At 39.0% G+C, this 219,245-nt stretch overlaps 3 protein-coding genes and 2 long non-coding RNA genes across 8 annotated transcripts; 3 read left to right on the top strand and 2 right to left on the bottom strand.

Annotated features, from left to right (window-relative positions):
* Nucleotides 1-1,517: 1,517 nt before the first annotated feature.
* Nucleotides 1,518-18,265, bottom strand: LOC134537838 (high affinity copper uptake protein 1-like). Of its 2 annotated transcripts, XM_063378697.1 has the most exons (6): nucleotides 17,876-18,265; nucleotides 17,719-17,794; nucleotides 17,426-17,606; nucleotides 5,630-5,838; nucleotides 3,759-3,938; nucleotides 1,518-3,605 (listed from the first exon to the last, which is right to left on the bottom strand). In XM_063378697.1, the coding sequence occupies exons 1-5, from the start codon at nucleotides 17,879-17,881 to the stop codon at nucleotides 3,787-3,789; spliced, it is 624 nt and encodes a 207-aa protein (XP_063234767.1). In that variant the 5' UTR covers nucleotides 17,882-18,265; the 3' UTR covers nucleotides 1,518-3,605; nucleotides 3,759-3,786. The 2 variants fall into 2 exon arrangements, with proteins under 2 accessions (XP_063234767.1, XP_063234766.1); XM_063378696.1 differs by having other exon boundaries at nucleotides 1,518-3,938; nucleotides 17,876-18,123.
* A 6,138-nt stretch (nucleotides 18,266-24,403) lies between these two features.
* Nucleotides 24,404-25,056, top strand: LOC134537198 (uncharacterized). The gene is made up of 3 exons (XR_010075970.1): nucleotides 24,404-24,626; nucleotides 24,708-24,783; nucleotides 24,896-25,056. It is a non-coding gene; the product is annotated as an uncharacterized LOC134537198 (long non-coding RNA).
* A 9,193-nt stretch (nucleotides 25,057-34,249) lies between these two features.
* Nucleotides 34,250-133,672, top strand: LOC134537837 (spectrin alpha chain). The gene is made up of 40 exons (XM_063378695.1): nucleotides 34,250-34,498; nucleotides 40,869-41,034; nucleotides 41,150-41,245; nucleotides 42,624-42,759; nucleotides 48,691-48,821; nucleotides 53,536-53,724; nucleotides 53,819-54,007; nucleotides 60,597-60,767; nucleotides 62,323-62,490; nucleotides 63,123-63,362; nucleotides 64,601-64,789; nucleotides 66,088-66,243; nucleotides 66,330-66,462; nucleotides 67,281-67,465; nucleotides 68,747-68,899; nucleotides 69,665-69,824; nucleotides 70,374-70,579; nucleotides 72,088-72,315; nucleotides 72,715-72,849; nucleotides 73,267-73,527; nucleotides 74,521-74,712; nucleotides 75,498-75,734; nucleotides 79,092-79,373; nucleotides 88,735-88,883; nucleotides 90,355-90,550; nucleotides 93,443-93,621; nucleotides 96,489-96,708; nucleotides 97,658-97,913; nucleotides 98,083-98,278; nucleotides 98,648-98,834; nucleotides 99,418-99,753; nucleotides 100,859-101,063; nucleotides 101,776-101,896; nucleotides 103,793-104,012; nucleotides 107,262-107,411; nucleotides 109,080-109,192; nucleotides 129,800-129,854; nucleotides 130,274-130,652; nucleotides 131,758-131,924; nucleotides 133,143-133,672. Exons 2-40 carry the CDS (start codon nucleotides 40,885-40,887, stop codon nucleotides 133,269-133,271), a joined length of 7,245 nt encoding a protein of 2,414 aa, XP_063234765.1. The 5' UTR covers nucleotides 34,250-34,498; nucleotides 40,869-40,884; the 3' UTR covers nucleotides 133,272-133,672.
* Nucleotides 133,673-149,553: 15,881 nt separating this feature from the next.
* LOC134537836 (uncharacterized) lies at nucleotides 149,554-160,036 on the bottom strand. 2 transcript variants are annotated; one of them, XR_010076050.1, is made up of 2 exons: nucleotides 159,889-160,036; nucleotides 149,554-155,156 (listed from the first exon to the last, which is right to left on the bottom strand). It is a non-coding gene; the product is annotated as an uncharacterized LOC134537836 (long non-coding RNA). The 2 variants fall into 2 exon arrangements; XR_010076049.1 differs by having other exon boundaries at nucleotides 154,218-155,156; nucleotides 156,773-160,030.
* An 18,481-nt stretch (nucleotides 160,037-178,517) lies between these two features.
* LOC134537834 (uncharacterized) lies at nucleotides 178,518-218,044 on the top strand. 2 transcript variants are annotated; one of them, XM_063378692.1, is made up of 9 exons: nucleotides 178,518-178,667; nucleotides 184,600-184,750; nucleotides 184,940-185,878; nucleotides 194,878-195,115; nucleotides 196,490-196,638; nucleotides 200,599-200,768; nucleotides 200,871-201,070; nucleotides 201,267-201,564; nucleotides 215,250-218,044. In XM_063378692.1, the coding sequence occupies exons 2-8, from the start codon at nucleotides 184,623-184,625 to the stop codon at nucleotides 201,537-201,539; spliced, it is 2,097 nt and encodes a 698-aa protein (XP_063234762.1). In that variant the 5' UTR covers nucleotides 178,518-178,667; nucleotides 184,600-184,622; the 3' UTR covers nucleotides 201,540-201,564; nucleotides 215,250-218,044. The 2 variants fall into 2 exon arrangements, with proteins under 2 accessions (XP_063234762.1, XP_063234761.1); XM_063378691.1 differs by lacking the exon at nucleotides 178,518-178,667 and adding an exon at nucleotides 178,700-179,754.
* The last annotated feature ends 1,201 nt before the right edge of the window (nucleotides 218,045-219,245 follow it).

The raw sequence follows: 219,245 nt of genomic DNA, 5'->3' as shown, positions 1-219,245 counted from the left end.
TGAATGACTGCGCATACTGTACTTTTCCCCAGCTTGATGATCCCCTACCTAACGACTTTTTTCTTCTACGAGTGACGCATTTACATTGAGTAACACATGATTGGCATGACCATGTGCCGTTCACATTTGTATCCCGAAAGGACTTGGGGCAAACATTGGTGAAATGAGTGCGTGGAATATTGACATCTGGACTGCATCCATCAAGGAGCACTTCACTTGCGCAACATGTCTTTGTGGAGATGTCGACACCAGCTGCTTCCAACAACTGGTGACTGGAGCAACACTCCCTTCCTGTGCACAACCTGCCGTTGCTACCCAGCGTATCCCCTTCCACCTCACGACCACCCTCTCTAGTACTCTCCGTCCCAAACATGTTCCTTCTCGTCAACCTGCCGATCCCTGACGTTGTAACGCCTCACCAGATGATGGTCCCTCTCCTCGTAGTCCTGACACTGCCCGCTGGAGGCGAGCACAGCCATGCCCAGACGTCAACCCAGAGCCCGCAGGTTCAGGACAAGCTGCAGACGCCTCCACAGGCCTCCACGCAGGTGCTCCAGCCGACAGGAGGCAGACACCCGGTGAGCCAGCTGCTTGTCACTCCCGGCAGTTGCGTAGGCGTCGCCATGCTAGCTGCCATTGCTACCGCCCCGAAAGACAGGCCAGTGGCGCGGATAAAGTTGGGCAAATTTGAACCATGTGCTACGACTAGTGCCAACGGGCAACGCCCACAGATAAAGGACCAGAGACAGCTACGCCAGCCGTCGCAGTGCACTCGAGGCTAACACCAACCCGCGCATATAGCGTGCTTCTTTGTGCGTCCTGATAGGGCACAGGATCTTGATGCTGCGCCCTTTCCCCTCCCTCTGTTGTGTCACATGACCATCAACCCAGTCGAGGTAGGACCGCAATGTTTGGATAGTGTGTGTTTCGTTGTTTCCCGGATGTGACGAGTGATGAGGGATTGTGGTGAGAGACGAGAGAAAGAGACAGATGTAGGCAGTTGGCAGTACATTCTCTCCTGTTGGGTGAGCCGTGCGTGAGCTGACGGTTTCCCAGCACCCCAGGCCAACAACCCGCAGACGTGAAACTGCTGCAACTTGACATCAGCCACGTCGGGCGTTGCGACACCACCTGCTGAGATTGCCGACTAGGTCCTTACTAACACGATTAATCAACTAGATATTTATATGTGTGGATTGTTAAAAATTGTCAATTATATTAAATGCTTTTCTACTAGCCAGCATTAATTTAACATCAAACATACCAAAATGAAAAATGTGTACGAAAACATTTAGAATGGAATATTTTAATTGTTATTGCACAATAGTTTGCCTCTCAGGTTTGCAGGTTTGCACTAAATGCATGTTGCAACCAGTCACAAACTGAATATATGATTTGTATGATTAACATTTTAAGCCAACATTAATACCTCACAAATAACTAGGTAAGCTTTTCCAGGCAACTTAGGCTCTGCATAGTTCTGGGTTGAAATAACTGTGCAGTAAAGAGAGACATAATATAATTCAACCAAGTTTATTTATTTATTTATGAAGTATAATAGGTAAAACTACCAATACAAACTTAGACATTCTTGTTTGCTATATAATTGTTGTGATTCTACTACAAGCAAATGTTCACTATAGCAAGGCAAGTTCAAAATTGGCAGTAACAATTTAAAAATGTATCAAAAACATTTACGTATCTAATCAAAACATTCTTACCATGTATATTTTACTGCTTAAATAATGATTTCATCATACTTTGATATAATATAAATAACCTTACTGTGTCTAACATTAATGTATGTTGACCTAGTATTTAAAATGATAATAAACACTAAGAATATACAAAAAACATTAAACATTTGCGTAAATTAAAAAATTGTGAGTTTCCACACACAATTTTTTTGAGTAAAAAAAAATCCACCCTAACTTATATAAATGAATAACTACATACATTTGTTTAAAAGTAGGAATATATACCTTCTCATTTACACTAAACATGATTCAAAATACATTAACAACAATAATAATAATTACAATTTACAATAAAATGCTACAGTCTAATTACACGTAAAAATCAGTCTTCAGAGATGAAAACACCCATGGTTTGTTTGTTTCAACTACACAAGTAACACAAACCCCATAATTGAACACTTTTTTTTTACATTTTTTGCATCTATACTAGGTGCAACTTATAAGGTGGGCATAACATACATTCTTGCTCTTAAGCTATATTTGTTCCTTGTTTTAAGAATAGATCTAGTTTTTAAGGCTGACTGCATTCAGTGAAAATGACATGTTGAGAATTTATTACATAAACCGGTATGTAATATTATGAAAATCTTGTATTCCTTTCAGTGAGAAAAGGAAAAATATGGTTTAAAACTAAAACAAAGTCACCGTACTGAAGGAAAAACTGCTAGTTAGGTAGGTACAAGTCACATATAGTATACTCCTAAAGGACAACAGTGGTCAGTGGTGGAACACGGAAAGGTGCAGAATGAAACACAATGAACAAAATCATATTTTATCAAAAACACTAGAAAAACACATAACTTTCTGAGCATGAGCTATACACATGATCGAAAAGACAAATCATAAATGTTGCCAATGACACTGACAGACCGCACTACTTTCCGTTGTCCGGTAAGGGAAGTGAAACAGTGCGCGGGGGTGGGAACTTTTTTTTTTGCTGGCTTCTTTGTGTGGGAAGGCATGCTGACGTGATTCTCCTTAGTTTTTTCCACGACCGATGGTTTGTTTCACACGCTAGGCGTGTGAGTCACGGTCACAGGAGAGTGAGAAAGAGACAAAATTTCTGCATCGTGGGAACAGAAGTAAGCATTTTGTGGAAGTTTCTGTTGCCATGCGCCGTGATTGGCAGAGAATCACGTCAGCGAGCCCAGGACACTGCCCACACAAAGGGAGGAAGGCTGTAAAGGCAGTCATGGTCCGGGTGGTCGTTGTTCGAGCGCCGGGCCGAGCAGGCAGTGGTCGGGCGATGGCTCCGTGTTTTTTTTTTTTTTGGATGTACAGTTTAATTTTTGTGTTTTGTTGTGCTGAATATATTGTAACTTTTACATGAATAAAAAAAAAAAACAGGTAATACATCGAACATTGCGTACAAATTACTGCGTGACCTGCTACCAACCTGTATGTACACTCATCGCCTAATTTTGAGCTAGTCGGAGGTGGTGAGTGGTAACGGGTTGCAAAGAAAGTAGTCGGAAAAATAAAAATCACAGAAGTAACAACCGGCTTCTTATTCAGTGTGGCTGACCTCTTGGGCACTCAGTCGGCTCCGCGTGGCGGCTGCTGGTAGCTTCGCCCTGGACAAGACGGCAGCACTCGGGTTGCTGCACGTCAGCTGCCGTCCCCAGGCAGAGTCCAACCAGCTGAAGGGAGGAGGGACGACCTGAGCCCTCGCTCCGCAGTACCGCAGACGCCCCAGACTCCCCCATTCCCGCCCAACCAGAGGGGACGCGGGTTCGCCGTTGCAGTGGAACATCCATGACCGGGTTCCTCGCTCCGCCACACTGTGCCAGATGGTCGCGTGCCTCCGCAAGCAGCGCAGCACGGCTCCGGAACAACCTAGCCGGGCAGCTAGCCCGTCCAGCCCGACGTCAACATACAGCATGATGAGGAGCCCTATACTATCACACTACAAGTTATGCACACAGTATATTGCTCGAATGAAGTAAACATTTCAAAAACTTATTTCAAGTATAAAACTACGGTGTTGGATTAGCCGTTTACCAAAAAGTGGGCAGCGCAAACAATGTTTTCAAACGTCGCAACACTCCACTCGGACGACAGGTTGCTCCTGACTGCTCTGAATGGCTGTGCTGTCTTCAGAAATATAATTGATCAAACCTTCGGCAACTTCCGTGACTAGCGAGCTTGTTTCTTCGGAGCGCTGCAGTTCTTCCAGCTTTGCTGTTGACACAACACAGGCAGTTCTGATCAGTCCCGCGACATCCACCCCAGTCCAAAGCAACAAGGTGCTGCAAGACACAGGAAAGTTAACAGGAGGAAATGAAGAGTTCAGTGAAACAGAAGGAAACTGTTACATAATGAAAGAGTTCACCAGATAGAAGGTGTGGATAAAAGCTTATTTTGCAACATGAAAAAGAAAACGAAAGGTATACGTAGAGTTAAACATACTATGACTACGCAGACGCAGGTCATCACCATTACAAAATTATACCAAATTCTCTTACCATACAGTATACAGTAAAAGGTCTTTAATCCAGCATTCTATGGTTCAGACCATACTGAAATGCACGATCGATGGAGCCACTTGCACTTATATTATTTTAGGTGGATTCCGGCTGTTAACCTTGGCTCCCATGTCGTGTTACTGCGATACAAATGTTTTCAGTTTAATCAAAGTTAATCTATACTGTTGGTTTTCATTTCAATAGTGTTTCCTTTCATAGCGGATTACATTTCACAGGTCAATTTACGTAATGATTTTTTTGAAGATGACCAAGAACTCAGCAATATTTTTTTTTCTATAGAGCAGCTTGTTAAAACTTGTTTTAGATACCATTGCACTTTGTATTAATTTATTTTATACTAGTTAAAACTATATTGGCGCCCAATATCCCGGCATGAATATGGCCCCGAACCTGCCCAATTAAAGACCTTTCACGCTTTCACTACAATTTCATCATTTTTGTGTTCAAACATAGAATATTGACACGGCCCTAAAAATTAGAGATACTTAATTTAGTAATATCAAAGACCCGCGGAATACTTTTTTTTTTTCAAACTATTATTATTAAGATTAATATCTAGACATTAGGGAATGACGCGATCAGCGAGACCGTAGAGATGAGGAAACACGCTCAACGGGAAACAGTTTGCAAGGTCATCAGGAGCGGGAGACCAAGCAGAAATGTTAGCCAGCGTTAGCACAACACTGCTGCCAGGACAAAAAACATGTTTACCACGAGCACCTCACAGCAGGCGTCCTTAGAATAGCTGAAGAGATGGTACTAAGCAGGGCAGGCAAGCCAAAAAAAGGAGGGGGTAATGACGTAAGATAAGACAGAGACAGCTGAGAAAGGAAGGGAAAACTTGACAGCGAATCAGCGGCGAGGAATATTCAAAATCCACGCACGGGAATGATTCGCGCTGTTATGATAAATGTTAACTCTGTCAGGGAGAGCTTCTTAAGCCAGGAGAAATTAGTCAGTCAGGGTCAGTCAGTGGGAATCCACGCAACACCGCCACATGGACGACAAACGGTGAGAGACCACGTCGTAATGGTTCATGGATAAACATTTACGATCATGGCTCTAAGCCAATGTAGGAAAATTAAGGTTAAATGAAGAACTTCTCTCTCTGTCGTCAAGAAAAAATTCTCAACCAGTTAAAACTTAAAAGCTAGTTTTTTTTGAGTACACTAAAGTAATTTGATAAACTGTTGAAGTTATAAAGAAATGCTTGTATGGGAAACACTGATGGGTTAAAAGATAACATTCAATATTCTAATATGGGAAAACTGTATGATATTTTTTTAGCGGCCTCCCACAATGGTGATTCAGGTTCGCTTCCCAGCATGTTACTGACACAGTCACGAGCAAGCGGGAGAGATCCCTACGCCACGACGCGCCACGCACCTCGGCAAGCGGGGCAGTCCCTCTTGGAGCGAGCGCTGTCCAGCTCCACCTGCATGAGGGCGGGACCGAACAGCAGGTAGCCCAGCCCCGCCCCGCCCACCACGGACAGCCCCAGGTACCCGTTGAAGGTCATCACTGCCAGCATCAGCGCATACGACATGAGAGTCTGGATCACGAACCACAGCACCTGCTCGCCGCGTGGTCCACGCCTGCGCACACACACACGTACCCCTCTCAACACAGGGCGGCACCGGTGTACCACACCAGGGTTGCCAACCTGTGCAGTAATAGTGGGGACATACGGTAATATTGTGACACAGTTATTTCGTGGATTTAAATTTTTTATCTGATTTAGCTGTTTTGTCATAATCGATGAAACAGTTTTGATATTGAAGTATAATTGTTGTGGTTCTGTGGGCTGGCTAGCAAGGGTTATGTGAGCCTTGGCATTAGTCAGGCCAGGAGCATGTGATCGGTTCGTGCGCTGACTCGCCGACCTGGTAGCAGGCAAACAAGGCTAGCAAGGTTTCTGTGAGCCTTGGCATTAGTCAGGCCAGGAGCACGTGATCGGTTGGTGTGCTGGCTTTAATACATTTTGTATATGTTAGAACATAACATGGGTCATATTGATAGCAAGGGTTCCACCCGATGTGTTCCCAATCAGCTGTATCCCCTGTAAATGCATGTCGGAATCTATGTACCAAAGTACAAGAGGACCTATAGTTAAAAAATTGACCACCTAGAAATTAAGGATTAAGTAATAACCCAACAAATATTATATTATATTTGTTTTTATTGACTAAATACTTTAAGTAGCTAACAATTCAAAAGTAAAAAAGGAGGTTTTCATAACATAATTTCCGTTCACTCTTCCATCCTATTAAACATTTCAAGCTGTTGATACTCCTCATTGTCCAACTCTTCCAACTCCTCTTGAATGGGAGCACTGTTAGTGCCAGCGCTGTGGCAATATTGCCACAGACAGGGAGCAGTGAATATAGTAGGGCCGCGACGTCTTGGCGGGTCGACTCCCTAGAGCTCAGCGACCTTGTAATCGACACGTCCCTCCTTGTCTGCTCCGCAGATAACAACGGCCTGGAAGTCTCCATGCCGTTCCGAAAACATTGGTCGAAAACAATCTTACGTACGGTGAAACACAGCGCAGATCTTAATGATACAAAGATGCGATAATGCTTTACGGTAATTTATTATTTAAAGGTAGTGCACTATTTGCTCGACTGGGCAGCTTAGTTAAACATAGTTAAACATAGCTATACAATTCTTTAAAGTTAAGAACTAAATTTGTAATTGTGGTTTGCTGTAGGAAACACAATTAATTAAGACTTGCATGTAACTCCCTCGCTGATGCTTACTTTTCCATTTGGTTTGGCTGAAATGTGAAGACGATCGACATGACACTTTCACGCACTTCAAGAACCTTACCACTTTTATGCACACGGGTTGTTATTTTTTCCATAACAGCACTCTGAAAGAACCATTTTAGTAATTTCGAGGGGTCCGAAAACCATATTTATAACAAACCATCCTCGCGTATTTTATAGTCTCCTGTTGTTGTGCTTGCTGTATAAACAAGAGAGGCTCCAGGAAGGAAACCCTGCCTAGAACCAACGCTTAAAACTATCAGCCTGTGCGCTGCATTTCCTGTTGCCATTACCTACACCTTCAACGTCACCATTCTTTTGCCAACATTTCTGAAAGGTTAAATTAGTGTCAACCCAGGATTCACCCATGTCAAATATATTCTTCCCAGTCTCCCTGCACTGTTTCATCTGAGTCAGCTACCGTTATCGCCAAGCAACAACGTCAGATCTTTCGAGAAGAAGCATTCGCTTATTTTGGCTTCTTCTCCACACAAAACCCATTTCTTTGAGTATTTTATGCAGCGATGTATTTCCCTAACTCCATCCGAATTTTTTCTTACAAAACTGGCAGTAGTTTCCTTGTCGTTTTTTTACTGCATAAAATTCGTGGCTGGTGTCTCTGATCACTCTTCTATCAAAGTCATCAACTGACAACAAACGTTTCCCAGTTTTTTTTTTTTTTTTTGGCTTGAAATGAATAATTAAACATGAGAGGCTGTTTAACGGTCAAATAAAGGAGTGATATATATGTAAATATAAACATATAAATTGTAAATAAATAATGTATTAATATAATATACATTAATATATATCATAAAATCATATATATCATAAAATATATAATGCAATATATAATGTATATAATGTAATATAATATCATGTAATATAATGCAATATAATGTGTAGCAATATCGGCTGCACTTGTAGATAAAAAATATTCTAACAAGCGGTGCAGAAAGTTTGGAAAATTGCCAAATGCAAAACAAACAAACCGCGGGTGAAATTACGGGGAATGCGTTGAAAAACTTATAATGTTGTTGTTTGTTTTTTATTTGGCGTCTCTCTGTTGTGTTTTCGGATGCGCGAAACTGATCTTTGGCTTATACCTGTGTATCGCGCAGCTCTTTCGGTTGCATTTGTTAGAGGTACTAGCAGACATATGTTGGCAGCTTCTTCATCACAACACTGGATTACACTACTTCTAATTTCCCGCTCCCCACTATGTATTACTTTATTGTATCTTGAACGTCCTGCGTCGGGCTCCATTGTTCACTTCAGACTGAGAGCGTGGCGCCTGATGTTTTTGCTATGAACCGCATAGCGGCTGATGTGCGCGCGCAGCTGCTTCCCCTCTCATTTACTCTTCCCCGCTTCCCCGCAAAACGACACGCCAAGACGTCGCGGCCCTACAGTACCGGCTTTCCGGCATCCACAACTCACACCACAGCCTGCGACACACCGAGCACGCTGTCAGGTGCAATAGGGGCCTTGGTCTTAAAAGGAGTCTTGTCCAACCCCAACATTCAGGTTCGAGGGATTCATTTCCAAACCACTGTGGGACTTGCAGAAACACACTGCACGAGTGATGTGGAGCAGCATCTTTTGTAGGTGACAGTGAAGACACATTTGCTTTCATCTTAGCTGATAATTTGACACAGCACATGTAGTATAGAAAATTAATTTACCAAACAACTGTTCATGAAAACTTCATAGAAGTTAGTAAATGCAACACAAAATGAAATGTACCTATGATGATTGAGGTCATGCTTGTTGGGTGGGGACTGATATATCAGAAGGAAATTGTTCCCCAGCTTCAGCAATGTCTCCTGGCATGGATGTGCAGTCGTAAAACACTTTAATGATGTTTTTGGTTTTGTTAGGATACAGCTGGAAACATATGACAATGGCTACTTTCCTTTTCCCATAAATCACAGAAGTGGCATCGCATCCACTGAAGCCACAGATACAAAGAACATACTGGCTGAATGGCAAGGCCTGAAGGTGTTCAGAGGAGTACATGAGGTCTTGTGTGTTGCCTCATCCAGGCTTCATAGAAAATACATTTGTGTCTCGTGGTGTGAGGCCACGAGTAAGAGAAGCAGGTCTACGTCCTCGCCAACTACCACCACAGTTGAATGAGAGTTATTTTCAAATACACACCCGACCATGCTGAAGTCAGCATCTCCTTAGACTAAAGCCTGGCAAACATACTAATAAGCTTGACTTTGTTTCCTTCATTGGAAAGGAAGTTTTCGTGCTAAGCAGTAGCCACTGTGCTCTCATTGAAGTCTATATCCACTGATGTTTTACTTGATGTTCTCCGATGTGGTTCGGCTTTGTAACCGTCTAAAACCACAGCAGAGTTGTAGCCATAATGGTTAATGACATAAGACATATATTGATCACAAATGGAGGCAAACTTGGTGGTGTTATTCCATTTTACTCTATGAAAGAGGAAGCCACCATTGATTACTGTAAAACTGTTTTTCAGGTTGACTATTTAATTGCATGAAGGAAAGGCATTGTAGAAACCTAACTTTTTCAGTTTCCTCATGATCCCTTCGTCGAAAAGAGTCATGGGGTATAGGGCTAACTCACAGCTCCTCTACAACCATTTCAGTTTTCTTGTTACTTATGGTTCTCTAGAAAATCATTAAAGGCTCGAAAATCACTACATCGGTGTCCAATTTGACAGTGTTGTTCAAAGCAACTACAGGGACTACTGTGTTCTTACATTGCTTAATTTCTGCAAATTTCGTTCCAACAAATTGTACGTGTTCTGATTTCCACTGCTGACTGTTCACTAACAGTGACTGATGGTTCCTATTACCCTGGTTGAAAGGGACATCCAAGAATCACGTACAGCAAAAGGAGGGTGATTAGCCAACAACTACGTAAGCTTCCTTCTGTCTTGGTCATTTCTGTGCAGTGAATGTTTGTACAATGCCATCATACCACGATAAACAGCCGGAACAGACAGGCTGTTAATCCAAAAGAAATCTGCGACCTTTGAGAAATAGGGGTCCCTCCACCCTCTCCAGAACCTGACCACCTGCCTTCACCCAGATTATTGCCAAGCCAGCCATTGGAACAAAAAACATTTTTATCCAGTTGACACGGTAAAAACTATATACACATTTCATATTTATACAATGTAACACCATTTAGGTTTAAGTTAACAATAACATACGTAAATGTTCATACTTTCGTGTGTGTGTATATATATATTATAAGTTAAATGGGTAGTAAATACCATTTCTGTTTCCATAAATAATAAATAACATAATAGAAAGAGTTAAAGCCCTTGAAAATAGAAATAAAATGATGAGCAGTTTAGTAGTGGAATCTTGAAATCAACCCCAAAACTTCAAAACGCTGAAACTTTTCACTACTTAAGGATAGATCAGCAAAATTAGATATTCTTGAAGGAAATTGAATGCTCAACAACTTTCTTTCTCACTGGTTTCCTGTAAAATGTAAGGCAAAAGAGATGGAAGGTAAAGCTTGACCAAAAACGTGAAGCATTACAAATTTTCAGCCATTTTATTAATTTTATGGTATTTTTACATTTGGAGTTACTTTAAAGCTGTATTTTTACGTTTGGAGTTACTTGAAAGCGGTATTTTTACGTTTGGAGTTACTCGAAAGCTAAGTACATTAATTGAACGTAGTATATTGTATTGGTAAAAGGAAGGACGAAGACAGATGCGCGACTCGACGGTATGAGTTTTTATAGACCTTTTTTTTGTGTATTGAGGCTTTATGGCAGTTTCTGAATGTATTCTCCTTTCCCAGGAGAGAGAATTAACTTAATCACATTGGAACGCCGCCAATCAGAAGACTATTTGTAATTTTTTTGTCGTAATCTGTGTCAAAAAAGCCTTGTTGCGAGGGGCAGGAAATTTGTAGGGTACTATGGTCTTGTGAGGGCTGTGCTGTGAATGGCTGAAGAGGTCACGCACATGCCGAGTCCTTCGGTTGGATGTAGATTCGTACTTTCATAGTTAGTCGTTGCTTGGGCACCTGCGGGAGTAACTGTTTAAAAGGGCGGCTTGCCAAATTTACCATATAATGTAGAGTTCAGAAGAATTTTACATCAGTGGTTCAGGCTCTGCTGAGGAACATTGTTTTGTACATGTTTAATTAGAATTTTTGACCACTGGCGGCAGCGTAGCCCCAGTTGGAGCTGTTTTTGTGACCACGCTGAGCAGAAAAAGGTCTGCCTGCCCTTTGTACCGTGTGTCACAAACGATCAAGGGACTTTTGATAAAGAGTTGTGAGAAAAGTATTGTGCCCAAGTGATAAATCGATTTTTGTGAGAAGTTTCGTTTGTCTATGAATAGGGCCATGCAGATTTTGCGAAAAGATTCTGAGATTAGTTATAAGTTAAAACACTGTAGCATCGCCTGTGTTTCGTGATTGGGTGAATTTCTTTCACGCGCGTGTCGATTGTTACAACACCAATCACAGTAATTCAGTGCGGAAGCAAACGCATCCTGAGTGGCTCGGTCAAAAAAAGAGACAACTTCTCTCGCAGATGAAAGCCAATCACAAGGAAGAAACCTCTGGTGCAGGTATACCTTGTTGCAATCTAACAGGCGTTCAGATTTATTTATTCGCGAAAATTGCCTGCCAATATCTATGAGTTTTTAGTTTTCGGAGTGTAAAGGCTACTGTCATATAATTATGGCCTTATTCATTTTTTGATAGAGGAAGAAATAAATAAAAAAACTTTATTTGTATCTGCATTTATTTTTATATAAGGCTATCTTCAGAGTTAACAGACTTAACCTAAAAAAAAAGTAACATTCTATGGAACTTAAATTCTTCTTGGTGCCCAGCAAAAATATTCAAGTGTTTTATGTATGTGCAGTTCAGTCCATAGCTAGTCGGTGAGGTTTGGGTCAGCACAATGCTAAGTGTGATGTTTGCATGCAGGTGAGGCAGAGGAGGCCAACAGCTAGGTGCGTGACCCTCCATCATTTACCATGGATCTAAATTTTAACTTTTAAACTGTGTGGGGTACAGCGATTCAAATACCGTTCTGATCCCAATTTTATAATTTTTTTTATTCTCAATATATGGCTCCAGCTGTGCCAAACAAACAGATACACAATCACGCGTAAACAATGAATGGTGGCGGCAGTATGAAAACACAGGTATTGTAATGTAGCTTCAAACGGTTATGGTAAATATGTAGTGTACGGATTAGCGCCAAAAAAAAATCGTAAAAATATGAAATAACTTTCAATATATGCTCTTTTACGTCCTCTATTCATAACTGCCTGCGGAGATAAAAAATTCCAATTACTTTTGGAGATATAACCGTTCTTATTTTGCAATACAAGACGTATGTAATCATTCGACCGTCGCCATTTTATATTTTGCCGTGTGCGCGTGAATGCCTAAATAACAGAAATTTTCCATTAGGTAAGGTTAGTTACATTATAAATACTTCAAAATAAACGGAAATTAAAAATAATATCAATTAACTTTACTTGTTGTATAGTTTTAAGTATTTATAATGTAACTGACCTGACCTAACAAAACGGGACAAAGGTAGATTAGGTCAGGTCAGCTACATTATAAATACTTTGAAACTGAACGGACATTAAAAATAATAAAATTAATTTTAATGGTTGTTTAGTTTTAAAGTATTTATAATGTAGCTGAGCTGACCTGACCTAACAAACTGGGACAAAGGATGAACAGTAGGAACTCACGTAATTTTCTTTTTACATGATGTAGTCATTCACGTGGGGGACCTAAGATGCACATAAAGTTCTGCCATTCCCGATTACACCCGAACAATTCACCTTCAGCTAACTTCGGGATTTGTTTTATTTTTGTGCAGGAAAAATGAATTCAAATATTAAAAGTGATCGGTTAGGTTAGCTACATTAAAACACTTTAAAACACTATGGACGGTTAGTTAGGTTCACAGATAAGGGAGGGGATAGATAAGGGTTAGGTTAGTATAGCTACATTAAAATAAACAGAGAAATATAAATATTAATAAATAAACCCGAGGTTGGCCGAAGGTGAATTGTTCGGGTGTAATCGGGAATGGCAGAACTTTATGTGCATTTTAGGTTTCCCCGTTCACGTAGTCGCAAAAAAAAAAAATCATACTTGTAAACAAGCAACAATGGTGAATGAATGCTGCATGAGTGCAAAGGATGAAAATTTTAAAATTCGATATCTCCTAAAGTATTTGGAATTTCTTATCTCCGCCGGTTTTAATGAAAAGAGGAAGTTAAAGAGCACAGAATAAAAGTATTTTCGGAATTTAAAATTTTGTTTTTACAAATATTGCCCAAATATGAAAATTAAAAAATTCCATATCTCCTAAAGTATTTGAAATTTCTTATCTCCGCAGGTGGTAATGAAAAGAGGACGTAAAAGAGCATACATATAATGAAAAGTTATTTCAGATTTTTCAAAAAACATTTGACGCTAATCCGTACACTACATATTTACTACGGTTATTTTTCACGAACCAATAGGAATTAAAAAATCATTCCTTCAGGGTAAATTTAGGTTAGTGTGTAGTGTGTGAAAACCACATTATCCAATTTTTTTTTCTTTCTATGAGTCATTCCATATCAAATCAACCAATGAAAAATTAATTTAGAAACTTTATGTTTCAGATTTATATGATTTTTTGTATATTGGTAATATCAACTAAATACATTAGAAATCTATTTTTTCTAAAAAAAAAATTTTTGAGTAGTTTTTTTTTTGTATAAATTTTTGAAAATTGCAAAAATAGCCAATTTTAGCAATGTTTTGGATCACTCAAATACTTGTAGGTTTCCAACTAATGGTGCTAGAAGGCTGTTTGACAGCTTATTTTAAAGGTCATTGAATGGGCTTCAATTTGATATGTAACATGACCAACTTCGGAAAAATAAAATAATTTTTATTTGTTTTCAAAATGTTTAATATTGAATTTCTAAAAAACACCATTTTCGATTTTTTTTAAAAAAAAGTATGTTATTCCTACATATATTGGTTAGATTTGTGCCAAATTTCAAGGTGGAGAATCAATGGGATCATGAGTAAATAAAAATGAGAAGTTTAGTAGATGCTTTAAGCGTCGGTTGGACGTTATTGGTTTTTGGAAGACAACATTGAAAAACTGCAAAACAACAATCCTACATAATGTTATTTGCCAACTTTATTAGCAGACGTCCTAAAAAGACAATTCTCAAGCGTTGTTTCTTCCGCAGCAATTAAATGTTCGAAATTACCAAGGCAGAAGTTTTGGCTTCAATTAACCTTCAGTTTTTAATTAACGCATTTAGCTCTGGTTTAGATACCATGCCGCCTTAAGAAATAGTTGCAGCAAGGAAGAGTAGCATAATTTTACATAAAATTTTGACTTAGTAAAGTATTCAAATTTTATTGTTATAGACTAAATTTTTTTTACAAATTATAAAACACGGATAACAAATCTTACCTTACATTCATCCAGTGTTCTTTGATTAAACATTTGATCAATATGATAATACAAAACACGTAATCTTGCTGAACAGATGTAGCCTAACTTCAAAGCACATGATCTTGCTGAAAGGATGTAGCTTAAGTTATAACTGACAAAACATATAATTGCTCATGAAAAAAATCTGTTTAGTATATATTTAATTATTTACAGTTTTCACTTAGGTTGTGGCATACTTCGTTCAAGCAGGTATGATGTCTCTACAATCTCTTCTTTAGTGAGTGTAAAAGTTCTCCCAGTTGCTGTACAAGGTTCAACCATTTTAAGAAGATCTTCAGTTCTAATGTCTAGTATATCGGCTCTTGGTGTTGGATAAAAAAAGGAAGCAGCAGGTCCTTTGGGATGTAAAAAACTGACTTTAACTTCGTTATTCTCATTATTTTTTGCCAATATACATGCAAGCCACCAAAAGTTATCGTATTTCACAGTAACATGTTTTGTCAGTTATAACTTAAGCTACATCTGTTCAGCAAGATCACGTGCTTTGTATTATCATATTGATCAAATGTTTAATCAAAGAACACTGGATGAATGTAAGGTAATATTTGTTATCCGTGTTTTATAATTTGTAAAAAATTTTTAGTCTATAACAATAAAATTTGAATACTTTACTAAGTCAAAATTTTATGTAAAATAATGCTACTCTTCCTTGCTGCAACTATTTCTTAAGGCGGCATGGTATCTAAACCAGAGCTAAATGCATTAATTAAAAACTGAAGGTTACTTGAAGCCAAAACTTCTGCCTTGGTAATTTCGAACATTTAATTGCTGCAGAAGAAACAACGCTCGAGAATTGTCTTTTTAGGACGTCTGCTAATAAAGTTGGCAAATAACATTATGTAGGATTGTTGTTTTGCAGTTTTTCAATGTTGTCTTCCAAAAACCAATAACGTCCAACCCACGCTTAAAGCATCTACTAAACTTCTCATTTTTATTTACTCATGATCCCATTGATTCTCCACCTTGAAATTTGCCACAAATCTAACCAATATATGTAGGAATAACATACTTTTTTTTAAAAAAAAAATCGAAAATGGTGTTTTTTAGAAATTCAATATTAAAAATTTTGAAAACAAATAAAAATTATTTTATTTTTCCGAAGTTGGTCATGTTACATATCAAATTGAAGCCAATTCAATGACCTTTAAAATAAGCTGTCAAACAGCCTTCTAGCACCATTAGTTGGAAACCTACAAGTATTTGAGTGATCCAAAACATTGCTAAAATTGGCTATTTTTGCAATTTTCAAAACTTTATACAAAAAAAACTACTCAAAATTTTTTTTTTAGAAAAAATAGATTTCTAATGTATTTAGTTGATATTACCAATATACAAAAAAAAACATGAAAATCTAAGGTGTAGAGGTTAAGGCCTCTGGTTGATTTCATATGGAATGACCCCTATTTAAAAAACCATGATGCCACAGTATTAACGAACCATAAATAGAATGAGAACACAAAAATATCATTCTCAAATTATATTTTAATTAATTCAGAAAAAACCCTTCTCTAAAAAAAATTAACCATGCCTAATGTGTGAGCAGTTTAGTAAAAACTTTGGTAAATATTTACAATCGCGGTAGATGCCAAAAATAATGCTAAAAATCCGAAAATACTTTTATTCTATGCACTTTCACTTCCTCTTTTCAAATCAACCGGCGGAGATAAGAAATTCCAAATACTTTAGGAGATATCGAATTTTTTAATTTCATGATATGTAGAGTCGCGGTAGATGCCAAAAAAAATGTAAAAAATCCTAAAATACCTTTATCATATGCTCTTCAACTTCCTCTTTTCATTAAAAGCGGCGGAGATAAGAAATTCCAAATACTTTAGGAGATATCGAATTTTTTAATTTTGCAATACAAAACCTGTGGAACCATTCGAGCGGCGCCATTTTTGTTATTTTGCCGTGTTCGTGAATACGTGAATCGTGAATGCGTAATTAATAAAATGGTTGATTAGGTCAGGTCAGTTACATTATTAATACTTTCAAACTAAGCCGACATTAAAAATTATTTTGTGAATAAATTTTAATGGCTGTTTAGTTTTAAAATATTTATAATGTAACTGACCTGACCAAACAAACCCGGACAGAGGGTGAACAGTAAACTAAAATGGTCGATTAGGTCAGGTCTGTTACATTATAAATACTTTAAAACTAAGGTGATATTAAAAATAATGTGAATTAATTTTAATTATTCTTTAGTTTTAAATTATTTATAATGTAACTGACCTTACCTAACAAACCCGTAACAAAGGATGTACAGTAACAACTCACGTAATTTTTTTTGTTACTTATTACTTGCGCAACAATATCAAAATAACAAATAAGACTTTAAAATTAGAAACGTTAAAAACTCACGTAAGTTGGAGGCGGTAATTAAACACCGTTTTAAACAATAATTGAACTAAATAATCACGTATTAGTTCATTTGAATTCTGGCTTATCACGAACAATCACGTGACATCATTATCCAATAAAAAAATAGATACTCGTTCTCGTACGTAAACAAGAAACAATGGTGCACGCACGCCACAGGAATGCGCTGGTTTTGTGCTGAAATTTAAAAATTCGATATCTCCTAAAGTATTTGGAATTTCTTATCTCCGCCGCTTTTAATGAAAAGAGGAAGTTGAAGAGCATATGATAAAGGTATTTTCAGATGTTTAGCATTTTTTTTGGCATATACCGCGACTCTACATATGATGAAATTAAAAAATTCGATATCTCCTAAAGTATTTGGAATTTCTTACCTCCGCCGGTTGTTTTCAAAAGAGGAATTGAAAGGGCACAGAATAAAAGTATTTTCAGATTTTTAGCATTTTTTTTGGCATCTACCGCGATTGTAAATATTTACCAAAACTTTAATTAATATTTAAAACTTCAATTTTAAACCAAATTTCCAACCTTTTTTTGACAGCTCTTCTTTCGTCATTAAGTAATGAATCACATTCATTGGGGCACACACTGCCATGAAGGTTGAGTTGTAGTTCAGATCGCTGCTCCACTGCTAGTTTCTGAACTTTCAGTTTTAGGCCTTCAAACAAAATGCCCAACGACATCAAGCCCAGGCATGTAAATATCAAACCTGTAAAATATAGAAACATTCAGTGTCATTATAGTCTGTACGAAGAGTTGGAGGGGGGAAGGGGGGAAGTAAAAAAACACACACGAAATTACAACTTAACCTGTAACATTACCTATTGAAGACGAAATATCATAGCCGTTAAAAAGAAATGGTTCCAGCGAAGAGCCAAACCAAAAGCTCATATGCATCTGAAATTGAGAATTGAAATAGTTACTTATTTATTATCTCAACATGTTTGTATACATTACTACACTTTTCGTAAGACTTACATCCATTATTCTGACAAAACAACAAGCATAAATTCATACACACAATAATCCTCACTCCTGTCACATGACTTCCAAATCATTTCCTTGCATCAACAAGAAACAATGACCTGATAAATAAACAATGGCCTGAGTATTATACAGGCATCCGCGGACATTTTTTTCTCGTTCTGCGCATATACGTCACGTTGGAGCTATGCAGACGATATTGGCGCTGGATTAGCGTAGTACCTATCTAACGGAAATTTTAACATTTGAATAGTAAAAATGCCAAATTGTGCGGTATATGATTCCCCAAATCACAATAGAAGATCGAAAGGGTATGAAATAAAGTATTATAGTTTCCGCAAAAATGAGGATCTATCTCAAATGTGGGTACATTCGTGTAATCGCAAAAATAAAATTAATTTTAACATAGGTAAACAACATCACATGTTATTACTCGAGAAATAGTTTTGTGTATAGACTGCAAATAAACACAATAAATTTATATTAAAGATAAAGCTTTTAGATATACGGTTTTATGGCTTGAGTACCTACTTTATAAACAATAGTCTCCTTACCATTAGTTAAGATTGTAATTTTATAGGCCTAACCAATCATTATTGATGTTTACAAAGTATGCAAAAATTAAAATTGCCTGCATTGATATGTTAGCATGTAGTGGATACAAAAAACTCTTACACATAACAGATATGTCATTCCAGATAATAGTAAAATTTTTAAGCAAAAATTATACTATGCTGAAGTTAGCTCTATATGGTCGATTGGGACAACAACAGCCTAAGTCATTCCATGCAACTACAGTAATTTCCAACCGAGTTTTTATATTTTTACAATAAATGGTGCAAACACAACGTTTAGAGCAGTTACATGGTGACCTTCATACATGTGTGTACTAACAATAAAAATTAAATATAGCGTGCGAACCATCGTACAGGTTGCACCAGGGCCTCTGAAGGCTTCCAATGTGTTGTTTTCATGCAATATTTCACAAACATTATTTTTTTCCCGCCCACTTTGGCGACTGGTACCGATAGAACTGGTACATAAGTACCTTTCTACAGGTACAGACTATTAAATAATACAGTTTTCTCTCTAATTTATTATGTAAATATGTGTTGTGATGAGCCTAAACGCAAGGACTAAGCCAGGTCGTATATCAGACATTGCGTGTATGATGGCCATGTACGAACAGACGACCGATATTATTAAGTTAGCTTTTAATCTGTAGCATAAAATATCTCCAGTGGCTTAAAATGCCTTGGAATCTCTGTAGGGGCCACAAAATGTGCTGCCTACCAACCACATGGCAACATTTGACGCCGACCGCCAATGCTCCTCTATGTCGCATAGACTGCTATGCCTCATCAACGTCTCACAAAGGCGTGTGCACCGAACGCGCTCGTGCGCGCACCGAAGTGTAGACAGTGCAACGGGGCGAACGCCAGGTAACAAGTGCTACGTCGGCGGAAGGATCCGGCCGGGTGTGGCATATCCTTCCGCCGAACTACAACAAATATAATTTATGTATTTTGTCCACAGGGGATTATTAGACATTGTTTTCATTATTTAATATTTAATTTCTTTCAAAATTATGTTTCTCCGTGCGATTTGTCCCGAACCTGGCCGGTTCAGTTTCCCGCGTAATCACACGTTTCCGCGGGAGGGCTGGCAGGGAAGGGGGGTCGCGCGCGATGAGAGCAGCAGTATCCTTCCGGAGCTCATAGTGGCCGGCAGCCTCCGCGCAACACAGGACCAGCAACTTTCATTTTCACTGATATGTAGTTTTCAATAGTCGTAATCTTTCGTTAACCTTTTCTTTCAGTTCCGTGGTCGGCCTCGACCTACCATGAGGTATTTAACTTAAATTATTCAGTGCTCCAAGACGAGCGTTCGTCGTAATACGTAAGTACTGTGGGTGATCTACGAGATGTTACGTCGGCGCTTCACGCGATAACTTAGCCAACCGGCTACTAGTTTCAGCCCGCACGGGGCAGCCAGTAGGCGACACGGGCACGCAAACTTAATAACGAGTCAGTGTCTGGGACAAGTCTAAGAGTTAGGTAGAGTCGCCGGAGTTACAGGCCTACGTGTCATTAGCCCAGTGTAATACGTGATGTGTAATAATGAAGTGTTTTTTCAATTAGGGTTTATTCTGTAACCAAACCTTCATGTGCAAGAGTACGTCCTTCACGCGTAGTAAAATCGTGAGCTGCCACTGAGGAAGTGGCTGCGCGTGTGACTATACAATTCGGGACAACCGTTATGGCCAGGACGGGCAGCACTATGTATAGGGCTGTGCTGTAATAAATTAATCAGACATCAATCAGTAACTTTGTGTTCTTCTTTAGGCGTCCCGAGTGTCCATAACAACTCGAGGGGGGGGGGGGGAGGGGGGCCCTACTGCGCTAACCCCTACCTCTAGCCACGAGGCCGAACCTTCCCTGAGATCACGAACCGTATAAAAATCACGTAACAATCAATGGAGGTAGAGGGGACGGTGTCAACATATAAGTTTAAATTATGCCTTTCATTATTTTTTTTATTATTTCATTTGTCTCTATTTGATTTCACATACACTTAATACATTTATAACCAATATTGCGCGACAAAAAAAATTAACTTATATTATAAAACAAAACAATACACGATTCCGAAGCTAATGTTGTAGGGACAATTTAGTGGATGCGAGTATCGCATCCCTAGAAATATCGATTTATTGGATGGATTAAGGGATGTATGTGTATACCTTGTGAGGATTTGGAAGCAATACAATCATGTCCATGTCCACAACAATGCAATTTTAGTGGATCCCTAGGCTAAGGGATCTATTTGGCTAGCATTCGGATACAGTTATTGTATGTGTTTGGAAACTACAATTTGTAAATATTAAGAGTTTTGTATTATCAAAATATGTTCAAAATTTGCGTCTTATCTATACTAATATTATAAATTGAAGAGTTTGTTTGATTCTTTGTTTTAACGCGCTAATCTCAGGAACCACTGGTCCGATTAGAAAAATTCTTTCAGTGTTGGATAGTACATTTATCGAGGAAGGCTATAGGCTAAATTATATTATCAATAACATTAGGGATCCTTACTAAAAGTCCAATTTAGAATCAAATGCGTTGGAGGGGGTTAGCTACAACATGCAGTACAAGTACGAAGTGTGTGTTGACAATGCCGCAGGCGCTAGAAGTTTATTTCCTATTGCCTATTAACATTGTTGCCATGCACTAGATGCCTTTTCATTCTTAATTTTCCCATACAAGTAAAATACACCTGTGTGATATTAACAACGAAGCAATCAGTACCCTCATAAGAGTTTAATTAGTATTTAAATACTTTTTATCACTTTAAATCGCAAACCTAAACTATTGTTTTTTTCCTCTCTCTGTGTTTAATTTGTTTTTTTATTGCCCTTTTTTCAAGTATATATATTTTAAAGACTTTAAACTTCACAGTAATGTTCCTTATGTTACGCAGGATGACATTTTTCGAAAATTAGATCCCATGGGTGGTTAAAACCAGGCAACAGTGAGTACTTCGTCTGCATGAGAACAGGATTTTGCATTGTTCATGCCTTCTGCGTCTCCATGGCAACGGCAGTGGCGTACCCACAAGGAGGGGCATGTATAATGAGCGGCGCAAGAGTGATCTGCCTGTAGACTGCCGTAGTGAAGTACAGGTACATCAGTTGTACTTTGCGTGCACGAGTCGGGAAACCATCGGTGCTAGTTATTTTCTCTCCGGTACATTATACAGCATTGTAATAAATTTTCACTGAATTTTTTTATTTACTATTACTGTAAATGGGAGGTTTGGCTTAATTTTTTACCATTAGTATAGCCGTGCAAAGCCGGGTCGGGCAGCTAGTAATGTGATTCTTTATTTTTATTTTAACTCAAATGTTAAATTGAGAATTTTAAGTTCACTTGGTTTATAATAAAATTTAATGTAATAATTAAATATATAATTTTTTTAAAGTCTTAGTTTCTATGTTTCCTACTTAATTTGATGGAGAAATAAAATTATATAAAATACAACACCATATTTTCAAACTTTGTTATTAAAATATTTTTGGGACCAAACAAGCAAAGCTGTTTAGTTTAAATTTGATGACCTACCTCCTTCCATCATTTGAGTTTACTGACAGCTGATGATTTGCTGGAGAATCAACTAGCTGACTAGGAGTGCCAGTGCATTAGTTCACAAGTAGAGTGAGACTTGGGGCATAATGTGACGCCGTCCCCACTACCTCTATTGAATTTCACGAGATTTTAATATTGTTCGGGATCTCAGGGTAGGTTCGGCCTTGTGGATAGAGGTAGCGGTTCAACGCAGTAGGGCCCCCCGAACTGTACTGGTCACTCGGGACGCCTGAAAGAGAACACGAAAATACTGATTGATGTCTGATGAATTTTTTACGGCACAGCCCTATACATAGTGCTGCCCGTTCTGGCCATAACGGTTGTCCCGAACTGAATAGTCACACGCGCGATCACTTCCTCAGTGGCGGCTCACGATTTTATTCCCCGGTAAGGTCATACAGTTGAACACGATGCGGTGATTATAAAACAAACCCTAACATGACATATTAAAACCTGACAAATAAAACACTTCACAATTACACATCACATATTACACTGGGTTAATGACACGTAGTCCCGTAACTCCAGCGACTCTACCTGACTCTTAGACTTGTTCCAGACACTGACTCGTTATTAAGTTTGCGTGCTCGTGTCGCCTACTGGCTGCCCCGTGCGGGCTGAAACTAGTAGCCGGTTGGCTAAGTTATCGCGTGAAGCGCCGACGTAACATCTCGTAGATCACCCACAGTACTTACGTATTACGACGAACGCTCGTCTTGGAGCACTGAATAATTTAAGTTAAATACCTCATGGTAGGTCGAGGCCGACCACGGAACTGAAAGAAAAGGTTAACGAAAGATTACGACTATTGAAAACTACATATCAGTGAAAATGAAAGTTGCTGGTCCTGTGTTGCGCGGAGGCTGCCGGCCACTATGAGCTCCGGAAGGATACTGCTGCTCTCATCGCGCGCGACCCCCCTTCCCTGCCAGCCCTCCCGCGGAAACGTGTGATTACGCGGGAAACTGAACCGGCCAGGTTCGGGACAAATCGCACGGAGAAACATAATTTTGAAAGAAATTAAATATTAAATAATGAAAACAATGTCTAATAATCCCCTGTGGACAAAATACATAAATTATATTTGTTGTAGTTCGGCGGAAGGATATGCCACACCCGGCCGGATCCTTCCGCCGACGTAGCACTTGTTACCTGGCGTTCGCCCCGTTGCACTGTCTACACTTCGGTGCGCGCACGAGCGCGTTCGGTGCACACGCCTTTGTGAGACGTTGATGAGGCATAGCAGTCTATGCGACATAGAGGAGCATTGGCGGTCGGCGTCAAATGTTGCCATGTGGTTGGTAGGCAGCACATTTTGTGGCCCCTACAGAGATTCCAAGGCATTTTAAGCCACTGGAGATATTTTATGCTACAGATTAAAAGCTAACTTAATAATATCGGTCGTCTGTTCGTACATGGCCATCATACACGCAATGTCTGATATACGACCTGGCTTAGTCCTTGCGTTTAGGCTCATCACAACACATATTTACATAATAAATTAGAGAGAAAACTGTATTATTTAATAGTCTGTACCTGTAGAAAGGTACTTATGTACCAGTTCTATCGGTACCAGTCGCCAAAGTGGGCGGGAAAAAAATAATGTTTGTGAAATATTGCATGAAAACAACACATTGGAAGCCTTCAGAGGCCCTGGTGCAACCTGTACGATGGTTCGCACGCTATATTTAATTTTTATTGTTAGTACACACATGTATGAAGGTCACCATGTAACTGCTCTAAACGTTGTGTTTGCACCATTTATTGTAAAAATATAAAAACTCGGTTGGAAATTACTGTAGTTGCATGGAATGACTTAGGCTGTTGTTGTCCCAATCGACCATATAGAGCTAACTTCAGCATAGTATAATTTTTGCTTAAAAATTTTACTATTATCTGGAATGACATATCTGTTATGTGTAAGAGTTTTTTGTATCCACTACATGCTAACATATCAATGCAGGCAATTTTAATTTTTGCATACTTTGTAAACATCAATAATGATTGGTTAGGCCTATAAAATTACAATCTTAACTAATGGTAAGGAGACTATTGTTTATAAAGTAGGTACTCAAGCCATAAAACCGTATATCTAAAAGCTTTATCTTTAATATAAATTTATTGTGTTTATTTGCAGTCTATACACAAAACTATTTCTCGAGTAATAACATGTGATGTTGTTTACCTATGTTAAAATTAATTTTATTTTTGCGATTACACGAATGTACCCACATTTGAGATAGATCCTCATTTTTGCGGAAACTATAATACTTTATTTCATACCCTTTCGATCTTCTATTGTGATTTGGGGAATCATATACCGCACAATTTGGCATTTTTACTATTCAAATGTTAAAATTTCCGTTAGATAGGTACTACGCTAATCCAGCGCCAATATCGTCTGCATAGCTCCAACGTGACGTATATGCGCAGAACGAGAAAAAAATGTCCGCGGATGCCTGTATAATACTCAGGCCATTGTTTATTTATCAGGTCATTGTTTCTTGTTGATGCAAGGAAATGATTTGGAAGTCATGTGACAGGAGTGAGGATTATTGTGTGTATGAATTTATGCTTGTTGTTTTGTCAGAATAATGGATGTAAGTCTTACGAAAAGTGTAGTAATGTATACAAACATGTTGAGATAATAAATAAGTAACTATTTCAATTCTCAATTTCAGATGCATATGAGCTTTTGGTTTGGCTCTTCGCTGGAACCATTTCTTTTTAACGGCTATGATATTTCGTCTTCAATAGGTAATGTTACAGGTTAAGTTGTAATTTCGTGTGTGTTTTTTTACTTCCCCCCTTCCCCCCTCCAACTCTTCGTACAGACTATAATGACACTGAATGTTTCTATATTTTACAGGTTTGATATTTACATGCCTGGGCTTGATGTCGTTGGGCATTTTGTTTGAAGGCCTAAAACTGAAAGTTCAGAAACTAGCAGTGGAGCAGCGATCTGAACTACAACTCAACCTTCATGGCAGTGTGTGCCCCAATGAATGTGATTCATTACTTAATGACGAAAGAAGATTACGACTATTGAAAACTACATATCAGTGAAAATGAAAGTTGCTGGTCCCGTGTTGCACAGAGGCTGCCGGCCTCTATGAGCTCCGGAAGGATACTGCTGCTCTCATCGCGCGCGAACCCCCTCCCCCGCCAGCCCTCCCGCGGAAACGTTTGATTACGCGGGAAACTGAACCGGCCAGGTTCGGGACAAATCGCACGGAGAAACATAATTTTGAAAGAAATTAAATATTAAATAATGAAAACAATGTCTAATAATCCCCTGTGGACAAAATACATACATTATATTTGTTGTAGTTCGGCGAAGGGATATGCCACACCCGGCCGGATCCTTCCGCCGACGTAGCACTTGTTGCCCGGCGTTCGCCTCGTTGCACGATCTACACTTTGGTGCGCGCACGAGCGCGTTCGGTGCACACGCCTTTGCGAGACGTTGATGAGGCATAGCGGTCTATGCGACATAGAGGAGCATTGGCGGTCGGCATCAAAGTGTATTTAAAGTTCATTTAAAGAATTTTTAATAATTTTAAAACCATAATAAACATCCTATTATGATCGTTTACATTTATATCCGGTATATTACATATTTTTTAATTGGTCGTTTTTTACATTTGACGTATCTCCTGTGGCGGTAAGGCCTGGTCCCCACTCTGTCAGCACCGAATCCTGCTGGCAGAACGCCCCCCTCGCGCTGCCCGCACAGAGGAAGCCCGCGATACCGACTGATAGACTTTTTATATTAATCTATGTAATATATAGCAACGGCAGAGATAATCGAGGCGACGGGGTAGCCCTTGCAGTCTACAATATGCCGTCAGTCAACATCTGTGATAGGCCCGGGGGGTACCTGAAGGGCGCTACGGGCGTCGCGATGCTGTTGTTGTCCGGAGGGCGCCAGGCTAGCGGACTGCTAGGCCGTTGATGTCGGGTCGTAGGTACTCTGCCCCCACGTGCCCCGCCAGGTACACGGCTTGAAAGCTAACCTTTTCTCTTGTCTGTGAAGGTCGCTCGGCCGTGTGGAGGATGGAAGACTACGGAAATGATACACAAGTTTGTGAGAATTACGTTTAATTTAAGAGCTTCACCGGGGGTCTGCGGGGGTACACAGTACGCTCTACACGTTCGCTCCGCGGTTCAGTCCCACTACAAAACTCCCACCATCACTTGGCAGAGTCCAGCGATTACACAATTACAGTCACAAGATGATACAAAAAACACAACACTACGCGACACTAAAATGGTTAACGCGGCAGTCTCGCGGGACGTAGGTCGATGATCGCTGGAGACGGCCAGCGCCGAAAGTTAATGTGTGCAGGGGGGGGGGGGGGGGGGGCTCGATGAGCGGGCTTCTAAGTTCGAAAGAAACACTTACGTGAGTGCAGCCGGCAGGCATATGCACGGCGTCTTAAATAAAAAGCTCTCGCTGGAGTCGGCCAGTACTGTAAGTTCTGTGATCCGGTACACAGCGCGGTATCACAATGAAGACGGTCGGGATAGGCCCAGTTCCGAAAAAAAGCGCCGAGTCAATGTGGGCAGCAGTAAATTAATAAAAGGATTTGTTATGAAAATATAGTGCAGAATAAAAATGATCAATGAAACTAACTTGAATGCTGCCCACGGACACACGTCTGTTCCCGGCGCGGAGTGGTTGGAGACTGCCGAAAGATGGCCGCTTCGCAAGGGAAGCAACTTTCATCTCCTTTGTGAGTCGGCGCCAAAAACTTATAATAACTTGAAGCGAGGTTGGAGCAAGCCTACTGTACTCCCAACCTCACTCCAATAAAAACTCTCAGAATAATAATAATCGAGAAAGAAATTCCTGTTAATTATAAAAAAAAGAATTAAGAAACGTACTCTGAGATTACCAATGGCGAAAGAGAGGTGTCTCGATGTGTAATGATATAAGAACTTAAGAAAAAAATAGAATTTTTTACTATACATAACTGTGGGTAAACATCATAACAATTCACAATAAATGCGCGTATAGTCTGAATAGATAGGTACATGTTTATAAGCTCGCTCAAACACAACTAATAGTTCAATGAAAGTTCAATCACATATTACTACAGTTATTAAATAGTACTTTACGTGTTAGCACCTTAAGTTAACATTTCCGTCAAGCTTTGTGTCAACAGCATTTAATAGCTAAATAGAATTAATAAAATGGCAACGGACGTAAGTGAGTCGTACAGTAATGCATACACATAATTTGTTAGTCGCATTGGTCTCACTAGTTTGAACATTTACTAAGTCCAACTCCTGGGTAGCTACCGAGGTAATTGCGCCCGAACGAACCCAAGTACAACGTATGTAAGTCTTTCAACATGTAGTTAACTATGGCGCGCCACGACGCATAACTGAAAATTAGGTAACAAACACCAGGCAGCAATCAAGAGAAGCTCTGAATAAGCTAAAAAAAAACATGTAACACAGAAAATCAACATCAGTTTAACAAACATCTATTATGGTCGTCGAGCCGCGCGCATTGAACATCAGAGAACCTAAGTTAAGCTTAACTATAAAAAAGACAACTGAGAGACACTCGAAGAGGGTAATAGAAATAGACTAACGTTAAGGACGCCTAACCAGAATAATTCGGGCATAGCTTCGCCTAGTGTCTTCAGAATTATCCTAAGGCTGCCTGGTGGACCGTCGTCACTCCTAGTGAGTTCAGACAGTGATCAACACTCGCAAACCCGGGGTTTATATAACCCGAAAAAGGTGCGCCGATAGAGGCGCTGAAGTCGCGGCGGACAAGAGGGGAGGGACGAGATGAGGGTTATGAGGGTGGAGTGGAGGGGAGCTGAACAAAAAATGGAGGGGAGGAAGAGGGGAAAGGAGCGCTGCGGGCGGCGAGATGGTGAAGCTTGTTGCGACACCGTTGCAAACTTAATTTGTTATATGATGAGTAAAAAACATACTCCAGATACTTGATTAAAACTTTGCACCTGGTAAATAGTTGCCTAAGGCTTAACAGTTGTTTTAATTGATTTACTAATTTAAAAAGCGGCACCAAGTTGGCGACTGTAAATTTAACTATAAATTGTCTCAACGTGCACTGTTTGGGTTTGAATTCCCTTAGTTTGGCTAGACCACTATCACAGGCCAATTAATCAAGGCCAGTAGCCGCTGAGGCTAGTAACTAGGTTTGCTTTCTGTTCCGTACGTGCCGCGCACGCACGGAACCTTTACGACGCACTTGCTCACTGCTTGTGATTAATTAACTTTGTCTTAGTGCCTCGTTTGGGAATTGTTTTCCGTAGTCGAGCCCCCGGGGTTTCGTGTCCTGATGTTTAATTCAGTTAATTGAGGTCACGCCCGGGGCGCTCGCTTGACTCATTCCGGCTGGGCAAGGAGCGCGCTCCGAAAACGGGATACGGTACTGGCGGTGCGGAGCACGGGCTTAGCGGCCATGGTCGGTACGACGTCAAATACTATTAAGCACTCTGCATGACAGCTCTCCGATTTTACAAATTTAAAAGTTGATGGAATTAATTAATCCGTAAACCAGATCATAATTAAACTTATTTCAATGTTTGCCATCCGAGGTAGGTATCTCGGTGTAGCGAATCTGGATGCTCCTAATGGGGTAACCTCGAGATATACTGAAGATGACATTAATGAAAAACACCTAGAGGAAACTGTAGATACACCACAGGAAACTGTAGGTTATTTAAACCAATCAGCTCAACTGAAACTACCACATTCATGCCCCCTTAAAGCCCACACACAAAAGAGGCAAAATCAATAATATTACCGATATTTTAGATATCGCCATAAACATGCGTGTAAACACAGGATTTAAACTCCAGATTATACATGACATTTCATCCGATCATTTCCCTGTCCATCTCATTTTTGATGATGCGAACTCGGAACTAAATCCATCACATAAAATTAAAAATTATAAAAGTGGAGATTGGCGAAGTTTTAAAATTTATTTAACTGACGTCGTACCGACCGGAGGTCATTAAGCCAGGCCTCGACCCGCCAGTATTAGCTCCCGCTAGTGGAACGCACCCCTCGCAAACTCAACCTGGGTCAAATGCGGAGTAGATCCGAAAGTACTCCCAGTGTATAAATTTTGTCACGGAACTGCACCTGATGCAACAACCGATAATAATTCACGGAGTAAGCTCATCAAGCCATCCCCTTAAATTAACACGTGATAAGAAATGTGCGTCGTAGAGCACGAGTGTTAGCCCCCTCCGGGCACAGTGTTTAATGAACGCCCTTAATTCTCATCGCGGCCTAGAGCCTTAATTTAAGTAAGAAACAAGGTGCTGAAGCAATATCCAGAACAAACCCACAAATATAAACACAACCAGTGGTTTTTACCAACTAGCCAGTGGTCTTTAAGTTGACTCATCTTTTTAAATAATATTTGTTCAATTTCTTAAACTAAAGCTTAAATCAGTATTTCATAATACTTCTAATGTCAGCATTAATATTCAAACTAGGGTCATGTACAATTAACAAGTAAGTTTTCAATTAAAAACTGAATAACGGTAATTTATTTTCTTCACTCGTGGTTTGGCATGCATCGGAACTGGCCCCCCCCCCCCCTTCCCAAAGCGCGACAGCCCCCTCCGGAATCCAAATCAGCTCGCAGCCCGGGGTGGATGTGTTCATGTGTTCGTTCCGTGGGAACCTTCAATTTACTAAATCACTGATTCTTTACTCTGGTAAATATAGTCATGAACCAAATCCTTTGTAACGTCAATTCCCCACACGACCACGGGTAGGTTTTCACGGTGCAGGGCTTTACCCGGCCTTCGTAATTCCTGCCTTAAGGCCACAGGTCACAGGGCCGCCTTAAGGTCAGTCACTTTACGGACCTGGCCGACTCCAGGACAACCAACGAACTCCCCCCTCTAACGGACTGCCTTAGGGAGAGACAATCATAATTAATCAAGAGTAGTGTCGTGTAATATCGTGTATCATTTATGGCCAAATTATCAACCAAGATTATTGTAGTGCAATATTGTGTACCCAAATAAGACGTATACACTAGGACTACACAAAGCTTTTATGATAAATGCTTAAATAGTTTAACCCATATGTTTACTTTCTCGGAAACTACAATCCGGACGTCCAACAGAAGTACAAACTCTTGAAATAACTTCTGGCACATCGTCCGCCCTACAGGGCCGCTGAGAGAATTTGTGGGCCCCTGGGCAGCTGGGGTAGTAGGCCCCCTTCCTTTTTTTTTTTTTTTTCATACCACTACTACGTAGGCCTATACCATAAATATATATGGTATCGTAAAATTGCATACTTCATTTGAACATACATAACGATTTCTTAGTTACGCAAAAAAAGAAAAGAGAGCATTTGCATGTATTATCTCAGTGCACTTTTACATTGTTAATCCCATCAAAATACAAATAGGTAATAATTAATTTTGAAGTATATGTTGCTAAAAAAAACAAAAAGTCTTAAATGGTAATCAGAAATTGCATTATTATATGAGTGTTTAAAATACATAAGTATAATAATTTATTCTGAAAGTAAATATTATTAAAATAATGTAAAGTAATAATCAATTTTATTGCTTCGAAAACATCAAACACACTGAACCACGTTCATTACATTGAAAAATTTGAAATACATATTAATTATTTATAAAGTTCCAGGGACGTAGGAACGTTTTCATTAGTGGGGGGCCGAACAGTTGTATCACACTTACCTCAGTCATAGAGCGGGGGGTCCGGGGGCCCTCCCCCGAAAAAAATTTGGAATTTTAGATGCAAAATTGTGCTATTTAATGAGTTTCCGAACCAAAATATTAAATATACCATTCCAAGAATTTGATGACGTAGTATGTATTAAATACTACTCTGACAGTAGATGTAGTACAATTTAATTAAAATTCCATCTAGTAATTTGCAATCATTTTACAGTATATTGACAATCATAAATTTGATTTTATAATCAATGTGATCACCAATGCAACATTGGTAACTACAGGTTAAGAAAAATACTACTACGACCAAACATTTATTCCGGGAAAAGGAGGGGGGCGAAATGCTACTCTCGTCCCCCCATGCATAACAGCACGAGGGCGACTAGCCCCTGCTGTCCCCCCTGTTCCGACGTCCATGTAACGTTCCCATTTCTGCTACTACGCAAGTATTTTGGTGTGAACTGAATGTTACAAGTACCTACTGCTCGGTTAGGTTATTGGTTATCGACTGTAGTTTTAGGAACACACAAAACCATTATATATATATATATATATATATATATATATATATATATATTGTACAAGATGTTTCAATAGCAGGGGAAAAATGTTTTTCCAGCCATTTATTTTCCACTTCCCAGCCGGGCGCCCGGACCCCTAAGGCTACCGGGCCCCTGGGCATTTGCCCCTTTTGCCCCCCCCCCCCCCCTCTCGGCGGCCCTGCCGCCCTAGTGTCGCATGATTGGCTAAGCAGTTTCGGCAGGTAAATCACAGCAAGCTCCGAGAACGACCCCTCCCAAATAAAACTAGTTGGGATCCCCGAGCTAGCTCAGTCGCCCGAGACCCTGGGCATGTTTTCATGCATGGAGCCCACATCCGAGGCCTGATCCCAACCAAGCTGTCCGCGACAATACAGAGAATTAATCTCATAAGACTTTCTTTTCTCTCAAGCATAAGACCTAAAATTTGAATAAAACATACATTTTACACATAAAAAGAACGAAATTTTACGAAAATCAACAACAATGCAAATTCAAATTATAAGCTAACTTAATAGGTAAAATTACAGTTAATAACTAAAATTAGACTATTTTTGTAATCATAGATTTACGTGTCATACCATACTGTGCTCATTGATGCATTCGGTGCAAATAAACACAGCTGAAGTTGCTTAACCAAGTGGATTGCTGCTTACAAGGCAGTGCAGCAGTGCGACACTTTACATTAATTAAATTTCGCTTAACTAGTTTCAAGCGAGTAACATTGCCATAGGTTTAAAGTGTCATCCAACCAAGTACTCGTCCATGCTGTGACGTCGTACCGCTGAAGGCCACAAAGCCTGGCCTCCAACCGCCAGTGTTGGCCCCCGCTGGTGGAATGCACCCCTCGCCAAGCCAACACGAGTCAAAGGAAGAACCCTCCCGCAAGTAGCCCTAGCGCCCTGTAACTTAATCAAACATACTCACCTAGCAAGGACGTTAGAAAATTAAGCCCCATTAAACTCATCAGGTATAATTACCCAAAGTTAAGTGCTGGGAATGGTGCATCTCAGTGTGTGTGTGATGGCCCCCTAAGGACATCCCAATTCGCTAACGCAAATTCTTTCCCGTGCGACCTGAGGCCTTAACTAAAGCAGAAAACCGCGTGAGTGCACCATAGTCGTAATTAATTATAAAATGTGCAGTGAGGGGAGTGTTTGAATAATAAACGAACAGTCGCGAACTTGAGCGCCAGTTTTGAATATTTTATCGTCTAATTGTGTGGCCACAAATTCAGTAGACACAGAACCAGTTGAGAGTAGCCTTAAATCTAATTAAAACAAGAGTGACATGTAATTAGCACGTAAGTTTTCCAGTTTATATTGTATAACGGTAAATTCGAGATTTTGGCGCGAGGGAACAATGACTCCCTCCCCGGCACCATGATCCCTGGCAGTTCTTCGCTGCTCGCGGCCTATGGCGGACGTGTTTGTCCCGTGGAGTGTCCTCACCTTTGTCTCACTGATCGTCATACTGGTAATTATTTAATTCTTCAAAACCCTTTTCAGTCACCCTCCGCAAGCCCCTAGACCAAGTATGGTGCAGGGCTTAACCCGGCCGCTTATCATTTAACTCACGTGACACGTCATGTCGCCACGCGAGTAACAGCATAACGGACCTGGCCAACTCCAGACCACAGAACTTTTGCTAAGACAACCGTGCAAACGCCTGCCAGTCACAAACTTTCGTAATCAGCAAACACATGAAGTGTCAACTTAATTATAATTTACAGGGCTGGCCGACTGCAGCCGAGACACAACGTATAACTGCCGCTAGGGAACGTGGACAATTAGCGTAAGCCTTGTGTTTTATTTAAATTAACGTGTCAGTGTAAAGTGTTAGTGCAACGTGTCGAATATAATTGTGTACTTTGTAAACAGTGTTTGCGGCATCGCAAAATTAAGTGAATCACCCAGAGCGTAATAAAATCCACCAATCTGACCTTGCCATCAATTATTTCACTCAAACCAGTAATCACCTCAACCGACCCTCCGCATATGGTGTGTTGCAAGCCAACTCACAGCCTACGGACCTAGTTAACATGCTGGGGCTAACGAACCACACCCTGCTCTACCACCCTGCTAGACGGCTAGACACACGGGCTAGCCTGGCGCCCACCTGGTAAATTCGGCATAGAAACAACTCACTACACACTAGGTCCTCCCCGGGTTGCGACCACAAAAACCTGGGTGATGGCAGCTTTGAGTGAAAATATACGATGTTGAAGCTAACCTATCAACAAGTGTCATGCTCAAACTGGCAGTGTTTGACACACACAGTAGTTTTAGTTAGGTCAATATGTACCTAATATGTGCCAAACAATATTTTCCCCTGCTTAATTTATGTGTAGGCTGGCTGGCAGGAAATGACAGAATGTTGCCATGAAGATACCAGTGCCCTTCCAAACCCAATTCGAACATAATTATGTCCAAGCACCCAAACCCCGCATTGTAGACTCTTTCTACTCTGTCCAAATCTTCTTCCTGAAATATCATTTAATTTCCCGTAGCCAACCCTCTTGCATACATAATGCATGAATTTTGCATCCCGCATGAGAGTATCCAAGGTTTTTGTTATGTATATGCAGGTTTTACCTGGGTCCAACTTATCTAGTTTTAGTTTAGAATAGTCAGTGAGTGAAGTTAGTAGTGACGCCAATCGCAGCCATGGCTGGTCAATCCCCTATATGATACATGCTAATAGTCCTTCATGGTTGATATCCTGCATGATTAAGTAGTATAGGCTTCGTTTTGAGACACATTTAAGCCCCTTCCAAGTACATTTAGTTTTTAGTTAGGTTAGGAAAATAAAAACTTTTCCTAACTCCTTTTCCATAGAGGTTTTAATGTTGGGAAATAAGTCTCATCAAATTTAAAGGGATTGTTTGATTCTTAACTCTACAATACTACTCAACTGCTGTATTTTTAAGGTGTTAAAAGCGAAACGTTGATGACGTGATCGTTATATACACACTACAATTGGCAAATAGTATGATTTTTCGGAGTACTACACATAAATTAAAATTATGACTTAATCTACAAAAAAACTATTTGAGCTGACAACAGTGTACGATGATGTCATCGCTGTGTGACGTAGCGATCTAATTGTGGTTCGTTGATACTTGATGGTTTTTAATAGTTTGTGTGGTCGGTGTGCTCCAGTTTGGAATTAAAACAGTTTTTAAGTTTTGTGTTGCTTCAATCCTGTTCGGGAGGTAAGTGTACATATTCTAAGATGTCTTTTACCTTTAAATTCAATTCTTGAAATCGTAGGAAAATTGCATTTGACATTTGAATTATTTTGACGTTGTGATGGCCACACCCATCATTCCGGTTTTGATAATCCATCGGAACTTATTAAGAGTTACAAATGTCAATGGGAAAAAAAGGAAGGTATTGTTAGGCAACTGCATATTGTTGTATTTAAATTTTCTTCGGGCGATTGAAATTTAAAAAAAAAAGAAGGTAATGTTCGTATGCCGATTCTCAACTCGTACCGTGCTCTTAAGATGTCGTTGGCAGTCGACGTCTGTGGGAGGCCGATATGATCGCGGTAAAGGTGGTGGCTGGTCTGATTTGGCATTGCTATCGACTGCATAATGCGGCATTGCAGTATCGTTGCCATGGCGCGGCGCCCCTCCCCTCGGGGGCGGGCTAATCGATGATACAGTTGGTCACATGACTGGAGCAGTGGCCGACTGCTGCCCAGTACGCCGACGCGTCGAGCCAGTGTTTCCAGGATTGCGGGCTGCGTTTAGTGTTTCACATATTAGTTATCTGGTGAATGTGATTTTGCAAAGTGAATGAGGTACCTAATAATTATTTCTGAATATATTAGGCCTAGCTAACTATAGCTCTGATTTAATTGTTATTCTCAATTGCTTTGATATATTATATGCAGTAGTCACTTAACATCGGTGTGTTACAGTAGGGCCTAAGTCAGTGTTCCAATCAATCGTTTGGGTATGTTGCAGGTGGGGGAATCCGGGTGGTGCATAAATTGTGTTAACAGTTATCAGTAGGCTACAGCAAGTAAATAAGTTAGGTTCTGGAAGTCTCTGATAAACTCACTTTAAGAATTATTGCTGGTATAATACAAAATATGTACTTACATAAGAGGAGAAAAAGAATAACTATATAAACTAAAATTGCAAAATAAGTTCACTGCAGAATGTCATATCAATTACCCAGCATGAAAACCGTGGACTAACTACCAAAATTCTAGTGGCCATTTTACATACTTTAAGATTCATACCAACATCATAGTCCACTCAAAAAAATCATAGTTTGGCAATAAATCCTCCATTAAGAATGTACATTTATTACTTTTATGAAATATTTACCAAGTATTGCACACCTATATGATTATCTATAAATTTCCCGTTAATTATCAGACGTCGCGGTCTTTTTAGAATGGAAAGAAAAAATTCGAGAACATTGTTTTCACACACTACACATGTCTCTAAAATTACCCTGAAGGGATGGTTTTTTAATTCCTACTAGTTTGTGAAAAATAATAGTTTATAGCTTACATACTATACCAGCATTGGACATCGCTGCTTCGTGGATCAAAAAGTAAATAAAAACTAAAAAAATATGTTTTTCAAGTACTAGAGATGTTCCTAAATAGACCTTGAAAACATGGATTCTTGATTCGTACTGGTTAGTGAAAAATAACACTTTAAATCTTAAATTACTATATCTGCTGCCACCACCAGTCATTGTTTACTTGAGATTGTATATCTCTTTGTTTAGCATAACTGTAGCCAACTATGGAGAATTAAAAATACGCTAATTCTTCCGTTTTATATATTGAAGTTCATACTTGGATCCTGAAGGTTTGATGCTAATAACATGTCCTGTTGGCTTGATCCTGTGGTATATGATGCTTGCTGTTTTAATTCAGTACGTCGAAAGATCCTGATGGCATAATCCTGTTGGCTTGATCCTGTGGTACATGATGATTGCTGTTTTAGTTCAGTACGTTGGAAGATCCTCTACAAAAAATATGTATTGTAATATAATAATGTTTATGATCATAAGACTAATTAAGATTTTTTTTTCAACATACAATCATAATCTTATATATTATTTCTCTAGCCTGTTTTTCTGTTGGTCCACGTGATCTTCCGTATTCCTTTATCAAATTCCATGATTTACCCTCATTTTAAAGCTTATCGTGCCGGCTTGTTACCTAGTCGTTGGAAATTAGAATGGCAACAAGAGCTTAAGGAAACACAGAGCAATGTATAACACATATTTAGTACGGCATGTACAGAAATTTATTCACACATTATACAAACACATATAATCCTCATACATTAATATAAATTTTCTTATTATGTTGGCTTTTACACCTTACTGCTACAATTCATGTTCCAGCGATTACCAACAAAACACCTGAAATAAACTTATACAAAATTACGTACCATTCACTACTTTTTTAAACATTTTCTCATAACTACACGAATTATTCCTCAATAAATAATTCTAACTGGACCCTTTTCTTTTAGTTATAATTACAAATTCTTTTTTATACAAAATACTTAAACCTTCAATTACAGATCAAAATTAGACATTGTTTTAACAGTACCAGAGACTTAGGAACGAGATATTTCTAACACAATTTAAATTTCAACACTTCTCCCCAAATAAAATTGGCTAAAATCTTCAGTGTCGTTTAAGTGATAGCGGCGAGTGTTTTTTATTTCCGTTGATCCTTGACCTGATCACCCCAGTCGGACCGGAAACATCGACGGAGCGAATGTCTTTATTCTACCTCTGCCGCCGTGCTGATTCCCTGATACTTGCACATTTTCGCCGGCTCTTAATTCACACTATTTGGTAATAAAACGAACACTATACTAGTGCAGAAAATTGGAGACAAATCACCTAACATGCTGTTGCTTGAAATTATTTTAAAACAGTTTTTCATTAAAAATTTACCTCCTTGTTTATGTTCATTGGTAGTCTTAAACGCCACGACTGGTAGTCCCGCTAATGCCACTGCACTACGCCCTTAATGTTTTAATCAAGTAGTAACACCTTTTATTTTCACCGTATTAATAGAACGAGAAAATATATTTTCTTTTTTTTAAGGTATTGCTGAGCAGAACTCTGTTATGCTCCTAGTCGCAAACCACTTCATGACCCTCGGCGGAATTTTCTATGTTCCCCTTGGTCATTTTACTGCAAAGTCCGACACATACTTTTTACTTCCGAAGTCCCGTGCCAACTTGCAAATTGTTTCTGGGCTACCACTGAATTATTACCAAGTCCGTAACTGACTTGTATAATTTGCGGCCTCTCTTACCGCCTTGTTCGGCATCCATGCGCAGCTTGAAGACCTCAGCGGGCAGCCTTTCGGCGTCGATGATCGCAGGTGCGGGTCGTGGTCACCGCATTATTCACGCAGCCGGTTGAGAGAAGACTCTGTGGAACTCGTGCTAGCAGCCTGCTTATATACTCGCTGCGCTCCATACTAAAACAGCGAGGAATATTCTGGACATCCTGAATCGGAAACGCGGCTCGGAAACTTCCGACCACGTCCACGTGCTCCGATCAAAGGCGATTCGGCACGAGTGGACCCGAGGATCTGCTATCCAACGCGCATCAATTGAAATTCGCGCGCCGAGTCCGTGCAGTGTATGGCGGGTGGTATCCCACTAGCCCGCAGGGGCGAGTTTCCTCATTACGCAGTACCAACCTGCGTAACAGGCTAATGACGAAAAATAGACCCATGGTCTAGAAATGTACCGCTTCTCTTAAATTAGAGATTTAAAATCATCTAAGAAGAGGTCCTTAAACGGATGCATCGATTTTTTGATAGATATTGAATCGGAATTGATAAATTCCGAATTGGATATCCACTTGAATCATCAGCGTTTAAATATTTCTTTTTTAAATTGCACTTCCTTTCATAATAAATAGAACTTATGATAAAGAAATCTTAGAGAATCCTTCAACTTAACCAAAAAACCACTTAACTAAAACTTCTGGCACGTCAGACTTTTCTTATAAGTACTTTTGAAATTACTGTTGATATTTTGGGTCACAAACATAACCTCTTACATTTACTTCTCATAGCATCATTTAGTATTGAAGATACGTAACCAAAAAGTGAACGTTGATCACATCATCACTTCCAACATTGGATTTAAAGAGGTTTTGTAAACGTGTATATTATTGGTATGTTTGAATATAATACTTCTGTAAAAAAAAGTGTAAAGCTATTTGTACTGATGTGTTCAATTTCATGTCTTGTTGTGTACCAACACCCGTGTTTACTTTTTTCTATTCTTCTTCAAAATGACATTTCTCCCAAAATTTTAAAGAATGGAATGCCACACAAATTGATTTGGTGTGCACTTCCAAATTCTGCACGGGTCGACTAGTTCTTTCTTATTTTGCTAGTTCTTTTATGTGCACGATCTTATGACATTCTGAACTAAAATAGCAAGCATCATGTACCACAGGATCATGCCACCAGGATCATGCCACCAGGATCATGTACCACAGGATCATGTACCACAGGATCATGTACCACAGGATCATGTACCACAGGATCATGCCATCAGGATCAAGCCTTCAGTATCCAGGACTAAAACTTGATACATGAAACACCAGCCACATCAAACACAGAATATACGATGGCTGTAAGCAAAGAATTTGTTGGAAAGACTGCTAATTTTAATGTGTTGGCTACTTCAGTGCACAGCACGTTTTCTTCACAGAAAAAGAACTGACTTTAAAGATTCAATAAAAAAAAATTTCTCCCATTACATTTGTTTGTTGCAGCGTAACTCAAAATAGTAAGTACTTTAAATGGAATGTAACAAAACAAACATTTTGGAATACAATTACAATAAAATGACAAACATGAAATGTAAGCATTAAAATTCCCTTACAATTGCAATACAGTTGTTATTTAAATGAATTTCATTATTACAACACCACTTACATTGAATCAAATCTCCGAAAAAATTAAAAACCCACATGGATAAGCAATGAATGTCGGTGATTCGTGAATACATAGGTATTGCAATGTATGATTTAACTGTTATTTTTTCACAAACCAGTACAAATATAAAAAAACGTTCTTTTCAGGGTTAATTCAGGAATGTCTCTAGTGTCTGGAAAACAAATATTCCTATTTATCACAGTTAAAAAATAAATAGCGGCATCAGCGTAAAAGCACAGGTATTGTAATGCGAGATATTAATATTATAATTTTTTCACAAACTAATAGGAATAACGAAACCTTCCCTTTGGAATGAATTTAGGGGCGTATGTAGTGTGTGAAAACATGTTTTCAGGTTTTTTTTCTTTCCGATACCACAGCACTGATCAAAAATGGATGTCTTAAAAAAAATTACTAAATCAATTTTAATATTCTGTACAGCTTACTAAACCAGCAGCAAAGCTTAAAGCTAGACTGTTAGCCGGTGCACTCAGAAAGTTTAATTAGCATCGCTAAGTAAAAATCATAAATTTCCAGTTGCTGTAATAGATAGTTCAATCGGATCACTCACTGATAACGATTGCAACCAAAAAAAAAAAAACTTCCAGGTGATGAATATTCCAATTGTAGTTAATTCCTACAACTGCAGCCTGGGGAATTTCTAGGTCTCGGTTTTTATGGACACTTGAGAATACAATACCTGTTGTAATTGAACATATCCTTTTTCAGCTCAATACATCCATCAACAAATGGCGGACACGTCCGATAAGAATATCAGCAGCAAAGGAACAACTTAAAATCGTGGTAGACGAGTGTTCCCAGCTCGCCATGTTGAATGCTGCAACACGACACACTTTTCCCAAGAAGAATAATAAAATATAGGAAAGCTGTATTCAATTAGTAGCAGCTACTAACACTCAAAGATATTCATGCCACACGAATGAAACATTGCTGCCTGACTCACTCTCACTCAACAGGCGCTACACCCGTGCAAAAACATCACTACACCGAACAGTCATAAAATTGTAATACATCCAATTTTTCTTGAAGCTCGCAGACATCCTCTCTGCCAGGTCAAGTTTCTGAACTTTAAACGACTGTCCTGGTCGTGATAGCACTGCCAACCTCTCTCCACGGAACTACTCGCGCTCCTCCCAAACACAGGTGGAAAACTCGGAAGTCCACCAAACGCAACAGTCGCACTCCCAAGCGCCACGGCGAGACTCCACCTGAGCTAAACACCACCCCGAGAGCCGACTTGCCTTGTGACAGCCACACGCACCAACTCACTCGTGAGTCAGCTGCTTTCGATTCCAGGTGATATAACCTCAGAAACACCACTGACCAACTGAACACATGTGATGGGCGAAGCATCGTCACAAACTAAATAAGTAACAAACAGATTATCTTCTTTGTACTCCAGTAGTGTCAGTGTTACAATTTTAGTTCTACTGTTGGCAAGAATTTTTTTTTTTAAATATTTAAAAAAAACTACTTCAGATGTCATATACACTCCATATAAATGAACTTGGAACAAACACGTTAAAGACACACATGTACTTAAAGTTAGGGACTTGAGTCCGAGGAGTGTTCATACCTCTGAACAAATGACGTGTGTGTTGCAGAAGCAGTTGATCCAGCATGGATCAGATCACTCCGAAGGAGGTGCGCATCCTGGAGACGGCAGATGACATTCAGGAGCGGCGAGAGCAGGTGCTTCATCGCTATGGCAACTTCAAGCTCGAGGCCCGTGCCAAGCGAGAGAAGTTGGAGGACTCGCGGCGATTCCAGGTGTGCGGCCGTGGCTGATCTTGTTGTATAAACTTAAAAAAACCTATAAGCCGGTATCTTTTTATTCAAATTCATGTCTTCAGAACTCGAATCAAAATTGTTTTATAACTTGCAGTACTTCAAGAGAGACGCAGATGAACTTGAGTCGTGGATAAATGAGAAACTTCAGGCAGCTTCAGACGAGAGCTACAAAGATCCTACAAACTTGCAGGTGAGCTATTTTCCACTATACATATCAAATATAAAGCACACTCGCTTATCACAAAATCTCCAAAACTATATTTTGCATGAATGCTTCTTATGGTTTCTAGGTCCTTGCTAAGAAATTAAGTGAAATTCAAATCCTGAAGGGGTGAAATGAGGGATTGGAATTGTATATGAAACTACTAAACACAGGCTTTAGAAACATGAAGTTTAGTCATTTAACATAATAAAAAAAACGCTTTCCAAAAATGTAGAAACGCAAGGTTGTAAAATATTTCTATTTGTTTCTGGTTGAACTAAATTTTTATATGCCCTGCATAGCAGTTATGAACAGATAAAGGTTATAATGTTTAAAAACATCTTGAAAAGAAAATTTACATTAGAACACTTTGTATTTATGTTAAATAAGTGTGCTGTAACATCCCAACAAATACTAGATTTCAAATATTAAATAGGTACATATAGGCCTAAGGGAAAATAAGTTTATGGGCAACATCTTATATGGGAAACAATAATATATATCTTAAGGAGAAAATGGTGAGACCTAAACATCTAAGTTTTACTGTATTTTCTCATAACTCCCACACTGCCCGAGAGCAACTTGAAAACCGATTGCTGTTGCATGGTTCTTTTGTCCTGTGATCTTTGACAAGGTCTTGTTTGCTATCTACACAAAGCATTAACTGTGGGACCAAAAAATACTAAAACTTTTATGAGAATTTGGTTTTCCATTTTTGATGTCCTAAAATAACAGTGCAATGATTATACGATAAAAATGGTATATTGTTTTTGTGTCTGCTCTTTTGACAGAATAAATTGTCATCTAACACTAGCTGAATAAATTTTTAATTCACGTGACATTTGCAATGAATCATGTAAACTTCTGCCGTTCTCAGCATCTGCCGTTCTCTCTCTCTCTCTCTCTCTTTATCAGCCACTGGAAGAAGAAGGCATGTGTCCATGATTGCTGCTGCAAGTGCTAAATGCTGCATCACAAATGGCTCATTGTGTACATTCTTTCTGGTAGGAATTACGATTATTCATTGCATATCATAACTGCAGATGTCAAGAGGGCCACACTTTGCTGGTTTGTGTGAAGTTTCTCGGCTGTTGTTCAAATACAAGACACTACAGCCTTGATTGAAACTGTAGCAACCAGGCATGAAGGTTTTGACTTTATGCCACGAATAAATTATTTAAAATATCAGCAGCTTTATCGCATCAATAAAAATCAGAGTATAGGTGACCTAGCAAGCTCACTAAACAAGTTAAGTGTTGCTTGATGCTTCATGGTAAAAAAATTACAATCTGGGTGTTGGCAGCACTATCAAGGCACTGCTGTAAAGGTACCAACATAACACTGGCATGCGTGTTGAATGTTGTAGGCGAAAATCCAGAAGCACCAAGCTTTTGAGGCGGAGGTGGCAGCACACAGCAATGCCATAGTTGTGCTCGACAACACCGGCATGGAGATGATCAACCAGGGCCACTTTGCCTCCGACATCATTCGCAAGAGACTCGGTGCGTAGCCCCCGTGCCTGTCTGCAGGCCAGCAAGTAGTTAGTAAGGCACAAATGTCATTTCAATTGTGAGACTATGCACTCAGCACCAGAGACAGGTGCTGGATCTGTGGTGATACAGACTCCTGACCCTTAATTCAGCCTTAAGTGTGCTTGCAGAAATCTGTGAATTAATATTGGGGCTCTGCAATAACTCGCCTATTGGCCATTAGCTCCTAGGTTCTTCATGAGTATAATCTCCTGCACTTCTGGGCTTGAGGCAAAAAAAAAATTGCAATTATTTTGTGCATGTCCAGTTTGCAATTTTATGTAAAAAAAAAAATAGCAACATTATTGCACCCTACACATTCCATTTTTTTTTTAAAACTGAAACAGATACCTATTACTTACCGTCTATAGAGAAATCAATAAATGTTTAAAACAAACAACTTTTGCAAGTTAAACCTGATTATGATGATTATAAAGACAAAGCATTTGTATCCAAACACTGTATTATCACCTGTATGTCTACAGTCAGGAAAAGTATTTAGTATCTAATAATAACCCTAATTACTAAAATCATATGCTTTATTGCTTTGTTAGTTCAAAAATTTGTTGTATTGGAATTTGTGTTATAGATTCTCAGTTCTAGGCTAACAAAAAACAATTTGCAGTCACATCAAAGAGACAGCATGTTCTGATAGATGGCGTGTTTGTTTGTTGAATATGACTTCCAAGTGCCCTACTTTACCTTTACCATCATTACCCCACAAACAAGTCACCCAGCCCCTAGGCAACACCCTTGTTTCATGTCTCACTAGGTGGTGTACATTGAACCTACCTGCAGCAAAATCTAGTCATACACATGAAAACTATTTTTAGCTGACTTAGTATTCAATTTAGGCACATAAAAAAGCTTGAGAAAAATTTAATATCTGTTGCAAGAGTTAAAGTAAATAATAAAATTTATCATAGCAGTAGCAGCACACCAAACTATTAACAATACATACATGGACATGTAACCGTATCAGCTGCCATGCTGTTAATGCCATATATTGTTAATTTTACATCCAGTTTTAAACATTGAAGTTTATTTAATTTAATTATATCACCATTATTATTCAATATACTTAAATTAAAATAATGTTTTTTTCTAAACATAATTAACTGTGGGACAGTGAGTTGTGATATTAAAAGCCACAAGAACCGAATAGCCATGTGTCGGGCACAAAAATATTACATTGTGCAAGTGTTATTTATGTAAAAACTACAAATACATGAGTGCTCGTAGCAGCAACAGCCTTAAGGTAGGCCAGTGTTTGACTATAAATTGACCCCTCTTTTGAGATTGTGTTTGGTCTACCACACACACATTAAATTATTTAAGAGACTAGTAACTGTTTTAAACTATTTAAATTGCTGTTTTAAAGGTTTTGTGTTACATATTCAGTGAACAAATGGTCAAGTTCAGTAGTTTTGAGAATTTGTTTCTTGTTCTATTTAAAAGTAAGTGAGCTGGCAGTATTTATTTGAACCCTAAACATAATTGGTAAATACGTGATGAAAATAGTTGAAAATGAGATGAAAGTGAATAAACCATGTTGTGCTCTCCATAGTTATTTCAAATATAAAATTTTGGTTTCTTGTGCATCATCGTAAAGGCAACATGAATTAATTATAAAAAAATCAATACGACTATGTATTTGGATTATGTTTAGAACTGTCTGTTTATTTTAGCCTATGTTTAAAACTTCACTAATTTATTTCATTTTTTTTATTAAGTTAATAAAGTTCACTATCACTAGTGTCACCCTAAGATGTCCTATGTGTCATTGTGCCAATACCCTGTCACACTAACACAAATGAGTTTAGTTATTATTATCTTGGTTGTGGCAGAGGAAGTTATGGAGGTTCTATTTCAGTGGCAGATACCTTTCATTCCATGTTTGGTGTTAATAAATATCAACAAGTATTTTGCTTGCTATGTTTTAAACATTTAATTTTATATATGCATAGGTAGAGCCAAGATTTTACGGTTTTATTTTTTAGGAAATTTCGTCCTAAAGATTTTGAGATTTTGTCTTTATCGTCATAAAAATTCAGATTTTTTGGCATCACCGTTATGATTTATTTAGGAGATTTAAGATCAATAATAGTAAATGTAATTGTAACCCCTTTTATTAATATTTACAATTTTTGCTCAAAGTAAATAAATATTAACGGCGTAGATTGTGTATTAGAGGAAAGTATAAAAACATTATGAACATAACTTAGGACCTCATAATTTTAGCATTATTCTTCCCATATTTGGTGAAGGTGCATTTATATACAGGTGCCAGTATTTTATTTTGGTGAACATTATTCATGATTCATGAGAAAGCAACCATAGTTAGAAGTTCAGCATTCTCAGGCAAAAGAGATCTTCTCCAGTCACTGACAATGACAGAATACTTTGAAAATGACCTTTCAGTGTCAACATTTGATGTTGGTATCCACATTAATTTGAGTGCAGCTGCAGCAAACTCAGGAAAGTCACATTTCAGTTGACACAAGAGATTCACTATGTCTACACTGGCTGTGTGTGGTTTTTGTAGTTCACTGTTTACAAGCTTTTGAAGGGCCATATAACCTGCTGCTATTGCAGTTCTTGGCACATTTTGTAGGAAAGGTAGAGTATCAACCATTTTTGAGAACTTTTTGTCTTCTATGCTGACATTCCCAATATTTTTGGGGTTCAGCAGGGCATCAGTATCACGAAAAAGTGCATGAGAAGGATCACTTGACACAAAATCATGTATCTTTAGTAAGTTAAAATGTGATGTCTGTTTGAACTGTTCTTTCAAGGTTGCAGACTGAACACTTTTCATTTTTCTCAGTAACTTTTCAACAGCCTCTGGAAAAAGTCCTTTTGTTAGAACTTCCAATGAAATTTGAAGCTTCCGAAGCTTTGAATAGAGGAGGTGGGCAGTTGGGTAGGAGGATCCCTCCAAAAAGTTTGTGTCAACAAAGCAGGCACAATTTTTAGTGACAAACACACACTGAGCTTCAAGGGCTTGTATCTCAGTTTCTTGCAGCCCCTTTATGAATTTCACACCAGCATTATTTTCTTAACTCAATTGTTCGAAGAAGCTAACAATGTTATGCATGTGAGCAGCCAGGTAGAAAACAGCATGAAACCATGTGTTCCATCGTGTCACAATGGGCATTGGAAACATCTTCAGGTTATCTTTTCCATTCTTGTCCCTCAAAAAGTTGAGGTAGGCATGCCATCTCTTTTGTGTGTTCAAAAAAGCATTTTTTACCTTGATCACAGAGGTTTAAATCCTCCAAACTGTTCTGCCAGATCTCCTACCAGATTGATTTTATGTGCCCAGCACTGCACATGGCACACATGTTCACCAAATATACCTTTCAAAGTGCTTGCAGATCTGGTCATATATCTAGCACCGTCAGTTACATATGCAACTATGTTTTCTTCTTTTATTTCATACTTGGTGCATAGGTCAATCAAAGCTTTCGAGCAGTTGACAGCATTAGCAGCTTCAAGTACACATGATGCTCCAAGTAAAATGCATGTTCTGACCCTGGTTGCAATATCTGGAAAAGAATATTGAACACACAGTTATTTGAATTATCTGTGGTTTCATCTGCCATAATTACGACTTTCTGGTCTGCCACTTTTTCTCTGATCTCTGCCTCTTTCTTTTCCCTTAAAAGAGGAATATATTTTTTTCTTACCCAGTCTGCACTAGATATATCACCAGCACCACTGACATGTTTTACTAGCCATTCCCTAAGTTTGCAGTTGATCCAGTTTCTCAACAGGAATTCCAGTCACAATAAATGTTTCAACTGTTTCCAGTACAAATTCATCCTTTTGTTCCTTGGCTCGTTTTAGCACTGGCCCTGCCTCATCAATTTAAAGCTGCCGTTTTGAAGTTTGTTGCCTTTGCTTCCCATTTGTGTGTCTCTCTGACTGAATGTGTTTGTTTAATGTATCTTTCCTTTCAAACTTTAAACGACAGTCGCAAAATTTACACATCAATATTTTTACTACCACTCACATAAAACATTTCTTTTCAAAATTCTGCTGCACGTGCAGCCACTGTTGGTTTATTTTTAGGCATTTTTTGGTTTGTTACACAATGTTGCTAACCTTTTCCTAAGACAGCAACGCAGAAAAAAGAAAACCACAGAAGCTTAACGAACGTGAAAAGTTTTAAAATGTAATGAAAGTATAACTCGATTTATGTTGCAGCATTGTAAATACGCCACTGATGCTGTAAAATGCATTTTTTTTATGTTTACAAAAATAATGTTGTTTGATGTATTCATGCCAATACACGAAACATTAATATTATTTTTTCTTAACGCATGTGATGCGTGCTGCACTTCATCAAGATTTTAAAGTTTTGGGTGCTGCGGTACACTTATTTAGTCAGAAAACGATAAATTTTTTCCTGGCTTTTAAATTACGTTATAAAACACGCACGCGGAAAATTATTACGCTCAACACAAGTGCGTTTGCGTCGTGTTGTCTAACGGTGTCTATTTACAATCTTCACATAATGGCGGCACTGTTTTTCTAACGTGTGTGTATATAACCAAAAACAAAAAAATTATTATCTGTGTAAAAACTATGAAATATTAATGTCTTCTGTTAGATTTATATTTTGCAAAAGTGTGTTTGAAACGCCTACAAAGATAGTTGTTCCAAGAAACGACATAAACAAGAATTTTTCATCTAACTGGTGATGTTATTGTTATGTATTTTGTGTTCATATGGTACCTAATCTATTTTTCGTGTTTTAGCGGTGTTAACACTCAATAGAGTTTTATTTCGCGTGCGCGAAAAAATCGTGGCTCTACGCATAGGGCATAAGTGTGTGTATGTTGTAAAATGAAAAATCAAATTCATTATAATAAATTTAAGGTACAGTAGTCTGAATGGCTTAGAAAGGTTAACAGTCAAATCCTTCCTGGTGAAAATAGAATAGACTTTTGGTAAACACCTTAGCTGTTGTGGGGGGGACACATTTTGGGTTACCCATGTACACATCTTTCTAACTTCCCTTTAAGCCCCTGGAGACACTTTAAAAAAGGTTTCATAAATTTTGAAAAATTGCAATGTGTCTACTAATTTTTTTCCTCTGTATTAAAATTCAAAAGCTTCGAAGATTACAAAGTTATTTTTTTTTGAGAGAAGTTTTTCTCCTAGTTGTAAAAAAAAGCCTTATTAAACATGGTTGTCGGGGCCATATCTCATGAGATTGGTTAATTGTTTTTTTATTGAGAAGAGAACTAGTAAGGTCTTAAAAAAATATATTGAAACTGTCAGGCACTAATAAGGTTAATATGTGTGGGCACAACATGGATGTGAAAGTTGACAGTTTTTCCAGCCACTTCAATAATACTCATTGTTGGGAAATGAACAGGATGTCCACATTTGGAAAGTCAGGGAAAGTCAAGGAAAAGTCAGGGAATTTACTTTAAAACCAGAAAAGTCATGAAGGTTCCTTAATGATAGTAATTTGAAAGGAAAATATTATGTTCGATATGCCATCACCCAGACTTTGGAAACATTTTTTCCCAGATGGTGTTTTATTGCATGGTCACACACTCTGTTTGAACTAGTACAAGGATGGTGGATGTTGGATTGTCTATTTCTTTCAGAAAATTGTAAAGTAGGTATATTTTTTAAAACTTTTGTCAGGGAAATTTGTAATTTTGGTCATGAAAATGTCGGGGGAAATTTCCTACAGATTAGTGTGGACCTTATGTATCATCTTGTAGTTAGTATGTATAATTAAACAGTTGGGATGGTAGAAAAACAGCATGTGGTCTCAGCTGCTAGGAGTGCCGGCCCGGGAATCGGGGAAGGGGAGCGGGTGTTGGAACTCGGGGCCTCAGAGGTACAGCGTTGGTGACCTCGACCGGACGATGCTGTGTGCAGAGGAGCTGCACCGCCTGTGGGAGCTGCTGCTGTCCAAGCTGGCGGAGAAGGGCATGAAGCTGCAGCAGGCCCTGGTGCTGGTGCAGTTCCTGCGCCAGTGCGACGAGGTCATGTTCTGGATCAGCGACAAGGTGCCCCTACCCACCTCCCGAGTCACGCTCTGTGGTTCTTTGGCACATTGTAGTTGGTTTTAGAAGCAGCAGAGTGCGAAACGTTAGTTATTTCGAAAAATACCCAGTTAAAGGGTAACATATCAGTGCCACGTTATTTGTAACACAATTTTCTCGACTAATAAATTATAATCGTCACCTGATTGGCAAAAGGGCTAATGTTACATTTTTTACGATTTTTAGTTTTATGTTGGTAAAATTCTTTAAAATTCAAACACATCTTGGCAAAGGGACTACCTACATAAAAAGTAAACTGGATTTTTTATTCCGATGTCTCTTTTATTGCCTATATTGTATTTGTTAATATTTTAACAGTTTTTTGTTCCTCCTGTAAAATTACGATTTTGTAACATTCGTCCTTTTGCCAATCTGGTGACGATATGTAAACCTGAAGAAAACTGTTTGCTGGTTTCAACATTAAAAAAAAAAAATGACTGGTACAGAGTGTTTACCTGACCGGGCAATTTGGGAAACTTTGTATTAGCGGGGAATTTTTTTGGTGCTGGGAAAACCGTGAGGAACCTGTGAATTTTTGATAGTCATTGGGAATTATTTGCTTGTCTAGCAAGTTGAAAAGAACTGATTTAAAAAAAAAAAACTGCTCGTTATGCCTACAAACTACATCACTTAATACCATATTTGAGCATTGTTTACTGGCAAATCTCATCAGCAGATGTGTTTAGGAATGCAAAACTTGTTAAGATATTATGGGTTTCCGGTGATTAGCCGTAGGGTAGAAAGTCATTACTCAGGTTTTCTTTCTTCTCTCCTGTTTTATTTTTTTATATTTGCATCTGTAGATTTTAACCGGCGGTATTAATAATCACTAGAAGCATTGACCAAAAACCAAAAAATAATATTCATGTGAAAGAAACTAAACTAGTGGATGGTCCAGCAATTATTTTTTTAGTTCAGTGTCTTAGCAAATAAGTTTTTAAGGGCTCCATAAGAAAATTACTTATACGTATCTGTTATTAATATTTGACCTTTACAATTAATTTTCAGATGAATTTGTTCTACTGCCAGTATTAAATAGATTTTTAGTGAATAGTAAAAAAAATTGGATGAACAAGTTGGGAGGTACTTTCACAACTCAAAATTCATAATGTGCATATTGATTTGTATATGATGAATTTAAAGCTAGGAACATGTTTTTATAATGCTCAACTAACAAAAATACTGGTAAGAATTTATTTGTTATGTTTATGTTAATTATTATTTTAAAAATTTTAATGTTAAAATGATATACCTGGCAGCTGCCGAAGTAATTTTAGTTGCATCCTTATAGTTTGCTGTATTACAGGGTGTCTACAGGTCCCGAAAGTCACGAAAACGTCACGAAATTGAGGGATTGGTCACGAAAGTCACGAAAAAGTCCGGAAATTAATGTAAAAAGTGTAAAAAGTCACGAAACTTTAATAAAACAGACTTTTTTTAAATTGTTTTTGTTTATGTTTCGTACGGACAGACAAATTTAATGTACAGGTCTACCAACTATACATGTATTCGTAGTAGCATTTATGTGGGGTAATACCGTTGGGTAATACTCAGAAAGTGACTTTTTGCTGTTGGTTAACATGAACAATTTCAATTGGCTCTTCGACTTTCTTGGCTGTTACACTTTGTGCACTGGCCTTTGCTGTTACAAGATGGCGTAGTACATGGCTGTTCATCCGTGTGGGAAATTAACCGCATGATTGAACGTCTCCGTGTACTAGGAAGCTGTATTTTTAACTGTGATACTAAAATACTTTTAGCGAGCAAAGTTAGGTTTTTCGTTTGTAAAGTAAGCTAGAACTAAGCGTGTACAACTATTCGAAACAGCATACAGTGATGTGCCAGTGCGGTATTTGGCTTTATGACTAAACTTGAGACACATCACAAAAGCAATCTGTGTATTTTAGTGCTGTAGGTGTTACAAATCAAATCACGACGAATAATTTAACATGAAATTATGTACATACGACGTTATGATTAACATATTTGGCCTCTGCTTTATTATTATTGTTGGCGGCAGAAATTACAATCTGGCTAGGTAAGTTACGTTTGTTGACATTGTTAATGTTTATTTACTCTTTATTATGGTAATTATTTATGCACAAGTGGAAGCAAGCGTTTAAACTCGCGTGAGTTTTAAACTTGTAAACAAACATTTTTTTTTATTTAACGAAACGTGACTTGACCGTACATCAACCAATGCCATAATTTTCTGAGTTATACCCCTTTTATTTCAGTTTTACACATTAAATTTTTCTTGTATTTCACAAACAAATATGTAGTGATATTTCAGTTATATATAGGCCTATATGCATGTGTGTGCTACGAAAATATATTTTCTCTCTTTCATCATACATGTTTAGGATAATTATATTTTATTAAGACATTTTCTATAATATAAACACATGTACATTCCCGCCAAATTAGCATTAAACAAGCATTTGTGTTGAAAATATCTTCCAGATTGTGTGTATTATGAAATGTCTCGTGGGTGTTTCTGTGTGTAGTGGATAAATTGTGATTATAAAAATGCCTGGTAAATATAGTTTTCGAAACAGCTGGTATGAACTGCCATATGCAGGCACCTGTAAGTTGTGGCTGAGACGCGATGAAACTGATACGAATAGAGCATTTTGCTGCATCTGCAGAACAAACTTTGATATTGGTCATGGAGGTTTCAACTCGGTTAAGACACATGAAAAGGGTAAATGTCATATTCAGTTAGTGAATGACTTGAGTTCAGGCAAACAATCCCTAATAACTAGTAGGCTTAAGCTTAAGTCAAATGTTTGTAGTAATGTGACAGATACTTTGCCTAAACCATCATGTTGTGGGCTTGATGCATCTGATTCAAGTTTAGTTGAATCAGATTGAAACAAAAATTGCTGCGTACAGTTTTACGCAAAAAATTATGTTTAGTGGTCACTAAGGTCCTGAAAAAGTCCTGAAATTGGTTTGCCAGATATCTGTAGATACCCTGTATTAGTTATATCAATGTTGTCTTTTCGTGAAATTTTGCTGTTGATTGCTACTTTCATATTTTAAACAACGTACAAGAGCTACTGAATTATTTCCAGGAAATACACTTGTATCACCGAAGTAATAGCCTGTTTTATTGCATAGTCGTCTCACATTTCATACTAAAATCAAGTTTAAAAAGTAGGTATGCGATTAATATGCGAGTAAAGCATTTTTGTTGATGTAAAGTTATTCATAAAAACAAAACCTATTTCATGGAAATTACGTTTAACTAAAAGCTTTTCTTACAGAAGCATGCCAAACCATTTAAATTAATTGGTCATCCCACAAATATATATTTCATTCAATTTAAAATAGAGAAATGAAAACAGAGACCTGAGTGTGAGCTGGAACTAATGCATAACTATTGTCTTAGTACACGCTAACCTCAAAAAAGTGCTGGCTACCAAATGAAGTTTACTCGGCACGAGACAGCGGGCACGTTGCATGCAATCGGCGAGCTAGCGATATTGATATTCGACTAAGTGTGCACACTATACACGAGCATCAATGTAACCAAACGTGAATGATGCCAACTAGTACTGGCTATATTTTAGTACGTCCTATACAGAGGCAATGAAGATGAACAGATAAAAATTATAAAGTTTATAAAGTCTTTAAAAGAAAATTTACACGTTGGACAACTTGTATTTCTTTAAATTAAATAAGTAGTGGTAATATCCAAAATAATAATAAATTTCAACTATAAAATATTTTGTTTTATATGAGAAAAGTAGTTTATGGACAACATCTTCCATGAAAAATATTATTAATTAATGAGAAAATGGCGGGACCAAAACATTTGACCATATTGGATGGCAAATTGTATTGTGCATGTACATCTTCAACAAGTTTTAATGTAATTGTAATTACTGTACTTTACCATTATAACTACCAAACTGCCTGACAGCAACTTGAAATCGATTGCTGTTTACTACCTACACAGAGTGCACAGGATCTAACTGTAGAACCATTAACAATGTAATTTTTATGCAAGAATTTTTTTTCCAAATTTTGACGCCCTAAAAGAACGGTGCGACGCACGATAAAACATGATGTAGTCTTAAAGGAATTCTTTCTATTTTACATATTACATATTAAATGTATGGTAAATATTAAATGGCTAATTGGTTTCAGCTCTGATGTAACCAATGTCGTTAGCTATTTCAACGTAGTAACATTTGTGAAATTTCTTATTAATCCTTAAGAATTCTGTCAATAAAGTGGTCACCCTAGAGTTTTGGTTACTAGTAGTTTAAAAAGAAATTATATGAGCACAGGTTTTCCAATTTGTTTATTACATTAACTATGTTTCATTTGTTTGAAATACACTTACGTTGTACATCTTGCGTTTGAAAAAATAATTACCCTGTTAAATTTTTATTGCATGGAGTATTATATATAAATTTCACTGCATAAAACAATTTTAACCCAATTACACCTAAAGAGGTGTAACTTCAAAACTAAAATTCTTAGTTTTTATTGTCGCGTGGGGCTATTCTCGGTAAATTGCTGAGTATTCCGTGTACATAATATTGCATTTTGTACGGTACAGTGTATTTTTTCGTATGAATTTTGCTGATGTGTAAGTTCTCCTGTAGTAGTTTAAGAAACATAACATGAAATAGGTAAGTAAATGTGGATTTGTTTTTCGTTGAAGGAAACGTTTGTGACGACGGACGAGTTCGGCCACGACCTGGAGCACGTGGAGGTCCTGCAGCGCAAGTTCGACGAGTTCCAGAAGGACATGGCGTCGCAGGAGTACAGGGTCACGGAGGTCAACGAGCTGGCCGACAAGCTGGTCACGGACGGCCACCCGGAGAGGGACACCATTCTGAAACGCAAAGAGGTGCGGTACTGCCGTGCGGTCGCGTCGCGCCCCCTACGTGGGTCCGGGCCACTCGGCTTGCCTCACACACTTTGTCTGCTTTTCAACTCGGCAGGAGCTGAACGAAGCTTGGCACCGCCTGAAGCAGTTGGCGCTCATGCGGCAGGAGAAGTTGTTCGGCGCCCACGAGATACAGCGGTTCAACCGCGACGCTGACGAGACCGTGGCTTGGATTTCGGAGAAGGACGTGGTCCTTTCTTCCGACGACTACTGTCGTGACCTGGCGAGCGTGCAGACTTTGCAGGTGTGTATGCATGTGTAGTTGTATATTGTATGTACTGCTGCTGTCATTTCATTGTTTTTATTCTTAAAGTTAATTGCATGAGATTCTCATTATACCCATATTTTATTGAAAAGAATGTAATCAATTTTGAAATGGTATATTCATGGCCTGTTATCTTCTGTGCGTAAAACTGTTGGTAGTTTGTTGATAATTTAAGTATGCTGCTGTGTTGATTACATCAATGTCATAAGTTAAGTCAATGTATTGTGCTGCTACAGTAAGTGATAGATGTGAAGTATGGGAAATCGTTGCGAAGAATGTTGGGGATACCTGATGCCTTGACATAGATACAAAGACAATTGTCTCCTGTAAAGCATGGATATGGGGGGGGGGGGGGGGGTTTCTCATAAGAAAGCTTTGGTTATAATTAGCAGTGTGTAGTTAGCATTATTTGTATAAAATCAGCTGAAAATAGTGTTAATTTCGTATTACTAGCTGATATACTTAGCTTTACACAGGGTATAATCTACAGGTTAAGTAAAACATAGTGAAAAACATAGCTAGAGTTGAATGTAGAATAAATTCTGTTCTTTTATTTGAGTAACAGTAGGCTTGTGTAAATATCAGTTTTTTAGTTGGAATCATACAAATACCAAATTATTCTCAAATATGAATATTGAATTTGAATAGTAGGAATATGACTATTTAAAATACAATAATATACATATATAACTTTTTTTTAACCCTAACATGACAAAATCATAGCGGAAGGAAATCTGAATTAGTAAATTAGATGCTTCTTAGAAATAAGACAAATAATTGAAAAAAAGGTTCGGTTAAGTAAGATAAAATCATATTATGAAAAATCTATGTTAAATCTTTGCTTTCTCAAAGAAAACTTGGTGTGCAGCCTCCCTCACCAACTCAACCTGTCACTTCACTTATTATTGGCCCAATTTCCCTAAAAGCCGCTACTTTACGTATTGTTTCAGGAAATTTTTGCGAACCGCAAAATACTGTGAAATGCAGTAGTTTCAACGGGAAAAAGAGATTTTCAAAATTTGCTGTATTCATGAAATAAACTCATATTTATATTAATGGCAGCGAATTAAACCATATTTTATTTCAGCAATATGACTTTTTTTTTTTTTGCCAATTCACTAAGGAATTAGGAGTCATTATTTACCTTTGTTTATTTTGTTAAGTCACAATGTCTGTAAGCTGCTAATGTGTAATAGTGGTAGAGCGATCTTAACCTTGGATTTATACTAGGGAAGGGATGGTCAAATCTTTGAGTTTCACAGAATTTCCAGTATTCGAAAGATTTGAGTTTTGAGGAAAAATATTTGGAGAAATATATTAAGAGTAAATGTTGTAAATTCACAAATTCAGCACTGGAAACTCTTATTACTAGTCTTATTATGTTTACTGTTTCTCAAAATATTCTACTTTTCATGTATTTGTTTTAAGTAAATAAAATTACAATACAGTATATATCATTTACAGTTCTAGAAAACTTATTTCATGAAACTTTTGTAGATGCCTAGTTGAAGTATTTAGGGACCCCAAAATATGGTGAAGATTGCAGAAGGTGATGAAAATTGACTAAAAGTTTTTTTTTGGCAAAATTTCTCAACATTTTTGAGGAAACAACGAAATGGTGCAAAAAACAGCTGTTTCTGAGAATTGATAGAAGATGATGGGAAAGTCATAGATCTTTAACACATGAAAAAGATTTCAAAAACAAAATATTTCACTATATCTGTAAGTATTACGAGGGTGACCACCAGACTTGAATTTTGGGAAAAGCAGGAAATATGCATGAATTTTCATCATGGGAGAAAAAACCTGGAATTATGCTTGAATTACTTGTCACCGGGGATTTCGTATATCTCTCTCGCAGATAATATGTCTACTAGTTTTACAGGTTACATCAAACCCATACTTATGATGATACAAGAATTTCATTTCAAATTAACAAAAAAGAGTTATAGTTTTTATCGTTTGCTAATTGGTGGCAGTTCTGCTTTAAAGTGGTTTTGTAAACTTTGATTAATTTTGATGACCACTGCCGTATTGAAAATTGGCTGCTGATCACCAAACAATTGAATATTTTTATCGACCTTGGGCATTCGCATCGTCAAGACGTCAATATGGCAGTGTTGTTATTGCTTAGACGTAGAGTGAATATTAGGGATGGGGCGACCGAATCCAATATCCGCCGAATCCTAGTGATTCGAAGGTTCGGCGGGTCTGATATAGGATTCGTCAAAGGATTCGGTTTTTACTATTTATGGGAAAAAAATACAGTAAAACTCGCTTACGAGGTCCCGCATGGTAGGTTTTTCCGTATAAAGCGTTTAAATTGCCCGAGGTCTCGTTATTTACTCCATTACATGTGTGATATAATGTCCGTTAAAATTTTTTCTGAAACTTCTTGTCTCAAATAATGGCACACGTAAATATGAAGAAAAGACAAATGAACAACAACATACGAAGAAATATGGCTGATGTACCATAACTACAGTACAAACCCAATAGTTATTTTAAGATAATTACCATAAAAAGAACTAAAGATTCTTTGTAGAATACCATAATTACTACAGAAGCATGATAGCTACCATATTTGCACTATAGTTACCGTAACAACTGAGATGTATATTTACCGTGATAGTAATGTATTATTTATTTATGACATATTAAATTAAAGAACATCGTTTAAAAAAAAAAGGTTGTTAAACTTTGATATGTACGGTTGGCACATGTTGCTAAGAAATAATGCGATCTGAAAGAATGCAGTACTACTACGAAAAGTGAAAATGGTACTCGTGGATTTTTAGGTTATGGCAGTCTCTTTCGTTTTTCAGTAATATCGGCCGAAAATTAACGAGCGTACTGTATCGGAAGTCGGCAGAAATGCTGATTCATTTAAATATTGGCAAAATCAGCTTCTTCAATACAGCTCTACATTTAATGACATGAGTAAACATACTTCAGACTTCAGGATATTGAAAAAGACTTTAATTTCCATGTAGGTTTATTGTGTATGTTTTTTTTGCAAGTGTAAATTGAATGAAGTAAAATGTTTTTATTTTTATTACTTTCAATTGATTAAACTTTAATGACCAGTTACAGATATTTGTGATACTAATTTTGAGGTTAAGGAATTTTACTAAAGCATTCCAGCCAAGCAGGTTGCCAGCGAGAGATGCTTCTCTTTTGCTGGAAACACTATCTCCAATCGTAGAGCTAATTTAACTCCTGAACGTGCAGAACAAATTATTGTTCTGAATGATAGATTAAAGAACAGAATTTAATACTCTGTGACAATATCTCTCAGAATTATTGTGCTGAAAAGTGGAAATGTTGAAACAATGTGAATGTACTTTTCAAACAACATGATTTTTGGTGCTAAGTTTGTTGAAGCTCAGTAAGGACTCCAGAAAAATTGACAAGGGTGAAATTTTTCCAAAGATATGTTACATTTACACAAACATATACTTGGTTATGTTAGTTGGATGATATCAGTTACTAATGACCAAATGGAAACAGGTAAGATTCAATGAAAAAAAAATGTTATTTTTTTTCTAGCAGTGCAAAATGTAAACACACTCTGTAAATAGTTACCCAAAATTAATAAGCCCACTTCCTTTTAATACTTTATTCAAACATGATATTACCGTATTGGCCCGAATATAAGGCGACCCCGAATATAAGGCGACCTGCAGTTTCAGGAGGCCAAACAAATGTAAAAATAATTTTTGGTAGAAATTAATGTGAAAATTCATTAGACATACATTTTGTGTTGATAAATCGTTTTTGCATTTATGTATAACAATTAATTTATATTTATCACTTTACTTATTTAAAATAAGTTTGAATGGCCTACCCTAAAAGTCAAAAGAAAACAATTAGAAAATATTTACACTTTTAAATATTACACTAGAAATTTTTTCGTGTTTACTCTAATGAAGCTGCATAATTGTCATCTTCAGAGCTGTTTATTTGTCTAGAGCTCGTTCCCCGCCGTTCCACCCATGTGTGATTGTTGATTTTTCACAGTTTACTGTATCTACGAATTTAAAATTTTTACAATGGCTATTAATCACTCTTAAAATACAGCATTTAACTTTCCGTTTGACTTAAGCTACGTATTACCACAGAACAAGGTGTATTACTATTTAGTAGTGTGTTTAACGTAAAAAAAGCAAACAAATAATGCATCTTGCCGGAACAAAACAAGTGGCTAGCTGACATGATGAAGCATACGGCCATGAATAACTTCGGTTACGTGACCGCGTATATTTGTCCATATTACTCTCTGACAGAGAGAGTCTGTTCTATGAATTTGAAAGAATAATCTATTATAATTATGAAAGGTTTTTACATAAATAAAGAGTGGATTATTAAAATAGCTTTTGAAGCAACGTACCAAATTCCTGTTAATATGGCGTCTTCGAGCGTGTTCGGCAATGTTCGTTTTACAACAAAGAAATATTGTGGAAAGACAGTTGGCAGCCGTGAATTTCCATACATTACATCCGAAATGTTTGTAAACGTAAACAATCGTTCTGAAAATAACTGTGATATTTTAGTACAAATATTTCAGTTAAAAATCTGAAGATAAATTACCGTAAATGTTAACACGCGATTGTACACAAAGTACAAATATGAATTGTGAAATAAAAGGTTGCCATTTTGAGATGCTTCAACATTCACGTTTTTACTCAAGAACAAATATTTTAATTTTCAACTTCAAACAATTGTAAATTACTGCAATATTAGGTGGATTTATTGTTTTTACCGTGTGAGGTAACAAAGTTTTAGTTAATATAAAAAATCGTGAACGTTTTGTTAAACAATGTTTCTACTGTAGCTTTCAGCTTGGAACTAATGTTTGCGGTTCTGACGTCTTGGGTGCGAAAATAAGGCGACTTCCAATTTTTGCATCTCTCGTTTATGTAAAAATGGTCGCCTTATATTCGGACCAATACGGTAAGTTTAAGATAAAAATAATTTCCCAAAAGTGTAACTGTACCACAAAAGCTCGAGCTCGGCTCGAAGTAAAATTCTTAGGCTCGCAGACCTCTAGCTTATTTATAGAAAAAATCCTAACCGCTAATCTGTACTAAAACTGAAATTTCTCAAGAAAAAATTGTTGTCTATATATACTTATACCAGAAATGTACCAATCTACATGTGATAAAGTCAAGGGACTTTTAGTGCAAGCAGAATACATCTCACTTACAGTAGATATGTGGACATCATCTATTAAAAGATTCGGGTTTGGGTTCGAGATTCGGCAATTCCAGTCGAGGATTCGAGTTAGGATTCGGATTCGAGGAAATCAGGATTCGCCCCATTCCTAGTGAATATGATTTTAAATACACACAAAATGCACCCAACTTATTGAAATGTTGCTTACAAAATGTTAATTTTACCCAATCATTTGGTTTTTTCAATTTTCTATTGATGAAATTTCGTATTCAGCATCCAACCAATTTTATGGTATAAATGCTGCTATAAATGTCCAGAATCTTTTTTTTGGCTTTAGTTCGTACTGACAAGCTACTACATTTGAATGTAGTTGTAGTTTTTGAAAATGTAATTTTGCCAAAATGTTGTTCAGAAGATAAATTACTTCTGTTATGAACAAATAAATGCATTAGAATTTAGAGAAAAACCATGCGTAAGTCATGGATGTAAGAAGTTAATACTTGAAATCAAAATGAGAATTTCCTTCCACCCCCTTTACAATCTGCATAGCAAAAAAATTTGTTATAATGAAGTTTAATGCTAATTTATTGCAGATGTATTGGTATTATTTTTGTTTAGCAATAATCACTACATGATAGCATATTTACGTTTCTCTCTAGTGAGTTATTTTCATGCTATTAAACAAATATATAGCATATTAACACTTAGCTACAATTGGTTTTTATATCCAATTTCTAACCAGTTGACTTCAACTTCAGAACAGACACCCACTCGGTACACAAATTGTAATTTCGCACGTACGCTCACAGTTCATGCCGCTAGAATCGTTGCAGTAATGTCTCTTGTGCTTGGCCCATGTTAACAGGCCTGAGTTTCCTATCGCATACGGTGCCAATCATGACACAGTATTTCTAAAACTGTGCGGGGTTTTTGAGTGCTTGGGAGTAGAGCTAGATCTGCACAGTTATTCTCCTGAAGGACAGTACGGCATTGAGGGTAGTTCTATTCTGTTTTGGAAAACTATTGTGTTTGTTTCGTTTTGTCGTGTTTTTGTCTCGTTTCTACCGTTGTGCTGAATTTTTTTGGGTTCAATATTTTTCTGTCATCACTTTTGGTTTTTTTTCGTTCTCTTAGTACATTTTTCTTTGTTTTTCTTTGTTCTTTGACCATATTCCTGTTACGGAATACTTTGTGGTGTTTATATCCTGTTGACAACAGCAATTTTTTGCTTAATTTGTGTTTTTTGTCTTTTGGGTATTTTTTTATTTTATTTTTTTATTTTTCTTCAACAGAAAAAGTTCTTAGCAATGGTGTATGTCCAAAAACTTACATGAAGTCATCGAGAGTAGTCAGTAGTGTAAGCCTGAGGGGAGACTGGTGTGTGGTGTTGCAGAGGAAGCACGAGGGCGTGGAGCGAGACCTGGCCGCCCTCGAGGACAAGGTGTCGACGCTGGGGCAGGAGGCGGACCGGCTGTGCGGGATCCACTCGGACCACGCCGACCAGATCCGGGCCAAGAGAGCCGAGATCGTGGCCTACTGGCAGAGCCTCACTACCAAGGCCGAGGTGAGCGTGCAGGCAGATGTAGGGGCGTGCCAATAGTATATTTTTGAATCAAATAGTAACAATTTCGAATTGAATGCGAAATAGTTTTGAATTCAAATAGATGCCAATATTTTGCTTTGGTGTATTACCATACAGAATAAACATTCCACAGATAAAGTTTCGGGTAGCAAGGCTAAATTCATTTATACAGCAACATTTGCGGTTCTTTAACCTTAATTTGAAAGAAGCTAGACACCACAATGTTCAATTTTTTTATGAGGTGGTTTAAGAAATTCTTGAATACTAATTGAACTATAAAATAACCGGCTAAACAAATTAACATAATTTAAAAAATAATGCATACCTTTTTTCTCAGTTGATTTTTGATATCAAGTTATAAAACTGCAAATTCAGTAGTTAGAAAATTGTGTTAGGTTATATTTCAAGTGAATTGAAATAAATTATAAAATAAATGAAAAAATTAAAAATGTTACCTTAAACATAGTAATTAATTACAAAACAGGGAAAAATTTTTTTTAGTATAATTTATAGGCTACCTGTTAGTATTTTCAGAACGTAAGTGGCAGGTTTAACATTTTGCCATTAGCTTGTTGCTGGTAAAGGAAGTAACAGATTCCATTATTATTATTATTTTTTAGATTTAGGCCTATTTGCTTTGTCATGCTTTAAAGCCTTGGAACTTGACTCTTCACCACTTTGCTTGGTATCCATTTAAGGTAAATGACCTTTGATAAACCTCATTTTAAAAATATTCAACTTTTTTTTCCCTTTTATTGACAAAACACATAGGAGGTTAGGCATACCCAGCACTCAAGGACAATGGCTGACTACATCCATAGGTAAAGATGACATCTGAATCCTTGTACCGTGGTGGATTTTTTAAATGATCTGTTTCGTTTGGAAATGGCTTCGTGTTTATTTACTGCTGTCAAGCTATCGTAACTTGTTAATTTACTGTAGTCTGTTAATATTAATTCCTCAGAATAAACTTATTAAACATGCATTGAAAGTACTCGTTAATATGATTATATTGGTAGATTAGAAAAGACAGCATTAAAATTTGATGGAAAAAAAAATCACATTGAACCACTAGAAACTAAACTGACGTGCTTGTAAATATTCACAATTTTTATTTTTGATATTCAGCCTCTGAATGTGAATAGTTGATTATTGCTATTCACAACTATTTATTTACGAATATTTGACATCCTTAAGCAGATGTAAACTCTATGAGTGAAAAGGAGATCTTTTGTTTGTGTAGTTATATGTAATCAAATTTCCAGACACTTTTTTTGAAAAAAAAGTTAGTAAAGTCAGAAATTTCAAATAGATTAATTTAATCTAGCGAACCACACTAAAATTATAAATTATAATATGTATAAATGCAGCAAAACTGGCTGTAAGTTAGAAAGACTTAAAACCATTTTTATGCTTTTATAATAAAATATGCTATTTAACCAGTGTCACTGGTTACATATTGGATTTAATAACCTTATTTTGTGATGGATGTTGTAGTTATGCGAGTTAAATGCAATGTGCATATTTGTTTTCCCAGGAACGCAGGCTCAAACTCGCAGAATCGTACTACCTGCATCGCTTCCTGGCCGACTTCCGGGACCTCATATCCTGGATCAACGACATGAAAGCCATCATCTCGGCCGACGAACTGGCCAAGGACGTGGCCGGCGCGGAGGCCCTGCTGGAGAGGCACCAGGAGCACAAGGTGACCAGTTCCTTCCCTCGCTTGTCTTCTTAGTCTTGGAATTATGTCCTTTGCATTCCTAGATATTTCATTTGAAATTTCACGAGGAACACAAAAAAAATTCTGAATTTTGTGAAAAGTACAATTGCCTGCCAGAAAAATTATAAAATCAAAACTTAATTTGTTGGAATGAAACCAGGGGCGCAACAACTAAATTTCCAGGGGGGGGGGGGGGGCAATATACCTTTCTATAAAGAATCATCGTTCCCCCCTATTGAAGCGGGGGGTCCGGGGGTCCTCCCCCGGGAAAATTTGTATTTCAAGGTGGAAAATAGTGCTATTTAAGCAGTTTTTACTATCTAAAAATTGATTACACAGCACTTTCTTTGCTCCCGTTTGCCCCCACTTCAAGGTTTCAGAGGGGGGGCGGGGGGGACAAAATACCCTTCTCCCCCCCCCCTCCTTGTTGCGCCCCTGAATGAAACCCATTATTTTATGGCCTACATTTAATTTTTATGAGCACAAACTTAAACTGTCTTTAAATTTTTTCCAGAGCTTGTTTTGATCTAAGGCTGCACGTGAGGGCGTGTGTGTGTGCGAGTGTGTGTGGATGTTGCCGAAGGCTGGTGAGGCAGGCGAGTGCGTGTGCGCAGGGGGAGATAGACGCGCGGGAGGACAGCTTCAGGACGACGACGGAGGCCGGCCGTCAGCTGCTGGACAGCGCCCACTACGCCTCGGACGAGGTGCAGGAGAAGCTGGCGGTGCTGTCCAGCGAGAAGACGTCCCTGCTGTCCATGTGGGAGGAGCGTCGCATCCTGTACGAGCAGTGCATGGACCTGCAGCTGTTCTACCGCGACACGGAGCAGGCCGACACCTGGATGGCCAAGCAGGAGGTGCGCTGCCTATTTGTGTACAAGCTACAGGGTTTGTTTGGAAAGTAATAGGACTGAGTCGATTTAAAAAAAAATTTATAGCGCCAATCGTTACAATTCTTTAAAAACTTTCAAAGTAGGCTCCTTATGCGTTGATGCAGTGCTGCCGCCGCGATTTCCAAGCATTGAAGGCGTCACGGAAGGCATTCTCCGGAATAGCCTTGAGAGCCGCGGTGCAAGTGCTTGATCCCCTCTGTCGTCTCAAAATGCTCGCCTTTCATCGGCCTTTTCAAGCGAGGAAACAAAAACAAGTGCTGTTTACAAGAAAGGCGATGTGAGCCGCAATTTCTGGTTTTCAGTGAGCACTTTTGGGACCATCTGAGGTGTATTTAGTCACTACTTACACTGGACTGTCAGTCTCATGATTCTGAATGTGCACCAAGTCAGGATGTATAGTGGGAAACCTGGTGGAATCGTCAAATGTAATCATGTATTCACACTTCAATCATGTGTATGCAGTTCTTAGTGAAAATTAACCTTTCTATATTCGAATACTCTGGAAAGTATACAGAGCGGAATGTGACTGTATTTAAACAGTATTCCTGAATTTTATAGTCACTGGCTGCTGCAAACATTTTTCGGTGTGATCTCTGCTTTAACAAAGATGAAATTTCAGTAATAACGAAAAATGTTTTTACGGCACAAAAAAAGTTCAAACCAATATGGTATCTTTAATTTTCTGGTTGTTCGTACTTGAAAGACCAACTACAGTAAAAACAAAGTACATTAAAACTGGGGACTGTAAAGAACAAATTACATTTGAATTGTAAAAAAAATTTGGGCCTGCTTATTTCAAGGTTAGAATTTAGCTTAAACAAAATTAAGTGTTTTTGAATTGTTTTTAATATAAATGATGACTCAGAAAACTTCAATTGATACATATTTATTTTAACACTCTAATTTCTTTTTTCTTTATTAGAACTGAGAACCGAGGTTCTTGATTTAAAACTGAACTGGAATGGAACCAACCAATAAAAACCAGAACTACACAGTCACGGTAGTGAGGAATTATTGTGCAGTCCAATAAGCACAATTGGTACTTACTTGTTTATCATTTCGAGGTGCAGTGTTCCTCAGTAATAAGAATGTTGAATGTGCCTTCCTAGAACCTACCATGACCACACTTGTATCCACTTCCATGACAATATGTGTAGTTTACACGACATGTACAAGTTGCTGACTGTTTTGTTTTGCCACAGGCCTTCTTGGCGAACGAAGACCTGGGAGACTCGTTGGACTCTGTGGAAGCGCTGATCAAGAAGCACGAGGACTTTGAGAAGTCGTTGGCTGCGCAGGAGGAGAAGATTAAGGCCCTGGATGAGTTCGCAACAAAGTTGATAGAGGGCCAGCACTACGCTGCTGATGATGTGGCGCAGAGACGGGCCATGGTGTGTATTGTTTGAGAACTACGTTGTCTTGCATCTTCACTCCTCGATTTTTTATTCTCGTAGTTTCTCTTTTTAAGGAATGCTTTCCTGCCGTATTTTCCAGCATAAATGTGACTCAGCTTATAATTAAATGTCAGACTGACAGTATTAGAAATTAAAATTTATATTTGCAATTTCATATGAGCAGTGAAGGCAAAAAAACTATTATTCTTGGAAGTAGCATGACATGACTTTTTTTGTCACATGCGAGACAATTTAATTTGATGTGAATGGATATTTATTTGAAATTTTAATATAAGTACCTATAAAGTTAAGATGGGCGTTGAGTAATGATGCTTCTTACGCATGCGTACTGTACTTGCTCATAGAATTCCTGAAATGGCAGTTTGTCAACACCCTTGATTCTTAAATTTTTAAAATATTTGTGAACAACCCAATAGCAGTGGACAAGTGTTGACCTTACTGCATGGCAAGAGGAAGGGTGAGTGCAGGAAGTGCCTCTGTCCTTAACACCCCCTATGTCCCAACCCTCCTTAACTCTTCACCGCACCCTCTCCTAGATTGCCGGGCGCATGTGCCCCAGCAATCCTGCCGGCCAGGTCAGGGCATGTTCTTTGCTTTGTTACACTGTGTGGTATTGTTATAGTAAGTAGAAACAGAAACTAAAAGGAATCTCATTTCAACACTTACTAAATAGCTTCTGTAATCTAATTTTCCATTAATTTCTTTATGCAATTCTGTGACTAGCAAAAAACCAAAAATTTAATATGGAAGGTAAAGCCGAACCTTGAGAGTTTATACTCTAGGAAATTATCAAATATATAAGTACTTTTAAAAGCAATATAAATAATATGTAATATTTCAATATGAAGTATAAGTAGCATGTACACAATTCCAATAGGCACTAAGGAAATTCAGCCTCTTACTGAACTGAATTTATAAAATCATTTTTGGTTAGTTATGCTGTTATAACAATTTATTGTATTGTCATACCATTTATGGAATTCTGGCAGATCAGAAATGATAAATAAAAATTTAATTTATTAATTTATGGGAATATAGGTACATATAACGTGTTAATAGCTAGACAATTGGTTTATTTAATATTGATGCCATCCAGCTCTACAAAATTTAAGAAAGTGCTAAACATTTTAAAGTTATTTCCTTGATTTCAGGATCCCATACAGCCATAGTTTTGACAGTTGTGTGATTTAGTGTGTAAAACATAATCCCCAAAATGTTAGGAGTGCAGTAAATGTGTTTGTTGTATGTAAAACGGGGCTGAAAATGTGTTGCAGCTTTTGGAGCGTCGCTCTGCTCTCCTCGACAAGTCTGCCCAGCGCCGAGCTATCCTGGAGGATGCATACCGTCTGCAGCAGTTCGAGAGGGACTGTGACGAAACCAAGGGCTGGATCAACGAGAAGCTGAAGTTTGCTAAGGATGACAATTATTTGGTGAGATGCCGACCGCTTCACACATCCACCGTACGTGGTATACAGTAGCACCGATTGGCTTTCATTCTCATTGCTTCTGCTTTCAGGATCCCACCAACCTGAATGGCAAAGTCCAGAAACACCAGAATTTCGAACAAGAGCTGAATGCGAACAAGTCGCGCATGGAGGAGATAACATCCACAGGACAGGAACTGATGGAAGCCAACCACTATGCTTCAGGTATGTACGGCCCGTGTGCTGTTTCATTTAAGCCCACCGCACACAGTACAATATTTTCTACTAGCTTGCTTACTAGAATGCTTACTGGTTTCTGTACTGTGTAGGCTACAAGCTGAAACACTAGGTGCGCTACAAGTTTCTGCTGCACACGATTCTAGCTGCCTTACTAGTTTTGTTAAGAGAATATTCTCCACAACATTATTTATTATTATGATGATCACATTTTTTACTGCATACAAACAAGGCTCTTCTTTGTATGCATTTATTAAAACGAGGAGTTGGTCACTATTCCACTTCTTTCCGTCCATGTTTATCACGACATGTGGGCTTAAAAGTGTAAACAACCCCTCATGCTGTTTTCGTGAGTTCTGGTTGGCCACTCCTTAAATATTGGAACACACCAAGCAATGAAAATAGGACGCAGTCTATAACCAGTAGCCCAGCTCGTTCAACTACTAGTATCCAGTTTGAATTCGAGTGAAGAAACTAGTAGTAGAGCCAGTACGACTCCTAGCTTACAATATTGTAAGGAATATTGTACCGTGTGCGGCGGGCTTTACCTTCCAGTTTAAATCATCAGTAATTTTTGTTCTAAAGGCTTTGTCCATTCTTTTATAAAATAATTTCCAGTCAATGGTATTCTAATTGCCATTTAAATGCTACCAAATTATTTTCAGCAGAAATACTTTTTTATAATTTCATGCAGTAAGTTTCATTAGGTGTAAACGTTCAGTGAGAAGGACAGACATGTAGTTTGATGGTGGGAGGCCGGCGTATGGGGGGGGGAGTGGTGCAGAGTCGCGCTGCGGTGGTTGCAGACCGCATCCAGGCGCGCACGGAAGAGATCGTGGGTCTGTGGGAGACGCTGGTGCGAGCCACGGAGAAGAAGGGCTCCATGCTGCAGGAGGCGTCGGAGCAGCAGCACTTCAACCGCACCGTGGAGGACGTGGAGCTGTGGCTCAGCGAGATCGAGGGCCAGCTCATGAGCGAGGACTACGGCAAGGTATCTCTTCGTCATCGGCATTTGTTTACAATACTTACAAATTCTTTGGTTTTGCTTGCGGGCATTTTTTTTCAAGTTTCTATTACTCTGCGATCTATAATGTTTACTTAACTTTGATCCCGCTAAAAAATTTAATTTCAATGTTGCCAATGTCGTATAATGTAATAACTTGTGCCCTAGAGTATGTTTTGTCACAATGTATAGAATCTAAATGTTTTAAACGGTAGTTATGTTTGTTGGTTAGAAAGTTGCAACTTGGGGCTGTAAGCACGTTAAAGGGGAACTATGTTTTTGTGATGGTGGGTAGAAGTGCCTTATTATCAAACAGTAAGTATTGCCTGGATGTTTTGGAGTGTGGGATGGTGATCTCGCCTGACCTGACGCAGGTTCCAGCTGCGGTTGGGGGCAATGGCTGTGTTAGTTAAGGGGATGGCATGAAGGTGACTATAGAAGAGCTGCTAAATTATGTTCAGGAAATACACTTGTATCACTTACATGATATCTTTTTATTTTTTGTTCCTTTTTATTTTGTATAATTTTAAATACTATATATTTATTTTTTATTATTAAATAGTTGGTTTGTTTTATTAGCTCTGATGATACCAAAAGGGTTAGTTTGTAGATTTTTATTAACATTATAACATTTTATGAAAATTCTTCGAAGAACCTTAACAATCCTGGAAAAAACCTGGAATTTTGTTTTGCCAAAAGAGTGGCCACATTGAGAATTTTTTTATTGCAAGAAAAATTATCTAAAACAGAATTAAACTTCTAATTGAACTTGGCCATTTGAATAGGATTTTGACAATGCTTCCAAGTCATGAATTCATAATGAGCTTAAACTCTTAGTAGAAGTGGCTAACACATTCCTTGAAAACATTATCTAATTCTTAGAGGGAGTTGTATTTATTAAATTGTGACAAATACTCATAATGTATGTTCTTTAGGGTTGAGGTTTTAAATAAAAGAAAATGATTTATTGCACAATTCTGAATACTCCACATAGTAAATAAATATAACATGATAAAACTGGTGAGAAAGATGGGATGGGGCATTACTACCGACATAAGAGCATGTTGATAATAAGTATGGAAATGTTTTGTAGTGGATACTGAAAAATGATTTTAGGGTTTTTTGATGATCCATTTATAAAGCAGAGGGCTGAAGTTATTTTAAAACAGGGCATGTAGCAACACATGATTAGCGCAGCAAGAGGAGTAGAGCAAACTGTACAACATTGCTGCAGTGCTTTCTGTTAGTCACTTGATGATGGTGCTTCAGGATCTGACGAGTGTGCAGAACCTACAGAAGAAACATGCGCTGTTGGAAGCAGACGTCGGCTCTCACCAAGACCGCATCGAAGGCATCCGATTGGCTGCCAACCAGTTTGTGGAGCGAGGTCACTTTGATGCTGAAAACATCAAGGCAAAAGAGGTGGGTTTAAGTTCCGAAGATGTGTATTAGTAGATGTCAGTTTTCTGATGCCCATATTTTCTGCTATCTAAATTGTATGGGCGTTGTTAAATAGTGAATGACTATGGGGTTTATTTGTAGTCGCATCCTAGTGATTAATATATAATAAATATTATTAATATAGAAATAATTCAAAACACTTGTTACATCAAATTTATATTTAAGCAGAATTCAGCTTATTAAAAATTTTTTTATTTTTTATTCTTGCACACAATTTCGAAAATATTTAGGTTTTTATTAAAGCTCTAAAATAGTTGTGCAAGAGTACATTTGTACATTCATGTGATTTATAAAATTAATTGGTTCATATAGCATTCATAGACACATTAGGAGCTATCTAAATTTCTTTATGCAATATTTATACAATGATTACTTAGCCTTGGAAAATGTTTTACATTAGGCTCATGTTAGGATGACCCTGGCTGATTCCAGTTTCCAATTTTACCCCAGAAATCATTTTAAATTCTAGTGACCTGTTTGGTGCATGTTAGTCTGTAATGACTTAGTTCTCTACAGGTGTGAAACAGAAAAAAAAAGAAAGATGTATACAGTGTTAACAATAATTGGTTTTATCGTGTGTGATAATCACACTCATTCCAAGTGTTAAAGCTTAGCTGTATTATGAAAACTGACGCCCAGTAATGGGTGAAACGACTCATCATTTGCAGAGTCTGTATTGTGATTGGAGAGTTCAAAGAAGAGAGTTGGGCTGGTGATGCGTGGCAGGTGGCGCTGACGGACCGGTACGCCGCCCTCCAGAAGCCCATGAACATTCGCAAGCAGCGCCTGCTGGACTCCCTGCAAGTGCAGCAGCTGTTCCGAGACATCGAGGACGAGGAGGCCTGGATCAGGGAGAAGGAGCCCGTGGCAGCGTCCACCAACCGAGGTGACTGAGCGAATATCACCTTTCTAAGTTACAATCAAATATGAATATCGAGTTTGAATAGTAAGAATGAGAACTTTATTGTCACTAAAAAATTTTTTTCCACAACATGTAACAGCTTTGGGAAATGTGATAAATAACACTGAAGTAAAAGGTTGGTTAAGTCAAGTCAGCTATAATAATTATAAGGAAAATGTTTGTTAAAATATATAAATTACAAATTAATTGGTTTTTTTTTTTAATAATGCAGCCAACATAACTTAACCTAATCTAAATATAATACGGATAATTCTGTGAACTTACTTTTATCATTACCTTACTATTACCATATAATATGTTTTTTATTTTTATTTTTATTTTTTATAGTTTAATTTCAGTATTTATAATAAAGTGTAATCTTGCCTTGTTAAGAAATGTATTCGCAATTTGATTTGGCTTCGTGAATATTTCTAGTATGTGTTCAATTCTATATTTGCTTCGTATTCAAAAAACACTATTCGCACGGGTCTGTCGGGAGGTGTGTTGTACGAGCTGCGGGTGTGTCGCGCGCAGGCCGGGACCTGATCGGGGTGCAGAACCTGATGAAGAAGCACCAGGCGGTGCTGGCGGAGATCAACAACCACGAGAGCAGGATCGGGGCCGTGTGCCAGTCGGGCCAGCAGATGCTGGAGGACGGCCACTTCGCCAGCGACGAGATCCGCCAGCGCGTGGGCACGCTCGGGGACCACTGGACCCAGCTCAAGGAGAAGGCCCTCCAGGTACACCGGCTTCCAGCCCGAGTGTTGTGCCATTTTCAAAATGTTTGTTTGTTCATATTTTTTTTTAGTTTGGAAAATGAGAGAAAATAAGAGATGCAAGTTCAAAGTAAAAATTAATTTTTTCCATTTCAATTGGATAACTCTTATTTTTACAAATTTCATGTAGACCAAATTACATTCATTGACTTTAATACAGTAAAATAGTGGTGCACCGATATGACTTTACCGATTACCGATTCGATTACCGATTATGAGAGCAATAATCGGCAGATACCGATGCAGTTACCGATTATAATGAAGAAATTTTTTTAAGTGTAATAATGCACACAAAATTTTTTATTCCCATGTGAATTTAATAACAAGATTAGGTAAAATTGAGAATACAGTTATAATAACAGTATAAAAATATATAAAATACACTATTAAGTCATTGAAAGGAGAAATTAAATTAACTTTTATTTAAATATTTGTTATTGTAAACAACTTGAACTACAGTCTAATAATTGTAATTTACAATAGGTAAGTTTTTGTTGCGGAAAACTAGCATTATTATCGACTATCACATAAGGTTGCAACAAGAAATTACCGTTTAACAATGTAAACATGCTGCTTTATTTTGTTCACATGAGTTTATAGAAAAATGTTTCCACACTTCACTTTTTTTCTCCCTACTCGCCATCTCACTATAGTTATATAAAAATGACTAAAAACCAACTTTAGCAGATGTGATTTTATTTATGTTAACTGAATATATAAAATTATAAGTACTTTTTCACTTTTCACGTCACATACAAATAACAAACGGATAATGTTACCAAAGACGCCCATAACGAGTTTGTAAAAAACTGATAAAAACTAGAAGGTATCGGGACCACGATTTTGAACCGCTACTACGACTCGAAAAGATCGATTGTCATAGAATCCACTGCAACTGTTTGTGGTATTTTGATTGCGTGCCATCTATTTTACTTCTCTGGCTATACGTAATGTACAAGGCCACTAAACAAAAGACGAAACGTAAATAAACGTGTAGGAAAAATGCATTTTTTATTGTTTGAGGCAATGAGATTTATTAAACGTAACGAAATATCTGTAATTATGATATGACGCAGTTAGATGAATTTTGTATTATATACAAATATTACCGTATTTCGTCCTAAAATGTGTAACAAAATATTACACGGTAAAAATCAACTTAATTACGCCGGGACGTAAATAATCGGCAAAGTAATCGTTAAGATAATCGCCGATTACGATTAATCGGTAAGTACCCATAATCGCCGATTACGATTCATCGGTATCCGCATCGGTGCACCACTACAGTAAAATGTTAATTGTTGGATTGGAGTAAAATTTTGTTAAAAAGTTTCATTTCTAGTTTCCAGTTGCATTATGGCTTGTTAAAATGCATTTGGGTGTTATATGGTGTATTGACATGCTTTTCAGTGTTTTATCTAATTCCTCAAAAAAAAATTTTTCCTGTACTAATAACAGACAAACATTTTCAGAGAAAGCAAGACTTGGAAGATTCGCTGCAGGCTCATCAGTACTTTGCGGATGCAAACGAGGCGGAGTCGTGGATGAAGGAGAAGGAGCCAGTTGTGTGCAACTCTGATTTTGGCAAGGATGAAGATTCCAGCGAAGCGTTGCTCAAGAAACACGAGGCCCTCGTATCGGACTTGGAAGCTTTTGGAAACACTATCTCTGCTCTTAAGGAACAGGCAAAAGCATGCAGGGTACGTACATTTAAACTGTTTAATAACACACCCATTTGTGAGCTCTCTGCGTTAAGTCTTTCTGCATTCACTCGGACTTTTAGATTGTCCTTTTGCCTGAACTATGATTCTTAACATTAATGTCAAAATGTACTTTCACATTTTTGCTATACTTGAATACTGTTAAATAGTCTATTCATTCTAAGTTAAAGTATTGGAAACTGAACTGAATATGAGTAATAACTCTGTTTCGGTATTTCATATTTTGAATCTTCACACATGCCTAAAATCAGCAAAATTTCCATGGACTTTATTAAATTTATTATATTCGGAATGTTGTGTAAAACATTGATTTAGAGCGTGTATGGTTTAGTTTTGTGCTGTGGTAAATGTTTTCCTAATGTGTGTGTCGGTGTGTAGCAACAAGAAACACCAGTCATTGACATCTCTGGGAAAGAGTGTGTGATGGCCTTGTACGACTACACAGAGAAGTCTCCCAGAGAAGTGTCCATGAAGAAAGGAGATGTCCTCACATTGCTCAATTCCAATAACAAGGTAACCCACGTTCATCATTCGTGCAGTTTGCTGTAGAGGTCCAACCCTGTGTTGCTAGATGTATGGGAATTTCCATGTTTGCACTAAACTTAACTGTCTCATGATGCTTTACTGTAATGTTGATGAACAGATTGTGTATTGTATTTATTTTTGCCTGACATTTAGGTTAATAAACTAGTGTGTGTATAAAAGGACCTATTAATAGACAGATCATAAGCGCACACAGTGAAGCAGGTTGTGACTTAATGTACTTTTAACGCTCCAATGGTATGGTTTTCCTTAGAACCACTAAGCTTCATTGAAGTGTTGAAAGCTAGTGTAGCGGAACTTGAATGTGTGAGCGTTTGGGGATGTAGAAAGTACAGACTAAAGGAATGTAAAGGTGCGTGTGGTGTGATGTCGATCCGTGTGCCGCAGGACTGGTGGAAGGTGGAGGTGAACGACCGGCAGGGCTTCGTGCCCGCGGCCTACGTGAAGAAGATCGAGGCCAGCCTGTCGGCGTCGCAGCAGAACCTGGCGGACAAGAGCTCCATCGCGGCGCGCCAGGGCCAGATCCAGGGGCAGTACGACCACCTGCTGGCGCTGGCCCGCGAGCGCCAGAACAAGCTCAACGAGACGGTGAAGGCCTACGTGCTGGTGCGCGAGGCGGCCGAGCTCGCCACCTGGATCAAGGACAAGGTGCGCTCTTCGCCTCCGTCCTCACTTCTTCAGGCCGATGCATTGGCAAATCATTTGCCTTGTTCAGTTCTTATTCCATTCTCCGTGGTTTACCAAATTAACTTGAGCAATTACTGATACGGTTCCTTGTTGTATGCAAGGAAAAATCTATAATGTCTTCTTTTCCATAATTTTCTTGATTGTGTTGTAGTCTCTTCTCTAATAACCTCGCTCTCTTATATGTACATAAGGCCAAGTACCTAATTACTTAATCCCCTGTGGCTGAATCTGCATCGGTATGGATCAGATTATGTCATGGGTGCCTTGCAGCGTGACACAAGAAATCTTAACTTTGCAAATTGTTGAATTTATTGAAATGCATACTGTAATTTAATGCGACTTATAAGTAGTGATGAACCAACTTTATTGGTAGTATCAGTATCTTCTAATGTTTCCAAATTTCTGGATTTTGGATGTAATAGTTTCCAACCGATACTTAACAATGAACCAATATATTCAATGTGCCTGTTTAGTGTTTATAGTTCGATATGCATCTGTTATACAATTTTTTTTCTATGATTTAGGTCCTTTGAATTTATAGATACAAATTTTTTGGTAACTCTAAATCTGCTTGAAAGTTAGGTTATGTGGTGCAGTATGTAATTTATATTTATTGGAGAAACCATGGTAAGGTATTAGACTTGTTTATAGAATACCATGAATAAAAAGTATCCACAAATGCATTTTCTTTTTGATATAACCTTGAGCTGTGAAGAAATACATTTTTTTTTTTCATCTACTAATTATTTGTTTAGGGTAATGGCATATTTCTCATAAATATTGGTTTTTTACTGTGATTTTTTTTACCAAAAGTATTAATCTGTTTTGTATTTTTTGTATTGGTTATCAGCTATGTTAAAAAAAAGCGTATGACTATTTGGATTGATGTCTGTTTTTATCAGTATTGCCCATCACTAGTCAGTATTCAGTTTGAACTCAACTGCGATGTTCCAGGAGAACTATGCGGAGGTGGCTGACGTCGGGGAAGACCTGGAGCAGGTGGAGGTGATGCAGAAGAAGTTCGACGACTTCCAAGCGGACCTGAAGGCCAACGAGGTGCGGCTGGCCGAGATGAATGAGATTGCAATGCAGCTCATGAGTCTGGGCCAGACGGAGGCTGCTTTGAAGATTCAGACGCAGATCGAGGTAAAACTAGCATCATGTGTGGTCTGGGTGTAAAATTTGTACCATTTCTGTTTAGTGGTTTACCAGGATCAATACAAATTTACCAACAACAGTTATTATTGCATCAATAAATCTTTACCGAAAATTATTATCATAAAATAACGGTTAGTTTAGTTTTTACTAAATCTTGTCTTCCCACGTTAGGTTTGGGGCAATCAAATTTTGGATTCGACGAGTTCATGAAATCCTTAGGATTCTAGGATTTGCAAGATTCGTCCAAAAATAAAATAATTTTGATCATATACATTGAGATTGAGATTCTGCATGATCACATCACGACATACTATTATAACGCTACAAGAAACAAAATAGCTTTTTCAGTTCTGTCTGTGCCTCTCCCTCCTGAGGCTGGCCAGGGGAGGGGTGGAAACCAACCGTTCGGTTTGAGTCGGTCTTACACAAGCAGCAATGTTGTAACTGGTAAATTTATTTGATTACTCGTAGGGGTGCAAGTGTAGCATATTTCAATGTCGAGTCAAGTAGTGCAAAAAATCTAGTATTTTTGAGTTTAGTAGTTAACATAAATTTTTTTTTGTTTCCATTTTCTTTCAAGTTCAACTAACAGGAAAGAGGCACTAACTGCATAATAGCCTAGCAGTCCCTACCTACAGTATTTAGGATTACAAAATAATTTTACAACTGTATATTTCTATGTAATTTAGCTATTTGAATTTTTTTATAATAAATTTGTAATCAAATTAGTTAATAAAAAAAAATTAATAACTCTTTTGAAATGATGTTCCCAGGACCTGAACGAGAAGTGGACGTCGCTTCAGCAGCTGACCTCGGAACGGGCCACGCAGCTGGGGTCGGCCCACGAAGTGCAGCGCTTCCACCGGGATGTGGACGAGACCAAGGACTGGATCCAGGAGAAGGACGAGGCCCTGAACAACGACGACCTCGGCAAGGACCTGCGCAGCGTGCAGGCTCTGCAGAGGAAGCACGAGGGACTGGAGAGAGACCTGGCCGCGCTGGGCGACAAGGTAACCTGCGGTTCTGCTGGCTGGAGTGTTCATTAGTGCATCTGCATATCAGTTGTAAATACCAGAGTGGGAAGTTTGAACTGTGACGTTAATAAAAAAAAAAAAAAATTTATTTATGGAAAAGTTGGATGGTTTAAGAGTCTATTTAAGCATACATAGTGGTATCCCAAGTTTCAGAAGTGACCCAGTCCATGAAATCACATGTGTTTGCAGACCATCTTCCTCCATCCTTAAAATGTCTTTTATATTTAAAAAAATAAATAAATAACTTTCCAATTATTTTCCTGAAATCACAGTGAAATGATAGTCTTTAAGTTTTCTAAACCTGACTATTTGGTAATGGTTTATGTAATGTGTTTTAGGGATAAAAGCTTATCAGCAGGTCTGGTGAAGGGTACGTTTGTAGATACAAGGAATGCCACTTACGAATTTCTCATCTGCATTTCTTTTTAGGTTATTTCACAATTTTGCAAGTGTCAAAAATTAAATAAATTACACATAACCCATAAATAGTAATTATAGATTCAGTTATTGATAATCTCAACCCATTTTAAGTAAGTAAATGAAAAGTAAATTTTAAAATTATATTTAATTGTTTTGTTTAGTTCACACTTCAGCTCGTAGTTTAACACTAGCAAATTTTTATTCAGAGACAAGCTTTGTAAATTTTTTAGGCAAAATTTTATTTTACTGGCTTTGCAGAATATTTCCTATTATATCCTGTTGCTACCACATTAAGTATTAAATACAGTGTGGTTGGTTCAATGAATTTTCATGTGAAATTTCGAGATTTGCCATGTAACTGATTGTGTGTGGTGCCAATATCCACCAATACACATGACCGGTACAAAATGCCTCAATGTAACATCATCTTGTCAGAAATCACATAGTTAATGCACCTTTTTTATGCCATTTTCTTTTAATATTATACAGTAGAACCTCGATGATACGTTCCCGTTTCATACATTTTCCCGTGTCATACGCCGATTAATTTAGGTCCCACCGAAAGTACTATATTTACAATGGTTTACTTTCCCGGAACATACACTTATAAAATCATTAATTTCCCGTTTCATACGTTTTTACGAAGCGGAAAAGCCCAAAATTCACAAATTTTTTTGTTATATTCCTCCTGATAATCTACGTTTTAATGCTTTTATTTTGAAAAAGTTCATTGTTTACATTTGCAAACGTAAGAAAATAACTTTATCCCACCATAGATATTGATAGTATCAGGAAGACTGTGCACTTCGCTAGTAGCATCTGTGGCCAGCACCAAGCGAGACTAGTGGCGCAAACTAGCAATGATTATGAAAATGGTGCACGCGCTTTACCAAGGCACGGATCTCATATTTTGTGCATTCATTAATCTTTGAACTGAATATACCCGTTTGTTATTGTTTTCTTACGATCGGAGTGTTTTGTATTTTACGTTTCTCAAGTTAAAAATATTATTGAAAATTGTTCTGTTGCATAAAGTTGTTTGTAAAAAGAAACAAACAAGCATAAATTTCTGATTTTCTTTTTACAATAGCCTAATTTTTTTAATTTCTAATTTAGGCTTGGTGACTTTTCCTGCCCTCCAAGAAAGGACTTCATAACATTTTGTAAGGCCACTGTTTCTCATGTCAGCTTTACTTGATTATGGACTGTATTTTACATTTCTGGTGGTTTTATTATATTTATATATAATTATGAATTCATATCTTTCATGTAATGCAATTATTTACACATTATGTATTTAAGTTTAATCTGACATTGTGCTGGTATGCTAGATTAAAAAAAAAAAATTATTATTGCCATTCCCTTTTAATACACTTTCCCGCATCATACACCATTTTTGTGCCCTCCGTTGAAAAGTGTATGACAGGGGTTCTACTGTATAGAGTTTTTGCTGGTATATATGAGGAAGCTTAGAATTCACAGTGATAAAATATTGGATGTGGCAAAGGTATTATTTTTTTCATTGATTGATTAATATTAATAATTTAGAAGTTTTGAAATTTTTAAATCTTGACAGTGTTAATATTTTAGACAACTTATTTTAGTTAAATGTGTTATTGCATCCATGAACTTTGTTAACGTAAATGTAGAGGTTCCAAGAGATACCACATGTTGCTAAACGTACAACAGAGGCCATATATGAGCACTTCTATTGGATCAGCACCCGTGATTGTATTTCACTTAAAGTAAATGGCATAATTGAGTTAAAATTAACCTTATTTTGAAAGGAAAGATTTTATTAAAAATGTCCTTGGATTTTTTAGTATAATACAACTAAACCACTAAAATAACAAGTTGCCTGGTATTTGGCCAGTAAATTTCAAATATATGTCCTCTTGAACTTACTGAACGATAATTTGGAAAAGATTGTGCGGAGAAATGCAATAAAACTGAAAACATGTCGTTATAACATACAACACCAAAATGTGACTTGAATTTAATGAATTTAATCTGCACTAAACAAAATTAGTACCAAAATATTTGTGCCAAATGGATAGGAAAAGTTTAATTTTACTTTCTTTGACCTCGCATATCTTACATTACTGAAGGTATATTTTTCAAATGCACAGATATTTACTATTTATCCTTTATTTTGTGTGTAACTGTGTTTTACTCCTGTAGTACGTATTAAGAAACAATTTTTTGTGTAATATTTCTTGAACAATACACTGTCTTTATAAATAAAATTTTTTTTTTTATAAAAAATAGTCGTACTTATGTATTAACGCCACTGCAGCTACCTTTAAATATTGTGGGCGGTTTGTTGGGTTAGTGTAGCAACATTAAAAATACTGTAAAATCATGTGAACTTTTGGTTGGCTCAGGACAGCCACATCTTAAATTGGTAATTCCTTAGCAACCATAATAAATATTTTATAGTTTTTTTTTTAATGTCGCTATACTAACCCAACCAACCATCCACAATATTTAAAGGTAGCTGCGGTGGCGTTAATACGTTAAGTAGGACTATTTTTTATAAAGTTTTTTTATTTATAAAGACAGTGTATTGTTCAAGAATTATTAATAAATGTTTCTAAATACGTACTACAGGAGTAGGACACAGTTACACATAAAATGAAGGATAAATAGTAAATATCTGTACGTTTGAAAAATATACCTTGAGTAATGTAAGATATGCGAGGTCAAACAAAGTAAAATTAAACTTTTCCTATCCATTTGGCACAAATATTTTGGTACAAATTTTGTTTAATGCTGTATATAGTAAACCTACTTACTGAAATCAACTGTTTTGAAAATGACACTGATGTAGAGTAAAAGCGCAGGCCTAGTGAGTGCGGTGTCTGCGAGGGTGTCGGCAGAACAGCGTCCTGAGAGGGCCGTGTCCCCCGGCAGATCCGCCAGCTGGACGAGATCGCCAACAGGCTGATGCAGACGCACCCGGAGACGGCGGACCAGACGTACGCCAAGCAGAAGGAGATCAACGAGGAGTGGACCCAGCTGACGGCCAAGGCCAACAGCCGCAAGGAGAAGCTGCTGGACTCGTACGACCTGCAGCGCTTCCTTAGCGACTACCGGGACCTCATGTCCTGGATCAACAGCATGATGGGGCTGGTGTCCAGCGACGAGCTGGCCAACGACGTCACTGGCGCCGAGGCGTTGCTCGAGAGACATCAGGTGCGTGCGTCTCCCGGTAGATCATTATTCAATACACATACATGAAACACCATTTTAAAGGGTTTTAAATTTACATATACGTAGAGATTAACTGCCCATTTCTCCCTCCTCTTCCTTATGCCTCAAAAAAAAAAAACGAAGTTGTTCTGGCAAATGAGATACGAGAAGACACTTTTCTCGTCTCTCGACGGAGGGTTGGCTTGTGAGGGATATTGAGAAGGGGGGTAGGGGGTAAATGTAAAGGAGCGCCCGCCTGCAGAGACGAGGGTAAAAGTGATTCATGTTTATCTTGACATCAGGTGTTTTAATGTGAGTATGAATTTTGTGCTATTTTCACCAATAGACTAGACTTCTAAATTTTATTTAAGGGTTATGCTGTCTTTGTCAGTTAAGTAGTTATGTTTAATTTTCACAAATTTTTACAATGTATAATATTTACTAGTAATTAGGATTTTTTTTTTCAATTTTTGCTACATAAACCTTAAGATAATAAATTTTCAATGTACAGATTCTAGTAACCTGTAATGTAGTGTACTTTGTTTTCTTATAGAACCATCGGGCAGAGATAGATGCCCATTATGGCGTCCCGCAGGTATACTTTTATTGATAGCGGTGTGTGCGAATTTGACACTAACAAAGTTTGAATAATGTTGCTTGTCGAGTGTTTGATGGCAAAAAATAACCACTAGTAAATTATTAGATAGGGGTGTGCGAAGACCATTTGTTCAATCCAAATTGTAATTGTAGACGAAGATCTAAGTCTTCGCGGGACTTGAAGTTGAAGTCGGAGATCACTTTAAAAATTTTCTACATTAAGAAAAATGTGAAGATGCAACTTTGAGTCCTTGAGTGTGTGTTTAATCAGGTTAATCAGCACAGCATATGTGCCATACTCTATATAAGATCAATGGAGGAAACATTTAGGAAGTTAACTAACTGCCACTGCTTGTAAATAAAAAGCAAAAATTGTAAAACCAAAAATTTACTTGCAGTAGAACCTCATTATTACATATTTCAAGAGACCACGACAAAAAAAAAAAAAAAAAAAAAAAAACAGGAAAATGTAATAAAATGGAAAAGTTCAAAAAAATTTTATTGACTCACTATGATGGAAACAATAAGCAAATATACACCACACTAAATAAAATGCCAGAGATGCTTACATTTTTATATATTTACTAGTGCTTCATTATTATTGTATGATGAGAATTAATAAATCCATCCAGTTTTACAGTTCTTCACAATTTTTTAAATTTAAACATGAAATTTTAGTTTCTGCATCTTATGTTATCTTGCTTTTTAATTAACTTTAGTTTGTGTAAACTAAAATACATGTGCATTTTTTGCATTGCATGCTTTTCTTAGAATGAGAAATTTAGGGTAATATAGTAAATTTATAAAACTTATTTAACCAAAAATGTGTTTTCCCTCATATCCGTTCGGAATCTGTGAATCTGCAATAGTTAGGTTTTTTTTTTTTTTTTAATTCTGCAGCACTATGTCTGTTTAATGAATAAGTATACTGCACCTAATTAAATTTAAAAGTCTTAAAATTAAAAACAAAATTGGCATTAATATTGCTGTCTTTTTCACACTAAATGAATGTACAGCTTAAATGAATCAATCAATTCAAAATTTACGTGCACTTAGTAGATACTTACACTTGCACTTGTAGTGCAAGGATTTCCTTTGTTAATAGTGCTATATCCCCTTAAGAAGAGGCATGGTCTAAAGAGAAGGAAAAAATAGCAGTGTCTCTGGTTGGAAGGATCAGTTTTTCTCTAATTATCAATTATCCTATTGTTGGGTCACAAAAACATAAAACCTTTACTGTAGGTGATGAAATGAGAAAGATGAGTATGAGACTAAAGTAAAGTTACAGGTTGTTTCAGAAATCTATGTACAAGCTGTAAACACTTTATTGATCAATTAATGACTATCTTGAATATTTAATTTTAAAAAAAAATTAGTTACAGGCCTTTTTTCTTCAAAAGTTTTAAAATATTTACCTTTCATCTAGTTGTTAGATAGGTGACAACAATATTCAATGTGGAAATCTTGCTTGAATAATTCATCTTTGAAAAATTCTTGCTAAGTGTTAGTATGGTGTATTTTTTTACAATATGAATAGTCAAATGGAGATTTTCAAACTTAAAGAATATTCCTCTAACTCAGGAAGTACTATTGAACACTTTTTTTTTTATATCCAGAACCATCACGGCTAAACATTGAGTTCAGACATACTAATCGTAAATGAATATTTATTTTGTTAATTTTATAAGAATGTCCAGCTTCCAAAGTTTTAATATTCACTGAACACCTGCCAAAAATATTTCTCATCATTGTGAACAGAGTTTATTGAGATTTTTTTTGTTACATTCTTGTATGAAAAACTTGATACAAAGTTTTTTTTTGTATTAGGATGTGAGTTTTTTTTTTCATCAACTAAGATAAGAAATAATGGCTTTATCTTCGGAATCTTCAAAGGTTTTTTAATTTTCCTCAAGATGAATTCGAAGAAAATTTCTTTGGTTCAACTTAGATTTTCCGAAGCTTCGCACACTGATATTATTAGATATATAAATTTAACTGAAGTCCATCCAACTGTTATGTAGTGACTCAGGAAATTTGTAGCTTGTAAATTTTCGAAAATATATTTAACAGTTTTAACTTTAGGAAACATCTTAACATGGAAGTTAAAATGGACTTCAGATATCACGCTAAAATTATTTGAAAAACAAAAGTTTTCCTAATTTTTAAAAAACTATATTTCCACAATTATTTGTATGTTTTCAGTATATTAGCAATTTTATATTTGTTTTATGCAAAAGCTTCAAAAAATCCTAACACAGGAAAGGAAGAATGCAGCATTTTACAGTAAATCATTAATTTAACTTCAAATTAATGATCACTTTACTACTAAAAACCATCACTATAACACATTAGAACAAGCTTATATGATTCCCACTAAATCATACCGAAAATATGTAAATGATGTAGCAATATAAAATTATCAAAAATATTAATTTGTTTTTAGCAGCTTCAGCTGAATTACTGTGATATGCGTACTGATCAAAAACATAAGGTTCCATTTTTGAATTTATGGGGAAGAAAAAAAGCATTTTGTCAACCTCAACATTAACACTTGTACACCTGGGAAAATGTTAATATGTATAGAGGTTTGCTGGGTCATTACTTGTTTATTAAAAAACAATTCAAAAACTCAAAATAGTAGTACACACTCTTTGCACTACCCTACTAAACCTTTATTTTGTTTAAGTATATTTATTTAAGCTAACCTCAAACCTTGAAATAGGTTTGACATTTTAGTCCTCATTAATATATTTGTCTTACAATTCAAATATAATTTTATTTATAGTGTACAGTTTTAATGTATGTACTTGGTTTTACAAAGTAATATTTTTTCTGCATGCTTTGTTTATGTAACATACGAATGGCCGGAAATTGTGCCATTCCAGACGTCATAAAACAGTACTATCAGTATACAATAAGAACTGAAAGATTCCAACTGTGTTTGTGCCATAACCTTTTTTCAATATTGAAATTTTTTTTCTATTTTAAAGTAGAGATCAAACAGTAAAGGTTTATAGCAGTTAGTTTCTATCAATTCCACAATTTATATTTAAGTTTTGTGGAACTGAGATGGCGTCTATCGGTTCTTTGACTCTTCAAATTCATGGTGACAGCTAAACTATACTCTATGACATAACATTTTTATTTTATCATGAGGTGTTGGTGACATAGAAAGAATGTTTTTGTTTACCTTTACCACAAGATAAACGTTTTGTTAACGTGACAGACACTTTTTAATGTAAGGAAACTGTGTGAGGATAATGAGAACTGAATTTTAATAGCCAGAACCAAACCAACAACTGGGAAAAAAGTACAACCGACTAATCACTAATTTTTAAAACTTTATTTTTGTAAAAAATAAAAATGTTTTAATACCTTTCTCAGAATTTTCTTAGGATAAAAAAAATCTAAATCATAAATCTATTAATATGATGAACATAACTTATGAACTTATCTTATTTCACTCATGGGCGTGTTTAACGGAGAGTGTAAATGACTCTTACGGATTTCTTTTTTTTTTCATACAAGAATAGATGATTCCACGTGAACAACATTTACAGTTATTAACAAGTTATAACACTAAAGTGTGAGGGGAGCATCAGTTATTACTACTTCCTGTCCTGACCACTGCTCGTCTGAGCAGCGCACTCTCTGGCTGAATCTAGCATCGGCTGAGAATTAAATATTGACCGAAGGTCGCGTGTCTCCCGCCTGGATACGATGTCTGGCTGCGTGGTTGGGTGGACCCGAATAGTGCATATGAGAGTGAAATTAGTTTGCTGGTTAACTCTTTTTAATCATAGGCTGCAACATTTTGAGGTTTGCAAATGTGTGCTGCAGTCATTTTTGTTTAGACACCGTTTACTAATGCTTCTGCTTGTTTGTGACTAAATATGGGACCTGACAAGTTTTGGTCACACTTCCCAGACGGCTTATTTGATTACTTGCTAAGTGATAATTAAATAGGTGTATTGATATGCATGAAGAACAAATGTTTGCAGCAGATATTTAGAGTGACAGTAGTACAGCACTAATAGATAAATTTTGTATACCGGTACTGACTCATATCAAGCATGTTCAGGACTTGTGTGAAAACTTATTTTATATTGCTCTCTTTGAGTACATTGTTCTTGTTTTATTTTATCAAAGAACTAAACTTAATTTTTTTACCACAAGGAAATGAATATGGACAGTGGGTGGTATGCATAGCTTTTTCTGTTTCATGATTGTGGCCTTGAATAACAATGGAAGCCTGAATTACAATGCATGAGTCCTTTCATTCAATAAAGAAGTGGTCAGGAATAAGGCAGCTATATATGTGTATTGTGGCCTTGAATAACAATGGAAGCCTGAATTACAATGCATGAGTCCTTTCATTCAATAAAGAAGTGGTCAGGAATAAGGCAGCTATATCTGTGTATTTCAACTTTCTTTACCTTGAAGGCAGACAACATTTGTAACAAGACAGTTTTGACTTAACTTGGTCCTATTGCAGTTGAGGTGTACTTTGACCACTTTTGTCCAACACTGGACTGCTTCTTACCCATAGAACTTTATAAAGCATGTCTCGTAGCAGTATAGCACTGTTCATGTCCAGCTTTCATGAGCGAGCTGCTACAAACCACCGGCATATGTATTTTTTTTATATATTTATATTTAACTATATATTTGTTATTCCACTATATTAATTTGTTGTATTTACCTGTAATCTGAAGATGGAGCCATTCGTGGAAAATTAATCACTGTACGTGGTTATTAGTAGTGCTGTGAAGGATCCCAAAATCCAAAAAAAAGTTTTTCTCATAGTGCAGGGAAAAATCAATATTCTGTAAATAATATTCTGGACTTTTTGGTTTATCTGTGAAGGTCCCCCCCCCCCCCCCCTTGCATCCGGCAATGCAATTTTAAAGAAAACTAATACAGAGAAGACCTTATTTGTTAATACTTCAGAGGGATAAGTGACACTTGCATTACAAACTAATACATGTTAAAAAGAAGAGAGGCAGTCAAGAATTAAAAGTATATTAAAACATTGTGCTAAATGAATTTACACAACTTGAAGACTTGATAAGTTAAGGATCGGTATATTTAGAATTTTACACTTATTTTTTTTTTTAATTATTATATTTAAACAAACATTAATGACTAAAACTCAGCCTCTTCTTGTTGTCTTTTTTGCCTATTCTTGCTTTGTTTGATGTAGCAGTTAGTATATGAGATGATAGTTTATTCCTTTAGAATGTTTGTAGTTACAAATTCATATTGTTTTGGCAATGGTGAAATATAGTCTTCATTTCTATGAAAATTGGATGAAAATGAGGTAGGAAAAAAGCTGGGTGACCTTGCATTGGTCTTTAGAGATTTGTAAGTACTGGTGCTGCTGAACTGTCACTGTCCTAGGCAGAGAGCAGCTTTGGAGAAGGGCTGGGAAAATGTTCTGAAGCATCAAAATCTATCCCTGATTATTGAAATAAAATATTCTCACAGTTATGGATCAAATCTGTGCTTTATTTTTTTTTATTTTGACAGAATTTGTAGTTTGTTTGCAAAGATATTTTATATTTTTATTTTTTGTTTTTCAACTTTCATTTCTCACACAATTGTAGTTTCGGGAACACTGTGTTTTTATGCTAAATTTCTATTTAGTCACAGATAATACCTCTTTAATGACATCTACAAATGTTTATTCCAACTGCAGGGCTCCTCTAGAAAGTCTCATACTTTCTAGCCATCTGTGAAAAAACAAGAGCCAAAAAACTTTTAATATCTGGTAATTTTACATGCTTGTGTGCACCTGAACCTTGTGCTTAATACTGCCCCATCATGTAGAGTTTTAAATAATGCATGTATTTAAAACTTTGTTTAAATTGAATAAGGTATTCAAATATAAAATGAAAAGTAAAAAAAAATGCATTCAGTAGTTATTAAAAGATAAAATACTGAATAAAAATATCAATACTTTTTTACGAAGCAAAAAAAAATTATTCTGAAGAGTAATAAAACTACAACCTTTTATAGCTTTGCTACGAGCATGACTAGCGATACAGTATCTCGTTTTACACCGGTTGTCTGGATCATAAACTCTTAAGAGTGCAGCACTATTCACGCATGCTAGTAGTGACTAGTTGACGGAAAACAGCTATGTGTCATATTGCCTGCTGCGCCATATTACCCCACTCTCCTCTAATGTTACTTTGAGACATCTTGCACATAGGAAGACTTTTCGTAGTTGCGATGTGATGTGTAGCTACTAGCTACGGTAGCGCCACTTGCATCTGCTGGCAGTGCCAGCAATCAACAGTTAAGTCATTATTATTGTACCGCCAAGATAAATTGTTACATCGAGAGTATGGTCTGTACAGTTCACAGCTACACACTACAGCTAAAAGCTTTTCAGTGTACATTCTATCTAAACTCACGCTACAAAAATTTTTATATTCTGAGGGAAGAGATGGAAATAAACTTGCGGTCAACCGCTTATCTGTTCATCTATTATTGGTTTCACATTTTCTAGCTTGTGTTTTTCTCTGAAGTTCGTCTTGTAAACTGATCACTAAATTTTCACATTCGACCACAACAATGTTACTTAGAACATCTCGAGAGACATTATTTTGCCTGCAAAATACCCATAAGCCCCAAGAATTTTTTTTTTTTTTTTTAATGTTATGAAGGACATTTCAGAAATATTTTGATTCTGCAGGATTATTAAATACTGTTTATTTTATTTCACTAAATTTTTTTGTGGCCCCGTCCAGATTCCAACGGAAAAAATTCTTCTCGCCCAATATTTTTCCAAACTAAAGAATCCAGTCCCACCCTAATTATTAGTGAATGGTTTTAATGAATTTGGTCAAAATGTCAAATATTTGAGACCTAATCTGTTTTCATACATTCATAAGTGCTTAGTTGCAAGATAATTTAGCTGTTTTGATAGTGTAATACTATTAAATAGATTAAATGGATGGTATTTTGATTTTGGAGAACATAGGTGTACAAAAAATGCCATAATTTTGTGTGTGTATTTAAAATTGTTGCTTGAAGTGTGTTGTGTGTTTGCCCACTTAACAGAAATCCTAATTCTTCTTAAAATTTTTAATACTATTTTATTTCTAAGGCATGATGCATTTTTTTAAGGTTTTGTTTTTGTTTCCCCCAGATGTGCTTTATGAGATATAAAACTTGATGCACTAATTTTGTCTTAACAAAAATTGATGCAGTGTTAACACCTGTTGAAATCTATGCAAGTTCGTACTTTTTAACAATTAAGTAATTTAAGCTGTTAAAGTTTTATCGAAAGTGTCCATGTGACTTGTTTTCCTAGAATTATAAAATTCATTACAAAGTTACTTATCAATCATAAAGTTGATATGTAGGCATTCAAAAAACCTAGTTTGGAGTGTTTTATGAGAGCTAGGTAGTGAATAAAATTATGTATGTTGCAAGTATCCCGGAAAATTGCAGTCTTGCACAAGTTATTGTGTTAAAGCATCCTTTAATTCCACATTGAAAACAAGAATACAATTTTTATTGATAATTAAATCTCTAAATAAGTGTTGCTAACTGAAAATACATAGTAAATTTGTGTACAATAATTTATGCTTACACAAGATAATAGGTGCTGTGCTAGGGTTTCTTGCATATTTTCTGAACTTTGCTACACACATCAAAAAGTTCAGAAGTACGCAGAATTTTATGTCAGGCATTATTAATTTGTATCTACTGAAAATATGTATAGTTTACTTTCCAGCCAGCTCCAAACCAAACATTATCTTAAAAATTACTGTATTTTTGCTGTCACATTTGGGAATCTACTTTTCACTAAAACTGCACCTTAGTTTCACTCCTCAGTTAGGTAAAGGCCTAAATATTTGCAATTTCATGCTTTTTTTTTCTTTCTACAGCTCTAGGAGATCATAAAAATGTGGAGGGTTGGTTATATTTGACACATTAATATAGCTTTTTAAAAGTAAAATTCAAAAGTTGCATGAACCTTTAATATTTTGGGCATTGTAACTGGCAATGTGTGAATTTGAGACATCCATCAATCAAGAAAAGAGCGGTCTTCCATCTGAAAGTCTGGAAGGAAGCTGTAAATGATAACATAAGCATTTATTGCATTTATCAACAGTTTCTTTCTATTATCAATTCAGTGAATGGCTTTATTTTCAAGATCACATTCTTTGGTAATTATTGTATTTAGTTGTAGTATTTAAATATCCTCATGAACTTCTTGAAGATTGAGTAGGCTGACTATGTTTTGTTTCTGTGTGTGTGTGTTATTTTTTTTTTACCTTTAGTAATTTACTGTATGTGTTCTGGATTGAATAATTACTGAAACATTTTAAACTACGGTTACCCTAACCTTTCAGTTCACAAACAATTTCCTGTATTGCACATTAAACAGACGTTTGTGAAAAATCCCGTTATATCATTTATGAAGAGACCTAAGCATTTGTACTCTATGCAAAGGAAAATTGTTAGGTAATTCTTATTGAATCTGATCGAAGAAAAGGTTAAGGCTTGTAAAAGTATTTGAAAAAGAAGCTGTATGAATAGTGCTGGGTTTCCCAGCGTAGCTGTTTTCGTAACAAGTGTTGGTCTGTTGTCAACCATTTTGCATAGCTTACACATTTACTAATGCAGTTATAGTTGGTGCTCGGGGACCTACATCATCTTGCAGCTGAGACACAAACCCTGCAGGTGGGGACGATGCAGCAGGGTTGTGTTGTGACTGGTACGTCACCGCGAACGTGCGATGTGGTTCCAGGAGCACCGCACGGAGATAGACGCGCGGGCCGGAACGTTCCAGGCCTTCGAGCTGTTCGGGCAGCAGCTGCTGCAGTCCAACCACTACGCGAGCGTCGAGATCCAGGAGAAGCTGGAGAGCATGGCCGAGGCACGCCAGGAGCTGGAGAAGTGAGGCGCCTAACTACATCTGCGCGTGATGCATAGTCTCACCGTGGCCAAACTGTGTCATATATTTCCATTTTAAATTTCTATGGCTTGATTCCATCCTCTCTATCTGGACACGACAGATGCGGAACACTTGCTTCTTCGCTGGACCTCTGATAGTGCAGTACAAGAGTTGCATGTAGCGCACGTGTTCTGTGCCTGCCTTATTCCATCCACCATCGGGCCTTGTGTATAATGACTGGTTGTGTAGGTTAACACTAAATTAAATAGCCTGGAAGCCCTCTGTGTCCAGTCCACTTGAACTCTCCATCAGTGTTCTGGCCTTCATCGTCCGCTAGCACATTGCCACACTAAGAGCTGGCTTCTATGCTTTGTGTTGTATGTTTGTTCCACTCAACGTTCCACTGGCTAAGACTCTTTAGGCACCAACAACAGGCAGAAAATTTATCATGTATATGAAGAAGTTCTACTTTATGAATCAGAATCTAAATGGGAAATTATAATAAAGTTAGAATTTTAAGTTTTAGTGTAAAGAAAAAAACATTGACAGCTAAGAACACCGATTTCACAAGTTGACAAAGGTTGGTTGGTAAACTGGGGGCATGTATTGTATTTTCTGGCAAGACAAGAATTGTATGCAAGTTTGAAGAATTTAAATCTGCTTCTCTTCTTATACAGTAGGTAGTTGGCATGTTCACTGCTGTTGCATGAAGTCTACTCACACAGTGGCACTAGGACTACTGTTCCAATTAGTGTTGGGTCCAAAAACTGTAAATTTAATATTCCAGTACCAAGGGAAAACTTAACAGACAAGTCTTTCCCTGGTGAAAATACAGTAGACTTTAAGTTTCAGGGGGGACGTGTCTTTCTAACTTCCCTGTAAGCCCCTTGTGACATGTGAAAGAAAAGTTCATAAATTTTAGAAAATTACTTTGGCTTAGGCTGGTCGCAGTCTAAGTTGAATCATGTCTTTTTGGCTATGTGAATTTATTTTCCTATTTTCATTAACTGAAAAGGTACCTTGTCTAATATGCCATATTTTCAATGCCTGAGACTATGCTAAATAGGTTATGTGTTGCAGTGCAGACAGTGGCGTAGTCAGGATTTGTGTATGGGGGTGTGTGAAGAAGCATGGCCCCCCTGTATTAAATTTGGGTGGGTCCAGGGGTTCTTTCCCCGGGAAAATTTGGATTTTAAGGTTTAAAATAGTGCTATTTTAGCAGTTTTTGGTACTTAAATTTAAATATTGTAATGGTAAATTTTTTATTAATCTTAATATAAAATTTGTTTGAGTGATGAATAAGAAATTAATTAAAGATTTGGTGCTAAAAGGGGGGGGGGAAGGTTTGAACCCCTAAAACCAACCCCCCTCCTGGCTAAGCCCGAGTGCAGACGACTAAAGAATGTGTCAGGAACAAGTAGACACTGGGGAACATAGTGGAGAGCGAGCGGCAGCGGTAGTTGTGCCGTGCAGGGCGTGGATCGCGCGCCGCATGCAGCTGGACCAGTGTCTGGAGCTGCAGCTGTTCTACCGCGACTGCGAGCAGGCCGAGAACTGGATGTCCGCCCGCGAGGCCTTCCTGGCCGCCGAGGAGGTCGACTCCAAGGGCGACAACGTGGAGGCGCTCATCAAGAAGCACGAGGACTTTGACAAGGCCATCAACGCCCACGTGAGTGTGTGGGCTCCTTCCCCCCTCGGTGCTCGGTGCCCTGTTCTCGATTAGATACAGTAGAATACCAGTGCCCACCGACATCATTGTTCATCAGGCAATTGAGATGATCACAGGTGGATTGTGGATTGCTCAAAGAGAAACTACACCAGAACTCCGAATACATTCTTAAAAACTTTCGAAAATCGGAACTGTTGACACTAAAACAAATGAGAAAAAAATTGAAAAGATTGCAATGAACGCTTATAAAACATTATTTTTTAATGCACCACATATTTTTGTATGGGCTTTAATACTGTCAATCGCAAAAAAGTAAGACTTTCCGTTTAAAAATGTAGCAGTAGCTTCTGCGACGTAGGTAGGCGTGCGAAGCTCAGCCAACCCCAATTTTACTTAGGTAGAGATTTTACGAATGCAATCTGTTGAACTTTGAGCATATGTAAAATCTGGGCTTCTAGTGTATTGCCAACTGCTGGAGAAAGTCTGGAATTGTAAACTGTAATGCTGACGAGCTCACTGCAACTACATCATACCAGGATGTAAGCCACACTACAGCACAAACAGGCGAAAGCAATGACATTGACCCAGAAGTATGGCAATAAGTGGCAAGCCTCGATGCAGTTTGATGCTGTTTAATTCACAGACTATGCTTCTGTTAATGATAAAATACCGGTAGTAACTAGAGATGTACGAACCTGCAAATTTTTAAGTCGAGTCGAGTCGAATTATACAATAATTAGTTTGAGTCGATTCGAGTCGAGTTTGTAGATCATAAATTCAAGTCGAGTCGATTCGAGTCTGAATTTTTATTTGAATCTTTGATACTTAAGTCGAGCTTGAATATTTGCACTTTACTGCTAAGAGTCCTTAGACTGGCCCACGTAATCAAATATATTTAAAATACAAGTATTAATACAAATAATTCATTTAGAATAAATTCTTAACTGATATAATACAATTCAATAATTGAGGTATAGAGCATAGAAATAAGTATTTTCTGAATTTTTAAATTTTATTTAACAAATATTGCTCAACTATGAAAATTAAAAAATTTGATATCTCCTAAAGTATTTGGAATTTCTTATATCTGCCGGCTTTAATGAAAAGAGGAATTTAAAGAGCATATAATTAAAGTATTTTCAGAATTTTTAAATTTTATTAAACAAATATCGCCCAACTATGAAAATTAAAAAATTCAATATCTCATAAAGTATTTGGAATTTCTTATATCTGCCGGCTTGAATGAAAAGAGGAATTTAAAGAGCATATAATTAAAGTATTTTCAGTTTTTAACATTTTTTTTTCCGCAAATACCGCTCAACTACATAGTTACCTTATTTTGGACCGAACGAGTTAGCTGCGGCTTGCAGCATTCACAAGTCAATAAAAAAATGAATATAATTTAGGCTTGTTGGCGCGAAGGTTAGGTTACGTTTCACACAATTATTAGAACATTTTTGAAAACTTTCACTTATGGGAAGTGTAAGGCCGTGCTACAATTAACGCAACATTACAATAAACGTTCCCATAACAAATATAATACATTTAAAGATTATTGCTACAACACTAACGCCGTTTCGTTGCCGGCCAATCACAAGCTGGCACTTCCAACCAATCCATGCTTTTGTATTTGTATTGAATAGTTATACTTTATAAAATACTTTATACTTCATAATTAATTTTAACTTGCCACTTAACTTGGATAGCAAACAATTATACAAAATGCAATCTCGCCGAACGTAATAGTGTAAAACAAACACGGAAAAAAAATTCATGTTCGCCAACCTACACTTCCTAAAATTAGTGGAGCAAATTTTTTTTTTAACTGCCATTTCGTGATTGGTGGCGTATCAGTCACAAACATGCGCTCTTTAACACAAATATAACGCTACCGTTAATTTATTATTGTAACATTGCGCCGATTGTAGCACGGATTTACTAAAAAAAAGTAATATTTGGGCCGATATTATGATTATAAAATTTAATTCGTGTTTTGTTTATTAAAAATGTGTTCGTCTTCTTTGCTATGTGGTCACACCTGTTAAGTTGGCAATATGTAAAACTAAAATATAAATAATATGGCCGATTGTCGTCATTGTTTGTAAGTACGTGTTTCGGTTTACGTACTTATTTTTAGTGTCGGCCGAAGTCACGTAAGGAGATATTAAGAATTGTAATTCAATTTTATTATATTTTATCATCGAGTTTTACCCCATTTCCTTTCGAGTTTCGCCCCGTCGAGTAAAATAAACTGGAATGCCGAGCCGAGCCGAGCTGAGCTGATCTACTCGCTTGACTCGACTCGAATTTTCGAGTCTTGGCCCATCACTAGTAGTAACACCACCAGCATTGACTTACAGCGATATCATTAGTGAAGTCATTCAATCACAGTCATCAAAAGCTGTATCAGAAGTTGATTTTGACTGTAAGAAGCCACCTGTGGCAGTAACGGAAGCTATCCTGAGGTTAGAAAAACTGAACATGTTCATTTCTAAATTCAAGAAGGTTCGAGAAGAGATCAGGAAATCTTTGTACGACATAACATTTTGTTCAACAATCATTCAAAATCAAAAACAAACCGAAATTACAGATTTAAAAAATAAATAAATAAACTTAAGTTTTGTAGATACTCAAATATTTTAATTGATGTCAGATTTTCACCAAATGATAAATTTTTATCATATAATAATGCTATTTTTAGATTTTTTTTAAACTTTTTTCTTTTCAGTACAAAGTACAAAAACTTGAGGTCCCTGTAAGTAATCAGCAATGAGATTCTACTGTAACTTGAATACACGTATTTCATACTGCTAAATTGCATGTTACACTGAGTATAACTGAGAGGACAAGGTTTACCGGCCCGGTGTTATCACGATCGTGTACTGGCTGCAGGAGGAGAAGATAGCTGCCCTGCAAACGCTGGCTGATCAGCTGATCGCAGCGGAGCACTATGCCTCGGAGCCCATAGACGAGAAGCGTCGCCAGGTGCTCGACCGCTGGCGTCACCTGAAGGAGGCTCTGATCGAGAAGCGTTCTCGTCTCGGTGAATCCCAGACCTTGCAGCAGTTCAGGTGAGTCCTCCTGCTAGCAGGAGCTGTAAACGTTTGTTGTTGATCCCACGCTTTAGGCTTGCTTTTATGATATATTTATTTCAGGATTGCTACAGGTCTAGATAAAAGGTCATATCTGGGAAATCATAACATATATCAGGAATTTCTTCTTGTGCTAACAAAAGTAAAACGGAAAATACAGCTTTCGTTGACGTGTATGCACCTCAAAAAATTCGAAAACATTTAATATCACAATATTGGGTATATTTTCCTTTTCGTGAATTCTCAGGCTTCTTACTGTAAATATGTAGTTGAACTAGAAAAAAAAAACCTCTACAAATGTTTACATACAATTTCGATAGCATTTAATGAATTGTTTCAGGTTAATTGATAGTAATCGTTTGCAAACACATCATTTGTTTGCACAACCATTATTTAAATGGGCCTGTATCGTCAATTCAATACGGAATTTATCTCCAATAATTTTGGAAATTACGGGCATCTACAGTTTAATAGAGATAAAGTTAAGACCAAAGTGTTTCAAGGAGAATATATTTGTGATATCTGCAATGATCGTATACACTGGATGCATAGGTAGGGCTTATGTGCTAATACAGTAGAATCCCGCTGATGCGAACCCTCACGGTTTCCGGAAAAACGGACTTATAAACGGAATGGTCGCAATAGAGAATTCGGGCCATATCCCCCCCCCCTCCCCCGTCAAATATATCCAAATACATAAAAAAATCGTCTTTGTTCGCATAGATTTCATATTCAAATAGTCTATGGTGTAAAAAAGACAACTTTATAATTCATATTACACCTCGGACTCGCATACTCCGAACAATGGGTTACGATAAATACTCACGCTAAGAGAATTCACGTCACGCGAGTTCGGCTATGCTAGCCGGCTGGTGGTTATTTTCGTTCAAAACATGGCGAAGGAACTTGTGTGGATCAGGTAGAAAACATTCGGCTATAAACGAAAGATATAAGAACAATGCTATCCTGAAATGCTGTGACATGTTTTTGGAGTAGATAATCACAGCGACAGACAGACAGGATGCGCTCCTGCCCTTGCCGTCAGCGATGTTTATTTTGACAGCTCAAGCAATTATCTTTTCCACAACCCTTCACAGCGTAAAAAAAAAGAAAACACGTGTGGATGGGTTAGTGAGGGGAAGGAGAGCGGAACTGCTGGCTGCTCACGCATCTACTCGCCAGTCGCCACTGTCTGGCGGCACGCGCGCGCGTGCGTATTTGCGTGTGTGCGTGTGTGGCTGGCGACCAGCAGCATCGTTAAGCTAGCGAGAGTGTGACGGTAAATGTCGACCTTGACCACTTCCGCTTACTGCTGGGCTCGCTCTCTTTTATCTCTGTTTCCCCCTCCCACAAATATATTGGCTGGCAGGTCTCGCCCTCTTCACCTTCATCTTATCTCTCACGCACACTTGAAGCACCTAATACGTCGCGCCCCTCAAATTTTTCAATTGCAAATTGCTGCCTTCCTTCTGTACTGCATTTATAATTTCTTCTCTCTTCTTAAGAATCGTGAAGAGAGTAGACTTCGGAATGCCATATTGCTGTGCTATCTTCGTCTTGGAAATTGTCTTCTTATCCACTTGCTGGATAATCTCATAATTTTTCATTAGCGACAAACTGGCTCACTTTATACTCATTTTCACGAATCCACGAGTCGTGTAAATTCAAAAACGAGTCACAATCGTCTAACGGGACCTGGACGGCAACAGACGAGCGCGTAGATGCTATCAGGTGATGCGCGCAGTTTACCGGTATTGGCTAGTGTGGACAGTCTAGAGGGGTGGTATCTATTTTTAGCCCTCTTTTGTATGCCTGCCTGCTTACAGTACAGCTCTCGCCAGGATAAACGTGAACACACAGCACCCAACAAAGTGTAACAGACTTGTGTTTCAGCCGATTTTACTCAAATTTTCGACTTTCTCTGCTCAAATTTTTCACGGTTTCTCAAAAAACGGTCGTATAAACGGAATGGACGCATCAGAGGGGGGTCGCATCGGCGGGATTCTACTGTATTAAATAAAATATATAAAAAGAAAAATCAGACAGTACATGTTTTTATGCCTCTGGAGGAAAAAAAATGGCATCTGGAATCATCTAGAAATTCAAAACTAAAACAAATTTGAGAAATAACATGTTGTGCTATGAAGTGTGGCATAACTATTATCAGCAAACTGCAAGGGTGTCGTTAATGAAGTGCGTTACTCATAAAACAAGCTTTCAGGTTCAGGTAACCTCAACTTATGAAACTGGCATCAGGTATACACAAAATAAAAAATAATTATAGTTTGTATTTTTGTAATTTAAATTAGATTACAAATTTTTTATACTTGTTATTCTATTAAGTGGTTCGTACTTCAGTTTTATTAATTTTTCCTTTTGACATCAAATTTTGCAGTAGGTAAGAAATCAGTCTTAAAATAAGTAAAAAGTCATCTTTTGTGGACTGCTGCTTCAGAAACACCTAATTTGCCTTTTTTTTAACGTACAATTTTCAAGTAATTTAAAATGGTATGTGTTTTTGTATGAATTTTGCCTACACCTTGATATGATGGGTTTTAAGTCAGGATTTTTGCAATGATTTAAATAATTTTTGGTATCAGCAATGGTGTGCAAAATAGATGTAAAGCCGAGCCGGGTGTGGGAGTTGTCTCTTTTACTCTGGAACGGAGAAAAGGGGTCATCCTTATATAAAAGATGCGAATGATTACATTTATTATCAAACAAACTAGCATAACATGTTATTATATGGTATTATATTTTGGTTATCAATTTGTTAATAGTCAGCTGGTTGAGAGCGGTTATTTTGTGAGTGAGTGGCAGAGATGGACGACGGGAATGTGTTGCAGCCGCGACGCGGACGAGATGGAGAACTGGATCGCGGAGAAGCTGCAGCTGGCGACGGAGGAGAGCTACAAGGACCCGGCCAACATCCAGTCGAAGCACCAGAAGCACCAGGCGTTCGAGGCGGAGCTGGCGGCCAACGCAGACCGCATACAGAGCGTGCTGGCCATGGGGCAGAACCTCATAGACAAGCACCAGTGCGCAGGCTCCGAGGAGGCTGTGCAGGTCGGCACTCTTGCGAAATTACTAAATTAGTTCTACCTAAAATATTATAAAATTTCTAAAGTAAATTGAAGTAAAGTTACATGCATACACTCTTAAAAATGTGCTCTAAAAAAACTTGCGCATACATTTAAACTCTGTTAAGACTATTTTCAAGGGACTGCTTAAAAAATATTTCTTAGGTGGGAAAATTTTGTGGATAGGAAAAGATCAAAATACCTTTTCATTAAAAAACATTTCCTACGGTTTCATAGTGTTTGGCGATTTTTCTCAAATTCACGAGTTGCAAAATTTTCTTGTTTTTAGTTGTAAGTGATGTAAAGCTGCAGATGTCATAACCTCATAACTAATACCCTATGTTAATTAGTATTAGACAAATTTAAATAGAAGTTTTTTTTATATAATTTTTAAAAGTATATTGGGTCTGTGTTATTTTTCTATAGTTCTACTTATAGTTGAAATGATCATCCCTATCTGCCAGTGAAAATAGGGTCGAAAAAGGTTTGGGATCTTGGCATAAAGAATTCTGTTTACGTTTTGACACTTCCTGCTGGCGTTATCTTTCCATCAGGGCGAGCTAGCGGCTAGAGCGTGGCAGGGAAGGAAGGAAAGGGGAGACTGTTATTTGTTGGTGTCACTTGTAATTTCCATAGATTTACCAACCCTGGGGTTTATAGTGAAGTTAAAAAAAACTGTGTGCGTGTTGGTCACCAGCGAATATACTGCAGCGTTTTAGTCTGAGTCTGTTGTATTTTCACTGGGGAAAGGATTAGCTTTTACACTTTCCTTGATACTGGTATCAGTAGAGTACTGACATTATATTTATGTTTCTCGGTGCCAGTTAATGAACTGAGAAGTGAGAAACGGGACCAGCCCATCACTGTTGTATATCGTTGCATAGTAAAGTATGAAATAAGTGTAGAAACGGCGAGGTGCTGTTGCTGCTGCCCAGGCACGGCTGGCCTCCATCGCGGACCAGTGGGAGTTCCTCACGCAGAAGACCACGGAGAAGACGGTGAAGCTGAAGGAGGCCAACAAGCAGCGCACGTACATAGCTGCCGTGAAGGACCTGGACTTCTGGCTGGGCGAGGTGGAGTCCCTGCTCACGTCCGAGGACTCGGGCAAGGACCTGGCCTCCGTGCAGAACCTCATCAAGAAGCACCAGCTGGTGGAGGCAGACATCCAGGCCCACGAGGACCGCATCAAGGGTGAGACCACCACCTTGAATCCTGCATGGGAAGTGCTTTTAATTAAATAACAGAACATATCTTGGATCAAATGCCAAATTTTTTTAATCTTATTTTGCATGAAATTTTCTTAGTGGAATATGCTTCAGGCACAGTTTCATGCTTCATAATTTTTTTTTTCTGTTTGTAGACATGAATGGACAAGCAGACTCGCTCATAGAAAGTGGGCAGTTTGACACTGCCAACATCCAAGAGAAGCGTCAGTCCATCAACGAACGTTACGAGCGAATTAAGAACTTGGCGGCCCATCGTCAAGCTCGACTGAACGAAGCAAATACATTGCACCAGTTCTTTAGGGATATTGCAGATGAAGAATCGTGGATCAAGTATGTGCTGTTGCCCTTAATTTTTTTATTTTTAAAATACATCACAATGGGGTTTTCTTTTCTGTCATTTTGTGCATTTGATTTGTAGGATAAAAACTTTGGTGTCATTGAAGTCCTAATTTTTACTTTGCGACTTAACAACAAACTCAAGATAGCTAGTACAATATAATTTAATATTAATTACAAAAAAAAGATTTAACCAACATTGTTTATATGAGACTGAGACTTACAGCTTGGAACGATGTGAATTGTTTTCAGAGATGTTTGTTTAATGAGGTGACACTTATAGTTGACTATTGTCTGGCTCGGAGAAGGAAGCTGAGTGGCAGTCTTGTGGGCGGCCTGTGAAGGGGTGGGTGGTGCTCGCAGAGAGAAGAAGCTGCTGGTGGGCTCGGACGACTACGGCCGCGACCTCACGGGCGTGCAGAACCTCCGGAAGAAGCACAAGCGGCTGGAGACGGAGCTGGGCTCCCACGAGCCGGCGATACAGGCCGTGCAGGAAGCCGGGGAGAAGCTCATGGACGTCTCCAACCTCGGCGTCCCAGAAATAGAGCAGGTAACACACGTCCGTGGAATGGCAACACTGCACAGTGCTCAGCTTTATGTGCGATTATGAAAAAAGACATTGCAAGGTTAGCAGGATGTCCACATTCTGGAAAATAGTGTAAAAGTCAAGGAAATTATTTGAAATCCTAGAAACATAATGGGAATCCCCCAGAGCTGTAATTTGTGAGGGAAATTTGATGTTCGAATCTGCAATCACAAAGACTGAAAAAAAAAATGAAAAATTGTTTGGGGGGGGGGGGGGGGGGGCATGTTTTAATGTGTAGTCATTCACATATTTTATATATATATGGTTTTGTTTGAATTGTCTAGAAATAAATAAAGCGGAGAGAGAACTAGGTCAGTTATGGAGGTGGTGGAGGCAAGATTTTCTTTATTTCATAAAATTGCAAAGCAGGTAATTTATTTAATGAATAATCAGTAAAATTTGGAAAATCATGGAAATTTTATTACACCCTTACTAAGTGTAAGTCACTAAGTTCTATTACTACAACCCAAGTAAGTATTTAAATGTGGTGCTTGTTTTTGCCCAGACGAGACACTGAGCGTGTGTGTGCGCGTGTGCGGTGTCGCAGCGACTGAAGCTGCTGAACCAGGCGTGGGCGGAGCTGCAGCAGCTGGCGGCCACGCGCGGCCGGAAGCTGGACGGGTCGCTGGTGTACCAGCAGTTCCTGGCCAAGGTGGAGGAGGAGGAGGCGTGGATCAGCGAGAAGCAGCAGCTGCTGTCCGTCGAGGACTACGGGGACACCATGGCCGCCGTGCAGGGCCTGCTGAAGAAGCACGATGCCTTCGAGACGGACCTGGCGGCCCACCGCGACCGCTGCGGGGACATTGCGGCCGACGGCGAGTCCTTGGTGGCCGCCGGCAACCACCACTCGGACAGCATCGCCCAGCGCTGCCAGCAGCTGCAGGTATAGCGATTTATATGTTTTAATTCTTCCCCTACAAAGTTAAAGTTTGCAATTCACAATCTCAGAGCATACAGAAGTGAAGTTTGGCCATGTTACAGCAGGTTAAGTGAATAAACAAGAATTATCAGTAGGGGTGAAATTTGGTCATATCAGAAAAATAAAAAAATAAAATGATTTCATTAAAAAAAAATATATTTTCTTCTGATTTTGGTGTATTATGCACAAAAAACTTAATCAGTTTTAATACTTGTTTCAATATTTAGTTAATTTTGTTTTGTGTGACAAGCAACATAAGCACTACATTTGTCCACATAAATTTTCGTTCCTAGCAATATTGATCAGGATTGTTTTATCTGCACACATGTCAGCACTGGTGTACAAGTACAGGCACTTGTGCCTACCTTTATGAACATGGAAACAGTTAATGAGCACAAACTTGTTTGTACAGATATGGATGTGTTTTTGTAATATTAACAACCAATATTTTGTAACATGAATGTTTGGTGGGGGTGAAAACAGACATTTTGAAATGTTGATTACTTTTATAGGTGTGGCCTAAACTAGAACTAGATAAGCTAAGAACTAATGTTTATCCTTTGAGCCTGTGCAATTTTTCCTTTTCGTAATTATCTTTTTGTCTCGGCTGGCTAGCATAAGGTTGTGAAGGAAGGGAAGACTGCCAATTATCACCGACAATTTTAAAAAAAAATTTAAAACTTTTGCTTGTCACGTGGAACTTGAAGTGAAGTTAGATGACTGTGTGTTGCTTGCCGGCAGTATACCACAGTGTTTTACCAGAAGTCTATTGTATTTTCACTGGGAAAGCTTGAGCTGTTAGGCTTTCCGAGGTGCTGGGATTATGTTTACAGTTCTCGGTGGTGGTTAGTTTGCCAAGAACTGGCGAAACCAAGAAAGGTGTTCTACGAATAACTAGTTCAAAATTAGATTAGAAATATTTTGAAATTAGCCACTCAGTAATTAAAAATCAAACTGTGCTAAGGTATTGGAGCTCAGGGAGATGTTGTTTGTGCCCGGTGATAAACGCAACAAAGCTGGTCTGTCAGTGGACAGATGTGACAGTGGTGGCGGGCGTGCCTGTCCCCAGAACAAGCTGGACAACCTGGCGGCGCTGGCCGCCCGCAGGAAGGCACGGCTCATGGACAACTCGGCCTACCTGCAGTTCATGTGGAAGGCGGACGTGGTGGAGTCCTGGATCGCAGACAAGGAGACGCACGTGCGCTCCGAGGAGTACGGCCGCGACCTCTCCACCGTCCAGACTCTGCTCACCAAGCAGGAGACGTTCGACGCCGGTAACGTTTCACTCTGCACCATTGCTTCTCTTCAAACTTTACAACAGGGCATGATTCCGTTTATTGTTCTCGCAAATTAAATCTGCCCATGACATCTTTGCATCAATAAATTTTTTGTCTGGTTTTGTGACACAGAACTGGTTAAAATACAACTTTGATCAGCAGAGCATTGATTTTCATATTAACTTTCATACTTAAAGGCTGCCAAAAATCTTTGAATCCGCCCTTTTTCATATTTCATTCGGAATTGCAGGCCAAAAAAACTGTTGCAAATTCCATTGTCCTGTGCCTCGACCATTTTAACTCTTGCCCACATTCTTAATGGTAAAGTTTGTACGAGGGCCTGCTTTGAAAAAACCTAAATCTGAAATGACAAACAATTCAAATAAAGTATCATCATGATACTTCTGAGCATTTAATTAAATATAAGAAAAAACATTTTCCCCAAGACCATAGGTGTAGATGTAACTTCAATACTTAAATGAAGATGGTATGGGTTAAATATTTTCTGTTCATTGAATTAAATGCTTAAACGGGGCCTCACCTATTAGGAATTGTTTGCCATCAGATGTCTCCTTGTAGTTGTATCAGTATTAAAATAATGTGATTCAAAATGGAAAATTTTTGATTTGCTGTATGACTTTCCATTGCAGTTGTGTAATGTAAGTTGCTGCACACTAGGGAGTATAGCATGAGGAGTTGTTGCTGGCAGGTCTGCATGCCTTTGAGCACGAGGGCATCCAGAACATCACTGCCCTGAAGGACCAGCTGGTGCAGGCGAACCACGACCAGACTCCGGCGATCCTCAAGAGGCACGCCGACGTCATCACCAGGTCAGCTTCGTTATACAGTAGAATCCCGTTATAGCGAACACGGCTATAATGAGGTCTTTTTGAGGAATTTACGGCGTGATTGCGTGAAGCGCGCTTTGGTTATTTGTCTGCTTTATCTCCACCCCTCTCGCTCGCCACTAGACATCTTGCCGTTGACGCTGTCACATTCTTCAGCCGTGCAGTCGCCACCTAAGTGCGTGGCTTTAAAAATAGAATTCCGTCCTTTCTTTTATCAAACTTCCGTTAGTTATCTGTGCCTGCGACTTCACAGTCACAGCATCACTGGCTGGCTTCAAGGCCAAGGTATGCTCGAGTCGAATAAACCAAGCCTTTGAATATACATATACTTGTACGCATTTCTTATTATTTAGAAAATAGATAAAATCTATTTTTTCCCGCCACTAAACATGACAATGTGCACTTTTTTTAAAAAAAATATAAATGCTCTTAATTAATTTGTTGTGACATTTTCATTAACGAATAATAACATTGTTTATAACTATTTTAGGCCAAAAAAAGTCAGAGCCGTCTTTATACTTGTTGCTAATTGATCGCGTTAATAATACACAAATACACAAAACTTGTTTGGAATTATTTCAGTCGCGACACGTTTACAAACACGTCACGTTATTTATTTTACTATCTGACTAGTAGGCACTACCGTATTTATTTCCGAATCACTAGGACAGTTTTCTTGTAACTTTTGTTTCGGTCAGTTGTTGGGGTATCTGTCCAGGAAAGGGGTGGTGGTGGTTTGAGTTTAATCCCAAATTTATTTTCTAAAAAAGTTTACAGATTTCTTTAAATGAACAAAGTATAGTTTTCCAGCGACTATTTCGTTTGAGGCTTACGTGCGTTGCCGCACTCCTGCGTTTTTGTAAGGAATTAAATTGTCGCGCTACACTAGCGCCGCCTGTTAGCAACATCCCGATCCAACATGGCCGCCATCAGACAGCCCGCGTCAACAATAGATAGCAGCACAATGCTGCGTCGGCCGCGGGCCAAGTCCAGTAATCGATTGCGAGTTGAGATGCTATAGCGTGGTAGGGTATTCTGGTTACTTTGACGTAATCGGTGATCGCATCCGTACTTGTGGGGTATCGTTTTAAAGAGAATTCACACATCTGCTCACAGAAATTAAGATTTCGTTAATATAACCTGTTATCTTCCAATTATACAGGTTTAAACACAATTTTTATGCTATTTTCGGTTAATTTTTATTTTTGGGGGGCCAAAATCTATCCAATTCGGTTATAGCGAGGATCAAACCTGGAACCGTGACACCTCGCTATAACGGGACTCTAGTGTAGCTTGGATCTTGACGTCTGGCTAGTGTGCCAAGAGTACATTCAAGAGTGGACGGGAGAGAAAATCAATTGAGTGTGACATGGCTTTAGTTGGCTTTGCGTGCTGTATATGAAAAATAAACACAGTTATCCATCGGATTTGCTCGTGGAAATTTCTTCATATCATCGCTAAATCAACGTTGTGTTACGATATCTGGAGTAGAAAATTTTAACTTGTTGTGTAAGTTTGTCTGTTTTAATAGTGTTGTACAGTAATGGGAAGGGCTATATATTTAATTTTGTTTTTGGTTATACAATAAATTTCATCTTGGACAGAACAAATAAATATTTTGTATTTAGTCAGAGAAAATTGTAAACAATACTGTTTCAGGGCAGTTTCGAGCACACTGTTGTAGCTACAGCTGGTTCTCACTTCAATTAATGTTTTCAGAAGCCCTGGTTGAAATCTGTTTTCAGAGTTTCTCTGCCTCACGCCTTTATAGTTTTCGGGAGTACAGAGATGGTTGCTCTCACACACAATCTTGCAGTTTGTAACGTGGAACTCGGGGGGGTGGGGTGTAACTGGGAGTGGTGTGCGTGCTGCTGACAGGTGGCAGAAGCTGCTGGCAGACTCGGACGCTCGCAAGCAGAGACTGCTGCGCATGCAGGAGCAGTTCCGCCAGATCGAGGAGCTGTACCTGACCTTCGCCAAGAAGGCCTCTGCCTTCAACTCGTGGTTCGAGAACGCAGAGGAGGACCTCACCGACCCTGTGCGCTGCAACTCCATCGAGGAGATACGTGCCCTCAAGGAGGCCCACTCCCAGTTCCAGGTCTGTTGCTTTGCCCGGTATCCTGCTGCAATGTAGTGTTTAATACATTCATACACACACACACACACACACACACACACACACATAAATTTTGATTAAGATCCTGTAACATTTCTTTTAAAAGCGATGGTAATTAACGTCCAACTGCAGCTTTGTAACTTGTGTCACAATGACATAAAGTAAAATAACTTGTTAACATTTTCTTGCATGAAGTCACTGGAAATGTACTTCCCTGTGACCGCTCACTAAAAACCCAACACAGTTGTGCTTCAGGCATTGAGAGGTTGTGTGTGCCTTTATAAACTCATACCTGCCAACTTGTTAGGAGTGCAAGCAGCAAGATTTCCAAATTAACAAATCTATAGCGTAAATCAGGTGCGATGTTTAAAATAAGTGATCCGGAAAACACGTGTTTATTTTGCATTGATAACACCACGTCTCTTCTCAAAATACGAAAGTTAAATAAAAAGTTACTGTAATTTATTAAAACTTCATTATCATGGAAACCTTGAAAGTCACGCAGCCTTTCCTTTCTTTTGGATCTTTTTTCCAAAAGGTAATAAATGTCTACAAGTATTTCTTCCACCCTCACTGGCAAACTTGCAGAAGCCTATTCTGCAGCCAAATTAGGTAATTAAGTGGCACACAGACAACCTATAACTACTAAATTTGGCTGCTTTTCTTTTAATACAGAAATAACACCATTTTTAACTCCAACCATAACTGCTGCATTATCACAGCCATAACCTATACGATTATGAATTGGCACATTCATACTTTAAGTTCTGATAGCAATAACTGCCCAATATTTTTACCAGTAGAAGCACCTTCCAATGAAGGTATGGCCAAAACACAACTAGTTACTAACCTGCAGTCAGGGTTGTAATAAGTTACCACGAGAGGATATAACTTATTACTTGTGTCATTGCTTCCACCAGTAGCTAGTGCGTATGGGCCACTTTGCAAGCACTTTACTACTGAAGTAGTAGTATTGACGTGATGATCAGTCTCCTCTTCTCTCACCGATGTCTCTCTTGGGTGAGAGCCAGGTATCCGGGTGGAGAAGGTCCAAGCTGCTGGTCTTGCGGCAGGTTTCACGCTCGGCTGGTGTAGGCGAATAGCTAGTGGGGTGAGAGATAGGGACTAAACTATTGATTGAAAATAATGTCGGTATTTTCCACGGAACTTTTATTGACCTGAATTGTCGAAACAGTTCAATTTGTTGCCTGCATCGGCTTTTACAACATACACAGAATTTATACACGGAACACCCTATCGTCCAGAAAGGGGGGGGAAGGGAGACAAATTCCCTAGGCCGAGATAGGTCCTCGGATGGCCTAACTCGCGAAGGAGGGGTGCGAGCAGCAGAAAACGGATAGCCAGCCCCTATGATCGTCCTATGGCCAGTGGGCGGATTCCAGCCTCACTGGCCGTCGGGCCGATCAACTGACTTTTAGGTGGATGACCTCGCCTTTATATAGGGAGAAATGCGCGGGAATGAAGGAAAGGAAGGGAGGGGCGAACTAACTCCTCTTTGGAAGGGATGAGATGCGTGCGCATAACTCTCGCCGAAATTTCCCTGCCCTGGTGGTGGAAGTATAAACTATATATTAATAATAAAAAAGAAAAGATAAACTTGACATAAATAATTATATGTTCCTACATATATATTCAATCCTATGTATTAAAAAGTATTTAAACTTGCTTTCACAACTTAATTAGTTAAATTTATACTTTTATAAAATATAAATACAGTTGGTAGTTCGCCGGTCACAAGATGGCGTCACAAAGCGAAAAATATACATTTGTGTACACAACTCGTCCATATTTACAATTATATTCAGCAGTACATTAATATGTGTGGTTATAGCGACGTAAAAAATAAAGGGCAAAGATGGTTGGTTGCTTTAATGAATTATTCTATTGTTCGTCGCTTTGTTTATAACCTACGACGTCGCGCAGATTCGTCGCCGCATATTACGTGAGTAGGCCTATTGCCGAAATACATTTTTCCCTGAATTGCTTCTGAACTTATTAAAACTCGTTTTGGGTTTAATTATCACGTAAAGTAACGTGATATTTAATATAGGAAGGGCGGGCAAGCGTCAGTATTGGAAGCCATTTCTTTTACTATTGCTGCAGTTTTAGTGCACCCACAGCTGTATATTTTTGCGATATCAGACCCTGGGAACATTTTTCGAAACAAATGCCCGGCGTGGTCGGCGACGCTGAATGGAAGGTTATGTTCCACTAACAAGCTTGTAAAATAACATTCCGCCCTAATCACATAACTGTCACTGTTATGGTTCACGGAAAAGAAACTACCGATTTTTTTTTGTTTCTTCTGCAAGCTTCGCGTTATTTGCATGTTTCAAGCTCTCGACGTGATAGGAAATATCGTGCTTGCCGCCATGGGAAACAATGTCGCAACAAACACTACAAAACGCAAAATTAGAGCCTTTTTCACTCTTAGTAATGAAAGATAATAATTCTGAGTAAGATGACCGAAACACCTGTCCATATTTTGTTTTACTACTCATAGCCATTATGAAATCATATTATCTTACGTTTCATACAAGTGCTAACTTATAAAATATTTACCGCACTCGTACATGAATGGTTTCACTTGTCTCCAGCCAACCTGCTGTGTACCAACAAAACTCCCAAAAATTACTTTTATGACTATTCTGCACAAAAGATTAGCAAGATCAGTAGCCATCCAGCCTGCTGTGTACCAACAAAACTTACAAAAATTACTTCCTTTTCGGAACGATTTTTCTCTGACTCCATTATTCTCATATCGCGGACGCCATGTTGTTAAACAATAACAAATGCTGCTCAAACGGTACATTTATATGGGCACTAAAATATTATACTGCATTTTTGAACAGACAAAAATCGTAAGATGTTCCGAATTTCCGTACAATCGTAATATGAATTATTTTCCGTACAAATTACGGGAAAATCGTACAAGTTGACAGATATGTAAACTATTAAATTGTTTGCAGGATGTCCACTATTTTACTAAATGAATGTTCCATTAAGTAACTATCGAAACATTTTGTTAGAAGCTACTCAAATTCTACAATAATGTAAGTTTGAACGCTTTATTATGCCTATGTAACTTTTGCAAGTACACATCTACATTAGCCTGATGATGTGATTATCGACAGTGGCTTCACGTGCCTGAGTTGGTAGCTGTAATGGCGAGTGAGAGCGTCACGCCACCAATGTGCTGTCTGGTTGCAGGCGTCCCTCTCCTCGGCGCAAGCCGACTTCCAGGCCCTGGGGGCTCTCGACCAGCAGATCAAGAGCTTCAACGTGGGGCCGAACCCCTACACCTGGTTCACCATGGAAGCTCTGGAGGACACCTGGAAGAACCTGCAGAAGATTATCAAGGTCAGCATTCGTATCATCTGTTCTCCTTTACACCTGAATGTGGTCATTTGTACCTCAATCAACTGTTAATCTTTGGCATCTACTTCCTGTTCTGCAAGAACCAAGCATTTACCAATTCTATTTTACGTTTTCAATTTTAATGACTTTATCTCTGTTAAAAACTCAAACTCTTTAGCAGCTGTGTAAATTTACATCAAATCTTTTAAGAATTTATTTTTTTTAATTGCTAACAAATGGTAGCATGTTCTTCATTATGGTTGATGCAAAATACAGTGCATGAACACTAACAAATCAGTGTCATTTGGTTACAATTTTTCAGCGGTAAAAACAGTTCTTTAAAACAACTGCAATCTTTAAACATCTGATACTACCAATTAGTCCAGTCCTATGTATACCACCACTGAGAGTCTTGTACTTTGGAGTGTAAATTCTTGAAATCTACTTTCCAAATTTTGTCATTAAAGGTTTCTCTTTGGTTCTTGATCTTTTTTTTTAGTGGTAGGCTTGTGTGCGAATATTTGAATATTCCAATTTCAGTAGTTTATTATTCATATTTGATTTAACTTTGAATACTAACACTTTGAAATAACGAATATTCAGTTTTTTACAAACACTTTACACAGCGTACCTCATGAGTTTGTTATACCAACATTTTTTTAAGTTAACAGTCATTTGTGCAATATAAATATACAATTTAGATGTTTTAATTTGATCGTGTAATTTAAACAATAACAATACTATGTGTTTTAAACATGCAACAGTATTAATTGTTATTTTTCAACAATCTCGCTAAACAGCAACGGAAACATTGTGTGAACGATTAAAAGCACTGACTATTTGTGACATTTCGATCTTGAAAACAAAGTATTTTTGTATTATTTTCATTACATGTAGTCCCGTAGCAGTAATGGGAGAAAAAATATTAACCATGGCTTACAATACAAAACATGGATATTCCTTTACAATTGCCATTAAAAGAAGTGAACGTGATAGTTGCAACGGCGTATAAAGCAATGGTCACAGTTGATCTACCATCAGCGGCACAATAGCAGCTTACTTGCTGTATGTTATGACGAAACAGGTGTTAAGGGAAACAAAATAAACTACGTAATTGTTCCGGATTCCAAAGGAAATTAGCAGAAAATGTATTTGAAATATTACTGAATTAAAATACAGAATACCTATCTGCCATTAGCAGTGAGAATGTGTAAATAATAATTGTTGATATATGTAAATATGAATTCATGTAGTCACTGTTTCACGAATACTGTATTATTTTAAAAATTTCAGGTGTGTCTGTGAAATGGATTGTATTGTGTGAAAATTTTCTGCGTCAATATGTAGAGTACCTTGAACTGGGAAATAAGTTGAATAAAACAGAAGTGAAAGGTTGGTTTGGGTAGGTTTGTTCTATAAGAACAATTTTTTTTTCTTAAAAAATTTTTAATATTTTAATAAACCTGTCACTTCCGATTTGTCACCTGTCACCTGTTTCTCTGTATGTATGAGTTGTGTCCATATGTATGTGTCGTGCCCACCGCAAAAGCCTCTGGCTGTTGGTGGGCATGTTATGAAATAAATAAATAAAATCAATCTAACATAAACATATATCATGTATACGTAGCCAATCAGCCTGTTCATGAGAAATGTTTCGTGATTGTTGTCTAGGAACGTGACATTGAGCTGACCAAAGAAGCCCAGCGACAGGAAGAAAATGACAAGCTGAGAAAAGAATTTGCCAAGCATGCTAATGCATTCCACCAGTGGCTCACCGAAACTAGGTAAGCTATTGTGAAGTTATTAGTGCATTAATACACCAAATCTTTAGGGGTGTGCGAAGCTTCGAGTATTCGAAGTCGAATCGAAGATATTTTTTTCCTTCGACTTTGGCTTCGACAAAAATAAACTTCGAGTGGAAAAGTCGAAGATTTTTACCAGAAACGTTTGGCCCACTATTTGGATCAATATATATATACTGCCAAAATATATTTGCGGCGGGTAATTTTCCGTTTATGTATACAGCAAATTCTCTCTAGTACGTCTCTCTTGTTAACGTACAACCCAGTATTACGTATAAAGCCGCCGGTCCCTTGAAACTCCATGCAAATTAATAGGCATAATAAATATATAACATACGTTTTTCAAAGTCCTGGACGGTAATTTCTCGTTAATACGTATCGTTTTGCCGATATTAATACACAAAATATTAAACATTTTCTCATTTCATTCACAATTCTATAGCTTTGTTTAACGACAGGTCTTGTGGAAATTGTTTACATACATTTCTTTATTTCGTTGAGTAAAATGGCAGTTGCAGTGCTGGTAACCATGCGGATAGAAATTTCATTCGTATAAAAAAAGTCCTATTTTGTGTGATCGGTGTAGCAACATAACATTTATGCGGAATAATCAAGAGTTATAAATAAAAAAACGCTTAACTTTTTCTATTAATAAAAAACGATTCGATTATAATATTTATCCTACAAAATGTGTATTTTCGCGTTTGAATTTGTAGCAATGGATATTGGCCGATGGCGGCCATATCTGGCTAGGTACATAAAACGTGGATTATACGATGGCCAACAACTACTAATCCGTTTTTTGCTACCGTTTGTTTTGTTACGATGACCTAACCTATAATTAGTTTGTAAACATCATTTCTGATTGACATTTTTCGCAATCGTACACAAATGTAATACGTATACAACATTTATTTAACAGATCTAGTGGCACACAGTTTCCGACGCTAGTGAACATTTTGTGACGTTTCGTGAAGCTTGTTTAATGGTGACGTGACAACGTGGATAACTAGTTTATATTTTTATATTTAGTGTATTACGGCACCATATGTAGGTAAGCCTAACCGTATAAGTTATGAGTACCCAAAAGCGTGTGGGTATCAGCCATACAAAAAAAAACTAGAGATTCTTACAGCTGTTGAAAACTGCAAGAAAAAGTGTGATGTTGCAAAACGCTTTAATATTGCACCTACAACTCTGTCCACAATAATAAAAGACAGAGCAAAAATTGAAGAAAATGCTGCAAAGCTGCACCAGAAGAGGTAAAGATATAGCAAATGTATCGATAGTGACCTTGACAAAAATCTTTTTATTGGATTGTGCAAGCACGCTCTAATAACATACCAATCTCGGGCACAGCACTACAAGAAAAAGCACGAATGGAGGCACTAAGGCTTGGACTTGACCATTTTCAAGCCTCAAATGGCTGGCTCACACGCTTCAAAGCCAAGCGGAATTTAACTTTTCTAATGAAAACCAGATGAATGAATTTTACAAATTTTAAATAAATGAAAAGTATTCATTTTTCCTGTGGATTAAGACATTTAACAGTACGTATGTAGTATACATACATTTTTTGAAGATATTTGGTACAATGGAATTTTCTTTAGTCTATATATATAATCATGATGAAACATATGTAACAATTATTTTTGTATTAATAATTACAGGAAAGCACCAGTACAACGAACTTCAGTTAAACGAACACTTCACTTAACCGAACTCATTGTTTGGTCCCGCCAAAAACGTATATAATAACCTTGAATTTTATTTCATCTTAACAAATTTTACGACGGTCCGTTTCTTCGTGAAACAAAAATATTCACTTGAACGAACAACCTTGAGGCAAATTATGAAAAAAATTACCATCCAAAAACTTGTTCTTTATTTTTAATTTTCTTATTCAAACGTAACAGCGTGTACGTAAACAAAAACAATAACGGAACTATAATGTGTGCGCACGTACTATCGAAATTAGTAGATTAATTCTCGTGTTTTAAGATATTGGAATGGTATTACGTCCGTTGTACGATACAACTAGTACAAATTCTCGGATTTTTCGTTTTTTGGCTACTTACATCACGATAATTTTTGTACGGTTCTTTGGCTAACCTGTGTTTTAATTTATTTTTTGAAAGTCATTTTTTTCATCATAGTCCATAGTGTTTTTGTCGTGTCTACAGGCGTGAAATTTTTTACGTTTTTCAATAGTGTTGTGTTCTTCAGTGCCGGTTGTAGAAATGAAGCGTGTGACAGAACAAAAGTGTATATGGGGGAGAAAAAAAATAACGCAATTCATCAAAACTTTCGACCTAAGACCTAACTATTCAAAAGAATGACGATGCTTGTCGTCTTCAAATGTTTTGGAACACCGCGCGTTTTGTAATGTATGCACGTGTGACTTTTCGATTGCACACGTTGGAAGGGATGACTGTAGAGGGCACATTGAATTAAAGAAACATGCGGAACATTTTATAGTCATGACGAGCAATAAATCCATATCGTAGTTTTTTCGCTACATCTGAAGAAACGAAAGTAACTAACGCAGAGTTATTGTTTACAAGTTCTGTTGTTTGTTTGTAAGACAGTTCTTATCCAACCAGGATAAAAGAAGCAAATAAAATGACAATTGTTCAAAAGTATAACTTTGCATACTTTGAATTGAAGGTTGAAAATTTCCTGTAAAATTATTGACATTTCTTACATATTCAGATGATTGTATTGTTCAAATCGTTTTTTTTCATTGATTCATTAATTTTCATTGTATTCATATGCATAGGCCTACATTTTTCATTTTTTCTTTTTTGCATATTATTGTCTTTATTTTATCTTGTGTGTGTCATAATTCCTCAGGAAAAATTTATCGTGCATGATTTACATGTACTTTTTCCATATAATTGTAATTACTGATGGGTGTGATTTGAGGTTGGCAGCTCTGCCTACAATGTGTCTCCTGACCATAGACAAAGCATCAGCAGAGAGTATGTGAACAGGTTCTTCAAGCGGCCATAGACTAATGACTGAGATACTGAACCTTAGTACACTTAAGGTGTTTCATGTGTTTATCGGTATACATATTTATAACAATGCTTATGTTTCAGTATAAAGAACTTCAGTATAACAAACTCAACTATTTTTTGGTCCCTTCATGTTCTTTATAGTGAAGCTTTCCTGTATGTTATTTCAAATCCTTCGACTTCGATTTTCCTTCGCACAATATAAGCTTCGATTCGACTTCGCTTCGCATTTAAAAAGAGACCTTCACACATGCCTACAAATCTTTATAATATTTACTAGCTGACCCGGCGAACTTTGTTTCGCCTGCTCCTTAGACGCAATAAATGAGCAGATTTTGGATTTTATTAAATTGATGCTGAAGGTTATATTTTACTTTCAAGAGAATTTTGTAATTTATTAAAAATGATTTTTTTTGTAATAGTGAAACACATTTCAATAAAGCATGTTTTCAGTTTTTTAAGCTAAATCGGATGTTAGAATTTTGAAATACTGATGATTCCAGTCACGCAATAAAAAAACAATTACCATATTTTATTTTCTTTGAAATGATCTTTGATACTTAAGGACATAACGCGAGCGAAATCGCGGGTAAAAGCTAGTAATACATAAGAATAAGTATAGTATACTATTATTATTCTACTTTATTGTAGGTAAGTACAAAAATAAATAAATACCGTGAATGTCGTATCAAATCCTCGTTCTTCGATAATGTCTGCCCCAAATGAGGTCATTTGGAAACAACTATTGTATTTTTGAGTGTTTGCTAGAAAATGTCGAGATTCGGGTGTTTCGCCACGAAGCAATGAATGCAAATGCTCAGGTGGCTGAGTCAATAATGGCAATTTCACTTTCCCACTAAGGCAGCACAATCGTGGCGTTTCTCCGGAAAACTTCAATGTGCCACAAAACTCGCAAACAACGTCCATTGGCCCAATGCGAATGCTAGTATGCAAGCAGTAATCGGTGTTGCAATCGTATTGAAACGAAGCTCGATTCAAATCAGTACTTGATAAATATTTATTGTGCGTCGAAAATTATCTAGTTGTTGATCGCTGAGGTTTCACGGGCTGCCTCGCTTTGCTCTTGTGATTGAGAAGCACAAAGTCGAGCCATACTAACGCGGCGCTCTCCACGTGCAATTTCTTGTTCTTCCTCAGTCCTTTCATTCGCAATGTTTCGAATCCTAGTTGCATTACGGCCTTGTCGGGAAAGATTTGATCGTCTTGGTCGCGGCATGGTATTGTTAATGATAATATCTGCACGATAAGCCAATAGAAACTGGAAAAAGCATATAAACCGGTCACTTTAAAATTTTACATTGTCAAATTTTCAACCATACTTAACCATAGACAACATAACGTTTAGCAGTCAGTTGTGTTTTGTTATTCCATGTCAGTTGCGTTTTGCTATACCATTTTTAACAAATGAACGGCTAGACTGATGTTTTGACTGATAAATTTTTCGTTTTACTTTCAGTTGCGTTTTGTTATACCACTTTATTTACACGCTTTATATTAGCTTCACCTGTATGTTTGTAACCAACTCCTTTAGGTGCGATTTTGACCCACTTTAAACTGCCAGATTTCATTCAAACTTTGTAGATTTATCGAGTACCAATGACAATACACTAATTTGATAAGATTATTCCATTATTAAATTTGCAAAATAAGATTTTCGTCAATTTATATAATTTCACAATATTTAGTAGGCTTTGTTTATATCGCGCCAAAGACCAACTGAAAGAAAAGAGTTTGCACATTGTAAAGAAAACCATTTCGCTCATGTGCGAGCTCTTTTCTTTCAGTTTGTCTTTGGCGCGATATAAACAAAGTCTACTAAATATTGTGACATTTAATTAAATGAAAAGTGACATTTAATTAAATGAAAAGTGAGAGTGGGTTATGATTATTGTAAACAATAAACTTTCTTGATTTTCTATTTTTTAGTTTGGTTTTCTATATAAAGCTTTTTTTTTTTTTAGTTTTTTTGAACTATTATTTTTTTCCCCCCGGGAACAGGATAAAAAGTATCCTATGTCCGTCTCCTGGTTGTAAGCTACCTCCCTACCAATTTTCAGCCAAATTGGTTCAGCCGTTCTTGAGTTATAATTAGTGTAACTAACACGCCTTTCTTTTATATATATAGATATTTTATTGCTACATCATCAGAAAAAAAATCCTTTATAGACATATTTCAAATTATCAGTCATGATTAAAGATGCTTAAAGAAACAGTCCAAATATGGGTTTAAAATTAGTGTAAAAACTTTTTAATAAGGTGCAAAAATCAGTGTGAAAAAGTTAGTTATAAAATTTGCAAAGAATATTAATGTTTGTTTAGTAAAAATTCTTGTTCCCTTGCTTATAATTAAAACTTTAATATTTTTTTATTTAAAAAATTACATTAGGGCCTAGTCATCCAAAAATCTTCATTAAATTCAACAAAGAAACTAGTGTATTTTACTGTTATATGATGAAGACAAGGTAAGAACATAATCATAAACCAGAGAACATACATTACGTGTACATGTTTAGATGTTACAAAATTAACTGTTAAATGTGGAGAAAAGGACAGGACATAATCTGCATACATACACATAAAAATTATTTCTCTACCATGAACAATCATTTTCGCCTGTCTATAAAATTACTTTAACATGCAATTCAAACAATGAAATAAAGATTAAATAACTATTTGAAAAGAAAAAAAAATTAACCGTTTTGTCCATTTTAAGAATTAATTTCACTTCATGTATAAAAAAGAATAGTGTAAAATAGTTTAATTTTTGTTGTTTATAAAAAATTAATATCCTGCAATTTGATATTAATATATTCAAATAAAAATGTAGAATCACTTTCATGCTGTAACACACGAAGCTAACAGAGCAAAAAATGTTTATTTAATATATAAAAAAATTTAAAAAATTTAATGGTAATTCCTGGTCATGTTACAAATAAATGAGTTGCCACTTTATACGTATTCAGAAATTGTGTCTTGCTGTGTAAAACATGTAAATGTGGACTTTGGTTTGGCAATAAATATCAAAACAAGTATTAAATTATTGGTATTCAATCCAATTGAAACAATTTTAAGTACTTTTAATTTAGCTAACCCAGCCAGCCATTTTCACCATTGGTAATGTAGCTAACCTAACCTAACCTGTAATTACTCTTTAAAAAGGTTAACCATTGGTAAACTACCAACTTAATATATCAGAACGCTCTCTTGGAAAACACGTTAGGAAGTTTTAAAAAAAAGATTTTCCTGAATATCTTCTAGAAAAGATGCTCTCCATAAGAATTACTATCGAGGGAAAATGTCAACATCATTTAATATGAGAAAAACATTAAGTTTTTATCAATCAAATATATCAAATTCGCTTAACCATACAATTTTTCTTTACTTTTAAGACATTCACATCTACTGAGTTTTGCAGACTTGTACATCATTAATCATTTTATATAAATAGCATTTATTATTGTAAAATTATTAGTAGGTATAATTGATAGTTATATTTTACTTATTTCCACGACACTCACTCGTTTTAAGACATTTAATTTTAATATAATGCTAATGGTAAATTAACATAAACATCAGGAACTAATTAATCTCCAAAATTTCTGGTATAACTCGAGCTTGGCTCTACTAGTGTGGACTCAACTCTACCTAAATATTTGCGACCTCGTATCTTTATTAGTTGGATAAGTTTTTATCAAGAACACACTGTTTTAAGTACCTATAAATGTATGCCTTTGTGTTGAGTTTTGGCCACAAAGTGATAGCAGTAATGGCATGGGTAGCCGTGTGTTTGCAACTCCATGTAGTAAACTTGCAGTATTGCACGGTGTGTCATGATCGTAATGTGAAACTGTTTCCGGCTCCGGCTGTCCGGTGACTGCAGGTTCCGACTGCTTGGCTGGGATGGGTGAATATCCATTCTTTTATCGTTTTGTGTTATTAACAAAACTGTACTACTGACAATGTAACATGGCTGTGATAATCAAGGGATGTAGATCATCAACACTAACTTCTGTTGTAAATATTTCTGCAAAACATAACATTCTATTGTGACAAAAAAAATCAAATTTACTTCTCCGTAAAATATAGCACGCAGAAAATACGTAATCTTTAAGTCATGATGTATACTTGATCAAGTTGAATGTTTATGTTATAATTTTGTTTACATTAACGTTAAGGATATAAGTTTACTCACAACTGTTTCTCAACATCCATGTGAATATAATCAGTTTGTACCGTGCATCATCAAAAAGTAACACACGTACGAAATATACATCTTTTACCGTCGACCTAGCTGAAAAAGGTGCACGACATACGTGAAGTGAAAACAAATCAACAGCAAGTGACAAATAAACTGGACAAGTTCCATAGTTAACATACATGGCCTGATAAACATTGTGCAAGTTAAATGTTACAGTACCATAACCTACGGGTGCAGTACCATAGTTACTGTAAATGTCATGATACATATTGGGCAAGTTAGACGTTACGGTACTGATAGACGTGCCGAGCATCCATATAAACCCAAACCCAAAAATTAGTGTGCAAAACAATTGGTCACTATGCTCAGAATGTGTTCAGGCATGTAATGGATTAAGATTTATGGTAGAAAACAAAGATTTATTTTGTGTTATTTATTTCTTTTTAAACGGGAAAATTTAATAACCCCAAAACGTATTAAAACGAGGGATGTTAAGGTTAATGGCATGGAAATCTTTTGGTACTATATTAGTCTGACATTTTACACAGGAAAACATCTTAAGTGTTGTATTAAACTGGTTTTACTGTAGTTGGTAATTTGTATAAATGTTTTAATAATTTAATTTCAGTTCCATACAGTTTTTTTTACCAAGCCAGGAATAAACATCTCATTTTTTTTGTTTTTCACTGCAGTAGAATCTCATTACTAAGTACTTACAGGAACCTCAAGTTTTATTACTTAATACTGAAAGTACATACTTAGTACTGAAAAATACATTGTACATAGTATAAATAAAAATAGAAAAATTATAAAATAAATTAAAAATAGCGTTATTATAAGATACAGCATTATCATTTGGCGAACTCTGCAATCAGTTTAAATATTGGTGTTTCTGCATAACTTAAGTTTGTTTAGTTAAAAAAAAAAATCTGTGATTTCAGTTTGTTTTCAGGTTTGAATGATACCCTGTTTAACAAAATTTTATATTTAATAGAAAGATTTCCTGATCTCTTCCAGAACCTTTTCGTGTTTAGAGATGAATTTTTTCAGTTTTTATAATCTCAGAATAGCTTCTGTAGCTCTCACAGGCAGCTTCTCACTGTCAGAATCATCATCTGATTCAGCTTTTGATGATTGTGATGTCGCTGTTAGTCAACACTGGTGTTGTTTCTATTTCATTATCCACAGAAGCATAGTCTGTGAATTAAACAGCATCAAACTGCATCGAGGCTTGCCACTTCTTGCCATACTTCTGGGTCAATGTCATTGCTTTTGCCTGTTTGTGCTGTAGTGTGGCTTGCATCCTGGTCTGATGTAGCTGCAATGAGCTCGTCAGCATTACAGTTTACAATGCCAGACTTTCTCCAGCAGTTGGCAATAGTTTCTTGTTGAACATTACACCATCCACCTGTGATCATCTCAGTTGCCTGACAAACATTGATGTTGGTGGGCACTTTCAACTTAATGTTGATGAACAACCTCTCAACAAGGCATTTACCTTGGCACTCTGAATAATGCCTTGATCAAGGGTCTGCAACTAGATGTGCAGTTTGCTGGCAGAAACATCAGTTTGATATTTTCCAGTTGAACATCAACTCTGTGTGCTGCACTGGTGTATACCGTATTCACTCACGTAATGTCCGCACCCTTTATTTATATATCCTTAAAAGAAAAAATTAAAAATTCGCATAATGTCCGCACCAGTCGTCTACGGCGGGCAACACACCCCTAAAGGACGCAGTATGAATGGAAAGTTGATGGCTCTGTAAACAAAGCAGTGACCTTGAGCTGTCCTTTCTCTCCTGTCCTGAAAGGGTGGGGAAATTCGTTGAACTGAACAAAGCACGGTAACGGTAAACACAGCTGACCAACACGCACGCAAGTTCAAGGCATGAGTTTCGCGTCAAGTTTTGTATTGTAGAGTATAGAATGGGTAAATATAAATTCTTCACTGCGCGGTTTAAATTAAGAGTTGTTCGTTATGCTGAAGAGCATGGGAACAGGGCTGCTGAAAGGGAGTTTGAAGTGCACGAAAAAAGTGTTCGTCAGTGGCGGAAAATAAAAGAACAGTTGCAGTCAACAAATGCAACACAGTGTGGATCAGTCTTGTTTTCTGTTGAGGTAAGACACGCAGCGCAGCGTAAAAGAAACGTCAACTTTAATTAGTGTGTACCCTGTTTTACGTGTCAGAACAGAACAGAACCCCTCTTTGTTTACATTTGGTTGGAATCCCTCCCTTGGACTTTCTCACGCTCTAAATGTTTCCTTCCCTTTCCTCCTTCTCTACGTCACGAAGGCCATCAGTTTGCGGGAAGGGGGGGGGGGGGGGGGGGGGAGTACAGTGCGCAGCAGATGTGGAACTGGTGAGTCACTGCGCTGTTGCCAGCTCGCTGGTTCCCTACGCGCCGCACGTAAGGATATGGTGCGGCTAAAATATTGCAGCCGTGCCGTTAATAGCCATTTTAATCCATCACATATTAATCACATTAATAAGGCACACGTAACCACACTTATTTCAGTGTAGCGCGTAATTTTTTTTAATGTTCCGGCGGGTGCGAGACAGTTACCGGTGGCAATTACAGCAAAGTAAACATGGTCTAAGCCGGGTTGTTTGCAAGCGATCCCGCAGCAATATTCTTTTAAAATAGCTAGTGAAATCCAAATTGATTTTAGATACGTTTGGTGCCTTTTTAGTAATAATTAAGACACAAAATTTTGTATTTTTGTATTTTTCCTCGCATAATGTCCGCACCCCATTTTTTTGGCCAAAAAATGTGGTCAAATTACTGCGGACATTACGCGAGTGATTACGGTATTAACAAAAGAATTTTTCTTCCTTCTTTTTTCATATCCTTAATGGTTTTCACCAGCCAATTTGAGAAGAGTTCTCTCGTCATCAATGCACGGGTGTTACTAGCATAATCCATAGGAAGACAAACTCCCTTCAAGCAACTGGGAGTCTTGTGTTTACCAATGATTAATGGCCTCAATTTTTTTTTGTTCCTGTGGCATTGCAACAAAACAACACAGATAGCATTTCCTTTGCTTTTTTCCTCCAGTTCATTTTTTCACATTTATATGCCAATGTCCTTTTTTTTTTTTTTTTTTTTTTTTGCAGAAGCTTGTAAAAAAAAGGTGGGTGGTTGGGTTGGGTTGGGTTGGGTTAGGTTTTGGTGTTTGTTGGGTTGGGTGATTTGGGTTAGCTGTATGATTAAAAATTTATTTATTTCATAATTTCCTAACAAAATTTTCCATATTATTGTAGATGACTCAACCTAACCAACCTTTCACTTTAGTATTATTATGTAGTTTAATTGTCCAGAAGTTGTTACACGATGTGGAAAAATATTGTATTGATATTTTAACTCTAATTCTTACTACTCAAATTCACTATTTGTATTCGCAAATAATTTGGTAATTGTATTTGATTTGAACTTAAAAAAACTGATATTTGCACATGCCTAGTAATAATCTGTTATCTTTAATTTCAGAGGTAAAATTTGCGTTTGTACATTCATGAAGAAAAACTATATATTTTAACACTAAATTTATATATGATTAATTTTCTTTCAATGTTGTGCTAGCTTTAATTGCATTTACTAAGGCAATGAAACATAATTGCTTCTTAAAATAACATATATATTAATCATACATCTAATATTTTTATAAATTTTAAATTGTTTTAGTAACATTAATAGAGGTGTTTAATTCGTAGAAAGTGTCACCCAAAGGAACCACCTTAACATTTAACATAATTACTAGGCTTGTACACTAAACAAAATGACATTAGATGTGCCTGAAAAAAAAAAAAGCATGTTTTTAATAGGATTTTTGATGGATAAGTTTTTTTTTTTTTAAAAAAAAATCTAGATCATGAAACTTCCCAACTGTTCTACATATTTATGTTAGTAACTTTGTGAATGTCTGTAAAAGAGTTCCTGTTGGAGACTTGAGCAGATATTTTATTTACTTTTAAAATAAGTACAAATATTAGTTTTTCTGTCTATTATCAGTAATGATATAGTAATTGTTTTTAGGATAATGGTTCAGTTTTTCCAAAACAAAAATCTGAAATTGAATTTGCACCTTTGTATAATACAGTTTAGGTAGCAACTTTGGTAAAGATGAGGGACCGCTGTGAAAAGTACAACTCAAATGATGTGCTGTGCAATTTACTAGGCCTGTATGAATATTCAGATTTTCGAATATAAAAAGCTCTTTTTACCCATATTCAATTTGACTTCTAATACTAATACTTCAAAATAATGAAAATTCAATTGTTTTCAAAAATTTGACATTACATTCCTTGTGAATTTGTATTATACCAACATTTTCTTTTGAGTTTAAATAATTTGTGTAATATAAGATCCCAGAACAGTAGCAGCTTACTTGCTGTATGTATGAATAATGATACAGATGTTGCGACTTAAAACAATAGTAAATTATAGTGTTTGATTCCAGAGGAAATTAGAAGAAAATATATATTTGTATAGTTGAACTAAAATGCAGTGTACCTGCAGGGTGTCTACTGACCCTGGAAAACCTGGAAAAATCAGGGAATATTGTAATCAGGGAAAAATCAGGGAATTTTTGTTTTGTAGGTTGTAGTTGGCAATACTTTTTTTGTTTATTGAACAGCTTGCATTGACGTAGCATCAAGTGTATACCCTCCCATTTTTATTTTTGAATGGCAAATAACGAACAGTTCCCACGTCCATTTTCTTTTATTTACCATCGGATTCGGAAGTGACGTTAAATCACGTGATACAAACTGGTTCAAGCTGGTCTGTTGTTCTGCTGACGTGATGTACTGCAGCATGTACTTCCCGCGTTCGGATTACACCGACAGGTGCATTTAATTTTAAGTTTCTATGGATGCCCTCAACGTAAACTGGGCATTTTTGTTAGCTTTGAAAATACATATCACAGACACTTTTGGTGAAGATTCGCCATCATTGCTAGAAATTGGTTGCTGTGGGCTTTATACGGTCCATGGTGCTTTCAATACTGGAATTTCTGCTACACAATGGGACGTGGTTAGTTTTTTGAGGCACAGTTACTTATTGTTTAAGCATGTACCTGCAAGGAGGGCATATTACATTAGAATAACTAGATCAGAGCTTTTTCCCAAGATATTTTGTGCAATCAGATGGTTAGAAAATACTGCAGTTGCTGAGCGTGCCATGAAAACGTTACCCCACCTAAAGAAATTTGTTAGTGAAGTTTCTATTTCATCTGTCTTTCAATGTAGTGAAAAGTGCTCTTTAAGATAATCTTCTAGAAGTAAAATTTACATTCTTCCACTCTTTGGCATCAGACCTGAATTGTTTCTTACAATGTTCCAAAGTGAATTACCCATGGCACCTTTTCTGTATGATTCACTGGTAGACATTGTAACACCCCTCGTGCCTCAAAATAGAATTATTTGGAATTAATTAAAAGAGCCTTGGAAACAAGCTGGAAAAAAAAATACGTTAAATGAAATGATTTACCAGAGGCGACACGAGGTGGGAACAAACACAATTTAGGAACTTCCTGTAACAAGCAAAGGGGAAGTTGGGGGATCGTTATAATCAATAAAATAAAAACTACACGATTAACTTGATCTATAGTTTCCCTGTTTTATTTGCCCTGATGAATATCATGTTTCAATTATTTTAACATACATACAAAAGATTTAACCATTTTCCAAGATTAACAAAAGGAACACGAAATTGGGGCTGGCCAGCGCTTACTTAAACTAATTTACATTCTTAGTTTGAAATATAAACATATGCATTATGAGTGGATGGGTCCGATTACATTGATAATTAGTTCTATTCGTTTTACATTTTCTTGAGAAAAACACTGGTCGCTGGTGGGTTGGTCATCCGGCTGAGATAGTTCGTCGCTAGGTAAAGGGGAAATGTTGAAATTACATTACCACCCGGGGTCTTCAAACAATCACGTCGGGTGGTAGAAAAGTTTCTTCTAATGTTTCTTCCCACGGAACAGGGAAGGGGAGGAGGGCACGAGATGAGGGCATCAATCTCTCCCGGTCATCGAACCCTGTCTGCAACAGTCCAAATCAAAACTGATTAGAACTGGTATACAGGCAGTCTATGGGGCAGAAAATGCCCGGAAAAAAAATTTAAAGGGAAAAAGGAGGGTTCGCGAATTATCACTCACCAAAACAGGGGAGTTGCCCAGCACGCTGCAGTCGTGGAGTCAGCCAGGCTCGGGAGCTCACGAATTGCGCGGCAGGACGCGGATGATTTCTTCATAATAATAAATTTCAAAGAGAAAAATTTCTAAGGCAAATAACTAAACTATGCAGACAGACTAATCTACTAAAATGGACTTGAGGGATAGCATCCCTTATACAAGGCGACTACATATTCGTTAACGGTCGGATGAAATCTACCCGATTCGCCGTGGAGGTCTGTCTGCAGACGCGACGCGAGTTGGTCTGTGTCGCTGGAAGTTGCGTCCCGTAATTAAAAATGCCCACCGGCTCTAACAGGTGGAAGAGGGGGGTGTCTGGGCCGCCGAAAAATACCGAAGTTGCCCGAATGCGGGCGGAAAAAAAACTCTAGCAGGAGTCTTGAAGTTGGCCACACTGGGCGACCGTAGCGATCTCTGTCGGAGGGGGTCTGAGTTGAAAACAATCGACTCGACCACGGTGTCCATATAACACAAGGCAAAGCAGGTGCTGCTCTCTGGCGCCCTAGCGGGCAGGCAAGCGGAGAAGTTCGCGACTTGGCCGCTAGGAAGCGCTAGTGATCAGTGTTGGCGCCTTCGTTTTTGCGTGGCAGACCTAGAGAACGGTCACCGGTCCCCAGGGGGTTACGACCGGTCATTGGTCTTACTTGGAACTGAGAATGGGGGGAGGTGGGGGTAAAATGCAACGTTGGTGGGAAACTACGCCCCGTCGTGGCTACAGAGGGGCGAATATAACACTACGACGTGATGAAAAAGGCGGATCTCAGCTCGTCTCTGCGAACTGGTCGCCTGCAAGCTACAGCCTTGCCTATGCAGTTAGAGTCACGAAGGGAAATAATATAACTGGCTTGAGGCGTGACTGAAGGCGGGGGAAATGGTAAGCGGTCTGCCAGTCAGTGATTAGGCCAGCAGAATATCCGATACAACCGATGGGAAAGGGGCTCCAGAGCACTGAGACAAAGTTTAACTCAGAGGAGTACACCGGACTAACAAATTAAAATTACACTATAGTAGGGCAAATAAAATTTCTACACAAAAATTTAAAATCATAATAAAAATTTAAAATATATTGTGTCGAATTTACAAATTAACGGCACAACATTTTATTAGCTTTGGCAGGAAAGTTTGTGAAACCAGAGGTACGGAAGAGCTTTTGGAGAAACGAGAAACGCAATGTATCTCGATTGGATGTAGATAACCAGGAAAATATATTGACTGCTAACAATATCATGTTGGGTTATGCAGTACGCCATGCCATCAAGAAAGAGAAAGTACCAGAAAAGTCTGTCCTGTTACTGAAAAATGATGTTAGGACTTGTCCAAAGGTTATGGTAAAAAAACTTCAAGACAAAAGTCCCCTGAAGTACAAACTTACCAAGGGAATTTCCTGCTTATGTCCGTCTGTGGCTTTAAATTCGAGTGTGAGGAAACAGCATGTGAATTATAGTTTAGAATGTTGTCTTCGAAACAGGTGGCTATCAGGACAAGAAGCTGATAACATTGAGTGATCATATCAGTTGGTATGTTCCTCGCAAGATTCTGAAGCACTGTTCTCGTCTTTTTTTGATAAGACGGGTGCCTTGATCACTTGTGGATGCTCATTCTTAAGGCACATACAATAGCTGCTAAAACAGGCCTTCTAAAGTTTTTGAGGATGATGATGTTACTTTCCCATGGAAATGCATCATTGGAAAGAGGATTTTCAGTAAATTCTAATCTGCTGACTGAAAACTTGCAGGAAGAAACACTGATTGCACAAAGACAAGTGTACGACTGTGTTCAATGTTCTGGAGGTGTAGAGCATGTTGATATCACCAAGTCCATGTTACTGTATGTAAGAAATGCCAGTTGTAGGCGTAAGGAAGCCCTGCAAACAAAACAAAAAGGAAGAAGACAAGAAGGCAGAAAAAAGAAGAGTTGAAGAGGAGATCAAGGCATTGCAGTTTAAGAAGGCTTGAGTGTTGGATTTGGCTTGTTCTGAAGTAAGTGCAATAAACGCAAAAGTTGAGTCACTGCGAAATTGACGGGAGCTTCCTCTTACTAATGTTTTTTGCAAAAGTAAGTGTGTGAAATATTTGTAGCAGCATGTTTTATTTGCCATCAATTGAGTCACTTTGGCCACGTCTGGAAGAAGGTAATATTTTTACTAATTTAAGTAAGTTGAAATACTTTGAAACCCGTCAATGTACTGTTATGCAGTTTTTTCAGTTTCATGGAATGTCGTAATTGTGTTAAAGAAAACCTGGAAAAATTAAGTTTTAGACCTGGAAAACCTGGAAAAATCAGGGAATTTCAATTACTAGATCTGGTAGACACCCTGACCTGGCTGTTGCTAAATGTGAGCACATTTAACTACTATTTCATAAAAAAAATCGCAAGGTTTCGGGCCAGTTCGCAAAAAATTTCTGGATCAATATGTAGAGTAGCGGGTTCTGAGAAATAAGAAAAAAAATTCAGTGTAAGGTTGGTTGGTTAGTTAGTAGTTAGTTTAGCTACACAATATACTTTTTATTTTTAATATTTGAACAAACAATTTACATAATGTTAATGTAGCTTACTCAAGCTAACATTTCACTTCAGTATTATTATATTTTCCAAAAGCCACTACACTACTATTTACCATTTTCTTTACGTTCGTATTTGTTGTGTAATGGGGGGGAAAAACATTTTGTGGAATTCCAATTTTCATTCATACTATTCAAACTCAATATTTGTTTTCAAGAATAATATAATATTCATATTCAACATATTTAATTCATACTTTAAAAAAAAACAGGCCTACAATTAACCTAAAACTTTGTTTGGCTTTTGTTAGTATTATTCACTTAATTTTTTTTAAATCTTTGTGGCACCATAATCAGGGTGGCCAGCCAACCGGGAAATCGGGAAATACGGGAAATAGCCAGGATTTCTTAAAAAAAACCAGGAATACCTGGAATCAACCAGGAATTTTTATTAGAACCGGGAATTTTTTTTATGAAGTAACGATCACAATAACATACGGCTGTTAAATGAGCACGTTCACCACCCGTCGAAGCACGACAGTGTGCTCGTGTGCTATATTTTGTGAAAGTTAATTTGTTCATATTGCATTTAAAAACTTTTGTAGTACGTAAGAAACCGTTAACTATTCAGAATTCCATACTTATTATGTTTCTGTATTCAAAAGCAACAGCATTTTGGCTGAAAATGTTGTTGTAGGATGGTAGTAATTTCTCGCACGGCATGTTGGTAGCACTAGTTTTGTATGTATATTTGTTTTTACTTTGTGCTTATGTTGTTGCGTCACGGTATCACGGATACTTTTCTCGAGTTTTTTTTAAAGTTTAGTTGTGCGGGACGTTGTTTTGAATCTTTTAATCTAACATGTAATTGGCGCAGACTATCAAAATGTCAACGAGTTCGGTCACCACATACAATGACAAATGTACGGAAGAGTTTGAATGGGTGGAGAAAAATCCAAAGTGCGGGACAAACGCTATTTGCAATTTCTGTAATGTTAAAGTCTATATCGGTAGCATGGATGGGAAGAACAGCATTAGCCAGCCACGCAAGAGGGGCAAAACACGTGCGTTTGGTGTCAAGTAATTTTTGTGACGTGAGATTATAAATTTTTTCTTGGTGGTAGGTTTTGTTTTAAGCAAGTTCATTGATTTAATTTTTAAGCCTATAGTTAAGTTGTCTATTGTTTAACGGCAATAAAACATCATATTGTGTGTGCTTTGTGTAACAAAAATGCAAATTGTATGCAAATATTGATAAAAACCACCCTTGAAAAAACCAGGAATTTTATTATCCCAGAAGAGTGGCCACCCTGATAATGCTACCAAATTATGTTCAAGAGAAATTTTAATCATAAATAAATTATTGATAGGCAATAATTGAAACTGGTAAAAGCACTCATAAATGACACATTTTTTTTCCTTGTTAAGCAAAGCACATGAGAATACTTGTGATACAAATTTAATTACAGGGCCTTTTTTTTCTTATGGTGTAACAAAGTTAAAACTTAAGTGTTAGAACATTAACGTGAATAATGGATCATTTTACTGCAAGTTTGGAACAAACTGGTTTACTTTGAGTGAGTTTTGCACAGGAAAAATTTCTGCCGTTATTTGCACTGTTATATCTGTGACAAGTTTGTTGAAAGTTAATGGGAGAATTATTATCCATGATAAATTACTGTTCCAGGATTAAATGTTTACTTTCTACTATTTATCAGTGAGTGTGCAGCCAACATTTTATTTTGTACATAAGAGGCTTAAATCTATAAGTCCTCTAACATTAAAATATGACAATGCCGCATGGCAACGCTGCATAATGCACAGGTTCCTTAAAGCCCCAAGGTTGGTTTACCTGCTACTGCTTAAAAGGAACTACTGACATCTGGCATGTGGATTGTGCTTTCTGATTTTTTCTGTAAGAAGTCGTTGCAATGATTGCCGAAGGTTTGCGGTAGCGATCATCTACGCCTGCTGAAAAAAAAAAACCCTAAAATGAATTAAAAAAGCTCAGGATATGAAAACTCGTGTCTTGGGTAGAAAAAATGTCACTGAATATCATATACACTATTTGGGGGGGGGGAAATTGGTTTTGAGTGATGTGTTGTTGCAATAAAAAGTTTAATAAATAGATGAGAATTTGTAGCGTGTGCTTCATCAGTAATTTTCAATACATTTTGTTTTTAATCTTTCTAACGTGGCATTGATTTCGGTTGTCCGTGACAGATGTTTATGACGTTCACTGCTGTAAACAAAACAGCTGCGATCGGTAGCCATTACGTATATGATTTTTTTTTCCCGCCCATCACGGTAAACATGTTATTATTCAGAGTTCATTCATAAATAAAATATTTATTACCCGGTATATTTAGATGCATTTATTTATGACAAAGAATTATACTACAAATATTTATAAATTTTATAATACCTTTAAAGAAAATTTAAAGGAACATAACCGCAGAGGTTAATACCAGTACCAAAAATGCTAACTATGCTGAAGTTAGTTCTATCCTCTAGATCTATGTACTGCCCGGGTGCATCATTGTACAGAGAACTTGAGACAACAGCCTACGTGATTACACGCAATAAGGCAAATTTTTCCCCATTTTTTTTTATTTTTTTACATCAAAATGTGCAATGATAAGGGCCTTCCTACAGGTGTCTACCACCATTAAAAAAAATAAAATTCAAGAGGCAACCACCGTACAGGTAGCATCCGTCTCTCTGAGAGCCTCCAATGTGTGTTTTTCAAGGTAATTCAATATTTTGAACAGTTACTTAATTCCATAATAAACATTTAAAAGTAATGCGAGGCTTTTAACCAACAACAAATATTTGTGGCAATGGAATCCCCACAAATGGTTTAATTTTAAAAGAGAAAGCCGAACAAACACAGCATAATCAAGTATGTCATTTTAATGATTTTATTATGTACAAACTGATCTTTACTATTTCCTCTTTAAGAAGTTTTCCCTGTTAATAAGTTTTTTTTTATCATCTAGTCCCTTGAAAAAGTCTTAACAGGTTTTTACTGTATTTCCCATTCCTTGGGATTGGGCATTCACTGGAGTGGAAGTTATGGTGCTCCTCCGGGCACTTGGAGAGAGATAATGCTGTGTTGTGACAGTGGGAGGCATTTGGCTAGTGTTACTGGCGTTGAAGTGTTGAAACTTGCAATTTGCTCTTGATGCAGTTTTCAATAGAATGAACTAATAAGACAGCTGCTGGGCCAAGAAAAACATATTGTTTATTGAAATGCTCTTCCAGAACTGATATATAGAACGACGCATACATATTATGCTTGATGCGGAGCTTTGCCACATTCATGTGTGAAAGATTTAGGTCATGATGGTTGTAATCAACAACTTCTTGCTTCATTTTCTTTCAGCATAGCAATATTTCTAAAACCTACTTTCATGAGAGTTTTCTTATTTTCATTAGTGGTTGTTATTGGCTGGGAGTTTCTGTTGGACTTGGGCGAGTGTTGCACCAAGTTGAAACCCTGTTCGTCGATGCGTAGCCGATGACATCTCGTATTTCCCACTGCGTTGAAAGTGGGTCACTGGTCGGTCTACAGATACCGGCGATAACTGGAGCCTCTACGCGATAAGTTTTTTTGTTTCGCTTGGAAAGATGGCTGAATTATATATGACTCCTTTTTTCTTGATTATGGTTAGGTCATGCTTAATTTCATCCATTTCTGACATTGCATCAATAAGCAGTGTCTTAAGAACCAAATCCTCACTTTTGAGATCATCAACTCTTGTTCAAAGTAACTTAACAGTTTTAATTAGTTCGTCAAATCTTGATGTATCCGTGGTAACTTGATCTTGACTTATTGATTCTTTTGATACTGTCTTTTTGGAAAATGATTTAAATACATTCATAGAGTTTTCTTGTATGTCTAAAGTTATTTAATTATTTTGGGGCAAAAAACCCCAATAAATTCAGGTTGATAAGCGACAAATGTATCAATGATTGACTCACGCACATTATTGGTGATGTTGGGCAATTGGTACTAACATAAATAACGGGGAGCATGCGCGCATGGATGTGCACACGTCTGCTAGCTACGAGTACTTGTAGTAATTGTAAACATCCCCCCCCCCTCCCCCCAAGGGGTGTCAGCAAACCTCTTCCAGGTACATTTTTATTAAGAATGACATTGTAGAATTTATGCATGTCAGGTTTGTAATACATTTAGCAAAAAAGTATAACTTTAATCCTGATAACAGCCACCATGTTGATAAAAAATTGATATTATTGTCTATAGTGTGTATTGTGTGTATTAGTTCGTAATGCGTGTATTCCATATTCTTGTCTCATTAATAGAAATTCCAATTTTTTGAGTAGGAGGTATATAAATGACGTTCATACAAACTAGTATGTAGAATACACAATATTTATACAATGCTTGTATTCAAGGTCTTTATTGTTTGAAAATTGTCCTACATGGACTGATGGTATTCATAATTGATTTAAGCTATGTGCCCAAAAATTGTATCCTTTTTGACTTACTGTATTTAAGAGCATAGTAATTGACTGGTGTTTTTGGTTATTTTATTGTATGTTGCTTTGACTAGTTTATAGTCTTGAAAGATGTTGTATTTTAATGAAACTGTTAAACTAATGTGTTGTATGTTCCTTGCAGGACGTCTATGATGGAAGGTTCGGGGTCTCTGGAACAGCAGTTGGAAGCTACCAAGGTGAGTCACTGGGGTAACATTCCCAGTAGATGCTCTAAATTATTTACACAATTCTCAGAGACTCTGTTTTCAGAAGTGCTGAAAGAAAAAAAAAATGCTCACTGTAAAAAAAAAAAATATATACTGCATGCAGATAATTTTATCTCAACTTTGAGCTGTGTGAAAAAAAAAATGGTGCTAAAAGTGATTTAAAAAATTGTTCTGAAGTGTATTTAATTTCACTTAACTCTATATATAATTGAATTATAAAAATTATTAACTCAATACTAACTTTTTCGTGCAGACTGGCATAACAAAAACTGTAGAATATTTAGTACAAGTCTAGAAATTGTAAAAGATTAGGAGGCTTGTCACTGAAGTGCCATAGTGTAGTACTACCCAATATGCCCAGTGTTGATGTAAGTGCATTGGTCCTGCAGCACAAGGCAGGCGAGGTACGGGCACGCCGCTCCGAGCTGAAGAAGATAGAGGACCTGGGAGCCATCCTAGAGGAACACCTGATCCTGGACAACCGCTACACAGAGCACAGCACGGTGGGGCTGGCCCAGCAGTGGGACCAGCTGGACCAGCTGGGCATGCGCATGCAGCACAACCTGGAGCAGCAGATACAGGCGCGCAACCAGTCGGGCGTGAGCGAGGACGCGCTCAAGGAGTTCTCCATGATGTTCAAGCACTTCGACAAGGACAAGAGCGGGCGGCTGGACCAGCACGAGTTCAAGTCCTGCCTGCGCGCGCTGGGCTACGACCTGCCCATGGTGGAGGAGGGCCAGCCCGACCCCGAGTTCGAGGCCATACTGGGTGAGTGGCTGTCGCACCTCGCACCGCAAGTCCCCATCACCAAACATTTATGATGATTTCTTTCAAGTCCAAACATTTTTACACAATAGTAACAAAAATGATGTGAAAAAAATAATAGTTATAAAAAGGGGACATACTACGGAGGACAGATACAAACACATACCATAACATAATACAGTTTAGGATTTAATGAGCAAAAAATGAAAAAAATACAAGTACCTTAAATATTTTAGACATGATTGAAATAATATTATTAAACCTTCTGAGTAAGTTAAGGAAATGCTGATTTTTAGTGATTAATTGGGTTAAAGCATAATATATATGAGATGTTCATGTGGTGACAAGATATATTTTTAAGAATAGTCTGGTATTCGTCAATCCCATCTCAGATTCTGCAGAGTTCAGTGTGCCCTTGGTGACAGTTCCCGTTGCAGCCATTTGCGCTGTTCTAACGTCGCTCCTCTCTCGTCCCCTGTCGGCGAACTCTCGGCGTGGCGACCCTTCCAGCTCTCCGGCGCTGCACTCGAACCTTCCAACCCCGGGGGCAGTTCCTCTCGTCGGTATGGAACAAGGAGACAGAGTGCACTCATACTGGTTCTCCCGGCGACTTAACTCGCCGCCTCACTGAACCTTAGTTGTCGGGCCTGGACAGTACAGCACGAACCACGTCTCAACTATACCTCCGTGCCGACTCCCTTATCTACCACTGGACCACCCCGTCACACCAGGACACTGTCTCCACGTTCGCCCGACGATGTCCGTCTCGATGACCTCCTGCGTCTCCTGACCGTCCTCGCCACTGCACTCAGGCCCGACCTCCGCCGTAGCCACCGGCCACACTGCGCACCGCCTGACGTCACCAGCCTGGCGCGGCGTTCAAAACTGAAGGAAATCTGTTTCAACTGAAAGACTCATTCAACTTTTTTTCGTCCGTTTCCGTGTTTTATTACTTTCCAGCAATGGAATATGTCCCCATTACAAGAACCGTTCATCTTATCATTTAACAGAAAAGTTGTAACAAAATCTGAAAGGTTTTCCAGGATGACAAATTTGGACGTGTGTGAAGCTGAAGTGGTTTGCTGATGTTGGTGATCGTTGCCTGCAGATGTTGTGGATCCAAACCGGGATGGCTACGTCTCGCTCCAAGAGTACATGGCCTTCATGATCAGCAAGGAGACTGAGAATGTGCAGAGCTCCGAGGAAATAGAGAATGCCTTCCGGGCCATCACGGCAGGTGACCGCCCGTACGTTACCAAAGAAGAGCTGTACGCTGTAAGTATCATCTTCCACCTTCGTCACGTATTCTTCCAAACTTTTCCACTCCCAGCATGGAGCTGCTGCACCCAATTTTATGTATATGTTATATAAAGTTAACTAACATATGCAATGTCAACCAATGCAGGGATACTCAAAACTTTTCATTCCAGTTTTAATTTACAAGTACCTGAAAACCAAACTTATTTGCATATAGGATTCACATTATGATCATAAACTTAATAGCATTCAGCTTAGTTTTCTAAAAGGACAGTTTATTTCATGTTCAAACCATTGTCTAACTGACCCTATGAAAATAAAAGAATGAGAATCTACAAATAGATGAGAAATGCAATGTTGTCTGTAACACTGCAAACAAATTTCTAAATGTAAATATATTTCCATCTCAAATGTGTAATTTTTGGTTAATTATTGCTGTGTTCACAACAGTTTAAAGGTAAAGCATTTCTTTAAAATCATTTAATTATTGAATAATAAGTAACTATAAAATATATTGGGATGTTCAGGTTTTATAAAAATAACTTTTCATACATTTCCCACATTCCCACTATTTACAACTTTTTTCAGACACCCCCTTCAATAGTGTAAAAAAGGTGCTCTACTGTATGTGAAAATAATATTCTTAGGCACAGTTGTGATAAAAGCTTATCGTGATTAATGTGAATTTTGTGTACATTTGCTAATTCAGCCGAATTTCAGTCAACAGCCAGTTCACGGTGCTTCTAACACAGTGCTGAAATATTTAAATTTAACTCATGAAGTTATATTTATAAAAATCTATCACATGTTATTTACGTACACATTCAACCAAATAGGGGACTTTGGTTATTAATTTTTTTTATCCAAGTTGAAAACTTGCATGTCATAACCAAATTTGGTTTGGTTGGCATGAAATATGTGACCCTTACACAGATTAAATTTAGTAGTGTGCAACCATTGCAAAACGATTCATAAAATCCAAATGAATACTGTAACTAGTTAATATTTAAAACCAGTTATTTGTCAAAATATGACATCTAAACTATTATAACATTAACAAAATATTTTTCCTTTACCCTTGCCATGTAGATAGATATCAATGGGATGGGATTTTCAATCATTATGACCATTTCAGTAAAAATTAATACAAAATGCTTATAAAATGTTGATAAAATTATCCCACTCAAATGGGCTTGAATGTGTTATTAAATTTTATTTGTATATCTTCTTTTTCAGAACCTTACTAAAGACATGGCTGACTATTGCGTTGCACGCATGAAGCCATATGTGGATCCCAAAACAGAACGTCCAATCACAGGAGCACTGGACTACATTGAGTTTACCCGTACATTATTTCAGAATTAACATTTTATTTTGCCTTGAAAGTTGCTTTTATTTATCCCTGCCTTTATGTAAGATGACATAGCAAAAAAAAAAAAAAGCAAAGCAGTTTGTGTATTACACATGATGTATTGCTCGTAAGTTATCACTTCAAGTTCTGTGGCTTATTTCTCTATGACTGCAGCATAGTGTCAAAGGAAAATCATATTTTAAAAATAATAATGGCAGCTGGAGTTGTGGTTAAGCATTTATGTGACATAAACCATTTGCTTGATGTATTAAAAAAATTTTGTACAGTTACTCTGTAACAGATACTGTTAAGTTTTTATGGCCCTTAAGATAGTTGTTACACGAGATATTTATGTATTTGTTTCCCTAATCTGTGAAAAGAATAAAAAATACATACTGCTAAAGCAGCTACTTAAGTTGTGTTTCATTGATTGGTACATTGTAGTTTCATTTAAGAAAACAGTTACTTTTTGGTAAGTCAGCTGAGTTTTGTGTAGTCAACCAAGTGCAGTCTGTAAAAACATGTTTATGATTTCCATTCTAACATAAACAAATACAGTAAAACCTTTTTGTTGCGACCACCTCTATTACAACCCGATTTCGAGGAAACGTGAAAAAATTGCTGAAAATCCGACAGAAAATAATTTTCTTGTGGTGAGTAGCATGTTACTGCGTTTCTCTTGCCGAGTGCTGTACTGCCGTAGGCAGCGCATATCTAAAAATAGATACCACTTCCTGTCGACCGCTGTCAGCGTTTGACAACCCCCATTCCACGTCCCTTTGCTGGCAGGGTGCAGATAAAGGTTTTAGTGGTGTGTCTAGTGGTACGCAGTTAAGGCAAAGCTACCTGCTGAATTTCTCTTGATTTTGATTACTATCGGTTGACAATACACGACAGACAGATCGACTTGTTTTAACTGCCGCAGGGATTTTGACAGCTCAAGCAATTATCTTTTCCCGTGGGTTGATAGAAAAAGGTCGCTTCACCCAGCATAAAAAAAGCTACGCCACTTATTCCCCACGCAGGAAACACACTGACTGCCGTCTGTCTCCCCCGCATTTATCTTTCTTCTAACATTCTACGTCTCGCCTCTTGTGCGAGCAATAACGAAGCTACCACGCATTGGGCAGCAACTTGATTTTATTCGGTATATTTCTTTTTATAGGACCCTTGCTATTAATTAAAATACATTTATATTTTAGTTTGAAAGCTTGTAAATTCCTTGCCAGAGATGACTGACCTCGAACTTGGTGTGAAAAGTGACATATTTTGACTCCTCCCTCACAGCTTTAGAACCCCATTTATAATAGCCCAATTTTACAGGAGAAGGGAGGGTGAAATGAGCATTTTCTCACTGAAGGTTTTTCAAAGGAAGCGTAGTTGGGGTGTTATAAGGGAGGACACTAGATGGTTTGTGTGTCTGGGAGGGATGAGCTAGCCTTGAAGAATGTTACCGAGGGGAGGGAGGGGTGAGCTTATGCATCATGAAGCCGCTGCCGCCAGCCAGCCGGGCGAGCTTAGTGTGCGCCCACTCGCGTTGCTGAGCCTACAGCTGCCATATTTTTAAAGGAAATGTCCCATTATTTTTTTGTTATTCTTACATGAACATTATTGGAAGTATTAAAGCCGACACAAAAATATGCTAGGTGTTAAAATAACACATTTTAATGATCTTTCATTTAGTTTTTTTTTTCCTTCTGATTTTCATATTTTGGTCAAAATGTCCAATTTTTTGACGGTTCCCAAGAATGTATTCGTAAAATCACTGCTTCGTGACATCGGGGTTCTAATGTATTTAACTACGGCAAGCAGAAAACGTACATGAAAACTAACGAGTAAAAATTTACTGTGTTTTGACATATTTTCTTTAGAGGTGGCCTGTAGGGCAACGGACTTGTCATGAAGGTTGAAGTGGGTTTAAAGCAAAGCTGTCTAGCATCGTTAGTGACAGCATCCTGCCATTGTACGGCTGGTTTCTTAGCGAGTAGCAGTTTGGGAAGGATGGGGGGGGGGGGGGGGGTGAAATTAACTGAAAATTTAGGAAAACATCTATTACGACAAACCCCCCCCCCCCCCCCCCCCCCCCCCATTACGACCCTATTCCTGGGAACCGTGAGGGGTCGTTTCAGAGAGGTTTGACTGTAGTACATTTTCTGCTGGAGATAATTTTTTTGTATCATATGTAATGTTTTCTTTTCAATATATTTAAAGTGAGACTATTTTTGATTGTTTGAATTTTTCTGAAAAAATTAATTTATATATATATGTATATATATTTATATGTATGTGTGTATATATATATTTATATATATATATTTATATATATATATTTATATATATATATTTATTTATATATTTATATATATATATAACCGTATATACTCGTGTATAGCGTGCCCTTTTTTCCCCTCAAGTAAAGGGGAAAAAATCAGGGATGCGCGCTATACACGGGAAAAAAATTGATGGGGGGGGGGGGGAAGCGGGGAGGAGTGGTAGTTGTTAACTGCCGGGTGATGGGTGACCCCACACACACGTGCGAGGTGAGTCATCTAGTCCTCCGCGCCAGCTTAGCTACGGTGACCGTGGTGGTGTTTAGTCCTGTCAACTGTCAAGGTTACTTGATGGTCATAGTCCCGTTCCTGCCTGCCTGCCACCCTCCCGTCCTCATACCAGTTGTGACGATACAGCGCTTCATTATCTTCCGTCCACACAGCAGAGATTAGCTTGCTCGTGTCGATTCGGATGGTACAGTAGGCCACAAAAGTTTTGCTTTCAGGTGGAAGAGTATTTAATTTAAGTATTTTCCTGACACATCACCACACATCAATTTAAATAATCATTTGTTTCATAAGTAATTACTTAACCGGTACCACAAAATGTTAGTAAAATTTATTTATGGGGGGAAAATTTTATTTATTTTTCTTTGGAATTTGTGGCAAAAATCGTGGTGCGCACTATACACGAGTAAATACGGTATATTTCTGGAAAACTATTAAATAGCATTAAGTATAAATCTTTTTGTTTCATTTAGCAGTTACTTTAACATCATCTGTGAGATAAGGTATGTTAGTCCAAGGCTGCCGTTTTAACGGATTCGCAGACAAAGCACTAAATTCCACGGATATTTCAGACTTTTTTTTATACGTTCCTCAAAAAGTTTTTGAATTTACGTGATTCAATCACATTAACCTCCAAACCGCAAATGGTAAACACCACGCCACCATGTCAACTGAATATTTTATTTCAGGTTAGCCAACAGCGATTTTTTTCTTTCCAACATGGTTATATCGATTCGTGTGCTCATTTTACTTAGGAGACGTTTACAAAAATTTATAAGATTGTAGGAGAGTCGAAAGCGACAATAAGCGTTTTCTGGCTCTAGGATGAGTTATTAGCGGCGGTGTAGTTTGTTGACAAAAACAAACTGTATTGGAATACGAAATTGTGACGTTCGTTGCTTTCAATAGCTATTTATTTGAAATGTTTTTGATATTCGTCCATAGCTAGCAACGGTACTTTTAACAATGGAGAAGAAATTTAAGACATCTCATGAACAGTCAGTGTACCTATAGTCAGAAATATAAACGTGAGTGGGAATCACAACTTCCGTGGTTAAAGAAAAAAAAAGATGAATATCACGCGGTGTGTAAATTTTGTAATTCCGCGTTTGACATTGCCAAAGAAGGACTAAAGGATTTGCGGCGGCATGAAACAAGGGATTACCACAAAATAAATTTTGCTTGTGGCAGTAGTAGTAATAGTAGCTCAATGTGAAAATAATTAGCCAGTTAACCCTTTCACTCTAAAAATTTTTTATTGGGTAAAAAAAATATTGGCTATGAAATTCTTTTTTAAAATGGCTTATTTACCCTAGAAATAGTTTCATAAAAACGAATATTTAATTATTTTTATACAATTTGATTACGTCCATTGTAGTGGACATAGAGAGTCAAGCGTGACAATTTAGAGTGTAATTATTTTTAATGCTGCAAGTAAAAAAAATTACAATAAAATCAGTAAACATACGCCAAATTTGTTACAGACACAGAAAATTCAAGTCATATATTAGCATAAACACTGTTTAATACATTTATAAGAGATATTGATCCTCAAATTGAGGAAATTACATATTCATAATAATTCCATTTACAAAAGTTTTTATGCTTCAGACAGTGAACGCTGACATGAAACATGTCCCGTCTTTCACAGAGCATACAAAACTGTACACGTTTTACAATTACATTTCTTACCCTCGTAATGTATAAAAATAAAGATAATTGTACAACAAAATTTTTGTTCAGTCATGAGATACACGATGCATGGAAAACGTCTGTGGAAATTTCTTCAAACACAAATAAATTTACACTTATCACAATAAACCCTTTAGACAAAGAATAATTGTCAGTAGCAGATGATATGCACACTGAATATATCTTTCAAGAAAATTACACTCTGTAAATTTGAACAGTCTAGTTTCTATTCAAATTCTTGAAGCAGTTTCTTCCTTTCACGAAACACAAATGAACTTTACATTTATCACAATAAACATGTGTTTTTCCAAGACATATCTTTTCTTTACAACTTGTTGCTTCTTTGGCATCATCATACTCTGGCATATGATCTGTCAAACCTTTTTGAACTTCTTCCAGTGGTCGCTTTTCAAGAGATTTGCGCTTTACTGTTGGACTATCACTTTGCCTCGGGCGCCCTCGCTTTTTTGCAGAACCTGAAGTAGGTCTGTACATTTTCACCAGTGACTCGCCTAACCTCAACTTGAAATGTAAAAGATCAAGTAATTTCTTGTCATTTATGTGTTTGTTGTCCTGCTTGTACTCGAGCCATGAATTCACGATAGCCATGTCTATTGCATGGAAAAACATACGTAGGGTCCACTTTCTACTCTTCAAGTAAATTCTGTAGAGTAAATTTAACATATTGTATTTGTCAACCCTCCCATACTTTCATTGCACATTTTGACAACTTGTGGACGTTTCACATTTACATAAGATTTTTTAGTTTTGTCCCATCTCTTGACTTCATCACATTCACCAGTGCCGATGAAGTTGGATGCCAAATGTACACTGCGGTTATCAGTCCACTTCACGAGAACTACTTATCCATCGACTCGCAAGCTCTTCACAAAATCCACGCCCTTTCTTGGCTGACTCTTTGTCACTCAAAAATTGAGGCTTACCAAACCTAGCGACACGAACAGTTTCAGCAATGTGTAACTTCTGCTGCCTGAGTTGTTCAACTAAGTTGTAGGTAAGAAAATAGTTATCACAGAAGAGAATGTGATGCAATTTTGTCAGTCTTGTTGACAAGTGTATCACTATTGTTGTACAAAAACCAAATGTTTTCAGCACATTTGGGTCGATTTCAGTGCTACTGCCCTGATAAAGAAGAAAATCATAACATAAGCCACTTTTCCCACAAAGAACAAAGTTTTTATCCCCCAAGGATTTGGCTTTCCTCGCATGAACTGTTTTGTCTGGAGTGTTCCTCGAAATTGAATCATTTGCTCATCTACACAAACATTTTGTTCCACATCCAACTCTAGGCAACGACGACGTACTGCATCATAAATCGGCCTGACTTTAAAGAATTTGTCAGTATTGTCATTTGGTCGTTCCAAATTGTTTACAATGTGAATATGTGAACGTAGTTTGTAAAACCTATCTATTGTCATAGTATCTGGAAAAATGTTTACTTGTAGTGATTTTTCCCAGTACATGCTTATCCTGGGATACTTCAGACAACTCATGACTGCGTGCAACCCTATAAAAGCTCGTATCTCCAAGTCATTTGTTGGAATAAAATAAGTCCCTTGTTGGAGAGCATAGATGTTGGTCATGGATGAAATAGTCGAAATTTCTGTATCTGAAATGTATCTACTAAAGTACTGAACAGGGGTCGATTCTGATATTTCACTATCACACACCTCTGAATCATTCCACTCAATACTTGGTGGGTCGAAAGGTCTTCGCCTCCACCCTATATCCTTTGTTTTGGTAAGTTGTTTGTAAGCTATGGGTACAGAAATTTCATTTGAGGAAGAAGTTACTGGCTCGCCTTCAATAAAGTTTGAAGGAGATGTAGAATCTCTGTGAGGAATATCTTCAAGAGTGTCGTAGGCATTCTCCAATAAATCGAAAATGTGTGCCACGTCTTTAGGATCCAACAGATTGAAACGTTCTGAAAAACAAGTGTGTAAACATAAAGTACCTAAACTCTTCAAAATGTAGTAAAACGAATTATTCCTGTTTCTAAAATGAAATTTATACGAGAATTAATTTTGTAGACAGGTGTAATTATTAATTATACATTATTCATACATATATGTAAAGTTTTATAATATTAATTTGCATGTATATTTGAATAAATTTCCATTCCAGTGGACAAAAGTATTTAAAAGGATTGAAGGCGATTTGCAACTCTTCAAACGATATGTCCATTCTAATGGACAAACAATTTGAAGTCGTATTATGATAAAACCTTTAGATTAACAGTGGTATACATATTTTTACAACTTCATTCTATCTTAGCAATGGAATCACAAATGATAAAACACTTAAAACAACTTAAAAATTATATTAAAAATGTAAAGACAAAATGATGTTACCTTGTCTATTGCGCGCCATGACGACATGCCAGAGATAGAGTGAGAGTGGCCAGGCAGTTCCTACCTTCGTCACAAGTTAGCACCACACGTCAGGCATCGCTCTGGGATGAACAAAGGTTCGTTCCAATACTTGTGTGGAGCATAATGCCACCTAGTTTAAAATAAAACCTCGTTTAAAGTTTGTGTCCATTACAGTGGACACCAGGAGTGAAAGGGTTAAGCTAAGTGACAGCTTTTCTAAATTAGCGGCCCAAATGTTCCCAGACAGTGAAATCGCAAAGAACTTCAGTTGTAACCGTACAAAAACAAGTCAAATTATTACTCAAGCCCTTGGCTCATGATGCAGAGGAGATTATTACCAACATGAAAAAATCTCAATTTACCCTGCTATCTACAGATATTTCCATCACCAGACAAGTTGTGGTAATGGCTAGAATTTTCACAACAGAAGTTGAAACTCACCTCTAAAAAGTAGTTGCATTTAGGGGAAAAGCAACAGGTGAAAACCTGTTTAATGTTGTCAACAATTCCTTCGAAGAAGACAACATTCCCCGGCAGAATTGTATTAGCATGTCGTCAGATGGAGCTAAGTCAATGGTAGGAGAATTTAATTCTGTATTGTCACGCATTCGAGGCAAGCAAGAAATATAGTCGCCGCACGGTAAGTTCATACTTTTAGGAAGCCCTGCTTCAAGCTGGGATCTATTTTCAAGGTGACTATGTATCCTTCCGCCAAATATCAACAATAACATTGCCATGTGGAAAACCATGTGACTACCACATGGCAATGTTTTGGTTGGGTAACTGTCAAATAGGGATGTAATTAATGGATAATAAAATTACACTGCAATTTTTATAATTGGTTAAATGTCAGTACAAAATGTCATAACACCATGTTTAATAATTCAAATATTAAATATAAAAAATCTAAGCAAATTGTTATAGTTTAGAGTTTAAACCCAGCGTGGTGCTGTGTCTTCACATAATATCTATAAAAATTGATGTTAAGTTTTACTAAAGAAATTTTGCTGCTTCGAGATTACTATATCACAAAGTGCTATGGTTGAAAGCATGAAAATTATGTCAGTATCATTTATAAAGAATTTAACTTTAAGAAATTATTCAGTATGAGGTAGATATGTAAACTGTTAATTTCCTAAAGCCGTGAGTGCCAGGCACATCACTGCCATTACATCGAGAGGTCATTTGTGAATAGAAAATAACAAGTTAGTAACACTTTTCTGGCACTACGAACCGAGTCAAGTATCGGTTAAAGGTTATGGCTAACCAACATGTTTTTTGTAATTAGAGGCATTATTTTCTATCAAGCAGAATAAATTTTAAATTCAAATTCTAATTTATACATTAAACATTTCTGTAAGTGTGTATTTTTATGTGTCTATGTGGTTTGTCTCATATAAAAACTATATCACTTAAGTATTTACAATGCAGAAAAGAAATTGTTGCCAAAAAAAACTTAACAATCTGTAATAAAATAAATATATTAAATAAATCGAAACTCAGCAATAAATTATCACTACCATCAATATTATGTTATATCCTGTAATGAAACTAATGTTTAAGAATCACATATAAACACAGCAGAGAAATTACATATCACTAAACACGTTATCCAGAACAACTGTAATTAAAAATCATACATTAGCACATTTACCCTATAAAAAAACATTCCATATAGAAGTTACACTGGTGACCTACATGTATGCAAAGTAACTGTGACAAAGTATGTATTAACCCATGCAAAAAATAAATTCCAAGGACATTATAAAGAAATTAATCTTAGATTTTAAAATAATGCGAAAAAGCCTACATATTATATCGTACACTAGAATTGATACTGTAATAAAACTCATGAAGCTATCAGTATTTTTATCAAAAATCTACTAATAGTGTGTGTACTAGCCAAAAAGAATTAGCTACCAACTACATTGTAAAAATTCCTACCTACGCAAACTCAAATGGATCATTAAATGCAGCTTAGAAGCAATAATTTAAATAAAAATTATCATACCGATTTTATAATCTCTAATGTTTACCAAACATACGGGTATTTTTCGCAAAACAAAAGATTATAATAATTTTCAGAAAGACTGCACTAAAATGTAAACACAATTATACATTTTTTACTTGAATTAAATTAATAATATACATTAATTGCTATTTTTTAGTCGGTGAACCTCCTCCTCCTTGATGCTGTGGGTTGAAAATGCTTACAAATGAAAGAAAACGCTACGCATCATTTACACAATTACCTATGTTTACAGTATTTAATAGTAGGCCTATACTGACCTCTAGGGACCTATGTATTATTTAATGTGCTGTCTTGAACAGCCCTGCAACCTTTTCCACGGGTGCACAGCAGATAAATCCATTACCTAATATATAACCGAAAATATAAGAACGTGTCTGTTTGTAATTTGCCCGACATTCAAAACAAGAAAGCTGCGAGGAAGGTACTTTTATACTATTTTACAAACACGCCCCAACCTAACGGAACGTTTTCACGCACATACTTTCATAACGTGTTAATTAGTCACTCATTTTTTCACTGTCGTGACGCCCAGATCTAGAAGAAATGCTGTCATGTCTGCGACATCACCCTGTTCCAGTTGACCTGTATTCATTAACATCGTAACTCTTCGTGCCACGTTGATAATATCTTGCTGTCTCTGATGACCTGTTGTCAACTTCTTTACATTCATTTTAATAACCTAACAAACCGTAATAACTAACACAAAGTTACACTGTAAAAGCAATAGTTCACTACAAGTTACAATTAAGACAACCCTTTAAAATTAGAAAATTAATTAGTACACAAGTACACTGGATGTTTTCGGAAAATCAGAAGTTGTTTTGAGCAAACAAGCGTTCAACATGGCTCGGGCCGACACACAGTTACGTAGGTGATTCATCCGCAACAGCTTGCAACGTCATCTGTAAACAAAATAACTTAACTTTCGTATATATTAAACAATATTACTCCAGGATCTGGAAATAAACATATGTGAAACATTTTAAGCAATATCGTTATTTCAGCTGTTCAAAATTACATAGTAAGGAACTATTTCTTCAAGTGGGTAGCCAACATAACGATGAGGGCGGCGCTTGTCGGAACAAGGTAGTCCGGCGGAGCTCGGGCCGGCTGGCCGCAGCCTGCGGGTGGGGAGGGGGAAGAATGGGGTGTAGAGGGATGACGAGAGGCTCTGTCAAGGTCGCGCTCATGGAGCTAATATACAGTAATACATCTGGAGAGGACAAGGGAAGGCCAGCAGAGGATGCGAGGTGAAGCCGGCAGGTTGAGCATGGTTCTTTCGCTCGCCACCGTCATAGCGACGACGCGTCGCCGGTATGACGGCTGAGTTATGACGGCCGCGTGAAAATGCAAGCACGGATCCCATCGTCATATCTCTCCCGTCATCGCTAAGGCGCCTTACCTACGACGGCTTGGCAATCGATAATATGCAGAGGTTGGCAGTGAATTTACAGAAAGGAGGTGTTTTATATGGCAGTTGGTTTATCTGCTAGCAATTTACAGCCAATAGAAAACTACCTACACGAAAACAAGTTAGTGGACATTCATAAAACTTAGGCATGATGTGTCTATCGAATTATATATTTTCCACAACTATATTCAATATTTATATCATTTTTCATTGTACGCCTGTTGGTTTTCCGTAAATATAAGTTTTACAGACTATTTTTTGCCCAGTGAAACACTTGTCACGTCTCAGTCTCAAAATATAATAAAATCATTTTACATAGCAAAGTCTTTTATGATTATTAAATAGGTAGTATATAAGAAGGTTAAGGAGTGTATTAGAAACTGTGAAAGTTTATAGTTTTTAATATGAAAATATTATTTAGCGATCTTGTGAAACGTGTTGCCCGTTATTATTAATTTTGTTTTCAATGGTCAGTTGTTATTACTTTAAATCATATGATGAAAAAAAAATTTAAAAACACTTTTCTGACTCGACGTGAAACATTACAATACTAGACCTGATTTAATTATTATTTGGTAATTTTCGTCACCGTATAAGTTAATTTGCCGATTTGAAGGTACAGAAACAACTCGGTGTGCTATACGTCCCTTAAAGACTGTTCAAAAAATACTACTGTTATATTTAATTACATTATCCTTAGACTGGTTTATAGCATATTTTCTAGTGCACTGCAAGTTTTATTCACACTATTTTCTATCGTAGCATATGTATTGGGTATATACGCTGATAATATTATTTATTTAGCATCTTGCAAGCTTGAACAATATAACACGAAGTCGGTGTTGTTAATTAAATGCCTGAATATAATTTATTAAGTAAACTGTAGTTGACAGTATTGTGTCTGCAGTTTAAAACTACCAGAAGAGTAGAGGAACTAAAAATACCCTTTAACGGAATTAATTACTTTCTGTTCACACAAGCCGCTCCTCTCACAAATGACAATTTTCGTATGAACTATAAACACGAAACCTCTAAACTCTACGTGAAACACTATTATTCCTACATTGTTACCATTTTATCATACTGAAAGTATTTTAGCGAATCTTAGGTGAATAAAATACATTTCAATATGCGATACAGCAGGAGCAAACCTAGCCACCAACGAGGGTGGGGAGTAGGCCTAACCTAAAAGTTACTAAATCTTTGGAGGAAATGCTTTCTGTTTAAAATGCGATAAAACGAAGGTCAGACTACTATGTATTTATCAGGGGTATTCTTGTGTATTTTCAACCTTATCAATGCATGTATTTTATTTTTACAAGTGATTTTTTAAATTACACGTATGGAAGCTGAAGGGGAAATTAGTAGTTGTTTTTAGAAGTTTAATAAGCCACATGATGTAGGTGTTTTACACTTAACTTTTATACAGAATAATTTACTAATGTGATGTTATCTTTGTAGTGTATAAGTGTAGGGAAAGTGACTGTGCAGAGAGACTGTAAGGAGGGCCAGGTTGGCAGGACTGTAGAGGGTAGGCAGTAAGCATGATGGCGGACAAGAACTGTGAATGTATGTGGCTAGTGTATGAAAATAAATAAAGAAAATACAAAATTGGCGACGAGGATAAAAACAACCGTTATATAAACGTCAACAAAAAAAAAAACGAGCAGAAACGATGGGGTTGATAGGACACATCGGGGAATTTGATCCTGATAATGAAGATTTCGGGTCATACATAGAACGACTGGAACAATTCTTTCTTGTTAACAACACAAAAGACCCTGATAAAGTGCCGTTGTTCATCACCTTGGTAGGTGCAAAAACGTACGAAATTTTGAAAAATGTGCTTCTTCCGGCAGCTCCGACATCAAAGTCGTTCGTTGAATTAGTGGAAGTGCTGACTCGCCATTTTTCGCCGGCGCGGATGATTATCGCTGAACGCTATAAGTTCCACAAACGTGACCAGCAGGCAATGGAATCGGTGTTGCAATACATCATGGAACTTAAGAAGTGTGCAAAGCCATGTGATTTTGGAACGTTTCTGGACGATGCGCTGCGTGATCGCCTTGTTTGTGGGTTAAGTTGTGACATGACACAAAGGAAACTGTTCACTGAGCCGAACCTCAACTTCGTGAAGGCATGTACTATTGCACTCAGCATGGAGTTAGCTACTTCACAAACCAAACTACTACAACCGGCAGATGCAGTTAACAAGCTATCAACGAGACGTACAGACGAAAACAACTCACGAGGCATCTATCAACCGAACGTCCATGCCTCAGGCCATGGCAAGGCAACGAGGCAGGTAAAATCGACAGAAAAATCGCGGTGCTCACGTTGTGGTCGGGAACACGCACATGAGCGGTGCCCAGCATTAAATTGGAGTTGTTTCCAGTGTGGAAAAAAAGGACACGTAGCCCGTGTATGTCGGAGTAAACAAGTTCATAAAGTGATCGAAACAGACAGCTCCGGTGACGAATCAGTGGGATCAGTGGTAATTAAACACCTACACAGACAGGTGCGAGGTAAAGGGGCGCAGATGAATGCTGTGAATAATCCGCTCACAGTAGTTGTCCCAGTTGATCACCATAGGTTAGAAATGGAAGTCGATAGTGGGGCAAGTGTGTCCATTGTGTCAGTAGCAACATATAAGACTATGTTTCCCAAAGTCAAGTTGCAGCACTGTGACTTGACACTTAAAGCGGTCACTGGAGATTGTTTGAAAGTAGTAGGCAAAATCCAAGTAAATGTGGTAGGCGAAAATGGGTAACAGCACAGTTTGCCTCTTTTAGTGACAGCATCGCGCCGTAAAACGGCCCCACTTTTAGGTAGAGACTGGCTAGATAAAATATTACCCCACTGGAGAAAACAGTTGTGTATGGGTGCAGATAAGATCATTAGGGAGGAAGTACTGACACCTTCGAATAACAGTGCCAGTGTAAACAAAACTGTAGGGCTGACAACCCTGGGAACAAGAACTACAAGAAAAGTTTCCTGTAACATTTGAAGAGAAGTCGACGAGTGCTATACAACAGTTCCAGGCGCACCTAGTGCTAAAGAAGGATGTAACACCTGTCTTTCACAAGGCCTAGTCAGTACCTTATGCATTGAAACAGCAAGTGGAAGACCAACTGAGGGACCTGCAGAAGTTAGGAAAAATTGTGCCAGTGAAACACAGTGAGTGGGCGAGTCCAATTGTAATGGTGAGAAAGAAATCTGGGGCTTTTAGGCTGTGTGTTGATTGCAAGGTGTCATTAAACAAAGTTTTAAATGTAGATTCATATCCACTGCCAAGGCTAGATGATGTTTTTGCAAAGTTGGCTGGAGGACAGATATTTACTGTGCTGGACCTCAGTAATGCCTATCAGCAACTAGAAGTTGGGCAGGAATCTAGGAAATACCTCACAATAAACACACACCTGGGTCTCTTTCAATGGACTCGTCTACCATACGGTGTTGCAAGCGCACCTGCAATCTTCCAGTCTGTAATGGATAGGGTGTTACAAGGGTTGGAGGGGGTGATGTGTTATATTGATGATGTCTTGATTATAGGTAAGTCATATGAAGATTGTAAACATAAGGTAGAACAAGTGTTAGAGCGTATCAGTAGCTTTAACATTAAGGTCAATATGTCAAAATGCCAGTTCTTTAAGGAATCAGTAGATTATTTAGGGCATAGATTGGACAAAGATGGTGTGCATCCAACCTCTCAGAAGGTTGAGGCGGTGGAAAGGGTAGCGGTGCCTAAAAATGTAGAGCAGCCAAGATCATTTCTAGGACTGATACAATTCTACCACAAATTCTTCCCAATGTTGTCAAGTAAGCTAAAACCCCTCTATGAGCTGACACAATCAAACAGGGTATGGAATTGGACTGAGGAGTGTCAAACAGCATTTGAGTGGTCCAAACAAGCACTAACATCTGAAACACTGCTAACGCACTTTGATCCGAACCTACCAATAGTAGTGGCTTGTGATGCCTCACCTTACGGAGTAGGAGCGGTCTTGAGTCACCGGGTAAACGGAGAAGAAAAACCAGTAGTCTTTGCTTCCAGCACCTTATCCAAGGCAGAGCAAAACTACTCCCAAATAGATAGAGAGGCATTGGCCATTATATTTGCCGTAAAACGATTTCACAAATATTTGTATGGACAGAAATTTACGTTGCTCACAGACCACCAACCTTTACGAAGGCTTTTGGGTCATGAGCAGGGGATCCCTACATTAGCCAATACTAGATTACAGCGATGGGCGGTCATACTAGCATCATATAACTATGTGATAGAGTATAGAAGGGGGTCTATGATGGCAAATGCGGATGCTCTGTCCCGTTTGCCAGTGTTGAATGCAGCAGAGGAAGGGGTGTATTCGTTCAGTGCAACCTTGACTAGCCCAGTTGATGCGCAGGCAGTGGCAGAAGCCACAAAAGTAGACCCAGTACTGTCCAGAGTATTGAATGCAACAAGATCAGGTTGGCCTAATAGCGTTGTTGACATAAACATAAAGCCCTTTTTTCGTAGGAGGCTGGAGTTAGCCTGTCAAGAGGGATGTTTAACCTGGGGTGATAGAGTTATCCCATTCGGGCTTCAACACGAAGTTTTGAAACTTCTACATGCCGAACACCCAGGTATCGTACGGATGAAAATGCTGGCTCGTTCTATGGTATGGTGGCCCACCTTAGACAATGACATAAAACAAACAGTGGAGAGATGTGAAGCTTGTCAGAGTGTGATGAATGTGAGGAATGATATTCCAACAGTGGGGTGGCCTGACACTTCTGAGGTATGGGAGAGGATCCACGTGGATTTTCTGGAACATGAAGGAGTAACAATACTGATTTTGTGTGATCAGTTTTCCAAATGGATTGAAGCTTGGGTAATGCAGAAAACAACTGCAGGCTGTGTCATTGAAAGGCTACGATCTTGCTTCGCCATTTTTGGAATACCATTGACTCTAGTGTCTGACAATGGGCCACCGTTTAATTCGGGAGAATTTAGTACCTTTTGTCGAGCAAATGGCATTCGGGAAATGAAAAGTCCACCATACCACCCACAATCTAACGGGTTAGCCGAAAGGGCGGTGCAAACCCTTAAACAAAACTTAAAAAAACAGGTCATCGACAACAAAAAATGCAGCCAAATAGTTGACATGCAACACAGATTGCAAAATTTTCTATTTGCATATCGGAATACTCCATGCTCCGTAACCAAGCAGAGTCCTGCAGAAATCATGTTCAAACATAAACCTCGCACACGGCTTACGATGTTAAAACCACACAGGAAAACAGCGGCAAAGGAGACGAAAAGGCAACTGAGTAGACAGGGATCTCGACATCCAGTACCACTCTATGTGTCAGGGGAAAAGGTCTGGGTACAAGGTAAGGGACAAAAATGGTTTCCAGGTCGGGTGGTAAAAATCTTAAGTCCCATGACATACCTAGTGTTGCAGGATAGAGAACAGCGTCGGAGAGTGGTTCATGTAGACCAACTGCGGAAGTCACAATTGACCGAGGAGCGTCATCCTGGGTCTCCGTCAGCTAGAGGCCCGGTTGATCCTCCCACACTAGACTCGGCAGGGACTTGTGGTACTGGGATAAAACACTCTCCTCCTCACAGTAGTGTGTTAGAGAAGATAGGGAGCAGTGAGAGAAGTGGTAGCAGCTCGCCCACTAGAGAAAGGAGGTCAAGTAGTAGAGATAGCAGTACGCATTCTTCGCCCTTCCGAGGATGGGGTACTGGTAGCACACCTGCTCCACCTTCCCGAGGATTCTCCCACGAGCTACCACAAAGGGGTGTAGTGAGGCGTTCTGGCAGGATGGTCAAGGCTCCAGATAAGCTTGATTTATAAGTAGGGTATTTGTCATGGTAAGGTGTGAGTTCTGCATTGGAGTTGTTGGTATTAGTGTTGTACTGTGTTGTTAAAGTTTTAAGAGAAGATGGAGTGTAGTGTATAAGTGTATAAGTGTAGGGAAAGTGACTGTGCAGAGAGACTGTAAGGAGGGCCAGGTTGGCAGGACTGTAGAGGGTAGGCAGTAAGCATGATGGCGGACAAGAACTGTGAATGTATGTGGCTAGTGTATGAAAATAAATAAAGAAAATACAAAAATCTTCTATCTAGTTGAAATATTCCGTTATTTTGTCCTGACCTTTACTTTTTTTATTAAGTGATATGACAAAAGTAGACAGATTGGCAGTTTTTTTAGTATGATATATTTTGGTAAACCTAGTATTGTGCAGTTAAAAATAACGAGAAAAAAGAATCAGTGTGTCTTATTCACATGAAACATAGAAACTATTTATTTATACGGCGTGATTATTATCGGAAACAAGTTGTTTCGAAGTTTGTTCAGAGAAAAACATAACTTTTTTTTTTTTAGATACATCGTATATCTCACACACGTAATTTCTGAGTAAATAGAATTGAGGCAAAACCTTAAATTTCACGAAAATATATTATTTAACTCATTTGAAAGAATTATTTCCCAGTATTAAATGAAAGTTACACACGTAGTCTGCTGTATGACGGGGTTATGACTGGCAAGCCATTGCGCCTTACCTATGACGGGCATGTCGTAGCTAAGGCGTCTTCCAGAAGGCGAAAAAAGATCCATGCTCGCTTTTAGTAGCGAAGCGTCATACCGATGACGCGTCAACCCTATGACGGGCGAAAAAGAGAACCATGCTCGCCCGGCGGGTATCGGCTTTTGTTCCCTGCTTCCTACGCTGGAAGAAAACGAAAAAGAACCAAAATTGCCTCGCGTGGCCGAAAAATCCTCCAAACTAAACTCGCAACAGCTCCGAAACTATCAAAACAATCAAACTGAAAATTTTACTGGAGTATCTGTAAACATTTTTCCCCACATCGCTTTAATATTTTTTTCGAAACATGAATGCTTTCATTTTTAAAAATTAAATACATATTTACTGCCAAAAAATTTTGTGAATACACAGAGTAAATTACAACATCGAGGAAAAATTTTTGTTTGCAATTATAAGTGGGGGGACACCAGCGTATGAAATAAGGAAGAAGCCTCAAATTTTATTTATATACCCCTTTTAACGCATTCAACCCCATACTTTTATTTTTACAGAGAGTTGAAGTGGGAATAATGTTTCAGTGGGTAACACTACCGACATATGTCTTCGGAACGCACTTCTTTTTGTTATTATACGTCTCAAAATTTATAATTTCATACACAACGTTTATAAAAACGAATTCTTACTTACCTCATTTAATCTATTACAAACCTCTTGTAATATACGTGTATTAGTAGAAGAACCAACGTAACATACATACCTTAGGTAAACACTGGTAGAGAATTGTTTGGAATAACTGTAATGCTATGCATATACTGACAATGTAAGAAACTTTCAATTTTATTAATTGTTTGCATAAGAATTAAAAATTTTAAAAAAATCATAGAATAGGCCTTTATAGACTGAAAACCTTTCACGTAGTTTCAAGTCACGTACATAAAAGTTTTTTAATATATATAATTACCAATTATTGTTGAATATATTTAAATTTTTTATACATGTTACAACACACATATAATAACAAACCTATATAGTATATTAAAAGACAAACGCCAAATTTTAGCATTTTGTATTTCTTTTCTCTGTGTGAATAAAATAACAGTTCTTAACGTAGTTGCTAATACTGTACTATATTTTTAAAAAAAATTACGAAAACCCCTGACATTGTCACCATAACAATGATAAATTTGCAAAATAATTAAGGCACATCTTTTAATGCTACGAAGCACACTCTTAAGAGAAATGTTTTAAACTTATGTTGGGATGTAACTAATATCTTAAAAGCATTGTGAAACCGTTACTTTGAGGGAAACCTTAATATACCGAACACCATACCATCCTTTAATCAAGTACGATTTTCGCTTCTTAAGACCCATTTGTCTTCAAAATGCACTGTACTGTGTAAGTAATAAATCAGTCTTAAAATCAGTTAATTATTTTGTCTTCCTATTTCGTATTCTAATTGAGATAAATATCAGATAAGCATGTGTTACTTGTATCACGACATCAAGGTATTATTTATCAGTAATTAATATTTCATTTTATTTTTTTGTTAACTAATGTGCATAGGGCAGTGCACTAGACATCACTACCTGTGTGTAGTGTTGCGTTACACTTTTTAACGCATTAGAGTTTACATAGAATGATAAATCCAAAATTTTGTTTAAAAGTATAAATATCAGCGATCAATTTAATTAATGTCCAGTATAAATCAGTCAGTAAAACATTCGGAAATATGTATAGGACCTGTTAACCTAAATATTAGTTAACAGTTAAACTGAACTAAGATGTGTTAGAGTGGTTTTTTCTCTCTCCGTATATTAGAGGTATGGGACATCAAAATACGCATCTGTCGCCCATTGACTTTAGATACAGAATTATAAACTACATATTGTGAAAACATTCTGCAGCAGTTTTTGCTGAACGGAAAAACACGGATGAGAAGACAGACGAAATGTGTTTGGTAAGTGATTTTTCGTCAAATGAAATGGAACAGGACAGTGCTTATCAGAATGAAATTACAGAACTACTTTTGTGCAAGGAAATGTATTTTACAAAGACATTTCAAGAGAAATCACCTTTAAATGAAATAGATCTTGCTGACATGGAAGAAATAGACTTAGATTTAGAGGCCAGGTCCCTTTCAAGTGACGAAATTTCTCTTGAAGGGCTGAAATATGTTTCTGGCTATATAGCTCATCGTTTCAGAAATAAATATCCTGACCTTGGCACTACGGATTTCAATTCGGAGGACGATAGCTGGATACATGTACAATCAAAGGGTAACTTAAAATGTCCCACTAATGAATTTTTGGAATTAATAAAGATTGCTGAAATGTGTTTTGATAATGTTCATGGCAACAATTTGTGCAAAAAAGAGCGGATTTTTGAATCACTGACTAAAATTATTTGCGGAACTACTGAAAATAAATATCCAGAAGAAGTTATATACTGTTTTGTCAGGACAAGAACATATATGCGTATCAAGTATTTGAACATGAAATATTTTAACGAACAAGACCAAAAACGCAAAGAAAGAAATAAGATGAGGAAAACTACCCTCTAAGATTTTTCAGTGTGATAGTGTCCACTTTCCTTCACCATAATATGTATGTTCATAATTTATTTACGATGTTTTTTAATTACTATATTTAAGAAAAGCATTTATTGTGAATATTGCAGCAATTATGTAGGGCTTAAGGTATTTATTGTATTCCAAATATTGAGTATGCCATTTTTATTGCCTTTATTAAAAATAATATATATGTTAACAACGTAACAAAATTGCGATATTTTTGTATTGTTATTGCAATTTCGTTTCTTGTAAACATTATTGTAGACTTTTTCATATTGAAATTAAATTTGCTATAGGGTTGTTTGTATTTTAATTTTACATTTATAAGATTTTTTATATGTTGTTTACTGTTTACAAACATTTGAAAAATATTTCCTTAACCATATTTCAATTTCCATGGCAATAGTCTTGTTAGTTTTTCGGGTAACTCTTCTACATGGATGATAAGATGGTGCGACATCTAAAACATATCACACCACCTTTACATAACTATAAAACTAAGAGGTGTTTTCTTAACATAATATTAAAGCACAATGTTTCCTTGTGGCGTAGGTGATTTAGAATTTCCATTTATCTAGAAAAATGGGCTTTCAGAATGTTTCTTAACACACAGTGTTTCGGAAGGTTTTTGAAGAAAAAAATTGACTACCCGTTTTATTTTTTTGCAGCTGAATTCAGGCACGTGCATGAAATATAATTAATCCGTAGGAAGCGCAATGGTTTAAAGTATTGATGTTGAAGATTTGAAAAGATTTATTGAAATAGTGTGAGAGAACGAGTGAGTTGAGTGAGAATATGTGCGCTCTCAGCCACATGACGTGCGCAGTTGCGAACAAATAAATAATCCATTCCGCCTCCCCATGGCGAAGGATGAGTGAAAGAGAAAACCTGCTAAACCTTCCCCTCCTCCGGGCACGATAGAACCCTATCGGCTGTGTGTTAGAGGGAGAGGGAGATAAAACCTTCGAGATTCTGTTAATTCCTCCTAGATGGCAGGCCGCAGAGCGACCACCAGCAACACCCTTCCCGTATGAAGGCCATCTCGCCACTGACGAGCTGGAACTAAGCTCCTGACCTCCCTACATACTAACAGTCACCCACATAGGCATCTAGACTCTTTAATGATCATATGATACAAAATTCATTGCTTTCGGGTCTGTGACAGTTTTTTACCGTGCACCAATCGCCTTAAGGTCAACCAGTAGTCCCGGTCAAAAACACGTCATATAAAGTTTTGATAAATACATAATTGTTAATAATTTTCATTTCTTATTAACTATTAAATTATATTTAATAATTATTTTACTTACGTGTCTATTTTTCATTAAGTATAATTTATTTAATAACAATAACCTGCCGGTATAGTTATAGAATTTTTAAGGAAAATACTTAAGTTATATTTCAATTCTAATGTAATTTATATTAATAACTTGCATGGCATAACCATGCATGTTCAGCAATGCTTGCTTTACCACATTCAAAATATTTTGGAAAGGCTGTTGGCAGCAATGAATATCCAAACATATACAGCTTGCAACAGAAACATTTGTAATATTTACTATTTTTAAATGTACTCAATTGTGTTGAAAGAAGTTAGTTAGTTCAATAAAATTGATCCTGATAAAAAAAACAAATTAATTCAATGTTAACACTAAATTATTCAAAAGTCAAAATAATAATTGTGTAAGAAAATCTTACCTTACAAAGCAGACATTTCGAGATACTTCAATATTCACATCTATTACTCAAGAACCGAAATTCTAGTTAATTCATAAAAATGTATTTGCTTATAATTCCAGTCAGTGTGGCACCGCCAAGTGCACACTACGTTATGAGCGTAGTAAAATATAACTAATGCCATTCATTTCTAAAATTCTAATTTAAAAAAACAGCATGTTACTTACAAATATCATTGAAAAACTACTTATCCGACACTGAAATACGTTATAATATCTAAAAATATAAAAATTATTTCTCAAAAAGTTTGAAATACAATAACCAAAAATCACACACACAAATTATCTTGGTGCACACTAAAAGTGAAGTAAATTATTCAAACAAATTTGTAATGAAATATTCATAAATGAAATATTACTGGAAACACATACATATAGCACAGGCTGTTTGCCACTTAACAAAAACAGTTAAACAGAAGAACGGTGAATTCTACCTTCACTCAAACACACTCAAAAGCTACAACTGACTTTGTACACTAACACAAACACGAGTGAGAAGCTGTCCGACGCTCCGTTCGTCAAGCACCACAGGGTCGGCACTCAACTCCACGGAGCGTCAAGGAGTATGCTCTACTAGCGACACGTCACTAGACAAGAGCGTGAGCTCACGCATGCACGCAAGGAACACACGTGTCTCCAGTGCATTGCACCGCGATCGCCAGCGATACACGCATCCCTGAGCGGCCAGCGATACACGCATCCCTGAGCGGCCAGCGATACACGCATCCCTGAGCGGCCAGCGATACACGCATCCCTGAGCGATCAACGCCCTACGTCCCACTTGCTTCATTGTTTTGTTTTACAGCCAGTGCAGCATGGACACAGGCCTTGGACCACAAAACAATGTAAAAACCCACTGAGAGTTAGGAGGTTAGGTTGGTTCGTCGAGAAGGCCTGCCAGCAGCCGCAGCCACCGACCGGACATCTCGACAGCAAGTGGGACCTCCAGCGCTGACTCACTATCAACCTACAAAAGTGAAATAGTTCAAATTATCTAAATGTTAAAATTCGGAAAGTATGTTTGTTCATAAAATGAAAATGAAAAAAAAAAAAAAAAAAAAAGGGTGGTGCGAATAAAGAGACCTCTTCACGACCAAAAAAAAAAGACACCCGTGTGTCGTGGCTGTGTGATAGATGGGATGCGTGGGTCATCTTTGAACGTGACATGACATTCTTTGACATAATGCATTTAAACGCATATGCAAAATGAACCTGAAAACTTATCCATTTAGACACGTAGAAAAGAGAACCAGTTTAATTGACCGATGGGTTGTAGAATTATTGCTTTAAAAAAAACAAACAGGTAGGTCATCAGCATTGTATTGTCTGAATGTATCTCCTAAAACTGCTCTATACGATGCCAAATGAGGAGTCCGGCCGTCCCAGACTCCCAGTGCTGAGACTCTTGATGACTGTGAGCTCGTCTGACCGCTCTGTTGACAGTTGAAACCCCTAGCTAGGCACGCGCCTGCCCTCATCAATTAGCCAGAGTGACAACACCGGATGACTAAGTTGTCATGCCGGTGCGCCCCCCCCTTCCCCCAGAACAATACCTTGGACTCATACCGTGTGTCTGTCGTATCTCTGTCCGCGATCTCTCGCTCTACTACCTAGCGACCATGATTCACAACAGTGACCTTGAAGCTTGCCCTTAACAATTCAATTCAAATTTTTGGCTCCCATTAGACTCGTTTGTTACAATGTGAATCAAAATAGTACATAATTTAAATGCAATGTAACAAAACAAACATTTATAATACATATACTTATTCTAATAAAACAACAAACATGAAATATAAGCATTAAAAATTCCTTATGAATTCAATAGTCATTTAATTGAATGTCATTATTACAACAAGGCCTACATTGACTAACGTTCTGCAAAAAAAAGTATAAAAATTCACATGGGTAAACAATGAATGTGGGTGATTGCATGAATACATAGGTATTGTAATGAAAGCTGTAAAATGTTATTTTTTCACAAACCAGTAGGAATTACGAAACCACCCCTTCAGAGTAAATTTAGGAACATGTGTAGCATGTAAAAACCATGCTTTCTGATTATTTTTCTTTCTGTTTCAAAAAGCCGCAACATCCGATAATTACCAAATCCTTCTCGTTTCCAAATTCATTAGCCAACTCCTATAACATAATTTCTCTTATTTTTTTTTCTTTTCACATGTAATTAATAAGTTTCCACACTTGCTGGAATCAACATCTAGAACTGATCCGTTTGTCTGACTTCTGGAACATTTGATCTCTGAAGTCAGGATCATCTGGTGTGACCAATCGAGATGAACCAGCATGGCCTGCCATTGAGATCAACAAAAATAAACTTACCACTTTTTCTCACTGTTTAATTTTTTCACGATAACTATAAAAAGAATTACACAAATGGTGACGTGGTGTCTGTGGATTGGATGGTGATGTGTCATTCTTATAGAGATAAGATACTCTTTACGTAGGGTCTTTGAGGAAACAGTCTGCAGAGTATTGTATATTTTTGTGTTTAGAGGAGACTTACCAGACATCATGTCACAAGTTAAGAGTTAAAATAACTTTCTAGTAAATAACCATACTTACCTGTGTTTTACCTTCGCGGCTGTGAAATTTGCTAGAGATGGTTCATGACAGTTGCAATTTTTAGGTTCAATGCTCTTTTTTTTTTTAATTGGTTGAACGATTATTGGCTTCCACCAACAACCAGCACTAGATGCACACAAGGCCGATGACAGTAGTGAACTGCTAAACGACGAGCTAACAAGCACTTTCACTCCTACTGAAGAGGTCATGACTGAGCAATGAGCAATGGGCGAAGCACGCTATTTTACCAGCGAGAGTGAAGGGATACCTGGCAGGAACTAACTACTACATATCTTGATGGTCGAGGCCCGTCAACCAATAGAATAGACCATGGAGCAGGATCATTGGTATATAGTGCCGACCACCATGGATGGGGGTCCCAAGGAAAAGTCATCAATTATTTATGAATTTCATGTTCTAAAAAATATGTAGAGAGTATTATACAGACCTCATGTGTGGACCGGAAGAGAATTGAGGGGTACCCAAGTGGAAAACGCAAACCGAGAGCACATAATTATGTGTGTATGTTATGTCTAGATGGACAGTAGTACATTCAAACAAATGATTAATATCAACCAGGATGGTGTCACAACCGCAGGCAGGCGGATCCTGGATGCCAAGTTTACGTAAATGTTCAGAGATGCTTTGTGTGTAGTCTAGAGGCGAAACTATAACACTGCAATAGTGCGGGGCTGATGTTCAAATATAATATTACTGCTTACTGGGCTACCCTGATATGGTTCTGTATATATTTTGTCGTGCTGGCATACATATCCTCGCCACATCATAGCCCATTCCTCCATAAGCAGTGTCTTTAAATAGGGTAGGAGTGTTAATATGAAATTGCTGTCGCCACAGTTAACATATAGCTAATTTGACAAGACGGTCAGCCATCTCAGTACCCCGAATCCCAACATGACTTGGTATCCATATAAATTGTACCGCAATATGCAATTTAGACAAATCCATACAAAGGTCTTTCATGAGCCATACTATAGGTTTCTTAGGTAGGAATGAAGAGAGCAGATTAAATTATAAGAGTCAGTAATAATGATGGGATGTTGTATAATTTCCTGCTGGACATACAGCAAAGCTTGATACACAGCATACGCCTCAGCATAGTAAATGGTTATAAGCGGCAGATGATGTAACCCAGAGGTTTTATTAATTACAACTATCATAAAAGGCTGCCCCAACACTATGGTCCGTTTTAGATGCATATGTGTATATTGTTAAACATGAAGGTCTTCCAAATTCACCTTCCTATGGACATATTATATGGTGATACTCGGAAGCTGCTCTTTATTCCCACGGCCGTTATTTCCAACGGTTGTTACATTATCTCATGTGTGCAACAATAGCCATGTAAACAGCAAGTAGAATAAATATGTAACGTCTGGCAGTATAAGGATTCTGGTAGAGGAAAGTCCAAGTTATCAATTACTCTCGCATAGCCGGCAACATGCGGAAGTCCGTGATTGTACCCAAGGTTTCCCTAAAATATATTTCCTGTGCAGGGTGGGCGGCAGTAGCCCCAATTCTATTTGCATATACGGAATCTCCATCAAACGGAACGCCCCTAAGACAATGCGCATGCAATGATTCTGTATTCGTTCAAGTGAGGAACTTCCCGTAGGTGCTAGATTATGAAGGATAGATCACCCATAATCCGATACCAACCGAATGGTGGTGATATAAAATAAAAATAATTTTAGCCACCAGAATTTGGGCATTTCTTTGAAATATTGAGGCAACGGCAGAACAGAATTACTTCAAAATTTGAAGAAGTACCTCCAGCAGTGTTTCTTTATTAACTAAAAATGTGTGACCAGACTTCGCAGTGCTAACTAATCCTTCTATCATGTCAACAAAATTGTTTAGTTGAGTCTTAGTTGTCAGATTCAGAGACCCGGTCCGGCAATAAGTCATTCATCGGTGCTGTATGATTAAAAGTAACTGATCGCCTGATGTCTGGCACATCAGGTCTGAATTGTGCATAACACTCACAAAGATTACCATTGGTGTTAGCATCAAGTGGGTTAACAGGAGGTATAGCTTTATTACATACTTTACATCCGTCCAATCTAGTGTGCGAGGGGGCACAGTACTTGGAAGGTATAGTACGCCATAACTCTCTTAATTTCCCTCTCTTGCTCTCAAATAGGACATAACTTTCTGTCTCTAAGGCAGAGTGGTTCCCTTTACAGTTTACACATTGCAGGGCATTAGCGGTAGGACATGGCTGGTTGTGGGCGTTCAAACATGTAGCACATCGCCGATAGCTGACGGTGCTACAAGTTTTGGCAGTGTGCCCAAATTAACACTTTGTACTTTAGGAGTGAATTTGAACATTTCTTTATATATTGCATTCTGTTGGCAAGGATTAACCTTCAAAAGTGAGTGTGACCAATTTAATGGGCACCCTCTCTTCCTTACCTCCCTCCGAGTATGTTTGGTCATACGTTCGGCAGATATAAGTTTGTGGGTAGCACATTCATAACCCTCCATGACGCCGTCCATGCGGACATACAAAGGGATGTCATATATAATACCCTGCTTTAGTACAAGGCACAACGGGATGCTGGTGTTGAGGTGTATTTGACGTGATACATCTGAGTCGAAAAAATGGTTAGCTACCTCAGCAGTACTAAAATTTTAGTTCCCGCTTGCTGTATGATGTTGTGTCGACCGGGGTGTAACCTCTTGCCAGTGGCGTAGCCAGGATTTGTGTATGAGGGGTGTTAAGAAGCATGGCCCCCCGTATTAAAAGGGGGGATTCGGGGATCCTCCCCCGGGAAAATTTGGATTTTAAGGTGTAAAATAGTGCTATTTCAGCAGTTTTCGGTTCTTAAATTTAAATATTGTAATGGTAAAATTTTTATTAATTTTAATATGAAATTTGTTTGAGTGATGAATAAGAAATTAATTAATTATTTGGAGCTAAAGGGGGGGGGGGGGGGGTTTGAACCCCTAAAACCCCCACCTGGCTACGCCCCTGCCTCTTGCCGATCGCAATAAGATGCAGGTCCCCTATGTTCTCATCATTTGACTCAGCTATTACTAGAAAAGGACCACTACAGGAGGTAGGATAGAGCGTGCTTCCACCCATTACATACCGTTTAACACGTTGACTCAGCCCATGATCATCATCTGCCCGATTCATCGTTTCGTTTAAGGCATGCACTCCATCTCCAGGTCGTATTAACTTATTCATTCGCGCATCCGAATTCGCCTTCCACTTATCATATCGGACGCTCAGTGTAATTATCAATTGGCGGGAAAGAAAGAATGCAACATAGATAACAAAATAAAACAGCATCCAAGATTTTCAAAAAAATAGATGTTAACAACGAATAAAAGGTAGCGCTTCACGTGCCTTGGTGTGAGTACTAAATTAATTATTTTATTCACATTGTTATTTAATTATTTTACGTAAGGGTAGTTACAGTTAGCCGACCTTTTTTTTAAAAAAAAAATTAAATTAGAACAAAATGGGAAAACGTCGAAAAAAAACCGGAAACACATTTTAAAGCGAATTCTAGTGGCAGCGCCTGATCTTGCGACATTTTCCATTTGCGATGATAATTTTGACAATTTTGAATGTATGTTTTTTTCCCAGTTTTATGCGGTTATAATTATATATTATTCATCTTTTTACACCTTCCGAATTTGTTTGATCAAACGCTTTGCAGCTATTCATTTATGGATGCCAAAGTCGTAACCAATCATGACATTCAACTAAGGGCGCGGTTACACGGGAGTCTGAACTACTTCAGGTGAACATTTTCAGCTGTTGAGTGCGGTTACACACAGTCTGAACATGTTTCGTTCGAGGCCATTTCCCATTTAACTTAAACAGGTTGGCAAAGTAGTTCAGATGACATATCTTCTACATTAGCCTCTGATTGGCTGTTAGAATATAAACAGTCCTTTGCAGAAATTCAAGATGGAAAGTGTTTCTGGCACAAGTTCGAGTAATACTTTACCGAATGCAACAAAAAAAATCAACAGATAATTATATATATTTTTTTTTTTAATTGATCCTGACCTTAATTTTCTTAAAACTGAGATAGGTACTCTCGCTCAAAAAATAATAAAAAATAAGTTTAAAAATTTTACTGTGCATGTTGTTTGAATTCCCGATTTGTAAAAAAATATTGAGCAATATGTAAACACATTCCATTTCTGATGATAATGCTGTATAAACAAGTGAGAAAATCCCGTGTTTTCTGGATACAATTACAAAATAGAGATCAACAACACAGTAATTCGTTGACAGTAGAAAATCGGTTTTAGAGCTAAACACACTTTTCAGCAACTACCGTGTAACCGTACACTTTCGCGTTTGTAAACGTGTTTACTTAAACATGTTCACCTGAAGTAGTTCAGGGTCCCGTGTAACCGCGCCCTTAATGCATAATAAGTTCAAAAGAATTAGAACATAGCAAATACCGCAAATGAACTAAAAGAGTTCAGCTTCGGCCCTATAGAGGTGGTATTATACTACTCTCTCTTATGTATTATAAAGTTTTTTTTTTGTTTGGTGAGGAAAAAACAGTATTTTTGTAACTAGCAAAATAAGGTCCTATCTAAAAACATTATGTCACATAATGAATTAATGTTTTTATACTTGTGTTTTGAGGTTTCGTTCTTGTCTATTTATTTTTTAAAAAAAAGGAGGGGGGTTGTCTGTAAAGTCAGTTTACGATTGATGATTTTACGTGATAACGTCATAAGAAAACATTGATGAAAAATTGCATACTTTTTAATTTTCAAATATTATTTAATTAATTTGTTTAAATATAATCACGAAAAATTAGTTAAATAGCCCGCCTTAACTTGTTATATTTTATTAAAGATTTTCTCGCACGGCGGTTGACCGGTTCTTGCACCCTCGGCTCAGGCGGAACATGACAATTTTTCGTGCGTGCAGCTGGCGTTCAACGATTTACAAGACATCATGTCAAAAATTTTGTTTGATGATAAACAAGCACTAGATTTCATAACAAGGCAAAATAGAGACTTGGTCACCCTTGTTTTTGAGGATTTGCTTTTGAACAACATACAATATGCTCTTGATTTTATTTCAAGCAACAAGCAGGACTCTCTATGAGAAATACCTATAATGGCAAAAATATTTAATTGTTTCATTAATGAAAGACTTATTTTATATTTAATTTAAAATACTTACCTGTCATCAGTATGGTTTCCAAAATTATAAAATTTCAGCAGCTATTAAGGTCCCATCGTCATGGGTTCTCGTGTTCGAGACCGGGCGTGGTTCCTAGCGGGAAAACTGGCTCTTAATGAAAATGTGTCGGTGGTTGCGAATGCCCCTGCGTGGCCCGCTAGGACCGTCGGCGATGGTTGCAGTTGGAGGGGTCCCTGGCTGCTAACACGTCACAGGCCCTATGCAGCATAACACGCTGATTCCTGGCTGGGTTAGGGAGACTCACACCATAACACACACGAATTCGGTTTTGAACTGTTGGTGAAACGTCGCGCACGGAGTGTGCGGAGTGGACGTTTAATCGGTTCGAACAGTTACAATGACAGTTTACACTTACACGACGTACATTGAATTACCCTACGAAATTACATTAAATTAACACTGAGTGCTCTGACGCAATGTCACTAATCTTAAACCCTCACGCCAGTCGAGGTTGAGGGGGAGGTTGATTGGAGGCGGCCAATCCCGAGAATTGTTAATGCGGCGATACCCGGGTCCACCAGTGTGGTACGCGGCTCGCAGTTAATTAGTTGCAAGTTCTTTGTGTCGCTGTTGCCGGTGCCTGTGCACACGACGTTTAACAAAAAGTCATTGTTAGCGGGAGTCGGCCCGTGCCGTATGTCGAACTGCCCCGCGTACTGTTTAGTGCGGGGAGTTTATGCTTAAGCGGCTGGGTTAGGCCCTACACCGTAAAAAGGACCGGTGACGCACAGGGAGTTTATGCAACGAAAAGGATTTGAGTTAATGACTATAGTTACCAGTAGTGAATTTCAGTGGAGACAAAGGATGATGACTCCCCGTGGAACGCACATCCGCCCCGGTCCGCGAGTCGCTCGGTACAGGCGTTTGCCCTTAGCGCGAGGGGAGGCCTCAGCGTTCTCTCGCGCCAAAGTTTCTAAAGTTCCGTTATTCGGAAATTATTTCAATAACAAGATATTGAGGGTGGCTCTAAATTCGTACATTAAATATTAACAATTAATCTAATTTGCAAATACTCTCTAAGAATTAGATTTAACAAGTTTACATAAATTAAGTTTAATTAATCAGAGTCACACCAAAGACTGTTTGTCACTTGTTAACTGCTCCAGTGGCGAGTTATACATAAAAAAACGGGGAGGTCATATTTACGTTACACAATACTCTAATTAATTTAGGCTGAAGGCCGCAAGGGAGACACTCACAAATGTATTAACATAATTTCACCCGTGAGTGACACGGGCACTCCTGCGTCGCACTTTCCTTGGGCGGGGCTTTTAATAAAAGGTGGCATTACTATTAGATTGTGTCTGATTTCTAATGAACTGAGGTCGAGGTGGCTGATTAATTAAGACATGGCCCTTGATTCTACCTTGTCCTCAGGGGCTCGCCTAACACGGGTGGGCCATGGCTAGGGGTCCGTTCCGTTAGCGGGGTCGGATACTGGCGGTTGCAGGTCGGGCTTTGGATGGCCTTCGGCCGGACGACGTCAAAGGAATGACTTCATAAATTATGTTCTAAATTTGTGGAATTAAAATACTTTATTATTGGGTATTTTTTGAGACTTGTCGAAAGCCTAAGTTATTCATAATAAAATTTATACATTAATTTTGTTTATAACAGGAATAGTTTTCAAATTGTATTAATATAAATTCAGTTACACCGAACTAATGAAGTAATTCAATATAAATAAGTAATGCATTCAATAATTAGCTACAAGTCTAACACACATCGCATTTGTTATTTTTCACATGGCTTTGAGAAAATGTTTGTTGTGAAATGATTTGTTATACCTACTATTTTTTCTAAAAAGAATATACCTATTATATACGTATAACCATGGTTTTTCTACATTTGGTTTTAGTTGACATTTTTTTTCTTAAAATTGGAAAAATGTAATGTTAGTTTCAGATACATTCCTCACCTCGTTTCACTCAGCTGTCACTTGACCGGGATGTATAGCTGGCTCAGCTTATTTGGTGCTCGATTGTGTATTGCGAAACTTGCAGGTAGCGTCCGGTCGAGTGATAGCCTGTCGGCGGTGGTTGCTGCACTGGTAAAAACGGTTGATCGGCGAGGGGAGCGGTTGACAGCACTGACTGATGCTGCAGCATTTCATCCTTGTGATGGAATGTTGCCTGACGGTACCGCGTTTTGTCCTTCTGGTATTTGTTCTTGACCCGCACAGACGTGCTGAATGGGTTAATATAAATTTTAAGTTAATGTTGTAGAAGAGATTGAAAGGGAAAGGCCCACAGGAAGCAGCCAAAATTTAGCATCAAAGAGATAAGTTTTCTTCAACCACTGACGCCGCCGTCAGTGCTCCCTCTGAGAGCACAGGCCGTTATGTGTCCTCAACACCCGATAAGTGCCGCGCCCCGAACGCGCCCGCGCGCGCAACGTAGTGCAGTGCCCCGAATGGCGTGACGTCAGTCACGGCATCCTACGTGTGCAAAGCGCCTGGCCGGGTGTGGCACTGCGCAAGGGTATTGTTTCTCAGGCATTTTATAATATAAACAAAAACTAAGAAATCTAAACCATTCAATAATTAATGTTAATTAAATGATCATTTGTTACAAGGGTATAATTCACAAAACTGGCCGAAGTCATCTTCCCGCGCTCCGCAGTTTTCCCGCGGAATTTCCCCCCTCCCTGGCCCCGGCGGCCAGGGAGGTTAGTCAGTCGCCATCCAGCACTCGCCCGGGCCGGCAGCCCACGCACGGGGAGCCTTCAATTTTCGCGCCAACACCATGTAACTGCAATAGGTAAATATAGTCCAAACGTTTTATATCAGCTCCCCGGTCGGCCCAAATCGGCCGTTAGCAACCTCGCGCGGTCTTTTAATAACATGTGTATCCCATCAGGGATTTTTATATTTTACGTAAGCAATTAGGTGACCCGTCGTGGCACCTGCGCCTCACGCTATTACGTCCCACCTCGGGACATAGGTCTTGGCCCACGCAGGGCGGCACTGCGCCAAACGCGACCACAAACATTCGGACGAGTCATCAACTGGGACTTGCCACGGCCACGTGTACGATATCGTTCCAGATTCTCACGTGTCCGTACCCAGCTTAACGTGGCCTTCGCCACCCCGCGGACTATCCGCTCATGCATATTCTCCTGTGCGGGACTAATCGCAGCAATTCAGTGTAACGTGTTTCAATAAGTAAATATTCTCCTGTGCGGGACTAATCGCAGTAATTCAGTGTAACGTGTTTTAATAAGTAAACATTCTCCTGTGCGGGACTAATCGCAATAACTCAGTGTCATATGTTTTCTTAATTAATCTGCGGGACCGATCGTCCTCACGCTTCACGCCACGTCCGTATACTCTCGCAGAGACCCTAGCAGGTTCAGGTGCGCGGAGCTTAGGTCGACGATGAAGCGGCCAGTCACGTGAAGGTGTGACCTGTAGAGTGTGCGACGTAATAAATAACCAAAAGAACTCGTGTGTTTCATTAATAAGGCGTCCTGGGAGGCCATAACAGCCCGAGAGTCCTTTGTCGCCGCATCCCTGCCTACCGCCACGAGGCCAGGAACCCCCCCCCCCCCCCCTTGAGATTCAAAATTAACCTACCAGCTTAAATTTACGTAAATTCAGATTAGGCAACGGGGACGGCGTCAAAATGGCGCCCAAATAGTGTGGCTAGAACATCACCAAACTCTTTCGACAAACAAGCCAAGAAAACGAAACGGAGAAATTAGCAGACAAAGGGCTCGAATAGGGACAGTGCAACAGCGCGCAGCGTGGCAACACCGCGCGACGGAGCGGCGCCGCGCCAGCCGGACAACCCCGCCTCCGCATTCCTTCCCGCGCAGTACCCCTCCCCTCCTTCATCCGAGACCACCCCTCAGCCCGCACGTCACTCCGCTCACCACCCCTCCCCTCCTTCGCCCGATAACACCCCTCAGCCCGCACATCACCCCGCTCATCACCCCTCTTCGCCACGCTCCTCCTTCAGGACAGCTGTGAGGGGTGACGTAGAACAGCCGCGAGCCAAGCACAGTGGAACAACAAGGTCATAAGTCACCACGAGTCTCTGAAGATGAACGACTTCCAGGAGGCCTACGAGGCATGGGCAAACGAGGGCTACCCATGCCCAGGGTACAACTGGGAGTACGAGGAACAGGACGAGTGGGAGGATGACGTCACCGCAGAGTACTCTGAGGGGCCGGAAGTAGACTGGATGCCGCCACGACTGTACCACATGACACAGCACGCATCGCCGCTTCCATACACGGCCAGCCACCACGCCGCTGTCGCGGCCAAGATGCCGCCCACTTTAAGAACAACCGAAACACCCGTCCGCACCTCGTCGCCGTCCCCGACGCCGTCGCCGCCCCCGACGCCATCGCCGCCCCCGACGCTGTCGCCGACGCCGCCCCCGCCATATGGGGCGGAGCCGACATCACCACAGGTAGAGGAAGGTGTGCCCATCCACCCCCTGTGGTACAATTGGCACGCGGGGATCGGGTGGACACGTCAGGACGACGCGGACGCGCCGCCTCCGACGCCGCCCCCTGTCGCCGCGCATGTGGCGATCGAGCCAGCGGACACAGCTACAGGGAGATACAGTCCAGATCACCAGGTGGCGGATCACACGCAGCACCACTGCGGATCCCGAACACCACCTCCGGCACCACAGACGACGCCGCCCCCAGCCACCGAGAGCGCAGCTGGCGCGGCCGCGCGTCGCGAAACCACGACATCGCGACCTAGCCCAGATCACCAGGTGGCGGATCACATGCAGCGCCACTGCGGATCCCGAACACCACCTCCGGCGCCACCGACGACGCCGCCCCCAGCCACCGAGAGCGCAGCTGGCGCGGCCGCGCGTCGCGAAACCACCACATCGCGACCTAGTCCAGATCACCAGGTGGAGGATCACACGCAGCGCCACTACGGATCCCGAACACCACCTCCGGCACCACCGACGACGCCGCCCCCAGCCACTGAGAGCGCAGCTGGCGCGGCCGCAAGCCTCAAGACGGCCACTTCGCGACAACGTCGGCCGGATCACCAGGTGGCGGATCACACGCAGCACCACTGCGGATCCCGAACACCACCTCCGGCACCACCGACGATGCCGCCCCCAGCCACTGAGAGCGCAGCTGGCGCGGCCGCAAGCCTCAAAACGGCCACTTTGCGACACCACCGGCCGGATCACCAGGTGGCGGATCACACGCAGCACCACTGCGGATCCCGAACACCACCTCCGGCACCACCGACGACGCCGCCCCCAGCCACCGAGAGCGCGGCTGGCGCGGCCGCGCGTCGCGAATTCACCACATCGCAACCTAGTCCAGATCACCAGGTGGCGGATCACACGCAGCGCCACTGCGGATCCCGAACACCACCTCCGGCACCACCGACGACGCCGCCCCTAGCCACCGAGAGCGCACCTGGCGCGGCCGCTCGTCTCAAAAACGCCACATTTCGACCTAGTCTGGCAGACCACCGGGTTGTCGACACCGTGCCACAAGGCACCGAGGCGGACTTGACAGCCATGACGACGCCGCCGCCGCCGCCGCCCCCAACTGCCGTGAAGGCTCACGGGGGTGGGCGCGATTCAAACCGGCCGTGCTCCCACTTGCGCCGCAGAAGGCGCCATACCGTCGCCTGCCGCGGAGGGCGCCACCACGCGCGCCACCTTGGGCGAGCTGCCGCCTGCCGCGGAGGGCGCCACCACGCGCGCCACCTTTGGCGCGCTGCCGCCTGCCGCTGAGGGCGCCACCAAGCGCTAACTTGGGCGTGCCGCCGCCTGCCGCTGAGGGCGCCACCACGCGTGCCACCTTGGGCGCGCCGCCGCCTGCCGCGGAGGGCGCCCCCACGCGCGCCACCTTGGGCGCGTCGCCGCCTGCCGCCGCCGCCGCTGAGGGCGCCACCACGCGCGCCACCTTGGGCGCGCCGCCGCCTGCCGCTGAGGGTGCCACCACGCGCGCCACCTTGGGCGTGCCGCCGCCTGCCGCTGAGGGCGCCACCACGCGCGCCACCTTGGGCGCGCCGCCGCCTGCCGCTGAGGGCGCCACCACGCGCGCCACCTTGGGCGCGCCGCCGCCTGCCGCTGAGGGCGCCACCACGCGCGCCACCTTGGGCGCGCCGCCGCCTGCCGCTGAGGGCGCCACCACGCGCGCCACCTTGGGCGTGCCGCCTGCCGCTGAGGGCGCCACCACGCGCGCCACCTTGGGCGCGCCGCCGCCTGCCGCTGAGGGCGCCACCACGCGCGCCACCTTGGGCGCGCCGCCGCCTGCCGCTGAGGGCGCCACCACGCGCGCCACCTTGGGCGTGCCGCCTGCCGCTGAGGGCGCCACCACGCGCGCCACCTTGGGCGCGCCGCCGCCTGCCGCTGAGGGCGCCACCATGCGCGCCACCTTGGGCGCGCCGCCGCCTGCCGCTGAGGGCGCCACCTCGAACGTGCCGCCGCCTGCCGCCGAAGGCGCCGCCACGCCGCCGCTGCCCACCTCGGCCGCAGCTAACGCTGACGCACAGGTACCTGACGCTGCCCTATGGACAGCCGCTACGAGTCTACCAGGTCAGTGTGCCGGCGTATCTTTAAGTGTGTGTGTAAGGTGTTGAGGCACAGAACGGCCTCGTCGATGGGGGGGCATTTGACGCCGCCGTCAGTGCTCCCTCTGAGAGCACAGGCCGTTATGTGTCCTCAACACCCGATAAGTGCCGCGCCCCGAACGCGCCCGCGCGCGCAACGTAGTGCAGTGCCCCGAACGGCGTGACGTCAGTCACGGCCTCCTACGTGTGCAAAGCGCCCGGCCGGGTGTGGCACTGCGCAAGGGTATTGTTTCTCAGGCATTTTATAATATAAACAAAAACTAAGAAATCTAAACCATTCAATAATTAATGTTAATTAAATGATCATTTGTTACAAGGGTATAATTCACAAAACTGGCCGAAGTCATCTTCCCGCGCTCCGCAGTTTTCCCGCGGAATTTCCCCCCTCCCTGGCCCCGGCGGCCAGGGAGGTTAGTCAGTCGCCATCCAGCACTCGCCCGGGCCGGCAGCCCACGCACGGGGAGCCTTCAATTTTCGCGCCAACACCATGTAACTGCAATAGGTAAATATAGTCCAAACGTTTTATATCAGCTCCCCGGTCGGCCCAAATCGGCCGTTAGCAACCTCGCGCGGTCTTTTAATAACATGTGTATCCCATCAGGGATTTTTATATTTTACGTAAGCAATTAGGTGACCCGTCGTGGCACCTGCGCCTCACGCTATTACGTCCCACCTCGGGACATAGGTCTTGGCCCACGCAGGGCGGCACTGCGCCAAACGCGACCACAAACATTCGGACGAGTCATCAACTGGGACTTGCCACGGCCACGTGTACGATATCGTTCCAGATTCTCACGTGTCCGTACCCAGCTTAACGTGGCCTTCGCCACCCCGCGGACTATCCGCTCATGCATATTCTCCTGTGCGGGACTAATCGCAGCAATTCAGTGTAACGTGTTTCAATAAGTAAATATTCTCCTGTGCGGGACTAATCGCAGTAATTCAGTGTAACGTGTTTTAATAAGTAAACATTCTCCTGTGCGGGACTAATCGCAATAACTCAGTGTCATATGTTTTCTTAATTAATCTGCGGGACCGATCGTCCTCACGCTTCACGCCACGTCCGTATACTCTCGCAGAGACCCTAGCAGGTTCAGGTGCGCGAAGCTTAGGTCGACGATGAAGCGGCCAGTTACGTGAAGGTGTGACCTGTAGAGTGTGCGACGTAATAAATAACCAAAAGAACTCGTGTGTTTCATTAATAAGGCGTCCTGGGAGGCCATAACAGCCCGGGGAGTCCTTTGTCGCCGCATCCCTGCCTACCGCCACGAGGCCAGGAACCCCCCCCCCCCTTGAGATTCAAAATTAACCTACCAGCTTAAATTTACGTAAATTCAGATTAGGCAACGGGGACGGCGTCACCACAAAATGTAATTATAGGATTTTTAACCATTAAATTGTAGACATAACATAATTTAATTCCACTGTTACGATTATGTCTTAATTGCTAAGTTTCACAGGTCTGAGTTTTAAGGCTAGAGGCCAGATTTCAATATACGTTGATGCCTTCTGCCTTCTGCCGAGGTGATATTAAGGGTGTGGTGTTGCTTTTGGGCACCAACTAGCAATATTAACTACATGCTAGTGCGTAGCCGAGACTCTTGGCTCAGGGCGTGACGTCGCCACGTGGCCGGCAGGCAGTAGGTGTCGTTCCGCCAGAGTTACCCCCGGCTGTTTTAGCCACTCGGGACTCTATGCTACGGGTCTTGTAACAGATACGCGGAGGCTCAATTAAGAGTATTTTATTACAAGGTACGCTATACATGCGCTGCGTCGTGCATGGCACGCTTACTGGGAGCGGGGCTCTACAGGCCACGTTTCTGATGGACTTGTGCCACGCTACCCTAATGTTCCGTGCACACTTCACACTACATTAACCTTAAACAGTTCAGGGATCCACGTAACGCAGGGAGTTCCGGTGATGAGCACAAATTAGGTAAGGCTATCGTGAACTCAGGTCGACTAGCGGGGCTGTCCGTGAGGCTCGGAGCTGACGGGTTTAAAGACTCATGCAATTCCGGTAGAGACGGAAAGGGCTGAGATCGAGAGTCGCCGCGGGCGACCCGAAACTAGTCTCCTTGGAGGGCGGTGACCAACTGGCTATGGCTGGGTGTCCGCACGACTCCCCAGCCTCGCTCCCGCGAGTCATGTATCATGTACAAAAGTAATCCCGGGCCATGCACGCCGCCTGATCGCGCTAAAGTCCAGAATTAGTATAACATTTAAACATAGCCATTACTCAATTAAGATTGTTTTCAAGGGAGCTGAAAGTTAATAATTACAATGTCCAGATAATGAGGTCACCTCACGGTACTCCCGTGGTCGACTATCGCGCGGGCGACAGACGATTAGGCGGGGCAGCTTATGTTCGAGGCGTAGCACCACCCTGCACCCAGGTGCGTTCATGTCGCACACGCTCGGGGCGAGGCGGCGACTTGCCATAGCGGTCTGTGCGGATTCGAGGATCAATAATGGTTGGCGTCAACATCTAACCTGAAACTTGAGTAAAATAAAGTAAAAGTAAAATAAAAGTTATTCATATTGTTAAGGGGCTAGCTGGGTTAGACAAATCGGTAATCAATTTATCCATGCAACAAATGTTTGCCTGGTCATGTTTGTGAGTTTTTAGAAAAGAAATAAAAAATTGTAAAAAAAAATATTGTTGAATAAAAATGGTAGTTATCAACTTACTGTGCGTCTTTTTATGTAAGTAGTGCATACTGTTACGATTTACCGGGGTTAGTAAAGGATAGCTCAATTAAAGATTTTATTACACTACAGTTTTATTTATTACTACTACTTATGTCACAAATAATCTTCTAAAATGGCAACTAATCAATTGCACTTAAATAAATGTCTCTTCCCCAGTCGCTCGTTTTCACGCACCGCACATATCGCTCGGCCGCACCCCTGGCGCAACTCTCGCCGCAGCACCCCTCGTGGATTTCTGCCGCGAGTATCTGTCGCTGCACTCCGCCGCCGTCGCACCTCCTTTCGCCGTGGACCCACTCGACGCGTCAGTTGGAACTCCGCCGCGCCCGCGACACTCTCACCTGAAACTGAACTCTTGCCCTAGAACTTTCGTCCAAGGACTTCGCCACTCTGTTGCACCCGTGGCGCTATTGCCCCGGAAATGTCGCCGCGGGTAAGCTCCTGCCTGAACTCTGACTTACCCCACTCCTGAAGTTGGTGTCCCCCAGCTTTTATATCAGCCCAGGCCCTTTCCAGATCACGAGCACGGCTCGTGCCAGTCGCGTCATTCTGCGCTGACCCGACAGCAGAAATCTCTCGAAACAGGTGTCGGCAGCTCGCATAACTCCGCAGCTGTCAGGTTTCGGATGTCAAACTAATAGTGCCGCGTGGGGAGCTGAAGGCTGGAGGGAGGGGAATCGGCGACCCAGGTGCGCGCAGAACGTCTCATGTTGCACGGCCACATGATGTCAGCCAGCTGTGCACCAGCACGTGTCGCGGACTTGCTCACGTTCGTAACATTACGTTACATGTAATTTCAGCTATAGTCCTAAAGACGTCTAGTAACTTGCTTTATTCTGTCGTGACGGAGTAATTGTTTAAGTAAAGCCAACAAGATGAGTTACTGGCCACAGTTATGGATGCATTTCTAATTCCCTTCTTGCATACGCCCCTGTGCTAGATAAGTGATTCGGCACCCCGGATGCCTGACGAGGTGAGACACTAAATTCGAGGCTGGTGGAGGCTTAAGAATGGGTATGTTTGGAATATTCGATGTAATACGACAGAGAGGTAGGTCTTATTTTACAGATGGTTTTATCTTCCTAACACACATTACATTATGAATTCATCTTGACTTGTCCCTGGCTTCTGGAGGGGCAGAGGAGAGGAGTGGGAGCGGTCCCCGAGCAGGGGTCGCTGCCCATGAGCAGGGAGAGGTAGGAGCGGTCCCCCAGAGAGGTCACTGCCTACCAGAGGAGGGAGGAGGAGTAGGAGCGGTCCTTCAGAGAGGTCGATGCCTATCAGAGGAGGTAGGGGTAGGAGCAGTCCTCCAGAGAGGTCGCTGCCTAAATATTACTGCTCAGGTATTCTGCCACTTTTATTTACCCAGAAATTATTAGGAAGAGCTTTCTGCCTGACTTAGCTCAGCCAGAGTAAATATACAATGTATGTACATATTCATCAGGGGGGGCACATCTGTACCCTTCCTGTGCATACATATTCGAATTACAATACTATTTAAATTCACTTGTATAATTTAAAGGCATCTTGTTACCACACTGGGTATTTACATATTTGTCCTGAATTAAGCTGGGCAGGTAGACAAAGTTTCCTTAATTTACATTCCCCTTTGTCTGCCATCTAGAGGCGGGTGGCGAACTAACTTTCCTCCCCATAGATTATGTAGGATGGGTGGTGCACTTGGGGCTTGTGCTATCATACCAGGCGAGGCCAAACTGGTGGACATGACAATTCGCTCCCCTCCCTCTGTGGCCTTGACTGGGATCGTTGCACATGCCAGGAGTCAGCACGATGGGATTCAGTCCCAGGGCTGGCTCCTCTACACTGGCCACTACACTATGCGGAGGTTAGTCGGTAGCGGGCTGGTCTGCCCAGCCGTTCCCATGGTCGTAGGGTCCTGGAGGTAGTTGTCCTGGTGGAGAGGGGCTAGTAGATTCCTGGGCTTCGGGGTTTTTGGACAGATCTGTTTTCCGTCTCCATGGCTGCAGGTGAATCCTGTTCTGGGGAAACCATATTCCTCGATCTGGAAAAGGATCTTTCTTCCAGTGGCATCTTGCCTTTGAGAGGGCGCCGCTCAGCGGCTGTCTCCATGACTGCATGGTCGATTTCCCCTTTGGGGTTCCTCCTTTCTGACACCACTGAAAACCACTGCCCGAGTTATTTTGGCTTAGCTTGGTTGTGGCAGAGCAAAGGGAAGGAGTTTCTTGATGTCTCTGGTCCCCTTGCAGCAACACAACCATAGGTTGGTCTCTGTGTTGTTCAGTGCAGATTCCAGGAGTAGGGTTAACACCACTTTGATTAGGGGCATTCAGGTCACCTATTCCTTTGGTGCCCCAGTCAAGAGTCCGGCGGGACGTTCGTCCAAAGTGTATAGTTTGATCTTCAAAGTCCAATATCGCCTGCTGCTGCGTGAGCCAATCTTGGCCCAGCACAAGTTCTTCTCGAAGGTCCTTTGCGACTAAACATGGGATCTCCATCTCCACATCGACTATGCAGCATTGTACCACAGCATTGCCCAGTAAGGTCATGGTGGATCCCTGGGTGGCAAGATGTGCCATTTGGGGTTGGGAATTAATAGGGGTCCCTATTATCTGCACCACACTCTCGCGCACATAATTAGTGGTGGCGGCTGAGTCGATAAGAGCCTGAATGGGCTGTGAGTCCAGTTACACCTTGACTCTTGGCAGTTCGTGTTGTGGGTGGTGCTGTACGCACATAAGACTCGGGGTCGGTCTACCTTCGAGCCGAGCTTGGGAGTTGAGGTCTTCTACCTTCGGTGTAGGGGTAGGGCTCGTTGGCACCACTCTTTCCCTCCAGGGGTCTACTGTGTTGAGGCTGTTCCTTTCAGACTGTTGGCAGCAGAGCACTGGGCAGTCTTTGTGAAAGTGTTGTTTAGGGCAGTGCCAACACTTCGGCAACCTTTTGTTGGGGGTAGCATATTCTTGTACCAGGGTTGGTGGTGAACAAGGTTTACTTGTTACAGTGCCCCTAGTTTCGAGACAGTCTCGCTGCACGGCAGTGGCTCGAACCATAAGTTCGGATAAATTCTCGGGAGGCGGATGCCGTAGAAATGGCCGTAGGTTGGGCCGCACCAGCTCCAAAAAGGTAGGAAGAAATTCATTTGGGTCTCTCCCTGGGTGTAGCCTCTTATAAAGTTTCCTTTTCTGTAGTAAGAAACTTTCGACATCCTCTCCTTCCTTTTGTTTGGTACCATATAATTGGGCAGTAAGCTTTGCCAGTCTTGATTGGTTTCCAAAATGGTTCAGGAAGCCCCCTGTGAACTCTTCCCAGGTGTCATACAGCCCTTCATGGTTATTCCACCACTAGTAGCTTCCCCCATTAGTAGTCCCCCGACATGGTCAATCCATTCGCCCTGGGGAATCCCCTGGGTCTCTAGGGCCTGCTCCCAGTGCTGGAGCTGTTTGACAGGATCCTCATGGTCTTGTCCCCGGAAAGGCCTCGGTGTCATCTTCGTTTCGGCACCACTGGGAATTTCTGGGGTGTTCCTACATATCCCGCACTTGAAAGAGAATTCCGTGAGGTTCAGTGGGGTGTCATCCCAGCCTAAGCAGGATAGATGGTACTCCCGATAGCAGCTCTTGCATGTGGTAAGCACTAGGGCAGTCCGTGGGCAGTCTCGGGCGAAGCATCGGCGTGGTACAACTGATGTTGGCTTCTGGTCCCGCAATTGTTCTCGGCAGGTTTAGCATATGTGGATGAAGTCTTGGGGATCGATGTCTCGATTATTGTGTCCCAGACACTGCCAGTGGAATAATGTCCTGCAACACACGCAGGGGGTTTGGGGTCCATCCTGGGTACGGCAATCTGGGGCGGCACACGGTGTAGACTCCATTGCGGTATTTCTGTTGGGCGCCACCAGGTGTTGTCTTCACTCCTGGAAGTGGATGTTTGCTCCGGCTGTGCTGATAACTCTCGTAGAGGCAGGGTGTGGTCCTCAGGTTATCCAAGATGACTGCCCCACGTTGGGCGCCAAATTGACTTGTCCCGGGCTTCTGGAGGGGCAGAGGAGAGGAGTGGGAGCGGTCCCCGAGCAGGGGTCACTGCCCAAGAGCAGGGAGAGGTAGGAGCGGTCCCCCAGAGAGGTCGCTGCCTACCAGAGGAGGGAGGAGGAGTAGAGCGGTCCTTCAGAGAGGTCTCTGCCTACCAGAGGAGGTAGGGGTAGGAGCGGTCCTCCAGAGAGGTCGCTGCCTAAATATTACTGCTCAGGTATTCTGCCACTTTTATTTACCCAGAAATTACTGGGAAGAGCTTTCTGCCTGGCTTAGCTCAGCCAGAGTAAATATACAATGTATGTACATATTCATCAGGGGGGGCACATCTGTACCCTTTCGTTGCATACATATTCGAATTACAATACTATTTAAATTCACTTGTATAATTTAAAGGCATCTTGTTACCACACTGGGTATTTACATATTTGTCCTGAATTAAGCTGGGCAGGTAGACAAAGTTTCCTTAATTTACATTCCCCTTTGTCTGCCATTTAGGGGCGGGTGGTGAACTAACTTTCCTCCCCATAGATTATGTAGGATGGGTGGCGCACTTGGGGCTTGTGCTATCATACCAGGCGAGGCCAAACTGGTGGACATGACAATCTCATTTCATTATCATCAGTTCACGATCACTCATCCCACTTTTCATAGGGTTCTGATTTGAAACCTCCATAGCAGGAAGCTCCTCAACCTCAGAGCTTCGCCAACACCATGAGCGACATCCGGTAGCTGTTTGCATGCTCCGTGACACGAACGTGCACACTTCCGACATTTTTTCGGCCACATCAGGCCTGCGACCACACAGTTTGACAAACAAAAGTTTATATTTAGTCACTCACATACTTCTGTAAGAGCATAACAATACAAACAGTTACTGCGCACACTTCTTTATGTACTAAATTGGAATGCCTGTGTGATCAAAACTGAAGTCTACCGGCTAGGGTAATTTATGATTTAAAATGGTGACGCTACTCCCGCTGCCTGTTTATGTTTTAAAATTAAATATGAATGCTTGAAAATATCGCAGGGATTTTAATGGGGGTTCGGCCTTGTGGCTATAGGCAGGGGTGCGCCGTGGATCCGTATTCACCTGGGCTGTTCAGGCCACCCAGGACGCCTTGTAAATGATTAATAAACGGATTACAAAACACTGCACTTTATTCAACGTTGATACACTAATTGGTCCCGATACTGGCCGCGTCCGTTGTCGAACCGCTGTGACACACGTATAAATGCAGGCGAACAATACGCGCGACCAGGGTAGATTGCAAAGCGATATCAACGGGTTGAAGCGGAGGCTACGTGTCCCTGAGCAAGATTCAGTACACAGTCACGGAATTGTGATTGCAACAAATTATGTAGATAAGTAAACGAATAGCGGAAACCCTGTGATCAGGGTGGTTTGCAGTCTAGCCTGCGACGAAAAACTAAAGTCTCGAAAAGTTACGCAATCACGTCAGCGTGCGACGTACACGTAAAGTCTCAATGAATGGCAAGATAGTCACTTAAAACACACGTTACAAATTGCACTAAAACATGAAGAAAGTTACCAGACGAAAGTTAGTCAGTATTTCACAAGATTCTCGACGATAACAATTAATTGGCTACTGAAGCCGAAAACTGCGTGCCAATATTACGCTGTCCTTAAGCTGGACATGGCCTTACGTATTAAGTTAAAGATCCCTGTAGGGAATAAATTAATAAGCTAGGAGTCGCACGAAGTATCGTGCGACTGAAGTGGGGTCGGCGCCGAGCTGATTGAAGGATTTGTAGAAACTTACACTATTGCTGAAATGTTGAAGAGAAACTAGAAGTGCAGGCCCGACGTTCGCGGAGCATCCGACCCCTGAGAGCCCCTGATGGCCACTGAGTGCGAGACCGCCCGGCGGCCTCGCGCCTAAACGCGTGGAACGCGGCAAAACCGACCCGACCAGTTTTGGACTTAGAAACAAATTACACAACATATGCTTATAAGACAATTAGACATAATTTCCCTTACATGAACCCTTCTTTTAAATTGTTATTAATTTGGTTGTTTTAATTAACAAATAATCAAGTGTTTAGTTAGGCGCATTGCCACACCCGGCCGGGCGCTGTCGTCGTCGCGGCGTTCGTTGCGGTGCACTTTCTTACACTTTGTGAAGATCACGCTCGGGCGTGTTCGACGCACTTCGGAGCCCGTGTTGTTGTGGCATAACGACCTTTGCGGACCACCGGTGGTTGGTGTCAATGGCATAGATATAGCTTTCGTCATAGATACCAAACTAAATAAAATTAGCTGATTAAACATCTTTGGCAACACAATCTATAGAAATGATAGAGACAGCAAGGGTGTAGGTAAAGCAATAATAATAAAAAATAACATGTCATCACCCAATAAACAGAGCAGACATAGATAACTTAAAGAAACAGCAGTAGCAGTGAAACACAGCAAGTCTCGCATCCATATGGTAGCAGTTTACCAACCCACCAGCCTATCGCTTACAAATAATGACTTAAATATAAATAGTTGGTAATGAAAGGCACTTTCTAGTTTTCGGGGACCTAAATAGTAAAAATGCAAAATGGAACTGTCGAAAAAAATATGCAAGAGGCAAGGTACTCAGTAACCATGCAATAAGGCATAACTATGTTATCTTCGCCTGTGAAAATCCCACACACCATCAAAAAACTGACACATTAGGTAATGCTTTAGACATAACTGTAGCTAACATTCCTAATGCACATATACAATCGGAGACTCTATATGAGCTGGATTCAGATCACTACCTATAATTTATTCAAGTAACCCTAGATACACATACAACACTGTTAAAATATAAATAATTTCTGTAATAAATAGTGAAATATTGTGAGAAATAAAGAAAATAAAAATGTAAAAATAAAATCAGTAACAGTGGGTGTTGAACCCGAGCCAGCAGATGGCGAGTCCATGTGTGTAATCATTGTGCCACGCTCCTGACTTGACAATACCTTTAAACATATTCATGAAAATAATTTTAAATTAACTAACTAATTCGGAAAACATTGGAGGCATTGATACACAATGTTTAAATTGGTTCAATAACATTTCGAGCCATTAGTTCGTAGGCCAACCTGATATTAACTATAAGTCGATAGAACTTACAATGGCAAATTATAAGAAGCATTGATGGTAGGAAATTGTCAGTTATATAAATGTTCTATGGTTCCATGTTTATGACAATGATAGTAATTCAACGTTATATCATTGAGTGTCGTACTTTCTATGGTAATTGAAATGGCGTAGATTTTGAATATTAACGTATTTTGTTTTTTAATTTACATGGAAAATATTATCAGGAAATGCACTTTACGTGCATGTGATTTTATATTCGTGTTAATTTATTCATAGACGAGGATCATTTATATTTCGTACGTATATCTTGTTTTATTTATTTTAGTCTTATTTTAGGTGTAAGATTTGGTGGAGGCAGTGGATAAGCGCAAACAGGTGGACGTAATCTATTGATTTTGAGAAGGCGTTCGATAGGGTGCAACACAAGAAGGTGATGGAGATAGTTTGATAGTCTGATAGAGGACAGTAGGGTGGTGAATTGGACAGGGAACTTCCTGAGGGATAGGAGCGTTATGGGGCCCCTGCTGTTCCTAATATTGATAAACGATGTTGGGGAGGAATTGGATAGCAAACTGAGACTGTTCGTTGACTGCATGATCTATGAATCTGGGGGTAGCGGCACACCTGAAGACTTGAAGAAGCTTGACGTTTGGTCAAGGGCAAATTAAATGGGAATAAATTTAAACAAAACGGTGGTCATATTCACAAGGAAAAGAAAGGTCGCTAAGCAAATACATAGTTGGAAAGGGCATGAGATTCAAGAAGTAGGTGAATAAAAGTACCTGGGAGGAACCCTTCAGAGTGTCTCAGGTTGGGGTAAGCAGGTGAAGCGGGTGGTAAAGAAGGGGAGGAGAGGGCTGGGTTTGATTGCCGGGACACTGAAGGGGACAGGACAGAGAGTAAATGAGAAGGCGTATTTAATGTTGGTGAGGTCAATGCTTGAATATGCAGCGGCAATTTGGGACCCATACCTAGGGATAGAAAATAATTATCTGGAAATGGTGGAATGTTGAGCGGCTAGATGGCGATGAGTATATGGTGGATGAGGAGGGAAGGTGCGAATGGTGAAACGCATAGGCCATCTGTGATGATGGAGCTGTGGTGGGACACACTACACAGAAGGAGAAAAGTAGAGAGAGTGGTGAAGTTTTTTAGGGTTACAAGGAGCGAAGGGTGCTGGGGAGATGCAAGGAGACAGGTTGAACAAAGGGGTGTATAGAGGGAGGAGGGATCATGGGTGGAAGATTCAGAGAGAGTGGAGAAGAACAGAAAGAGGAAGGCAAGTATTCCTGGTGAGATCAGGGCGGCAGTGGAAAAGTATTAAGGGAAAGATACTGGATGTGAGAAGAGGAAATGACTTGAGGAACAGGCTTCAGAAATTGGGTAAGTAGGAGGGAATCCTTGCCACTCGGCAGAATCCCAATCCCAAGTCACTCAATCAATCATAACCTATATCAATCATTGTTGATTGGCATCTTAAAACCTCTTGGTAATTTCTTAGATTGAATGGTGCTATAAAAAAAATAGTTAGTGGAAATTTTTGGGTAAATATTTACTTGGGCGGTATTTCTGAAAAAAAATGTTAAAAATCCGAAAATACCTTTATCATATGCTCTTCAACTTCCTCTTTTCATTATAAGCGGCGGAGATAAGAAATTCCAAATACTTTAGGAGATATTGAATTTTTTAATTTTGCAATACAAGACCTGTGGAACCATTCCAGCGGCGCCATTTTTGTTATTTTGCCGTGTGTTCGTGAATACGTGAATCGTGAATGCGTAATTAATAAAATGGTTGATTAGGTCAGGTCAGTTACATTATTAATACTTTCAAACTAAGCCGACATTAAAAATTATTTTGTGAATTAATTTTAATGGCTGTTTAGTTTTAAAATATTTATAATGTAACTGACCTGACCAAACAAACCCGGACAGAGGGTGAACAGTAAACTAAAATGGTCAATTAGGTCAGGTCAGTTACATTATAAATACTTTCAAACTAAGGTGATATTAAAAATAATGTGAATTAATTTTAATTATTCTTTAGTTTTAAATTATTTATAATGTAACTGACCTTACCTAACAAACCCGTAACAAAGGATGTACAGTAACAACTCACGTAAATTTTTTTGTTACTTATTACTCACGCAACAATATCAAAATAACAAATAAGACTTTAAAATTAGAAACGTTAAAAACTCACCTAAGTTGGAGGCGGTAATTAAACACCGTTTTAAACAATAATTGAACTAAATAATCACGTATTAGTTCATTTGAATTCTGGCCTATCACGAACAATCACGTGACATCATTATCCAATTAAAAAATATATACTCGTACGTAAACAAGAAACAATGGTGCACGCACGCCACAGGAATGCGCTGGTTTTGTGCTGAAATTTAAAAATTCGATATCTCCTAAAGTATTTGGAATTTCTAATCTCCGTCGCTTTTAATGAAAAGAGGAATTTGAAGAGCATATAATAAAGGTATTTTCGGATTTTTAACATTTTTTTTTGCAAATACCGCTCAACTACATATGAAGAAATTTAAAAATTTGATATCTCCTAGTATTGTTTTTCAAATCTTTGCTAAATATTTTAAATGCCAACGTCATTTAACCAACCGTTTTCATTAAATTGCATTATTTTAATGTAGCTTACCTAACCAACTATTTTAACTGTTTTACAGTATTTCTAATGGGGAAATATATATACATATGTATGACGCTTGCATTGTAATGGGCAAATTCATAGAGTAGTGCAAAAACTACTTTACAATAGTTTAGATGGGAAAATTACCTATGTGACTTGTGAATCAAAATGAGTTAATTTTTAAAGTCGCGGCTTTTCCGCAAGTATAATATTGCGAAAGTAGCCTTTTTAAATGCTACAGAGCTACTTCTATGTACTCTGAAAACAGTGTTTCAAAATTACAATTTGATTCCAAGTAACTACCTTTTTGGGTTGAAGTAGGTAGTCTGTGCTGTGACACGGTCACCACTATCTCGTTATTGAAAAAGTGAGATTAAAACTTAGATTTTTCAGTAACTAGTAGGAATTCATTAACAATGTTTTCAAGGTAAATACAGGAATGTATCGAGTGTTGCAAAATGGTATTTTTGTATTTTATTTTTACTTTGCAGAAAAACTGTGAGGTAAGATATTTATTCCTACTGTTTACTTGATACTAGCTGCAACATTAACCTATAGTTCTCCAGAGATCCTTAGGCATACATTGTAGCCGAGGCTGTTTTCTTGAAGACAGTAATGTTTAATGTCAGTATGGTATGGCTGGGAACAAGACTGTTTTTCACCCAAATTGGTTTTCCAAACTAATTGTGCCTTATAAGGGTGGAAAACAGTCTTGGTCTTGGCCATAACGCACTGATATTAAACATCCCTGTCACTCAGAAAACAGCTTTGGGAATGCTATATTCCTAGGGATGTCTGGAGAACCCCAGGATCTTATTACAGCTAGTATCAAGTAAGCAGTAAGACAACAGGATCAGGTATTTCTCTTGTTGAAATAGTCTCGGCTATGCTACTAAATCAAAAAATTAATTTATGTCACTATAGCAAGCACAAGCGAACAATAAAACTATTGATTACATGTAAACCAAATGTGAAGAAAGAATACTCACTCGGTATAATACTTTAAACGCACACATTGAAAATATTGCAGCGAAAAATACTGTAATTAAATTGTCTACAGGTGCAAAAACTGTATATAGATTTTCATTATAAATAACTAAATACCACTCTAAACAAGAAGTACCAAAACATATACGGACACATAATTAACATGACCCATAGGCGTGCCTACAGGGGGGGCCAGGTGGGCCATGGCCCCCCCCTAATGTATTCACTCAGATCGGCATTTTCTCTAATGCCTTCGTTAATATTCGTATATTCCTGGCACTGTGACACTCAAACTGTTCTTCAGTGTAGCAGCGTGCTAATTAACAATATTTTTAAACATTTTATCGTTCTGGAAATACAGCCACCTTAGTTTATTTAAAACACGAGTTCGCTTAAAACGGCCAAGCAAAAATTTTTTTTTAAGAGGTTTGTTAAAGTTCTGTTGTCTGAATTGCTGTGTTTGCATTCACTAAAAGAAGTTCATTTCAAGGTAGATCTGGACCAAGCTATTGGAAAATTCGAGGGGGGAAAATGAGTAAGTACCCTTTAAACATTTGTCTATGGAAAAAAAACAACATATTTTCAAGATTGTTAAAATTATACGGATATAAATATTAACTAGTAAACATATCTCGTTGATACTGCACAAAAATATAAACACGGCAATGAGTGAATGTATTTAGGCTATTTAACATTCTAAATTCAGCTTCTGATTTAAAAATTTAGCAGGGCCCCCCCTAATGGAAATGTCTGGGCACGCCTATGACATGACCACAGTGACATACTGATGTTTATAAACTACTTAATGAATTAATGTTTTGGAAATTATTAGGTAAAATACTTGTGTTGTGGAATTTCTGTAAACAAAATAATAAAATTTGGAAAATACATTTTTTGAACACTAAAGACGTTCCTCAATTTACGGTGAAAACAGCGTTTCTAAATTATTGCTTGTTTCTGAGAAATCATCCTTTATAAGTTCAGTGACGCGGCTGCTGCCATTTATTGCATTCCGGTTTGGGTCCATGTGTTTTTATTTTGGAGAATATTGAGAACAGTCAATTAGGTTAGATTAGCTACATTAAAAAATACCTAAAAATATTTTTAATGGTTGCTTAGGAATTACCTTTTTACAGTGCAGCTATCCTTACCTAACAAATTGTTCACACAATTTCATAGTATTTTCAATGAAGCTATAAGTACTAACCTAAGCCACCTTCTACACTTTTTAAAAGTATTATTAATGTAGCTTGACTATACTCTAATTTCTCCTTCACAGAAGTCTATGAAAGATAAAAGACGACATGGACATTGTTCATGTGCATATTTGTCCTGTAATATGTGCTATTGAATTGTTCGTGCAAGTGGTTAACTTTTGTAATCTTCTGTGAACTTCAGTAATCTTCTGTGAACTTCGGAACTATTCAGGCCTCAGAATGGACTCGGCGTGAACTGGTTGCTATGCTACGTTGTAATTCCTAAGCACATTAAAAATATTTCACAGTATTTTTAATGTAGCTATACCAACCTAACTAACCGTCCACAATATATTAAAGTATTTTTAATGGAGCTAACCTAATCCAAACAACCATTCTCACGATGTAACAAATTTGTAATATTTTTACCAAACATGTAAAAATGCAGCCTCAGAATGGACATCTAAGCTGGGGTGGACTACACCCTAAAACACCAATCTTGAGAAAAAAAATTGATAATTGCTCAATTGACAGGCAGGCTGGGTGAGATAGGGGGAGGTGGTAGTGAGTCATCGACACACCAATTGGGATTGATGGGATCTCATTTGACCACAATTTAGATTGATGGATTCTTAATTGACACTAATTGATAGTGATATTGGAAGAGGGGGGGGGGCAGATGGGTCACTAATTGAGATATATAGGTTTTTAATTGGCCTATTGTGTGGAGCCGTACTGCCACGATCCCCTAACCATGGTACACTGTGCATCCTAAGTACCACTTCTATTTTATATGCTGTATTTCCAGATCATTGTGGTTTCTCTGTGGCGATGGTTAGGGTCGTGGGGGCTGCGGCTATGACGGATTGTACCAGAGCTTTCTCAAACAAACTGTTTGCTTGGGCAGTTAGGACATCTATTCATTCCCACTTTTGTTGGAGCTTTCTTGCCAGCATGTTTTTACGACTATATTTTGCAGTTGTACCTAAGTTGTGATTAGGAATCTTTCAATGTGACAGTGTTAATTTTAAATTATCAAAAAAATGGGTTAATTTTTTATACCATAACTTCCCACAAAATATCATTGGAACTGATTTGTATTTCTTCTGCTACTAAGCTTTTTCTTGGTTTTATAATATTTATTTTTTCAGCTTACATTAGCTTCAGTAGTTCTAGTATCTGTTTTTATACTGTTGGACATAAGTATTTATTAGAGAGTTTGTTAATATAATTTTAGACTGTCTGCTACATAGAATGTTAGGTGGCTATCATTACTCGCTTTGAACGTGGTCGACTTACCATAGGTAGGGTAATTACCTGAGTGAATAAGGATGGTTTGGAACAGAGATAACGAGATGAGTTTCAGGTGTAAACTTAATCTGTACTGTCCTAGGTCAGTCATCAGCCAGTCTCGTGATGATATCCCCGCACAGTGACTTGTCTGCTTTGGAAGCGAGTGTCAAGAAAGGCTGGAACTCTGAAACATGGCCCAATCATTTGGCAAATCAGTCGCAAGAGAGTAACAGCTCACGCAGACGTGAAAGGTTAATTTTGTGAATTATATTCTGTTGTCACATTCAATATTTGCATTTTTTTTGTAGATATCTATGTAAGTATTAAATAAAAATAACTATACAATTAACAAGTTTGAAGTCAATGCTTTAAAAATACTTCTACAGTGCATGTGGTAGAATGGTGAAATGATTGGATGTTTCTGTTTTTCCTTTACTCAGCCACTTGGGGAAGAACGACTACGGCATCAGACCTGTTCGCTTGAGGTCGTTGGTTCCAGAACTGTTTGATATGCCTTCAGACAATGAGGAAGCAGGTGAGTCAAACAAGTCTGGCATGGAGCACGACTGGTCCACCAATCTTGCCACGTCGTTGTCGACAACCAGCAGTGACGAGGATGTCATGGAGGGGAGTTTGGAAGATGGTTACGTTGGCAATGCGAGAAGCACAAATCTTTACGTTCTCCCAGAAGAGGTGAATCAAACCCAGAGTGTAGTCCGGCTGCCAGGCAGTAGAACAAGTAACTCGCTGGCATCTGATAGTTGGAATGTGACTCCTAAAACAGTGTTCAACAAACCAGTGTGTCAGTCGTCGAAAAGATCTCATTTCGCAGAAGAGTTACAGAAGTTAGACACGCGGCAGGAAAGCGAGTCTCTTCGGTCTGTCAGTGCTGATAGTGTACCCCGTAGTGATGAGATGAATAGTTCAGAGAAACCTCCTTTTTTTAAACAACCTAAACCAAAGCGCGATGTTTTTGTAAATAGTGGCGTTCAGAACAGACCAAATCTTAAAGACATCGGCTCCAGTCCTTTCGTGAACTCGGCACGATTCCAGTCGGACCAGAATGGTGCGTTCCACACCAGCGCCAACAAAGAAAATATATATCCTCATTTTGGAATAGAAGTTTCAGATGACCGTAGTAAAAACACAAAAAATACACCAAATAATTATTTTAATGATAAAATTATTTCTTCTAAAAATGGACTGGGATTACACTATGAAAAAAAATTGTCTGCACGCAGAGTGCCATTAGGACAAAACGGTGAAAGAATTTTTGACATTCATCCTCGAGGCCACGAACTGTCATCTTCAAGAGAAGAATTGGCGAGTGATGTTGATGAAAAATGGATGGACATGCATCTCTGCAAAAGATGTTTGCGGTAAGTTTCAATAAATCTAGATCTTTTTTAAGGTGTTATTTAGCAACGCACAAATTTCAATGCAAATGTATATATTTAAGTACAACATATAAATATTAAATTAAAAATACAATTTTACATTAGAAATGTAATGCTAAACTTTAATTTTGTTTCATAATGTACTCTTACTTTTAGTTTTGCTGAATTGGTCTGCGAATTCCACATTGGTGGCATGGATACACAAACGGTCCAGCTCGGTAATATTCTGTGGTCGGGCTTGGGAAAACAGATTGTGATCGCACTGTAGGGTTAATACCATCCAGGATGTTTGTGACTATTTCAGACTCTTGAGATACCCAATCAAATACTTGTGCAGCATCTTTGTTTTCTGCAACATAATGTGGTGAAGGTTCCTTCTTTTGTTGCAGTCTATTGTATCATTCTACCCTTATGTTTGTTAGCAAGTGTACTGGAATAAAAAAAACTTAACACGTCACATGGTACTGATCAAAAGTTAAATTTTTCTCTATGACCAAAGCTATGCGTTTGCTTAGGGGTGGCTGTGTTAGAGGTAATATTATCTCAAACAGCTTTCTGTCAGGTACATTTCCTTTCTGGTGCAACTTGAGAAGATGCCTCAAAAAGTCAACCAATTTCTTGGGGTCCAGATCATTGGTTTCGGGCAGCCCCTGAACTGTTATTCACCACCATGGCCTGTGCTGGGTTGTTGAACCTGAGGCTGATTCTGAAATGGGTTAGAGGGTGCTGGGTGTGGGGGTGAATTTTACATTAAGGGTGCAGAACACCCTGGAGGGTGGTAAGCGGTCGAAGGACTGAGCTGAGAAGGAGTCAGAGAGGTTAAGCGTGGGACGGAGGTGCGATGGATGGCGGGAGAGTGGGCTGGGGTAACAGGAGTAGTTTGCCTAGAAGTGAAACCTGAGGGAAACTTTGGATAGGGGTTTGAATTTGCTGTAGTGGTAGGGAAAGGTAAGTACGTCGTGGGAAGGCTGGGGTGGAAAAGCTGTGGAAAGGGTTCAGTAAAAGGGTGAGAATAGGTGATCCTTGTGGCATCCTGGGCGACTAGTCATGACTGGGGCAGTTTGAAAAAATGGGATGGGAAAGGATTTAGTGGTGGGGAATGCTGAATGTGCAGTTTGAATGATGATTGTGGGTTGTGAAGTGATAGGAGGAATCGAAGAGGGGAGGGAAGGTGACAATCTAGACTGTGGTGTGAAAGTGATGTGAACTTCCAGCCGCTTTGGTTCAAATGGCGACATGACTGATGATGGAGTTTTCGTTTGAGTCCTGGTAATGATGGTGCTCCCTGTCAACTGCCCTATGGGAATGGAACTGCAGTCCTGTGGGTTTGTTAAAGGGTTATCCAGCACGACTAACCTAGTTCTCAATTTGGCAGGGAGGGTCGAAACTTGTAAATATTTGTCAATCTCTCTTTTCTATATACCATTCAGCTTGTTAACTGTGAGCAAACTCAGATTTTAAATCTGACGTACAACATGGTCTAGCCTCATAAGGGTGCGCAGGGCCGGAACTAGGAGATTCGTTAGGGGGGGGGGGGTCAAAGCTTAATTTGCCACCCCCTCCTTATCAACATTATAAAATACCTTTTTTCGTTAGAAGCGGTGGTTGAAATGATACCATTCACTTATACATAATTGAGAACTTTTATTTATCAAGTGCACTAATTGGAAAACTAATACAATTACATTTTTTATTATAATGAAGTAGACTGTTATCAAACTATTTTTTATTGTTTGCACAACAGTGAAAATTAATGTCTTACCAATAAGTTTATTAAGTACTAAAATTACATAAGGAACATTTCATTCTGAATTAAGTATAATATTGTATTGATAACCATACAAAGAAATTCAGTTCAAAATTTAATTTTTCGAGCATGATTAGCTGCAAAAGTGTTAATAATATCATCAAAATTGATCAAAGCAGCTCGTTTGTGTTCAATAGATATTATACTTAGATTTGTTAATCTCTGCTGGCCCATTGTGCTTCTCAAATAGCTTTTAATAAGTTTAAGTTTTCTAAAACTTTTTTCACCTTACGCAATTGTAACTGGAAGGGTGAAAAACATTCTCAGAGCAGTAGTAATGGTCGGATGTGCCTCCTCCAGTTTATTTTTGTAGATAAGGCTCAACATTGTTGATGCTGTAGGATCTTTTAATTCATAGTCTACTGTTAATGCATGGTGCTTAAAACTTTCAATTTCAAAGACAAATTCTTCTTTGTTAAGATCGGCGCTGTGTTTCCTAATTCTGCTGCTTTGACTTTTAAATTTTCTACTTCCATTTTATGAATTTTAACACCACTAAAAAATCCAAACTTATTGTTAATGTTCTCCAAAGCCTTAAAACTGTTACTCAGTTCCATAATTAATCTGTCAATGACTTTCAACATTACTTGATGTAAGTTTTTTGGACATACGCCATTGCTAAGCACTTTTTCTGTAGAAGAAAACTAAAAATAAAATAAATAAATATGTAAAAATAACCAAAAGACAAAAAGCACAAATTAAGCAAAAAATTGTTGTTGTCAATAGAATATAAACACTACAAAATATTCCGTAACAGGAATATGGTCAACAAACAAATAAAAACAAAGAAAAATGTACTAAGGGAACGAAAAAAAACCCACAAATCATGACGACACAAAAATATTGAACCCAAAAAAAATTCAGCACAATGGTTGAAACGAGACAAAACATGACAAAACGAAAAGATGAAACAAACACAATAGTTTTCCAAAACAGAATAGAACGATAAAAACCCCACAAATGATGACAGCACAAAAAAATTGAACCCAAAAAAAATTCAGCACAACAGTTGAAACGAGACAATAACACGACAAAACGAAAAGACGAAACAAACACAATAGTTTTTCCAAAACAGAAACAAGCGACGTTTCGGGAACTGCTATCTGCTCCCGTCCTCAGGCAGAGACGCACATTGTACGGAAACACAGGTGCGACTGAGTAGGGGCTGGAAAAATGAGGGTATTTATCAGAGAAAGGGCTACATCTTGCTCAGCCAAGTGATCACCCGCGCAACGGGTCCTTGAGATGCCAGCTCTCATCGCATTGGTTTTACTCACTCCAGACCACGAATTATGGTAATACTTGTTTCTTAGAGTGAAGTACGAATATATTTACAAATTATGCATAATCAAGTTAAATAGAATTTCTTAATTTCTTGGCTAACTTATTGGTTGCGATATGTACACTTTCAAAAATTTTTTTAATGACTAGTTTCAACTTGTTTTAGTGAACCACTTTTCATATTTTGCCGCCCCCTGATATTTGCCGCCCGGGGCACATGCCCCCCATGCCCCCCCTTAGTTCCGGCCCTGAGGGTGCGTTGAATATTACCTTGCCTTGTTTCCCTTTCACTGTTATTGGCTAGTGCCTGAATATCCTGGTACTTCGAGCAACAAACATTAAATTCCTCAAGGACATCCAATACTAATTCATGGGGGGGCTATTAGTATGCTGTTGTGAACAGCTGCTCTTAGGCGTTTCCTAAGGACCTGTGTGTCACCTTGGGTGTCGAGATTCCTTAGAGTTAGTTTATATACTATCTCGTCCTTAAGTAAAAATTCTGGGACAATCATTGTGAAAGGTGATTATCAGCAACCTTTACAGGATCAAAAAAAAAATCATGTGCGACTAAACGATTCGAAGATCGTTAGCCGACTGTTATCATACAAAATGAAAGAGTACCTTATTCACAAAATTCACTCATCTCTATGGTGCTCTTAAATATTACACTTAAACACTATTACTGACTAGGCACTATAGTATCAGACCCTGGCTGAGCCTCGAAGCAGGGACTCTGAACCAAAATCACATGTGTGCTCAAAAGAGTAATACATGATTTAATTGCATGGGATCTCCTGACGTGGTTTTTAATACTAAATAAATGGTACAACAAGGTAGAGTAACTAGGTAACTCTAAATTTGGATGCAGGAAAGTGTGTGCCTTTAACACGGCGCTGCGGCGGTGCTCCCGAAGGGCGATGGCTGGAAGAAGGGGGTAGAGGAGGGGGCCAGGCTGTCAGCTGATGCCGTGCAGTGGGAAGAGAAGGGTAAGGGGGTGGATGCCTGAAGGTCGGGCATCTAATTGTGCAAGTAGGTAAAGGGAAGGTACTGAATGTATACAGTACCCGAAAACCAGGTAGCTGCTAACATAATGTTACGATCGCGCTTGGCTGCAGTGCTGGCGTCGCCACGCTCGTTCGGCCTGTCTGCGCCCCCTTCACCCGCATCCTCTCCCTGGTATCTCGTGTCATACTATCGCGCGACATCCTGACCGTCGCAGCGCGCACCTGCCTCAGATCGGGTTACTTAAAAGAGGCCGCACTGCGGAATAAAAGGACTCAGACGCCTTTATCGGCGTTCTTAGAGCAGCCACCGCGTCCTTCGAGGACTCACGACGCGTTTCTGGGCATTTCGACGGCGAAGGTCGCGAGATATCTCGGAGACATGCCCGATTGTTCTGGATGGGAACCCAAGGGCTATTTAAGGAGGTTGGGCCGACCTTCGAGTCAGTCAGAGAGAGAGTCGGAGTGGGGAGTTCTCCCGCGGCGGAGTTTCCGGGCGATAGTGCCGCGGGTGCGGCAGAGTGGCGAAGTCCTTGGACGAAGGTTCCAGGGCAGTGAGTCAGTCAGTCGGTGACTGAGTGAGTTCTCCCGCGGCGGAGTTTCCGGGCGATAGTGCCGCAGGTGCGGCAGAGTGGCGAAGTCCTTGGACGAAGGTTCCAGGGCAGGGAGTGAGTAAGTTCAGTGGAGTCAGGAGTTTTCCCGCGGCGGAGTTTCCGGGCGATAGAGTCGCGGGCGCGGCGGAGCCGAGTGAAGTTCCGAGTGAGGCGTCGTGTGGGATCTCGGCGAAGGGTGTGACGGCGGCGGCGGAGTGCGGCGACGGAGTCCCGCGGCGTAGACCCACGAGGGGTGCTGCGGTCAGAGTTGCGCCGGAAGTGCGGCCCAGCGAGGTGTGTGAAACGAGTGACTGGGGAATTGGCATTTCTTTAAGTGTAGTTAATTATTTGCCAATTTAGAAGATTATTTGTAAGTGACAAGTAGTGGTAATAAATAAAACTGTGTGTGAAATAAAATCTATTAATTGGGCTATCCTTTACGAACCCTGCAGGTAAATCGTAACATTTTGGTGTCAGAAGTGGGATAGCCCTAATTAATAGATTTAGGATTCAGTTAAGAAATAGTATTTAGTTTTTCGAGAGTAAAGTTAGCATTTAGAACTTAGCGAATTTGAAATTTCTATAGTTAGTTTGAGTATACTGTAGTCAGTGTTAGTTTTGAATGTAATAGAGTTATTGTTAGTTTAATTAGAAGGTTCGGCTAGGTCATTTAAAATTAAGATCAGTATTAGAAAAAGAAATTATTTAGGTTGATTAATTAGTAAATGCTTTAGAAAGAGATGGCTGCTGAAGAGTTAAATGTAGAAGATATCAGGAAGATAAGGGTTATCCTGGAAGAAATGGTGAATGACATGAGGGCATGGATAACCAGTATGAAGAACTCTGCGAAAGAAGTGAAGAGTGAAAATAATGTGGGTAAGGACCATCATGAAGAAACGAAGAGCGGGTCAAACAATAGCCTAGAGGAAATGAAGAAGGATCAGAATGAAATGAAGAATGGCCAGGAAGAAATGAAGAATGAAAAGAAGACCGAAATGAAGATAAACCTGGAAGAGAACAGCCATGAGAAGAACAGCCAAGAGGAGACCAGCCAAGAGAAGACCAGCGATGAGAAGACCAGCGAAGAGAAGACCAGCGAAGAGAAGACCAGTGAAGAGAAGACCAGTGAAGAGAAGACCAGCGAAGAGAAGACCAGCGAAGAGGAAATTAGCCAGGACATGAAGATGAAAGAAGAGCTGAAGAAAAGAACAGAAGTAGTGAAGATGAGTTACAAAGTAAGGAACATTGAAAAAGAAGAAATGAAGATAAACGAAAGAGAGAGAGGAAAATGCCAAGAAAAGCTGAAGAAAAGCCGAGAAGAGAGTCAAGAAGAGATAGAGAAGTGCAAAGAAGAAACGAAGAAAGACCAAGAAGAGACTCTGGAAGACCAAGAAGAGTTGAAGAAAGACCAAGAACAGGGGAAGAAAGACCGAGAAGAGAAAATGAGAACACAAGGAGTCATGAAGAGGGTGCAAGGGGAAACTAAGTGCAGTCCAGGTGAGACACAGAAGAACCAAGAGGGCACGAGTAAACAAGAAGAGACGAAGAAGAGCCGGGAAGAAATGCTGTACGAACAAGTAGCTGCGAGAGAAGAAATGGAGAGAAAAAGGGAAGGAACAAGGAAACTGTTGGAAGGCAGTAAGCAATGCACTCAAGAGTATCGGGTCTGTCCAAGGCATCGGTCAGCCCGTCTCGGGCAGCTGGCTGAACGACATGGGGCATCTGCGACGCAGAAGTGTCGCCGGGTGACAAGAGAAGCTACATCTAATGAGAGAGAGGGTTATCTGGTGAGACTGTACAGCCCGCGATGGAGGAAAGGCAGGAGGCCTAAACTTCGAGAAGCATGGGGACCTCCAGGAGGAGATGCATTACCTGTTCGGGACGAACAGGTTTAAGGAGGGGGCAATGTTACGATCGCGCTTGGCTGCAGTGCTGGCGTCGCCACGCTCGTTCGGCCTGTCTGCGCCCCCTTCACCCGCATCCTCTCCCTGGTATCTCGTGTCATACTATCGCGCGACATCCTGACCGTCGCAGCGCGCACCTGCCTCAGATCGGGTTACTTAAAAGAGGCCGCACTGCGGAATAAAAGGACTCAGACGCCTTTATCGGCGTTCTTAGAGCAGCCACCGCGTCCTTCGAGGACTCACGACGCGTTTCTGGGCATTTCGACGGCGAAGGTCGCGAGATATCTCGGAGACATGCCCGATTGTTCTGGATGGGAACCCAAGGGCTATTTAAGGAGGTTGGGCCGACCTTCGAGTCAGTCAGAGAGAGAGTCGGAGTGGGGAGTTCTCCCGCGGCGGAGTTTCCGGGCGATAGTGCCGCGGGTGCGGCAGAGTGGCGAAGTCCTTGGACGAAGGTTCCAGGGCAGTGAGTCAGTCAGTCGGTGACTGAGTGAGTTCTCCCGCGGCGGAGTTTCCGGGCGATAGTGCCGCAGGTGCGGCAGAGTGGCGAAGTCCTTGGACGAAGGTTCCAGGGCAGGGAGTGAGTAAGTTCAGTGGAGTCAGGAGTTTTCCCGCGGCGGAGTTTCCGGGCGATAGAGTCGCGGGCGCGGCGGAGCCGAGTGAAGTTCCGAGTGAGGCGTCGTGTGGGATCTCGGCGAAGGGTGTGACGGCGGCGGCGGAGTGCGGCGACGGAGTCCCGCGGCGTAGACCCACGAGGGGTGCTGCGGTCAGAGTTGCGCCGGAAGTGCGGCCCAGCGAGGTGTGTGAAACGAGTGACTGGGGAATTGGCATTTCTTTAAGTGTAGTTAATTATTTGCCAATTTAGAAGATTATTTGTAAGTGACAAGTAGTGGTAATAAATAAAACTGTGTGTGAAATAAAATCTATTAATTGGGCTATCCTTTACGAACCCTGCAGGTAAATCGTAACAATATTAAATGACTTCACAGACACAGCCAGGTTAAAAACCAACGACTATAAGATATCCAGTTCACAGAAAAAGGTATCCCTAAAAACCTTTATTCCCATGTTTAGGAAAAAATTTGTTTTAGACTTTACAACTACTGAATTCCTAAAAAATAAACAGTTTTACAACAGCTACATTCAGTTCATTCAGAACTGTTTACTACATGAGTGTATTTATTATCTCAGTTCATGCTAGAGTTTAAATACAAATTGTCTTTTAAGTCCCATTATCATGTGTCATGTTAGTTATAATTTTCATGTCATTACTATTATGTGAGTGCTTTTCTTTTAAATATAATAACTTTCCTGCATTTTATGTTTAGTATCAATCTTTCTTCACAGATGTTTACTAAATATCATCTAAAAACTGGAAAAGGTCACACAAGTGTTCACAGTCATCATTACTTGCGTAGCCTCAAAAGTTTGAAAATTGCATTTACTGAATATCTGGGGAGATAATTTTTAACTCAACAACATACTTAAGAGAGTTATCAGAATAAATTTCAAGGTAAGTCCCTTAATTAACATTGACAAGAAAAATAATGAAAGAGCTTACTCTCCATATGAGGTGAGCCTTAAAGTTTTAAAAAATATTAAGTAAACACCTACCTATTCATTTAATAATATAATTTATCAAGGTGTCTACATCCATGAAAGTGATGCAACAGTAATGAAACTGGACTGGTTATGAAAGTCACAAAAAAGACTAGAAATAAACCGCAACAGTGCTGGAAGTCAAAAAACTTTTATTTCCAGCAGCCATTTACTAACTACCATCTTTTTAATGCCTAGTTTTAGTTTTTAGTCGCAAATTAAATATAAATAGTGGAAATTATATTTGAAAATGTTTCAACCTATCTCTGCACATTACTTCGAATAGTAGGTATATTTAGTATTATATATAAAAATAGCTGTGTGATGTAAAAATGTTGTAAAAACATTTTTATGGAAAGGTTCTTATAAGTCTTGAATTTTATTCACCAGGTATTTGAAGACACCCTGTTAGAGCTTTGAGTGATGAAAAGTTGTGTGGCAATAATGTTACTCTCTTCATCATTATCAGATACATATTTTTCATTATTTTCTACATTTTTGTAAAAATAACATTACATGCAATGAGCCTTTGCTAGTAACATCTAAGGTGCGATCGGTATTTTAGTGAATTGCATTAATTTTTAACATAAAAATAAATTATAATTGCTATATATTCCATTCTAACTCTTTGTAGTAACATAGAATAGCTTTATTTTTTCAGTTTAAATGCACTAGTAAGATTGTCTGTTGTAAAAAATAATTGGCAGCATCTGTGAAAATTTTTTGCTGGGACAAGCTTAGCAATTTGGACGTACATTGTCCACATTTGTAGTGAAAGTGTATATTTTGTGTACAGGAAAGGTGGACTGGCAGAAAAAGGAATTCAGTGCACATCCGAGAAGCTAGGCGAAGGAGCGAGAAGTGAATCACGGGATAAAGCAGTGCAGTGTGAGTTTGAGACTGCCGACAAAGGCGTGACTGCTGATCGGAGGCCGAAGAGTGAAGAGAAGGCGGCCCACACGCTAGTCGTCAAGGGCAAGCGCTACAACGTGCTGAGCAAGTTGGGCTCCGGGGGATCGAGCGTGGTGTACCAGGTGTGTTCCTTATTCCTGCCTGTCTATTCCATCCTTGCTCCACCCTCGTCGTCACTGTCGTTAAACCCTGGTTCATCCGTCCGTCGGAGTGTCCCGTCGTGAAATGTCACACACTTGGCTGTATTCTGATGTTCGCTGGTCGGCACATGGGCCACTGAGGCAAGATAATGTGCTGGCTGAAACCTCGCTTACAACACTTGCTGGTAAATATTTCTCATGAGCTGTTTCATAACAGTCAACAACACAAACTTGAAATATTTTTATTCAAAAACTTAATTTTATTATATTTTGGCTCTATAAAGAAAATAATAGTAATGCCCACTTCCATTTTGCTTTGTTGAGATTGTGTTGTTTGTAGCAACTTTACTGCTTAGAAATGTTTCAGAATAAATTTAAATATTGAAAACTCTATTTAAAAGAACCAAGATTTAATTATTGAATATATATTAAGAAGCGTAAAAAAAACATACTTTAGCAAGATATTTTTTAGTTGGTACTCAAGGCCAGTCAGTACCTGCATCACATTCAGGTACTCAAGGATACTTTTCAGTGGCATAAAAAAAGCTCTTCTCGGTTTAAAATTTTTAATGTTTTGAGGTATTGCTTGAGCAGCTGTTATAGTATGATCTAATGTGAGTAGTAGGTAGTTTGATCTACCTATGTCAAAAACAAAAGTGTAAAATTTTGGTATTTTGAATTTTTTCACACCTCAGAGTTGTTCTAAGAGGTAAAAATTTAATATCATTAGATGATTCCTTTATGTTTCAAAATTTTCATAGTTTTTCAGTTATTTTCAACAATACATTCTGAAACATGGACAGCTAAAAATAGAAACTGTATAGTAAATCATCAACTTACAAAAATATAAGATTACTTTGGTCCCTTAAGTAAGTCATATTATTTCCAGCAAGAGTGTAGTTGCAGGTGCCCAGCAAGAGTGTAGTTGCAGGTGCCCAGCAAGAGTGTAGTTTGCAGGTGTAGTGTAGTTCAGTGGCATAGCCAGGATTTGTGTATGGGGGGGTGTTAAGAAGCATGGCCCCCCCGTATTAAAGCGGGGAGTCCGGGGGTCCTCCCCCAGGAAAATTTGGTATTTTAAGGTGTAAAATAGTGCTATTTTAGCAGTTACCGGTTCTTAAATTTAAATATTGTAATGGTAAAAATTTTATTAATTTTAGTATGAAATTTGTTTGAGTGATGAATGAAATGAATTAAAGAGTTGGTGCTAAAGGGGGGGGGGGGGGGGGGGGGGGGGTTGAACCCCTAAAACCCCCCCCCCCCCACCCCTGGCTACGCCCCTGGTGTAGTTGCAGTTGTCCAGCAAGAGTGTAATTGCAGGTGAGTAACAAGAGTATTTCTGATGTGGTCTGATTGCAGGTCCTGGATCCCATTTCTTCGTCGTTCTTCGCTGTGAAGTGTGTGCGTCTCCCTGTGGAGCAGGAGGCCACCACCAGGGGCTATATTAACGAGATCAAACTGCTGCAGCAGCTGCAGGATAACGACTGTGTTATCACTCTCCATGACTTGTGAGTGGCTACTGTTTATGCAGGTTTGAGGTTATGAGGTTTAACTGAGATCACATTGAAATCTTTTAGGGTGGTTTATAATTAGTGTTTTAAGGAATGTTAGTTAAAAAAACAGACTATAATATTGTAAAATTTCATAGGAGTTCAAATAATTTAAGATATTCACACTCATAACTACCCTTTTTTATCGCATAATAGTCGCACTCGCATAATCATCGCACCCATATTTTTGGGCGTCATAATTTGGATAAAAAAAAACTCTCGCGTAAACGTTGAATTATGTTTTTGGTCCCGCTATTAGATTCCGAGCGCTTTGTGTGGGTATTTTTTTCTGTATAAAACGATGTAGTTTAAAATACAAATATAATATTTATTCGGACATTACCTCTTACTTATTTAATTAACGGAAATACGTAGTTGTCTGATGTGTAAATTTTCTTTTAAAAAGTTTTTAAACGTTATAACGTCCATCTTTTCATCTGCGTCGCCGCAGTGTACCGCTTTTGATTTTCTATTTAAAGTTGAAAGGTTTTTTGTTGCATGTCTTATTAATTTAAATTGTGTGGCGTGCTCTTTTGTACTTCACATTTAAAATAAATTCACTTTCCATGAATTGGTTTTGTTTTTATGAATAACTTTATCTAACAAAAAAAAATTTTTTCGCATTATCGTTGCACCCCTACTTTTCAAACTTGAATTTAGAATAAAAAGTTTGAAGATTATGTGAGAAAACACGGTAGTAGTGCACAATTATTCAAAATGTAATATTTTTCTTACATTTTTGACTAGAAATTAATATTAAACAGAATACATTTAAGTACTTTGTAGTCTAACATAATGAAAACTAGTAAAACCTCATTGATTCAAACCTGAAGTGATTTCAGATTTTATTGTTGGTAATTTTTAAGATGTTATAATGCAGTTCAGTATAAAATATAATTAGTCAATACTTAAACCCTTAATTATACAATGATTACAAGTTAAATATATCATTATGTGATTCTTTAGTCTCCTGCCATATGGTAAATGGATAATTCAATACTAGTCTTTATGTATAATAGGTTTGTTTTTTTCTACAGTATCGTACAGGTAATTATAATTTAATTTCCTTTTTTCCTTCGTGAATTTATCATTCAGAATTTTGTATAATTTGGCTGCTTAGCTAGGGGTTTATAATTGTACTAATGATAACAGTGTTATAAGGTTGATATTCCTTAGTGTACCATATTCACAATCAGCTTCGGGCCTCCCATAATTTCTTCTAATTTTTTTTTCTTATTTAAAGAGCTGATCAGTTTTATAAAATGGTTACTGTGGATTTTAATACATTGATTGCTGACCCGGCCACAGGCTGGTAGCAAACAGTTCAGGATGAAGACATCTATTGTATGTGGTATATGTGTACATACATAGAATGATCAATAAATTTTTATTTATATTAATGTTTTGGTTGGTAATAAGTGGTCCACCTTAAACAAACACATAGCAGCTAATTCTGTGCATGCAAATTTTCAATATACTATATCTGTTTAAGTGACAGAGGGTTTGTTAACTTATTTATAAAGGGTTTTACATATTTTGAAAAATGTTTTGACTAACTAAAAATTTTTTAAGTAATCATTTCAGATTCTATATTTTATTTTAAATAGGTCAAACATAATAAGTTTTGTTTTACCTGTTTGAAAGTCCCATTTTTTATTATTGAAATTCAGATTTCTAAATATGATTTTGTCAAAATCAGCTGACCCATTGAGGGACTTCGTAACGGATAGCCCAATTAAGTTTTATTACAGTTTTATTAATTACTAATGTTTACATTACTAATAGATAATTGTACTTACAAATGTCTGATCACAAATCACTCGCAGTTAAAAATGTCTGCTCACATGTCACTAAGAATCTGTCCAGTCCACAGTTGGCACTCCTCACTGGAGCTAGGCTCGACAGTGGTTCGCCCCTTACCTCGCGCCTGTCCACACAGACAGTACCGCACCACTCAGTCGCACTCTCTCGATCCCGTCGCTCCGCGTCGTGTCGCTCTCGAGGAGGTCTCTCACTCTCTTCAACGATGTCGCACTTCCCTTCACTTCGAACTCTCGAAATTCGCTCGGAACTCCCGTGGAGGCCGGCGTCGCTGCTTAAATACCTGTGGCATCCTTCTCTAACCGACGAGAATGGCTGTGATGAGTCGCGTCATCCCGGGCCGACCCAACGTCCAAAACATCAAGAATGGCGATGCTTATTCACGCCACTCCACGTGGCTACATCTGTAAGCCCGGAATCCCCAGGCCGCTAAAGGTGACAATAGCTCGAGGCTGGACGGTGCTCGGGGAGCGGAGGGGGGTGGGTAGCGAGGACCCTTGTAATCCGGCCAGGCACGCGCGGCATGTCTCAAGTCAATGGACAGTGGTCGTGCAGGGGCCCCAGCCCGCTCCGAACCTGGCGCGCATCACGGTCTCGTCTCTCGCGTTCGTAACAATACCCTGCAGCAGAGAGCGTCCTTTTACAACAAAATTTGGAATACTGTCTGGACCAGTAGACATTGTAGACGTAAGTTATCTGATGCCCCAAAGTACAAAACTTTCTGTGATGTTAGTCAAAGGAATGAAATAATTAGTCGTATAAGATGATGAAAATAGTAGTTACATATTTTATGGAGATATTTAAACACTAGAGAAGTATTCTGCAAAAATGTTACCAATAATAAGAGAGTCATTAGTAACTGAATACCTTTTAGTATAGTGGATTTTCATATACATCTCATAATTTTCACATAATGATAAATTTTTTAAGGTTGTGTTCCATTTTATTTACATTTAGAAACTGTAATTTTTTATTATGCAAAATGAGAGACATAGTCTCTTTACAGTATTGTGAAAACAGTGCGTAATAGAGTGGCTTCATTGTGCATTTGTATAATTTATGATAATGCTTTTTGGATTTTAATTTCCTAGTTGTTTTGAGTAGCAATGCGGGTAGCTCTATTTTGTTTTCATAGTTACTGGGATGTAACAATTTATATATTCACACATTGTAGAAGTTAAGTATTCAACCATTATATTTTCATCACTAAAATTGAAAAAAATCTGACCAGATCTGCAAATTTTCTTCTCAAATATTTAATTATATAATTTTTGGGCCATTGCCCGACCGAAACCCTTTGGTACCACGACCACACAACTACTAACGACCAACTTGACTATCTTCATCCACAGAGGAGGGAGGTGGTCACATGTTTCTCACATACAAGTTTAAGCCACACTTTTCAAAATCAGCCAATCAATGTACAAGTTACAAAACATGAAAAAAAAAAAAACTGCATACATATTACTAGGGGCTTTTCCTTCCCTGTCTCTTTCCAATTTTGATGATACATTTGTCCTTGAGTTCCCATGCCAGGCGGAGAACTACCATTTCTGTCTCTTGCACTTCAAGGCACATCTGTCTTTCTCACTGTAACATTGATGTAATTTACCATCACATTGCATCATATTTTCAGACAAATTGTAATAGCAAAACAAGTAAAAAACAAAAATGTAATTAGTAGACTTGAAACATATACACAACCATTATTTACATTGAAATGGAAAACCTAACCAATTATTGAAAATAATCAAAAAAATATAATAAAATATTTATGCCAATGTTTTATATGTAGAGAGGTAAAGAGCCTGCAATGCTGCAACTTGAGATGCTTGTGTTTGTTGTGTCAATTCATATAATGAATATTACAGTGAAGAACTTACAATAATATAAATAATATAAAAAAATTTGCTGTTAGTACAGCTTATTACTGCATCAAACATGTACCTACTGAGAAGAGTGTGTGTCTTGAGGCTTGTGTGTTTTATCAAAATTTGATTGTTCAGTGCTGCTCTTCGTTGATCGCTGCAAAGAATGTTTTCATTGCGCTTCATAATGCTGTTTTTTTTTCATTGCTTCCTCCTGCTATGTTTTCAGTGAACTTGTATCTGAACAAGAAGTCTTGTACGTTGTGATGGAGAAGGGAGACACAGATCTGTCGAAACTGATTCGAGAGTGTTCAAAAAAAAGGAAAAAATTATCCGTTCCAATGATAGTATATTATTGGACCGAAATGCTAAATGCTGTCAAATGCATTCATGATCACGGTAAGCATATCGTTACCTACTTTGTAACCTCACCTTAATGTGTGTGTTTCCTACTTGCAATCTTTTATTGATAGCTTGCATCAATTTTTTTTCCTCTTTCAGGCATCGTCCATTCGGATCTAAAACCAGCCAATTTTCTTTTGGTGTGTGGACGGCTGAAGTTGATAGACTTTGGGATAGCTTCGTCCGTGCAGAGTGACATGACGAGCGTTCTGAAGGACTCGTTCACAGGAACGCTCACCTACATGAGTCCTGAGTCGATGATCTGCAGCAGCGGCAGTCAGGGCAGCAAGAAGTACAAGGTACAGCTCCACTGCTCCTTTACCGAGTCCCGAGTCCGTGAGGCTCCGTGGGTCCAGTTCCCACTCAGATTAGGAGTTTAAGATAAAGTATCTTTTGATCACTCATGTTTGTATAAAATATTTTAAACATAATTATTGTAGACCTTCTTAACAAGTTTCACTCTGTTAAGGTTAGTTCAACGGATGATTGTTGCAGGTGAGCTACAGATCTGACGTGTGGTCCCTGGGCTGCATCTTGTACAGCTTCATCTACGGAAGAACTCCGTTCCAGCACATTGAGCAAATGCACATGAAGATCGCAGCCATCATGAACCCGGAGACCCGGATAAGCTTCCCCGCGGACGAGAGAATCCCGCGGGTACTGATGGAGACGCTGAAGCGCTGCCTGGTCTACGACTCCAAGAAGAGGCCGACGATAGCAGAGCTGCTGGCCGTGCCGTACATTTCCGACGGCGCACCGACAGGCTGATCGGCTGGGACACGTGCTGGGGCAGGTTGGTGTGCGTTTCGCCGTGTTGGCCGGACCGAGCTGTGTGTCCACTGCAGAGAGCCTCATTTGCCTGCTCAGAACAGTCATCTTGAAACAGCATTAGAATGCAAGACATACATACGTGCTATGTATGCACGAGATGCTGCAGTGTACTCAAGAAATAGCAATACACTTGTTTTATGAAAACAGAGCCTAATTGTGGTTCAAAACAACCTTAGCTTAACATCTTAGCACTCGGTATACAGCATTTAGTAGGATCTGTGATCCCAAAATTTTTACAGACTTTCAGATCCCACACAGCCTATTCGTAAATGTATGAATATTCGTTTTTTTCGATGTGTTAGTATTTAAAACCGTATTGAATACGAATAATAAACTATTCATTTTGATATTCGAAAATTCTAATATTTGCACATGTCTAACACATACTTTTATCTTTATTTTAAATAGTAATGTATAAAATATTATAATATGTAACATTTGTATAACTTAGGGACTTGCCAACTACAGTAAAACACCGTTTTAACGAACTTCATTAGAGCGAACAATTCATTACTACGAACTATGCCTTTGGTCCCGTCAGACGTCCATATAACATAACGTAAAAAAATTTCACAAGTACGAATTTTCTCGTTAAAATTTTTTAAATATTCTATAAATATTCATTTGAACGAACACTTTTCTGCCCGGCACGGTAAACGACAAATGGATAAAATCGTCGCCATTCACCCACAAACTGCCATCTTATTTATTTTGATACGCGCCATAGATGACTGCAATGGACTAGTGTTGAAATTAATGCACAAAACTAGTGTAGCGACTAAAGCGCTGCATTGTGGTGTTCGCTGACATTACTCTTTGTTCTATGCTCGCACGACGTGTTTAACCGATGCGAAGTGCTACATCATAAAGTATTGCTACACACACTTCTCTGGTCGTTTTCTTGTTTATTGTTTGAGAAACGTGCGGTAGCCTACAACTCACATAGTTTCGGTTCCCTAGCACGTTCGTGCAACTTCGGATTTCTCTCAAAAATTGAAATTTAAAAAATCGAAGGGTTGTGTTAGGTTAGTCACAACATGCTTGAGCTTCTGATTTAGCGGCTGAAGTGGCGTTAATACCAAAACGCAAAACTTCGGAAATCTTCGCAAATTCTTGCAGAGAACCGAAACTACGTGAGTTGTAGGCTTCCCAGAAACGTGGCTATACTACATGTATAACTTATTTTTACATGTGTAGGGTGGATTTGTTTTTATAGTTTAAAAAACCGTACTACTGAACATGTCTTCTAGGAAACGACTTGAAATGTTAAAAGCAGTAGATAAAGAAAATAAAAAGACTGATGTGGCTAAAAAGTTAGGTATCTCCAAATCAACATTATCCACAATTCTCACCCAGTGATCCAGTTTGGAAGACAATAAAATGTAAAAAAAAATTCCTAACTTTTAAATTTTATATTTTTGATTTATTACAGTGCAGCGTGGGGGTATCCAGTTAAGCATACCACCAGGGTGCATCCATGCGCCACCAAACACTCCTACTGATTATCCTACTCATGCAAGCGAAGTGTATGGGGGCACAAGAAAATCGTGTGTGGGGTCTTTGCTAGAAAAGACAGTTAAGCAGAAAGTGATAAATCATAAATACAAATAAAGAACATGAGTCGCACTCAACAACGTTATAATTTCGCAAACTTAACACATATACATACACTGTCAACGGATTCGATGCCAGCTAGAGGCATGTGCGTAGCAAATACAAATTAGCATACATTTACTGAAGTTTATTCCCTTCACAATGATTTTCACTCCTTATGTCTTTACTGAGTCCTTACTTATGGAAAAAACTAGGGTGAACCTTGTGCCCAATGTACTCTGATTCAACAAACAAACTACTACTGCGTATCTCTTACAGTCGTACGAAACAACAAGCAACAAGCAACAAGTTAATATTCTTTCTCTCTCTCCGTTACAAGTTGAATTTCCTAGGCATGCCCTGGATCATGCAGTATAAAACAGTCGCCTCTGACAATGGGGATAGACATTTGCTCAATTTCTGTGCGAAATTATGACTCAGTTACCACACACTATAAGAGAGGAGAGAAACCAATATTCAAGTATACGTGCGTACGCATTACGTTACGGCCCGGAGGCGAGCGAAGACCAAAATCATAGTGAACATTATGTCATTACACACGTGATTCACAAGACGTACGTTGCTGTTAACAACTTTAGGAACTGACTCAATATACATACAGACTATACGAGCGGTCCAAACACGTGTAGGGGCAAGGAATTATGTACTACAAAATAAACCAACACCTAATATAACGTTAATTGTGCACTCCTCGAAAAAAACATATTAAATATCTATTACTCATAGAGAGCCTAGTCCCGCGGACAGAAATGCAAGCCCAAGAGAGAAGCGAGGGATCGGTTACATGGTTTGTTACAGCTACAATTTTCAGTGGGTCTCGTCATGATGACATTCACTGCCAAGCCTAGGTAAGCGTAATACAGAGAAGTGCTCAAACAAAATATGCTAGATCACGGGGGGTATGCCTTAACCAAATGGCTCCGGTCGGGGGTACAGCTGGGAGGAAAAGAAAGAGGGCAAAATCGAGGCAAAACGATGCGTAAAATTACGTCATACGGAGCTGAAAGCTCTTATGAAAAAAAAAATACAAGGGCGGCATCGGGCACTTAACGTGCTTACTTCTAAACCAAAAGCAATCAAAGCGTGGTCTGGATGCCGTTGAAATAAGTTAAGAGTCCACTGCCGACAATGCAAGTCGCGCAGCAACTAAAATCAAAACCACATGCAGGAGGGAGTAAGCAAATGCTTCCAGCAGAAAGAAGAAACAAAAGAAAATATTACACAGAAAATAAATTAAGTGAAGGTCAAAGTCAAAAGGGATGGCTACATGAAAATCAAGGCTGGCAAGCATATTTAATATTTACGTTACTCGCACGGCCATCGTGTGCACACACTAACTCCGTCTCCTGAAGAATTTTACCTAGACGAGCTGCCCCTCGACCGGGCCAGAGACGACCTGCTTCCACCAAGAGAGACCCACGAAAATGGACAATTAAAAGTTATACGCGCTCATTTATACTATTCGCTAGATGGCGTTGCAGTCGCTACAATTGAGGAGAGGCTAGGGGGAAAGAAAGGGAAGGGGAAATTGGCACCTTGAGGCGGAGAGGGGTTAAGAGGGGAGAAGGAAAGGAAGGCTGCGGCACGGAGATGACGTCACAGAAGCGCGGCGGGCGCTTCAACCCCCACCCCTTACGAAGTCTTCTGCCCTGTGAGCCCGAGCTTAAAGTCGTGTTGAAGTTCAGTGTTTGTGACATGAGCCAACTTCTTGTATCTTGCGAACGCCTTGATTCAGACGATGTAGAAATGACTTGAAACTAGCCGGATCGTGCCGCTGGAGGGGGCAGCAACGTGTTCGTTTCAGCGGTGCGACGGGTGGCAGCTCCAACAGGGGACCGCGATCTCCTTGGTGCTGCACAAGTAGAATACAGGCGACTCGCGTCCGACGTGTCGCTGACAGGTCCCCCTCCATTTTTTCTGAAGTGAAAGAGAGAAACGATAAGCGCTGTATCAGGTGACCTATTCTGGCGGTACAAGGTTGCAAGGGGTTCAGGCAGCGCTCGGCGCTTTTCCTCGTCTCAGCCACTCAGCGCTAAGTGGCGGACATCGCAGCATCCTTCCCGCAGACGTCTTCTGGCGGGCCGAGAATACCTCTAGAGCTGAACCGCGGCGGCGGTGGCGTCCGAACAGCGGAGAGTCTGTCACCAGATCTCCACGCCGTCCAACAGTCTCCTCACCCCGCAGCAGTCAAGGGCTGGCGGCGTAGGGGGCGGAGGGGCAGCGGCAAAGCAGAGACGTAGCAGGCTTCTCGTAGAGTTGTCCGCGCACAGCCCAAGGGAGGGGTAGAAAGGAGGCGCGCGCGAACTGCGACTGAACACTGTATCCTGTTACTAACAATTCTACAATCTAATTAGAAAACATACCTAAAGTAGTAATACACACACCAAAAAAAAAAAAAAAAAAAAAAAACTTAAGTATCTGAAGGTTTCCACTAGCCGCCAAAACGTTGCATTAAATCACTGAATGAAACGCTTTAGCTGTGTTACGTGTGCCTTACGCCACTTACGTTTATTGCTCATTAGCTGTAACTGAACAGTGTTAGCTGCTAAAAACTTAGTAATCAAAAACGGCCCGTCATAGGGCGGCAAAAGTTTGACGTTTAGGCTAGCCGCTAATGAGGGCAATACGTAAGAGCGGCAGAGCACAACGTCGCCAACAGCGAATGAATGGGCTGCCCTTTTTGCATCATAATTTCGTGCCACGTTTTCCCTAGCCTTAGCTAAATTCTTAGTAACGTCTTCCAAGACACGATCTAACTCTACACTTGACAAACTAGAGTCGACAGGTGGCAACCCCCACTGGTTGAGCAAGGGTAAGGTAAGTTCCCTCCCCAGGAAAGGCACGGAGGGGGGATGCCCTGTAGAACTGTGATGAGCTGCGTTCAAACCAATATTTAAAAGTTCAAGATCGGCGTCCCAGAGAGTCTGGTCGGCGCGGTAGAACGAAGTGAAAATTCCCTTGAGAACCTTGTTGGTTCTCTCACTCATATTTCCCTGTGGAAAATACGGTGAACTGTACACCGGCTTTACAGAAAATTCAAACAAGAAATTTTTGTATAAGTTCGACTGAAAGTATTTAGCGTTGTCTGATACTACAATACACGGCGGGCCTAAGATTTTAAACACCTGTTCCTTAAGAACTTTTACTATGGACGACGCCTTCATGTTTTTAAGGGGGGTTAAAACAACAAATTTAGTAAAAATATCTAGAATTACTAATAAGCATACGTTGCCTTTTTTTGATCGCGTCAGCGGTCCGAAAATATCAATATGCAGAACCTGCCAAGGGGCGACGGGAGCGTCGGCACAGTAAAGCCCTACTTTAGCATTGTGTGGGGGCTTTGATAGCTGACAGTCAATACAGGCGCGTACAAAATCGCGCACGTCTTGACGCATTTCAGGCCAGAAAAAATGTTGGGCAATTTTACGATACGTTTTATCTATTCCCATGTGCCCACCCACAAGTGAGGCATGGAAATATGTGATAATCATACCCTTAAGTTTTTCAGGGACGACAACTTTCTGAGCTCGTCCTGACGGGCCAGCATACACTAACAACCCATCCTTCTCGGCAAAGGGTAAGGCCATTCCACATTGCAAATCGTTCCGGATTCGAATACATGCAGGATCATCCTGCTGGCAGGCTTTCAGGTTTATGAAGGATTCGGGGAAGATTTTGCACACCGAAATAAACTCAACCGCATCCGGGGGGGAAGGGTTATCAATTTCAAAATCATCCGGGTTGAACATTCTAGATAAACTGTCGGCCACAACGTTCTCCGCACCTCTTAGGTGATGGATTACAAATCGGAATTTTGACAACCGCAGTATCCAACGCCCAAGCTTCCCGAGCTGCGAGGGATGATTGCACAGCCAACTTAAGGCCTGGTTGTCTGTATACAGGTCGAACTCTCTACAATCCAAGTAACACTCGAATTTTTCGAGTCCGAAAAGGCACGCAAGGGCCTCCTTCTCATAGGTGCCCAAGCGGCGCTCTGACTCTGAGAGGGTTCGACTTGCGAAAGCAATTGGTCTCAATTTTCCGTTCTCCATGTGTCCGAGGACGGCTCCAAGGGCTACTGAGGAAGCATCAACCTGCAGGGCAAAACGTTTATTGAAGTCGGGGAGAATTAACACGGGGGCGGAACACAAACATTTTCTTAGAGATTGAAAGGCCGTTTCCTGTTCCTCACCCCAAACAAAAGCAGCGTTTTTCTTTCGCAACCGATTCAACGGCGCGCAAATCGTGGCAAAATCTGGGATAAAACGCGCATAATACCCCAGCATGCCGAGAAATTTTTGAATTCCCTTCAAAGTCTTTGGACGCGGAAAAGTAGCCACGGGGGCGACCTTATCCGGATCCATGTGAAGTTTCCCTTCTGAAATTACATAGCCTAAAAATTTTACTGAGTCTTGTGCCAAGGAAATTTTATGTGGATTAACAGTAAGATGCGCGTTTCTCAGACGTGCCAAGACTTGCTTAAGGTGATCAAGATGTTCTGAAAGTGAATTACTATATACAATTATGTCGTCGATATAGTTAAAAACAAATTTGTATTTAAGGTCGCTTAGCACATGGTCCAGAACACGGCTCATGGCTTCGCTCCCGAAACTTACACCCATCGGAATTCTGTTGAATTCGTAGTGGCCAAAAGGGGTTGAAAAGGCAGTGTATTTTCTACAGGCGGGATCAAGCAAGCATTGATGGTAACTGTCGTTGAGGTCGATGATGGAAAATATTTTGGCTTTACCCAAGTGTTGTAAGGCGCTCTCTACCGTCGGTATTGGCCAAACTGGATGAATTACCTTCTTGTTGAGAGGTTTAAAGTTATGCACAAGGCGCCACTCAGAGCCCCCCTTCTTAGCAACCAAAAAAGTAGGGGTGCAAAACTCGGATGTCGAAGGGGTAACGACGCCGGCAGCGAGTAATCTGTCGATAATGGCACGCATGGCCTGCAGCTTAGGGGGAGAAACCTTCAAATATTTGGCAAAAACGGGCACTTCGTCGGTAACATGAAAACGAAAAGGCAAGATGTCACATCTGCCGATCTTACGTGTTATCACGTCAGGAAACTCCCGCACGAGAGCGGCGATGGCTTGATCGCGCATCGCGTTATCGGAATCATTGCAACTCATAACTATGGGTTCGCGGACCTCATGACGTAAACGAATTTTTACAGCAGGAGCGAAATCAAATTGCAATTCATGGTTGGCGGGACTGAGTCGACAGCGTGATTTGCCCAAAAAATCTAAGCCAAGGATTAGATTCGGCAAAATCCCGGGGACAACGACAAACGGCCAACTCCAGGAAAATCCATGGATTTTAAAATGAATTATAATAGATTTACATGTGCGTATGCCTTGCCCGTTAGCGACAACGATATTCCTTACGGAATCATCCGATACAACTCGTTGTGAAAGGTGAGGGTACAACTGCACTAATGTGATGAAACATTTTTCACTAATAACAGACCGGGTAGCACCGGTATCGACTAAGGCTGGAAATAAATGTTTCTGAATTTTAATTGGGAGGAAATGTAAATGAGTGGGTTCAGAGGATTTTTTGAGTAGCCGACGGATACGACCTCTTTTCCGTCCCGTCCAGATTAGTTTTCCGCACGAGGCTGTCTCTCAGTTCCCGTGCAGTCGCTCCTATAATGTCCCACTGCCTTACACCGAAAACATCTACGTTGATTTATTTCCACCCGCGGAACAGTACACTCATACGTGACGTGTCCAAAGGCGCTACAATTGGCACACCTGCCGGCTCCGCGGCGGGTGTCCAAGGTCACTAGCTGCCGTGACTGGGTCAAGGTCGCGGACCGCGAGCCCACGGGCGCGGTTACCTCAGGCGGTAAACTCATGGCCGCGCGAGCTGCGGCCCGCGCCTCGGGCCCAGGCGTGAAATGGGCAGAACGCTCGCCGCGAGGCAGGCTGTCAAACACACGAGGCGTGGAGGTGTCTGCCACGTCACGGAGTTTCGGGCTACGGGGAGTGAGAACGGGGGGGGCGGACTGCGACGTAAAAATACGTCCGTCAAAACGAGAGTCATTTTTCACCGAGCTGGGGCGCTTTGCCGGGAACTCAGCTTGATACTTAGCAAGAGAAACAAGGCGACTTTCCACTTCGCCCGCCCAAGTCCGTAGGCTTGCGAGCGAGGTGGGAGGAGCGAGCATCGAGCAGTTCTGCCACACCACGGGGGCCAAATTACCCAAAATAAGTTGGACAAACTCCTCTTCCGGGGTACCCAGCTCTAAGGCTCCCGCGTACGCGGTAACCGACGTGACATATTCCATAATGGTTTCATCTGGGTTTTGGAAGCGCCACACTAGCTCCCTCTTACAGGCATCTAGAACCCTAGGCGGACACACTGAACATACCAGTGATTTTTTAAACTTATCAAAGCTCGTACCCTGAGCAATGGCCTCATTTAACAGAGGTACATGGATGTCCGTAACTTTACTTAAGAGTGCTTTCAGAAAAGCCTCAAGTGGAACTAAATTTAATTTATGCAGGCTCTCAGCCTTAATCACAAAATCTAAGATCTGCCTGGGATCACTTCCACCCAGGAACGGGATGGTTTTAAGGGCGGCAAAAAAAAGTTTTACGTTAAATGAGGACGAGGAAGGACTCACATCAGCTGGGGGCTGCCTGGTCGTGACTTCAGATGCGGCTCCTGCGGATTTACGCAGGTAGTCAACCAAACGCGCCCTCATCTCGGCGACGGTATCGGTGTCCGCCAAGGGCAGACCATTTTCCTCGAGATGCAGCGCCAAATCGGTCTTGTGCAACTGGTAAACCCAGCTCACGGAGACGGCCATGGTGCACCGAAACAAACAATACAAACGGATTTATCACTATAATCTGCCTAAACAGCAGAGTGGCGCAGTTTTGCAGCGTGGGGGTATCCAGTTAAGCATACCACCAGGGTGCATCCATGCGCCACCAAACACTCCTACTGATTATCCTACTCATGCAAGCGAAGTGTATGGGGGCACAAGAAAATCGTGTGTGGGGTCTTTGCTAGAAAAGACAGTTAAGCAGAAAGTGATAAATCATAAATACAAATAAAGAACATGAGTCGCACTCAACAACGTTATAATTTCGCAAACTTAACACATATACATACACTGTCAACGGATTCGATGCCAGCTAGAGGCATGTGCGTAGCAAATACAAATTAGCATACATTTACTGAAGTTTATTCCCTTCACAATGATTTTCACTCCTTATGTCTTTACTGAGTCCTTACTTATGGAAAAAACTAGGGTGAACCTTGTGCCCAATGTACTCTGATTCAACAAACAAACTACTACTGCGTATCTCTTACAGTCGTACGAAACAACAAGCAACAAGCAACAAGTTAATATTCTTTCTCTCTCTCCGTTACAAGTTGAATTTCCTAGGCATGCCCTGGATCATGCAGTATAAAACAGTCGCCTCTGACAATGGGGATAGACATTTGCTCAATTTCTGTGCGAAATTATGACTCAGTTACCACACACTATAAGAGAGGAGAGAAACCAATATTCAAGTATACGTGCGTACGCATTACGTTACGGCCCGGAGGCGAGCGAAGACCAAAATCATAGTGAACATTATGTCATTACACACGTGATTCACAAGACGTACGTTGCTGTTAACAACTTTAGGAACTGACTCAATATACATACAGACTATACGAGCGGTCCAAACACGTGTAGGGGCAAGGAATTATGTACTACAAAATAAACCAACACCTAATATAACGTTAATTGTGCACTCCTCGAAAAAAACATATTAAATATCTATTACTCATAGAGAGCCTAGTCCCGCGGACAGAAATGCAAGCCCAAGAGAGAAGCGAGGGATCGGTTACATGGTTTGTTACAGCTACAATTTTCAGTGGGTCTCGTCATGATGACATTCACTGCCAAGCCTAGGTAAGCGTAATACAGAGAAGTGCTCAAACAAAATATGCTAGATCACGGGGGGTATGCCTTAACCAAATGGCTCCGGTCGGGGGTACAGCTGGGAGGAAAAGAAAGAGGGCAAAATCGAGGCAAAACGATGCGTAAAATTACGTCATACGGAGCTGAAAGCTCTTATGAAAAAAAAAATACAAGGGCGGCATCGGGCACTTAACGTGCTTACTTCTAAACCAAAAGCAATCAAAGCGTGGTCTGGATGCCGTTGAAATAAGTTAAGAGTCCACTGCCGACAATGCAAGTCGCGCAGCAACTAAAATCAAAACCACATGCAGGAGGGAGTAAGCAAATGCTTCCAGCAGAAAGAAGAAACAAAAGAAAATATTACACAGAAAATAAATTAAGTGAAGGTCAAAGTCAAAAGGGATGGCTACATGAAAATCAAGGCTGGCAAGCATATTTAATATTTACGTTACTCGCACGGCCATCGTGTGCACACACTAACTCCGTCTCCTGAAGAATTTTACCTAGACGAGCTGCCCCTCGACCGGGCCAGAGACGACCTGCTTCCACCAAGAGAGACCCACGAAAATGGACAATTAAAAGTTATACGCGCTCATTTATACTATTCGCTAGATGGCGTTGCAGTCGCTACAATTGAGGAGAGGCTAGGGGGAAAGAAAGGGAAGGGGAAATTGGCACCTTGAGGCGGAGAGGGGTTAAGAGGGGAGAAGGAAAGGAAGGCTGCGGCACGGAGATGACGTCACAGAAGCGCGGCGGGCGCTTCAACAGCATTTTTGCAAACAGCTTGTCTTACTGCTTTGGCAAACAACTTACCTACGTATTTCTGTATTGTACATATACATACTAGTATGTATGTATGTATGTAGTATGTATCTTGATCCCAAAGTATAGCTGTTAAAGTAATTGATGCTTGTACCACTCATATTGGGATTAGATTTTCTACTTTGTTTTTTAACAAGATCGAGTTATGTTCAAAACTCCCAAACAGGCAATCATTGTGATTTCGGTATAAAGAACTTCATTATAACAAATTGCCATAATTTTGGTCCCTTCGTGTTCTTTATAATGAAGCTCTACTGTATGTATTCTGATTTGCTGCACTCTAAAAAAAAATTTTACTTTTACAAGGGAAAGTCTTGGAAACCCTGTTGCCAAGGATATTTCATGCAAAACTACAAGTCAGTCTTGCAAAATCGCACATGGTACAAAGCTCTGCCTTGTAGTTTTACAAGTGATATCCTTGGCAACAGGGTTTGCAAGGATTTTCCTTGTAAAATATACAAAAATTTATTTCAGTGTGTTGAAGAAGGGAAAGGGAGGGGGAGAGAAAAAATTGTGCTATCTTTATTTATTTATTAAAATTTGTTACATGCCCACCGACAGTCTTGAGACTTTAGAGGTGGGCACGACACAAAACAAGTACAACACAAACACTATCACAATAAATAGAGACAGCACAGGATAAACACAAAACATGAAAACAGAAATGATATAAATACCAAAAGGACAAGATAACATAACACATTACTTAGCGAAATGTTAATTGCATAATTATTAAACTATACACAAAATATATAAAAAATGGATAATACAAAATATAACATGTGAGTAGAGAACAAGTTAAGAGGATAAATTTTTAAGTTTAGATAATTGATAATTATTGTGATTCCTAACTAATCGGTATATTATGTCATTAAAGTTATGTAGAGTACAATATGTTTGGTGTAAACGAGAATTAAATTGTGGTATTTTTAACCCAGTGGTTTCCAGGAGATAAGTACAGTTAATTTTAGCGTTAAAACAATTTTCAACAAACAGAGAATCTAATTAGACTCTACGTGCACCAAGAGGAGTTAATGCAGGTGAAGGAAGATGCATAATGCATAATGCATAATGTTTCTAGTGGGATTAAATTCACTTACTGGTGGAGGGGAAAACTTCCTCCCCTCCTCCTCAATACCTTTTTCTTGTCGGCCCAGCACTGTTGAAACTTCGCTTGTATAATTGTTGATGTGTAACTTCTTACGTCGTGGTATACGGCATTTGATGGGAGTAATTTCGTGAATGCGACGGAAGTCAAGGAACGGAAATGTGTAGCAACCACGGTGCTGATATCTGTGGTGGATGGAGCGAACTAAAGTTCACAAATACAAAAGGAAATTTTATAGCATTAACTTTTTAGTGAATTTTAACAAGTTGGGTAATATTTTAATAAAATTCCTTGTCGAAAATCAGGTGCAAATACAGCATTTAGTATTTTATCAAGTCTTTTTCGCTTTTATCGGAGCCGTTTCAGATATGGTTTAAATTTTCGCCCTACAAATCAAATGATTTAATATATATTTTAAAATAATTATGTTGTGCAACCAGCAAACCAGATGAGTGTGAACAAGTGAATGCCTAAAATAGGTAAGTTGTCCTACTAGGATGCCCTAGTGGCGAATCATGGTAGACATGTTTTTAGTACACAACAGTGTCGGAAATTATGTGAATAGGTTAACTCTTTCTAATAATAGAAAATGTTAAGTTTATGTTTTTTAATACTTATTAGAATTGAAATATATCACCTACATTAAACACACTATTATTTTGAAACTCAGAAATGTTGTTAGAGCCTACTTAGGAATGTTATACCCAAGCCATCTTATGTAATCAATGTGGTACATGAATTTTTTTAAAATTTAATTTTAGGTTGTTTAATCTCAAAATGTTATTCATCATTTATTTATTTTATATGTACTTTAAGAGTATTTGGACACATATTTGTAATGTAAATGAATTTTAATGGGAGTAGTATCTTGATTAAAATGATAGTCAGCAGGCATAAACTACTTGATTGGAAAATAAGAAATTTTGATTAAAATACTGTATTATGAGGGGAAAAAACTAACAAAAAACGTTTTTGATTGGCTCTCTGATTTCCTGGGATGAATTAGAGGTTACTTTGAGGGGTGGGTGTACTTAATTGTGTCGTGCCTCGTGGCTGGTTTTCCGTTGCAAATGATAAAGTCCTTTTGGGGTAAGTTAAACCTGTAAGACATCAATTTATAGTTGTTCACGTGCACTAACAACAACTTATTTTCAAAATACTAAGTTCAGGTGGAAATTCACTTTTGTAATTCACTTGTCAATTCACATAGAATTTTCTTTAATTTCATTGACAATCACTCATTAAATATTTAAAAAAAGGTCGAACTACTAGCGAAAGGACTGTACCAGTGGCAGATGTTTGCGAGTTGCGCTTTTTCAGAGATAAACTTGCAGCTTGCCAAATAAAAGTATGACAAGATATGGTTGGGAGGTAAACAATATGTGCACAGTTTTATCTCTTGCAGATCAAGCCGGAATTACAATAGTCTGTCACCTCCGTCGATCAATAAGGTGACATGCCACAAATCATATGGACTGAAAAATTCCATCCTTCAAAAGGTTGATAACTTCATACTTTCAATGAACAGACAGATGAAATTATAACCTCCAAATGTCTGCAAAGGTTTTGCGGGTCAAATTTTATTATATTCAAATATTTGAAGTTAGTTTAAATCCTTAGATTTTTACATAATTATTTTGTAAATTATGTTTGATCACACTTTATAAGGTGTGTTTTAAAACAAAACCTGACCAATTTATAGAAGTGTAATTTATTATGCACGGTAACACTGAAAATGTTGAAATAAATACCATAGTGAAAAATATTATGTTTAATGAGTTATAAGTCCATAGCTTACATGATTATCAAGCGGATCTAAATATAGAAGAGAAAAATTTTCTCCAAAATGAAAGTTTTGTTTACAGTTGGCACATGTATAAAGGAAAATATCATGACTGATGAACGAGTGTTGTAAATCGCTCAGCGCCCGACGGACGCGATGGGCTATTGTAATTCCGGCTGGCTGTCTCGAACACAGTGGCCAGAGATAAAACTCTTGTAATTGACAGCTACAACACTGCACCCTGTAAGAATTTTTTTGGAATTATTTGAAAAGATTTTACACTGCCCTTTAAATCACTTGTGGGCAACTAACTAGCTAGCGCTTACCCTTAAGTATGGTATACTGTTCTGTATACTTTACCATTGCTAGTGTGTACTGTCTGTGCTCCAGCTTGCCTGGGTGAGTCTATCCCTGGAGCGGAACAGCAGCTGTGCCGTGGAGCTTGAAAGTTGGCACTTCTGATTGCTTCCGCAACGCCATTCCTGCCTCAAGTACATTAATAATTTCCACAGTGAAATTATGGCCCAGCAAACTCATTTTAATTTCATGTGTTTATACTAAATCTATTGTTGAGTTGTCTGTAAACTAAATTAACTTATTATCAAGATTTGAATTGTATTTTTTTTTTTCACTTGGTAGCTGTAGGCCTACATTTGCTGTGTAGTGTTTTTTTATGATATTTTATTCTGTAACATATTATTGCTATTGCCTAATTTTTTTTTTACATTTAATGTGAATTCATAATCTTACATAAGTAAAATAAGAATATAGCTTTTTCATTTTTAATATTCCAAAGCTTGTGTAAATAAGTACTGCTTGTATCTTTGTGAATATTCTCAGAGTGAATACCTAGATCTGCGAGGGTATAGAAACATGTATTTTACATTTTAATAAAGGGTTTTTTGTGCATAAACTAGCTATTGAATATCAGACATTTTGACTTTTATATTTCAATAAAAAAATTTTTTTAAAAATCCTGTGAAACATTTCAGAAGTTAAATGGATGTTTTTTTTTCTTTAAATTTTACTGCTTATAATTTTTGTAAATAGAAAAAAAAAATTAGCATGTGTGTAGTGCATTGAAGTAGGTATGCATACTGAAGGGAAAAAAAATGATTGGTAATATAATATGTAAATAAAAGTAACTTTGTGCTAAGTTCATTTTCAGTGGCTTCTTGCAGCACACGGAGTCAGTCCTCGGGGCCCTACAGTTGCGACGTAGCATTGGTGAATAGTGACCACGGAAAGAATATCAGCACTTGTTGAAGATTCAAACCTAAAAACAAATGATAAACTTTTTTGTACTTCTAAGCCCAGCCATGTAGCACTGCTCTGCAGAGACAATGCCTCTCTAACTGGGACAGAGCTACATGGAAATGAAAATTGCCGTAAGCAATCATGGGCTTTTGAGTCTGTAATTCATAAAATGTTAAATTCATTGTGTTATGATTGGCAATCCTTTCAATGTTTATTAAGTACTCTTGTTAATGTCGATGACAATAATGCTCCAGACATACAGTTGACTCAGAATTATACTCATCCCCATGTGTCTGCCTGCAAGATTGTTCTTTGTGTGGCTAAACAAACAATTTAGAATAAAATAACTTTTTTTTTTAAGTTTATTTAAATGTACATATTTGCTGCTGGCAAAACATTAATATTTTAAGTTTTGGTCTTGTTCTCACCTTTCCAGCAGTCCAGTATTTTTATTGCTATGCTCCAGATCTCAGAACAAAGGGTAAATCCTATTTAAAAGACAGTACCCAGTTATGATGGTACATAGTTAGAAATCTGCTTTAGACTGTGGTTTACAAAGTTTTGCATTTATGAAAAAAACACTTCCTTTGCATGATGCTCTTAGGAAGAGATCTGTGGAACTGGCAGGGGCAGGGGAGGAGGAGCAGGCTTAGGAACATGGAAGGAGGGGTTTGTATGTGCCATACAAGAGAAGCCTACTAGGTTGTGTATAAATAGCCTGTAAAAACTTCTGGCTATCCAAAATGTGTTTGTGGAGTCCACACATGACACAAGTGAAACTTTTTGCCTATTACCTAGTTATAGATAGAGATAAGTTACTAATATTTTTAAATATAACGAGAGATAATAATTGAGAATAGTAAGAACGTGAATATGATCTCAAAAGAAATATAACTCTGGTTATAAAGTTAAAATTTGAAGGAAATCGGCTGTGAATTTTTTTGAAGCACTTTGTGCTGCATTTCTCTTGGTGAGCACTGTACTGCATGTGTCACAGTGGACATCCCCTCCCCCTGACTAATTCTCCCCACCGTCATACCTCAGAAAACGGTTCCGTGGCACGCGACAATTTTTACCACCGCACGCTCGCCAGCCAACCATTTTGCCTTATTTTGGATCTCTCGTGGTTTTGAAATTTGTTTTTCAATGATATATTATTTTTTTACTGTGATTTGGTTGTTTTTTAGGCTTGATTTTTTAAAAATAATATACTGACATTTGATTTGTGTATAATGAGGCGGAAGTAGGGCTGTGCGGAATCTCTTATTTTTGGGTTAATCAATAAGAAACAGACACAACTCAAAAACAAAACAACTGAGCGTTAATAAAGGTTCTGGATACAAGAGTAATTTGCAGTGAATTGTTAAAAGTACTAGACTCAACTACAGTTCAGGTGGCCACTGTTAACCACCAAAATGGAACAAAGACTAAAGTTTAAAAGGTAATCCTAAGCTAATTTTGTCAGAATTCCACAAATAGAACTATTTTAAGTGAATTTAATCGGAATTTTGTTGTATTATGAAGTTAGTGAAATTTTCCTATTTCTACCAATCACTGTTGCACTTAGAAATTCTTTTCTTTGCTTTTCTAATGACAGTACAATATGGTTGTAGTGCAACTAAACAACTTCTTAATAGCATTTGACAATACAGTAAACTCTTGATTATCTGTAGTGATGGGTCGAGACTCGAAAAATCGAGCGAGTCAAGTCGGCAAAACTAAACTCAACTCGAAAACCGAGTTGATTAAGATCGTGTCCTCGAGTCTCGTCAAAGTTTAGTTTTTGGCTCGACCATAATGTGGCACAATTTCCAATCGTGAAGGTACTTATCCGAAAGCATGCACTTTAAAATAAAATGTATTATTTAGGCCTACCTAGTGGAAAACCTCTGATCCAACATTGAAAACCTTGGAAAAAAAAAAAAAAAAAAAAATTGGTTGTCCGTAAAGTCGGTTTACGGACGATAGTTTAACGTGACGTCATAACAAAACATTGATTAAATGATTGATCCAGAAGAAAAGGAAATATCATATTCGGCCTGAGACTGAGCCGTAATAAGTTTTTGCAACCAAACCATTTAGGCATTAAAGATATTATGTTCTTTGAGAAAGAATTTTTTTTAAATTTTTCTATCTTTTGTATGATAAAATCTACCTCTGCATACTTTTACGAATAAAATTGAATCATTTTTATTGAATTATCACTATTTTGTATGGATACAAAGGAGTGAAATGAAATGTACAATTTAATTAATAAATTTACTTTTATTTGCATTCATTATTCAAATATATTTATTTTTACAAGTACAAAAAAAAATTTCGCACCTGCCGGGATTCGAACCGACAAAATTACGAATTGAAGATAGCGCCGCTGACCGCTCAGCCACAGGGCCATATTTAATAATTAGTTGTTTCAGATGTTATATATACGTTTATAAAAATTTTGTTCACGGTAGGGGAATAATATTATTTCGTTTTCATAACTCTATTTTATAACAAATACGCATCCCAAATACACCAAACTTATTTATAATGTGTTACAATATTTTTTAAAACATTGTGCAAAAGATCCCGGTTGTAATTTGAATTATTATGTGTAACTGTAAAACACCATTGTTGGTTCAAAACGTATTTGAATATTCAACATTACTTTTAAATAACCGTACCGATTGTGATGAAAATCGGTGGACGATCGTTAAATTACATAATATTAATAATTCAAACGACGAAAATATGATTGAAAAGTCAAATCGATGGTTGTTCCAATCGAGTGGAAGACATGCCACGCATGCGTACTATGAGCATGAAGAGAGATGCCACGCATGCGTACAATGAGCGAAAATGACACATCCGTAGTGGGACATCCGTAGTGGGACACTTTTTCGTGCGTGCAGCCGGCGTTCATCGATTTATTAGACATTGTAACGTCAAAAAGTCGGAAGATTATTTATTTTCGATCGTGTATAACCGCAAACACTGCATCCCATCCTTCAATATGCACTTAATATATTTCTAATTGCAACAAAGTACCTTTATTTAAATATAACTGATTTAAAAAATGTTCTCTAAATTCAGTCATGAACAGGACCACGAACATCGTCAATAATTGGGCAATTTACTACTAAACAC

Source organism: Bacillus rossius, chromosome 12 (genome assembly GCF_032445375.1).
Source record: "Bacillus rossius redtenbacheri isolate Brsri chromosome 12, Brsri_v3, whole genome shotgun sequence".
Taxonomy (NCBI): Eukaryota; Metazoa; Arthropoda; class Insecta; order Phasmatodea; family Bacillidae; genus Bacillus; species Bacillus rossius.
The sequence above is the reverse complement of the archived record's forward strand: the minus strand, read 5'-3'. Positions and strand labels throughout refer to the sequence as shown.

Excerpts from the sequence above, each read along its gene's own strand:
- LOC134537838 (XM_063378697.1), bottom strand. Across the intron at positions 17,607-17,718 it reads TGATATTTCGTCTTCAATAG|GTTTGATATTTACATGCCTG; the intron begins GTAATGTTACAG and ends TATATTTTACAG. Across the intron at positions 3,939-5,629 it reads GGACTGCCCCGCTTGCCGAG|CAAAGCTGGAAGAACTGCAG; the intron begins GTGCGTGGCGCG and ends TTGTGTCAACAG.
- LOC134537837 (XM_063378695.1), top strand. The coding sequence starts at position 40,885 with ATGGATCAGATCACTCCGAAGGAGGTGCGCATCCTGGAGACGGCAGAT. Across the intron at positions 60,768-62,322 it reads GCCTCACTACCAAGGCCGAG|GAACGCAGGCTCAAACTCGC; the intron begins GTGAGCGTGCAG and ends TTGTTTTCCCAG. Across the intron at positions 109,193-129,799 it reads CAGTGGCTCACCGAAACTAG|GACGTCTATGATGGAAGGTT; the intron begins GTAAGCTATTGT and ends TGTTCCTTGCAG.
- LOC134537834 (XM_063378691.1), top strand. The coding sequence starts at position 179,556 with ATGCAAGGAGACAGGTTGAACAAAGGGGTGTATAGAGGGAGGAGGGAT. Across the intron at positions 179,755-184,599 it reads GAACAGGCTTCAGAAATTGG|GTCAGTCATCAGCCAGTCTC; the intron begins GTAAGTAGGAGG and ends GTACTGTCCTAG. Across the intron at positions 184,751-184,939 it reads AGCTCACGCAGACGTGAAAG|CCACTTGGGGAAGAACGACT; the intron begins GTTAATTTTGTG and ends TCCTTTACTCAG.